This window comes from Anarhichas minor, unplaced genomic scaffold (genome assembly GCF_050575085.1).
Source record: "Anarhichas minor isolate MPS153535 unplaced genomic scaffold, ASM5057508v1 ptg000062l, whole genome shotgun sequence".
Lineage (NCBI taxonomy): Eukaryota > Metazoa > Chordata > Actinopteri > Perciformes > Anarhichadidae > Anarhichas > Anarhichas minor.
The window spans coordinates 3,028,646-3,317,003 of NW_027466508.1; the positions used below are offsets into that span (position 1 = coordinate 3,028,646).

Genomic DNA, 288,358 nt, shown 5'->3' on the forward strand with positions numbered 1-288,358 from the left:
CCATTGAAGAGACAGGGGCCAGAAGAAAAGACAAAGGACTCTCCATTACTGGGGGACAATTGCATTAACAGAATGTGCTTTTTGCCATGAAGTAATATTTGAATTGCCATTTGCACTAAAGTATAGTGCATCATGTAAGAGTGTTAATCATTACAAAGCTATTGGAATAGGCTTGGGCGATTTTGACATTCCCCTAATGACGACATTGCTTTTAGAAAAAACACAATATAAAAATGATTGTCCAAAAAGCCGATGATTGAGGGTTGATTCATCACCGTGATAGGAGTTTTGGTCTGGCTGCTCTTTGTGGACAAAGTCTATGGCAGTCACCATTTACGCAGGCGCTTTCTGTTGGGTGGTGAGTTTTTAAGAGAGCGGAGGTTGGTGCAGTGTTTCCATGTTGTTGTGTTTTATTTTCATATATATACCTTTGTGTACATATTTAAATGTTTATGCTTACCTCTATTCTACTTTGTTGTCCTTGTTTTTTGTTTATTTGTCTATTTCTGTGTATGTACGTTGAGAGCAACGGAAAAAACGAAGTAAAATCCCTTGGATGCGTACGCATACATGGCCAATAAAGCTGATTCTGATCTTTAGTCGCGACTTGTTTATTGCACAGTTTACACTTTGTTCATGTTCAGTTTCTCCTTTTTCATTTGGTTTAAAACCAGAAAATCGCTAAATTGACGATCTGTTATTGTCTCAAAAGTCTAAATTTATTTTAAAAAGATTCTACTTCAATCCATATTTGTTGGTGTTTAGCCTTTCAAAAACTAAATTTCCTGTGTAGTCAAAAACTGTTCGTTCCTGTAACAACAGGGCAACCTAACAGCAATCTAACAGCACTGAACATAGCACAAAATTCATAAAAGCGTTATTGAATTGTTGTCTGTTACTGTGGACACGTGAGGACCATAATTGTGGCCAACCATAATACGTTGCACGGTAATCTCGTCACATTGACCAATAAGCCTAATATGGAAACAGTTTTATGTCATGTGTATATTAGTACACCAACAGAACGTCAAAACAGTTATTTTTTTACAATTAAAAGACCCAAATACCCACATTTTATATTAATTCACAATATGTATGTTTTATCCAACTCTTCTTTGACATAAATGAAGTTACAACAGAAAACAAATGGGTTTTTTTCCACACAGAGCTGAAATTCCTGTTGAGAATGGATCATTGTCTGCCTGTGTGAGAGCCAAAAGGTAAGAGCCTCAATAAGAGAGATAAGGCTGTAGAGCCTCAGCGGCGATAAGTATCTTATCTGCCTGTCGTCTGCCTCCTGAACTCTCTGGATACCTGTTGTATTACAGAATGTAAGACAGCCACTGGTTCCTGCAGACAAAGGGCTCTTCTGTTTTTGTTTCTCTGCACAGCATACATTTAGAAAAAACCCTTTGACAGTGTATCAATTAAGTCATTTCATGTAAACCATTTTTCTGAGGCAGAAAGTGGGTCATGCTAAAAGTGTATGCAGTGCCATTTATTATTGTGCTATTACATAACCGTCTTCATCTTTTTCTAGTGTTCTACAGTCTATGTTATCCTATTTTCAGAGAGCGGTGATGCACAACGCTGAGACAGAGATATACATTATGTTGTGTTTTCTGTTGCCAATTACACGGAGGATCTCCAGGCTGTTTCACTTGAGTGTGACATATGTTGGCATTACATTGCTTTTCCAACAATCCGGTAGAGGCATTTCATTTTCACATACATATAAATTATAGCCCCTAACTAGTCGCCCTTTGGAGGCTTCGGGCTAGATTGGAGATGGGGCTGATTTCACACAGCTAAGCCTCATCAATCTCCCAGTTCATTCGGTTCACAAAGGGGGTCCTCTTTCACGGGTGAGAGCAGTCGATAGACCACTGCTACCCGGATGAGAGCAATTCCATTAAGACGGCCTGCCACCTTGGGCCTCAAAAAAAAATGGGCTTATCAGAAGCCAACAGTGACGGTGGAGTGCTGCAGCCATCCATCGTCAACTGTGAGGGGAAGAAATGAACGCTGCTGACAATCTTTCCACCTTCTCTCCTTTCTTGTCTCGTCCTCAACAAGAGGGACGTCACAGCTGTCCTCATGCTGTTGCAGCTGCATGGGTGTTTTGGATGTGAATGAGACATGTATTTCAGATAGAATTGTTTGAATTATAGATTTATGAGAATATATGGCTGCATAAGCAGATACATGGACTTTCTATGGATTCATAGAAAGATAGCTATCCATGAGAGAAATGTGCACATTTTGTACATGTAAATTGTTTGAGAGTTTTTGGCATTTAAGCTATAGCTGCATGAGACCTCTTCGACTAAGCTAAGCTAAACATCTCAGAGTTGTAGCTTCATATTTAGCAGAAATGCATGCATGAGGGTGGTAATAAATAAATGTTATCATCTAACTCTGCTCATCTAACTCTAGAATATGTGAGTTTTTCAAAAAATGATTTCCTAGAAATGATAGATGACCCCGAACAATGTCGCCACACAATTATGTTCCACATGGAGCATAAATCATGACATGTCCTGTCAAATCTGATATTCATTAACAGCAACATTGTCATGCATTTCCATCAACCTAAGATCAAATTGACATGCCACACATTATAAATAAAAGAGAAATGTACATTCACATACACAGACAGACACTCCCGTACATGAATGTGATAAATAAACAATTACCTGGCAGTGTCATGTTTCAGGGTAAGACTTTATGTAAGGTATAGATATAGATTATCTGATGTGTTAATGTGTTATTTTCACAGCCTGACGTCTCACTGTCACCCTGGCATTCTTGACAGGCAACTTTGAGCAGACCTTTAGAGCGCAGCAGAGCAGCAGTCATGCACATGAGTAATGCACACAAGCTCATTTCATGTCATCAGGTCCCTGACATGACACTTTTCAAATCACTGCGGCTGCACGGCTAACATACCACTCATGATAGGGCAGTGATGTCAGATGAATGAGCTGCTAAACGATGTGTGTGTATGTGTGTGTGTCCAATATCGCAAAAACAGACAAATTCTTTTCTGTTTTATGAATAATCTGATAAGAGCTTAAATGCAAACGAGAAAATATAGGCACAGCATTTTTCTCTTTTGCTAATATCCCACAGAACACCTGCAGGTTTTTTGTTTTTTTATGGGAATCATGGGAAATGCGTTATTTTGCAGCAGCCATCAAAAGTTATGAAAAATGTTTTTATATAATAATAGCGGTATCTCCAGCTGTTTAAATATCACTTGGCACTGCAGGGAGTGTCCTTAAGAAAGTTCCATGCATCGTAATAGGGACGCTTCAGCAGATTTTTCCCGTGTTTTGCATTCCTTAATTTGCACCGTCATCGGAACTTAAGCCAAGCACCATTAGCTATTAGTCATTTCTTTGTTTTTCTTTGTGTGTTTCAGTGAATGTCAAGAGAAAAAGTGAGAACAACTAGGGTCGCTAATGCCAGCGAGCAGCTCTTGACAGCAGGAAACAGCAGATTGAAAAAGGTAATGAGGGAAATAAGTTGCATGCATACTTAAAACTTGCTATCATGCTGCCAACATTGATCACACAAGAGGCAATACTTTCAATCTATGCTACAACTCTGGAACTCAGTCCAACTGTCTAGCATATGCCCCCAACTCCTCCACCTGCTTCAAATAGCGCCCTGCAGTGATTGATGTGCACACGACCCATCCCGTCGAAGGGAGTAAAGACAGGATGTTTGATGGATGGGGTCTAAATCCTTCGGATATTTAACACATCCTGTAGTTAATGACCTGTTCCCAGAGATTTGTATAATTAGTTGAGTGCTGTCGGGGATTTAGCAGCGATAAGCAATTCATCTATTAGGTTAAGATTTGTTCGTCCACAGGTGGTTAGAGACCCAACTACAGGAGCCCATGTGTGGACATGAAACTGTCACAGCTAATCACTCTGTCATACCTTTTGTATGTGTAGGTTCAGGTTTTGGGTGAATGTTTGGCCTAAAATCAAACCGGAGGGGCACTTGAGCCTGGCCAGAGGGACAGTGGCTTAAATGTTCCTTAATGGATTTGTTGGTTGAGGTTTGTAAACGCAACATTCAAAGACCGTTGTTAGGTTCACGGTGATTCAATTCAGGTAGAGTTTGTGAGTATGGGTGAAACAAAACAATACTGAAGAGTTACATGCAATTTATTTCCATTGAATGGGAGATTCATCGTAGATTGGGAAGCTAAAAGCCTGTGACATGTCCTCCTTCTGTGACCATGGTCTCTCCATTAGTCACAGAAAGGGGAGGAAAGAAGGAGTCGCTCTAATTATCCACCACTCCCTGCAAGTTATGTTAATGGTCGCTTCCGGCTTAAGTAGGCTATCTATATGCAAAGTCTTCTCTGATGAATTTCTTCATTATTAGTTGTTAATGTATTACTGTATAGGCATGATGAAGAGAGAAGGCTGTTGGTTCTACACCGTATTGGCTTGTGAAAGCGTGAGGCACTGAGAGTTGGCTTGACAGTTTACACAGAAGAAGAGTGAACTGGAAGGCTGCTTTGGACTCTGATGCACATGTGATGCAGTATTTTGGGGTGTATAATTATGATGTGTAATTAAACTCTATCTACCAGTAATTACAGGAATTTACCACATTATTATGTTGTCATTACTGGATAATTCTATCATGTTGTGATTCAAACTGCATTATTGTAATTTTAACTTTACATTACCTGTAGCATAAGCACATCTTATCAGTAATACAGATAAATTAATACAATATTGTAACACAGCTACAGACCTGAAAGGGTAATATTTTGTGATATATTCTGTTGAAAATGTAACGAATATTCACAATATTTACGGTAAAATAAATCAATACAAATCGGGATGATATGAAGAAACTGTCAAAGAGTGATGTGAAAATAAGGAAATAAGGGATTTCTGTGCAATTGTATTTTATCAGGATAATTTAACTCCTCGTGGCTCACTGTTTTGCAGATTGATTTGCCAGTTTCCATCCAAGCTGAGAGATTACATATTGGCTGTATTATTCTCACAAACAAATGGAATTAAAAATGTCAGATCAAAAGAAAAAAAGACTTACTGATATTTCTTTAACAAGTGAGTGATCACTTAAATTATTATTTTTAGATGTCTAGAAAATTGTGAATGGCTATTTACCGCTAATTAGTTTAAGAGACTTTTGTTAAAGAATGTCCTTTTGCAAAAATGATATCAAATTTGTACAGAAGGCCTATATCATTCAGGGTTTTCATTCCCGTGTTTAAACTGATGATAGCCTTATATTCCCTCTTTCTTGAACCCGGCAGCTGCATGTCTCATTTGGAAAACAGCTCTCAGATACAAATCCTGTAAACTTCTTTAATACAAGACAATTACTAACTTAATTTTCAAAGTCTGTCAGCATCTCTCAGAAACCTCAGTCCTTTGACTCAACAGAAGCAATTCACATCTTTAATGTAGACACAGCATCGGTCCTCCACTACTCCCCAACACTTATCATGTCTTTCACCTGGAGGTTGCCCTCTGAGGTCTGCCCATTTCCACTGAAACAGGAGCTGGATTGTGGTGAGCCGAGCACCACTAAGCCTCTGCTCTCAGGAACACTGACCTCAATCAAAGGGAGAACTTGATCCACTGGCCATGCACTCATGTAGCCCACTGGAGCTGGGTAGACCATCAGTAGATGGACGTGTGGCTCACTGTGTATATGTGTGTGTTTCTGAGTGACTGTGAAAGCAACACAAACGCGTGAAAAACAAGAATACAAAACCTGTATTAAGTGATGACGGTGTTAATAGCCACTGTAGTATTGAAACCTTTTATTTTCAAAAGGTAATTTTGCCTGCTGTGCATTGGTGAAATTCACTTTTGAAACGGTTTCATGTGCCTGAAGGTCGCTGAATACATTCAGCGCATGAAGCGCCGTGTCATCCAAGCATTCAAGTGAAATCATGAAGACCGCTGACACTGGAGTTATCGTAAAAAGGTTTTTCCACTACAGCAACGAGATGCAGGAAGGTGCCGATTGGTGACACACTTATCTTGTTCGAGGTTTCGATTACAGTCGTAATGTTCCCCCTCTCCATTAAGTGTATTTGATTTCCCGCTGAGGGGGTAGCTGGCAGGGCAGAGATATGACAGCAGCGCCAAGGCCAAAGGGGCAGCTCTTGCAAGCATCACTTCCACTGATGTGCTTGGAAGCGAACAGAAACTGGCAATGCTTATACAATTAGAGCTGAGACTTTGTCAGACCTCATTTTTGAGAGAGGTTTGAGCCGCAGCCCTCAGAGTATTATTAATTCACTGCCCTGGCCCACTCTGTGGAGATATAGAAGGATTATGCAGCAGTGAATGACATGCTTAGGGGACCTTGGAAGTGCCTTTGCTATGATTACAAGAATGAATTTTCCCATCATGAGGGAATTATCTTAAAAGTTGAGGTGTGGTTATTAGTGTAACCATGACGAGGAAGGTCACCTAGCATTAGTTAAGTAGTCATTTTAACCTCCTGTATACGTTTACACATTACAGTATATAAAATAAAAGATTAATAAGTACATGCATTGTTGTTAATGTTCAGCTGGCTAACAGATTGCTGATTGAAATTGGATGAAGGCTCTTTGATGGTTACTTTTGACTTACTGTATAATCATAAAGAAGTTACGAGTGTCAGTCATTTTAAGAACATTACTGTGCTCCATCACAATATATGTCAAATTTAAAATATCTGCACTCCTTCACTTAAAGGTTCCCTTTGAGTTTAAGTGCTATGGAGCAGTGCATTTATGAGTGGCTCTCTGTTTTGTCTACCTTACCCACAGAGAATGGACCATCGTTTTCTGGGAGGGTTGTCTCAAATTTGAAGAGTTCATCGAGTTTGCAACACAACAAAATGTGGAAAAATGAATAGGGTGTCAATGCTTTACTTAAAAAAAAGGTCTATTTTTTCTCCCACATCAATAAGAACCTATACTCTTGGCTGTCAGTTAGAAATGTCAAGACCAATGTGGTCTGAGTCTCAAAAACACTGTAGGAAATATCCTGTCATTCTCCTTTTGTAAAGGAAGCTTGCGACTCATTTATGATTGATCCTTACTACCTCATGCAACAAGTTTGTTTCTGAGTTGATGAACATTGCATGGAAAGGGGGAAGGGGGAAATGGATTTTTTTGTCAGATGGGATTAAATAGCGCCAGACCCTCCAATTAGCTATATTTCACATGTCAGTTTACATCAGTGAGGCCGAAGGACTGTGTGGTAACACTGATGGAGGAAAAGGGAAAGAGACAGAAAGAGGGAAAGAGCAAAAGGAGGTTGAGAAAGAGAAAATGAGAGGATGAGAAGGGTGGAGAAAGAGAAAGGTGGAGAGACAGATGAGTGAGCTGAAAGAGACACAAGATAAATATAGAGAGGGCAAGGCAGGAAGAGAGAGGACAAGTGATAGATAGGGATATAAGAATAGGAGCAGAAATTGACAAAGAGAAGACAGTGAGAAATTGATAGGTATAAATGAAGAATTGATTGATGACAAATGTCTTTTTCAAGTAGCCTGTATTGCTGTGTTTGGTTTGTCATTTAGGAACTGTAGCTGCGAGCTGGGAACTGTAGAAAAACAGTTGCTGCTTGTCAGCTTGGTAAGATGATGCCTTGAGGGGGAATAATGATTCATACCTACTCAATAAGATGCACTTCCTTTGTTAAGGGTGCACAAAAGTATGAAGTATCTGTATATTTACTATATAGTTGTTGATTCAGAATTCAGGGACAACTTATTAGTAGGATAGGTTTACATTTTATCAAGTTTGTTTGCCTATATGACATACAGTACGCTATGTAAAATAAGCTATTTTGCAAAATAAATGTTCCTCTTCTTACTGTCCGTAAAGAAATTCCATTCTAATGCGACAAATTATAATAACAATTAAGGGACGAAATCCACAGTCCTCATTCTGTGTAAATTAGCGTTTTAAAAGTTCAGAAGCATCCAGAGTCACTGAAGTCAAGTGAATATCCTCATCCTCGTAATCGAGAGTAGGTTTAATATCGATCTCGTGTCTCAGTATGAACCTAACTGCAACTGTGGCTCAGCAACAAAACACAAATGGGGAATTTCATACTAAACAGGCAATCATTTTGGAAGATAGCATCTAACTGTAACGCACCTTTTTTAATCTAACTTTAGAATGCATTTTTATTTTAGCTAACTTTAAAATGCATTTCTTACAGTATAGGAGGGGGTCTCTTCACGACCAGCGTGTAGAGAGGAAATTACTACAACCGCCAATATCTCTTTCTACTTACATATGACATGTGAGTATTGTATTATAATGCAAGAGACTTTGTGGAGCTGCATGAAACATAGCGACTGAACACTGTTCCATCAGCACAGAGCAAACAGATGGTAGATGATGACTGGAGTGGCTCATTAATAATTGTGTATATATCGAGGAAGGGACAATCAAAGTCTCTCAGTACATCACTCTCACACACACACACACACACATAGCTGTCATCATTTTCAGGTTGTGGAACACATCCAGATAATATCCAGTTAAACTGAAAGCCAACAGTTTGAACATTAGCCATGCATCCATTTGATATGAATCACAGATTAGATGATAGGAAGAGGAGACCAGCACTTTGAACAGGTGTGCGTGGGCCTGAGTGGTGCGCAGAGCGTGGAGGCTGCAGAGTGAACGAAGTGTCCGACTTTTTCTCTGGGAGCTTTGAAGAGGCGGATTTGGGCCAGACCAGTGGACTTCAACAGGTGTGCTTTGGCTTACTGGCATGGATTTGAATGTTTTACAACAGTAGCAGTAGTCTAGGAAATGAGAGACAGGCTGCTGCGGGGAATCTTTTAACCCGAGCAGTATATGTGGGTCCCTGTTTTCTTTTTTGTGTCATGCACACGCATGAGGACGCACATGCCATTTCACCCGTTATTCTGTTCAGCAGTTGGTGTGGTGCTACAACGTGCTGAGAAGGCAATGAAGAAGAATGCAAGCAAGCAAACACAAATGCAAACAGTGCTTCATATTTTTCCACGGTCATGTACTGCCCAGCAAACATGGCATTTGTGTCCTATTCGTGCCAAATTGCCCCCATGTGTGTCCATTTTTGATCGCAGTGGTGAGCTTAAAGTAGGGCCCATATGAGGAATCATCCTCAGGCCCAACATTGGTCCCTTACTGTGAAAATACAGGTAATAAATGGACCAAGGAGGTACACGAGTTGGGCATGTCACCTGTAGGCCCCAAAATAGGTATTCTCCCTGTGTCCAACTTCTTGAGTCCATGACTGAACCCACTTTGGCCAGTTTGCCATAAGACCACTGGGCTGATGAACCCCATTTGGTCTTCCATTGGGACTCGTAGCCCAGGTGCAGCCCACAGAAGGTTTTGTGAGGTCCTTGAAACCCGAAAACCTCTGCTGCAATAACTTCACCAATACACAGTAGACAATCTGAAAATAACCGTCTTCAGTCACAAGATTTTAGAGAGACAAAGATTTCACCCCACAAAGGCGATAGTTGTCCTCATCTCTGTAGATGGGATATAGCTCGTCAACGATTCCCAGAAAATTGTGTTTCTCATTAACCTATATAAAACATGAGAGAAGTAATTACACAGTTCTTAAAGAGGGAAAGGTGACAGCGTCCTCCACAGTTTCTTATCTTGCCAACTGATTCATGGCTTTTAATGGGCTTTTAAGACAGATTAAAAACCCGGTGGCCCCACTGTTAAAGCAGCCTACAATTTCAGAGAATCACATTTATAAGATTGCCTATAAAACCAGAGAACCTCTAAGGAATACAAATGGCTTTGATGAATTGACATCAAATTGGCATATCCTGCAACATTCCTTTATTGGAAAAGGGTGATCTCTATCTGAAATGCATCACTGCCTAGGAAATAAATCATGTCTTCTTGTTTATTTTATTTAGCGCTTATAGGTGTATTTGTAATTTCCTAACTTTGCCAGTCTCATCTCTTAAAACAACATCAATTATTTGCTTGTCACTTTGTTTAAAATTAAATTGTTGAACAGGCATAATATACTCATTCATTTCAAAAACGTTTTTTTTTTTCAAGACAACAGTGGCCTCTTATTTTGGAAGATGGCTTAAGATAGTGGAAGGGAGCTGCTATTCAAATTTCGTACCTCCAATGGAAATTCATTTTCTCAACAGGGGAGTATTTCACCGGCGTAAATGCAATTGCAGGCTATGATATGATTTGAAAGCTATCTCAACAATATCCTCATTGGAGCGGAAAAACAGATTGAAGTCAAAATGGAGATCTGTATGGGGGCAGGGAGAACTAAGTGTACCCCACTCTGAGGGAACAGGAGGAAAGTGTTCTCTGCCTGAACTCTGCCTCAGCTCGTATCTTTCACAGCACCCAGCTTTCCAGTGGTCAGACGGGTGCAATTGATTGCCCTGCTTGCACTATATGAGCAACAGTCACTTTGGGATTTACTTTGCAGTAAGGAACATCAACCCACTCCACCCCCGAGTCCAAATTGATTATAAAACTGCATTCTGCTGACACTGAACCATCTGTGAGTTTGAATATGTGAGTGTGTGAGAGGGAGAGGGAGCAAGATGGAGTGCGAGGGAGTTGGAAGCTGATGGAAGCATGAAACAGAAATTGCATTAACACCATACTAGCATGAAGCCATTCTTTACTGGGATTCAGTTATATTTTCTTGATGTAAATGTTATTAGGTGTCCAATAATATAGTGGGAAGTATTGTTTGATACGGAACAACTACTTTTTCAGAAATACAACAGAAGAACTGGTGTATGTATTTACAGTGTGACTACTGTGAGTAAACCTGGACTTGTGTATATATATATATAGTGTATATCGACCTCCCTTTGCCAATAATCATATGGTCAAAATGACAAAATGACATCATCTTATCCACATCACAGAGGGAAAACTGGGAAATGCAGAGGGGCTCATGTGATGCCCGCTGACCTCCAGTTAAAGCAAGTAAATTACATCAAAATTCAGAAAACAGTAGCACGATGTTTTTTGTGAAGAAATGTAGTGTCACATAAATACATTTTTCCTCAAGGTGAGATGACTCCGAAGAAAACACTGTTGAAAATTGGAGGCGCACAAGAAGCATCTAAAGGAAAAACACAGTGCCTTTTTTGTTAACTCACATGAATACCCAATTTCTTTCTTGAAACGTTTACAATGTTGGCATGACCTTTGCAAGACATTACATCAGCTGAAAGCTTGGGGAGAGTTCCTTGTTAACATGCATCAGTAAATCTATTGCATCTCAGCAACACGGCTAACATGCACCATCGATTTCTTCCTCATCTTGAGGTTCGTCTTTGCTAATCCAACAGACACTTTCTGCGGGAGGATAACGTGTTTCTCATTCAGTTCCTAGACTTTCCGAGCTGTGGCTCAGAGCTAGAGCGGGTCGTCTCCCAATCGGAAGATCAGTACTTCAATCCCCGGCTCCTCTAGTCTGCATGTCAAAGTGTCCTTGGGCAAGACACTAAACCCAAATTGCTCCCGAAGGGTGTGTGAATGTGCATGAATTTGAATTAGTTTAGAGTCCTGATGGGCAGGGGGCACCTCTGCCATCAGTGTATGAATGTGTGTGTGAATGGGTGAATGTTGACATGTAGTGTACAGCAGTTTGAGTGGTCGGAAGACTAGAAAGGCGCTACACAAATGCAAGTCCATTGCTTTCCCAGCTATCAAGTTTGTAAGTATAGTAACAGAAATGAAGAATATAGATTTTAGCCCATAGTTCAGATTCAGAATCAAAATTGAAAGTTTGCAATCATGCAAAATACTTACTCCTGGATAAATATTACATACCTATACAGTACAATACACTGTCATCAACAGGCCGGAATAATGGAATAAACATTTTAACAGACACACATGCACACACAAAAGGTAAGCACATTGGTTTTGTAGTGTATTGTTCCTCTAAAGCATGTCGATGTTTTTTCCCCAGTGCACATTTCAGAGTCAATTATTCTGTTTCCTATTTTACCCGGCCTTGTTGTATCCACCACCTGCCAGCTCCATCACCTTGCCCGAGGGTGAATCTTGGACTGTGACTCTCCTCAGAATGATTTTGTTTGAGCTTACTGGACCATAATTCAAATTTTCAAATAACAAAAAAAGAAAGAAAGTAACATTCACAATTTGTATCCTGGGGTTAATACTCACCAAAACAAATAGACAGTGATGACTGAGGAAATCTGTATTTGTTTTCTTTCACCAAACTTAAAATTGTTTTTCCTGAAAATGTGGCTTTTCATATATGAGATCTATTATCTGTTTGTGTTGTCTGGTTTTTGTTTCTGTGTTATTCAATGGTCTTCTTCAGTTAGTAAATGCAGGGGCGCTGAAATAAATCTCCTATAAACAAACCCCCTGTAGAGCCAGGTGAGGAAATGTTTCAAACAAGGACAGAGTGGGAATGCAGAAGGAGGGAGAGAGACAGGAGGAGGAGAGAGGAGGGGTGTCTGTTGAGAAGGTCACACTGTAATAGATGTCTCCTTGCATTTAGGCCTCGTTCCGCACAAATGCCGCAGACCTGAATATCATAGTTTAACAATTTAACAATCTGACAGGGAGCCATCCTTCCACACAACCTTGGGTGAGCTTGGGAAAGCGCTGGTCTTCACCTCTTAGAGATGATGTCTAAAGCAAATACGCCTAAAACTAACAGAGATCAATGTTGTCAGAGAGTCCAGTGTTTGAGCAGCCAACCAAATACGTTAGTTTGAAGCATTATGCTGCAGAGAGACAAAGGAAGGGGCAGGACATCAGTCATTTTCAATAAATGCTTTAATATAGCCTACGCAGTTGGTTCAAAGTGGAGAAAAAGGACATGGCAGCAAAAAATATTATTTAATTTTAAATTCAATTTCAGTCAAAACAGAAGTTGCAATGGTGGTTACTTTTTTCTAATGTTTTTTCAGAACAATGGAAGAAATGTAAGAGTTTAAGAAGTGTTATTTCTGTATGATGTTGACATTCTTAATCCCGCCTACAATCCATGATTGGTCCACTTTTTCTCAAACCGGCAGAGACAGCTCTGGAACCAAGCTAGCTGTTAGCAGTTACATACAAGCTGCAGAAGTATCAATAAAAAGCACCAGCCCCTTTAATAGTCTTACGTTGTTGTTAAAGGTGCAATGTGTAAGATCTGGCCACCAGCTCCAAAGTAGTATGGGTCAGCATTTTACTACTACTGCGTCCATACAATCTCATTATAATAATAGCCCATTGTGCTTTCTTTTCTTGCCCGGGATGAGTGATGGTTGAAGATCCTGTAAATGTTGGAGAGTTTGAATACAACGTTGGCCCATTTTTCACTATCACTGGACCTCCCACGGCACAAACATGCCGCACCAGGAAACTTCCACAACTGCCAAAAAATGCACTCTGTAAAGAATGTGAAGGTACAAACTCTAGAGCCAATATTAGGGTTCCAGGACCACATGCGTCCGTCCTTAAGCTGGAACTGCTTCAGTGAAAAGCTCAGCGGCCAAATGTGGAAGAGAGTGGGAGTACTGGGCAGCTTCTCTTGATGAAGAGAAAAGCAATGAAACCGTCATTGCAAAAATTTTTAAAAAAAGAACACAAACTTAATAAAAAGGATACTGGAGATATTGTGAAACTTTAGTATTAATACAGTTAAGGACTTTGCTGATATCAGACTTTGTTGTTTTCCTCAAACGTGTTTTTGTTGCAGGTGAATCAACCTAATAATATTGTAAATACTAGTGGCCATCTAATATATTTACTGCCTCTATACCCAAGCAGTAGGTCAGAATTGCAACATTGCAAATTTGACATGTTTCATAGGACATGCTGGTGATGCTAGAAACTTCCCTAAATCCGACAAGCCAAGGTGGTATACAGTATACTGCACCTTTTATTGCTATAAATGTTGTCCTCCTGGCATTGCATAGAGGAGGAGGAGGGAGGAGGGAGGACGCTGTATCTAGGGGGACTCAGGGAGGCTCTGCCTAGTCCACTTAAGTCTCGTTTTCTGTCTGGGTAATTACACCTGAAATTGGTGGAGCCAAGAACACCTCCATTCACACACTCTCCAATTTCACTACAGGCCCCTTCATATGGACACACACTTGCAGTATACACATGTACACGCATAGATACACACTGCCAGACACACGTGCACGCACAAACACACACACACACATAAACTTAAATAGACCTTTTTCTTTGCTTTTTGCCTCCTCTCCCCTTTTGGTGTCCCTTCCCGCTCTCCTTTTCTATTTCCTCTGAGCGGCTCTGTTTCTATTAGGTGTGACATTCCATTCTGCTTTTTAATCACCTTCTTTCTGCTTTGTCCTTCTGGGACCAAATAACTCCATAGATGATGGTCATAAAACCCATACACTACCTGTCAAGAACGGCGTGCTGGCCCAAATACAAATTCATGGTTCTTGGAGTTCACAAGTCACCTGCTGCATCTTTAACCATCTTTCTACCTCTTAGCAGCTTTTTTTTTTATTACACAAAATGCTGATTAATTGATTAGTTTGAAGAAGTAATTCGATTTAACGAGTTGAATGGCGATAAGCTGTGACTTATTGCTACAGTTGTGTCCTTGAATTATTTTGGCAGGATGGCATAACATATTTACTTATACCTTCAACAGCATGTGCATCAAAATATAATGTATTGAATGTCCATGTGGATAAAATGAAAACAGCATCAAGACATTCTGTACACAACAAGAATCTAGTGATCAACCATGTGAAAGACTAAACATTGATATGTTGTGGCTTAAAAAAGCAAAAAAAAAAAGAGAAGACACTCACACACAACATGCATCATACGGTATCTTTTGCTGACAGTTGAAAATAGGTCCCGTTCATTCATCATTCATGCTGCAGGCCTTGGCCTCTCACAACCTGGGTCTCATGCAAGTGTATCTGTAACATGACAAGCCCCTCATGCTTTGAAAGGCGGTGGTCCTCTGACATTGCTGTCATAGATGAAGAAAGACAAATATAGATGGTTTTCCAGCGCAACACATCACTGGTGGTGCAGCAGCAAGCCAAACATATGCATTCAAAGTCTCAATCTCAGTGCAGCTCCACCAGCAACACCCACAGACGGCCGTGCCAGCGCTGCCATGTTGTGTTGGCTGAAATCCCTCTTATCGCACTCAGGAGAATGTCTTTGGCTGTCCTTGGAGGAGAGCAGTCAGGGATAGAGGGGGTCAGACAGAGGGGTGGTGTAGATGTGGGAGAAGGAATACAGCAGAGGGCGGGGGGGGGCTGGGCTTCAGGGACCGTAGGCATTTGTATTCCTCTCTCATCTGTGACGGGGTGGGAAAAGGTGGGGAGACACAGGAGCCAGCATAGCGGGGGCTTTTGCAGGACTGTGGCAGAGGTCCAAGAATCAAAGATGCAATGTTACAAGATCTTACCATCACTCCTCGTCGCCTGGCCTCTGAGAGCAGGAATAGAGATACTGAAATAAACAATGGGATGTCAGAATCAAGCTGAAGGTGTATTGAAAAGGAGGGAGCAGTAAACACACACTGGAGAGCTTGATCCTTCTCCGATTGCTTTGCAAAGTGGATATTTTTAGATTGATGGTGAACCGAATATCTGCCAAACATTGGATTTTTATACCTCTCTTGTTTTGGCACAATGTTAATCACATCCCTCTGCTGTCTTATTTGCAACCCTGCCCGTTGAAGCTGTAAACCAAAAGGAATCAATACAAAGCAGCACATTAGTTTACCATCATACGCTTATATCACCTGCATTCAGCTACAGTAAATAATCCATACTGACCTCAGCAAGATCTAAGAGACCTGTGCTCTAAAAGTGAACATGCACTTATCATTCACTTCAATTGTCAATGAAGTCCCTGCAGATTCAGGTCTATGTTCAGTTCTATGTGTCACCCCACTTAGCTGATGATCTCAACCAGAATGACTCAAAAATCAATACTCTAATAGACACCCACTTTACCTAATCAGGTTCATCAAATTGGCTGTTTGACCCAAACAACTGCTCTATTCAGTTGCCTGCTACAGAAACATACATTTATCTGTGAGTGATGAACAAGACGTTACCCTAAATTGAGATGTGGACGGTGTAAATAATCCCAAAGCTACACTATTGATCTGGTTGCAGAGCTAAGTGGCTCAAAAAGCCTCTGTGACATCATTTTACCATTAGTAAACACAATGGCTTTTCCTGAGTGTGCATTTTTCATTGTCCATGATCTCATGCACTGGCGCTGATGCAAATATACACACACATGTATAGACAGAGTCAACTCTTCTGAACATGTGTCACTGTAGGATTTATTACAGTAGCTGAGGAGGAACTGGTAAAGTGATGAAAGATACTTTTGTAGTTTATGCCTCGGTTTATGTAGGCCACCGGATTAGATAAGACAGAGATCGTTCACTTCAATAAGTGCTCTTATTTTGAAACCTTGTGGTCCTATTTTGAAGCATCCACTCACCGCCTGACTTGTAGATAATTACGATGGCGTCACAGGTGTCTCATTCGTTAGTTACAAGGTTAGTTAGCACAAGAAGACGCCAGCACACCGTTTATTAATCTCTTTATTAGTTTCAAGTTTCTTTTGTTAATTGTAATAATTATTGGATTATCATCACTAATGTCCCTGGACTGAACTGTTGGATACAACCTTCCACAAGCAATTTCAAACAGGTTAAATAACACAGCTCTGTTTTGGAAAGCATGTTGGATCCTCTGCTGGGTGTCTACAGGTGGAAATTCTTGGCAATTTGAAGAGAAGTTATGCAAGCGCCTGTGCAAGACTGTAGCACCGTGGTGCTTTTCAGCTGAACATGCTGATGTTTAGCGGGTACTATGTTTACCTTATTCACCATTTTAGTTTGTAATGTGACCATATTGACACTAACAGAGCTGAGGGTGATGGGATTGTCATCGGTTGTGCAGGTAAATCAAAAGATAGATGAGAAGACAGGGGATCACCAAAGTTATTACGATGCATCCTGACGGAAACATCAATGCACAAAATGGTTAGTTAAAGGATATTTTGCTTACAACCAAAAATCTCATGGTGGCACTTCTAGTTACAAAATGTATCAATGGGGATTGCTATTGTTTGCAGACCTAGTTGTATTTAAATAAACCTGTACGTGAGGATGTCATTGAAATGCAGGAGTAGATCATGTGGAAGACTACTGTACTGTAGCGCTTTTCTAGGCAGGAGGGAAGCTCCAAACGTAGACAGGCTTCACTGTCAGCAAAAGGTCACTGGTGAAAGATTGGAGTCACGTGTCAAAGTGGCCTTTAACACGCCGCTGGCACTTTACCTGCTCACTCTCTGTGTGTCATTCTTGATAGCAGTGCCAAGCTGAATCCCAGGTTATAATGTAATCCCACTGTGAATTTAAATGAGTCAGATAATATTCTTCTAATGAAGCTTTTGTCATTTTTTTTTTTTTTTGCTCTTACTACTGAATCTCTAGCTGCTGTCAGTCTTCATTCATACATTTTAAGGTCCTGGTCAATCTGCTCCCCTCCTTCACAAATTACTATGTTAATCAATACATTTTCTGTGCACGCTCTGTTCTTTGAATGAGTCATTTGGTGAGTGCTTATCTTAAAATATCGGTTATATCGGGAATAAAGGTTATATTCTCTTTCAAACCGAGTAAAGTGCTGCACAGCACCTTCCCTGTCTCCATTGTGATCTTCACATTATCTTAAATTAAATGTAACTGAGGAACTCCAACCATCCACTTTCTACTCTCGACTTTAGGGAGGACCGTGCTCTAGACTAACTACAGTATCGCCATGGGGCTGCATCAAGATGAACATATTCATTCAGCAATGTAGCCCAACATCCCAAATGTTTCTGTATCAACTCCTATTTAATACTCTTATTTATTTCAATATGGTATCTCCTAGTTTTTCTGATGATAAACAGATTGTGTTGAGGGGTTGAAACAAGTTGTATAACAGAAGCAAACACTCAGTCATTTGAAGCCAAGGAAAGCAATTGGGATGTTTTCAACTGCTTTGTTTTGTTGTTGTCCTTGCAGACAAAAAAAAAGAACAAATTGACCTGGTATTATAATGCAATCTCTGTCTGGCTATATTACCTAGAGAGGAACTCTGTAAACCTCTTCCTTGCATTGTGATTGGATCGTTTTGGTTTGAATATGGTCTTAAGTGTTAAGGAAACACTCAAGAGACATGAAGTGATTGAATGTGTGCAGGCGTGCATGCCTTTGTTTGGTGAATGTGGGTTTTTATACGTCAATCAACTTCAGTTTTTCTTGTGGTTGTCTGTGTGTGTGGGAATTGTTCACTTGCATTTGTGTGCATACTGTATGTGCATGCTGATGAAGTCAGTGGATCAGAAAGCCAGCAGCCTGTCTCGAGAAGGCCTGACCTCTGAATGCTTTGTCAGAGGTCTCAACAGACCAGGGCAGAAAGGTGAGTAGAGAGACCGTCAGGAGTGGCTCATTAGCATGAAGAAATACTGTACACAGACGCACAAAAACACACACTCACTCTCACTTGGGTCTGTATCCACACACATTGTTGAAGGGAAAGGAGCCGGAGTAGGATGGGATGAGTGAGTCTGAATCCTCGCCTGGTTTTCAGTGCCTGGAACCATTTTATTTAATGAATGCTCCAAAGAAAATGACTGTGCCTTGTATAATACTTTATGGTTGAACCCTTTGGTCAAGGCAGCTCAGTATAACTCACAATTTATACTTTTTTTATGATTCGCTTCAATTAAATATATTGTGAGTGGACAGCTCCCCCGGGACTTGGTTTTATCACCGGGTGTTAATTATGCTCACTCAGATGGGACATGGCTTGAATCCGTCTGAGGGAATGGTAAAAATGGAGCTCGGCACGGTGAGAATCGGCTGTAACGCCTAATGTGTGGATCGGTCGTCGGATTTCTCCAGTCCTGAACTATAGATTATTGTCTGGTCGCATATCTGTCTGCAGCACTAATTGCAGTATCTCTTTTGGGGGGGAAATGGCAATTGATTTACAACTAAACTATGAAAGAAAAACAGAAGAAATTAGGCTTTGAACATTTCCCTCTACCATTGTAAAATACGTCCATCTTAAGAGGCTATTACTGTATGTTCAGTTTTGGTTTTCTTAATGATGAAATTATCTGCCACATTTTTAATTCAAGCCATGAAAGAAAGTGCAAAGGTCATGGCCTGGTAGCATAGTGGATTACCTTGGTGCATATGGATATCTTTAGAACAGAAAACCTAGTTTTCTCTCTATCGCACCGTCTCTCTCTCTCCCTGTTGTTCCCAGAACTTTGTCACGGTGAAGATACAGACTGTTCTCTCAGGGGAGGAGCTGTCACAGGGATTGGTATCCTGAGCTTGGGGGAAACAGAAAAGGTGTGCACCGCTCCATTTAGAACTCAATACCTGTCATGCTAAAGCTGGTCTGCACACATGCAAAATAAGTTCCCTTTTTTTTGCACACTTACTGTAGCACTGCTGGTAGGGATGCACCAATGACACTTTTTTTCAGACCTAGTACAAGTACTTACATTTTAGTACTTGCCGACACCCAGTACCGATATGATTACTTAATAATATCATTACAGTTCGAACAATGTATGCTGTATTCCAAAGAAATGTGTCTGAAAGAATTCCATGTTATGGGCCTAAAAATGGCATCTGTGGCTTGAATTCTTCACACAATACGTACTGTATTGTCAATGAAGCGTGTGATAATGTTGTAAAGTATGTGAAACAAACAATGTGGGGAGTTTAAGGGCAACAGGCGTCTGGGGTCATCGACATCAGAGGATTAAAAAAACATTTTACTGCAAGGATGGAACGTACAAGAGCATCCTCACTGGTAACTGGTAACGTTTTGCTCATGATCACTACACAATTGTATTCTCTTTCTTCATTGCTCAGAGTATTGTGGTACATGTGAGGTCTTCAGACAGCTGCTATCAGCCTAACAGGCCTAGAATTACAGCTGCTCTGAGGCAATAGTCGGAGAGAAAAGGATGGGTAAGACAACTACCCGGAGCTCTCCCAGCTTTCACAGCACATAAAGATACATCTAATAAACTACTGCTGGTTATTGCCGAGGTGGCTGTTTCCCAGAGAAAACACATCTGGGTCTTTCGATGGGAAATATATATTTGTCTAGTGTGTGCTTTGCCATCAGGTTAACAAACTCACTGATTTAATCAGTAGAGAGGCGATCACTGGGGGAGTGAGTCTACATACTGGATGTCATATACATTTTTCCAAACAGTTAACTGTGACTCAGAGTCTGCATTTTAGAGTAAAACCCCTGTGAGAGAAACAAACCCAGAACCCTGCCAGTAAGACAAGAATGAGCGGTCTGGATGCTCCGCATAACTGCAAGTTGTGCAGGTTTTGGATTTCACTTTTTTTCCAGTGGACTTGTACTTGTTGTACAGACATTTATGCCCCTCTCGGATGAAATGTAACCTTGGTGATCCCCCAACTTTTTTTGTTTTGTCCCCATCAGGTCAACATTTTATTCTGTTCGATATTTGGGTTTATGGTTAATTTTAAAATACCTGCAGAACCAATGACATTCCCAGCAGCATCATCTGCACTATGTGTATTGTGCTAATTAGCAGTATGTCAGCTAAACATCAGCACGTTAGCATTGCCGTGGTAAGCATGCTCGCATTTAGCTTAAAGCACTACTGTGCCTCAGTACAGCCTCACAGAGCCACTAGCATGACTGCAGACTCTTGTTTAAAATGTAAGAATAAACTTGGAAATGCCCATCACAGTTTCCAAAAGCCCTCTGTCATTTCCTCAAGTTGCTCGTTCTATCCATGCCCATACAGATACATATCTAATGTTATTTAAAACAAGGAAAGGCAGGAAATCACAAATTAGAATCTGTAATTGTTGTGGTGGTAATTGAAAAAAGGAATTAGTTTTCTGATTGGTTAATTTATTAAACCGCTATTAAGCATTACTCACACACACACACTTCATCTAATACTGTATTTATATTCCTTTCCACAGTAACATTTTATATATTTGTTTTTGCAGGATTTCTCTGACTCAGCACTCAAACTGTCCTCTTCATCCTCTCACTGAACCGTAGCAGCTGAGGAAATGTGCTCTGGATTGTGTGAGTCAACAGCTTGAAACAGGTCAGTGCATCCGGATAACAGGGGTCGACGCTGCCCGCCTGTGCCGTTCCAAAACCATATGCAAATTAGACCTTTGTAAGCTCACACCAAGGATGAGGTGCAGGAAATAACCCCCAAAGTAAGAGGAGTCTCACTTTTGGACGCGTTGAATATCATCTTTTTTGACATTTGATGTTTGATGTTTGATGTTTAACTTCTTTGCTTGTGCACCTCAGAGTGTGGGGTTACCTGCAGCCTTCGCGATAGATCCTTGGCACTTCTTTTTTATGTTATCCTCATTTGTAGTTTGGAATCTTTAACAGACTCCCACCTAAAAGGACAGGAGTGTGAATCCTCCTGCTTAATTGAGCAAGACTATTGAGATCACCTGTCTACTGTTCATGCTACAGGATAAAGAGTTTAGCTCGTGCTATGTGTGTAATGAGGCTGTGGTTATGGCTGCCAGTGGCAAGTCATCAGCCATTGAGCAGCCTGGACATCCTCCTGTCACCCACATTACCCAGCAAGCATCCATCATCTTCAGGATGTAATCACCCCTCTGAAAACACCACTTCTATGGAGTCTCAGGGATCCAACTGTGCATTGACAAACCCACGAGAAAATTTACTTATCCTTCACAGCTCTCTGATTGTTGAATATTGCCAGTCTCTCTTATTTTATTTTTATTTTTTTAAAGAGAAGTCTCAAAACACTTTTTTTCTCACTTTATCCATTTCCGCCTCAGAACATAAAAGGAAGATGGGAAGCCCATTGTCTTATGATAATTTCCCCGGGGTGAAGCCCATTGAGTGCTACTGAGCTGTGTCTAATTTGTCTGGGAAGGTGTTAGAAAGGTACTCAAGAATGCTGGATGTTCATGTTTAGTGGCATGTGAAATCTCACAGCGGACTCTTTCAGCAGCTGCATATCTCCACAACTCAGGCATTGTTTTGTCCTGTACAGTAAACGGTAAACCGTCCGTGTCTCCCGGTGCTCGACAAATTCCAAAGGCATGCTAATGATTATTATGCACCTGGTTGCCGAATAAATGTTTTCATACACCTCTAAAGGGAAAATAAAGATTGTATCAGGCTGCGGGGATTTGTTCTGTCTTAAAGGGAATTGACCAAAACAAAATGTTACACTTACAGCCACATTGAATTTGTTGAATCAATATGCAATTACAAGACAAAAAACAAGTTATTGATATACTAAAGATTCAGGGGAGCAAGTCAACAACAACATAAACACACAAATATATAATTAATACAATTATATATTTAGGTGTCAAATCTATTTAAACATATTTGGAAACTGATATATGAAAGAGATCTACCTATGGAGAACTATAAGGTCAGCCTGAACCTTGGTTGCGTTGCCAGCTTGTTTGCATTTTAAACATATCCCCTGGTTTAGTTTTTAACCGCACACCCTAACACATCACAGTAATCTGAGTATCACATACCCATTACCAAGCAGGCCCATCAATGTTCTTTGTCTTCGGTAGCTTCCTGGCGGCCTACATACATGTGTGAGGAGTGCAGGGGAGGGGCACATATTGCATATATGACTAAATAGGCAGCCATTAGAGCGAAAAGATGACATTCAAGACAGAATTGAACATGTAAACCCCAATCAGCCAGTTGGTTGGTTATGACACATTCCCAGCCAGTCATTGGTGACACATTAGCATAACAATCGCAGTAATGCAAGAAGCCGCTGGGTAACATTTCTCATCTTTTACAGCCCCCCAAAAATTGCAGCACAGAGTATTTGAGTGGGAAACAGCCCAGAGACTTTCTACGGCTCTTTACAGTTCTCTGCGGCTCCGCCATCAAGCTAATTTTCCCCTCTACAGTGTATAAGCCCAGAGACCGGGAGCCTGTTTCCCCATCAGCCACAAGACTTGCACTAATAGCTTGCTATGAGACCAGCTTTTAAGATTGCCAAATTCACCTTATCGCACACCAGCCACAGTTTACCTGCACAGTTGGAGACTTTCCTCGTCTGAAAAATACATTATAATATTAAAATTAAAATGAAAAAAGAAAATGAGGATTGGTGCGATGGAGGAGGGAGGGGGGATTGAGGGAGGGATGGTGGGGGGTATCCAATCACTGTACCCTCCAGCAAGGCAATCAATATGAGTTTAACTGTTGGCAAGTCTCACTTTGGTGATTGTGCTTTGGAATAATGAAATCGCATTCAAGGTGAAGCATGACCGACATAATAATCATTTTGTTGACGCCATAACCGGAGGGGGAGTGAGGGGGAAAAAACAAGATATGGAGATGATTATCTCTGGCTGAAAATTTTGCATTTTAGAAATATTACAATTTTTAGAAAAGGCATGGACTTTTGAAACCACAGTATGCTTATATTTTCAAATTACTTAATGACTCTATAATGACAATTTACATTTAAAAGATTGGACAGGGTTTCCACCTTATAAAAGCATTATCCAAATCCATTGATAGCACTCTATTAGCAGGCTTGAGGATCCCCCCCCCCCCCCCCCCCCCTCTATATGTTGTCTAAATTTGATGTTGCATACCAGGAGTGCTTTATAAAGAAGAAGTGTCAGTGAGGAGAGACGAGTGCCATCAGTACATTTTCATTCGTCAGAGGCCATTGGCTGTGTCACACTGAGTGCTGACGCAGGCTTGTGAGCCATGCTTCTCTGATCCATCACATTTACACAGAATACACTCGCATCCCTAATAACTATGGTAGACCACTAAACAACTGTCGTCCTTGAAACCCACAAAGACTCGTCTTCCAGAATATAACTTCAGTTAACACAGAAAGCAGAAGTCCTTCACTTCAGCTGCAGGAGTGTTTCTGATATTTTGCAAATTTATATCGTGCAGATTGTTACTGATTTATGTTGGTCATCTTGAGAAATTGCACATCAGCATTTCATTTGTGCCCTTTCCTTTCATGTTCTTCATCAAGCCCATAAATCACTCAATTTTAATGCCAAATACTCTGCTTCAATTTCAGCAAAGGTTTGCAGCATCCTAAGCATTCCAACTACACACTCGGATCCCAGTTAATAGGCAGTAAATCCTTATTTTGCACGGTTTGGCGGTGTGGATTCTATCAAACTGGGTGACATACTTAGCCGGGTTCAAAAGGTAACATGTCGACTGGAGTGCTTCTCTTGCCAACAGATTTTAGTTTTTCACTGGAGAGTGACGGAAGAACCATTGAACTAAGACCAGCAGAAAATATTTAGGAGAATTCAGAGATGCATCCCCTAAATAATTGACATGGTTTTACTGTTACGTGCTGTTAGATCTGCAAAAAAAAACATTCAAGGGGGAGAGTCCTGTGAGACATGATGGGATCAGAGGACAGCCTGGAGCTGGGACTCTAAAAAGGCAGAGAAGTTGCCGCTGAGGAAGGGCCACACTCGGCCAACATCAAACACCTGAGATTCCATCTATTCCCCTCACTGAGCCAGTCTGCAGATGCTCTGTTTACCCTGCAATAACAGCTTTTCATGATTTGTGCAACAGTGTGAGGAATGATCTTTTAGGAGGAGCAGAGAAATGCCTTGAATAATTCCATGAAAAAGTAGGCTGGATCTATGCTATATCTGACATATAAATCAAAAAGTAACTATCCAAGTGATTTCAGTTGCAGCGGCTCCAGTCATACTGAGTATGCAAACCAGCAGCAGAAAAAAATCTCACACGGTTGGTGATTTCATACATAGAGGACATTATCAGGCTCCACACATGAAAGCTCAGACAAGCACTGGAATATTATTAATCACCATACCCTCTGCAAAGTTTGAATATAAACTTCAACAGCTACATACACTAATGTTTGATAGGACCAGAAGGGCAGAGTATGTCTGAACACTGGAACAGAAATGGTGTGATCCTCGGAATACTTCCTCTCTTTAGTGTGAAAGCCATCCAACCTTTAAAAGTACAAAATGTTTCGTACATTTTACAGCTAATACTCGTTTATTTTCTATTACATTATACTATTATAAAGCTATTATACTTCTTCCGCCACTGACCGTCGGCGAGGTACAAGTGGTACAAGCAGTGTTGTTTTAATGAATTCCTTGACAAACAGAATTGACAAATAGAACTACCACTTCAGGGAGAAGACGCACACAAAGCTTCACCAGACAGAGGTCAGGCTTCACTACGCTGCAATATACCGCACCTGTTTCCACTGTCGCCATCAAAGTCCGTAATAAAACAGCGCATGTACGTTCTGCTCATATCAATGCGCACCTTCATCTGGGAAGATGGGGAGACCACACACATAAATCAGATTAGTAATCTGTCCTTGTCCTCCCTTCACAGTAGAGGTGCCCATTAATACTTCATTTCATCTCTGCAGTGGCGAGACTTTCTGGAACAACCAAAGGTGACAGCCTCACAGTTGCTGGAAGAGAAGCTAAAGGAAGGAGCTTGCTTTTTACCATCCGAGCCTGCACTTTGATTGACAGGTATGGGAAAGCAAACAAACCTGTGCAGTCAGACTGACGAAATGGTGAAGATTGATACACACGCAGGCTCAAACGCTAAGGGATGGAGCCCCGTAGGGTAACATGACTTTGTTAGGGAGGGAAAAACTGCTCTAACCTCTACTGTGTATGTGTTGTGTTGATACCGTGTATATCCAATTTTGTTTGCTTGTTTGATGCACATGTACACTTTGTGTCTGATTCACATGCACACACCTTGTCAATGAAATATAGACAGGCTGATCAAAGCAAATGCTTAAAAATCCTTTTTTTTATATTCAGCTGACATTCATCTTTCTTCATTCATTGATTGACAATGTTTTTTAACGTGTGCTGCTTGTTCATCAGCACTGCTTTCACCTTATGTTCATTCCCTGCAGTACATTTCACAGTGGGAGCTTCACAGTGCAATCAGTCTACTGCTGTCAACTTGAGGGTTAGATATTGATTCCCTTGCTTCAGGACCTTGGATGTTGATAGACAGGAGACGGACACCTTCACAGATGTTCCAGTCTGGAGAATCTAGTAAAAAAAAAAAAAAAACACCTGCTTCAAAATACATCTTTTGTATTTTTGCAACTGATTAAATCACTTAAGCATGTTTCCGATGGAGACCACTGGAGTTCGGATATACTGTTTGTTTACCAGAAAAGGTAAATAAATGTTGGATACATAATCTATGTGGAAGAAAAAGCCCATTTTGGATGATTTGCAAGACAAAAAGAAAAATGACACATTAAACCAACCCATGGTAGTGAGGAAATATTATATGTCTGTGTGCCCAGGGGAGTGATGTGGGCATCGGGGGAAGGAGAGAGAGAGGCAGAGCAATTCAGATTAAGTATGGCAGAGAAATAGAGATAACTTACTGCTACCATAAACTGTTAAATATCTTTTTTTTTCCTTCTTTTGCGTTATTTGCTCAATTTATTTTCGGTTAGGGTCAACCGATGTCGGCCTCACATGCTGGAGCAAAAAGACAAAAAAGTCACATAGTTTGAGAGATCCATTTAAAGAGGATGCTCTAGTTTCACTGTGTTTACATGAAAAACATTTTCTTGACAGTAAGTGATTGCGTTATAAGCTAGGGCTTTGTTTGATACCTCTAGGAAATGAACATAAACATAGAAATTCCTACTAAGTGCTTCAGTTGTTTGCTCATCATTTTTTCCACACACCGTAATTTATTTTCAGTGGCTTCCTTTGACACAGTTATAGCCTAAGCAATCAGAAGTGTGAGATTCCATCAGTCTGTTTTCAAGCACAAGAACAAAAGCTTTAATGCTTCAAAGTAGGATGATACATTTCCTTTTGGCACTTCCCCCCTATGCCTGGCACAGTAATGCAGTAATACGGCACACGCACAATGTTTTACTGAAGTATTTTGACATTGAGAAGCATTCTGCACAAAGTGGGCTGCATATATTGTTGAGTTTGCCAATGCAAGAGAACAAGCGTTACAATAATGAAGACTTTGTGAGCTTAGAGCATGCAATGACTGCCATTGGCGTGGCAAAACCAACCAATACAGTCAGAATAGAACATGTAGCACAAAATAAAGGGGTAAATAAAAAGAAATATTTATGGGAGGACCGGAGAGGGGAATGTAGTTCATATTCTGGTTAGGATACATTTATATAATATGTATAAAGTTGTCCTAATATTGGGTTGATGTCTTCTGATAAGTTGTTTCTCTGATGTCTTTGCCCTCACGGGACTACCTGGTTCTGCTGTGAAATCATTTCCAGCAGCGCCCGAGAAACCCTGCGGCCAACAGACTTAAAGAGGAAAGTAAACATGTTACACGTCTCGCACACCACGTCAAACGTTTGAGCTGTGCAGCAACTGTCGAAGATATTAACTTTAGCCGATAGCAAACCCAAGCTGTCATCTTTTCTGAAAATGTCATGCTTTTTCATCCCTATCATTGGCAAACATATGGAAAGAAAGCTTGTGTGGAATCTGCAACCTGCTAGTTATTGATGGTTTATTAAGCCATGCAGCTTGGAGCAGTTTACAGACTAGCCAGTCAAGGTCTTAGTGTCAGAGGTCCGTTGATATTGATAGTGTAAAAAAGGACATCTTCAATTTTGTGTATTCAAACACTGCTTGTGTATACTGACAATCATGTATCACGTATCAATTAATGGCTAAATACTTTTCAGTGTCTTTTAGATATTGACAAGTATGTGCTAATACACTACCAGCACCTCTCACATCATTTTACATATAACTTAAGCCGAATCCCTTACATACATACATTCCTCCTGGCAAGCCATCTGCCTATTTAAGAGACTATTTGAGTCCTGTGAGGTGCTGGATTACAGGATTTGCATTTTAAAGGGTGTCAGCAATGGCAGCTGGAGGAAATTGGTGAATGCAACTGTAATGCAATGAATGATCTGTGATGTGAGTCAAGCTCAGTAACCTAAATGACGCACCTGCTCCTGCTCACTATAGATCCTCTAATACCTACAACATGAGACAGGCTATTACTCTCGAGGACCGGCTATATTTATATCACATACTGTGTGCATGTAAACGCAACACTGAGGTTACACCTACAGTATGTATAATACAGCCCTAAAATGTACTGTGTGAGCTGGAACAAGCCTTTCTGTCTTTGTTCTGAGAAATTGTTTTTCCCAGATCTCGCTGCAACAAACCAATTGTGCTTGTTTTTTTTCCCCGTTTAAAACTTTTATGTATAATGCACTAGTTAAACAGATTAATGTCCTGGCAGTGGAGTGAAATTCTTCCTATAAAGTACAGGGAAATTGCACTGGTCAAATTTCTCTCCGCATGCCCAAAGTGCAGCGATGGCAGGGTTTCAGGATAGAAATAATAGATTTTGTTTTGATCTCCGGAGCATGGAGTTGTCTCTGCGAGGGTTAAACTCTGATCTGTACACTGTCACTTGCTCAAGGATGTGAGTGTGTGTGTGTGTGTGTGTGTGGTGTTATTAAAAAGAAATATTGCTTCGTAAAAACCTGCTGCACTGCAGCCATGACTCCTGTTAATGCAGACTGTTGCTGGGAGGGGAAATTGGGAGTTTTTTTTTTTTAATCTGTCCTTTGATTGCAAAGGCAATTAGCGTTAAGCATGCGAACCTATGGCACTATGCCTCAAAGAGATTGAAATACACCTTGGAGAGAACTGTTTACTTGCATTGTTGCTTTGAACAATCCACCTCCACTACTCATGATTGGGGTAGCTAATGAACTTAGCTAGAACAGCATCCAGAGTTATTATAGGCTCCAGCATCTCTCTCCACCGTCATTTGCAATGCAATTTCCAATTAAAACAGTCTGCAGTGGCCATCTGGACATGAGAGCACTGAGAATGAACATAGGACACTCTACCCTTGAAGCCTTTTGGTGGAAAAAATGTTGACCGGAAAGGCTTTTAAAGCAAACATTTGTATTACTTTGTTAAAGTATAGATTTCTGTTGACGTATTGAAGAGAAACGGGAAATATTTTCACTCATTTTTTAATTTATATTAATCCCAATCTTTTTTTTCAGGACTCATTTTACCTAAATGCAACACCACACATATACGGTTTATGTCCGAGGATTTAAATGACCTCGTGGTAGCCTACTGGTTAGAAAATTGGAGTCAGGGGCCAACGATGGGTCTTAGAAACATGCACACTTACAGGATGTTAGAGCAAAACTTGGAGTCAATTTTATTTTTCCACCACTGGCATCACAAGCCTGCATTTAACACCAATAATCCTCACCCGGGACAAGGCGCTCAGCAGATGTGGGCTCGGTGCTTGTGTGCGTTTTTTTTTTTTAACACGTTAATGCAGCGGTGGCTGGTATTCTCAGTTGTCAACAGTCAGCGGGGTTTCAGAAGTCCGGTAGGTGGCAGTGAATGTTCTCAGGTAGGGGAGGGCAGGTTGTGGAGGGTGGAGGGTGGAGGGGGGGGGGGGGCGTGTGTTCCTCTTGCACAAGCGCTCCCATGCTGCGTAGTCTGGAAACCTGACGTGGTCGGGCGGCCGAGCGGTGAGTGACAGAGTTGCGGCAGGGCATATCAGAAAGTGCCTGTGACCGCGCTCAAGCCCCCCCCCCCCTCTCTCTCTGCTCGCGCACTCCTCTCCGGACCGACGGAGTCGCACGAGACTGGCGACACGCTCCGACACCGGTCGGCTGGCCGCGGGTGACCCGAGGATCCCACTTTGACGAACGCACTCGGGCTCCGCCGGCAGTGAAAGGTGGAACTAAATCTACATTCATTGACTTTGAGAGCGATGCACTGGCAGCATGGCCAAGTGGTTCAAGGAGCACCTAGGATTCAAAACTACCAAAGCACCCCCTCCGGCGCCTCCGAAACCGGACTACAGAAACTGTCACACCGGTGTGCCCGGTGCGCCTGGCTACCAACACACAAGCTCCGGAGCCACCTTCCCGAGCCCCGCTCAACCGGACATCCTCGCTGCGTACAAACTACAGAAGGAGCTGGACTTCGAGGACCCGTACACTCCAGGTGGAAACATTTCGTTTGGCCCGAGCTTGAACAGTGGGGGGTCGCCGGACATCAAGTATGTGTCGCCAAAACACCGACTTATCAAGGTGGAAACAATCGAAAAGAGCAGCCCAGCTCCAGGCGGCGGTGTCACAGTCACCCAAGCTGTTGCTGTAGGGAGCGTTAAGTCTCCAACTTCACCTCCCTCGGACCACGACAGCAAGGAGAAGGTGGGTGAAGTTGAGTCCAAACGGTGTCCTTTCGTGTTGGCTACAGGGCTACGACCCACATGTGAACTTGCCTATAAGCTGTTCTTCTAATTACTACCACTAAGAAACAAAAAAACCTTTATATTCGTTCATGAAACTTGCTAAACGTCTATTTTTTTTTTTAAGCCTAATTTTCTCTAAACGAAGAGTTAACCTACAATTCTTCCTCGTATAACACGTTTTCTTCTTCTTCTTAAGTTAAACATGGCGTGTTTGTGAAGCACTTGACCTACTCCGGTAAGGAATGAATCGTTACAACCGGCAGAACTTGTTATCGCAGCCGCACAACTGCTGTCCACGCGCGTTGCGACATCTAATAACTAACCTGCAATACAGGGAGTGCTGTGGAGGGAACGCTCCATGGCCTGTGTTGACACAGAGCTCAGTGTCGGAGCAGGCAAATGCCTTAATACTGAAAATTGTGATTTCTGACTCTGTGAAAAAAAAGTGCAGGCAAACTCTCCTCCAAACGTGTGTGCTGTGTGCCCATCTCTCTCTCTCTTTCTGCTGCTTATCCCCATGCAACGATGTCATATAGACTTATTCACACAATGCCTCTTAACTTGAATCTAATCTTATTTTACTTGACAGATCAATTTTGCGAGTGTTCTTCTTGCAGTGATGCCCGTTGCCTTTGGGGGGGGGGGATTACTGGTGATGGGTTCATGGATAGATTGCTCTAATTTGAGCACAGCTCTCTGAATGTAAAGCCTCAGCCTTCGTGTGTTCTACCTTTTCAGGTTGCGGCTAACGCGGGGAGGTGGTGGCACACTCATCAGCACAAAAATGAATGTGGAGACAGGCAGGTAGAATGCATGGGGAGGTGGTGGTGGGGGGGGGGGGGGGGGGGGGGGCACAGTCATGTCAGGCCTCTCAGGAATTCGTACACACAGGGTTCATTTGGAGAAACCTGAGATGTTCAGTGTCAGCGAGGTTAAGGACATACCGTATGATGAGTGTATGAGGAATGTTTCGTTGTCTGCATAGCTCATGTACAGAGAGGGGGGGGGGAGCACGGCCCTGTGAATAACATCCACACTGTGCTCCACTGTTTGTTTCCTCCTCGGATCACGTCTCGGTTACTCAACATTTTTTTTTGTTTTTGTTTTTTTGTGGTTGTCTTGATTTCACCTTCACGTTACTTCCTCCCGCTCTTGTGTTTGCCTTCGCACCTGTCTGGTGACGTGTGGGCGAGTTGACAGTTGCTTTTGGTGCAACACCATCTTCGGCGCCAGTGTTCCCCCCCCCCAAAAAAAACAGCCAGCCACTGTTTTCAGCGGCCCTCGTCAACTTAGTGTGCGTTTTTAACAATGGTGCAGCTATGTGTTATCAGGAGAACAACGAGGGGAAACCAGAATTTGTCTTTTTTTTTTCACCCAGCCGCATGCAGCTGTTCAAACTGATTCAACAGATTACAGTTGTCTCATGTTAATTGAAGCTTGTGTGGATTTCCCCCAGTCTCCTCTTTCCCTCTCCATGTGCACATATGGCTTTAACAGACATGCAGATGATTGTATAGTATGCTTTAAATACCTCACACCTACCGGTATGAATGATGTTCTGGACGAGCTAAATCAGTACTGACAGCTGGTGGGATCAAGCAATATGTCGAGAGAAGGGGTTCTTGTCAGCCGCTGAAGGTTTAACAAAATGATGTAGGAGTGGAGAGGGAAGTGTGATGGAAAACAGATTATATATATATATATATACTGTGTATATATATATATATATACCTGCCGTCCAGGTTGTCCCTCCTCCTGTATAATTCATTATAATAATAAGTAAAGCTTAATTTGGTTTTGTAACAGTTTTTATTAGGCTACATTGTGCCACTGAGTGACGTACTTTCACTGCATGGCTTCAATCACCTGATGTTCTCAAGAGGAAAGGGAAGTTTAAAGCAGAAATACCTCCCCAAAAAAACATGTCACCTTGCAGTCTTTGTCACATGTTTTATTTCAATGTTAAGAATTTCTCAAATGCTTCAAACTGGTGTGAGGATTACAGTTTGTCTGTGGGCTATGTGTGGCTGGCCACGAAAAACCTCGTTAGAGGGATTCTCCAGGTGACGAGTCCGGTTTTAAAGACGCTGTTTCAGTGGGACGACGCGCTGTTTGCAGATGTTTTCACACACTCTCCCCTCAAGACTGGAGTTGAAAAGTTGAAAGTGTTCTTGTTTTGGGTAATTTTTCCCCACAAACTAACAGCGACATCTGGATGGTGATTAAAAATGAAAAGAGCGTATTTCTGGCTTGTAGACACAAATACTGTACATGCATATCAGCGTGATAGTGAGTGGAGGCAGTGGCTTCACAGAAACCTGTCTCACTGCACAGACTAAACGCTGACTGCTGGAGACCGAGCAGAGAGCACACAAGTGCCTTAACAGCACCGCTTGGTTCCATTGATGTTTTAATTACTTGACTCATGAATGCTAATTATATCACTGCTTACTTAATTCCTGAAATGCCAATAGTAGCGACAAGAGTCCATTTCTATTCCCCAGGCTTCCATGTGGGGAAAAAAAAACAAGATAAATAAGTTTTAATATGCAATGAAACTCAGTATTCAAATTCTGTGTTGTTTTTGTTGTGCCAGTCATCGTCTGAGGAGTGTCAATTTATTCGGTGGATTTCTGTCTACGTTTGGAGTCGCACCTCATGTGGAGCGATATTTTGATGCCCGATTGTTACTTGTGGTTTTGAGTTTTCGAGGCGTCGTGACGTGCGTTTTGTTTTTAATGGTGGCAAGCCCTTCATGGTAGAATGAGTTGAGGGAGATGATCAATTATCACCCCAGCTAATTAAAGGCCTCATCTCCCAGCTCATCGCTCTACTCAGCACTAACCCAACTTCTCTCAAGGACACGCCAAAGTGACGACGGGCTCCCCGCTCGGGAAATGTGTAAACAGAAGCAGCAGCGCGGAGCTGACGGGCCGCAGCATCCTTGTGATGTGCAGCCCGTCATCAGTATCTGTCTGTGCACCTGGGAAACTGCTGTTCCAATCTAGCGGCGGCTCCCTTCACGGCCCCGGGGTCCCTTTAACTCGATGATCCTACGAGCCAGCTTGCATATCTATCTATAGAATTTTGGATCAGAATCCCAGGCAGTTGTTGCGCCGCCAACAGAGGCATCCGGCTCGACACATTTCCTCCGTGCTTATTTTGCAGCTTTTTGTTTTTGTTTTTACAAGACCTGGCTCAGCATTTCAAAAGAGTATGCTGGAGGTGGGAAACCATCGGTACCACCTCCAAGGTTGTGTTTCTGATCGATGGATGTGCGTTTGTGTGCTAGCGAGGTTTTTTTAAAAACGAGTCCACAGGCCTTACAGTAGGTCTGATGGGGCCTCTTTTAAAAGCACTTCTTATTTTTGTCCTATAAGCAAAATTTTTAACTAAAGTCTTGAATGCTTCAGCCGTTTGACCCTTTTTGCACAAATCCCATTTTTGATTTAAAGGAATAGTTTGATAGTTTATCAGATATGTTTATTTTCTTTCTTGCTAAGGCTTACATGAGAAGATCGACACCCATAACATCTGTAGCATAACTAAGCTTTATCTTAACGCACATTTAACACTATATATTGTGTGTTTAATCCGTATGCAGCCCTCTACACGTGGAGCCAAAATACTAATCAGATTGTGATTTTAAAAACGTGACTGATTTCAGCTTCAACAGCACAAAGTAGTAACCAGAAGAAGTCATGTATTTCATAGTAGATAATACGTCACATACCACGAATAGCCGTCCCTACAAACGCAATGACACTCCGCCACAGGCTACGTCCGCCTTCATTTGTTGTGGAAAAGTTGCTGGCCTCCTTTCATTTCTCTTTTGCATGTGTAATGATGAGATTGAACCTGAGATGGACTGCTGCAGCGGGCCAAACAGCTGAATTACGTCCTCACCAGACATTCCTTCCAAACTACAGTCTTCAAGCGTGGTTAGATGATGGCTTTTTTCTTTTTTTTTTCGACTGGCCTGCAGATTACAGCGCCTGAAGAGCATTGCTGAACTCTGCCCGGCTTCATTTCCCCACAACCCGAATCTCTTCGCTCGGCCTTTCACCCAGGCACTCCAGACATCCGAGGGTTTTTTAGAAATGCATCCCACCGGCCTTTTAACGCTCTCATCTCTGCCAGTGATGGGAGAAATGTCAAGCGCAGACGTCAATATCACCTGGGTCTGTGAGAGTGTTTTTTTTTTTTTTCTTCAGGGAGCCCAAAATAAATGGATGAAAACATCAGAGCCCATCATGTTTTGTTATAGCGCCGCTTTAAGCGCAGTTCTCTACCTTTCTGTATCAGACGGAGGCGGGTTCGGTTGATAGCAGGCGGTGCAGGAAGTGCCCTTGTTGCTCTACAATTACACAAACCTGTGTTTGTGCTCTTTGGCTGAGTAGAAGTCAAAGTGTTGGACATGATGGGATATTTTTCTTCCTGTGCAGCTCCAAGCAGAATGCATAATGATTTTAGCTCATTTCCACTGCTGTGACAATGTGATAGCCAGGTTGAAATAATCAACAGATCGGTGTGTAAGCTGTGTGATACACGCCTTGGATTTTTACAGCTGTTGTTTTCTTAAATTGTGCTCAGCAGTGACGAATGTGTTACCGTCAGCGATGACCATTATTTTGACAATTATGAGAAACTGCGTAAATGTAACTAAGACAATGTGTTGCTATAGCTACTCTGACTCATGCTGTAACAGTTGGGCCCAGACTTTGATATTGTTGGCATGAAGAGGCAGGTGTGATTTTTTTTTTTTTTTTTTTGTTTCCAGTTTGACCCACTGTTCGCTGAGCTGTCAAAGAATGCCGTGCATTTCCCTCAACTATTTTAAGCATCTAAGATATTTTTTTCCACCCCTGCTAGTCCAAGACCACACGATAGTCAGCTTTAATTACCCACTGCTCAGAATACAACAAATCCTTTATTTCATGCCAAACATATTTGATACTCTCATGTTTTTTTTAAATTTTTTTTATGCTTTACTGTCCATGTCCAAAGAGCGCCACAATGGCTTCCTACGACCTGAACAAGAATCCTGGAAGGGCGCTTAGAAAGGAAGGAAGGAGCACAGAGCCAAACAGTGTACATGTTTAAGCCCCGCCTCTGTGGGGCAGAATGAAGTCATCCTGTAGTTGAGGATATGCTGGAAGCCTTAATGTAATGCTTATTCAATTGAGCACCGAAAGGTTTGGCTTTTCATCAAGATATCATTTTGACGGCACTGTAATTCAGAGTGTAATAACTATTCATGGTTAGGGTTTTATGTACAACCATCTCGCCACATGCGCTTTAAAGTTATAGGACTTGGAAACGATGGCCTTTAGCCATTGTTTGCTTATTTGTCTTCTTCCCCTTCTTTCCACTTTAAAGAGTCCCGATGCAGTCTGTTGCGTTTGTTGCTCGATTTGCTTCTGCTAGCGTCGCACCGGAACATCAGTCACATGATTCCACCAGGTCACAATTAGCCTGCAGACTAGCGCTGCAGCGCTGGTGCCTGGGGAGCTGCAGACACATGGCTCTGTTTTGTTTAATGACTGTGTGTGTGTGTGTGTGTGTGTGTGTGTGTGTGTGTGTGTGTGTGTGTGTGTGTGTGTGTGTGTGTGTGTGTGTGTGTGTGTGTGTGTGTGTGTGTGTGTGTGTGTGTGTGTGTGTGTGTGTGTGTGTGTGTGTGTGTGTGTGTGCTGAGTCAAGGAGGAGGGAGTACACACCGATTTTAAAAAAAGAAAATAAACAAATTGAGACCGGAGCTTGAATGCCATCTGAGGCACAAAGGGAGAATTGCATGAAGCATTGACTTTTTTTCAGTAGCTCTGCCCTCTAAACTATGCAAATTTCAGCTGTAACCAAATAGTTATTTTTACATCAAAATACAGTATACTGTAGAGGTCATGGAGACGTGATTTGCCTTTTGTTTTTTTTGTTTTTTTTAATCTCTCTGCGTGTGAGTGCAGACTTTTGTTTTTGTGTCACACTGCAGGAGGCAGCCAGACTTCCGTCTTGCAAACAGAGCAGCTCTGTGATCTGAGTGCCCACCAGGAAGCTGAACACTTCCAGTTGTTCTTCGTTGGATTCCACACTTTCAATTCATTTCATTCTGTGAATGAGAAACCAGTCCACCAAACAGTTTTATTGTAATGAGGCTCCGGTCACATTTTATTGTTTTGTTTTTTTATTGGTCACAGTTAAAATTAGCTGTTATGGAGACGGGAACAGCGGATAGAGCAAGAAACACTATCTGCAGTTATTTGGTGGAAAATAAGGAATGGCTTGCTTGCTCCAGGATTAAGGAAGTGCTCCCATCCTGTCAGGAAGTGTTTACAACTTTGTGACATTCCCTTTTTAACTTGACAAGTCTGTGCTCGCCCCTGTGTGCGTAGGCCGGGCATTCTGTCTGCTGCTTGCTCGCTCAAATCTAACCGGGGTTAATGTTCTCGGCTGTTTCGACATGAGCAATGGAGATGTCGGAAATAGTGACAAATGGTGGCTTGGCTGTTGCATGCTCCACGGAGGGCTCTTTGTGGCAACAGACTGATGATTGTCCCCCACACCCCTTGATATTGCCTCTCCAGCATTTTGCTACCCTGCTCTGAGAGGTGGGAAGCCACGTAGCTCGCTCTATTGTCAGCGTAGGTGACGTGCAGGGACCTCGGTGCCCCCCCCCCACACACAGGGAGGCTGTCTGAGGCCGCAGAGCTTCCAGCCTCAATCGAGACGGCTTTGTTTACAGCCTGACTGTGGCTTGTTTTTCTCCCTGCTTCATAAATCACTCTCCCAGAATCAAAGCCTCCATCCCAGCGGATCTCCTCATGTTGTTTCATGAAGCCCTACTTTCCTAATTGTGTCAATTTCTTTTGCTGCGATAAACAATTGTGTTTTTGCTTCTGCGTTGTGGTCGCGGAACCACAGTGGAGTGTTATCGCGTGTCCACGGTGTGTATCAGCGTGTTTGTGTATTTGATGGGCGAACAACTTCACTATTCCTTTTTTCTTTTCGCCTACTACCTCGTTCTCAAACTAAAAAAAAACAAATTGATGTTTGCGCAATAATTGTAATTGTAGTGATGAGGGGAATTAGCGTAACCCATGCTGAGGACGAATCGCTCATTCTCAGGAGCGAGGGATTATCATATTTGATAAAATACCAACATTCCATTGTAGCGCTTGGATTATTATAGACTCTTGTGCCGCACACTAACTGTATGTAGCAGAAACTCTGCCAATACATCTATCACAGAGAGAAGGGGGCAGAGGAAGGAAATTGGATTTTGTCAAGCGTGTCGTCAAGTACTTAATCTTGAATATCTGTTGCGTATTAAGAGTACCTTCATAGTGTGCGGCCCATGGCCTCCTCCCCTCTCTCCACTGGGGGTCTTAAGTGGCCGTGTGGAGTGTGTTTCAATGAAGGAGGTCCTCGGGGACAAGTCGGGCTGCTTTGTGTGCTTCGCTGCCTTTGGGTGCTAAAGGAAGATGCAGTCATTCATCAGGAGAGGAGGGCAGCAAGAGTGGCAATTCATTGAAAAGCTGCTTCAAATTGTGGAAGTATAGAAAGGAATGGATGGGGGATGCGGGACACACGAGTTTTCTCCTAGTGCAGTTTAGTTTAGCGTTGTTTAGATCCTGAAGACACTCGTTTTATACATGTACTTACTTTATAGCCTAATGACACATTGATGGTGCAGGGGGGGGCATGTACAGCAGACCAATTAGCAGCTCATGTGGATGCTTTGTAAGTAGTAATTCAAAACAATAGTTGTGCCCCTTGACCTTTTTAAAATACACACAACTTTAGTTTTTCAACGTCTTTTCAGGTCAAATGACAGAAAAAGAGTTGAGCTATCTAATGTTAATTATGTGGCCACCGAACAGTAAAGAACAGACACCTAAACGCCTATCAACACTTTTAAGACGGATTAATACGATTATACGATTGTATTAGAATGTTTGCAGTCTGTGTTTTGAGGGCTGAAAATAGCTATAGGGGTGTTCTGGGATGCTACAATATACTGTTATTGGATTTTAAAGATGCTTTTAAACAGATAATAACGGCCACATAAGACCTCTGCACTACAAATGCAGATCACTCCAGAAATCATAGGGGGGGGGGGGGGGGGAGAGATTCTGTTAAATCTCATATTGAAGGATACCAAAGGGATGAGAGAGGCAAAAGACCCGCAGTTGGTGAATCCAGAATGCTGCTCAGCGATGTTGAGGATAAAGTGGTGGACACAGGAAGAAAGCTTCAGGAGCAAAAAATTAAAATATGATGATATGATATGATGATTTAATCAACCGTAGTTGTTAATGTGCACTCATATGAAGACGCCACCTAGTTTTTGTGAGACAAGATATTTGATGTTATATGTTACGAGAAGTTTTCCAGTGTGAAAGATGGCTATCATGCCATCAAGTTAAAATGACACGTATTTCTAACTTCTTGCAGGTCTCAGGAGTGTGAGAGTCTCACGTGTGAAGTTTCTAGGAGTTGAGTGTGATTGCCAGCGACCTCTTTAGTAATCATTTGTACAGACTGAATGTCTCTGGATGGTCTGATTTGAATGAGCATTGACAAATGAAGACGAGATATCCTACTACCTTACTGATTGAGACCCAGTCCACTCATTTTTCCACGTGTGTGTGTATTTGTGCAACCCATGCACACACATATGTGAGTGCATATGTGCAGTGTTATGAGACCTTAAGCCTCATAATGCACAGCAACCCATACACACAGTGGTGGTGCGTGGACTATCCATGTGTACATAAGGTACATTTTCCATTCAATACCGTTGTGGCTCCACTAGTTCATGTATTGCTGATGTTTTACCCACAAGTGCGGTGCAGGTTATCACTGTCGCTGCTGCATCTGGAAGCATTCCCATGCAAGCCACGATCAACAACAGGCTAAATCAGTTTGTGCCAAAAAGGAACCGGCTTCACCCCGAAAACCGCCCCACATGGGTAAGAGTGCCAGAGATCTGAAGGACCAACATTTACTGCGGTCTGAATCTTAAAGGGGACGATGGTGGTGTGTGTGATACATAAGTGTGTGCAGCCAGAAGTGAGCTGTTCTTTTGAACAGCGCAGATGTCGCTGAGGGAGCCACATGTGAAACGGATGGCTGAGCACATTGTTGTGCTACAGGGGATTGCTAAATGTAACACACACACGGTGTACGACAGTATGTCGCAGATAGACTCTCTGAATCCGGAGCTTGCTGTTGTGGTGTAAGAAGATGCACTTTTGAGTCTTGAGTGGTAGGAAAGGGAAGATGATCATCAGGTCACACACGTTGTGGAGAGGTTCGGCCATGCTTTAGTCTTGTTGTCAGTGAACTCAGTATTTGTTTGTATTGATTCTCAAGGACGAGCCGGCTCGCTAACGCTGAGTCGCTGCTCTTGAATGATTCTCCAATTAGCTTAAAAGCAAAGCTAATGAATATACCTGGAACATAAACAGAATGGTTCTTCATCTGAAGTGAAAGTGCTCTCCGTTGGTGCGGGGACCGCGGTAGCTTGTGACTGATTGTGAAAAAGGCGTCTTTATAGCAAATATAGTAATTTGATTAGCGGCCTCTGCAGACTCCTAAGCAGGCCTTTAGAGGAGGCACATCACTCTTCCAGGAGCTCAAGCAGCAGCCGTGTTTCTCTGGAAACATTTCAATAAAGTTTCATTAATGTCAGGTCTGTATGGTGGGAAATGTCTCTCCTTTTAGAGGCGAAGCCAATTTTCCGTCTGCCTAATCTGTTTGGTAGAGCCCAGCAGGGCTCCGTCTTCACAAGGGGGCTCCGATGAATTGTAACCAGATTTGCGCTCTCTCTTCTTCGAAAACATGAAAGTATCTCATTGATAGTAACTGCATTATGTCAACAGAGAAGCTGTGATCGTGCTTGCTTTAATAAATTGCCTTGAGGGAGTGTTTCTTGCCAGTATGTTCTTTCTAGAAATGCTGTTGCCAAGTTCTGTTAGGACGACTGCACACTGCACACACGACATTCATCCTATGTTTACAGGCGCAGATAAAGAGGAAGAGCTATCAGCAGAGGCACTGCCATGATGCTCGGCTTGCTGAGTTTTGGGGGTTTTAGATGAACATTTGAACAGTTTGCCATCCAAGAGGAGGAAACATACTTTATGCATGGCAGCTCAAAGATGGAACAAAAACAGTGTCTCCTTATCTTTGTGTCTCCTCTCACCCCTCTTCTTTAAAGTGGCTTTCTGTCCTCCCAATAGTGGCATGCTTTCTTTTTTGCTACACTGAAGAACAAAAGAGCAATAGCAGCAAAGAAAACAAAAGCCTTTTGAAATGCCTTAATGCAATTGAGCTGCTAAGCACTGAGTTGTATTAGGTTATCAGTGGCTGAAATCCCTCGTGGCGTGAGACATGAATCACACACGTCAGCCCTCTTTCTTTCCGTTCCCCCCCCCCCCCCCCCCTCCTCTCTCGTTCTGCAGCCTGCTGACGTTTCTGGCGGGTCTCAGGGGGCCTTCAACCTTGACTAGCTCGAGACGCGTTCAATCCTTCCTGGACAAGCCATGACATTAATATCATATTCCTGCCTGCACTCATTTAGCCGGAGTGAGATCCGTCTTTATTTTCATATGTCTAAAGGTGTTTATCTGATAATCGCCTGGTTGTTGCATTGCATTTGCTTCTGGTTGTTTATGGCGCCAACACCGGACATGTGGCTCGCTCACAAGGCAGACAAAGTGAAATGTTGCAGCCTATTTTCGTATTATTATTGTTATTACTCCCAAATTTCCACAAAATTTCAACTATGAAAGATTCTGAATTTGTTATTATTTCTGATTATCTGATTTACTCTCCATTAAGAGTGCAGGAGGAGAAGTGTGGCCGGTATTTTCTCACTTCTAATGGAAGTCTGAGGCCCGATCGAATTGCAATCCTTCAAGGCTCCGGCATCGTCGAGCTCCGGCGTTGAGCCGAAGAGGCAGGTGTCTGTTATAGTCTGCCAGCCTCCGCTAACGCGTCCCCTCTGTTCCCACTGATTTCAAGTCGGCCTCATTGCCCGAGAGCTGCGGTGCATTTCAAGAAGTTGCTCTCTTCGCCTGCGAGCTGCCAGAGCTCTGTCAGGTGTAAGACACGGCCAGCCTGGGATCTGAGCTGGAATGGAAGTAATTGAGTGTTTCTCTCTCTCTCTCTCTCTCTCTCTCTCTGTCTCTGTCTCTGTCTCTCTCCCTCTCCCTCTCTCTATGCTGCACAGCAGTAAAGGACCTAGCTTCCACGGGGACATGGCCTAAGCCTCTGAGGTGGCTTTGAGAGATTCATATAGGCTTACAGCGCGGCTTAGCAAAGACCTGATGTATTGAGGCAGTCTTGTGCTGAGGGGGGATTTTGGCTGGCTTGACTGCAGTCCTGACACACCCTGGTTTGCCACAAGGCAGATGGCGTGTCCCCAGGCGACGCTGCCGCTCTCTAGCACCCCTCCTGCTGTCTGGTAGTCATTAGTACAGTGGGACAGGAAGGACACATTGGGGCAAATTGGAAATATTAACCACCTCCTCCACCCCAAACATGAACTAGGCTGCAGGGGCTGGGTGATGGTGTCTGTTTATCTAGGTGATGAAATTAATTACACCTCTGCCTGCTAATGGGTAACAGTAGAATGTTGTAAGTGTAAACATTACAGCTTTGCAAAGTTATGAATGTGACACACAGGGTGGAGCCGATGATGACCGTGCAGCGGAGAAATTCCCCCTTCATGAAAAGACACCTCGCAAACAAACAGCTCCTGTTAGTCACCTGTATTACTACAATGCTGAGCTATTTCGCAACACAATTTCCCAATAATTCTAAATGAAAGTGAAAAAGCAAGAAGAAGAACTTCTTTTTGTTTAATTTTTATTCAAAAATGGAATAAGAACATGAGCCAGGTGCTGTAAAGAGCTTTTACTGCCCAACTCTGAGCCAAATCCACACATGCCTGTACAATGTAAATCCTGTTTTAGTGTAGCTGTTGGATGACAAGCCTTTGCAACCTTGTTCTGCATACAGCGACCATAATTAAGATATTTGCATTGCTAGCAGCTGCATACGTTTTCCTTAAATCAGACCATTGTAGATACTTTATAATTGCATTTTGTCTTGACATGTCTCAAAACAGAAGGTTTTAAGATTAGAAAATGACAAAAGCTCATTTCGCATACTGACTCAGCCTCTGCAAAGGTCATTTTAAAAGAGCAGCCGAGATCCACTTGTGACTGATTGCAGATTCCTGTTTTGCTTCAAGAGCTCCAGCAGGCCTGTTAGACTCTTGATTCAGCCTGATTTTGATTGTTTGTGACGGCACAAATGCACATACATTAGAGTTCAAGTGAGGTGTTTCACCTCATCTGCCCTCTAGTACCATGCTACTTCAGACATTACCAAACTAATATTCCCCAAGCCATGAATACAAACCACTTGTGGATAGCAGAGCTGTTGCACATCAAAACTAAAAGTGGAGCGTTTGAGTCTTTGTCCGTGATTGCATCACTCTGTCTGATGCGATCAGAAAGTTTCACCACACACCCTGCCCTGTTATTTGTCCTACATTATGTCAACAGGAAAGGAAAACTATGACGTAATGTGTTTTGAGTGGCTCCACACACAACTCCGTAAGGGGCATTATTTCCCTCCTTTGGCTCATGAAGGTGCATGTAGAGATCTAAGGTGTGAGCTCTGCTAAAAGCTAACCGGCTAAATCTCACTGCGGGAAAATATGTAAGCTGCTGCTGTCATCTTAAGCTGCTGGAGGGAATGTAAGATGCAGCATTCGGAGTGTTTCATCACATTTGTGGGCTACGGTCTCAAACCTCGAGCCACTCCGCTCCAGTATGTGGACTGCAGTCAAATGGGCACTGGCCTTCATCCCTCCCCGTTTAGGTGATTCATATGTTTCTTTAGTCAGGGTTACTTATTCTTAGGTTCGGGCTGTGTTTGCACTGACTGTATCTGAAGTGGGTTTGGCACACGTTGTGATGACTGACGGCTGAGTTTCTATGCAACAGGGTGTGAGACGGTAATAGTGACACTGTGGCTGTAGTGCATGATAATGTGGTGGGTCTCTGGGGCAGCAAAGATGTTGCTGATCTGAGTTGTGAGTGAATTATGTATCTTTCTGCGGCACAAAAACAAACCAGGAAAATGTTTGCGTTGGATTTTCTTTCCCCCCCCCCCCCCCTGCTTGAATTCACAGAAGCAAAACATTTGAGGAACCCATAATTATGCTGTGGCAGAAACAAAAGTCCTAGTTATTTTCCCCAAAACAGATGGAGAGAGCACATTGAAGAAGGTGGATTCAGCACACAGTAGCTGCTATGAAAAACATCCGTGGTACTCGCTTCCCTTGCTATTATCACTAATCCATGTATAGTGGAGATGATTTGTGCCAGCATTGCTATGTCGCTAAGCGGCTTACAAATTATCCCTGCTGAACTTTCTAGCATATAACACCTTTTTTTTTTGAGTGCGTTAAATGATACTTGACCTCCATCAGTACTGGAAAAATGCCGGTGCTTTCCCAGCCGAAGAGAAATCCCAGAGTTGGAAAGGTATATCTGTACATTTTACTTGCTTCCCTGAGGGTTGGCAGGTGTGTGTGTGTGTGTGTGTGTGTGTGTGTGTGTGTGTGTGTGTGTGTGTGTGTGTGTGTGTGTGTGTGTGTGTGTGTGTGTGTGTGTGTGTGTGTGTGTGTGTGTGTGTGTGTGTGTGTGTGTGTGTGTGTGTGTGTGTGTGTGTGTGTGTGTGTGTGTGTGTGTGTGTGTGTGTGTGTGGCACTCTCACGGGTGGCCTGCATATGGGGGTTTGCTTCTGGGAAGCAAATCCTTTTGGGAAGCTCCCTCTGTGGCAAAGACGGACAGCGGTTGGGTCTCAGGGAAGCGGGCTAGGTTGGAGGCACGGCGTGGCGGGCACGAGGCTCGGTCCACCGCCTGTCTGCCCCACCCGACCCCGTCCACCAGATGAGTGATGAGCTTGTTCATAATGAGACCAAATCCCTTCCTCTCACACATGACTCACAGGGTGTAGTGCCAGTCATGTGCGCGATTACATGCTCGCTTAGGTGCATGCATGAGCGTTTCCTTATTTGTTGTGAAACCCTTGACTCAAATCTTTCCAAGTAACGGAACAAGCGGCCGGTGCCCTTCTCCTCTGACCACTGATTGGCAGGACTAGACTGTCTGGAGCCACAACAGAGAAATAGTCCCCCCCCAGTCACACCCTCTCCCCCATTATCCAATGTCCAAGAGGACGGACGGCTCAGACGGTCGCCTCTTTCCTTTCAAAGGGTGGATCTCTGCTTCTGAAGCGGTCTCCTTATAGATGAAGCAAACATTTTTAAGGAAACAAATATCCTCCCCCAGGGCACTATAGATCTATAGATGCGGACTATAGCTGCTCCGCTCCCTAAGGGTTTGAGCTGTGTTTCTGGGTCCCGGGACGTTCACCTAATTGCCATCTACTGCACAAAATGCTCAGCGAAAAGAGCAAAGACTGCAATTAGCCGTGGCTCACTGCCAGCTCGGCATAAATCTACCAAATTGTTTCTCCTCAGAAAGTTGAGCAGTTGTGGTCCTCTTTCCTCTTCTTCTTTCCTCTTCTTTTGAAAAATGTAGGCCTGTCGTATAATTAGGCCGACCAGCAGTAGCAGAGAGCGTGCTGTAAGGCTAAAAGCTGAAGCATTGTGGGGTGGGGAGGGGGGGGTTGTTATTTATGTATGCGTTTTTCCCTTAATGTTCCGGCCCTACTTCGATCACTTGGTCCTGTCCTGGGCCTCAGCAGTATCTGTCTTGCTGTCTCTCCTGACTCCTACCCATGTTGTATTGTTTTAGCAGAGTAGCAAAATGAGTTCCCTTCTTGATGTGTAACTTTTTTACTTTTCTTGTGCAGCCCATCATCCTTGAAGACTACGCCGACCCTTTCGATGCCGAGCAGGCCGGCGGAACTCAGACCAGTACGGAAAAGGTGACGACGGAGAACGATGGCTACATGGAGCCTTATGAGGCCCAGAAGATGATGGCAGGTAGATCGGTTCTCATTTTTCTAATAGCTCGATTTCCGTGTCACCCAGCTGCCTCCGTCCAACCTTCACACCTTCAGTGATTGCAGGTTAAGGGACAAGAAATGGATTTGTGTCTTGGCTCTATGATTTCATATTGTTTGTCCCAGTGGAGCATTAATTAGTATGCGGCGTCATATGGCCATATGTTTATTAATGAACAGGCTTAGATGGCCTTATGCCGATTTACATGACAGGTGCAGCAGAGCAAAAATGACCCGTGTGACATGAAAGATGTCACAAAAAAACAACACACCTCAGGGGTCCAATGAAGAGAGAGTAGTTTTTCTTTATATGTTTTCCTCCTGCTGAACTGTGTCCATGTGGAGACGGCCACTTGCTGGGATTTCCAGGAAGGGACAACAATAGCTATGTGCTAACAGAAGAATTCAGCTGAACCACATTCTCCACAGCTTTGTCACAGCGCACACTCACTCTGCCCAGCAGCGACAAAGAATGTGCAGAAAGAGAGGAGAAATGATGAACAATGTGTAGAAAACAAAACATGTGGCCGCCGCTGTTCTTTCCTAAACAGACTTTAGGACCAAAGAAAGGAATGTTTCAAAACAACGTTTTAATGACGGTCAGACCTCAAATGGATGTTTACCTTGATGAAGTGACAGTCATACCATCTATATGCAGGTACCTCTAACCCCCCCCCCCCCCCGCATGTGATACTGTACTCTTATAGACACGCACACACACACTCACTTCCATTGCTCCCACGAAGGCAGGACATGTCTTTGTCCCTCATTGACAATTTTCTTTTAATGGGCCTCCAGACAATCTCTTGTTTTCATCTGTCGTACTGTTTTGACCTCTGACCTGGTGAACGCCTCAGCTGAGTACAAAAACTCAAGATTTATTGCCTCGCTCAGGTGGAGGAAGCTTTTAAGAAAAAAGAGAAATCTGAGCAAGGCTTTTGTGGTACTCCTTGAATCTTGAACTGATTCCAGGTCGTTTTTTTCCGCTGCTTTTTAACTTCAACTTGACACAGTTTTTCATTTTGACTCTTATTGACGAGCTAAACTCTGCTGGCACCAATTGTCTGTCTGGAGTTTTGTTTTTAGCTTCTGGATGCTCCTGTCTTTGAATCCTGAAGTGGTGTTGTTTTCAAGCTCCCTGCTTCTATCCATCATACCTATTGATCGCAACTTTTTGTCTGCTGTTTTGACTGAGCCGGCGGGATGTCGCTTTAAATAGAGACGTGAGTGGATTCCTTTAGCTCCACTGTCATCCTTTTAATATCCATACTCGTCCATGGACTTGTTCCGCCGATGATTTCACAAACACTAAATAATGCATTTAATTCAAACGGGCTGACACATAGGGAGGAAGAGGGTACATTCAACATTATTTGATATGTTCACCTGCAGACACGTCTACAGAATAATACTATCAATTGTGTGGAAGTAGCTCAAACAGGCCATATTGATGTCTGTGAGTTAGAATGTAATATTAATCATGCTCATAGCACCCATAATACATAATAAGGATCAGGGGAAAATCTAAAAGTACAATTATGGGTAACTGCATTAAAAACCCAAATATTATGTTTCACTGGTTCATTATTTGGTTATGTATCCAGGCCAGACATACAGAGCATGAATGCTCTTTTCCAGCAACACCTTCCTCCAAATACACACACTCACACTTGGATGCTGCCCAGTTCAGCCCCACCGGTGCAGTTGGGGGTTAAGTGCCTTGCCCAAGGGTACCTCAATGATGTAATGAGGGTCAAGGCGCTGCTCTTTCACATTCTCTCGCTGTGCAAGGCCAGATGCGTGCACCAATACGGTCAGTATACTGATGTGGATGTAGAGTAATTGCTGCATCCCTCATTCTGGCAGCATGTTGGTCAGGCAGAACTGCACACTCAGAGTTTAGTTGGCCAAAAAGGAGAGAGAGGAACCGTCTCTCTCTCTCCTCTCTCCTCTCTCCTCTCTCCTCTCTTTCACTCACCAAGCAAGACAGTGTGTTTGTTCTCAATGACAACCTGCACTGTTTCCTTCAGACTGCTGTAGATAGCCGTAGCTTCAAACAGCCTCCCTTCTTCGTCTCTTCCCGGCGCTTTGCTTTCACAGACGAGTGCAGATGGACATAAAACTAACCAAACAAGCCAAAACAACAGACACTTTTTCTATTTATGGTTGTCAGAGCAAGGTTTTAATTTACCACCAGCCAAATTCACATCGTCTATGAAACGGTGAGTCTACCTCCCCATAAAATGGGCTGTAGCTGTCTCAACTTGTACAATTCAAAGGTGTGTAACAGATAGTTTCTCATGAGAAGTGTTTCCAATTATTTCTAAGAAGTAGAGTGAAAATGAATCAGACGGCCTGACGTTTTTAGTTTCTCTTCACCGACGACCTTTACCTTTCAGGTTTCAGCACAAGATTTACTTTGAGCTGCTGTCGGCTTGGATCTCACTTAACAGACACACTTGCACACACCGCTGTGCCAATTACGTTTTTTTTAGTTTACGTTTTTTTGTTAGTTTGTAAAGTTTGATTTAGGAATCGCAGTGATGGAGTGTATAAATGGTATTTCACCTCTATATCATTCATGGCATTACTGCTGTAGGTTACTAGAAGTCTTTTCAATGCAAAGATTGTTCTTCCGGACCTAAAGGTTGATTAGCTCAACACAGGTGCTTCCTGTATAAGCTTCTGAGTAGCAAGTATGAGGTCAGTCTGCACTCGTATACTGATTTATTAAAGGCTTTTCACATTCCTCCGCTCTCTCCCTTGCATTTTGCATTTTATGAGTCTCACGAGTTAAACAACCTGATTGATTATTACGTTCGAGCATCAATTCACTGCGAGCTACAGGAAGGCTATTCATTTTCTATAGAGAACAAAAGGCTTGTTGCACAAGAATCACATGTCTGCGTGTCCTATTTCCGCTGCTGATGTCATTCCATTCACTGAAGCGTGAAATATGTACAGAAGCTCTTTACAGTCTTTCAAGGCTACTTATCCTCCGTTTAGTTTATTGTCTACAACAGAGGAAATGAATGTCAAGGCACGCTGCGTTGTTGAAAGCCTCCAGACCAGAATGAGATGACAGTTGTTCTCGCAGGATTTATATGAGACTGATCGGTGGACCTCAGACCCTCTAAGGGGGTCTGGGGGGCATGCTACCCCCCGAAGAAAAGTTTGTACATTTAAAAGTTTAATGCGTCAATATGGTGCACTTTGAGAGCAAAATGAAGAGGCTAGATTTTTGAACAAATTTGAGCTCCTGAAAACAATTGTTCTAGCGGTGGTGGAATGTTGCCAAGTACATTTAGGCTACTCAAGTATTGTTTTTAAGTCAAATGTTGAGGTACTTGCACTTGAGTATTTCCATTTTATGTACTTTTATACTTCTAGTCCACTACATCTCACAGGGAAATATTGTACTTTTAACTTCACGACATTTATTCATCAATATTAGTCACTCGATAATATTATTAATACAAAATATAGATCAACTAATAAAGTTGATGTATCATTGAGTAGCATATAGCCTAATTATTAAGGATATTAGCTCCACCTTTACCAGCTGCATCATCACAGTGATGAACACATTAATGATATATAGGCCGACCATAAATGTGTTATTTATTGTCCACATAATAAGTAGGCTATACTTTTGGTACCCCAAGTAATATTTGGAATTGTACTATTACCTTTTTCATGTAACAGAGTATATTACACTGTGCATCAGTAAATAATGTAATCATTAACACATTGGTTTTATAGATATGAATGGTGATGACACAGCAAAAAAGTCACACTCACAAAGCATGGATAAACGAGACGTGTTTCAAGACAGGTTGGGGGGGGGGGGGGGGGGTTGACAACATCACCACAGGCTGAGGACTGCACTGAGGACAGTCCACCCGTTTTAACAGTCGCACCGGGAAATAGGGGCCCCATCAGTCCCCTCTGGAAGAGAGGGTGCAACGAGCACTGAGGTCACGTGTTTTTCAAGAAGTGTACAGTTAAATCATGTTGAAACCAGATGTGCTATTCTGAAGATACAATTAAAATTCCTTGATCGCACAATATTCACACCTTAGACACACCAACACATGCACCCGACCACATAGCATGTCGGACCTGAGGCGGAAAGTGCCACAGCCGTGTGTGTGTGCGTGTGTGTGTGTGTGTGTGTGTGTGTGTGTGTGTGTGTGTGTGTGTGTGTGTGTGTGTGTGTGTGTGTGTGTGTGTGTGTGTGTGTGTGTGTGTGTGTGTGCGTGTGCGTGTGTGTGTGTGTCATTTCTCTCTCCCAAGAGCCATCCTTAGTGAGGTTGAGTCGACTGATTTATGGGCCTGCTGGAGGGGCATGTCACGACTTCCTTAACCTGAAAAGCCAGCCCCACCCCCGCGTAAGCTGCTCCACACACTGGCCGTCTGTCGAGGCTCCACCTGCAGTTATGAGAAGACATGTGCACAGCCGCTCTATCTTTACAGCGTTTCCGGCATGTGTTTCCACAGTGCCTCGAATATCTGTCATGTCTACACGCGTCAGCGACTGCATGTGCTATATTCGTATCCATGTAAGTCTGTTGGAACGTATGTGTGGGCCTGAGAGGGGACGTCCCCGTCCCCCCCCATTGTCAGCTGGTCTTTTGGCATGTTGAGTAAATATATTGAAAGTGTGTATAGTTTGTATTTGGGGGTACGTCTTTCGAATGTGTGCAATGACGCAGCAGATTTCACACTCGCACATGATCTTTTTTTCTGTACTTTTTGTCTCTTTCACACATAGAAAAGAGCACAGACATATTCACACGACCCCTACACACACACGCACACACCTCAGCTGTCAGCGTGGCCATTCCCTGCATACCTCAACACAAGCAGCAGCACCTACTCACAAGAGGAGATGTCAAAAGAAAAGCTTGAATCAACTTCTGTGATGTTACTCTATCTGCTCAACTCGACTCCCAGACACATTGTTGTAGCTGTTCAGACTTGTTACACTGACGAGTATAATGGGCTGGGCTAGCACTGCGGGACAGTCTGCATCAAGGCATTTCTCAATGGACACGCGCTCTCGTCGTCATACTCCCCAGGCAGGCAGGCAGGCAGACGACCGTGTGCGAGTGTTCCCACAGTGCACGAGGAGGCACGTTGTCCAAACAGCTTGCATGACTGAGCTCTCCCAAACAAACACACGGCAGCCCAGTCCACTTGCCAGTCCTCAAGCCATAGCCACGCCACTCACTGCACCTAAAGTGTGTGTCGAGGAGTGCGAACGTGCGCGTGGGGTTATCGGACAGAAATAAACCCTCCGGTGTGAAATACTTTACGGCAGTGGTGCATTTATTACACACAGTCTCAACATTGTAACCACAATTTGTCTTCATCCCATCTTTCAGGTCACGCTCAGTCATTTAGCAGCAACGGAGTTGTGCAACAGGGCCTGAATGCCTGAGGGGGAAAATAACCGTGATGTTTTCCATAACAGTTGACTCATGGTAGATGGGTGTTCGCTATTTCTCTCTGAGAAATGTGCTGGGAAATGTCTCGGGGGCGCTGGCACCTCCAGCGCCGCACTCCCAATGATGTGGAGACTAGCGTTCAGTGCCAAGAGATGAGTCATTAGCAATGGAGTTGATTATTTCAATTACTCATGATAGTGTGGTGCTAAGCCTCCTGTTGGCTCCAACGTATGAATGCCAGGAAGATTGCCAGTTTGGCAAGGCCCTGAGCGGGTGAGACAACATGTGGGGACGCCGAAAGAGGGATGACGAAGGGAAAAAGAAAGGGAAAGTAGTGACATAAGACCAAAAGAGAACCTGAAGAGAGACGGGCCGAAACAAAAACACAAAAGTGAAGAGAGTGACTGGAGAGCGACCCAGAGGCAGAGGGAAAACAAATTCATGTTACGGCATCCGTGGGTTAGTTTATGGGGACATGTCGAGAGTAAAAAATGGAGGCATGGTGTGCTGAAAGGTTTCCATCTCCTGCTCACTCACCTACTCACTCACTCACTCACAAGAGTGACAGCTCACAAGAGTGACAGCTCACCCCAGGCGACAGCAGGTACATGTGGTGCTACATTTCTTGGCCTGTAACCCTGCTTTTATTGCCCAGAGCCGTGACTCGAGGCATATCCGGAGCATGCACCGACAGCGGTGCTTTTTGTTTTTCTTGCTTTTTTTTACTATTCTTGAAATCTGTGCCATTAGTATGGGACATTTGGTTCAATGTGTTGTTAGTATAGCAAACAATAACTGCAGTTCTCCTCTCATGTCTGGTTTTGTTTTCCTTTCCATCACATCTGCCTTGGTGCATTTGAAGGGTTGCTTAATTAACCTCAGCAACACATTTATACATTACTCCAGCCTATTATAGGCAGCTTTAAATAAGCATGGACTTCTTTCCTCTTGCGCCTCACACCAGCTACTTTTTAAGGGTATTTGTTATCAATGATGATGTTCCTGAGATTTGTTGTCTGATATCTACCTTTAGCCTCCTTTTATGTAGAAGAAAACATGGCCCCAAGTTTACACCTCGTTAATAGCTACACTAATGCTATTTTTAAGGTGTTCTATTCATTACGGGGTGTTCACTTATTTAACAGTCCACTGTTCCAACTCCCTCCCTGACGAGTCATGTCTACGCCCCATTCGGCGGTTGCCAGATTTTGTCAGTGGCATGCTATCCACTTGTCACATCTACATGATCCCATGAGAAATGACTGACAGTTATTACACACTGATCTGACAGCGTGAGTACTGAGCACTGCAAAACCAACGCTCCACAGCGCCAGAGCTGGTGTCAGCTGGTCTTTTTTTTTTTTTTGGCTCGGTGCTATTGTTGGATTCCTATTATTTCAATGTTTCAAAATAATTTTGTCAACAAACATTACAGTGTAATGAAGCAGAGCTGGAGAACAGAAATCTAACGAGATCCCTCTGGAGTGATCCACAACTTTTACAGCGAGGCTGCAGTTTAGTTTAGCTCGTTTGTAAGAGAACTCCGTAATGTTGGCGCATGATTCAAAAAAGTGCGGCCGCTTTCGACAGTCGATTGGCTATTTAAAAATAGCGGGTTTGTGCAGGATATCCCATGTGACGATTCTGTTTTAACTTCACCTTTCTTGTATCAACTCAGCTCGTCTGGAACTTCGTCTGAGGTGGTACCAAAAAAGCAACAGGTACTATCCACAACTTTTGCTCATGGAAAACCAAAAAAAAAGAGCGAGTCGAGTAGAACCGTGCCATACCATGCAGAGGAAACGCGGCCTAACACTTACCGTAAATGAGCCCAGTTTTCCTGTTTTCCTTGGTTTAAACTAGCGACTCAGCAGCACATCTCACCTCATTAACTGTTTTCACCGTATGTAGCACCACTGTCCACTTCAGAGGAAAGAGGTGTCATTTTTATGAGGTGCTCAGTGGCCAGAACAAGAAGAACGAGGTTGTACTGAGCCGTGTAACTGTGTCGTGCAGCAAACCATTTCCTGGCAAAAACTGATGGTTTAAAAATAGTTTCTCGTGTTTTCAGGACGTTGACACAGATCTACAGCGTAAAGGGTTTTGGCTGCGTGTGTTTGCGTGTCCGGCCTACTGGATATAGCGGCGTGAAGGGTCATTTGGCAAAGCTGAAGCGCGGATGGTATAGGAGGTGGGAGGAGGGAGGAGAGGGAAAGAGCAGAAAGACTGACGACTTATTGATGAAATGAGAAAGCTCCAGCCTGATGACCTCCCTCCCCCTCACTTAGTGATGAATGCTTCCTAGCACTGTAGCTACGACTCCTCACACATGACTGTGGTGCTCGCCAGCTGTCGATACGTCTGACATTTCCACCAGATATTGCCACATGCAGTTCCGATTGGAGTACATCATTACGTGTGCTGTTGTGTTTCTTTTGTAAAATGTTACACATCTTAAAATAACCCAGAACGTTTTAAGGTTTGCAAAGGGCGACAGCTCAGCAGTCTCTGCCCCGTTCTCTCTATGATCAATACATTTGCTGAGTGCACAAAGACACACATGGACACAGAGGCACACAACCAGAAGCAGATGAAGAAAGTGCTGTGTATTGGCAGGAGCATTCCTTCTGGCCTCTGACATCCCACTGTGCCAGCCAAGCTGTGCCAAGCCAAGGATGGATAGGATGGCAGACCCGCTATCCATCCGTTACAGCTGAATAGGTAGGGAGGGGTCTGAGCGCGCGGGGGGGGGCGGGACTGGGCAGCCACTCTGGCGCAGGTTGAAGGTGCTGAAGTCATTCATTTTTACGGTAAGATTAATGACACCATTAATCCATGTCCGGCCCACTGCAGAAGGTGGACGGGACAGAATTCATACCCACTGCTGGCTACTCGGAGCCCGCAGCACAGACGCATGGTGTCTGGTAATACGCACACACATTCACAGATTGAGCCATACACAGCTGTCGTGCACACGGACACACTTTGGGGTCATTTGATACGTCGAGTATCCATTTGGCGTAAAGTGGTGATGGAACTTAAAGCTGTAGCTTGTATCTTTGTTGCAGGCAGTTACTTGATGGGAGTTATTGGTCCGGTTTTTACTGGCTGGAGAGAGAGAGAGAGAGAGAGAGAGGCTGAGCGAAGGAGATAGAATGACAGACTTGGTGAATTAGTAATAGACAGGGACATGGCTGGCACCAATCTGATTGCAGGCCTGTGTGTGTTTTTTTTTTGTTTTTTTTGCGGTGGCTACAGTCAAGCTGGAGAGGAAATCTGGCCTGTTGACACTCTGCTGCGACGGAGAGCTTTTAGGTGCGAGTGTGTGCGAGTGGGCGGCTAGCACTCTGCAGCTGTTGAAGGACACGACAGGAACAGATGGGCACCAAAAATACAACAACTCACAAACGCAAAATCCACCCAGTACAAAACATACGAGTGCACTGGTATCTCTAGTAGTGCGTGAGTGTAAGTCACAAACATGCTTCATTAAATTAGTTTTAAGTTGTGTATCATGCAGTACATGCAGATCCAATGGCAGGGTTTTGCGGCTGTACACCATTAACCTGTACTTTTCTCAGAAATAAAGCAAAAACAATCTTGTCCACTGCACCCTTGTGAGTAAATGCTGTACAAACTATCTAAGAGGGTTGAAGTGCAGTCATGTGTTGGAGTAGACCTCTTCTGTAACCGTACGTTTGAGGAGCAGCATCTCTCCATTCACCTGGTTAATCATAACCTGACATCCTCTCTCATGCTTCTTTTGTTTGTGTGTGTGTCTGTGTGTGTGTGTGTTAAGTTAGTTTCAGTTTCAGTTTCCGTCTAACTTTGGATGGAATTATTTTGAATAAGAGGATGTCACAATCTCTGCGTTGCCGCTCTGCTACTTTTACATGTAAAAAGCTAATTAGAAACCCGGTTGTACATGAGCAAGAAATCAGAAAGAAGCCGACTGTAAAACGATTTCTGTGTGAACACGCCGACTGTGAAACAGAAAGAGGGACAGACTTTGAGAATGACAGGTCGACTGTGTTTGCATGAAGTATATAGCGTCTGTGTTTGAGGTTGGTTTATCAAATTAAGAATTGCGAAGTCATGCAGCGAATTTCAACAAATGTGGTCCTCAATAGAGCAGACCTGTGTTATTAAAGACACTGAAGATGTCAGGATAAAAAATGAAATTGTGAAGTTAGCAGGAAAAAGATATCTGTCTCAATATCTGTTTATCAGGATTCACAGATTTGTAGCTGAAACTTCCGCCTGTTGTAGAATGAAAACGGGTAACGTGTATGTCTGAGTGATCCGAGGAGAGCCGCCTGTAACTGCTGCTGCAGTGTGAGTAATATGAGAGGTGGAAGCCTGTTGACAACAGCGTTGGATGAGGAGGGTTTGAAGAGCCAGCACACAGCGGTGAAGCCGTCATCTTCCTCTCTCCATCTCTTGTGTGTACCCTCTTAACATTTCCTCTTTCTCACTCTCTGTCTGTCTCTGTATGGTTTGTTCTATTTCTCCTATTCCTCTTTTTCTCTTTATCATATCTTTATTTGCCATTTTTTTCACTCCTATCTGCCCACTTCCTCTTGTCTTCATCTATTTCCTATATATTGAATCTCCGTTTCCGCCTGCATCTGTCTTTCTCCACTGGGTGTCTGGTCCCCTCTATCAGTCTAGCCAGGAGGCAATAGTCTGGGACATTCCTGTTTTCTCTGTGATAGACTATGGACTAAGCTCTTTTATAGGAGCCTTGTTGTCTTGCAAAATAACCCTGGGGTCTTTTTTTTCTCTCCGGGAACCAATTTATTGGTGACATTTATTCAGGATTGACCTTCTCTGGGTTTGTCTTCCAGAAACTCGCAGCGTTATCTCTCCTTGCAGGGTAATCCGACCATTATTGTAGCTTGATTTAAACATTTACCCTTTTCCTTTTTCATGTCTGTATACATCTCTGAGCTACAATGAACACCCATGTACGATATCAATTAATGCCTTTACACCCAACTGTAACTTTCACACTCGTGCGTCTGCTTCCCTCCTTCACAGTTAGAAAGGAATGCCGTGCGTAAACTTGAGGGGACTAATTAATTAAAATAGTGAGCTAGCGCCATAAAGGCACAAGGGAGATTGTAACCTTATCAGAGCATGTCGAGTGTGCTTTCCAAGATTCGAGATCCAATTAGCCAGATGGACGGTTACAGCATAACACACTCTCCTGTGCGTTCCCTTCCAAGTGGCGTACTTTAAGCCTGGTGGTGAACCAATCATGACGTTTCTGGATGTTGCCGCTGCCAAAATACTCGTACGTTAAATCATTCCAATGAATAAGTTTGCAGGAAGCGGTGTAAGAGAATAACCAAAAGTTTGCAAATCATCTTTGTGCATTATTATTATTATAAGAGAGGCCTTGAGAATCTTTGGCAGTAATTATTGTTGCTTCAACGAATATAAAATGGATATTCTTCACTCAGGCAATCTGTGACCTTTTCCCCTCATTACTTATTCCATCAAGAGGATAATTACTCATCGGACATGCTGATGTTTTCCCTGGCAGGAAAAATACAGATGTGCGTATCTTAAATTTGGCCACCTCTGTCTCTATCTCTCCTTTAGCCCTTCTGTCTTTGTTCGCACCACATCTTATCAATCACAAAAGTGTGATCGCCGGTGCGGTGAGGTGAGGCGCTGGGCCTGCCGGGGGCCCGGCTGGTGGGTTCGGGCTGTAATGGGTTGGTGCAGCCTGTTAATTTGATCCGGTGTGTGGCTGAGGAGCCTCATTAGGGACAGCAGCCCACAAAGGGATACGAGGCTTTCCATCACCGCCGGGATACCGCTGGCAGGAGCAAAATGGGATGGAGGCAAGGGGAGAAGAAGGAAATGGAGGAGAAAGGCAGATCGTTTGGAGACGGAGAGGAAAATGAAAAAGAAAGGACTCCGGCTTTGTCAGCACCAGAGCAGCACGGGTCAGTGGAGAAGGGAATGAGGACAGAGAGGAAGAGAGCACCGGGAAACTACTAACAGTAGACCAGGAATAGGCATGTAACCTTTTTTTATAGTGTAGTTTGTAGATTTTTTTTTTTTTTTCCAGAATAGTTTTCCTACCATCTTCGATTGGCATAAATCTTGTGATGTGAAAGTCAGAAAGTGTAGTCGAGGCCGTCATTAATCTACTATTTCTGTGTTCGAATGCACCGGCGGTACAGAGAGAGAGCAGGGAGATTGAGAATTTGTGACAGGGGAAGAAACAGCCCAGGAATGCTATGACCAGTCGACCAGAATGAAAAAGAAGATTGGGGGGACAAATAAGAGGACAGCGGGAGCAGAGAATGAGATAGTTCAGAGAGAGAGAGGTTCATTTCCATTCAAGCTTTGCATTTTCTTGCCCGCTGCGTGCACCGGTGTGGTCTCACTCTCGGTAGCACGGAGATGAGATGCAGCTGTGGACAGAGTGAATTATTAATGTGAAGATCTCCTTCTCCACTGAATCCAATGAGTTGCCTATGATTTGGCTGTCAGGAAGATTGGTGGTGTGGATAAGGGAAACATGGTATAATCCAGATCACGTGGCGCCATGAGTTCTCCTCCCTCCCCTGACTTGTGCACAGTATTGACTTTCTGGTCATGGTGATTAAAGGGAGCCCGGGCCAGACTGGAGCCCAGAGTCCGGTCACTGGACCTCACAGCGAGCCTATCCTGGGTGACCTTTGTCCAGAGCACAGAGCGGTGGTTAACCCCCGGCTCGGTCATCTGGAAATACTGATCGCCGTAGTGATGTGGAACAGTGGACGCTGAGAGCTGCTAGAGTGCTGGCTGGGCTCCTCTGTTAGTTCCTTCGCCTCGTTTGCAGTCTTGCTGTCTGTAAGCAGCTTTTACAAGGAATCAAGGCTTCAAAAATAATTGGCTGATTTTGGAAAAAGAAGACGCATCTCTTAAGTTTTGGGTCGTTTGATATATTGCTGCCCACAAACTTTTTTTGCCGCTTGATTGATTTCCTTCTGACAATCTTAAGAGTCATTATTTTATCCTCATCCATTGTGTGTATTCATCCAGCTGTGCAGGGGTGGTTTTATTCTTAAAACGAATTTGTTTCACAGTGGATGAACAGCAAGCAGTTATTTTTTATGTTAAGCTTCACTTTCCGTCTAAGTACATGTTCTGCCTTCATGCACAGTTTGAGGGAAGATAGAAACAGTTATTCACACATAGCACTTGTTGATGGAAGTTCCCCAATTCATGTGTTGTTTTGTCGACCTTTAGGAGATTTGCATAAAAATCTTTGCACATTTTGATGAAGACCCTTTCTTTTTGTTGTCGACATCTGTCTCTGCCTCTTTCTCTCTCTCTCAATCCATCTCCCAGACTCTTTCTCTCTCTCTCTCTCAATCCATCTCCCAGACTCTGTGTGTCAGCGATGAGTCATGACTGGAATGACATGGTGGAGGGTCTGAACCTAAAGCACAGAGGGAGATGGTCAGAGATAAACAGAATATGGGCTAAAAGAAAGTCAGTGAGTGAACGAGAGACTTGTGGTTTTCAGTGGAGTGACGGTACCTGAGAGGAACCCAGCAGTCAGGTGACCTCTGCTGATGTGGGACTTCAGGGGGTTACCACAGAGGAGGAAGCAGCAGCGGCTGCCTGTCCTGGCCCCGGAGCCTCTGTGATGGACAGTTAGGCTTTTTCATTGCACTGGTTCATGCCGTCTGAATACAGAACCGGTATTGATTTTAACTGGGAATAGACAACCAAGAAGCACAGTGGCCCAGCGGTTTCACTAATACAGCTTTTTATTTAGTCACCTGATATGTCACAATAGGAGTTGGCTGGTCACTTATACTATTTTGTAAAAAATAAAATAACAAATAGAGTTAGTGTTTAGTAATATTGCCGACATATGGGAATCACATTTTCAAGTTAACATTAGTTGTGATAATACCAAAGCACTGTAACGCTTAAGAAACGGCTAAAATAATGTTTTGTCAGTGCCAAGTGTGTCTATAGTGAAGCACCAAAGTTCACTTCTGACCATAGAAATAGCAGTTTAACAAAACAACTAGTACTTGAGATCGGCCTGGGTCTTGACACTGGTCTTGTCATTTCTAATTCAATTTTTAACCCAGATTATTAATGTGTCTCACACCAACATACGTTTAAAAAGCCAAGCTGCATTCCGCTGTGAGTTTGTGTAATTTGTAGTTTGGATGTAAATGACATCAGTCTGACATTTGACAAGCACGTGTCCTTGTTTAACCAGCCAGACATCTGTGGTCTGACTCATCCTCCGTAGAAACATCACTGTCACTTTACTGGAGGCTAGCCGCTGAGCAAGCAGGGCTCAACACACGCGCACACACGCACACTCAAAAACAATTTCCAACATTTCTTTTAATCTCTTGGCGTCGCTTGCTGTGAATTACTGACACTCGTTGCTGAGTAAGCAGAAGATCTGAGTCACATAAATAATTGCATTTGTTTATGTGACTCAGAAACACTAATACCGTCTGTGATCTGTCACCGTGGACTACTTTTAGAAGACAGTCAGCGAGCAAAACCTGACTCATGCAAATCAATGAGAGGGTTGGAGATATGTTAGGTCAACCTGACAGAGCATGAATTCAGTGTGTAAGCGTTATCTGACCATGTAGCATGTTATTGTCTGAAAGTAGGTTGATGAGGTTATAAGGTGATGATTTGAACATTGACCTGCTGTCCACCTATGCAGATGTTATTGTTGGCTTATTGCTTTTAAATTCAATTAAACCAAGATAATAACTGGAAAGTTTAGAAACTCAATTTAGCATCTGACTACCCTCCAATCTGCTGTTACCTAAAATGGGCTTACATAGACAACTGGAGCAAATCCAATATTAGATGGATGTAGCAAACACACAGACACACATGGTAATGTAGATGTAGTTATGCACCACATGTCTAAAATATTTGAATTCAAAAAGAAGGATGATATAGTTTGCCAAAAGAAAGATATTTTTTATATAAAACAATACTTTGAGAGGGACATAGTGTGCCTCTCTGCAACACCACCCACAGACATGCAGACGATATCAAATATGGAATTCTACATCATGTCCTGCGTTAACGACGAAGCCGATTTGTATTGAGCACTGTCGGCCTGTGTTACATTAGGACGTGTGCTTGACTCGGTCACAGGTCGCCCTGACAAGCATCTAAAGCTTTGGGGGTGGAGGAGTACAAGCGAGGAGATTGGCAATAAATATCGCAAAATCTCAACTGGTGACATTTCCGCTTTTCGGGCCTCCTCACTGACAGCCACAGGAAATCTCCCATCCTGCTAGGAGCGGCTTAACGCTGGGCCAGTCACATGCTAGAACCAAAGAGACGCTTCAAAGTGCAGCATGTGTGGTAAAAAAAATGTACACACATCAGTGTATTTTGGGTAATGGCTGCAGACAAGATGGCCGACGACATGTCCATACATATTATTCTTTTTTCACATATGTTGCGCTCTCGGTAATGACTACTGACAGCATATGGCCGTCTGCTTTTGGTTCGTCCCCACAGAGGAAAGAAGCCTCTCCTCTGCAGGCAGTAATGTCATTATCAGGCCTCAGAGCTCATTAAGCCCAAGCAGATGCGGCAGATAGAGAGATCTGTTGCTTACGCAAGGCAGCAGGTGAACTACAGAGGCGAGTGCTTTGTGTTGACAATACTGGTCTGTATGCAGCAGCTTTGTCTGTGTGCATAACTGTTCCTTCAGAGAGTCGTTAAACCCGTTTCAGATATTGAAGTCTGAAAAAGAGAAAACTTTTGCAAACAATAGGCTGACAGGTGTGTCGGAGAATACCTCGGGTAGACGATGTGGAACAAAAAGTCTTCTTCACTCGCATTCAGAGATGTTTTGTGGCAACGTCTCGGTACATAGACCTTCATCAGGTCGCTTTTGATGATGAACTTTTTAGAGTCAGTCTTATGCAGACTCGGCTCTTTTAAGGACAAATGGGAACATTAACAAAATATACAAAATGTACAAAATAACGGTGCTTGATGCTTGAAGCCATCATTGCCAAAATGAAAAGACTATGTTATGAACACTGCAGTCATATGCAGTCTGGACAACGCTGGAATATGTCTGCGCATATGGAATGATGGGTAAAGCCGCTCAGCGACGTCTGTTTAAATGGCACGAGCAGCGTGTAATTTCCTCCTGATGAAAAATGGATTCTGCAATGAGTTCATTGGAAGTTAGATTAAAGAGTAATTGCATCATGACATCCAATGATTATTGCCTTGTGAATACAATCAATCACTTTGTTTACTCAGCACCATTCCAGAGCTTATTTTGCTTCTTGCTCTGATTTTGTGGGGGAGGGGGGGTTGGGACCATGTTATTATTAATGATGATAGCAGAGTATCTCAGTCATCAGAGCATATGTGCATTTCATCACGCTCATCATTTCAATGAGATAAGCAACCCAGGTTAATTAGAAAACCATTACGCTTTCCTTCAGAGCCTCGAAAGGTGATGCTTCAAATTGAACCTCCTGGCTTTTTGTATTCTTCCAGAGTGGATTCATTCCCAGCAGAGTGAAAACATTCAATGTTTGCCCCTCTCAGAAATTGAGAGAGTCGCTTGCAGAAGTGAATGATGAACTGACAGCACTGCTTTGCTCTATTATGTCCTTATGTTGTGTCCGTATGCACCTATCTTTGCACCCGTTGACGAACAAAGTAGAGGCATCCATTACTCTGCACCTCTCTGCCGTGGGGTTGACCCTCTGCTGCTCCACACAAGTCCACATATGTCTGGCTACATATCTTCACGGTGCTGCTCTCAGCTCGCCCTCGGTGCTCCGTCAGCAGGCCCACATGTCACTGTCAGCAGGCCGCTCACGTAGGCTTTCCAGGCTGGGACACCAAGCCGAATCAACACCTCCCTGGGGGCCCCTAGGTCACCCGCGGGCTAACCGTGCTGGGTCAAGCCGGACTAGTTGTGGGGTTGAATGGAGGTGGACTATGTCCCGAGGAGAAGGACCAGAAGCTCTGCCCTGATTAGAGCATATGCTCTCCGCAGTTATCCTGCAGCCTGTTGGTCACCTCTCAATGGAACCCCTCGTAAAAGCAGGCATTGTGACTGCGTGCAGTGTAGCGAGGCTCTGTCTCTCCTTCTTTTTGGCGGAGCCTGGCTGCTCAGCGGGCACTGGGACACCAGAATGAGCAAAGAACAGCTGCTCCATTCAGAGCAGACTGCTGCCCCGCAGGACACCCTCTCCATATCCTCTCAGCCTCGCTCATCAGCACCCACCAACACACAGAGGACACTTGGCTTGGTGTCGCCCTCTTCTCTCTCCCCTCTTTTTCGCCGTCTTTGTGTCCCCTGGCTGCCTTCTCGGTTTAGTAAACAAAATAAACAGGATGGATAAAGCGGACTGGAGTAAACAACTTAAGTCAAAAACTATTTTCAGTCGTTATCAACACCAAAAAAAACTATGCCATGCATAGTAATCGTCATTCAAGCGCAAGTATCAACTACCATGTTATGTGTGAGATTATTGCCTATGGGCGTGATCTTAGCACTATTCAGGCAGCTTCTGAAAATGGCTGAATTGAGAGGTTTGCAGTGCTGGACAATGCTTCGTGTGTGTGTTGTTGTTAATTAGTCAGGCAGTGTGTTAGCTCAGATTCTCTTCTCAAAGTGTGAAGGAGGGAAGCGGGCTAATGTGATTACACAGATCAAACGAGAAGAGAGACTGACAGCGGACTCCTCATGTGGTTCTTGGAAACACAATTAAAACATTTGGCCGAGGCGGTCGGACTTCCAGCCAATATCGCTTTCCCTCGGGTTGCGTGTGCCCATGCCAGTGTTAAGGATAAAAACGCATATAATGCGTTTACTCATTTTCTTTTTACCTTTCGGACAGGTTTTAACCGTACCAGAGTACCCTCATAGGCTCTCACAGCTGCACCAGTGCATTGATGTATAATGCTGCGATGAGTTTTTTCAGAAAGGAAACATACCAAGGCCCCTCGGAGGTTATCTGAAGAGACCCTTACCCTCTCCAGCCTCTGCTTAGTAGCCAATGCTCCCTCTGTGTTAAGAGGCCGAATTCAGCACAACAAAACACTTGAGCAGTAAAGCTTCTCCACTTGGATTGCACCAGGTGGGTCATTTCCTGACCCGAGAAAGTCTACAAGGCCATCAGAATAACAATGGGCTCTTCTCATGCTTTATTAGTCTTTCACCCGGGGCACACTGCGAGTGATTACAATACCAAAGCCATCTCGAAGGGCATCAAATAAACATGATAGTGCTGCTCAGCGGTGTTGAGGGGAGTAAATACCGAGAGAGATTTGATTTCAGAGATTCAGACTGCTTTTACGGAAATGGTGAGAAGGCAATGTGGAGGCTAAGAGGAGAGGTTCTGAATCAAACATGGATGGTAGTAGCCTCAAACTCAATTGAGTGAGCTGCTTGCAAAGCTATTCTAAACACAAAGATGAGAATTCTTTAATTTCAGCATTTCAAAAAATGGCTCCATCGACCTGTGGCCTCTGGCACCCTGTGGGGCAGTTTTTGCAGCCGGCATTTCTGGATCTCGTTCACAGGTGAGAGTAGTTTGGACCGTCAGATTCCAAGTGAATCGGTTCAGCAATCGTACAAGCATCGTGCCAGACGGTCGTGGTGAAGAAGGAGCTGAGTCTGAAGATGAAGCTCTTCTTTTGCCATTGGATCTATACCTTCCCTGGAGTCATGAGCTTTGTTTAGTGATTGAAAAACGATGTAGCCGATGCAAGCCACCCTAGAGACCCTATGGCAGAGCCAGAATGCAGTGAAGAGATTAAGTATCCCCCTTTGCCAATTGATTACCATCCCCCACGTGGAGTTGGAGAAAGTTGCTCGGGAGAGGAGCGTCTTTTGGTTTCTTTGCTACAATCTAAACCTGACCAAATGGAAATGTGTACCGTACATTTTCAATCTGCTATTTTCTCTCTTTTATTTAAGTTTCTCTTAAGTGTCTCAGTTGTGTCGCTAGAAAGTGGAAAGCATATGTTATGCCTTTGGTTTCTCATTTGCAGCTCAGTCCCATTCGCATGCATCCCTTGGCAACATACAACAGGCTTTTTCCTCAATACGTGAAAGATGCATTGAATTTTTCGAGGCTTTCTCCTTTTAGAGGCCTCCTCCGAGCTTCTCCTCATCTAGAACTGGAAGTCCGTGGGGATTGTTTGCTGAGGGTATTACATTTATGCATGCAGGTAGCGATTATGCAGGCAAACGGTAAAGCAAATCTGTGTATGCTCTTCTGTTGGTGTCTGAACAGCGTGAATGGAATGCCACAGTGCCTCATGAAATTGGCACATTTACGTCTGTTAAAGACTGATTCAAAAAAGTTTGCTCATGTCTTCTCATGTTCTCTGATGTTTGCCTGTCCATAGATAATCACAGGAATGCTTTTTACACAGAAATCTAAAAGTCACTTTAAGCACAGACATCTCAACCTATAATGCTGATCAGCATACTTCTGTGTGATTGCAGTTTCATCTTGAGTAATTGGACGGGCTTTCTTGGAGCAGTGAATTGCTAAGCAGAAAATCCCAGCATGAGCGGTCCGCAGCCTGACCTATGCAGCATTTTCACTTTTTGTAAACGTTGCGGCTTGCCTTTGTTTTCCCATTTCTCATTCTGGCCTCTCTCCTGCTCCGTGGGGAGTTTTGTTATCACCCCCTAAATTTGTCAAAGTTTCTCTGCCGTCTAAGTCAGGCCCCCTTTTAGTTCCAGCTCCGCCAGCTCCCTTGGTGGAAACTGCTACTGTGACGTCAAGTGGACTGACCGTGTGTTTACCTGCTGCCCCGCACAATTACGGGAGCCGCGTGGAGGCGTGTGGCGACAGAGTGGCCATGTCTGTGAAGAAAGCGTGTGAATGGAGACGGAAGCACCCTGCTTCCATCCCACCCACACTCTCCATATCCGGACAAAGGAAAGCCACTCACTGGGTCAGACAGTCCCAGACACTTGTGAGGATCGCCCCTCCTGCACCGCACTGCTTTTTTTTATTCCTTCTTTTCACTCGGTGTCTCTCTATTCCCACTGCCACTTAGCCTCAGTGTTTGGAAGGGGATTGCATAAGAGCTGGACTGCTTTTCCTCCTGGCAAGCGAGGCCTTTTAATTGAAAAGGAGATCCGGAATGAAAACTCCCATTCCTTTTCAGGCCTCTGTTCTGTGAAAGCGCGGAAATGTACCAGGGGAAAGAAGACGAAATGTACAGAGGAGTCGGGGGGGGAAAAAACAGGTCATGTTCTTAAAACAAAACGAAAGAGGAGTCTGACATCCCGCCTGTCTCTGCACTACCTATAATGACTCTTTCTTTCCTCCCAGTTGAGTCGAACAAACGTCGCGTGCAGCACACTTTTCTGTCCAGAGAAAAGGTAGGCGCTTCCTGCAATAGAGTGTAACAAAACAGTTGGTCTCTTGTGTACAGAATAATATAAAAGAGGTACTGAACCATTATTTTTCTGTAATAAAATGATATTGCAGGAAACCTTAGGGGATGTAGTCTGTGAATGATGTGTTTTTGTATCGAGTTTATGTACACTTTAAGCAAGTCTTACAGTGATGTACCGGTATCTGCTGGTTTTATATGTTTAAAACACGCGTTTGTGTGTCACTGCACAAAGTAGAATTAGAGAAGAAGGGTGTAGCTGTTGTGTAGTGTTTTAAACTTCACTAAAGCTTGTTCCCTTATTAACTTTCGAGAAACTCCCTTTTTAATTGTTTTGGTTGATTTGAATCCCTTAACAAGATTGTGACTGGCCCACAGCTGCTCTTTATCCAGCAGTCGTGTATGTGAAACAAGGTCCCACTGACAAAGGGCATGTGTGCTTTCTTGCACAAATAAACAAAACATCTGTTTCTCCAGCTTCCTTTCCTTTGAGAGTACTAACCGGTTGGTCTGGGCTGCTGGTGGCTGAACCACGCTCCCTATTGTTGCGCCCCGATGCCCTGATCCTGATACCTTTTTTAGCGTACTGATGATGTTTACTAAAGGGATTGGTCGTCCACTGGTGGAGGTGAGACTGGATCAGCTGATAAATATCAGCGCTTTCGACGAAGTGAGGCATTGCCAATGCTGTAGATGCACTAAATCTCGCAGATGTACCCCAAGAGGGCTGAGTAAGTCCAAACCAATAAGTGTGTGCCGCTATCCACACAGCAGACCTCTTAATCTACAAACAACGCTGTGCAAACACAATACAACACAATCCCTTTGGCTGATCATTTATTCAACAGAACTGACGGCCTTACAAGGTTAAGAGCCACAGAGTCAAAAGGCTTATCTGCCTATTAATTGCCTCTGATCAGTAGTTGATGCATAATTGAAATGGCCAGAGCGAGCTAAGGTGGGCTCTGGAAAGTGTTTAGTCAGAGAGATGGGGCTGTAAAGAGCACGATCTCAATGCTTGCCTTGCTGAAATGCAGCGTAGCAATTTAGTTCAGATGTGGAAGAGGCAAGTATCTGGTAGCTTTTATTCCTTATTTATAATAATCTTTGTCTTTAATAATATTGCCAGCCTAGATATCCTGCTGTCTCTAAGTCACACTCTCACATACACTTACTGAGACTCTTGTGCTGCTTGTTGTTACAATGTGTATTCACCTCTCTGAACATACGGGCCTTCAGATTGATGAAACCTTGCTTCAGAACAAGCTTCAGGTGCGTGCTGAAGTTCACACTGGCCCTTCGGATGTCGGGCAGAGACTCCATTTGGCAAAGTCACTCTATGAACAACTGTGCAAATATGTCTCCCACCTCTGCTGCAACTGGCCAGGCAAGATGTATTAATAGAGAAGCCAGACTTGAAGAGCTGTTCCCTCGGACTACAAATGGACTACGATAGAGCATTCACAGAAGGTTTCTATATGTTTTAACTGTAGATTAAAGATCACGATCAAGATTATGGATGGATATTTGTAATAATATGATATAAATCATGTCTCAGCGATTTAGCAATTTACATGGTTTTCTTGCATATAGTATATATTTTCTTACTGTAGAAACAGTCTTAATGTCGATTGTTCGTATGTAGAAGCCAGTTAACTCGAGCGGATTCACCTGCGCTAGAGTCAGCGTCGTACACATTCACATTGAAGATAACTGGATGGCTGAAAGGACCGATCAGATGTGTTCATATAAAAAGCTGTTATCCTGTTGATAAATCATATCTCTAGCCAGTGGAGAGCTATTATTACTGCTCTTATTGTAAGTCTACTACCAGAATTGCAAACTGTAACTCTAAACGAATTGCAATTTAAAATAACGACACACCTGACATGAGACAGAAAAGACAACAGCTGGAGGTTTTCTAAAGAAAGCCAACATTTGCTGTGTGATGTAGGTACACAAGATCTGTATTATTTTAAATAGTCAACAGTTAAATGTTTGCTCTTTCCGCAGAGACACCCACAGCGATGTTGCACTTCATCATTGGATGCCTTTTTTTTGTGTCATTGTTTGAGTTTTCATCATGACTCGGTGTCCTCTTGAAGCATCGTACTCATTATGTCACGTCATGGCAAACATCAGAGAGAATGGCTTGCAGCTTAATTTGCACTTGAGGTAATGGATGCACTGATACTGAGGGCATGTAGCATTCACCCAAAAGCTAACAAATAATATAGAATTCCTGTAATTTACTGTCATACATAAATGCTTAAAATGCTATTGCCACCCTCGTGTTCTGCTCCCGTTATCCAATTTGGTAAATGTAACCCGAGTATAGATGACGGGGACAATTTTAATGAACAATTTTAATGAGCAATATTGTCAACAACAGGGACATGGACAGGCAAATGATGAACACATATTGTTGATGACATTGGCCCTAATACAATGCTGTAGAAGATACGGTCCCACGGCCATGTCTTATTTAGAACAATTGGGAAAGATTTGAATTATTGAGAAAATGCTTATTCTGTGGGTGCTATTATTAGATGCTTTTTGACACATTGAGTGAGTGTATCCCTCTCCCATCTGGCTTATTGTGTAGCAGCCTCTGGATTGGCAGCTCTCCTTCATAGCTGATTTATATTCATAGGGTTTGCCCGGCACGGCCCTGACCTGACCTTACATGCTCACGTTTGAAACATCGGCTGCGGAAGCAACCTGCTGATCTCTGTGTTGCTTGATGAACGTTGGAATGGTGATCCCACATGGACATCGATATACAATGGAAATCATATTAATAAAGAACAAGCACTGCAGATGTTCTAAATAAGGCACAGTGGGGGTGAGTGTGTGTGTTTTCACGTTCTAATTATTCCCCTAACTCTGCACTGCATTGTGTTTGTATGTATCTTAACAGGGGCATAACTAAATTATTCCTATTACTCAAGTAAAATCATTTCATAGAAACACAACAGCAGCCAGAAAACAATAGGCTCCAATGCAATCTGAGCTTCCGCTCAATTGAAAGTCTATTGTAGGATGAAGAGAGTGAGGCCGGCATGGCCGATTTCATATCACTAATGATGAAACTACAGGAGAAATCTTTATCAGTCTTTATTGGAAATGCAGGAACTAGAACAACTCCCATAGAATGTCGCCTTATCTTGCAATGTTTGTCTCTACCAGTTCTGAATTCCTCAAGTACTTGTAAAATAAACGTATAGACCACAGGACACTATCGGTTCCAGATCAGCCTGCAGATGTCTTGACTTTTGTGAACATGTAGATAACTTTATTGCCAATCTACAAAACAGAACTTAAATGCACTGTCCTGTGCTCTTTTGTGTCAACTTCCCCAAATCCAATACGGAGCAGTACATAGCAGCTACCATAATATACACAATCCCACGCAGTCGGCGAACACCACATAGTGACTGTTCAAGTCTGTAATGGAGCATTTTCAAACATAACCGTCTCAAAATAATGTTAACCAACGACGTGCTTCTTGCCGTTGGGAAATAATAACACTACATTAGAATCACTTCAGTAGGTAGTAGGCTAGCTCATGCACACAACTTCAACGTATGGAGGAGCACACATACAGTACAGTATCTCTCCTTTTTTTTTACACTTATTACTTTTCCCACATTCTTCAGACCCACGGTGCAGTATTAGGTTTAGTGGTCACTTAGCAGCTCACAGCAGGACCCCGCCCTCCTGTTGCTCCTAAGAATCCAGCCAGCTACCTTTCAATTACTCTCCTTTCTCTCCACTTCCTGCCGGCACCATCTCCAGTACAGTTAGACTGCAATTATGCTAACTGATGGACCCTGAAGCCCTGAATGTCACTCTAGATTTTTACAGCACACACCTATTCAGTCAAGACAAATTTAATTAAAGTGTCCTCAATTTTACAGATGTGCAAAAGATATTTGAATGTGGTGGTGGTGCTGCTACTGATAGAATGCTAAACAAATGTAAGACGCCGTAATAAGATTGTTCTGCCTTCGTGAACGTGAATTCATGCGCGATGGGATGATTGGCTGTGACATCGAATGGCATTATAAAGAGTTAAGGGCATTACCATTGTGTGGGTGGGAGCAGGTGTAATTGAGACATGGCACACGGTCAGCAATCTGAGGGTGAGATGTGTTTAAACAGCAGGGAAATGAGCGATCGGGCAAACTCTGTGACTGCTTATTGTGTTAATCTGATGGTGTTTTAGACCCGAGATGGATGTGTTGTGGATTAAACCCATCTGGTTCCCTCCATTAGGAGGGCTATTAAGAGGAATAGTGAATGTTTGCTTTATTCCGCTTGTCATGGCATGAGAAACGGTGCATCACAGGTGCAGCGCAGAATAACAAACTCCCGTACGAACAGCATACCCTGCAGGTGTTCTGCTTTCCTCTGAGCTCCTAGGATATTTGGAACCATTAGCTCTAATGCATTCTGCGCATTTTTTTGGAAAAACATAATGTGACAGCGTTTATGTCATTTACACATCGAGGGGTATGAAATTAGATGCATGTGTAAGTAATTGCTGGAGTTTTATACGCAGCTTCATCTAAGGTTTTAAAGATTTTAATCTTTCCTACCCCCGGGGGAAAGTCTGGATTGTTGGTGAACCCCCATGGAGTGCTGCTCATTCAGCGCTAATGTTCATTAGCAGTGCAACGGGAGGAAAAGATGCAGCATGAGTGGCGAGCAACACGCCGCTGTTTGGCCCCCGTCACTGTGACAAGGACGGCGGCAAAACTGAGACTATAGCTGCAGTGCTAACGGTGCTGGGAATGTGCCGGGGTGTGTTCACACACATACGCACACACACTTCTCCTTCTCTATTTAGCGGTCTGGCCTTTCTTCTAATGGAAGAAGCGGCATGGCTTTTTAAAGCGGTCAATTAAGCTCCATTGAGCGAAGGAGGGAAATCAGCATGTTGCTTAATGAATGTCAGGAGACGTGTAATTATGACATGACTGGAGAATGTGACTGGCATGAAAATGAGCTGATATATGTGATGGGGATATATATATATATATATATATATATATATTCGTCTTTATGCCTTGTAATGAAGGTCTTTGTTACAGCAGAGTAAGGTGGTAATTAGACAGGCCGCCTCTTAAGCAGAAGGTCACAGGTGAACTCTTTTTGCTGGATGCTTAAACAGGGCAGTAGACCAGTAAGAGTGTCTTCTTATAAATGTGACATGTTTTTATAGACATGGATGAAATGTTGTCTAAGTCTGAAAATCAATGTTCACATGCTGCATGCGGTGTCCTCAGTATGAGGTGGATCTGTGAATCTTTCCCCTTCATGTGCCTCACCATCTTTAATGTCAAAGAGCACATTACATCTCTCGAATTCAAAGAACTATCTTTCACATTGTTAAAACAAACTTCTGACATCAGTGGGAGCATAACTGCATTCACAGCCAATGGTTTATACTAATATTTTCTGCTTCCTGTATACTCCCTGAAGTCCGCAGAAGCGGGCTTTTTTTCCGCTGTGTTCCTTCGCTTCACCTCGTATCTTTTCATCGCACTTTCCTCCATAAGGGGAGTGAAGAAAATATATATTTTTTAAATCTTGTATTATCAAAGGACATCCTCTGTTCTTCACCTGTCTTATTCATATCTATAAACTGTCTTGTCGTTTCTCTCTCTGTTTTGTAATAATTCATAATTCCATAACTTGAGATAAAGAGTTGGTGGATGAGGTTTGCTTTCCTTGTGTTGTAATGATGTTGATGCTTTCCAAACTCAGTGATGATGAACTTAAAGACGACACCAACTACACTTAAGTTGAATCTGAATGGCTTATTGTATGGAGTCCCTGCTTCAGGCTGTCATCGGACTCCCCTGCTGTTCATTAGTTTTGTTTGTAGATCCCTGGAAGTTGGAGACGACTGTTGTTGCGCTGAGCTGAAAGTCATCTCCGTCCTCCTGCCAGCCATCAGTGTTGTAAACACAGCACTGCTCCTTGCCAAAGTGCTTCCACAGATGGCTCAATGAAGCAGTCTGCCTTGTTGTTCCTGTTTATTCAGCATTGCTCATCCCCATAATGAAACGGCTTCATTACAGCAATTTGCACTCATTCAGCATTCTGGGAGAGCGTGCAGATGCTCAAGTTGCACCGGTAAGTGTTGAGAAAATGAACCAGTCCCGCTTCTCACAGAACAACATTGAGATGACACTGAAACTTCTACGTAATGTGTTTGTCAAGTTACATATTTAGACAGCCAGTGAGGGTCATCCTCTCTGACACACACTCAAGATACACACGTGTCCTTTCGGTTCTATTCTTAAAGCCCAGCTGAGACAAAATTCCCGAAGCCAGCACCGGAGGTGTATGTCAGAGAGGGGGGGCAAAGAAAGCTGATGTCCAAAACGCCACAGGGAAAAATTGCTGCAGATTGCTTTTTCCCTGAGCCTTGTCGATTATCGGTTGCAGTGTGACACGCCATTTGCACCATGTGTCCTCAAATGTTTAACTGTTTTCAGCATTTGCCTCAGTGCTCCGTGTACTATCCACTGATGATGTTCCTCTGTGAAAGACATTCTACCTGATGGTGATTTTGTGAGCGCACTCTGCATTGTTTGTTTCATCGTCTCCCTGGTAGCCCACAGAGCCGTCGTAAATTTACCAAATGATTAAACGGATGCGCAGGGATCTGTCGTCCAGGGCGTAATGTTAGTGTAAGACCAGCAGGTGTTGATGGCTCGAGGGGAAACCCCGTCTTTGATTAACATTCTAATTTGTTTCAAGTGAACGTAAATCAGTCTGTTGGATTATAATAGCGACTCAGCCTTAGTAGCACCTCAGCTTTGCTGTCAGGCTGAGGAGCAAACAGCCGAACCCCTTTTCACCTCACAGCCTCCGTAATCATGTCCAGGCCCAGTCACACCGCTGGCCGGTGACTCAATACATCCTCTTATGAAAGTACAGTGTGTGTGTGTGTGTGTGTGTGTGTCATTTCACAACACTTCAAAGCGCAGTGTGCCCGCGCCGCAATACACTGTTGTCAAAGGGAATACAATAGAAGGATAGTTTGAAGTGCAATCTTAGGCGTTCAACAAAGTGAGTCATTCACTGAATTTCTCTCTGCCAGGTCTCACTCCATGATCCGTTCCTCTCCTTTCATTTCACCTGCACATCCTTTGCTGTATAACTGAGTTTAGCTTTGACATTAGCTTGAAAGTGGATAAAGCATGAATTTCTAACTCATTTTCAACAGGTTAGGTTCAGGTTCTTTCTTTTTTCATGAGATTTTGAAGGAGCTCTCTCAGTATTGATAGCACCTACAGAGTCAACCACAATAGGGAGATTGGCCTATTTATTTCTGGGTTGTTTTTCCCATCAATTGCTCGGAATATCCCCATCTCAGCCATGCCCTGATCCTGCTCTCACCCTGAACAGATCTATTTCTTAAAGGTTGTTTGAGAATCCAGTCATGTAGAAAGATCATACTTCACGTATCTCCCTTTCCTGTCCCTATAAACAACCAGGAAATTGGTTTTTACGGGATGGCAAACCTGTCTGAGATGGGTTTTCCATGACATTTGAGTATCCTTTGCTAGCCCTCTACGCCCCTGTTACTTCTGCAAATATCGTTTCTGTTATGGATGGTGCAGACTGGTTCTACAATCTGTATTTGAATATCATCCATTCATTCTCGAGTGCGCTCTGTTTCTCATCAGAGAAAGCAAAGCATGGGGCTGTTTAACGAGATCAGAGGATCAGGATAGTCTTTGATCCAAGGGAGCACAGTGAAGAGGCAGCCTGTCCACTGTTGGGAGGAACTGCCATTTGTGCTTTCTCTTTCTCATAGGATACATAGTATTGATATGTTTTGCAGACAACAGTTTTTTTTCTTCACATTCACAGATATTGGTCGGTTTCCGCCAGAGGAGTTTACCAATTACACTTTAATTGTGCTGTTTGGTGCAGATGGAGACGTCTAATAAACTCTGCTTAGTGCTTGGCTTATTGCATTCCAATAAACATTTGTCGAAGGCACAATAATTCCAAACACCACTTTTCGACAGCTGGCGGATCTTTGGAAGCATCCTTGTAAAACGCTGACTATCGCACTGTTGCCTCAAGTGAAACCGTTTTTTTCTTTTTGTAAATATAAAACAAATTTGATCTGCTCCTTTCAGTCATTACAAATAATTCTGATACTGCTGAATTGACAGCAATAGTTAGCACCCTTAATTCAAATTCTAATCTCACCATCTATAACACCTAAAATGTTACATGAATAACCAAAAGTGCACACGCTAAGGCATCGTCTGTTTGTAGAGTTAACACATTTGTGGAGATTCATATTCCCTCTAAACATAGCTTCTCGATTGAGTCTTGTTTTGCAATTTCTGTGCCCTCAGAGGAACTTGGACTTCACTTTTGCTTGCCCCCATATGTTTTGCATTTGGGTCCAATATGATGGCTCGTGGACGGGCACGAGGCCTTTCACAGAGTGGCAGATGGTGGATTATCCAAACAAGTGGACAAATTACCTCGGATTCCCCTCTGCGCCTGGACACTGTTGAGAGCAGCCGTGGGCCCAGCGAGCAGACCTGCCAACAGTGGGTCAGCTGGCACCGGGGGCCGCTCACTTCCTGGCATCTTCATCTTCCATCCGTTTCCTTTCTTCCCCATTTTTTCACTTTCAACTCTTACTCATTCCTCTCCCACTTGGCTCAGTCTCAGTGAGCACAAACGCATCTTTGAGGGGTTTTGTTTCAACACAATTCTCCATTTTTTTTGTTGAGGTGAAGATTGTGATTTGATTTGAGGACAATTTAAAGCTTAGTCTGCTCAATTTGATTGATTTCATCTCCCTCTGTTGCTCCCTGCTGGAAGCGGCGCAATTACGACGAGAGGGCCAACAAATGGCCCATGTTCAACCAGAATCTATTGTAGGACAGACAATAAAAACAAGCTAGTCTCTGCCATTAATTCTGCTCGCCTCCATTTTTAGGAGAGACACATACAAGGCTAATCTCATTTACCCGTAACACTTCTGGGAAGCCATGTGTCACCTTCCAGAAAAGGTTCAGGACACCCTAATCTACTTTTGCCATACAATAAACCTTGATGGTGATAAATTATGCTTTTAGGGTGTGAGTCTAAAGTCGTAATAGCTATCAAATGCCTCTTTCCTAATTGAATTACCCTCCAAGCGTCACACGGTCCATGTAAGTGCATCAGGACTGCAGCCAGGGGATGCTGAGGATTCTCGCCGCTCTGTTCAAATAGACCCTGAATGGCTAATGAATGTTATTAACGAAGCCTGCTAATGCAAGCGGACAGCCATTCAAATGTAACCGCTTTGAGGGAACAAAACCGTCGGGATGGAATAATGCCCCATCATCCACAACAACCGCATCATCTTTTTCATCCATCCAGGTTTTTATTCATGAGTTCCCGGGAGTCGTCAATATTCTTCGAACGCATCTGCCACTCCGCTCCTCGTGTCGCTCGTCAGCTGGCCCTGTTTCGCAGACCGCCAGTGGAAAGGTCAGCCATCACTTACCAACGGAGAATGAGTTTACTGGTGCCACGTCCTCCACAGCGTGTCCGCGAGAATTTACTCAACAGCAGAAGAGAATGTCAGTACAGTACATAGAGAGCATGGTGATAAGACACTTACATTATTTTTGTCTACAACACTGTGATTTAGAGGAATTAGCAGCAAACAAGCATAGCAAGTGATGAATCATGTTCTCTTCTGGAATGATCACACTGTGTGCGCACAGAAACCGGCAATAATGTCACCCCACAAACCTTTTGTGTGCGTGTGTGTGTGTGTGTGTGAAGGAAAGACTCACAAGTTCTGGAGAATCTGAGGCAAAAGAAATTGGCCCCTCCTGTTCCTGACAGGATTCTGGTAGCTTCCTATGTCTCAGCAGGAAGTGCAAGGAGTCAGACTTCTCCGTCTTTCATCTCCACGCCCACAGCACGGACTCTGCCTCGTCCACATGCTGCTGGAATAATCTGCCTTCATGTTTGTTTGTCTTTATGCCTGTGTCTGTCTCACTTTTTCACATACAGCCAAACAGACACACAGTACAGACTCCGAACTTCTATTCAGCATAAATCAAAAGTCTCTCTCACTCCACCGGAGTAGAGACCCCACCCCAACCCCGCTAACATTTCTTCTTCGTCGGCCTAATATCCCGTCGGTTCCTCAGAGACTCCTTCTCAGCACAAACATGTTTTATTCATTGGAGAAAACCGAGTAAGCCAAGTTCGAATTACACTTGTCAGAGGTTAACAGCACGACTGCGCGCAGCAGAGAGATTATGACTGTTCGACATTCAACCACCTCACCAGTGTGGAATCCAGTGTGTGTGTGTGTGTGTGTGTGTGTGTGTGTGTGTGCTCACCGAAGAGAGTGGATGAGCAGCAGTCAGGAGGGAGGCAGCAGGTGCAAGAATGTGTTAGCAGCTCTGAGCGGGACGGGTCTTGTCAGCCCACCCTTGGTAAACTGCAGGGTGGAGGTGTGTGTGTGTGTAGTATCATTGCAGTGGTGTGACGTACGTCTATGGGTGTGTGCACGTTTGTCTGTCCCTGGTATGCGGCTTGATCTTTCTTCAACATAGTTTTGTGTGAGTGTAGTCGGCCCACGCGGCTGGAGGAGGAATCCAGAAACCTTCCATTTGCTGCTTCTCTCACCCGGCTGAATACCAGGCTAACAGCAGATATGCAGCCTTGTGAGGCCCTGACGTGGTATTTTAGACCTCAGTAATGGATGGTTTTACTCTACAAAGTGGACTTTTTAAGTACGTGTGTGTGTCTCTTTGTGTGTCCGGGAGTGTGTGAGTAATTATAGTAGAAAATGGGCGGTGCGGTATTCCTTTGCGTAAAGCATGACGTATAGAGGGAGATGGCTTAGATCAACATCGGCATTCCTTTACAAAACATGCTCGGCAGCTGTTCATAACCGTGTGATAACGTGCTCCCGGCCTTAGTGACAGAATGGGCTTCGTCCTGCTCAACGCTCAGGCTCTTTGTGTTTTGCTTGCGTCCACATTTTTGGTGAAAGGGATTTTGGCAATGAAGGAGGCATTCCTGCTGGGGTTGAAGGAGGCAGCAAGACCGCACGGAGGATGATTACACTCTTGAGGGAAACAGCGGATGCAGTAGGAGAATGAAACTTAGTTGGGCACATCAGCACTGCATGTTCACTGCCTGTTCACTGCCTGCGCTCGCTCCCTCACCTACGTTTTAACCATAATAAAACAGTTTTACTGTGTGTCGGATAGAATTGCCTGCGTTTCCTTTCCATCACATTACATCCTTACACATGCATACCTTTGCTTCACTTTGCCACTGCATGGCCATGAGTTTATGACACAGTTGAGAAAGCAATTCTCTTGACTTGTGTTGTCAACTTCTGCTGCTACGTCAGTGGCGTGCTTCATAGTTTGGCACTCTTATCAACCCTCTGCTGTGATTTTTCCACAATGGCGGTAGCACGTTATTGGATCCGGGAAGGGGATGAAGCAAAGATTACTCACTCAGCATCCTCCATCTTTTATGGGCGTGAGTGTTTTTACGGGATTGCCATTGACTTTTAAACGCAGGGTACAAAGACACTCGTTGGGACATTGCCACGCAACTCCCAAGCCCGAATCCACTCAGTTGTTATAAATGACTATTCTGCAACGGTGACACTGCCTTTCCTAAAACAGTGTGCTGGCAGAGATCCCCCTCAAAGCCGTAGTTTCATTAGTGGTGTTTTTTTTTTTTTGAGGCTATAAAAGTCGGTGGCATGCTGACCGATGTTTGGCAGCAGTGCTGCTGGCGAGGTTGGTGGAGATGCCCACGTGGCACGCTGCAGCCACATGTCTGGGGCCCGGCCAACAGAGAGGCGTCATAAAAGTCAGGTATGCGGCCTTGCTCAGCAGACACCGTCACAGTATTATTACCGTGTAATCCTTGTTCAGCTAATGAAGGCAGATGTGTTTGTCTTTCCTTCATTTCATCTCATAAACGTTTTTCACTTTCATTTTTACAAACTTTTTCGTCCTGTGTTTTCTACCTTTTTTAGGTTATGATTTAGCAAATTGTTATTGTGGTATAATGAGGTTCTGATTATGATTCCAGTTGCATATTATTAATTAGTGCAAGGCCACTTTGCCCCAAAAAATCATATGAATATTGTGATATTGATGAGTACAGCAGGTGTTAACATTTGTTACATATGTGACAAACATAAGTACATTACAATGTCATGCTATCCAAACGGAACAGTGGTGTAAATAAGCAGTATAGACAGAAATCCGACTTCTGCTGCAGATAGATCGTATTTCCAGGAGCAATCCCAGAGATCCGGCCTTCAAAATTAAATATGCTAATGCCAATGACTTTTCCATTACAAGCTTACATTGGCATAGCAGTACTTTAACCTGAGGTCACTGTTAGAATAAGCCAAAAATCTTTAACACTAATTCCCACGCACCATCAATCAGCAGCCTCTAAACCAGTCCCACTCTTGCAGTGTATAAACTACCGTATGTAATATCCCTCGCACCAACGGCAGCAGGAGGTGTGGAAGGGTTTGCTCATTAGCCAGTAATAGAACTAGCTTAGTCAAGGTTTACAATATATTGCAGCTTGTTTTTTCCCGGGTAATCAGTTTTGTTTACAAGAGCTCATTTTCTGCAGTGCACCCTTGGGCTCGATTTGCATTCATTGTTCAGTCTTCTGGAGTTTTTGTTGTGCGGTTGACTCATTAAGGAAAATGAGTCAGCCTTTATGGGACGGCTCTTTGTAGAGTGTGAATAAAACAAATGTGTAGAGGTTGTGAGCAATGAAGTTTATGTGGAGTCAGACTGAACTAATGTTTTCATTTTGGTTCAAGCTGTCATGATACACGCACATTGCGAGCAGGATTTGTGTTTTGTTTTATGGCACCGTAAGTACTGAAGTACTTTAATAGTAAATCGGCCTCAGTTGTCCAAACAACATCAATTCACAACAGTGTATAAACATATTCCTTTATTTTCAATCGAAATGACGTCCATTCTTTTGTCCTGCTGGTGTCTTACTCCTCAGGGACAGGTGCTCAGCAGTATTGATATGTAAGCTCTCTCCGTGAATGCTTCACAGTGATCTGTGTGAATAGCTAATGAAACTTCAGAAACGCATCCCTTGGAAAAAAGTATGCATGATCTTATGCAGTGTTGTCAAATATTGACTTAAATGCCAACAAGGGATCTCAAATTTAGATTTTGATACTGTACAACAAATCAATCAAATGAAATGTAATAAAATACAAAGAGTGACACCAGGACGGGTTTAATAAAAAACAAATTCAATACATGGCTGTCACACGCCTGCTGAAATATTTATGACAGGTCCATAGCCGATGAACAAATGGGAGATAATAATCAGCCTGTGCAGGATATGTTGAAACCGCTTCTTGCTATTTTTCATTGTTTGTTGATTTCTTTTGACAGAAAGCAATTCAAAACAAGCTTCTAAATGTTGCTAAAATCCTGCTCATCTATACCATAAAGGTTTTCAACAGCTGCGATGTCTGAACACTCCAGCAACACTAGCAGTACAAAGTGTGTCCTTGGAAGTTGAGCCAAAACGTAATGCTGCATATGTCCTCAGAGCTACAATGGTGCAGAAGAAAATAATGCAAATGACCATCTGCTCCTCTGGGTTCGTTCCTCCAGACTGTATAAGGACAGCTCTGCACTCCAGTGCACCTGCGTGGAGCTTGGTTGGCATATTTCTGCCAACTGGTTGGCATGTGGGCGAGACACATGACAGAGTGTGTGTGTGTGTGTGTGTGTGTGTGTGTGTGTGTGGGGCGGGCGGGGGGAGGCTGTGTGAGGACTTTTTGTGTTCTCTATTTCGCTGACGGTTATGTAACATCTCTGTCTGACACCCTGCTTTTGGCTTCGATGAATGTGGTTTGGTTGCAAAGATGAACAGCTGCTGCATATATGCATGTTTTCTGGCACCAATGACAGTACCTAATGGCCTTCATGCGTATATGTCTGCTTACCTTAGATTCGTTTGTAAATCTAAGGTGCATCGCTCCGTCTGCCCTGTCAGAGGGAATCAGGTTGGACAGAGCTGAGAGGTCTGACTGGACTCCAGAAGCTTCTCTCTGGGCTGTCGGATGTCTGATCTAATGGAGGCTGAACAGGACAGACAGCAGACACACACACACACACACACACACCAGCACTTTAGACTTATAGTCTTGTGCAGCTCAACGGGTACAGTACGGATACACGGAGACAAGGACCAGAGTGGGCAGACATTGTTTAGAAGTGTATCATATTCATCATTAGTAACATCGTAAGGCTTTCATGTTGTGAAGTAAACAACAACACTGCCCCGAGCTGTAGACAGACACTTGTACAGTGGGTTTTAATTAGACGGTGGTTAATTGCAGTGTCTCATATCTGATACTTGCACTGGAGGCGGATGTCAGACCATGGAACTGTACCACTGTCCATGCATGCGTGTGTGCATCGTATGAGGAACATGAAACATGACAAACATACGAACATCATCCATTCTCACAATGTGGAGTTGGAGCCACCTGTCTAGCTGCATATGCTCACGACAACCATTCATCCCCAGAGAAATGCCTGGATTTCAAAACGCTAAATGTCCTTCATTCATCATATTTATATTTCCATAACGAGGGTCAGGTCTTTAGAAGTTTGTAAGCCAAGGACACACGTTGCCTTCTACCCTTTTTAAAAGTTGAACACCATATTTTACAAAAGTAGTTGTAACTTTAATCAAATGATGGTCGACTGATGTTTCATTTTGACTCAGATGTGCGGCAGCTGCTCATAGGAATCTGTCGGTGTTCAATGACTCAACAACACCTTTTTGTAAAGCATCCAGTTGAGGCTCAACCGCTCCTGTGTTCAGTGTTCCCCATTGTTTAATCTGTCTGCGGTCGTGTTGTGTTTTAGTCGCTCTGACGCCGGGTGACGAGGATCAGGTCACACACACACAGTCGTGTAAACACGGTCAGCAGCTTACAGCGGTAATCCACCGTTACTGTATTCGCCCCCTTCCTCTGGTCGTGTGTGGGCAGCGCCTACCGAGAGGCTGCACTCATCTGAAGGTCAAAACAGCACACGAGTGATGTCACTGCTCTGCAACTATTTGCATTGCCAGAGCCCTACTAATGCACGTCTCCCAGAGGACATGCACGTCCCGTGGACTGGAGGGATTGGTATACAGGTCACAATGCTACTCCAGCATAAGTAGGATAAAGGGAACAAATCAATACCAAGCGGCCCAACGTCTCCATATCTGCTTTCCTTTCAGCCCCAAGATGCAACTGCTTTTTCTTTTCTTTTCTATTCTTTTTTTTGACATAATGAATATTTATGCTTCTCTGTTGAACTAGTTACACAATTTCTTTTTACTAATTTTCTGCAGCTTCATCCTCATTTTGTGCTCGATAATGAACCTTGACTTTGAAGTTCAGGAATTGTACGAGTGGCAATATGCTGTTGGGGTGTATTTGTAAGAGCATCTAGAGTTTAGACTTGCTGGCGTGTTGCAAATAGTAAAACTGAGGTCATGCACAGTTCAGGCTGTGTAATGTTGCCACAAGAAAAAGAGATTTGCTGCTGTCCTCTGTTTGTAACCCAGTTTGTGAGTAAAATATGTCAGCGTTTCAGCACGCATCCATCTCTCGCTAATGAGAGACAGCCCAAGGAGAGCGCAGTGACTGTCGGCTCCGCTCAGCGTGGAGGTGATAGAACTTAATTTCCCGCCGATTTCTCGGCTGTGGCTTCTGTCTGCATTGTTGTGCTGCGGGGAGAGATTATCGGATTATCACACAATAAGGAAAAAAACGTCGAAAAAAAAAAAAGTACGAGATTCTTCCTACTCGCTGCAAGGCCCCAGTTTAAGTGCACAGCTGTGTGTTGGCTTTGTTTGAATCTGAGCTTTGCAGATGGCTGTTCAGGAAAATCGTTGGCTATGCAGCAAGCACCAGGATGAAGATGATGTGCTCGTATGGAAAGATCACTAATTTGATTCCCAGCATGAGCTACTGAGAGTGTTGAATTGTTAATATTAACGAAGACACCGAGACACTCTAGCTCAGGCGTTCTGAAAGCTGTAAAAGATCTGTAGTTGGTTGCTATGAGCTCCTACAAACATGGCCTCTGCCTGACCCAGGTCTGTGTGATACCACAGCGGTCGCTACAGTGCTCCCCTTGTGCCACATATTGACACAATATCACCGAGCTCTTTCTCAATTCTCTCCTTCCCACAGAAGAGAGTAGATGAGCAGTCTCGACGTCCCCTGAGGGAATGCGAGCCAGTTGAAGGTTAAAGCAGCGAAGTGGTGGGGGTGCAAGTGGGTCTTTGCCGAAGGCCTATCGCCTTTAATGGGCTATTGCCCCCCTGCGGCGTGGGGGCCATGAAGTGACTATTCATCACAGCCACGTCCTCGTGTCATCAGACTTCCCTGTCCCCCTCCTCTGCGACCACACCGGCAGATTAGGCATGACAAGAGGCACTCACTGGCACGGCGTACATGTCTCTCCTTCCCTTTCTCCTCTGTTTATCTCCTCTCCTCTTCCCAGTTCCCTTCCCAGAACCAATCCCTTTCCCATGCTGTTTTCTCCTTCCAGCAGCCCATACACAACCTGAACTCTGGGTGCACTCTCCTCTAATCCACCGCCAGTCTTATCTCCGCTCAGGAACAATAGCCACAGAGCAAGCGCAGCTCAGAACTGCAGCCTGCAGAAAAATAGCTCCACTTCCACAAGGCTCGGGGACCCTCTCCGTCCAACAGCGTCAGCCAAGCAGCCTGTCGCTGCTTCGCATTAAGTCCTCCTCACTGCGCGTCGAGAACAAACATCCTAGCTTCTGTGCGCTTCTGTCGTCCAAATGGAATTTCTATTACTGCAGTACAATCGACGGCAATCTGTACTCGTGTCGCCTCGTCGTTATGCTGATCTGCCGCTTGTCTTTGTGTGTGTTCACTGCAGTGTTTTTCGTGAGCTAGCGGTGAGGGCCATTCTGTGATTCATGTAGGTAGATGGGCTTCTTTCCAAGCCGCTGTCCTCATTCATCTCCTATTAATGAGCTTTCAGCTCAGTCCTAACGAGCTGTAATTGTGATTGTGCCCCGCATAGGATCAATGCCACCGTCCATGCAGCGGCACTGCGGTGGAAAGGCTCTCACATAGGTGAGGCACTGCCAGTGTTACACAGCGAGGCGGCATCAAAGTCCCTCCACGGTGTTACATCATCCCGTGTCAAACAGCAGATCCAGTTAACTACTCATCACTGATGCCTGACTTTGTTAATTAGCAATCCCTTCAATGACAACAGGAAACTCAATTCCATCTCAAGCACGTCCGTCCGTCTTTGGGACTTGACCTCATGCTGATTTCAACTGGCTCTAGGGATGGCAGTGTCGTTCTGTCTGTGTGGGTGATCCCGTGGCAGATGCGTGTGAAATATCTTGACGACTACGAATTTTGTATTGACATTGATGGTTCCCAGAGGATGTCATCAGCAGGTTGATATTTTTGTTTCTATTAAAATATCTCGACAACTGTTTGGTGGATTGTCGGGACATTCAGGACAGACATTGAAGGTCCCCACTCACCGTTCATCTAGTAGTGCCATCATCATCCGATCAAATTTGTGTTTTACCAAATACTTTGGTTAATACCCAAATACAGCTAACATTCCCATTCGCTATTGACACCTGGCTAATCTAAGGTTAGAAGATAGAATTGTCATTGTGAGCATGTTAGCGTGCTGATTTGAGCATTAACCAGCACCGTTGTACTTGCTGACAGTCTTAAGGGCGACTGATGTGTACATAAGTTTAGTTTGACTTTCCTCTTACTGAAAGCCAAAGACACAATCAACTGATATTACACCGAGAAGGAAGAAAGCGTTGCCACATGAAAATGATTTGGAGAGCTCCGTCTGGTGTGATAAAGGCTGTTGCACACAGAAGCAGTGGTCTGTAAGTACTGCACCTCATAAGTCACCTAACAGTTATTTTCATCTGCAGTGAGCTTTCAAGTGATGCATGTTCGTTAGCTGCTAGATATGGAGCGTCCCTTCACTGCTGTGCATATTTTATTATTCTTGCCAGCCTCTCCTGGTGTCTGTGTCTCCCACTCTCTCTTCCCATCACTCCACGACTTCCTGTCGCAGTCTCTTTGTTTATTTCTCCCTCATGTGACAAACTTGCATCACATGCCTGTCTCTAATTTTCCCATTTTCTATTCACTGGCTGTCGCTCTTTGTCTCTGTCTTTTCTCATACATCCCCAATAGTCTCCCTACGACTCTCACTCTCTGTTACTTTGTCTGGCTGACTTCCGTCATCACCCGCCTCCCTCTTGTTTTCTGCTTTGTTTTATGGCATCTCTTTAGACATACTCTCTTGCTCCAGTAAGGGAACGAATACATATACATGTCAGCGTGTTGTGGAAGACACTCTTCAGATTCTATTCCCTCAGGCCATCTTGGGGAACAGCAAATGAACACATACGCGGGTGCACACACCCACACACTCGGATATTACATGTGACTGGCTGCACCATCTTTAAATGGATACACTTACGTGGCCTGTTTGATATAACGTTTAGAGAGATTTCCTTACATTAATTCATAAAGGTGACACATCCTGCCTACAGGAGCCTTTCACTATGTTTCATCTGAATGACAAAAAGTATGACTTCCAGCTGAAACAGTAGGCATTTATAAGAAAGCAAAACCCAAAATACTCTCCTCTCTGGGCCCAGCGTGAATAGACTGTCTGAGCTTTGGCTTCCAGGCTTCCGGAAAGTATACGTGTGACAGGCAGGCAGAGGCCTTGGAGTGTACCCACCGCAAGCCTGGCACAGTGTGAGCCAGGAGGAAGAAGGAGACGGTGAGAACAAAGGCATGGCTGCTTTTGTTCTGTCTGCAGGAGGCTGATGGAGACACAGCAGCACACAGACACACACACACACCCCTTGCAGATTGACAAACCTGTCATGTTCGCCGAGAGACGGGCACGACTGTAAAAAAATCAAAGCTTTACAAATTGTCTCCAAATATCAAATCAAAGTACTGAATGTTGAAATTGTGCAGGCTGTGAAAAGAGACGTATGACAAAAGCGCGCGTGTTAATTAACTTGTTTTGTCTTTGCTGCTTTTGTTCCATTTTAAAACACTATGAGACGTGAACATTAAATCAAAATCGGGGGTAAGCCGTGCGCACAAAGCTGACAGGGTTGTTTTGTCTTTGCTTATCGTAACGATTCTCCCAGAGGTCTTTGGGTAACGGTCTCAGGGAGGAGCCTCCTCTTGGCTCCACTCAATAAGCGGAATGACACTCAACAGCCGGCCGCCACGGGTCAAGGAGCAAAACACCTTCTCTTGTCAGCCCGCTCTCATACTGACGCACGATATATGTGGGTGGCCCCCGATATAGCTTAAATCTCTGACTGCCGAGGCAAGATAAGCCCTGTTGTCTCTTCACAGACCTGGACCATCATAACCAAAGCTACAGAAAAGCCTCACATGCCACATATGAGCCACGCTGCAGCGGCTTTTGTTGATCAACCCTGTAGCCTTCATAAACGTGTGTCTTTGTCATGGAACAAGCTTGGCTGGGCCAGTGTCACCGATCTCTAAAATACCTATTAGCATTCATGAGCATGAGTTTAGTAATTCATGTGTTTGAATCAGAGAGCATCTGCTCTGTCATTTATCTGTTTTAAAACATTGAACCATGCAGGGAGTGTTCTACTATAATATATACTTAGTTACCCATTTGGCTCACGCATATTTCGTCATGCTCTTCAGATGGAGGCTCTCGGCAGAGATCCACCTCGTTGATAACCGAGCTCTATGAAGTGACAATAGCTCCTCAGGTTCAGGCTTTCTTTAAGAGTGACTTGGCTCAGGGAGCAGGCAGAGCGAATCCTTGAAGCCTGGGTATTTTCTGGCCATTGTTTTCCTGGGGTGTAAAGTCAATCGCATTTAATCCTTCACTAGTGCACAAGAGATCCCCCTCAATCAAATCCAGATATTCACTGTGTGCCTCTGCAAGCGCATCGCACAGCAAACTCTCTCTCTGGCTCAGTAGGAGTGGGCGGGCGGCAGTCAACCAGAGAGGCAGATAAATGTGTTTTCCCCCTTTTACATATTTGAAGCTTTAGCCTTGCAATAAAAGCACAGTTATGCAATTGTTTGCTACTTTCTTGCAAATGCATTCACTTTCACCGGTTGGCAATAATGGAGAAGGACGACGACGTAATGCAGGAGCGGTCCGGACGATGAGGGCTAGATGGCTCGGTCAGTCCTTTATGTGCAGCAGGATGCGGTTGCCAGGTTGGTCGCTGTTAATGTTTTTTTAAATTGAATCCAGAGCTCTCTGCCTGCCCATGCACTGCCGTGATAATATGCCCAGAGGGCTTCTATTGTAGTGCGTGTAACAGGAGCCCCCCTGGATGTATTGCAAGGAGCATGTTCCTCTCTTTCCATTGGATTAATCTCTCTAGTTCATGAACCAGAGATGAAAATGATAACGAAGACAGGATTTGAGCCTTGTTTTAAAGCGTAGCTCTTCTTCTCACTGCCTCTATTTTTATTTTTATTTTTATTTTTTTGCTTGCATGTGGAAACTTGCATTGAACTGACTGGTGCTTTTTAAAGTTTTTATGATGTATCTGTGTCTTTTCTCATTAGGAAACAGCTTGAATGCAGCTTTTTTAGTGGCCCTAAACAGATGGTTATGGTCAGTGCTGCTGCTGCTGCTACATGACTTTCGAAACCCCGTGGAGTGTGGCACACTTTCTCGGTGTTTAATTGTCTCTTAAAATACTTTTAAACACACCTTTTGGAGCAAAAACTTATTTTCGGCTGCATAAAATATCTCCTCTCCTTCCCTTTATACAATACTAGGGAAAATCAAATATTGCAAGCATTTTAGGGGTATGAATGTAGGAGTTGTCAAGACCAAGTAGGCAAGGGGCAAAAAGCATGAGGGAGAGGAAGTGCAGCATCTGGACAGGAACTCGGTCATCTGGGGAGGGGGAGGTATGAGGCACATCAAGGGAGGGTGTGGCGTCTGACCTCTGACCCTTAACACAGGGTAGAGGTCTAAGACAAAAAGATAGACTGCAGCTGTGTTGAAACATGCAACCCTACTGCCATGCCAATCACTGTAATTTGCCGAGACTGATGTGTCCCCACCCAGCTTACCAAGCGTGCCTTAACAGGAGCTGACAGCGAAAAAAGAAAAGAGTGGAGGATGGAAGGAAGGAAACGAGGAAAGGAGGTTGGAAGGAAGAAGGCCAACGGGGCTGCTATCTGCACACACACAAGGCCTCATTCGGAGCTAGCAGGGAGTCTCAATCCACTGCAGCAGTTTATCGAAGGCAACGTGCCTCCAATTAAAGGGGTCTTCCCACAAGATTTACTCACCACCAGTAATACCTTCCTCCCATCCCACTCTCATTTTGCCTCCTCTGGCAGGCAGCCCCGCTTTTGCTTCTTCCACCCCCTTCTAGAGCTATTTGTTCTCCTGCAGGGGAGGGAGGACCTAATCATGCCGGGATCTCGTAGTACCAAGTCTTTTAACTGCTAGATCAAAGAGTGTGAGTTTGCCTAATGCGGGATTACGCTGAGATACGGGCCCAGGCAGCCTCACCTCACTCCACCCCTCCGCTTCCACCACCACCACCACCACCGCCGGCGGGTAGCTCCATTAGGCTCAACGCATTGCTCATTTTTCCGCAAGAGCTCCCTTGGGCGAAGAGGCAATTATGCAGTAGTGTGGCATAATATTTCATTCTCTTCACATTGCATTACTCTATGGTAGTGCTGGCCACTAACAGCTTCATGTGGCCCAGGAGGAAGGGTGCAGGCTGCTAACAACTTCATATGAGTGGAGGGAGATTGGTGAGGGGAGGCGGAGGCGGAGGCGGAGGAAAAAAAGGAGATGAGGAGAGTTCTCAAGGGCACGAGGCTTCATTAGGAGTCAGGTCTGTTCCACCTGCTTACATGGAGAAAGAAAGGTTTCGCTTGCATCCTAGTTTAGGTCAGGTGATGTTAACTCGATTTATAACATGAGCTCGATTAGATTCATGATTCTTAACATACCTAAAATGTATATAGAGTAAGCCATATTCAGGAAACGGTTTGAAACGTTGACATGTTTGGGGTTTGCTGAAATATTTGGCGCTGCTTTGCTTTATATTTCTCAGTAATGTGATTTTCACAGCCTCTTTGAAATGCTTGAGATAAACCTGACTGCTCTATGAGATTAAATATCTCAAACGGCGGCCAGGCATCCTTCAAGGCAGTGTCCGTCTTAGTCATGATTTTATATTCATGCAGAAAGCAAGGACACATGAAATATCCAACTACAGACAAACCACAGATGTTGAAATTTTCCAAGAAGTGTTTACTGTTGCATGTACTAAGGAGCCTCTGTGCATTGTGCAGAGATTGCACAAGGTGAAATGACATTATACCAGAGTATATCTCGACTTTAAGAAAATGATAATACTACTGAAATGACGGGTGTAAATCAACTATTGATTAAAGAGACCTTATATGTTGAATATGGGACATAGAGGGAACAAAGTGAGAAAGGAAATCGGTGCCGTCTCTGTTCTGACAGAGCAGGTATGTGCAGCCCGGGGGCAAGGCTGTTCAGAACCGTGGTGTGATTTCTGCTGTGCTCAGGGAGGTTACACTGTGTCCTTGTTGCAGGTGCTCAGCCCCCCCAGGCCCCCCTGGCCTCCCCTGATTTCAACACTCTCTTCTGCTTCCCACTACTGTTATCATTCCAGCAACAGCAAACTGTCGCCCTCATTCTCTACATGTACTATACCGCTCGCACATCCCACCCAGCACATCCCTTCAACATGCAGATTGTTGTCTTCCTGATGGTGGCTGGTGGGGGATTTACACTTGAGATGTGAACTCGGTACATGTAGCACCTGTAGCCGTCTCATACCGGCGCCTTGCTAACTGTTGTTAGTGTGCATTGAGGCTACGGTTTGACTGCTATGCTGCCAGCTACCTTATAAAAAACAAACCCAGGTTGTTGAGGCAGTGCAACACTGGGCAACAGTTGAGCAACTTTTCTTTTACCCTTTTTACCCTTGTGTACCGTTTCTTCTACAATGATCAGAAATTGTTTATTACCAGCCATAATAAATGACAGGGTTTACTTGGTTTACAGCTTCTTTCTCATTTAAAGATGGAGGAAAATAGATAAACCTTTTAGTCTGATAGGCAATGTTTTTAGTGCCCTTTAACCTGCTGGCTGTGAATTCAGCCTTATAACAAGAATGCAAGTTGCTGAAACTGTGACCATCTGTCAAATCAGTTAAAATATCACGACACATTCATCACATGCTGTACACGAAATGTGCAAGTCAGGCCTTCCAAACTGTCCTGCTTTAGTGTTTTCTAATTGCATCTACTGTCATAAATCCTCATTTCTCGCATGCGGACGGTGTTCTGCCCCACAGAGCCGTTTTCATCTATAAAGTTTTATCACAGAACCCCAGCATTAACGACCGGTCTTTCTCCTTGTTTGTAGAAATACGATCCGGTGGGCGAGGACCCAAGGAAGGGTCGATGAGGCAGCCGCCCCTGTACGACACGCCGTATGAGCCAGCCGAGAACGGCGGAGACTCTGACCCGGAGCACTCGCGCTGCCCCAGAGAAAGCCGGCTGCCCCAGGATGACGAGCGGCCCCCCGAGGAGTACGACCAGCCCTGGGAGTGGAAGAAAGAGAGGATTTCCAAAGCATTTGCAGGTACGACACCGACATAATATGACGCAAGGAGAAGTAGCTAAAAATCAGGAACATACTGCATAGCATGAAAAGACTTGTGTGGACAAAATACACAACCTCCACGCTTTGCTCTTTCTTGTACAATCAATATTAAAACGTGCTTTCTGTATCCTGATCCAACAACACTTTCAAGTGGCAATCTCAAAGATATTCATTTGAAATATTGCCATAGGAGGGTAACACAATAGTGATTTCGCCTATGGCCCCCTGATGAAAGTATTGCAATATTTGTATATTTGAGTATTACGAACTGGGTGTTTACACACAAAAATACTAAATGCCGACAGTTTTGAATACGTGAAGCTAATGTATCAACAGAAAGACTCCAAACTGCTAAACTCTAAGCACAATTACATTGTTTTGACTTAAATAGAAAATATTAAAACAACCAGGACTGAAATCTTAGGCATTGCCACTTTAACTTAAAAAAAGATATTCTGTTACTTACAGTCAGACAGTGAAAACTAAACCAGTTTAGAAATAACTGCTGTTAAATTGCAAGCTTTTAACTCTGCAACTGTTTCTCTTCTGCTTTACTAACCCTGTGTCTGTCTCTTCCAGCTCTAACACATTTGAATTTGGCTTCTGTCAGGTTGTGAGGGTTGCTGCTGCTTTAAACTCTCTGTTAACGCTTCTGTTTTCCCCTCCTCTGTTAAAGCACCCGCTAAGTTCACTTGCAGGTGTCCAGTCTACTATGTGCTTGTTTTGATCCAAGTGCAGCCTGTTTAAGCTAAAAAAATGATAGATATGCTGCTCAGGGGGGCATGATTGGTTTTCCAGGTGCATGTAGGTGCAGGTAGTCGCTGTGGTTTGAGAGCTTCAGCATGGCTAACTCAGCCATAACATCAATCAGGGCTGTTCCTGGAAAGAATATGGCTTTGGAATATGAATAATGCACCCCGAATTGGAAAGAAATGCCAAGCCCTGTTATCTGATATAATAATAGAAAATCAGCAACCCATGACTCTATTTTTCATCGCCCCTTCTCTCTTTATATTTTGTCTTTTTTATCCTTGAACAGCTCTGCTTTGTTATGACTGCATTAGCTACGAGGGTTCTGTAAGTGGCACTGGATCAGGTCCCCCCGGAGGAAAGGACTGCGCCTCTAAATCCCTCACAGGTACCATTGGAGACGGGGCTGGGGATTGTCTCTTGTCTGTCTGTATATATTCAGCTTACACTTCGGCTTTGATGCCTGAAACATACGGGTTGCCCTGAATCTTGCTATTTGATTGATTACTTGCTTAAATCCTCAGCACACAGGTTAATTGTCCTTTAGAATGAATGTTATAAGCATGTTTTGCAGATCATTAAAGTGTGTAAGATTTGATTAACTCTGCAAATAATGGTCATGTGAGCCCTAAAAATGTATTTTACTAGTTTGTTGAGAAAATGTCATCCACTTCAAATACAAATCACGTTGATTAGAATGACATTATCAGGAAGCCACTAGTGTGATTGCCTAATGCTTGAAGTGGACTTTAAATCAGCCTTTCGGTGTACACATGAATGTATAAGTGCAGTAACACTTCCTGTTGCTGTGGGAATCGATGTTATCTCCTCCACCTCCAAGGGAGGATTAACACTCTGGCTGAACGATTTTGAAAAAATATGTAATTGCAAATTTTTACGACTTGAAATTGCAATTGCGATGTTAGAGGGAATAATTTTTACATAATTATTCTCATTTTCATTGAAAAACATGTAAAAATGATTATGGTAGGATTTCTGCGGGGATCTGTATCAATCAAAGCGTTTATCTGTAGATGTTGATCTGTCGGCCAGGACATCTCTGCAGCGAGACAATATTTAATATAAAATGCTATATTGACGCCTTTAACAAATATTCGGCCTCCTAAAATTTGAAAACTGCAATAGGCTATATTGCGATTTTGACAACATTTTGATTAATTGTGCAGCCTTAATTAAAACTGCAGTTAGAACAATACTGAAAGGCTGTTTTTACTTCCATGGGGGGGGGGGGGGTTCTGCACAAAAACATTAATCTTGCCGAAGTCAACTCCTCAGGATGACTAATTCACCAGTGGATGAACCCTTTCTTTTTTAATTACAGCTGAATGAAAGAAGCCATTATAAATATGCATGGCCCGAAGTCTTCTTGTGGAATACAGTTGGGAAAATAAGTTGCTACGTTTGTGATTAGTTTTTTACACTTGGAAGTGTAAATGTAATCTCGCAGAGCAATATAAAAATGATGGACATTTTCTTCATATTGATCATATTCTAGTTTATCTTCCATACTTTTATTTTCATTTCCATGCATTCCTCTGTTGTATTCCTCTCGTATTTGCTTTGGGAACACTGCATTGCATTTATAGCATTTCAATAAAGCAAAATTGATTAGAAGTAGATGATGCGAGAGAGATTAATCCTTGATGGTGTTTTTCTGTTGAAAGATGAACTTTGTGAGACAGCTGGAGGCAGATCATAAGATTCCGCATGTTAAAATGAAATCACCCTTTAAAGCACAAGTCACATAGTTGCGGTCAATATATGTACCCCTGTAAGGGACAGTCAAGTCAAGGCAGTTTGGGGATATTAATGATTTCTACAACTGCTCTTTTTCTGTGACAGAATGGTGGGAAATGTTTGCGCTTCAATGTCTAAAATCCAAAATCAAACAAATCCAAGGACACTAGAGCACCCACAGTGAACATATTTGTATTCCTGATTCTCAACTCTTAGACTTTTTGTTTGAGTCATTACATCAAAATGACATTCATTTCAATATTCTTTTTTTGTCTCTTATGATAGCGTAATTCAAATTGTGATACTTTTTGACTAATTTCCAGCTGGCCTATGTTTGTAGATGTTAACGTTACATTGATTACTTAGTTGCTTGCGGTCCAGGTGAGCCATAGTGACAGCAGCAGCATGGAGGAGTGTGGAGAAACAGATCAGGTGTTGAGCTGGACTTCGCTGTATGTAATATGTTTGAGTGTGTGTGTGAACTCTCTCATGTGGCATTACGTGGAAGCTCATCAATCTCATTTGTGGAGGAAGAAAAAGACTTGAGGGAGTATTTAGTGCATACCTGCAGGTGATGAGCGTTACCAACCTGCTGTACCTCATTAAAGCTACTACAGGGAACCTTTATTTTGTGTTGATTTTGCCGATCCCTGTTCACGAAAGCAGTAGCGCTCTGAGAACCCCGAGTCCCTTTAGACAACCTCTCATTTTACTGCAGCAGGGTCTGACGGCCTGACAGATGGTTTCATCTGATTTCACACGGAATCCGACCCGAGGGCATCGATGACAAGCATTCAAAATAACTATACAGAAATACACAATCTCCTCGCTGATTGTCTTGTTTACTTATGTTGGTCATATAGAGGCATCAGAATTAAACTGGCAGTTAAAAGTTCCTCACAGCAGCTGGAAAGATAGTTTGATGACTCAGTAATATGATAAATATTTAGATCGACGCAGTTCTGACAGGCAGAGCAGGCTGTATGTATGCATGTGCATAAATATCATATGTCTGTCTATTCTTTTATCATCATTATTTTTCCTTATTTTTTTTGTCACTTCGTTTCTGTTTCCTGTTTACTTCTGTGTATTCTCGGCACTGAGGTCTTGATAGGAGTCACGCTGCTCTGCCTCTGCCAGTGATTAGTTAAATAAGGGATGCTGCATTCTTAATCACTTTCTTCCTCTCCCTCATTATCTTTCTGTCAAGCAGCACTCAGAAGTTTGTGACGGGCGTTATTCACTAACACATCCCTCTTTCAACTCCCCCTTATACAGACAGCGTCCCTCTTTTGATGATGATTAATTTAATTTCCATTGGATGTCAAAGTGTTGAGAGATAAGTCTTTAAGTTGTCTTTCAAAGACGAAAGCTGCAGTCCAAAAAGTCCTTTGATTTATTGTCTTCATTCTGCGTTATGTTTTATTCAGGCAGAAGTAATTCCCCACTATTTGGAAGACATGGAACAAAGAGGAATGACGTGAAATATGTCTTTGGGACGAGGCTTTCGGTGTAGACCGGCCTCGGATCCAGACATGAAGGGGCTTAGAGAGGGTTTCCCACCTTTCAAGGCTTGAGCATGTGTGCCTGCACCCGAGGCTCTGATCTTTGCAATCAGCTTCCCTCCAATATCAAGAAATGATACACTGCTTCAATATTGAAGTTGTCTCCAGACAGCTTAGAGCCTGCTGTCAGATTTCGCCAGGTTACCCTGCTGTTGTCCTGGAGTTCTTAAACAGCTTTATGAACCGTTGGGTGGAAACTGCCAATCTTAACAGCTGTTTCACAATATGTCTGGTCTCTCAAACCAGGGCCATGTGGCTTTGGTGCTATCAGCATTATCTGAACCTTTGTGTAGTTGTTAGTGTTTTTAGTGCAGTTTTGACGCTACCCACCAAGGGTTGAAAACAATGTATGCATATGTACATTTATTGATGATATGTCATTTCATATAAATTATCAAGGAAAATGTAAACGCATTACATAAACCACCTATTTGTGAAGCTACTTCGTGATCTACTGCAGATGTTTTATACAGAGGAAGATAGCACAATATTGTGTTGTTTTACAACAATTTGTGGAGCTTTTATCTCAGTCCAATGCTTGTTAAGTGTTGTAGATAACACGGGTGAAATGGAGAATTGTTAACAAGCTCCATGCAGGTGATGTTGCCGTGTCCCCAGACGTCAGCAATTACGGTAGTATGTAAAAATGTTTTGAGGGCAGTTTCAGGTCAGCCTAACTATAACTCCGTGTGCCGTTAAGTTTCAAGAGAGCAATTTTCCTCAGTGATGTTGCTATAGTTGCTGGAACACTTCGTGGCCGTGGAATATCAATGACTAATGATACATGTTTGCTGTTTGGATTTTTATTTCCCTGCAGCTGCGCGGGAAATGAAAGTGTCTGCGAACAAAGAATTAACAGATCATGGAAAAAGATACACAGCCTTACTAAACCGTGGAGTGGGTGTAAAAAAGAAATAGGAGGGTGGATTAAATAAGTACCAAACAATGCCCACGCCCTCCCACCACGGTGTAACATGGTTCGCTATCTGCATAAAAGACTATTTGTCTTCATTAATGATGGGGGAAGGAGAGCAGACTAATGCTCCATGCTGCAGCCCTTTTTCCTCCGCTGTCCGTACCGCTGCCTGCGTGCTTGCTCGCCTCGTCACAACACTTGCTTTGGTGTTATTATTCACTGTTGGGCTATCTCCTGACAGGTATGCAATGGAATGTAAATTCCCTGCCTTGTTAGAGTGTTAGGGGGGGGTGTACTTGTGGTTTGGTTAATCACTCATCCTCGCTGTCCCCCCTACATGCATACATACACACACACAAACGCACACACACACTCTAGACTGAACCCACACTCGCCACAGCCTCTTTCCTCCCTCCCTCATGGCTGCTGACTTGGTGATGGATGAGACGGGAGGTGAAGAGTGAGAAATACACATTAGAATTTGACCGCATGAAGAAGCCTGCGTGTGAGGCCGAGAGAAAAGTGTGCTCGCATGTCCGCCAGTGTAAGCCCGTATGTTTTGACTCACTCGCACACCCAGACGCGGACATGCCGCCATTGGAAATCTGAGCCTCGTCACAGCAGGACTGGGATTGAGAGCCATTGTCACTTAATCTCCTTGCCCTCTGTTACCTGCTACTAACTCCTTTCACTTGGCCCCCGGCCAGCGGGGTACCATGCATTTAACACGGAAGATAAGAGAAGGCGCTGTCGCTTGCTCCCTCAGGTCTTGGGGAGCTTTATGGTTTTTTAATGAATCTTCGTGGGCTTAACGACCCAGAAACCTGAGGCTCAAGTCTAATGTCCTAAAATAAATAATTGATTCAGTTACAGTCCTGCGCGGGTTATTTGCACCTGGGTTAAAGCCAGCTGTTTTGTGGGTGCCATGGCTCTGTTTCTGTCTGCTTGGCTGGTCTGGTTTCCCCCCCCCCCCCCCCCCCCCACGCTGTCTGTCATTCCTCAGCTCTGTCTCGTCCTCCCGGCCTCGGCAGCAACACCCTGCTGATAACCTTCCTGACAGCGCTCTTTCATGGGCCTCAAATGTGTCCTGCCCTCTTTTCCCTGAGCGCTGCCACAGGTCTTATCTTCACTCACACACATTGGCCACACACAACAGCACTGTAAACCTCTCTCACAAAGTATAGGAGCTTCTACGGGAAGCCCCCGTAGAAGCTCCTGCTGGCCGGGCATCTCTTAACGCATCTCTTCCTTCTCTCTCCTGATAGAAGAACAGGGAAAAGGCCTTGCCGCTTTCATTTTTAATGCCAAAGCAGATCTGCGCTTTGAAAGAGAGCCGGACCGTATAATGTGGCGGATACAGTATGCGGAGAATCACGAGGTGGCATTTCAGTTCCCACGGAGCATTACACAGTTGTTATCTATAATGATTTGGGTGCCGATGGAACAAACGCGTCTTCAGAAGAGGCTGGTTTTGTTTCCAAGCTCTTCTGCTTACAATGTGCGGCATAAACACTGCAATCTTCCAGCTTGTTTTGAATATTCATGCAATTAGTCGACCAAATTAAGCAGAACTAAATTAAATGCCGTTGGTGGAAACAAGCATTGCTGCTGATTTATGGTGCTGCAATGTTTACAGTGATGAAGTGCTATGGGCTAATGAAAAGCCTGGGTAAACAAATACCTGACTTTAAAGATAGATCTGCTCCTGGGAGAACAAAGGGGAGGTAAACACGATAAATAGGGACCCTTGTCCATTGTTCAAGTATTCTCTGGTTCTTTTGATGAACTGTAATCAACATGCAGGCAACAATTAACCAGCCGCAGCGTTTACACCACAGGAGCTTACAGAATGCCCACCTCCAGACCGGTGCTCAACCAGGCGGTGTCCAGTCTGAGTGACATCCTGCCAACATCACGTGTTTCCAAAGCAAGCAGGGCAATGCAACGTACACACACAACGCTGTTTTGAAATGTTCCTATTTAAAGTCTTAACATGGCCACTTTTGTGTGCCTAACTTGTATGCCCTCTGTCGGATTTAGAATTGTTAATAGCCTCAATCCCTATGTCAACACTAGGCCTTGTGTACTAATATGGATTATGCAGATCAGAGGTGGCGTATTGATCCAAATGCAACGATGTAGTTCTCTTTGGCTGTGTTTACATATTCCCTCGGAAATAGTCCTCATGTGTAGGGCTTTCTGTCTTTTGATGACAGAAAAAGAAAACGCAGACACTGCGACAAATAATTACAAAAGCCCGAGCCTAATTGTATTCAATAATCGTAAATTCAGACAGCGACTTTCTGTGTTATGCTACAAAGTCTTTGCGTAAAGTGATTTACAGTGGGCAGGCTTACCACTTTAGATAATGACTAATTAACAAAAAAAAAAAGATTCACATGACTTAGACATCATATTGTTATTTTATTTTCCTCCCTGATATTCACCGTTGGTCTGTAAAACACTTAACCTGGGCCATCCACAGAGCTGATACAAGACGAAATCTGCATCAGCTGTAAGCAGGTTTGTGTGGAGAGCCTTCAGGGTTGATGTGTGAATCAGCTCTAGTGTGCTGCTGTTGCCACCTCAGTCCAGAATTTGAATTTGTCACTGAAGAATGCTACAAGGTGTAAAGATGCACTCATCCATGCAGCAATGGGTGGCACCTAGAGTCAATGATGATTCAAAGCCTTGGGGCCAGCAGGATTTTTAAATACGTTACAAGGTGAAGGAGATTCCAGTCACTCGGAGTTAAAAAAAACAACTAAAAACACTCAGCTATTGAAGCAGCCTGTCTTAATTTTCACACTGCCAAAATGCTATCATTCAGCTGTGCAACCAAGCGCATCTGAGCCACACTCACCAAAGTGGTCTCACAGTGAGGCTGCAGAGTGGAGGCAGCCTTCTGCTCCCCAAACAATTACACGCTAATCTGCAATGTGAAATGAGTATTAGGCTTTTAATCTCATAGGAAGAGAGTCCCCTACATCACCCCAAAGTAGTGGAAGTTACATTATCTCCCAGAGTTTCTGACCTTCCTGTCTCCATTCCCCACCCTCCAGTCCCACTGGTCCACCACCCAACATCACTCCCATCAGGGTAAACCGCAAGCAGCTCCTCCTTCCAGCCACCTCTCTCTCGATTACCCCTCTGGCACCAGGGGGGGGGGGGGGGGGGGGGGCAGCTATTTAATTGCTTGTCGGATTGAATGTTTTCCAGATTCTCCCATACATCCAGCCCGCAGATATTCTTTCTCATTAGCATGTCCTGTACCACCGCCGCTGCAATTCCTTGCAGGATGGAAGACAGACAAGTTCATAACATTATGCTCTTCCTCCCACTGAAAACCAGCCTGTATGCCAGCCAACACAGCACAGTGCCATACTAATGGTTATGTATGCAGCTGCATTGTTTTCCTCTGAGATAAAGTAGCACTTAGTCAACTCTCTTTAGAGGAGTGTTACTCTGAATCAGAATGTGCCTCTAACTCTGACAAAATGATTGCTGTTATTACTACTGTCTTAATAGGAATCTAGTCTTTAATTAGAAGTTATTAACATGTTGTACTGTGGGTAATTCTGTGAGCAGTAAAGGTTCCTATAACCAATGTTGACTAAAACTACAAAAATACAATTTTTGTAGTTAGTTCGTTAGTTTTGTTATATTTTCCCTTTTTCTTAAATCGTATGTACTTTGGTTCCTGTTGGTTTGTGCTTCTCAGGTGTCTCTTTTCGGGCCACACCTGCAGTGTTTGTTCTTTCAGCACCTTTAGCAAGCTGGTTTCACTGTTTCTGATGCTTCTCAACATTGTCTGACATCAGTAGGAACTGAATTAATGAAATCACACTCATTTTAGTCCCTTGTACTTGTACGTCCATCTACTGCGGTAACATCTCCAGCACCATGGAGAGGGATATTAAAATGTTCTTAGTAGCACCGTGAGTTGCCCCACTTGAAGATCTGTGTTTGATCATTCATGTAAAAAAAGAGTTATGGAATTATACATAACATTTTTAACTTCTGGAGGAACGCGACACTACAGGAAGCTACACTTGCCTTGGTTTCTAACACTATCGTTTTCTTGGGTGACGTGAAAAAAACCATATCTTAAGCTATTTGACAAGTGGCCCTTGCTCAGTGACAGATATGCTTTTGCAAGGGTGCTCCATTTACCCTGGTACTACCCAGGCAGGACATAAGGAATACATTATTTAAGGGGCGAAGCCCGGGGAGCATCCACTGCCAGGATGGATGCTCTGCGGTGCATTCCAGTGAAGGATATTGTGTGCAGTGTTGTTTATCTTAATATAGAACCTTATATCTTTTTCTCAAACTCAGCACAAAGACTAACAGCGGAGTGTATGCTGATGTACTGTATCAATGACTATCTGTTGCTGAGCTCAAGGCAGTTTTATACATTATAGCCTTCACATTTGTGGTGCAGCAGTGTATTATTTGGGCCAGCCTCTGAACTAAAGTCTGTCATGCAGCACGTCAGGCATCCATTCTTGTAAAAGTAGGGATTGAGAACTTTGCATTGCCATGTTTCTACTGTATCTCTGGTGAGATTTAGGTTAGTCATTGTGGGTTCCAGTCTGGATTGTTGCGTGAGAGCCAAAGGAGAGGGGAAGAGAGGCCAGAGAGCCCAACTTTCCAGGTAGGGTTGGGGTTTAATAGCGCTTTATAGAATCAGAATCTGTCCTTCCAAATCCCTTATTGAACATTTGTAAGTAACCTTTGACCATTAGTCCGTAGTTCTTTAGAAATCCAGGAATTTTAGATAACCTGGAATCAAATCCAATATGGCACCCGCTATCAGAACCCAACCCTATTTACTGGTAAACTAACTCCACTTCTTTTTCAGTCCTGTTGTTGTATTCCTTTCAGCTACTGCTGATTCTTGGCTCACAGTATAAAACGTATCTCTTCCACAATGCTGGCATCTTCTGCCTTAATCTATCTTTCACTTACCGCTTCTTCCTTTTCTCCTTTTTCCTCCCCGTTTCCTGTCATTACTTACCTTTCCTCACTCCCTTTGTCGTTGTCCATTGATGCCTCTCTTCGCTGTCCTCTCCTTCCCTCCCATCTCTCCTCCGGTGACTTGGTCGACACTTGCAGTAGAGATTAAAGTGATCAAGGACCTACCGTGGCCCCCTCCCGTGGGGCAGCTCAACACCAGCCCTCCCCTGGTGGAGGAGCTGGAGTCTCCCTCCCAGACAGCTCAGCCCTCGCCAGGACAGACGAGCTGTGACCAGCACCACCATGGTGGGTGTTGTCCGGCGTCTTTCCCATCAATTACCCCCCATTTCCACCCGTCAGTCCATTGATCCATCATCCATCCGTCTAATCCCTTCAATGTGGTTATATAAGTATTTGTTTCTCTGTCTGTTTATCTGATTTTATTAAGGAACAGTTTGAGTGGTGAAGAGTGTGCATGTGTTCACTAAACCAGTAGCATTTAAGTCTGATTTGTTGCATATCTGCACTTTTACACACCCGTTTTTGTGGATGCGCTGAAATTTAAGGAGGGAATTTAGAAAAATAACTAACCAAGCACATGGCTGGCTACCAAAGACATACATATCGCTTGCAAAGAATCTCACCAATAATGCTCCTGCTTAAAATGGTTTCATATATGAACTGGAAACAGAACAGGTTTTAAGGATCATTCTTACAAAACATACCAGCAGTTCAGACAGGCTAGGATAATGTGAACATGTCTGCTTACACTTTACTGGTCAGTGATGACTTACTGACATCTGTGTGATATGACTTTAGGTAGCAGCTCAGTAATTACTGCACTTCTCCATCTGGATTACATGTGGCAGCAAATCACTAATTCTTGTGCAGGTTTTAGGGCTGAAGGCTCATTAGTTTTGATTGTGCTAAACTGCCTTCTGCATGCGTAATTGCCATTCGCTGTGACCCCCATTTCCTCTTGTCAACATACTCATAACAGTCCCAGATGTCCCTCTGGCCCGCTGTTCTCTACAACTCATTTGAGTCAATTTCACCTCTTGATCAGAGTCTCTTCACCTCAGGGTTTAGCCTTATTTACCATCTTATCAATCACAATGGACAAGTAATCATCTGTTTTCAACCGATAAAGCCATTAGTTGATTCGTGAAGCCCTTCCACAGACTCGCAATCTTGATTGTTGTAATTACCAGGGGAAAAGAGGGACGTGTAGCAGAACTAATGCCAAGAATGGGATTTCCCCTGGCAAAGTGGGAAGACTTAGAGTGTGAGACCATGTAAGAGGACACCGCTGTGTGCTATAGGCGAGGACAGGGCAAGGAGTTGATTTATATCCATAAATCCATGGGAAAGGTTCTGGTTCCCTCTGTGATGTCAGTGGGTTTAAGATTGGCGTCCAGCTGTAAAGTGATCCTCTCTCTGTCTGAGCCAGTATGACCCCACTCTACATCGTTGGGGTCAGAGGCCATTGTGGCAGACAGAGGGGGGGGGGGGGGGGGGGGGTGATGGCCCCTGTGAATACAGTTACAATGCACTCTCTTGACCTCGGCGTACAGGCGGACCCTCAGTCACACACCAAGACATTAGTCATCCGTTACACACAGGAGTGTTTACGTGCTCTAGATTGGCTCAGCCAGGATAAAGAGCTGAGAGTCTGTATGTGTCTGTAAAGGCGTCTGTGGCTTGCTCTAATATAGACCAAGAATAAACAATATCCATTACAGTTCAGGGGAGTCTGACTTACCCGTCCAACCTCATTATCAAAATTGTAATGCGGCTTGACAGGACAGATATTACATCTACATATAAATGGAAGTCACTTTCCTCTGAGTATAATGAAGAAATTGACCCTTTTTTTGTTCCATGAATTAATTATCCCACACTTTGAAGCATTGGTATCACCTGCTCCTGCCTCTACTCTAAGAAGACTTAAAAAAAAAAACAAATTTAATTTCAAATAGATCCACTAGCTGACACTTTGGAGGGTCATTCCTCTGTCTTGGAAAAGCCTAATGAGAGTTTCATTTTTGGATCTATGTAAAAGAAGAAAGCATATTCCTAGATGGTGGAATCATTAGAGATTAACTTCTGGATTCAGCAACGAGCAGCTCTAAAAAATATATTATTAAAAAGCGTCCAACAAATCATTATTGGAGTTCCTGATGCACATAATTAATATCAACATAAAAGTAAGTTATTTCAAAAGCTGCCAGTTTCTGGGGTATCACCACACCGAGCACTATTTTCAGTGTGCGGTGCATTGTGATGAGATGCAGACCTGTTAATCATTTCACACGTCCTGGCTGGAAAAGTTCATTTTCACATCACAATACGGCAGTCGATGGCACACTTTACCCCTCAGACTAGTCATCCTTTTTGAGAGTACCACCATTAGGAAATGATGATTAATTAAACAGCCTAATTAGAGAGATTTGCTCAGGAATGTGTGCAAGGGAACGGGCATATTCGGGTCATTCATAGGCCTCATGTACATTATTCTAACTACGTTTTTTGGTGTTTTTCTTACTTTATGTTTTGAACACCCTTGAAAAGTTTACCATTCCATTTTATAGTGTTTCCTTATTTAAGAGGCTTTTTTGTGATGTTTGATAGTCACTATAAATATCTCTCTACGTTCTTAAGGCATTATTTTGTCTCGTATTGTGCTGTGCTGTGCTGAATTACATTGCAGCGCTTTGTGTTATGGATTGGTCGGGAGTGTAATCACGGAAATGTCTTTTTGACCTCTGTGTTTATCTGTGTGTCCTCTCCCTCCTCAGCCCCTCTGTGTTTTATTGAGCTCTCTAAAGGAAGCCATGTGTTTGAAGGGGGCAGGTCTTTAAGCCATCAGTCACCATCTGACTGACAGTTCAATCTGATACACAGATTCCATTTGCGGTGCTTTACAAGCAACAATACTGATAACACACACAGATGCCCCTGCACATTTACGTACGTGTCTTTTTGCGTGCATGTGAAGGTGTGCACGTGTGTTTTCACCTTCTCGTCAGGGGTTTTAGTTCCCCTCCTGGGCCAATCCTCTCGTCAATCTCCTGTCCGCCATGTCTCAGACCGTGTGCTCCGGAGAATGAGTTTAGCTAACTCCCATTGACATTCAGCCTTAAAACAGAATTCTACAACTTGAAGCCGTAGTGTTTGTGAGACGCCTGGCAAATCAAAGAAAACATGGATTCATTCACTGTCGAGCAAATCAAATGAAAGCTTTTGTTTTCGTTTGGAGGCTCTCCCTTCAGGGTAATACTAGACGAAATAAATAAATAAAAGACTCGGCTCTGACAGGGAAGGTTGATGGGGTGAGCTCCTCTGACAATAGCCACTCAGCCCTCTATAGGAAGTGGAGGAAAGAAAATGTTGAATCAAGGTCACATAAGGCAGTGATTGTCTTAAATCTGGGAAAGTGTAGGATAGGAATTAGTGGGGGTGCTGGGAGGATTTAAAATGTGAAGAGCTGAGGTCAGGCGGAGAGCTGAGAGGGCTGTAGATCCACTGAAAGATGGACTGTGCGGGGAAACCAAGATAGCAACATTCATCCTTATTTCACTCCACCGTTTCCAGCTTCAAATGTTAAGATCCCTGGAAAAAAACACATTATGTCCAAGTGCATATTTTACCCAATTTGGTTGTGTTTAACAATGTAGTTGCAGGATCAGACATATCTAGAGACTGATCGTGCTGCTTTAGGGTCATCAGAAACAGTGGAGATAACGGATCAAAGCTGCTACTGCTTTTTCTCTATGAGACGAGCAGACATTTCTCCACAGCCAATTTCCCATTATCTTTTTCTTTCCCTGACAAACAAAAACACAGAGACCGAGAGAGACAGGACTGGAGTGTGTGGGATGAAAGGATAAAAAGAAAAGGTGAGGGGAGGGGGGGAGGGAGAAAGAGAGGAAGGGCCGGACATATGCAAACAGGAAGAGAGAAATTGAAAGCGAAGAAGGGAGTGGGAGAGCAATTGACTGCGTCTTCATGTTGTGGTCTGTCAGCGTTGACGGGGATGAGCGGAGCAAACATGCATCTCCCTTGTCCCCTTGGTCAGTTTCCATGGAAACGCTATCTCTCACCCTTACACGTATATACTGTATGTTCATCCTACCTGCACCGTATTCCCCCGGCAGTCAGCATGTGGTTCAAATGGACTGTATGGGAAAAGTAGAGAACTAATGATGTCTTCCATGTGGGACTTATGGGCAACACAGAAACATCATTTGACGGCCTGTAGTTCAAGCATCAGACCCCGAGGAAGAGACGCTACAGCTCACAGTCGTCCACGGGTCTGAGGTTAGAGCCACAATTTGCCCAGCACGTCATCCAACAGTACAATTTGGCTGTCGTTTTAAGACTCGGCCCAAAGCCCTATAATGAACAAAAGTGCAGAGGCCAAGATAACAACGGTAGGCGGAGTCATTTGCAATAATCCTTTACATGAGTTTATGTTTAGGGGACTGCTTCAGTGAGCTGAAGGCCAGCGAGATAAACCTGGAGTTGAGTAGGAGATGAAGGGGAGCACCTGGTGGTCGGAGCTGAAACTGCAGCACCCTGTCTCAATATTCTTACCTGCTGTTGGCTCATATTCCATCACAGGCAGTGGTCGAAGGAGTACGCAGATCCTTTACTGAAGAAGAAGTACTACTACAATAATTTAAAAGTGCTCAGTTTATTGCTTATTCCTTTTATTGCAGTAAAAGGACAATATTATCAGCAAGATGTACTGAAAGTATCAAAAGTAAAAGTACTTGTGTCACAAGATAAATCTGAGGGGTGGTGAGATGACTAATATGTTTTTGTGTGAAATCTGAATCTGAAAAGTAACTGGTAGCCATAGCTGTTATGTTTTGTGGAGTAGAAAGTACAGTATTTCTGTAACGGAAATGTAATGAAGTTCAGGTGTGAAGTACTTCGAGTTGGTGATTTTATTGGTCCAGTCAAAAACAACTCTTTTAATTCTTTTCATCTCTCTCAATGAATGGTGCCGATAGAGAGTTACTGTTACTCCAACACACTGTAAATGGTTGGCTCTGTAGACAGCATGTCAACAATAAAAATCAAAAGAATAATAATGTATTGTTGCATTTACAGTCTCTACAGACTATGTTCTCCTGTTCAGCCCACGAGCTCAATGGAACTTGTTGTCTCGTGTAGCCTAAATTGATTGATGGATACTTTCAGCCCTCCCGCTCAGTCTGGTACAGGAACACTTGGCAAACTTACAAACTGTTAAGTGTAATGGAATCCTCTGACTGGAATACGGAGTCTAGACGGACCCATCTCCATCGACATGTTGTGGAGAACACAGTGCCTGGCTGTCTGTACAGTACCTGCCATGTTCAGTCCAGGTAATTAAACACGGGACGAGACGCAAGACTGGCCATTAGCGAGGCAATGGCTGTGAGTTTCATACTACATTAACTCCTTCCATCAAAGGCTCAGCTATGTGTTGATCTTAAACATTTTAGCTGCCAACAATCTCCAGCTAAAGCTCGTCATATAGTTGTTGATGTTGTTGCTCGAGAAGCGTGTCAGTGGCTCTAAATGGGCCTTTCCAAAGCCAAGGGGGCTACGGTATCAATCATAGTGATGGATGACGGAGGGAAAATGGCTAAAAAAAAACCACATGTAGGTAGAGGCACACCGACGACCACACTGCTGCTCCAACCTCCATAACCCCCCCCCCCCCCCCCCCCCCCCTGACAGATGTGAGAATTCACTTTCATTCGGCCTTGTGGACATTATCCTCTTTTGTTCTCATGTTAGCTTTAGTAAATAGCAGTAAAAGTTCTTTCGTGTCCTGATTGGCTGTGGAGTTGCTCAGTGACCTCCAGCAGTCATGTCGTGAGCACAGGTCACCTCCAGCCCCCACATGCCATCAAACACTTCCCTGTGAAGTTGCCAAGACAGCTTATCATGCCCACCGTTGACCGTGAGAGTTTAGAAAAGCCAGTTTAATGTTTAACCTGCAGTACCTGTGCGTGGGATTGTTTTTGCATGACTTTTCCAAGTGGCCTTGTTTGCATGGCTGTGCACATTTGTTTGTGTGTAGTTAGAGAGTGTACGTGGACACACATACTGTAGTATATGCGGGTGTATTTACAGATGCATGTGGTTGTTTGAGTGGTTGGGAGGAAGTTTGCCTGTGTGTGTGTGTGTGTGTGTGTGTGTTTTGTCTCAATGGGATGTGTGCACAGTGGCAGGATTGATTTATGCCTCCACCACTGTGTGTACATGTCCTTCAGTTGGATGAGTGACACGGAGTGACATTGTGTGTGTGTGTGTGTGTGTGTGTGTGTGTGTGTGTGTGTAAATGCACAACCTGGATTTCTGTTCACACGCACACACTCCATTGCTATGTTCTAGTTAAGTAGATATATTTAACAGCAATTTACATCATAACTTTTTCCAATGTTTTTAAGCACACCAGCTTTCCAAGTGACCTTAACCTAAAAGCTAGCTGAGGTATACATACATATACAGTACATGCATATTCTTCCAGATTAAAATGTTTCAACTGTTGCATTTTTCCTGATTACAGTCCAGTTTGATGGTGTGGAGAAGTCTCGAATGTCGCCTACCATGGAGGGGAAAACACGCCCGCTGCAGCGACACTCCAGTGGCTGTCTGGTCAACACCAAAATGTCTTCACTGGACCACTGCAGCTCCTCTCTCGGGGAGCGTGTTGACCCCACCATGCCCCTGGAAGGCCAGTTGTGAGTCAGATCACGATGTCACTTTGTTATGACTGCATTTTATTGCAAATACACCACTTTGGCCCTTTTCGTGAGCAGATTTGACCCTTGTTGTTTCATTTCTTTTGTTCCATTTTCTGCCATTGCTTTCTTCTCTCTTCTCTCTCATCCCTACTTCCTACTGCTCCCTGTAGCTGGTACCATGGAGCGATCAGCCGAACAGATGCAGAGTCTCTGCTCAGGCTGTGTAAGGAGGCCAGCTACCTGGTGAGAAACAGCGAGACCAGCAAGAACGACTACTCCCTCTCCCTTAAGTAAGGACACCACTCTTTCTTTAAATAACATTCTCCAAACAGTGCTGAGATAAGATTAGATTGTAATAAAGGTTAAGTTTTTTTCAGAGACACGTAGAGCCAGAGAAGTGTAGCAGCTACCCATGCTTACCGCTACCCATTGTGGACGAATCCAACGTCTTGCTCACAAAGGTTCCTTTTACACCTGCGCTCCAATAGTCTGCTGACTCGGCCTTTTTAATATGGTAATCAATTTCACCTTTCAGACCTCTATCTCCCACCTACATCCTCCCGGTCCCTTGTCCTCCACCTCCCCCCGGGAACCCCTCTGACCTCTCCCCGTGGGCTCCTTGATTTGCTGATGTCATGCCCACAACACAGTTAACGTTGCCCTTCATCAGCGCCCCCTGATCCCTGCCGCATACCCAGCAGAGGGTTTGAAGGAGCCGCTATGATTGGTTTAGTCTGGTCTGACATTTGGTAGAGGTTGCTTTAGTTTTGAAGGCCCGTGGTGAAGTCACATCCCATTCTTTTTACGGGAATGTGCGCCTTTGGCGGGTTTGGTTTAACGATTTTCTTTGTGTGGTGCGAGTACCAGGTGTCATGAATCATAACCGCAAATTTGTAGCCATCTGAAAACTTGCCAAAGTCAACTTTGATACATTTGCTTTAGCCGTCAGCTTTAATATTTTAGTATGTGACAGATAGTCTTTTCACTTTACTTTATATAAAGTCAATCTTACATTTCCAGGCAGGCTCAACCGTCTGACATTTAGAGAAATCTCCACGGCTCCATGACGACCTTCAGATGAGATGAAACTATAATGTGCTAAGAGACGTTGATTAGCCTTCGTTATTACGGCAGGCCTCATCTTGCTGGAGGCTTATATTTCTTGGCAGGGAAACATAATGCTTTCCACTGCTCCATTATTGTCATGCTACTGTAAGCTGACTGTCTAACTTCCTGTCTCGGAGGCTGATCATCTGTTTACTTACTCATTGAAAAAAAAACTAACAGCGAAGCCTCCTAAATGCTGAACTAGAGACATGCAACAATACAGTGTTTCAGACAAGACGCACGCAAACATTCAAAAGACATTAAACAAGCGTACAGTGCACTGAACACACAAAACAAAACACACACAGTATCCAGAATCATATGCCGAGGAAGACAAACAGGAGGAAACAGACCTTGTTAAGGAAGCAATTACAAACTCCAATTGAATTAGCCTCCAAACCCTCCACTACATTTTTGAATATTCTAATTGGGATCTGCCGATCTAGTTGCAAATCTGTCTGCATGCGGTTTCTGGCTACAGGGGCCGAGAACATAAAAGCCTGTTTGCCCATTTCAGTGCGAGCCTCAGGGACAGACGGTAAGAGGGTGTCATTTGAGCACAAACAATAATTACTAGTTTTACGGCAGTTATACCCACAAAGATGAGAGGGGAGCAGACTAAGGATGAACAGACGTATAGGTGGACTAGACCCGTATGTACCTCCATGTAGATAGAACAAAACGTTTTTTCTATAGGGGGGGCGTTGACTTTGAGAGTGATATTGCTAATGCACTTCTAATTGCACTTTTGGAGCATAAACCGAGAGTGAGATATTTTTTTGTTAAACTAGAAAGTATGAATCCCCCCCATCTCTCTAATATGGTGTAAAAGATGACCTAATGCTGGAGGCTTTACCTCACCAAATACAATTTCTGATTGCTATATTCTTTGAAAGTATTGAGTGGAAGTTTTAAAGGGAGGAAGACCAGAAAGCGCTGGAAATAATGTGTGTATCTGCCTTGTGATGCGGATCTGCTCCAAGATCTCATGGGTTTGCCCATGTTCCACCCGTCCACCAAATGTCATGAAAATGCAGAATTTTTTTTATATTAACCTTCTTTTTCAGTAATGGTCTCACTTAACACTCATGTAGTAACAACAATACCCATCCCACAGCTGTGCAGCTGACCCTCAATAATGAGCTGCACTATTAGAGCAGATGATAGAGGAGTACAGCTGGCAAAGTGTTTCACTAATGGGCTCAGTTGGTGAGGTAGGAGGAAGCTTTACTTGTTGGTTTATTTGCCATATACTTGCCACTTCCATGCTTCTCTGACCTAAAGGCTAATAATGGTTGTTTGTCCCCCTGAGAAGCAGAAGAACAGAAATCATGCAGTGTAGTTTGGTCTGGACTATACTCTTCACCACTTCTCCACATGTGGATGACCTCAGGGCCACCCTGAAAGCTTTTTGGAGCCCTAATCAGAATGGGATTCAGCGGTGCCCTGGTGGCCCTAAGCAGACACTTTTGGTTTGCTTATGCCTTAGGCAACCCGCACAGTTGATAGGGCTGGCACTGATTAGGGCAAAAGTCAAAGTGATAGAGAAAGGAGCGGCTAAGCTGGGGTGGTGTAAACTTTCACGCCAGGGGCCACAAGGGGAAACTGTATATAGTTTGGGACATGATGCTTTTGCTCGCTGAATAGCTGGCAGGAAAGTCGTCAAAAACATTAACATAGACTGTTTCTTGAAGCTTCGTGCTTCTGTGTGTGTAGACGTCCATGTGTATATTTGTGTGAGTCAGCTCCTGGCTGTCACACAATGTCAAATCTTCTGGCTTTGGCATCAATCAGATCAAGCCTAGAAAACAGCGGGCTGATTGGGTAGGAATGACAGGTGCCACCACACAGGCAGAGGTTACTCTGAGTTCAGCCTGCTCACACAAGCCCATCTCCCCCGCTGCCGCTGAAAACGAGTCGAAACCCAAGGTGACGATCCTCCATGTCTGAGGTTGCTGAAAAATGTATAAGGCCATGAGGTGGCACATATGTGTATTGCATTATTGATAAGGACAGACGTCACTGAGACCTCCAGCCTCAAGAGTCCCCCGGTCTGACGGAAAGCATTTTCTGTCTGTTTTGCCCTCCTGACCCCCTTTTTTCTGTTCACCTGCCCCTCTCCCTTTACCGCTCCTTTTCTCTCTTTTTCTCTCTCTCTCTCTCTCTCTCTCTGGAGAGAAACCCTTTAGGTGTTTGAAACACATTAAACCCTTCACAAGTCTGTCAGAGCACAGTGTCGTCCTGTTTCTCACCTCGCGAGAGAGCTCTGCCCAGCATGTTTCCGCTGGCAGAGAAGAGAAAGTTAGTGAAAGAAGAAAATCCATCTTACAGAGTCTGTTTGATGCCACAACTGAAATTGCCAATTGAAAGAACAACCAAAAGGTCTTTGCATCGGCCATTTAAATACTTTCCCAAAGGCCCGTCTTGCTTTTGTTTTCACAGATTTTCCTCTATGTGGCACAGACAAGACAAATGACTAGAAATATTCAATCTGACGTTTTGCAGCTTATACAGCCAATTGAAGCTTTTCATCAACCAGATTGTGATTTTGTTTCTTAAACTTCTTCGCCTGCTTCACACCACTAACCATTTCCTCTTTTTCAATCAATTGTGTATGACAGAATGCTTGGGCTCCTCCCAGGTAGACTCATTCAATTTGGGCTCATAGGAAATAATAGGCGAACAGGATATCTAATGCCCAGTAATGCTTAAAAAGGGTCATCGCTTCTGCCGCATGATCATTATCTTTTGGCGGATGACTTTGCCTTTTCTGGTGCCACAGATTCATAACACTGCGAGCATCATCCAGGGAAGCAATCCAATATGTTGAAGGTGGAGATAAGCTGTGATTGTTGCCAGGCTGTGTTCCTGCTCTGAGGACTACAGGGTTCAAATCAAAGTCATAAACCTCAACAAACAGGACGGCCGACCTCCCCACTGAGATGAATCCCGATTAGACAACAGAAGCCTGCAAACACAGGGACATGATAACACCACAAAAGGGCCTGTCTTCTCAAAAATAGCCCCCGTATTCATTTTATCAACAGCTCGGCCATATTGCTACGTTGTCCTGTTTAGGACTGTAACGTGATGAGCAGCCCTGAGCACCGACTGTAGCATCAGTTGGGAATCTAAAAACGATGCTATTGATGTGTTTTCCCTTTTAAGTGTGGCTCCATGTAACCTAACGCCCGTCTCCCAGCGCTCCACATGAAGACTCATCTAATGCACTTTTCAAGATTATTTTCTTTCTCTCACTCTCCTGGCACCACTTACAGAATGGTCGAACCGTAGAGACCTGTGGCTGCTCTCCTCAAATCATGATGAACTTGTTAATGACATGAATAAATATGGAGGCCAGAAGCAACGGAGGTTTACAGAGAAGTCTGATAGCTGTGTTTACTTCAGTTTTAAAGCCCAGCAAGCCTGCAGCTTTCTGCCTCAGCTCACCTGTAAAACATGATATGAGCAGTTCTGTGAAATATTCTGCATCATTTGCCATATAGGATTCCAAAACCTCATAGATCTCTTTTTCTGTAATAGTAAATAGTAATCACACTAATGCTAGAAAAAGGATTGGTCTCATCTGTTGACATAACCTCACAGGAAGGAATCTCCGTTTATCGGTTTACATGTGTTCTCTCTCTTGAAGGGTGTTTCTGTATTGAACCCTGGACGTCCTTGGCTGTTTTCCACTTCAGTGTTATCTCTCTCCCGGTTTCTCTCTCTGCATCACGGAGAGATCACATCCGCAGGCTTTACATATGCAATTACAAGATAAGTAGAGAATAGACTCGCCTCTTACGTAGGAGGTGCTTAAAGCCTAATTCTTGCTCACGTAAATCACACTTAATAAGTATGTATTTACACTGGGAATATATTCAACGACCTCAAGAAAATATGGCTTTTTTTTAAAATATATATCAGTCGTTTGGTTTGTCTGACCGACTATCCATGAACCCATCAGTAATAAGAGCAGAAACAAAATAAATGTGGAAAAGAGAAGCCTGGCTTGTGATAAAGGTTGTAAACTTCCTCAACACTCTTGACCGCCCTGTCTTATCAAAACAGAGATGCGTGCTTGTCAGAAGGATATTCCCACTTCCTAGTTGTGTTGATAGTAGAATAAATAATATCTCTACTTAACACCTTGTATGTGCACAGTCCTCGCGAGACTCTGTTGTTATCCTCCTGGCTGCCATTGTTCTGCATTTCAGCAGCGGGGGGGTTACATTTCAGATTAGGGAAGGAGCAGATATGAAGTAGAATAGGTGGGAGTTTAGTGAGCTGGAAAGAACGGGTACACATTATGTTGATAATAGGCCATAATGCCCACTTGCAGCAAGTGAGTGCATAGTATTTGAGCCTAAAGCAATCATAACTTGCTGGAAGCTGTTGATTGAAGAAGCTATTATGCTAATGTGTTTTTGTGACGACAGATGATCACACCGGTATATTTACAGCAGGATATATGGGGACCATTAGTTTTGTATCGGTTCCTTGCTGAAGCTTACTGTTGCATAGCTTAACTCCAAAAAAAGTCATTTTCTATTTTAAAGCAGAAGATTACTGGCAAGCCGTAAAACGTATTGATTGAAGGGGCCTAGAAACGCACAGGGAGCTTTTAATTTGCCGTGCCTTTATTGCTGTAGCTTGAGTGATTTATCCCGAGGGTCCGATGGCCTCATCCTTATGCTCTGCATGTGAAACTCAGCACTTTAAGCAACCTGCCTTTTAGTCTCCTCCCCAGACAGCCCCAGAGTTATCAGAGGTAATCCAGCTTTCAGGACATCGTCACGTACTGTAGGGAGCAACTATACTGTGGGAGTAAATGAGAAAGTCGCTGCCAAGGAGGGGCGATCTGTCGAGTTCCACATAGCAGGCTTCTGACACACTTTTCTCTTTAAATAGTTTTTTCAGCCTTGCTTTTAGCCGTCATGGCTCTCGTCTCAGTGATAGTGGGTTGGTCCACTACTTTGGTCTGGAGACTAAATTATCTCAACAATTATGAGATGGCATAGTTTTCACTTCACTACAAGTACAAAGAGTAATAATTGAGCATCTTTGCTGTTTAAGGTGTCCTGTCAACAGTTTTAAAGAAGTCCATTTTGTAACGGTTTTTGGGGAAAATACTTTTTTGGTGAAAGGGGGATTTTTCAGTTGCAGTAGCACGAGTAGAAACATACATCCATGACGCTGACATTAGCATTTAGCTCGGACCCGTTAGTGTTGCCATAGTCTCTTAGAAAATGTACTGTATGATGCAGACTCTTGGTCTTGTTTTTTATCGGACTAATAACGTTTTGTCCGTCCCTCTCTTTTGTGTTCTTCTGTCTCCAGGAGCAGCCAGGGCTTCATGCACATGAAGCTGTCGCGGACAAAAGAGAACAAGTACATCCTGGGCCAGAACAGCTGCCCCTTTGACAGCGTGCCTGAGATCATCCATTTCTACTCCAGCAGGAAATTGCCCATCAAGGGTGCCGAACACATGTCCCTGCTCTACCCTGTGGCCATCAGGACACTATAGTGCTCCGGGTCACCTGCAGGCGTCGTTCCCTGCAGCACCCACTGGGCCCACCCTGTGGCTCAACGCTTCCTGTCCCTCTGGACAGAACCCAGTAGGCTCATGGGAAAGATGAACAGCGGCGTCCCAGAACTGCTGCTCCCGACTCACCTCACCGGCCGACGGATTCCCGACCTGTCTTGAAGGCCCACTGCATACTATCTTACACATACAGACTCAATGTTGCAGAAGTCTTTATTGTTTTAATCTTATTTTATTTATGACAGACACCCACTTCATTGCATCACAGACTATCTGATGAACATCATTTCATTGATTCTTGAGCTGATTTCCCTTAGCACTTAACACTCAAAGAAACAGAAAGGTACAGCGTTGTAACATGTGTCACTGGGGTGTACCTTTTATCAAAACAATGTTTTTCTAAGAGTGCACTTCATGAGAATTGTATGAACAAGTTAGTTTGACTTTGCCCATTTGGTTAGGCTCTGTTGATACTGTAATTGTTGGTAAGGGGACTTGATGATTGTAAGCGGCGTGTAAGGGAAGCGACATTTATGAGGCATGTTGAGGGATATTGTCCACATGGGCCCCATACAGTGGTCAGGATATTGAATAAACGGGCCTTCTATGAATGGGGAGTCCCCAGCTGCCGCGGAAATAGCAGGTCTGTGAGCACTGCAGACTGATCTCTCTATCTTGTCATAGTGCATGCTGTCTGCTATCCATCACTGAGTTGGTGTACCACACCAATGACAGTGTAAGTACCATAGTGGTGAGACAGGCAGGAGATCATGATGGATGGGTCAACCCATCTGACACAGTACAATTGGCCGAGGCTGGAGACCAGAGCCTGTCCAAATGGACCAAATTAGCCCCGCCCCCCCGCTCTCCCTCCTTAGAACGGCTTTGCATCGGGAGAATGAAATATGCCTGCATTGTCTACCTCAGAAAATCAATTTCATTCGCCCATCTGCAGATCAATAGGTACAATGGGATTGCAGACTTCTATCTGCCCTCCCTTCAACATTCCCGATTCACTTAAAATGACATCAGTTTTAGGAATATGGTTGTTTTTTTTGAGTACAGATTAACCAAGATTTTTTTAAATGAAAAAAACAAGCGGATTTTCCAGATCAGCAATTGTATGTTTAGTCACTAATATGATACTGTGTGATGTCGGTAACAAGCGTTTGGTTAATGCCTTATAATGCATGGGTCAAATCAGTTGGCTAGATCAACTGATTTCCAGTTCTGCTTTTAACGATTGTTCTGTGACTGTAATTTATTTGGGGGTAATTATCACTGATGTGTTACTCCTTTGTGATGGCCCGTCGGCCCGCTCTCCCTCATTGTTCCGTGCCGATGTGATCGTGTTTTCTGGGACTACTCCAGCCTCTTTTTCTGTGGTGCTTTGCATTTTTTTTGCTGTTTCAAGTTGTGCGGAAAAAATGCACGTTTTCCTAGGTGGCCCGACTCGGGGACACGAGTCACGGCGAGTGCATATTCTCCCCCTGGACCAATCACAGAGCAGCCTGTTTGAACCGGAAATACACCTCCCTGTAATGCTTCCACGTCCCTCTATCATCTACCCTTTACTACCCGATGTGCATACATGTGTGACTGCGAGTGAGTATGCATGTGTCCAACATGCCCAACATGTGTGTGGGATCTGTACGCATATGAGAATGTGTGCACAGATTGTGTATTTTTACCCTGCTGGTACAAACTGGTGACGGCCCTGGCTTGAACCTCTTTGGTTGTCGGCACCTTTTTTTTTTTTTTCTTCTTCTCCCCTGACCTCAAGAAACTAGAATTCAGCCCCATGATTCATCGATAATTCATTTCTTCTTGTATTTTCTCATTAACCACATTTTGTTTCAGCAACTCCTACGAATGACACGGTTGTCTTTGTGGCCGGCTCTCTGCAGTTTATTGTTACAGAACCAATAATATGTCAGCATATAATACCGCTGACCAATTACAGCAAGAAGAAGCTGAGTCTAATGAGAGTGCCTAAATGTTTGCAACAAACTCTTCACATGAAACCTTTGTCAGTCGTATGAGTTGCAAATGCTGTGGTTTAATGAGCAAATCCGAGTAAAAATTGATTTTTGGGAGCTTTGGTCCAAGTGGAAAATGACTGACCCTTAGAATTAGAGACTGATTAAGCGAGCATGACCGCTGTATATACAAAATCAAAGACATTTTGGCTTTGACTATATCTCCGCTGTGTGCTATGCAACTATGAACTGCAGTCATTGAAGGGGAAATGATTGGAGTGTGTGCCTCCACCAAATGCTTATGACAAATGTGATGGTACAAAATGTCCACCAGGAAGAGATGTTATCAGCAGAATGACCTGATTAGTTCATGAGAATAATTTGCAGAAAGTTGGATGTATACAGACGTTTATTTTGTTGGGTGCGTTAGATAAGTAAGTCAAATGAGGGTGTCTGTTCATGTGATGATGCAACCTCTGCAGCTTTATTAAGGAACAGTATGCTATTGAAGTGGACCTATGTATTTCCTTGAGAGAAGATATCCTAAGAAGAAGTGCAAATTAAATAAACTATAAGTGTGATGTATCCTTTATGTTCCCTGTTTAAGAGATCAAATGTTGACAGTATGGCTCTTTATTTAGTTACTGCTGCTGATGAGTATTACTCTCTTATAGGGAAGAGTTTGTGTTTGACAGCTGCACTGCCTAGAGAGAGGCCTTAGCTTTGGAGAAAGGGAAAATGAAAAAAAAAGGGGGGAGACAGAGGGGAGGGTGTCCTGGCAGGGGGAGGGATTTGCTACAATCAGCAGACACACTCTTTACATTAGTGTATTTCTATCAAGAGAGCCTGAAAGAGCCCTTCTCCTCCCTCCGAAGTGTCTTAAAGTGTGTGTGTGTGTGTGTGTGTGTGTGTGTGTGTACAATTGTGCATGCATGAAGCAGTGTTTGTGTGTGTGTGTGTGTACTGGTGGAAGCAACCAACATCAGCCATTGACTTGCCCCGTGTGTATCTTGTGAATCACTTTACCGTGGTAAAGTGGCACGTATGACTTTCCTTTTGTGTACATCTCCGTGCCGTGTGTGTATGCACTACTATAACATATCTGTGTACAGTCCCTCATATGGCCAAATGTATATACTGAATGTATTGTATGGGGACATAGAGGCATCAAGGTTCAAAATAAATAAAATTGGGTTTATGAGTTAATGTGTGATATCATGTTTCAGTGATCTTTTTTTTTTTCCGACCACATAATTATTTTATCAAGAGAAAAGCCCCTCCCTGTATCTTCACCATCACCAGTTTCCATGGTGAAGCCTTTTGTGAAGCAGTAGGAGAGCGACCATTGTTTGAGTCAAGGACAGAAAGCTGCAGCGATTATCAAGCCAGTGCTCCAGCACTTGTTGTCCTCTATTGATCCATTCTGCAGCACAGACCTGTAATGTTGTTTCTTTTCCGTTCGGTTGTTCATCCCAGAAGCGTTTGCTTGACGTGCGTCTGTCCCGAAGCTTGCTCGTCCTGCTGAGCACTGAAAAAAAGACCATCTCAGTTATGCTAGCGGTTATTTTGAATTAATTAACTGGAAGTGTACCAACTAAACAATCTCTATTATAGCTGAATTACAAAGCTCCATAGACACAGGGGAATACCAGATCACATACCAAATCCATGTTTTATAGACATTTTGCTAAGACAACAACACTCTAGTTGATTGTCCTAATTGTTTGCCTCTATCGAATTTCTCCTGCACAAGCTGTACTTTTTGCACTGCATTCTTTCCTGTGATTGTGGATACTTTTCAGCCAGACACATCACTATGATACTTACAAGGTATCACACCACCTCTGGGGTGGTACTGCTACATGTAAATGAAACTGCTCAGAGTTCAGCGTTTAGTTCGGTTTAAAGCCAATTTTAACGGAGAGATCCCTAATCCCATACCCTAAAAAAATCCCTTTCAGAACTGTTGCATTGTGGAAAGCAAAAGCAGCTTTTACACATGCAGCACATTCTGGCCCCACAACATCTGGTAGGCATTCAGAAAGAGCACGATCAGCGAGCTGATGAAAAGAAACATTGAACATTCACAGCCGCTCGAGTTTCTTGGTCGTAGGCAGAATCTGTAACGCACACGCACCTCAAGTTTAACTTCTGAGAGACAGACAGTGTGGACTCTGCCTGTGTGGCTCTGACAGTGAAACTGTTTTCTGCATTTGTCTGCGTGCAATAATGAACATTTTTACGATGAGTGAAGCGATAGATGTTATTGCACCGTTCTGCTTGTTTTTGGCCGCTTTCCTTTGGAAATGGCCTTGTAAATGTTCACATTAAAAGTTATGCTAAAAGAGAATAAACTCGTTCAATCTCAGCACTGTCTACCAACATGCTTATGCACTGAGTTAGAGTATTTCAAAATGACATTTTAGATTCAGTAGTTGATTTTCCTCATATCTCCCATCTTAATCAAATCCACGTCTTCAGACGAAACAAGGAGTGACGTTGCTATTTTCAGTTTCTCCCGGTGGTTTGTTCATGATCTCTGCCTCTCCCTCTCCTGCAGCTCTGTTCTCCTCCAGGGAAGCTCCAATCAAGGGTTAAAGCACCTGGGATGAAATGCATCAAAGATGCTTTTGTGGACAAAAAGAAGAGGAAGAATAAAAGCATGGCTTGAAAGCAATGAATGGCCGCCGAGGGGATAAAATGGCCTCGTGTCCACCAGAAGCTCATTTCATATTCCGCTCAGTCATGCCAGGTAGAAAGCAATCTCAGGTAACAGACCTTATGTTAATAACACATGAGTTGCCTCCTTTTGAAAAAGACAAAAGCAGATGGAGGCCATTGTACCAACTCCATCCTCTCCTCCTCCTCTGGCACATCGGAGGATTTCATCTGGAGAGAATAGTGTTGGTATTGTTCTGCCCGTCTGTGAGGGCTTGATTAGAGCTTTTACACCATTTCAAAAGGTCTGCCATTGATGATTTCTATTGGCTTAACATATTGCCTATAATGACATGGTGCAAAACCTTGCTCATTACGTGAACCCCAGGTCACCGTGAGAGTAGTTGGGCAGCTTCAAAGCTCCGGGCTTTATTCATTAAGAAGGCATCTCTCCACCGGTTGTTTAAGGCATTTCCTGTTCCTGCTCAGAAGTGGGTGTCCACCACATTGCCATTGTGATAACATTTCAAAATGGATATAACACAAAGGGAACGTCTCACAAACTTTGAGGAATAATGTGACTCTTCACAGCTTTGACGGTGGGAATATACCTTTGGAATAAACAGAAATAGCATGTTTTTCATTATTTCCGCTCCGTCAAAGATCTTAAAAGTAGGTCGTTACTCCTGTGATTTTAGTGGAATGAATATACTCTCGATGTTTTTGGAATAGCCAGGTCTTACATTGATGAAGAGGTTTTAAAAGAGTCGGCAGGTGCAAACAATACTTCATATAGTGTGTAAAGCAATATCAGTTCTCTCGTGACAAAAGGGTGGATTTAATATCAGGCAAGGCCCGAAGAGATTACCTATAGTCAATACTACTCTCTCAGTTTGACAACACAATGGACCTGAATATGGTTTGCAATACCAGCTTTTCTATCCCATATGTGTGACGGCATCTCAGAGTGTTTCCATGACAACTTCACATGAATGTTCACAGTTTAAAATATCTTGAAAGCTGCCGTTGTGAGGCTGGTGATGGCAGTCTCTGCATAACAGTAAACGGACACAAAACACAAAACACTCCTGTAAATGCTGCAACACGCACAACATCTGACTTCACCGCTTAGTAGCAACAGAAGTACAAAACAGCAAGTCTTAATGGAAATCAATGGGAAGACGACTCGACATCACTCCTGCATGGTTGGATTCTATCTGGGCGAGCTGTCTCCTTTTTTTAATTATCTAGAAAGGCAATGACATTTTTTTATTTTTATTCACCGTTTTTGTTGAAACCTTCAGCACAGTGGAAATGCTTTATTTTTAAAATACCCTTGGAGGCAGTTGGAGGTGGAAATTGCCCGCAGGTGTGCGTGCATATAAAACGGTAATGGGGACAGACGGACACAAAGCGCTGTTTGGGTGCTGTGCTCATGAAAGGGCAATCCGCTGATTGAGCTGTCGCATTCACAGATGCAGTCATAAAACTAAACAGGGCAATTACTGTAGATGGAGAACAGTAGATAGCGGGGGAGGGGAGGGGGGCGACAACGAGACAAAGCAAATGTAGCCTTCTGTAATAAGGCTGGAGGGGGAGGGGGAGCTCTGCTAATGTTACCAATGCTCTGACAAGCACAGAAACATCTCAGTGGATGTTAATGAAGCTTTCACCTTAACTGCACAACTTCCTCTTGTATAAGACAGCTACAAATAAAAATGTATCACAAACTGTTCAACAGAGATCACGAGTTGAAATTTAGGAAATTGAGGAAAGAGCAAATAAACGAGCACAATGTCTGCTAGGATGACTTGATGATAATCATCATGTCTGGATAGAACTGAACTACTGCATTGCCATCTAGTGTACAAATAGATGAATTACACCTATGGTTGTTTTTTTAGAGGCACACATTTTTAATACTGCAACCCGGTACTTCTGAATATATGTTTGTGAGATTCAAAAGTAAACAAACAAGTAAAGAGCACATCTGGATTTCTACACAGTTGAATAGAGCACTCAGACCGACTGGACCAATGCAATACGTTTCCAATCAATCCCTATTAAACAGGAAGACAGGCTCAGGAGGTGATGCGGTAAGCATAATTACATTTATTATACTTCCTTTCAACAAGAAAAAGTTGTCATGAACATTGAGCTCAGATATGATACTGTATGTAAATTGGATAAACAGGGTAATAATTAAAAAAAATATGTATACTGTATGTCTAAAGCCATCATTTCTAATGTCTGGGCAATAGGATGCTGAACTTGTTCCTGCTCTCTCTGCTTTATAAAGGCCGTAGTCTGTGTTGGGGTATGAACTCAGAGTCCTGGGCCTCCAGCAAATATGAGCTCCAGTGCAGCCTGGATGTCCCCATCTGTGGCCTGCAGCGCCCTCAGCATCAGATCCTCATTCTGGATCCCCATGTCCCTGAGCTGCTGCATTTGGGACTGCCAGCGGCCCTAGCAAACCAAAAAACACATTCACTGAATAAGTATATTATCCAAAGACCAATCAGTCTAAAGCGCCAATCATTTTCCACCCCGCCTCATTTTAGCTCTGCATAAATCATCTACCGCTGCAGTGTATACCCAAGGACAAACAGGCCAGTTACCATTTGAAATATGATTTGATATTTCAAAGTGTATTTCCTCAATGAATTGAATATGTGGGGTTTAGTCTGGGAGTTGGCAGCCTCACCTGTAGAACAGACATGTTGGAGGCTTGCAGAGCTTGCTGTAGAGCCTGGCTGAAGAGATCGTTACTGACTGGGGTCCCTGCTGGCATAGGGGCCACGCCGCTGGAGGGGTCCGCCTGTATCAAACAAAAGAAAAACAAAAGATAAATATGTGTGTCAGAGATCCTGTTTTCAATACATATAGATGTCTTTAATGTGCTAAATTTGTATAAATTCGACACAGTAGTGAAAAATATACATACTTTTTCCGAGTGTAAATACACCTCACCTGGCTTGAAGTTGTAGGAGTGACCGCACTGCTGTCGGGAGTGCTGGCGAGGGCCAAAGCCGTCGCCAGCTCGCTTTGCGTGATTGGTCGAGGGCCTGTCGCTCCGCTGTGGCTCAGAGACACCGGTCGGATTCCCGCTGAGCCTCCTGCTCTGTTGGAGGGACCTGCTGGGCTCCCCTGTTACACACATTTAGACACACAGAATTAGCCCCTAGAGCACCGTCAGTTCTCATGTACACGATATCTGATGTTGAGTATCGAGCAGAGTGACTCACGGACTGGAAATCGTCCTCATCATCAGACATGCCCTCAAACATGAAGCCTCCTGCCGGATAAAAAGAACATTTAGAGTGAAAACAAGACACTGGAGTGCAAGTAGCTGTCCAGATTCCTCTCTTGCTCGTCATAGATTTAGCTGTTTTTTTACTGTGCGATCGTGCTCCCTCACCTGGCATATCACTGTAGGAACTGGCAGAGACATTGCGAGAGGAGCTGGCGCTGGACTGGGCGGGTATGCTGCCTGCCACAGAGTGCAGGACCAGGATGATGGCGTTGACGAGGGCTGGGTGGGAACTGATCAATCTGCAAAACAGACAGAAGAGCTTGGATGTGAATTTTGAATTACCTTCCACTCGCGTGTCTGCGCCGTACCCCCTGATTATGCGTCGCATCAGAGCCAATGACAAAGACGAGCCACACTCACATATCCAGCATGTTGGGGTCTGTGAACTGCACGAAGAGATCTTTGTCTTGGAGCACCCCTGAACACAGAAAAAGGGCGTTAGGGGAAATGTTACCATTTGCATATTTGCATGGCACAATGAGATGGCATAAGAGAAAACTTAGCAGGTCTTACCTAGAGCGACTGGGTCTGACCTGAGCCCTGGTGTAGCCACGATGATCTGATCCAGAGACTCTTTATTTGTCAGCATTTTATATACCTACGTGTGGGGAAAGACAGTTAGTCCCGAGAGATTGTTTTTAGAACCACTTCTCTATCGTTCAGCAAGTAGAAACATTGATGGAGTCCTGTTTTGTGATTTAAAAGGTTTCACAACTGATCCCATGTGGTGCTGACAATCAATATCAATACAAGCGAGTAGCTCATACTGTATACGCTTATGCACATTCTCATCTGAACGATCCCTCGGTCACACGTTTTTGGTATTCTAAATCTGTCTGTGTCCGAGTAGGTTCGCGCCATGGAAAGCTGCCAGTCTATAACAGCTAAACCTGTTCCTGTTGAGGAGAACCAGGGTCCTGTTCTCACGCACGCTGAAATGCATCGAGGGTGATCCAATCAGAGGTAAACGGCTGTGAGCACAGGCGTCTGCACCCAGCGGACTGTGGAGGAAAATCCAATCACCCAAGACAAATAGTCTCCAGGTGTGTGTCCAAAAATGTGTTTAGTGCAAACACACCAAAGCATTCCTGCGTTTGGCAGTGAAGGACAACCTATTTACCGATTACTTAACTTTTTACTGAGTGAAAGGCATGACAAAGCTACCAGACCCTACTGGAGACAGTTTATTGCCAACGTCATATAACTCAGACTTTAGATTGAAGAAAGAATGACCTCAATATAAACGACTACCCTCTTCTCTAGCTTTATGGCTACTTGCAAATGTGCAAATATGTATAAACAGTCCCCGTTCTCCTACGTATATAATTCAATTAGAAGAGAGGTTAAATCTGATCACAAGAGGTCAATTAGGGTGCATTTGAGATAATATTGTAAAGTCAGGTCTGAACCAAAGGCTGCCGAAAAAATAAAGATAGATATGAATACACATATTTACTACCTTAAAATAATATTCTAAAATTAAGCACCTAAGCAGAGCAAATGGGACATAATTTAAACTTTTTGGACCACATTTTGTAAGGGGGGGGGGGGGTCGTGGGCAGCATGCATGCCCCTGTGTGTGTGTTTTCTACTCACTGAGTCTCTGTAGGCAGAGTTTAGAGAGTGAAGAGCAGCATGAAACACCCTGAACTCCCTGGCTGCAGTTGCTCTGTTTACAGGCTCTAGAAAGGAAACGCGCACACACACACACACACACACACACACACACACACACACACACACACACACACACACATACATTCAGATTCAAGCTTTTTAGTTGCATTAACAGTACAGCTTAAACTAAATGTATTCCAATACTTAAATGACAAACGTACCTGAATTGTTCACTGGCTCTGGCCAAATCTTTTTGAGGATGTGTAAGGTGGATCCCGATTGAATCCCACAGGAATCCAGAGTTAAGTCGTCCTTCAGCTTCCTCCCACAGTGGACCAGCTCTGATACGAGACATGAACAGAGATAGAACATTTTTAAAACGCTGAAACATTTAGTTAACAGCTGATTTATTGTGTTCAAACATCTGCAGCTGTAACACACCCATTAGTTCAGGATCTGGGATGGAGTCTGGGATCTGTGCTGCAACGAGTTGTTTTAAAGTAGCGATCCTGTATCCTCCAGGGGGAACATCCCCTGGCATCATGTCCGGGAAGTGGAAGGTGGATTTGGGATGATTCGCCAGCTTCAAGGACAGGTGCCACTCTGAAGAAGTCATCTCCACCTTTTTCCACAAACAGAACAAAACCTTAACATGGTGTACAGATTTGATCAGTAATTACTGGAGTAAGACTGAGTCAGCTAAAAGCTAAATTGTATTATAGAATTTCACTGTCCTTTCATTTGAAGATATGTCAGATAAAATAATGACGCTTCTATCTTTATTCAGTACCTCGCTCATACTTAAGAAAAAAAAACGTGACACGAATAACACAACGATTATTCTAGAGGAGGGACTCGGGACAAAACGCATTATCCCCTCATTTATTTTTTTGGGGGGTTTTGACATGAAAAGTGACGTTAGCAGAGCTAACCCCGGTTAGCCGGTTAGCTTAGCTAATAAAACAAACATGCCGATTCGCTAAATTACACGTTAGCTATTCGTAAAGTGTGCTTGCTTAAAGAACAATCACTTCATACAATCAAAAGACATGTCAAACATCAACACCACGACAACCGCTGTCTTTGAAAAAGAACAGCACACTCACTCACCATTGTAATGTTGACACTCGAATCACTTCCTGGTTTTAGTCACGTGGTATACGTTACGTTTACGTCCACTGGTCCAAACCGTTTTCTTTAAATATCCATGATCCAAACCAAGGAGTTTTTTACTTATCCCTGTCCTTCGTTGTATTTTCAACCATTGGCAATCCTAAATTCTCCCATTTCTCCCTCTCTCTCGCGCACACACACTCCTCTAGACAAGAATAGCATTGTTAAGCCAATTTAAATCACTGCCCCGGCTTTTATAAACACTCACTGTGCCCGTAGTCTAACGTTACCTCTTTTGTTTAATAAAACAAATAGTGAGTAAAATATCACCAAGTTCCCAATTTATTTTCCTGCTGCATATTCAAGATTTTCTTAAGTTGTCGCGTCTTGGTTAAACGTAATTTCATGGTCAGCATGTCACATTTTAGGTAAATCTAACTAAAAGTAGGCAGGTAAAACTGTGTGCTTCATAAACTGCGTTGGCTGCGGTTGCAGTGATACGTTCAAGGACCATATGATAAGTCAAGATCCAACTTATCAGGTATACAGATACAAAGGAAAATAGTTTCAGCTGTACAAAGAAAAGCTTAGTGTGATTAAAAAACTCGCATTTGTAATACAGTATAGTCTACTGTATGTGGTAATAAAACAAAGTAGATATCGGTGTGTTCACAAATGGTTAACCCGGGGGTCGGGACTCTCGAGTCGGTTTTCTCCCCTCGGTATGACATCACTGCTGGACAAAGCAGCAAGGAGGGGTTTCTGACTGAGAACCGTCCCAAAATCAATGCAACATATACCCACACACTCTGAAAAAACATACGTTCAAGAGCTTTAACCAGCGTCGAGACAAAGTACGAGCCCATCGGCAGCAGTTCTACAGCGCTTTGTTGTGAGAGGAATGAACTACTCTGGAAAATAACAGAAGAAGAAAAGAGTCTCCGCCGCTGGATGCGTGGTGGTTTCTAAGTTTCGCCCTCCTAATATGGTAAGCCGTAAACAATGTGTTAGAGAGCAGAGCACGAGCTAACAGAAAGGTTATCATATCTAATTAAATGGATAACTTTGAACTTCCGTTATTGTCAAAGACGTTCAACAGCTGGCAGAGGAACCTCCGTGAACTCAGTGTAGGGTGACTGTTCCGCATAGTTGGCTCCATTCATTGGCTCTGTGTCATGTCTGCTATTTAGTTTGTAGTTGTGCTAAGCTACACAGTAGGTATACAGTTTCACAGATGACGCTATAATAACATCTGCGAGTGAAGTCGACTGCGCCCCCGTTTGACAGAAAGTAAACACTGCAGCAATTTAATCTGTGTAACGTGGACTTCCATAACTCAAGATGGTCACAAGTAACAGTTCTACGTTTACATTTGGGCCAGCACATTATTTGCATAAATATGCAGGAGACGCATCTGTACAAAACACTATATTATCAAGTGAAGTGTCCTGCTCCTTCTGCTGATTGCTGATCATGTAAAACCTCAAAAACAACCTATAACACTGCAAAAGTAGCATTTCAGCCCCAATGTGTGTGTGACTCTATATTTGCAATTTAGACATAAAATACATGATCTCATCAGACATTTATAATAATAATATGTTAAAATACAGATTTTAGTCATGATCTCAGGTTTACTAATTGTCCTCAGGGGGGTTTAAAATGTGGGACACCACACAAGTCACATGATCAACAGGAAGTAGCATCATTTGGGTCTCCTGAAGGGAAGACCAGTAGCAAGTTCTCTCACTCCATTTTATTTTTATTTTTTTATCACATTGTAAATATGGCTGAGTAGGTCAGTCTCAAAGTGCAGTCCTGTTACCTAAATTATTTCTTAATGTTTTTGTGTCTTTTTTCAAAAATAGTCTTAGTAAATAATTTAGAGGTGCCAAGTGTGCTCATGCTTATTACCATTGATGTCATGTGGCTACTTTTCCTGTATTTGCTCATGTATTTGTACAAAAAACTCAATCCTGTTACTTTCAGTCATGTTAGCCCACTCATGTGAACCAGGTTCAGTATACTTAGTGGCCTGAGATCTAACATTACATTTGATAGTCAAACATGTGTGTTATTAGATACAGGTCTGAAAAAAAGATAAAAAATTAAGTTATTTCTCTCTCTCTCTCCCCTTCCTCTCTCTCTCTTTCTCTCTCTCTCCCCGCTCTCTCTCTATCTCTTTCTCTCTTTCTCCCCTCCTCTCTCTCTCTCCCCCCCCTCTCTCTCTCCCTCTCCCTCTCTCTCTTTATCTCCCTCTCTTTCTTTCTCCCCTCCTCTCTCTCTCTCCCCCCTCTCTCTCTATCTCTCTCTCTTTCTCCCCCTCCCCCCTCTCTCTCTCTCCTTCTCCCCCCCTCTCTCTCTCCCTCTCTCTCTCTCCCCCCTCTCTCTCTCTCTCTCTCTCTCTCTCTGTGGATTAAATAAACTGTATCAGAATAAACTAGGGGACAGTGGTTCCCAACTTGAGGTTCAAGACCCAACAAGGGGTCACAAGACAAATCGTAAGGGTCAATAAATAATTAACACAATAGAGAAGTTTAGCTGACGTATAAAATAGATATTCCTGCTACACTGAACTATGCTTATTTATTCCTGACCTATCACAAACAGAAACAGTTGGGAACCATTATAATAGGAGATGCAGTGAGGCCGGTGCCTGGCCTCATGCTGCCCTTATCACATGATAGTGCAGCTGTGGTCTGCTGGCAGGTAACGCTTCCTGTGGAATGTGTGAGGATGTTGTATTTACCGTTCGGACTTGTGTAGGAAATGATTCCTGACATAGTGGAGAGATAATGATGTTATTTGACACTGTACACAATGCCAGGGATGTGATTGCAGTTTGACAGTTCATCGTATTATTTAATCTCCATATTATTACACATATATGTCCAGTTGCCATAAGGTAAAGGTTACTCTAAATTGACTCCTGTGGCTTTACAAAAGTAGGATGTTGGGAGTATCCGTCCCACTGCATACTGATCCTACACACTTCTCTGGTGTTCAGAAGACACGTAGGCCCTGTTGTTATCAGTGAGATAAAAGTAGACAGTCTAATATACTGCGTTCTCGTTTATTATTGGATTGCCGTATGATATGATGCATGGCCTAGTGTGAATGGTACATTTGAGTGTCAGTCGTTAAAAAGAAAGTTGTCAAGTAAAACTTTCAGACAACATCTGACCCATAAAGCTTTCTTGGAAGTTTATGGAGCTCTTCTTTCTTTAGTTTGACAAGCTAAATGTATAATTTGACTAATTGACTTGACTGCTATGGGGGAACATTTCCCACCATGCAGTGAATTCAGTCACCCGAGGGCTTGCTAAATTCTCCCCACCGCTGCCATATGGATTTTGAAAGGCTCACTCTCATCCCGTGATGCGGCCCTTTTTATGGAACCGGTGTCTTCCAGGCTGGGAATGTCCCTATAGCCGAGGGTTGAATGGTTCCCAATGGTTTGAGAAGCTCGGCAATGGTGCCAGCCATATGCCAATGAGACATTTGAGCAGAAGGTCAGTCAGATTCATTATATTAATGGTGTTTAAGAACGGCCTTTTCGTCGAAGAGAAGAAGTGGACTCAAGAACAGTATAGCGTCAGTAAAAAGACACACTAAATTGTCAGATTTCTCCAAAGTATACTGCAATGGTGCAGCGACTGTGGCGAAATAGTAAATCTTAATGTTCTGTGATACTTCACAGTCATTTCTCTTTCCTTTGACCTCAGTAAGAAGCTTAATAATCCTTAGCGCAGCGTCAAAATGAAATACACTGCTGATTATGGCCCAAAAGCTGCCGACCGATCACTAAAGGATCTTCAAGACGTTCAGACTGTTTTAAACAGTCTCTCGGTGACCATTTCTATTTCCATTTTAATGGTCTTCAACTTAAGGAGCACCGTTATTAGTTCATTTACTGAACAGGTATTGAAATCTGAATAAAGAACCAGCAGTGGTTTTGATATGTTGGTGTGATATAGTGATGGATAACATAGCTTTTTAAAAGTACAACTTTCAGTGATCATAAACTTACATTTTAATTGTGTCATTATATTTTTGAGTTTGCGGTTTAAGTGCGGTCAGCTTCTTCTGATCTCTGACATTGAAGTTATTGAAGTTAAAGTTGAATCGTTAAAATGAAAGGAAGAATACAGCGTTTACTTGCTGGCGCGGGGTCGGTAAAGCACTTGAGTCATTCAGTAAAATACTCTTTGATGGCTTCCTGGTGTCTGGACAACACAGGCACAGTCAGACTGTGGTTTGGTGAGTTGGCACGTTTCAGTTCATAGGACACTGAACAGATGTATTTACAGTAATCTTGCCCCTTCTGGCCTTTTCTTCACTGAATATTTATGCGCATCTTTGAATGCCTGTGCAGTGAGCGACCCATATTCTTCTGCCTCTGAGGGTAAATATCTTGGGAGATTCAGATAGTGTTACAAGCGTCTCTGTTGAGTTGGTCTCCGGCAAGCGAATGCCTTCCGAGAGTCCAGAGAGAGAATGGTGAGTGTTCTTTTATGGAAACTTAGTGATGAAGCTGCACTGCTGCCCACATCCTCTCTGCTGAAGCCATGAATGGAAAAGGTTTTAGTTCAGCCGGAGGTGGAGCTACAGCTGACATCGAATATGATCATTTATATAGTAATAAAACACCCCAACTGATCTGAAAGCAGCCTTCCACAATTTTTAACGTATTTCTATTTGTCCAAAATGTATAAAAACAAAGTTACCTGAACTTTTAGTTGTAGATTTGTGAGACATTTAGCTGCTCAATAATACAGTATATATATATATATATATATACCAACCCGCAATATGAGTAGCTGTTGCATTTTCGGATGTGTGCTGTTCATCCATCTTGAATGCCAGCCTTAAAGATACTGTATGTTGAGCTTTACATAACTTTCCCTATTTGTATAGGGTTTGTAATTTAGTGACTCCAAGTGGTAGTTTCAAAAAAGACACTGCTGCTGAGAGTAAAGCACCCGGTATCTACGTACGCACCCGATCTGACCCTGTGACGCTGGACGCTGAGGTCAATGGGCTGAAAGCAACACGTAGTCCACGTAAACTTTCCCCAAGATTGACTAGTTTCTCTATAAACCAACACATTTGCCATCGGGATACATGACGTGAATAACTGACCACAAGGAAATGAGTGTAAAGAAACAGGAAGGAAGCAGAACCATGTGCTCTTGTGCTAAGAAATGTCGTCACACTAGATGGTAGATTATTGCTCACAATCTTTTCTGCTTTGATATATGTCTCGCACATTATAACATAATAAAGTTACCTGGGGAAGATATCCAGTGACCCAAATGGCAGTAGAATCTTTCTAGATTAAAAACGTACCTCCAGTTTTATTTAAAATACAAATACAAGTAGTTTTTGTCTCAGACAAATACAGAAACAAATAGTGACCTCTACCAATCTCTCTGAAAATGATACCTCATCAGTATTTCATGTGAGGTAGAGTGGACGTAGACGGGGAGAGGATAGTCTTGTCTGCCTCTGCTCACTCTTGAAGTAGTGTTTTTCCCTTTAGAAAGCAGAGAGGATGACTTGGCTCAGCTGTTTCCTGTCGACTTTGGAAGTCCCCATTTGTCATCACAGCTCCACTCCTGCTGGAAGAGAAACGCTTTGAGCGGGCCAGAGAAAAGACCGAAATGATCTAATTCAGATACATTTGTTAATCTAAAGAAAAATAAATAATAATAAATCTATACTGTCAAATAGACTCGACTTCATAAAAAATGTTTATCTCAAACTCCACCCTCTTGAGAGACAAAGCAAGCTGAGACAAAGACATACAACTCTTTTATGTCTCACTCCTTAATCAGCCTTCTGTTCACTTCTAGTCTTATATTGTAGTGCTGTTGTGTTCCATGTTATTACAATCTTCCACCTCCTCAGACGTCTGTGTTTTTCCCCCTGCAGCGCTGTGTCTGAAGAAGTTGACCTGCGGTTCCAATCCACCCTGGAAGAGCATGCTGTCCCTCCTGCTTCCCGCAATGCTGGCCATCCAAGCTATGGGTGGGTGTCGCCCCTGCCTCTGCCCTGCCATTAGATCAGGGTCACCGCGCTGGGAAATGCCAGTGCCTGTTAAACAACATGCCCTGCAGGGCATATTAGTCTCCCCCCCCCTTCAAAGGCTTCACTGAGCAAAGCAACAGCTCAAATGAGGCTACTCCCAAAAATAATGTGCCAATACTTACATAAAAGTTATAAACCTTTCCTTGTTTAAACTCTAAAACCATCCAGACAAGTTGACAATGAACATCGTCTTATTTATGTATATACGCACTGCCTCAGGGAGTAAAAAAGACATATTTTTCATTTTTAAGTTGAGTTTTTACAGGGTTACAACTGTGTGTGTGTTTTATATATTTTTGTGATAATTCAGCTTGTAAAACAGAATAGCTTTGCCCTTTTCCAGACGGGTGAGGAATAGATCTTGGGGCTAGGGTGAGGCCCTCGATGAAAAGTGCTAAAAGTGCAGTTTTTCCTGCTGTGACTCAGGGAGTGCGGTGGGGAAGTCATCCTCTTATATTTATAACACCGGGAAGCAGGGTGGTGGTTGATGTAGCAGCTGAGGATCCATAACTCACGCACTCAAAAGTTTTACTTCAGTAGAAAATAGTGCTCGAAGAAAAACTTGAGTCATCGTAAAAAAGAGACAAATAGCCTGTGCGGGCCTGATAACGTCTCAAGACGCCGTGAATAAAAGAAGGGGAATTGGGAATGTCAAAAGAGGGATCGACTGCATATATTTTAACACCAACCTTTTCCCAGTCGGTGTGTGGCTGACACATCATGTAAACTAAAATATTATAGCAAATGCTATTCCTTTATATTAATGAGTAGCCTAAAGAAGGAGGAAGTTAGCTCTAAACGTTTTTTTTTTTCTACATGCCCAAACTGGACTCTGTATACTAGAAACTACATACCACCCACAAAGTTCACAAAGAACTTTTATTGTCCAAAACACCATCATTTAAAAAGAGCTATATTTTTCGCCTTTTCTGCTCTCTGGTTGAGCTGACACAACCTCCTATCAGCCATCAGTGGCGCATTTCAATCTTGACTCAGTGGACATAAGTGTCTCCGGTGGTTCATTAGGGACCTATTCTCTCCCAGCACAAATGGGCCGGCGGCCTGCTCATTACTGGCTGTGTGGCGTCCGCAAACTCGCTCCCCTCACCGGGAGGGAAGAAGAGGAGGAGGAGGAGGAGGAGGAGGAGGAGGAGGAGGTGTCGGGGACTGATGGAGCTCTTTAACTCGCGGGTAATGGGCTATTGTAGCTCACACGATGATTCAGTTTCTCTCTGCTAACTGGAGCACTGAGTGAATTAGCTGGAGTCTATAGTTTCATGCTATGGTCTGCACATGTGTGACATTGTATGATGACACAAAAAACACCACTTGCTTATTGGAGCTTATAGGACTTAGTGTAATATTTGTAACTTCAACTGTGCCGCCAGCTTCGAAGAGTTTCAGTCGCATTTCGGAGCGATACAGACAAAAACAATCCCTCTTCATTTTTCATTCTGAGTTAATTAATATTTGGAGTGCAGTGGCACGAACTTGATAAACTTGTGGGCAGACAAATGAATGCAGTCTTATTTTTTTATCTGTTTATGACAACAGTAATTATCTGGGTAACTAATTAAAGGTCAATTTGGTTGCCTTTGATTTATTGCTGCTGTTGGCCACCCAAACAGAAACCCTACAGACTTGTGTCATTATATGAGCAGCTGTGTGTGTGTGTGTGTGTCTGTGTCGATATGATTCAGGGTCTCCCAGGTCTCCAGGTCCCTCCCTGGGATTACTGGCTGTAATCTTCCCTGTGTTCAGCCGTGTCATTGCTCGATAACTCCTGCAAGTGCCCATATCAGTAGACCCGATTACACTTTGTGGTCTCTGGCAACGCACTTCCTATCATGACAACAGTATTTGTGGAAGACAAACACAAGGACAGCGCACGACAACACTGTCATCCCCGACGCAGCAACGTTGCCTCTGTAGCTCCCAGCTGTATCCTGACTCAGTAGTCAGATGATGGATCATTCTCTGGGAAACCTCTCCCTGATGTTGCTCATACAGCGCTGCACAGCTGTTGTGTCACAGCGGCAGGCAGGAGGCTCGTCTGTAAGGGGTTGTTGCGTTTGTGCTGAAATGCACCATTGAAGATGCCGAAAGCAAGAAAAAGTGTGCGTCTCCGGCCCAGTCTGGCTTTGACCCTTGACACCGCTGGTTGCTTACAATGGCTTAGGTTTATTTTTACCGCGCTCATTATAACCCAAAGTGGTTACAAAATGTCAGCAAAATGTGTGAAATGTCATTGCATATGTACAGTAATGACTGAACAGTAGCCGAGTACAGTAGCATCCTTGGCTCACTCCAGCACAGCACACAGCAGTGTCAGCCAGCTAACAGGAGGCTGTCGAGCTAATTGCTTGTTGTTGTCGGTCTCTGTTCAGTTAGCGCAGCTGCGAGGCTGCCAGAGCTCGCCGTGTGCGGCTCTTAGCACCCAAACAATGGAGGAGAATTATATTCATGCAACTGCAGAAATGGAAAGCTGACCCAATTTCCCTCCCAGTGATGGGAGCTGTAAGGTAATTCAAATTAATTAGCATAATTGGATAGATTGCATCTAGCATAGTAGTCAGCAGGCACACATTATGGCAGGGCTCCGGAGCGTGAAAATAGCCCGCTCATGCCTGCATCTCTGGTGTACTTTTTAAAGGTCTGCTAACTATGAATGCCCTCTTCCTGTCCTCCTTTTCTCTTCACAGCAATTGATTCTGCAGAGAGGGGACACTTTAGCGTGTGCAGAAATTCAATTTAGGGTTATTACCCCATATCTGTGATGTTCTGGCTAATTTGATTGCGTCCAGTGAAGTATCCTTTTAAAAACAATCGAGGACAGGCTCAACAAAGATTGGTTTCGCCGCAATGAATACATAATGACCAGTCTCCGTTGGCTCGCCTCTGTCTCACCGGTTCCCAGCTCTGCCTTTCTCACAGTGTGCTCATTGAAACTGAGTGCATTTACCCAACAAGCGCCTCATGATTATTTCAACAAGTCCTAAAAATTCCGCCTCGTGGGATCGTTAAAACATTGATACGGTTAATATGCCGAGATTGCAGTTCCGGAGGGGAAGAGGGGGGCCTGGAGCCATATGTGGGTCTGTTGTGTGCCTAGTGGGCTGTGATGAACGGGTTGAACGGATGCTGATCTGTGCTTGGAAGGCATCACGGCCGCTGACTCGCTGAGGAAGCAACACAACGGCAGCTGACACAGGGAGACACCCACCTCCAGGGTGTTGCCTCGGTGGCGTGGCAGCGGTGATGTCAGGAGGCACAGGGGGGCGGGGGGGGGGGGCTCTGTCATTGAGACAACGCGCAGCTTGCGACGAGCTGACCCGTGCCTAACCTCGTATCGCTCCTGGTGCATGAAACCATGAATCAGCACAGTATATGAACCTGTGAACGCGCTAGAAAAATACTTTCATCAGACAGCAGATGGTAACACCTGCCTCATCAAGAGGGATCAGAAGGAAACAAAAAAGATTCCTCTTTGTCTTCCTCATCAACTCTTTCTGGCTCCTCTGTAATGATGACCATGGTGGATGTATGCCATTAAGAGAAACTAGCTGCACTCAAGTCAGATCTGACATTATGACCCTTCGTTTTACACCACACCGCTCACCCCCTTTCCATCACCGGCCTCCCGCTCATCAAAGGCTCTCTGTCTGTCTCTCAGGTTCGTAAAGGCAGAAACCTGTCCTTATCTTTCCACTGTTCTTCAGCCGGCCATATTATCTGACTGCCGGAGCCCATTACCAGGTTATTGACGGGAAATGAGATGGCGTACATCTATGAAGGAGGCACGACAGAGGGAGCAGAGATAGGGAGCGGAAAAAAGAGGAGAGAATAGCACAAAAGTGAGACCCTTCTTGATTTATGACATCGCTATCTGCCATCACCTGTATTTCTCTCTGAGTGAGGGCACTCACACTCCATGATGAGTTCCTCGAGCAAAAATGGGGGAGGAAGAGATTATGTTCAGAGCTTAATGTTGAAAGTGACCCCTTTACACCGCAGAAGGCTTCAAGTCTCACTTAATCTCATCCATAGTGTGCCTCTTCCACTGAGGTGCCATTTTACAAAAACAACCCTGCTCAAGACACAGGCTCTTTTTCAGATCGCTAATTTTCGGTCCAAATCATGCGTACTGTGCACGCACTCCCATGCGTGCACAGTTTTTAATGTTTTTTCCAGATGCAAATTCTTTTTTCCGAATGGGAGTATTATGGACATGTACATCTGCTCCTGACAGCATGGAATCAAAAGCTAGACTTTCCCCTAAGACTTTTACAGGGATTGGTTATATCATAAGAATAATCGGTATGAAAGGGCTCACGGATCCTTTGAGCAAAACCCTTTGATGTTCAGGTGGTGCAAAATGTCCAGAGTGAAAATGTGTTGGGCTGCAGTTATATTCATCACCAGAGGGGGGCAGTGTTGTAAAAGCATATCCCCTGCTGCTTGTCTGCTTGTCCGACTGAGCCCGACTGTCATTGCGGTCTGTTAGTATTGCACCTGTTTACTTTGCTGTGTCAATATCGCCCCCTCCAGTGCTCGGGCTCAATTCTCTCTGTGTGTGACATCCTAGTTGTTCTTCCTTCCATGTCGTTGGTTTCCACGGGGTTTGAGCGAGACCCTTTAAACATGTGTACTTATTGTATTTAACAAACCCAAATGATTTGGTGAATATAACTGTTCACCGTCTGTTATTGAGTCGCCATTTCTACCTCCTATGTGGAGAGGCTTTGTGCGGCTGTAGTTGGTATCGGACTAAGTCAAGTTGGGAGTGAAGTTAAATTGCTTATTGAGCTGGAAGGCCATGAATTTGGTCTTCATGTGTGCTGGGCATCAATGTAATCAACATAATCCTTGCAGATAGCTCTAGAAATCACTAACTTGAATAAATCTGCTTGGCTATTGTTGGCGCGCGTGTGTGTGTGTGTGTCGACTTGTGTACCTGTGTACTAGTGCCGCATACACGTGTGTATTTGTTTATTTGGCTGTTGCTGGTCATGCTGATGGGAACCTCTCTGCTCCAGAGCAGCTTTGTAACAGCATCTCCATTGTAGTGTCAGAGAACCTCGTGTCCAATTCCTCCGACAGTGTGTTGCTGTGCAGCTGTCAGGAGTCATACAGGTGTGGAATATCAATGCATTCTCTGGCCTGTGGGAGTCTGTTTCTGCATGAAATTACGTGTGGCAAGGTGTGTGCGTACTGGATATTGTTCAGAGTTTATGGATACTGATACCGCAGATTAAAGCCAATGCTAACTAATACTTGTACTTGTACCTTGTTTCCTTTTTCCAGGAAGACTAAGGCAATCCATTGCAATACTTTATGTTTACTTCTTGTTACTGCTTCTGCACAAAGTGCAAAGGCGTTCCTCTCAAGTCGAAGAATCAATAAACAAAAGCACAACTGAAATAACCATAACTTAAAAATCTGACTCGCACTCATACTGTACTGATCATTTCTGGCACGATTGGTATTTTGAAATGTGGAGTATTTTGTTTTTTCCCCCAGAAGGGATAAGCTGATAGAGTGTTGCAATGATCAACAGTTTGATACAACTCCCTACTACTGGAGCATGTTGTGGCTCTAGCTGAGCTGGGATATAAATTAAGGATGATCAAAGGAATCATTTCAGCCTCTGAGAAAGACTTTTCTCAAGTCCTTTCTATTGAATTGCTTTAATTTGAGTATTGTAGGCTTGAAATGTGGCCGTAGAAAGTTTATTTTCATGTCAGTTAACGGATTCTAAACGTAACCAGTTTCCACAATGGGACAAAATGACCATTAAATAGTTCACAACATTCATTTTTTCATACTTACATTGTTGTCAATCTCTGTGTCCGTTGGACTTATTAGTGTGTTTATGCTACGCGGTGAGGACATGTGAGAGAAAATATGTGATCATTTGGCACCACTTCTCGAGTATCATCCCTAGGTGTGTGTACTTGTGTGTAAAACAGGGTGTGCTATAGCACACACTCCTACGTCTGCCATTTGTTGACACACGTTTTGCGGCTGCAGGATAAGAAGTTAGAAAGGGTCGGTGTAAAAATGAGTAAATGGAATAAGGATGCAGCTCTCTGCACATTCTGCTGTGCCACACATTTGCCTGCTTACGGTGCACATTTGTGAGTGAGTGACAAGACGAAAGTGAGTTACTTCCCAGTAATCAGTGCACACTTGCCGTTTAGAAAGTCTTATTTACAATATCGCGCATTGTGGCTGCAGTCTGGTTCGTTACTGTGTGGTCTGTAGATCCATGTCTTGCCTGGATCCTTGCGTCTGTATTGCATTTGTTGAGTCTACGTTCATTTGGTTGATTGTAGCACATTTCTATGCATCAAATCAGTGAAATAACTGCCTAGATTGACTGGTGAGGGCTAATAATCTCAGTCCAGTTATCTGATTTTGTGAACATGCATACAAAATCACATCATCCTATTAGATACCTATGTATCTGCTAGGATGATGTGATTTTATTTACCAACAGCCTCATCGTGAGTCACCCTGCACGCACCCTCCCCTATGAAAGCTGTGATCCTCCTATTTGCTGTCTGCTTGCATCCTACGCTGTCTCTGTCTCACACTCAGCCTCCCCGCTCACCCCACTTGACCCAGCTAGCATCAGTTTCACTATACCAATAACATCGTGGAGGCAAATCCAGCAGCACCCATGCCTTGCAGACCCGGGGGAAAGCAAGATGGAAGGAGGTTTGATGGTGACAAGGTGGTGTGTACTCTTGAAAGTAGAATGGAGAGCAGTGTGAAGATCACTTGCAGCCTTTTTCTACCCAGCCCTCCGCCTCGCTGCTAAGCGGGGCCCGTTGCCAGCGCTCGCGAAGGCTGTAATGAGTTTATTTCATGTCGGCTGTGAAAGTGCCCGTCTCTGTCTCGCAGGCACTCAAACAGAGCTGAGGCCCATAAACACAAAGTGCAGCGTGTAAATCCCCACAGCCTGACGTCTCCCAGCCTGCCCTCTATGGCTTCTGAGCATCTCTTTATCGAAAAAAAAAGGGAGAAGGGAGAGGTGAGATCCCCACTTACCCCTGAGAAGACGCCGCGGGCCTGGCTACAAGGTGCTGGCCCGGCCCCCTTCACCAAAGACCGCTTGTGTTGTAATCTTTAACCTCTGCTACTTACACTTGTCTCTTTGGAGAATGCATTTCTTTTCATGTTCGAGAGCAGACCCGAGGAGAGACGATCAAACATGCGGCTAGTATACCGAGCATGCCGTTTGGTGTAAACGGCAGCAGATCAAAAAAACAGCCAAGTGTGCGCATTGATTCACTTTCACTTTGGCTTGTGGTATTTCACCTCTGACGAATAGGACATCAGATGCGCGCTTTCCATGACGTCAGCCGGCCTAGCTTGCCCTCCTCTCCTGTCCAATCCCCTCGATGCATTGCAAAATGCTCCCCTTGAATTCTCTCTCCAAGTGCAGGTCGGCGTCTCTACACAAGGTCCCCGTGTAGAGCTGCGTCCTCCCAGGGCCTTGGAGCAAGCGGTAGGTCACTGGTTTTTAAAGCAGCAGTGAGTGAAGAGATGTGGAATTAGAAAGGGGGAGTTTCTATCTCTTTCTCCTCTCTGACATGGCTTTGGTCTGTGTTGAGGGATTAGTGTGCGAGGCTCTACCACAGCCTCTCCCTTGGCTTGTTTCCAGATATTATCTTTAAGTGTGAGGTCGACGCTCGCCTCTCTTTCTCTCAGTTTCCCTCCTTCCCCCCCCTTCCTGTATGAACTCAGTGGTGTGAGTCATCCCAGGCTGCTCGGGGAGTGATTTAATTGCTCTCTCTCCTCCTCCTTCAACATGCACGTCAAATAGAGGGCTGTCACTGACCCTCCACTCCTACAAAAAAAACACCAGCAACCTATTCATTACCGGGAAGGTCGGGCCACCTCCAAAGACAGCATAAATACACACTCCAGAAAATGTGCTCCGTTATCCCTTTTGATGGCGGCACAATACCGCCCGCTCCTCTCATGCTTTGCCCTGATAACTCTTCTGGATTGTCTGCCGTGCTGTAGCCCAGCGGAGTGAATGTGGGCACAACCCCCGCAGCGCCAAGAGAGCTTTTGTAATCGCAGTAAAGGAAGAAAAAACAACTCTACTAAAATTGTGGAGCATCATTTTCAATGAAAAAGTAATACCCCATGATTGTTTCCCCGATGTATCCTGCTTCTGTTTTTAGGTGAAGCAATTCTTGAGAAGGACACAAAAAGTGGCCATCACTTACATGTTTGTATACCTCGATTATTAAGTGATCTAAAATACTCTTTTCACTCTGAAAAGGCGGAGCAGTTTGGGCCCGGCACCCTGTTTTAGATATGGCATTCCTGTGGTATTTGTACAGCAATCTGTGCATTTTGTCTGTACCACTTTCTACACTTGAAGTTGGCCAATAGGTGGCACTGTTCCTACAGGACGAGCAGGCTTGTTTGTGGTGTGATGTGGAGGGGCTACCTAGCTGGGAATGGCTTGAATGTGATTGAAAATAGGTCTGCCTTGACTTAGCAATACCCGGCCATATATGAACGCTCTCGGATGAAAGACTTGTTTGTAGTCACTCAAATCTCCTCTACAGCAATTCGACATTGATGCTGGCTGTGTGACTGACGGAGCTTAAAAATGGGTGAGGAGGCTAAAATGCCACTGTGATTATAACAATTAGAGAGGCTGAGCATAAAGTAGAGTGTATTGCTCCAGGGGCCGGCTGGCTTTTTTTCCTCCCCTGTGATACTGATGAGTGTTTCAGAGTTGTATAAGAGCAGGCAGGGATCAATGGAGAATGCTGACTCTTGAGAATACTATGGATGTACTCTGGACCGCCTGAGATGGCTACTAATTCAGAATGATTATGCAGTGTACTCTTTGCTCTCTTGGCCTAGTCTAGACAAACAATACACACAAGTGCACACACACACACACACACGCACAGATGCACGGAACAAAATCTGCAGCCTTTGTGTCGAAGAAGCGTTTAGAGAGAAGCAGAGTCACTTTTCATTCCCACAAAGGCACACACACACTCAAGAGTTTTAGTGAAGTTATACCCCACCCCCCAACATATGTTTTTTTAACCTTTAACGAACAATTTCACTGAAGCTACACAGATGTTGGTGCTTTCATCGCTGAGTTTCGGCACGCTGAGCCATCGCTAGGAGGCAAAGCCTATAGGAGCGCAAACAAAGTCCTAACGCTTACCGCCAGATCCCTCCTCTTCTTCCCCCTCGCCTTCATCCTGCCTCACCTGCTCCACGCTAACATGCTGCACAAACAGAGTGGATGTTTCTGAAGCAGGCACAGCATATATTTCAAAATACTGCATTTGATTTTTTTTTTTTAAGGTATTCAAATTTGAGTAGGTTTCAGTCTGTCACATTTGAACACAGCACACTGAATTGCTGCTGTGATTCAGTGAATACTGTATGTTTATACTAGACCTGGGCAAAGTGGTATTTACTAACACTGTTTATTGTCTATTTTTAGACTACCTTGAGTATTCAATATATTTTGCTGTAACAGTTTACCTGACATTTTTTTTTAACATGCAGCAAAACACGGCCCTCTCTAAGTAAATAAAAACACAATTATTTTGTCATTCAATTCAAGAATGTTAATCTTTTAATGAACATTACTCATATGTCCCACCTCCTCTCTTATAGCTGTGATGGAAGTGCTAGTCCCGGAGCAGCCAGTGGTGGCGCTGCACGGCAGGGATGCCACACTCAACTGTTCCTTCAGCCACGCCAACTCCTTCAACTTGTCTGATCTGAGCGTCTTCTGGCAGCTGACGGACACCAAACGCAGTGTGCACGCGTACTGGGGGGAACGCGACCAGCTGACGGACCAGGCCGAGAGATTCGCCAACCGTACCGGCCTATTCCCCGCTCAGCTGGGCCTCGGCAACGCTTCGCTCCTGCTCAGCAGGGTGGTGGTGGCTGATGAAGGCAGCTATACCTGCTTCGTCAGGGTGCAGGACTACGACAGCGCTGCATTGCTGCTGCAGGTGGCCGGTGAGTCCAGCCGTGACGTCCATGACACGTGTAGAACAAGATCAACACGCACATGGTCACATGTGACCAGTGGCATACAGAAAGTGGATACACACATTCACAAAAAAACAACCAGGGACGGACTGCAAATTACCTTTCGCTAGACAGCTTATATAAAGGTCATTACGTCCTTTTCCTTTTGGAACATTGTTTACTTGTATTGTTCCTGTTAAATATACGAACATACACCAAGACTGACTTTAATCAACATTTATGATTCATTAAATTCTCTTTCACAAGCAAAAAAAGTCACAAAACAGGCAACCTTACGCTCATTATTTACACTTCGCAAAAATTCCTGATGTTTTACAGATGAATGACGAATTTAAATATATAGAAAAATAATTGAGGGATGAATTGATGATAAAATAATTAGTTACAGCCCAGGTTTTTATTTGTATTAATTCCCTTTTATTTAAAGGGACATTCAAGCTATTTAAAGTTGGGGTATTCACAAGAGACAGATTACAACATTCAAGCCCTTGAATCTTGACCTTTTAGTCAGGGGGGCCGTGGTACGGGTGTACGGGTTACAGTCCGAAAAACGTCTACATCTCCCATGATGCAACCTATTAGCATATTTTGTTAGGCTTTTTCTGCCTGTTAGCGGCCCATATCTTTTAATCTCCACACCCCCAGATTGTACTGCAGGCTGTCTATACTTTATCTTACAAGCCCAAGCATTGGTTGACTCCAGATTCATATAAAAACACAACACACACACACACACACACACACACACACAGGTTTATTGTTTTAAAGTCCAGGATAATTATAATGCTCCCATGAACATATATATGCTCTTTAATTGCCTAATGTTTGTGTTATAGTTTCACTTTACACATGAATTGATCGTATTGCAAGTGATTTAACCTCAGCACTTATACAGACATATACACTAATAGTATGTAGTAAAGTGTAATATGCAATTACCTATGGAGATGGTGATTCATGATAATTTCCTCTCTTCTCCGTGAGTAGGTGATAAATAGTTTCCTCGGGGCTGTTGAGCAGTGTTTTTGGTCAATAAGCACTGTTTGTGGTCTGTCATGGTCAATATCTGCTGACTTTGATTATTAGCTGTTGTTAGGGTCAGTCAGCCATCACTAACATCTTCTCCGCCGTGTGACTACATCTCTCGCCTTCACAGCTGAGAGCCTTTTATTTATTTATAATGATACTGTGTGCCTTTCCTTCCCTCTCCCATGTCTATATCTCTTGTGAGATTGTTCCTGTATCCTCCAAGGATGGCTGTGCATTAGGCAGTGTTAATGAATAACATTTTTTTTTTTCCCTCCTGGCTTGGGAGAGAGAAAACAATATCTCCAACAGTGACAAATTGGTTCCATTTTATGCAATTGAATTTATAGATGTTCTATTTTTAGCCAACATTTACGGTGAACATTGTAGACTTCCTTCATGCTGTGCTGGAAGAAAATGAAAGGATCCCTCGCTGGATATCTGCCTGCCAGTCAAATGGACAGCTGGGGAAGTTAGTGTGTACCACGCTAAATCTGTCTTTGTGTTGAGAGTCCACTTTTCAAAAAGCAGCTCAGGCAAACTTCTTTAATCTCGCCCTCAGCTCCACCCCATTGTTTGCTGTGCAATGATTGGCTCTGGGAATACAGCAGCCTATTTCTCCACCACCTCTATACTCGTGTTTTAGCTCAAGGGATTGGAGGAGCGTGATTTCAGCCGAGGCGGACAATTCACCCCCTCACCTCCACCCCTCTACGCTCTTTTCCATGTTATCCGCTGAGTCGCCCCAAATTTCTGAGCCTGCCAGTTTCATCCGAGGCCTGTCCACCCCCACCTCCTGCCTTGCACCGTATTCCCTTTCTGGGAGGGGCTCGGCGGTTTGGGTCTCGAGAGAGAGAGCAGCATTAAGAGTGTAAGGATGCAGCATCACGATGTGCCACAGATGCTGTCTGTGTCTGTGGGATCTTAAGCACTGTGTTATGCTAAGCTCCCTAAATATAATTAAGAATTTAATGGGAATCATGTCAAACAGTTCCCAGGGTGACTCTCACTGCAGAGACTTTAACTAAATTCAGTATGTGTCTGCTGTTCCCTTATCCCCTCTCCATCCTCACCCACCCCACACCTCTTTTTCTCCCCCCTCCAACCCCTCCCCTCCCCCTCCTCCTCCTGTGTACTCTTGCTTTGTTTCAGCCCCATACTCCAAGCCCGTGGTGACTTTGCAGACTGAAGCCAACCTGCGACCAGGTGATGAGGTGGCCCTGACCTGTGTGGCCTACGGTGGTTATCCTGAAGCTAGCGTGATATGGAAAGATGGGGGCGGGCGCAACCTGACAGACAATATCACCACTTCATTGGTGGCCAATGAGGAAGGGCTGTTCACGATGACCAGCGTGCTGACAGTGGTGCTCGAGCCCAATAGCACCTACAGCTGCGGACTGATCAATCCACTGCTGGGCGACGAGGGCTACGCCTTTGTCACAATCACAGGTGGGTGTCGGTCTTCGTCGCTCTCTCTCTCTCTTTAAATAGCTCCCAGGTCTTCCAATCAACGTTGTCACCTTCATTCGGGTGCAAAGTAAACAAGCTCATATTTACTGGCTTCCTGTAGTTTTAGAATGTTACCAGCTCAGGCTAATCTTGTTCTCAGTCATGCATGAGCAGAGTTTCTTATTATGGTCTGCTATGCGTTTTTGAATCAATCCATCAATCAAGTTTTATGCTGTTGAGACTTTTTTCTTTGTCTTTCTGTTTCCTGCTGAGAGTAACAGTTCAGCTCCAACCGAATTAATGAGAAATAATGAAATGTCCAATTATTGTTCAATAAGCGAAACCCATCGGTTCTTTTGCGTCAGTAAATTAGATCAGTGGGTGATCACTTCCCTGAATAGGGTCATTACATATTTCAGAAGGCAATACAGTAATAAAAAGTAGACAAAAGATTGCGCTCGATGGAGTGCTTGGTGTCGTAGCAGCTGTCCGCAGGAAATGTCTGCCAACTAGGAAGTAGATTGATGCGTTTGTCATTCTCTGATTGTTTGATGTAATCTTTAGCTGGGTGTGTGACAGTACCTATGTGATAGGTCTAATGGTCTCCTCGGCCCGCCCGCCCGCCCATGTCCCCCTGGTCCTGCTGGTGTACTGTATGTGTTAAGTGCAAGGAGAGTGCCGTGTAAGGTGGCCCAAGGCTGGGTCTCTAATGGGAGCAGCACTGTGTGAAATGGCTCATAAATAAGTCGAGGTGGCCTGTGCCTGCTCTCTGGGCTGGAGCTGGTGCTGGAACTCGGGCTGTTGAGGCGGAGGTCGAGGCAGAGGTCAGGGAGTGCTGCTCCACTGGGCTGGGAAATGACTGTGCTGTCTGGAAACAGGATGGCCGATTGGCAAGTCAGGCTTGCCGGACGGCTGAGGGAGGTTGGCCTTTCTAACAGTTTGGTCGGTCCCTCTTTGAAAACAGCACAGATAACCAGTCAGAGGGGCCATTGGGGTAGTGGAAAGGCATTAAACACACAGTGAGAATGAAATATGACTGCAAGGTACCAGTGGTAAAGTAGTCTGTGGCTGCTATTACCCTTTGACCTTTGCCAGATTGATGCACTACTTCAGGTTTGGTTGAAATTGATATGATCTTTTTATTACCTCCAATCTCCGTTTTTGTCTCCTCTATTTCCCCTCTACAAATGAAACTCTCATTTTGAAGAAATGTTGATTGAGTCATCTGGATTGGTCATTTAAATAGTCATGAATTTTTGTCTTTTTTCGGGGACGGCGAGTCACTGTGAATCAGTGACAATGACGTCTCCAATTTGGTCTTTCCTTTTCTTCAATCCCATAGGGTTTAAAATCATGCATTTCGAGCCAAACCTTTTAACTCTGCAGGTTGGTTCCCCAATGGTGGACATTTTGACAACTCAGCAGAAACAGTTAGTTATATACAGTACCAAAGTTGAATCATCTTGTATATTCTTATTAGATGGCTTCACAGTGCAAAACATAGTGGCTTGGTCCTCAGGGATGCAATAATGTCATCATAGCCCAATGTCTCTGTCATCTCTCTATGGAATACAAAGTAGCAACAAACAGTTAAGACTATTTGTCAGCATGGGTGCCCTGTTGTGCTGTGCTGTGTGGAGAACAGGCGTTCTACCGTTCACATTGTCATAGCCAGTGTGACAAGAGTCTAAACTCCCTGTAAGTGATGGATTGGCAGCATTCTTCTCCTTCCTTTTTTTTTTTTATGTGCAACCCAAAAACTGTCAGTCTTCTACAATAACCAAATAGTGTGTGCTGTGCTTCTAAAGCTTTGCACTGTTTAATGTGGATGAGAAACACCTTGCATTGCCTTTATGCGTCCCTGATTGTGTAGTACAGAATGGTCCTCGATTAGGGGCTGACAGGTTAGTGCAGCAGGAGTCAGCTGATAGGGCTTTCACCCGGACCAGATCCCCCAGGCCCCCCGGCCCTTTGAGAAGACCCTTTTCTTCTTCATGGTGCAGAGAACCTCTCTCTGCGGGAGCACAAGTGAGCTCATCATTTCAGTCAATTTCTCAGCAAATTGTCTGTTTCTATCCTCTTAAATGGGAGCATTTGATGCTTGTCTTTGTCCTACATGATGTAAACTGAATATGGACATACAGTCAGACAGAACAAGACATTTGACATTGACATGCTGCCTTGGTCTGTGGGAAAATGTAACGTCCATTCTCACTATTTTTTTGTAATTTTATAGAAAATTTAAAAAAAAAACTAAACGGCAGATTCATTGGCAATGAAAGTAATTGCTGATCGCAGCCCTAATAATGGAAGGATCATAGCCGTTTATATAGGCTTTGATTGTCATCTCCCTTACTCAGAGTGTCATGGTCCTGCTGTTCCCCTAACTTAAAAAAATTAAAAGGAATTGGTCAGAACAGATCCTGTCAAAGAAAGAGTCCAAGAGCAAAACCAGCCAAAAAGCGTGGAGTCATTGAAGTGTGATGAAGCAAAGATTGAAAGAGGGACTGTGATAGGAACAAATCCACAAATGAAGTGGGGAAAAACCTGCTTGATGATGGCCCAAGTTGTTGGTAAACACGCAGACGATTTACAGTATTTTGTGTGCCGTGATAAAAAGGGGGGCTTGTTTGGAATGAAAATGTATTTGCATTTGTTTACAACAGCTGGCGTGTGCTTAACAGCTTCTCTAATTAATTTTGACCCAGCAGAACTCTTCCGCTGTGGAGTAGCAGAGTGTGGAGTGTGCCGAGCTTGAGTTGATATAGGGAACACGCTGGCTCGCTGTATACACTTCCAAACACACAACACCGCACGCCACACTCGGGAAGTGGAGAATCCTGTTATATGAATGGGTCAAATCTGCTTAAAATTCTAAATGGACTACGGGAGGGAAGAAAAAGAATGCACAATGATGGTAAGAAGGTGAACAAGCATGTTAAAATGTCACACTCCCCCCACAATCTCTGATTGAAAAATTTGCATTAGTAATGCAAATCTCCCCCCCAGGCAGAACCGGAGTTTGACAAGGTTCATTTTGAGAAACTGAACCCTTTACACACACTGAGCCGAGCACTATGTGGGCTGGCATGAGCCACCTTTTTGAGAGTCTGTGTTAAGTGACCCGTGTCATTCTCACCTCTTTTGTAGTCGCCACCCATTTAACTACCTCACCAGAAGCATCCAGCCTGTCAATAACGTACGCCTATTATCAGGCATCTCGGAGAGACGGCCATTTCTGTAAACACGCCCTGTGGTGGAGCGCTGGACAGTTTTTTTTTTTAAGCCGCGCTCTGCAATAGGCAGTGTTTTTGTGTAGCTGGGATATTAATATGTTTTTGCAGAGTGCAGCAAGGCTTAGTTGCGGGGAGACCCATAGGAACAGCTGGTATTAATGAACAGTCGAATGATGGAAAGGAGCAGCTTCAGTCCTCAAATGAACCGTGGCCTGTCTGCTTGCCTGGCCAGCTTGCTTATGAACCAACCCCTGTCCTCCCCCTCGTCTTCCCCCTCGTCGTCCTCCTCCTCCTCCTCCTCCTGTCTTGACGGCTTGCACTGTCTCACACTCCCACCCGATTTCGACCACTTTGTTCCACTCACAAAAAGAATAATGTTGTTGGAGTTTTGGGGGATCAAGAGTCTATATCCTATCATTTTTGGTACTGATCCTTCTCTGAATGTGGAGCTTTAGCCGTGTATCCCATCTACTGGAGCTGTGTGATTGCTGCAGTGTGTTTTCTCATGGCTGGGTTTCAGGGCCTGTCACTGAACAAGCCCCTCCAGCGCCACCCCCACTCCGTCTGCTTGCTCTCTCTCAATGAGGATGGCGCCATTTCCCCGGCATCACTCTGCTGGCACAGCATTTACAGTGAACAGTGTGCGGGATGGAGATATATAGAGTGGGGAAAGGAAGGAGACAGAGAGATGAGGGAGGGAGATAGAGAGAGAGGGAGCTAGGGAGACAGGGTTAGGAGGGGTGAGAAGTGGATGACAGAAAGCAAGATGGAGACGAAAACGTTTGCTGAGCTCAGAGTTGTGGCACTACGGCCTGACAGGCGGGAGATGGACTCGCTGAAGGGGAGGGAGCTCACCCCACATGGTGTGGAAGGCTTTTTGCTGAATTTTACTATCTAGCTGGCATTCTCTGGCTTTCAACACAGTGGCTCAGCGGTTAGCACTGTTGCTTCACAGTGAGAGGATCCCAGATGTCCTTCCCAGTCCCAGTCCTGTCTGTGTGGCATTGGCTTGCTTTCTTGTGTTACTGTGGGTTTCCTCCCATCCCTTGGTTTCCTCGCATGTTCACATTTTCTATAGTTCATGTTCCTAATAGTCATTTTTTCTGTATTTTGTCTCCCAGACCTCAAAATGTTACCCTTTTAGAATATTGCTAATTATTTTATAATGGACCCATGAAATAAAAGACAGCTAATGCAAGACCATCTCCTTTTTATTATGTGGTGAAAATACTACTCTAAGTAAGTAGGAGCTTGATAATGGCACTTAGTTGGTGTTGAAAAAGCACAGAAGTACATCAACAGAACTTAATGTCCAACAGTAGTTAGTGTTATGTAAACGTAACCTGCTGTTGGTGTGTCTCGCATAGGTGGCACAACTCGGTTAAATTGTCCGGGCCACGTTTTAGAGGCTGTGCATCAACAACGCTGTGTGCCCTTGTTTGTCAAATGTTTCTTTAACCGGCTGTCATGGACCCAGCCCGGCTTTGCTGCTCGTATTAATCTCCCCTGAATCTACAGGAGTCCCCCCCTCTCTAAAGGATTGCCCAGCTCAATCAACTTCATCAAAGGCCCGTGTGTAGGAATAAACACGGTCGCTTATTCCAATGTTTATTCCCTTGCGGGAATGAACATGGAATACACACGGTCGCTGAGAATTAATGTCAGATCCTTCCGGTTTCCTTCAGAGAGTCTTTTTTTTTTTTAAGGTGATTTATTCAACTCCAGGTACCGCACTGTTTTTGTGGGGCACATTCCCCCAAGGAGACCGTTTGTTACTGAATGATTATGAAGCACGTGCATCATAAACCAACCTTCACTGGGTAAATCAAGGTTAAAAAACATCTTTAATTGCTATATAAACATTGACCTTTGCTGTGAAGATGGAATCTTACACTTTTTGCTGGTGGTAGGTGGTCTGCGTGAGAGCATTCAGCTATTTATTACACTTTTTTTCTTCGTCATTTGTGGGCCAGCTTTCTTTTCCGTCTTGCCCCTTTTCCCTGACTGTTATTATATGACTTCAAAGCTTGATCCTGCCATCACATTGCCATTTAAATAGCTCCCTGCCATTGCTTACTCCAGCCATTAAGCGCTCATTCTTCTTTTGTTCCTAAGAAGTCCCTTACATTAAACATGTCTGTGTCTTAAGTTGAAGTAAAGGCATTGCTGTGCTAGCATTGCCAAAGGGCCCAAGCAGAAAGATAATATACTACAAGCAGGTTTGGGCCATTTCTCTGGTAGGACCTTCGATCAAAAGCTCTGTCAATCGACTTCGAGGTAATATATTGGCCACGATCATGTTTTTGCTTCCAGCTTCTGTAACAAACCACTGTGCTGGTCCTCGTTCTCTCCCGAACACGGCCTAATTTAAATGCAATTAACACAGCCTTCGTGGAAGCAGAAAACAGCAGTATAAATGAATCTGTTGTCAGTAGAGCAGCAAGCAGGCAACTTTCCCGACGGAGCACTATATTAATTAGTGTCCAGTGCACAGACAGGCCTTCTTTCTCTTGCTGAATGCTTGCTCTGTCTTATCAGGAGCCCAGCCAGGGAAAACAACCGAATAGACAGATGAAGTAATGTAGGCAATCTAAAATACATTCAGGTAGGCAGCAATGGCACCATTGTAAGCACATTAATTCCTATCAGGATTATTAACCCGGGCCACTTGCAGCTGTCAGCACTCTTAAGACGTTTGAGCGTTCTCTGCTGGGCCATCAGTATAGGGAATTTTATCCCTGTATTATGGCCCGGGCAATGTTATTTGTCATGCTCCCAGTCTCACTGTTAGCGACTCTGAGGGATTGTTGGGTTGGATTCAGACGTGGGCACTTTCCGGTCTGTGCGCTGCTCTTTTAGAACGGCACAATCAGAAAGATAAAATGAGCTCCTCTCTTTTGTGCTGGGATTTATTTTTTGCTTTATTCTCGTTCCCTCTCTGCCATCTTGACTTTTTGGCATTAAAGGTTCTTTTTGCTCTTGTTCGGTGTCAAAATGCTTTTCTTTGTCACAGTTGAAAGCCACGGTGTGATAGTATTTCTTCCTGGAAGATGCTTTTTTCCCCGCTTTTTTCCAATGTTATTTTTAATTTAGCAGGATAACCGCATTGAGATATTGAATCTTATTTGCAAGGGGGTTCTGGCCAAGAAGGCAGCGTAAAAGTTTCACAAGCACCACATAAAAAACACAATTAACAGACTAAAAATCACATAAAAGAGACAACATACTTTAAACAAACCAGAAAATGCCATCAACCAAATAATTGCCATTCAGTGTAAGGACGGGTTTGACATTTGTTCTGTAAGAAAAGGGCATCAGTGTCTGTTTGTGGATACATTCTGTACAGTAGGTGGTGTTGTGTCACGTGCATACACCTTGAGTTTATTCCTGTCCTCTGCATGTCAACATGCATGTGATCAAAACAGGCTCCATCTTTGCTCCAAGTCCATCATATCACGGCAGTGTTATCTTCCCCACTGCCACCTTCTCTCACACAGCAGTCTGACATCTTTATGCCCGTCCCCGGCCTGGTGGAAACCTGTCTTTCTCTGTCCTCCCTCGCTTTCCTTTTCAGGACACTGTATTTATGATGGCAGTAAACACACAAAAGCCCTCTTTTGTCATTGATCGGGTTCATTTTGATTTGGAATCACAGAAATGACTATCATTGGGACCAGTGGGGCCCTGCAGTGTACATTTCACACAGCTCCTGCTAAATCCTGTAAGAGGGATTGGTTTCGGGAGGTCTGGCATCGGTCTTTGGCTTCGCGATATGAAATCATATTAGTTTCAGCTTTTCAGAGTCACTGGGAGAATAGCCACCAACAAACAAGCTGGGCACACCTTCAAAGTTTGCTTATTTAGTTATTCAGCCCGTTTATTTGATGTTTAAACTCTGCGCCTGATAACACCGTGAATTATTGTCCTGCAAAGGATGTTTGCAACCTCAGTAAATTGCTTTGTTCTGTGCATGCAAACAGGCCAAATTAGTGGCTGGCTACACACAAAGAGCATTGTCTAGCAATATAATGTATTTTCAATTAGGAGGCCTTGAGAGATTTAGCTTATTCTCAGGATAGGTGGCTCTTTTCTTCGATAGCTCCAGAGACCGGTAATTGATTGCCATGTGTGAAATGGAAGTTAAGGACGGAGTGTGGCTGCGTCCCAGAGGACAGGAGTTTTCAAGCAGGCGTAGTGTTGGTACTGGCTCACCTCCCCCTGTACTGACAGCTTGACTTGGAAATACGTATAAGCACCCACTGACTCACTGCGTGATAAGGAACACCTATTACAGAGCCCTTTATTTCAACCCCAGTGTCAAATATCACAGTAATGACTGTGATTAAGCCACGCTGCGGTCCTGCTCCTTATGATACCAGTTTGAACGGACAGCAGGCTCGCGATGACTCACACCCTCTTCAGGTTGCGTTAATATCTTCCCACTGGCTCAGACTCGGTAGCCACGCCTGTCTCCCCAGAGCCTGACAACTCGCAGCTCATTACAGACAAACTGTCCACGAGGAAACAAACTCGCTCCTCTTACCTTGTTAATATTGTCAACTGTGTTTAATTTCATCGCTTACCCTCCGCATGTGTGTTGCCGCAGTAAGTGCAACTCTCTGTCAACGGCAGAGACAGCTCGGTGACCCACACCGCAAGAGTCTGTCATATCTATAATGTATCTGTCTCGATGCTTTCACCCACTTACTCCACCAGATGAAGAGTGATGCCATTTGTAATGTCGGGTCCGTTTCCTGATGTGGTTGTTAGAGGGGTTAAGCCATCCAAACAGGGTTACACTGCTAAGACTGTCTCGGAGTACTGTGGCTGTGTTGTGGAACCAAGACATTTAGTTCAACCAAGCTGAGGGCTAATGTTTGGAAAGGGAGTTGGAATTGATGCATTACGTATGATTTGAGGAAATATTTCAACATTTTGGCACTTATTCGCCTTCTGCTGGAGAGTTAAATGAGAAGATCGATACAACTCTCATATCTGTGCATTTGCTATGGCGCTAGAGCCAGCAGGTAGTTAGCTTAGCATGACTGGAAACAGGGGAACCAGCTAGCCTGGCTTTGCCCAAAGGGCACTTCTTTAGAGGTGCTGTAAGGCAGACTGTGTTACCTTTAGACAGAGCCAGGCTAGCTGTTTCTCCTGTGTTTCCAGTGTGTGTGCTGAGCTAAGCTAACTGGCTGATGGCTGTTCTCAGCCAAAAAGCATATAAGCCTATTTCCGACAAATTCAATAAATGGGGCACACACGTGTATTAGACATTCTTTTTGCACTATGTACTGTATACTCAAAGAAAAATAATTTCAAATTTTCAATGAAATCTCTCATTTGACATCCCACAGATTGAATGAGTTGTTGCAGGCTGCTAAATGACATGTGCAGGCAGACCGATGTCCTTGAAATTCAATATTTCACCTCATCTCCATAAAGCCACGTGACATAGAGTGATGACATTGTGGGCGTGATGATGTAACTGGTTATAGTTTTGAAATATGTGCTGCTTCAGCAGAGTGATGACTTACATCCGGAGATGAAAGTAAGTGTGTCCTGTTTTGTATTGTGTACCACGAGAAGAATTAGTGCTGGTACAAAGCAGGGAAAGAAGCTGTCAAGGTTACAGAGTAAAATAGGATTCAAGTTGTAATCCTGTACATTGTAAATCTGCCATTGATTTACAAGAATGTCCTAAATAATGTTTCTCACAGTATTTTCTTGTTATTCATCATACATTTTTAAAGCATGGGGCAGACAGCTTCAAAGACGGGCAGAATTGAGCATCATAATGGTGTCAAAGTGTGATTAAAAAGGAGGGAAAAGAGGGCAGACTCCTTTTTACAGTTGTTTCAAGGTGTCTCTGTCATTTCCTCACCACGGGGGCTATCGAGGCCTATCGTGTATCCAACAAAATAACAATACAGAGTGTCGGGCTCTAGTTGCTGGTAGAAGTAATGATCTCCCATTCTGTATGTGTGCTGTTAAGGTGGGTGTGTTCGACACATTAGCCGTCACATATAGTCAATTTGACTTATGAGCTTCTCATTGTTTTTGAAGTAGTGGAATTTTGAATATTTTGTGAAGTGTACGGCTCACTATTCCACTCTGTTGGTTTACATTATAATCCAGCCCTGCACCAACGTTATAGTGGGCTGTTTGTAAACTACCCATGCATCCATTGTTCTGTTGGAAGAAAATTGTCTCAAAGTCATGGCCCGAGTGAAAGAGTCATTTTCTGTTTTTGTTTCCCCCAGAAAACGCTTGCTTAGCATGCATGCTGTTTATAGCGGTGGCCTGGATCACACATTCCCTCACACCCGGGAGCAACCACAAACCTGTTCTGTCAGTCACTGAGCAGCTCCACAGGAGAGTTTTAGGGGTTAATGCCCAACTCGAGGACAGCTAAACAGTAGCCTGCAGCCTTGTGAATTGTTTTCTGTCACGTCAACTTTCAAAAACCAGAAAAGGATCTTATTTTCCCATCAGTTTCACTCTTCCTTGCCTCTCTCTCTCTTCCTCTTTCTTTTTCCCTATTTTGTTCTGCATTTATTTATTCAAGGCTAGCAGCAATTATTATTCATTTGTTGACACTTTGATCATCATAAGATGCTTAAAAGTTGGGCAACATAGGCTTTAATCTTTTGTTTTGTCTCTCCCTTTAGTCTTTTTCAGAACCTACTAAACTCGCTCTAAGCCCTGAGTGTAGATATCTTATGTGGAATGAGAGAATAAACGTCCTCATTTGTGCATTAGCTAGCCTTGTTTTAGCAATAATGTATTAGTTTTGCGGGAAGTGCTACCCTTGTGGGACATTGGTATGAACATATTGTCCCCGACTCCTTTCTCAGCCAGCAGCTGAGCATTTTCTCAGGCTAAATGACTTGGCTACGCACAAGTTGTGAGACTGTGATTAGCTATATTCCACTGAGAGAGAGATTTACAAAGTCATTTTTTCAGTCTGTCCAAGATATCATATTTTGAAAGTGCTGGAAGGAGACAAAGTATATTTAAGCAATAAGCCATGAGAAGCTGTACTTGACAGTGATTTTGGAACAGCTTAAAGGCATTGTTAATGACTCTTCTAAAAGACCTGTCAAAGCACAGCTCCGAGTAGCTTTTTGCTTTTTGTAAAATGACTGCGATAAAAAATGAATGTAAGTGTGCCATGAATGTTATATTTTAATGTAATTTCTGCAATAAATAATCATACTTTTATAGGTTTAAGTGGTGGTTTTAGGTTACAAGGTATTTTACAAGAACGTCAAACACACTCAATCAAAATTGAGTGAAGAAACTTTTTATGACTTAAACTCAATAAAAGACCATATATTCTAAAAGGAGCTGTATGCGTTGATGCGGCTGAGCCCATGATGGAAAATGGACAAATGTTTCAGCATTTAAAAGTGTTCAAATCTCTAAAATGTCTCCTTCTGTATCATTTTATATCACAAAAGATCCAAGTGCTAGCTTCTGGATTGCAGTCATTTTTTAAAAGATATTTAAGATGTAGATGAACAAGGCTACGTTATTACCCTCCAGCAAGATGGGCACTAATTAGACTGCCCTGTCCTCAGAGAAGACACTGTATCCCTGCTAGCACCAAGAGTGTTCAGGGATATTATGAATCCCACTGCATTTCTTGGCAAGTTCCGCCCTATGTAGCTGGGTCAGGCAGAGCCGATTGGTTCGGGTTAAGCATCGAAGTTACGGTCAGGGTAGCCATTGGTCAGGGCTTAGGACCTGAACAAATTGGCTTACCGCTGCCTCTGTGAACCTGGACTCCTGACCAATCCAAGCACTTGAATTCTTCGCAGGGCGAGTCTCACCAAGAACAGCAGTGGGGTTAATAATAACGCTGTTAGGGGTGTTAGTCGATAGCTAAATCAGACCTCTGACCTCCCTGAAGACAACAGCTGTGTGGTTTCAACAGTCTTTATTTTTTATTTGCATTTAAACTAATCAAATGATAGTGCAATCATGTGGAGAGGTTTGTTCTTGAGATGAATGGCTAACAGGGATGAGCTGACCTTCTCCAAAGTCTGAGCTTGGTCCAGCTTGAGTGCTTTGAGAATATTCATCTGTCTCTCCAGTAACCACCAAAGAGTGCAGCGGAGGAAAATGAGAAATGCTGTTTTATAATGAGAGCCCTAGGCAAAGACATACAGAGATATGTCTTTTAAAAAAATCTGTCATTATATATTCTCCTAGTAATACTGCAGAGGGAGAAGCATACTAAGAACTTGCGCTCTTTGAAGGCGTCCAGGCAGTTCTTTAATGTTTTGATAGAACCCGCACGGCCTTGTGATATCGGGTTAATCTTATATCGGGTCATTTTGTATTCAGATGTTATCATGTAAGCAGCAACTGTTCCTGTGGATTTGAGCTATGGCTTTGTTTACTCATAAAGAAACATTGATCATTTGAATCAGACATAATCAACAACGGATGTAAAAAAAAACAAATTGCAAGATGATAATTTGATGGCAATTTTATAACTAGACTGAGCACGTTTGATACAAGGAGTAAGTGTTGATGCTGTTTAGCTGTCCCATTACAGATTCACAGCAATCTAAAGAGACAAAAAGCAAACAGGAAAGTGCAACTACTCGGTGTGTTCCTGCCTTAAATTAACACTTAAATGGATGGTTCAAGTGTCATGTTTTAGTTTATATGGTGGGTGGTATTTTTTACCCACTTTGCACTCTACTGATGTAACACAGGAGTTGTTTCAGCAATAGGTGTGCACTTCACAGACTGTCTGCAGAGAGTTTCAAGCTGCAGTTTGTACTTGGTGCAATGAGCCATTGGAATGAGTGCAATGTTGTGGCTCATCTGCCGTGTTAGTGTGGCTCTCTTGTATAGGGACTAAATATTATTTACCCGTCTTTATGTCATTGAAGTATTCTATGTGTAATGAGCCCTGTTTATGCTTTTAGCTGTGCACTTTATTTCTTAAAGTCATTTCCCACAAGCAGCATGTGAATACCCACTGATAAAATAACAAAGTAGGAACAGGATCCCAGTTTAGAGCTGCACAATTCATATTTTTGTTTATGAAAATAGATTGAATTAATGAATGTTATGTGAAAGGAGCTGCTCGTTGTAACAAACCCACAGAGAATTATTACCTCACTATGTAGCCCCCAGCTCTACGTGGAATTTTAGCGACTTTCAGCTCGTTGTTTTGGTTTTATGGCCCACAATTTTATTGTTTGGTTGAGTCTCCCCGCTCTCATCTGTGTTGTTTCCAGCAGCAAGCAGTTGTTTTAAGCAAAAAGGCAGAGCACAATGTACACGACTTGCCGAGCACTAAATGGCAGACTGGCAATATTAGCCAAGTAGCTGGTGAGCAATGAGCAGCTGAGGAACAAGACGTTTCTCTTAGGAGTTGGTGGAAACCAAAACAGATCTACAAGGAGATTGAATATTGGACTTACATTTGTGCGCTTTGCCAAAAACACAACTGCAAGTGAGCGCTCATATTATGTGTTAATAGGTAGCCGTTTGTCATAACAGCTTGTTTAGATGATAATAAGTCAATGTTGTGTTTACAGCTTATTGCAATGCCCCACGGGGCTAGAAAAATAATTAATCCTGCCTTAAGAGGGCCTAGATGTAGCTCAGTTGAAGAATTCAGTTTTTGTTTTTTTTAAGCAGGATCAATGCATACTCTTTGTTTTAAATGGCTCTTTAATCCTGCCATAGCTATTTGTCCTTGTCACTCTGCTCTCTCGGCTCCTCTACTTGGCATTATCAACTAGCCAGCCTGTTGTGGTACTGATAGCTGTCACTAGTGATTCTCTCCTACACATCCTCAGCATCTCACAGGCAGCTCTTGCTTTAAAGCTGATTAACAATTTAGACACAACACAATGTTGTAAACCGAGTATTCTACCCAAGTTCCGCCTGCATTGCAAAGATGGCCAAGTGAAGAAATGGAGCAACCAGAAGAAGAAAAAAACAACCCCAAAGAAAATCAATAGTCCACTCTGCCTCCAACATCTTAATGCCACTCTCAGTGGAGAGGGGTGTGTGGAAGTGATGGAGTCTCTGTCAGTTACTAGACATCAGAGGAGTTTTTAATTGAGGCCCCAGTGGGGCTGGGAGGGACATGGGAGATGTTGAGAGAGAGCTAGCCCGGGCCAGTGTAAGATGAGGTGGGAAGACCGGTTGTGAGACGATATTGTCGCCCACTTTCACCCTTCTCCCAGAGCAGCACTTGGCAGCATGACATGAAATTTACGTCAGAGTATATTGTCAACATTGATGGTATATATTTTTCTCTTATAATTTCAATCGAATGAGATTCAAAGTCAGGACAGACTGGCATAGTGACAATGTATTACGATCAATAGTAATACATTGTAGTTATGATCAATTAACTGTCAATGTAGTTTACAGCAGTTGTGGAGGAGAGTTTCATACCTGGTGGAAGAGCTTATTACACTCCACAGCTGTGTGTGTGTGTGTGTGTGTGTGTGTGTGTGTGTGTGTGTGTGTGTGTGTGTGTGTGTGTGTGTGTGTGTGTGTGTGTGTGTGTGTGTGTGTGTGTGTGTGTGTGTGTGTGTGTGTGTGTGTGTGTGTGTGTGTGTGTGTGTGTGTGTGTGTGCCTGTGTGTGTGTGCCTGTGTGTGTGTTATGTTTGCTTCACTTTCTCAGAACAGCTGCAGCACAATTCCAGGATTTTGTTTTGGGTGAAATGTTTCCGATTCTGCTTTACATACCATGGATCCTGTGTTTTCCACCATGTCCTTCCACGTCTGACTTGTCTCATCCTTAGGACAGGGACTCTGTCAACAATGCGTTGCCAGTGCTACTTGTGCAAGAGCTGGAGCACATTTTCAAACATTGCTCATACTTGCTGACATGTTTCCACATGGTTTGCTCCTGTCTCTATTGAGCTGTCTGACTCCATTTCTTCACCCTCCCTTTTCTTAGCATGCAAGTGTGCGCTTGTTTTAGAGTAAAAGGGAAGCTTATGCCCACTGGTTAACATGCAGTAAGCTGAAGCTCGAGGTGCAATTTGATGTGACATTTCATTTCCATTCTGCACCAGAAGAAAAGATGTAGCCAGATCCACATCAGGCCTCGTATATCCACCGTGAAGTTTTATTCTGGTTATACTGCCCACCGCTACCTCAGGCCATTGTTTATATATCCCAGCACAGAGCTATTACACATTCTCACACCTCTCTGCCTGTAACGTAGCCTCTGCCTTGCTAACACGACAACCATGCTCTGAGCTGTATATTCAGTTAATTAGCCAGTCTACTGGGTATGGGATTACCTTCAACTGTAAAGATGAGAAAACTCCCTCTAACCTTGCCCCCGGCATATCTGAGTAAGACTTGAAATCATTCCTTTAAATATACCTGCGAGTTAGCTTCGCCCTCCCAGACAAATCACTGGCTGTCATGCGTTGGTCTCGTTGTTTACTGTAGGAATAGACAAAAAGCTTCCTGGCAGTTATTGAGATTACTTCAATAATTCAGTTTCACTCATTTGTATTTAAGGCACTATGACATTTTGTGGGGGGAAAAACCTGTCTTATCACATGAATTGTTAATGTCAGTCACATATCTCTGTGTGAGCATGTACGTTTTAAATAACGTGATGTATGTGTGTATAAAAATGTACACATGATTTGCTACTATAAATAAAGGGCAGCCCAATGTGTACAAGTAGTACTTAAAGTCACCAGTGGTCCATCTTAAAGAGATACTCCAGCCTGGCTTTCCAGGAACAGTGTTGTTCCATAACTGCATTGTCTTTTGTCTCGATTACCAGGTGATGTGGTGGTTCACTTTTACACTGTGATCTTTTGAACCTGTTTTCGCTGCTTTATCAATTTCACAAACGCATATTGTAGACCCTTCTGGCTGCTTCTTTACTAAATAGCTTTTTAATTGTTCTAGATATTAGATCATATTTATTCAGGGAGTGCATTAAGTGCACGGTCGCTCTGCCACCTTGACGGGAGTAGCGGCTTAGCGAGGGGTCAATTTTAACTCGAGCTCAGTCCGTCTCTAACCCTCTTCGTAACTTCTCAGTAGTGTGTGACCGTTGGATGGCAGGGAATATTCACCTGGATCGATCAGATTTAAGCTTAAAGATTAAATCCATAGCACTGCTCTGTAGGCAGAGTAGCTCTGGACTGTGAGCCAACTTTCCACCCAGGAAAGGTCAGTAGCAGTCGGACATGTCTGAGAGACAGCTTAGGAGTTGAGAGTGGCCTAATACCACAAAACATCATTGTGAGTCCAGCCTGGTCCAGCATTCACGTAGTTACCAGCTCAATGCCTGCTTGCTTGCAAACCCACAACCCAAAAACTCATTCAACTGCTTGTTTTTCCCCCTTTCTTGGGTCGCTTGGTCACTCACCCGCTTACCCCATCTCTCCAACCTTCACCGACTCACTAACTCATCCTCCTTACTCTCCCGCTCGCCCCCCCCCCCCCCCCCCACCACTTCCCCCACCACCACCAGATGGCTTTTATAGTTCTCCCGCTGAGAAAAAAAGAGGGCTGTTAGAAACTTTATTCCTATAAATGCAGAGCCATTACTCTGTTTTAATGTGCACGTCTGCACATCATACACTCGTGTTTGCCACGAGCCCATGGCGTCAAGGGAAGGGCAATAATGTCAGACAAATTGTGTAAGTAAATGGGCGCTATGTCGTCCTAGAGACGAGCGCATTTCCTTCCCTGCATGCCAATAAGACAGTGAGGTAGCATCTCGCTGAAAAGCAATTTATTGAAATGCAAAAAGAGGAGAGAAGGCTCAGAGCAAAGATGCTGACGGGACAAAAACCTGTCGCCATCCATCTCAGTTTGCCAAGTTTTGCCTCAATAAGTGAGCTTCTTGTCCTCTCTCAGAGAGGAGAGGTCTTTCTTAGAAATATTGCAATAACAGTTGGCGTGCCTGGGTGCTCACACGCTTTTCATACCGACGTTTTGATGGACACCTTTAAGGTGGATAATAAAGGCTTCTAATTGAAACTGAAGCTGAAACAAATTCAAAGTCATTCGTTCAATGTAAGCCTAATATTCATGCTCATGTTTTCCATTCTGACTAATCCGTGTCCTCTGACACAGAGGCCATCTTCTTTCCATTAGCACCGTTGTTATTGTTTCTGCCAATCTCTTTCCTGCGAGATCGACGGCGCTACACAGACACTGAATAAAGAAGTTCAGATCGCCAACGTCGGCGAGCCTGCTTGCACTCGCTGAGGCAGTATGCATCAATCACCTCGCCAGAGTTGGGTGAATGTGATTTAAGTGTGAGCTCCTGTTTTGTCTCACTGAGTTTTATATCTCACTCACTTTACTGTTTCTTCCCAGTCTTACTGTATTGTCTGAATGAATGTCTTTATCTCTGCCATGTGACTCATTGTTAGAGAGATATATAAGCCTATTTTGAGTGCTGAGCCTGGCTGTGCCTCTCTGGTCTCCAGGGCTGTATAGACCCTCCAGCAGGGCTGGGCCCTGCTGCTGCTAAACCCCTGGGCTAGCCCAGGGGTTTAGCCTCTAGTCCACCTCGGGCTAGCCTCTAGTCCACCTCGTTCTTCTCTGATCAACACTCCTCCTCTACTGGTCCCCCCCCCTCTCTCTCTTTTCCTCGATTTTCACAACCAGGCAGAATAAGGTCAGGCTGACAATGAAAGAAAAACCTAATTGACTCTTCCTCTCCTCTTCCTCGTCCTTCCAGCTTGTCTACAATGAGCCTTGAGGCTCTTTTTAGCCCGAAGCCATCCTTCTGTCAAGGGACATTATTCTCCTTTGGTCACAGCTTACGAGGCTAGGTTTCTTCTCGGCAGGTAAAACCGGCCTGACAGTTGGAGGGAAAGCAGCTTTGATCTCCACCGTCTTCACGTTGCAGAACCAAGATGACAGGCAAGGGAGTCTTAGGAGCACTTTATTCCACCAAAGGTGCTGGAGAGAAAACACTCAGGCTTGTAAAAATGCCTGCAAATCTTGGCTTTCACATTCACTGAAGCCCAAACAATACCTAAGCTGGCCCCTTGCGAGTCCCCCTATAGTGTCTTCCAGAGACTAAGGGAGCCTCATTTCTCACTGGTGATGTGCCCTGTGTTCGAGGCTCCATATGGAGCTGGTGTTTTATCATACTCTTGCCTGCCCCCATTAAATATCTATTTTTACCTTAGCAGTCTACCGTGGCCTCCTATGATACACAAAACACCTACGGCGAAGCACCACCTATAAGGAGTAACAGTAGAGGATGCGCCCCAGGTGTGGTCGATATATAACCTGTAAAAAATGTTGCAAACATTAATTGAAGGTGCATTTGTATCTACCAGTTGTACCTTTTCATAATATATCATTTTTATATATACGTCTGATAGACCCCAACAACAAGATAACTGCGAGGGATGGCCACAAAAACAAATCACATTATATGTACAATATAATCGAACATAATACAACAGAACCATTTTATAGCCTCTGGAACTGCCATCGTGTTGACTCGATGCCTCGCAGACCCAGTTTCAATAAAATCTGAACTTGTGAAAATTTGATTTTAAGTAGACTACTATATTGCATTTGCAATATATTGTGAAGGTGATCCTGTAATTGTGTCCACCTCCTGGATCAGTAATGTATGGGGCAGATGTGACCTTCACAATGTTATTTGTGGCATTTTGTATGACCAAAATTGATTAATATACCTCTGAAAATAATCACTGTTGAATTGTGATGTGACAATATGTCTCTGGGGAAGGATTCATGGAAAGTAGTGGCAGCAAACTCTAACCACTGCATGCGGCTGCAGACAGTGCTGACGTGTTACCAAGTGCAGTTTTACTGACACACACATCAAACATATAGAATATCATATCAACGAAATTCATAAATGAGGCACATGGTTTAAATGTGCAGAATGTGGTACTAAATTATACGACAAAAACTGAAAAATGTCGTGTCATTTTATCATCACTGACATGGTTCATACATACTTGAGCCCTTATCCATTTTATGTTTACTAGTCAACTGACATTGAGTGTTGACATCAGCAAAAGTGGAAGTTAATACAGACGGGAACCCTGGTGAGCGTGTGTCATTCTCTATCATATCATGTTGGCTCGTTATAGACACACTTTCCACTTCCGTGATGCGTATTCTGATGTGTGCTGCACATTCATCGTGTCGAAGGAAACGTGTGCGTAGTGAAGTTTGGCCCGTTTGGTGCAGCTCTGAAATCTGCAGGCTCTTGGTAATGTGACAGTGCAGCCCAAAGCACTCCATCCTTACCCTTGCACAGAGGGAATAGGGAAAAGGGGGAGAGAAAGGATAGGTAAACAGAGCCATTAGAGACAAATCTATTTCTGAAGAAAACAAAATCACATCATCAAACAAGAGAAAAAGAAAAATATGATCCTGCAGCCCTTTGGGCCCCGGCGTAGCAATGATAGCCGACTATGGCATTTGTCTTTATCAGTCTGCCTTGAGGGAGGGAGAGTGTGGCGGGAAGGTGTGAGAATAAAAAGAGAGTGAGAAAGAGGATGGAAACAAAGAGCTCTTCTTTACTCGTCACAAAGAGCTTGACACATTTGTGATTTTCCTGAGGTGAGCAGCTTTGTGTGTGATTATTCCTCTTTCATACATGTTTTGTGGTTTTGCTGTTAGCACAAAGTGGCTCTCAGATGGTCATTCTTTAAATATAACAGAGTGAAGCGCTGGGTGGACAGCGAGCCACATCATCATCAGTCATGACTAGCCTGGGGAGGCATACGCAGCTTCATCAAAATGACAAGATTGACTTTCCAGATTTTATCCTTTCTCTGTGACATTTGGTTGTTTATTCTGCTTTGCAGCAGTACCAGAGAGTCTTTGTAGTGCCTTTTGTATTGAGAGTGTCTCTCAAAATAGATATGCTGTTTATGGTTAATAAAATCATTCAAGATTACAATCATTATGTGAAATGTATAACATGTAATATATATTAGTATCTGTCTCCGCATCAATTGCTTCTGTATTATAATGGAGGCATTCTTTTGAATCTGTTGCGGCCATTTAACCAAGTAGTATTAACAAGACTGCGAATCAGCCATGCTGGCAGCTCTGTGGGGCTGTACTTAAGCACAGCGGTGCTTTCGGCTAAATACTAATGGCATCAGGCTAACGTGCTAATGTTTGGCAGGTATAATATTAACTATGTTAACCATCTTAGTGGAGCTTTTTCATCCAATTTTGGAATAATAGGGAAAACTTTAAAACGTCTTATTAATCATTTAGGTTTCAGAGATCACCCTTCAGCATCGAAGTGCGGAGTCGAAAAGAACGAGGTTTCTTCTGACTTTTTCTGAGAAAGACGTGTATGGCGGGAACAGCAAACCACTTCCATCCTAACCACTGTCTTGAATATTTCATTGAACCTTATTTTACAGAATGAATACTACATAGTAGAATACATAGTCTATTTAATTCTTTCATATTTAAACGCTGAACTATCTCAGCTGCAGAACGTTACTAAACAGTTTGATATAAATCACTGAATTAAACCTGATCAATTAAACACAGAATTTAATTAAACAATTACAAAACACAGATATACATTGTTCTCATAACACAACTTTAAACTTGCATAATTACTGTATAAAGACACACTATAGTGAGTCAGTAATGTAAGATGGGTTTTGTTTGACTACAGAACAAGATTAGAATAAATGCAAACAGAACAGTCAACAGTCTGTTACTCTGAGGTAGATTCAAATATATAAAACGGAAGGACTTACTAAGACTAGGACTAGCATATCAATTAAGGTACATGTTATTTTGCATCAAGTTTTTGGGTATATCTCTGTGTCCCTCAGGAATGTGGATGCTCGTAAAACCGAAAAGGTGGGGTCATTAAACCCTGTGAGCTCAGCCTTTAAAAAGGTCTTAGAGTTCATAAATTCACTACAGATCAAAAGGGAAAATCGTCCAATAACAATCGGTGGTCGAGCAATCGGAGCACCCTTTAAAGTTGTTGAGACATTTCACTCAAAACGACAAAAATGAACCTCATGTTGGAGCTGGAAGAAAAGTCAGTGGATCATCAAAATCATTAGACTTCAAATGTTGTGGACCATGTAAATATCTGTACAAAGTTTCATGGCAATCCATCTAATGGTAGTTGAGATATATCAGTCTGGACCTAAGTGGTGGACAGACCAGAACCGACAGATTGGCATTGTCATCCAAAACAACAGCAGCATAAAGGCTGAACTGACATTTTCTCTCATTTTCTCTTCCTCCCTTCTATGGCCTTTCATTAATTCTGTTTCGTGGAACAATCGGGTACATTTGCTTCTCAGCATCAGATGGACTGGATTTCCATTTGAGAATTGATCACCTCCAAAAGGACGCCTCTGTAAATCTCAGCTGGCCTGTATTGTAGTCTGTCTGTATAGCTGATGCCAAGTCCTTACAGATGCTTCATCATTTCCTCTTTCCTGTGCCAGTCATTTCTCAGCCTTTTAAAAAAAATATATATATATTATCTGCCCAGAGCGGGCACTCTCTGAGGGAGGCCTGTTTGTGCTACAGCCAGGCTCACAGCTATTTAGTGGCTCTGCTGTTTTCCTTTCTTCTCCCTCTGTTCAGTCTGAATACCCGAGGGAAATCTGGCTGTGTCTCTGATATCTTTCTTTGTCCCGCTGACCAGTTTTCCTCCTCATCAGTTCGCAGTTTGCCAACATTCTGTCACTCATTTTCATGTATAATTGACTCCAAAGTAATTTTAGTCTTGTGCTGAAAGATATACAATATTGTGCAGTAAAAAAAATATATATATATATATATATATAATATATTAAAATATCTACCATTTGCTTCTTTATTTACTTTGTTGCTATTCCAAATATATTACTGAATATTGACATTTCCTTCCTGTCGTATACTGTTACTGATATTATAGACATTAAGAAGTTAGAGAATATTAAAGCAAACGCATCAGAACTTCAGTCACTTGAGCGATGCGTAACAGAAGGCAGGGGGTGGGATAGTTGGCGCCAACGTGCTCTTAATGCCGGTGCCAATGCTGTTTGAGTGAAACGACAACACAGTCTTGTGCGGCTGCTTAGCCATCTGCCATCTGGACTCAATTGAATGACTCAAGTGTCTTAATTGGACGCTAGTAAAGAAGCTCTTACTTCGTTCACATTAAGCAAAGGTTGTCACTCATTTGTGTTTCCTCTGACAGTCTGACTGTCTTTGAGAGCCAAACGTTATACGGAGATGATTTGACGACGCGGACGATGATGACAGAGATGTGTCATCATCTTGGGCTTCATGTTCTGCCGTCTGGATAATTCAGGATTTTTTACGACAACGAATGCAAACAGCAAAATTGTCAAATGGTGAAATAATGGTGATGGAGACAGCCGTGACAGTTGTGCTCCTATTTTAGGTCTGCAAGAGTGAATAATGAGGCTCTCCCTTCTCTGCGCCCCCCCCCCCCCCCCCCCCCCCCCTCTCCCTCTGCCCTTTGCTTCAGGTCAGAACATCGCGTTCCCCCCGGTGGCTCTGTGGGTAACTGTTGGCCTGGCCGTGTGTCTGCTGGTGCTGCTAGTTGCCCTGGCTGCTGTCTGCCGCAGGAAGATCAAGGAGAGCTGCGAGGAGGCCAGGAGAGAAGGTAAAGCGAATGGAAGAGGAGAGGGGAGGGAGAGGGAGAGGTGGCTCTGCACATTCAGCACCAGTGGATAGTCTCACTACGAGTACAATTCATTCGTGATGACTCTCTTGAAAATGTTCAATCCTCACGGTTAGATAAAAGCCTGTTTTTGGGTTGACTTGCCTTCATTAGGGGCAATATGAAATATGAATGTCACAGCTGTGGCAACTTTGGAGCTATATGCACAAAAAATAAAGTAATGAAATGATTATGTGTTAGCCTACTGTATACACATTTTAAGGGCTTGATGAATAATGGATGCTGACCTATCATGTTCTCAGGCCCTTTCAACCCTTCTCAGGGCCTTCATTAAAATGCAGAATGACTCCTTAAACTCTTCACATCTACGTCCAGTAGATGATATGCATAATTGCGACATGTTGCCTAGATCATGTGGGAGGCACAACGAGAGCGGGAGAGATCGAGCAGAAAGCAGTGATGAGATGGTAGCTGCTCAAGGAACATTGAGATTCCAGAGGGAGTTCTGCCTAATGCGATGGGCAGGATCTCGAATGGTGGAACACATATCTTCGGCAAAGAGGAACATCATTACTCGGGTCCAGTAATTAGCATTGCGAAATAGCCGAGGATCGCCGCAAGTGCAAAGAGAAAAAAGTTTTTGAAATGAGATAGATAGTGCAGAGCCACCAGCTCTGCTGTAATGAGATCCGCTCAGAGTGGAGAAGACATTTAAATAAAGGTCAGCCAGTGTCTGCACCACGGCCCAGAGGTTTAAAAATAAATATGGAAGTGACACAGAGGAAAGGGGAAAGAGTAAATAGCTCCATGGAACATATGAAATCAAATGGAATGGAAAGAGAGAAATATAATGCAGTTCCTCCCACAGGCAAAGAGGCACCACCACCAAAGACCAGGATTGATTATGTGGTCGTCCACTGTCCGCCTTATTGAAATGCTAAGTCTCATTCTGTCCCCTGCCAGCAATGCTTCAGCAGTCTTTGGTGTTTTTCAAGCACAAAGCTAAAGAGTGTGAACGCTGACTTATTCACGTATCATGCAGACTCTTGTACTCCTGATAGAATGGTACTGCATGAATACAGATGTGTAGGGGCTTAAAATAGGATTGGTATGCACATATCCGGAGCTGTGGGGAGAACAGGAAGCAGGGAGGTGCAACCTAATTGTGGTTGTCTTATCTTTTAATGGCGTTCCGGCGTACGGCCAGATTGAAGTTGACTCTCTCTTCACCGTGTCTGGGTAGCGAGGGTGGAAGGGTCAGTGAGAGTGGAGAAGTGAGTAAGTCATTTTTCTTACCTGTCATAATGTATGTGGAGCACCCGAATGTGTATCGTAAGAGAGAGCAGAGCAGCTTGTGGACTCTCAATTCCTGGGGCAGTGTTGTATCTCAACACCAGCGTGGTTCTGTGCTCCCTGAGATTTTATTTCTTTCATCCTTCACTTCTGTCCTTCCTTACATAATTACTAATGTATCTAATCTTTAAGCGTCCTAGCCGGGGCTGCTGCTCCATTTCTCTAAGGCATATTATACATTTAGATAAGCATATGATTTAATCAGACTTGTGCATGGATATCATGTGTAGGTGACATGGGACAGATCTCCCCTGTGTGACAGATGGAAGTCATGAGGGATGTTCCCCTCTAGGGTCTTTTGACCACAGTGGTGCACATATTTCACAGGGGTTAACCCTCAGGTGTACCGTGGACCAAATGCTGTTGATTCATCGCCTTTGTGTGCATGCGACTCACATTAAATAGCAGACACGTCGATTTATTTCACTCCCAGTCTATTGAGCAAATGCTCATAGAAGCAGACATTTATAAAAATCCCTGATCAAATTATTGGCAAAAGGAAGCGGTTTGTTCCTCGTGCCTCCTCTTTTTTCAAATGAGCCAAATTCAATCAACAAGAGTTGATATTCAAAAGGGAGAGAAAATGAATTAAAGCCGCCACAGCACAAATGCTCCTGTCATTAAGCCGTATGTCTTAATACGCACAAAGGTTTTAAAAAGAAGGTTTTGCTGTTTCTAGGGTGCAAGAATAAATTAATTAGACCGACTTATCGGTGTATTTATAGTACGAGAGGTTTACCAACAGGCTGTTTGCTTTTGCTTTTACATTTGAAACACAGATGATGTCACAGCAGTGTTTTTTTTTGGAGATTCAGAGTAGGGCTGCGCCACTTCTGTGTCGAGGAGACATGGAGGCAGAAGAAAGGATGATGAGGAACAGTAACAGTCTTCTGGCTTCAGTGAGTAGCTTTCTTTCCCCTGACTCTCTCATCTTTTATGTGGTTTGTCCAGCTTTTGTGCTGAAGCCATAACCACCCTTCTCCCTATTCCCACACATCTGAGATGCAGCCAACAGGGGCATACAATTGTAACACTCTCAATGTACAAGGGAAGCAGTTCTCACTCCCTGCCCTGTGGATGCCCCCGTCTTCAGCCTGACTTTAAATGAGCCTCTCTCCTATCGAAGCCCACGTCCCCCAAGGTATTTCCACTGCTGCCACAGCGGTGGGACTGTTTGGTCGATTTGGAGTAGTTGAATGAAGCGGTGAAGGTAAACGGGCTCACACATCTATATGAATGTTAAACCCCAGTTCTGATGTGAAGTAGTGGTTTGTATTGCTTTTTCTCCAAGGTGCTTTTGTGGATTTTACTCTCAAAATGTGCACATTGTCAACAAGTTAACTGTAAACGGTATTCCAGACTTTCAGTTCAAAGTTGGCAACAAAATGTGAAATTGTCTGCAGAGGAAAAAAGCTCTTCTCTGATATTGTCTTGTAATAAGATGTGGATATATCCTGTGGACTACAGTAATATGTAATTATATGAAATCAGATTTTCAAAATACAACATGGCTAACACAGAAAGAAAAGATGTAGAATGTGGTTTGGGTAGACTTATGCATACTGTGTACAGCCTGTTTGAATGTGGACACTCAGCATATTCTGCTGCTGTAATTATAAGGATTATAGTCTCTGCTGTCAAAGAAGATCAGGCAAACATATAGGAATATAAACATGGATTGTGTAGCCTTGACATTTAATTTGGTTCAATTATCAGTTTAATCTCATGTATCAGACACTAAATATTGGATCTCGAGCCCAATTGCTGTGAGAATTGTGTCAAAGAATTAATATCAGTCGCTTGGATACCCTGTGTCAGACCTATTTTTAGCTCGTATGTATGTGCGCACATGCACCCCACGTGTGTAAGTGTGACAGCCATCACTGGGTCACCTCCCTAACTCTGTTGACAGTGGGTTTTCAGAGAGCCAGCAGCTAAAGCCTAATATGATTACTGTCTTTGCGAAAACGCTGGATAGGAGGTTAAGGTGTGTGTGTGTGTGTGTGTGTGCGTTTGTGCGTGAGTGTGTGTGTGATATGTGGCATTTTGTGGAGCTTCGTCGCCATATAGGTCTCTCACCACAGCGTGTCCTTTTAGCTGTGAAGGATCAGCTCACCATAGGCTCGGGATGAAGTGCCTGCATTGCGTGCCTGCCTTTGTACTGTGGCTCCCACTGATAATTGCTCATCTGTCTCCCCACAGCTGAAGAGGCCAAGGAACTGGAAGAAGAGGAGTCAAAGACAGGTCAGTCAATCCACACCTGGTCAAGCTCAGCCTCCGCGTGTATCAGGGGCCTGCTGTATGTTTTCGCTAGCGCTGCTGTGCGGGGTGCTTGTGGCAAATTCTGGTCAGGAAGCAGTTGAAACTCCACCCGTTACAGTTCCACCTCCTAGCTAAAACCGATATTGAAATACTAGAATATCTTTTGCATTCAGCACTCTGAGCAGTGTAATGATGCAAGGCTGTAAACAATGTCAGGAACAGGCAACGGTGCGTTTTATCCACTGGAGCGTGGATCAAGTGGGCAGGAACGCCAGGCTGAGCCTGTAAGCAGGCCAATTAACTGTACACATGCACAATCTCACGCTTGATCCAGAATTCTATTTCTTTTTTTATAAAAATGTATTTCGATGTACTGTGCAAAGTATATAACCCTCCCCCCCCCCCCCCCCCCCCCCCCCCCCCCCCACCCACCCACACACACACACACACATACACAGTTTAGCCTGTCTTTTTAAAAAAAAAGAAGTCCAGGTGGCAGGATGGTAGGGACCCAACAGAACAAGTATCTGAAGGAACTCTGATGAAGAATGTGTGCACGTGAAAACCAGCTCCAGGCTCTGGATCCATTCAACACAGCAAGCCAGTGGCATAACTCTTCCAGTGTGTGTGTGTGTGTGTGTGTTTACGGCAGAGACAGGGAGACGGGCGCACTAATTTAGTGATGCCAACAAGCTGTTTTACATTATAGGTTCCCCCAAAGCTACAGCTATAACAGTGAAATCTATCTTGTCTATAAATTTAATGGTAACAAGTTCCACGTTCCACAAAATGCCAGCAATAGTGCTGCCGTGTCCTGCACTCAAATGATCCTGTTTACCAAGCCCGATTGATTTTGCAATTGTCCTGACTGAAATGTGTCATGCATATTATTGTCACAAGTTTCTTTTGGATTGTTATGATGAATCATCCAGCCGAATGGACAGACAACCACTCTGACAGTTCTTGCACCACTTAATGCTACACGGAGTTTGGCAAGTGCCTATTCTTTCTAAACAAACTAGTTGGAATCACTCAGCAAAGGCAACGCCCAGAAGGAGCTGTATAGAATAGACTGTTCAAAGTCGCGCATTTAGGAAAAAGGATGAAAAAGACTAAGAGTATACAGCCATACTGTTAGGCTTTACTAAACCAGAGTGGTGCGTTCATGTCATGCTGCATGCCGACATCCTCACAATGACAGGTCAGAGAGATTTCAGGAGATTCCTTTAACTTTAAAAGAAGTTATAGTTTTTCTTTCATTATTCATCTTTTGCTTTCCATGATGCTGGTGTGCTTCCTTTTCTGTGTTGAGAGTGACGTGATACTTTGCTTACTGTGACCCTATGAGCCCAGAATTAATTTAGCTATTAGCAAGCAGGGCAAGCTTCTTCTGCCTGCCCAGCCTCAGTGACTGCCCCTCACAGTCCTGAGCAGTTCTCCCTCAAGCGTTAATGTCATTAGAGTTATTCATTTGACTCCTTCTATAGTCTGATTGAATTATTTAGCCTTTCTGTGAACGGTAAAGTTAATACCATGCGATTTTAATAAGCTGAGAGGTGAAGGAGAGTCTCTGAGTGAAGGGGGACAATGACTTTCACTCTCTAATGCCTCTCTCATGAATGTTTCAGAGAGATCTTTGCAGCCACGAGTGGGGTCAGCCATCCCACACACACACTGGTGAGACTTGTGCTGCATTTCCACTGCATACTACGGCACAGCTCTATTCAACTGGACTCGCATGGAACCGCTTTTTATTTTCGGTTTTCCATTAGCAAAAGTTAGTAGATAGTACCTGGTGTTTTTTTGTGTTATCACCTAGGTCGGGGTTCTCCGTTTTCGGTTGTGTTTGAGCTGAGCCGATACGATATGCAAGCCGCTGATTGGGTAGAGAGACTCATCTCTAGCGCGCAGCATGGGACATCCTGTACAAACCCGGCATTTTTAAATAGCCAAGCAACCGTCAATAGTGACTGTAATTTTCTTATATTCACTCAAACAAGTTTTTCGAGAATGCAAAACGCAAAAAGCATTGAGGAAGTTCGGACGGTCCTCTGTTTGGTCGGCGACGAAGGGAAACAGTGAATGTTGCGTTGACGATGACGTCACCACTGAATCCCGCCTACATTGGGGGGGTGCTACCCGCAGTGGAAAACGAAATAGACAAAAAGGACGTGGTACCAGTTGAGTCCAGCCAAACCATGCAATGGAAACAAGGCATAAATACTTCAGCTTTCGTTAACGGGGCAAAGGAGAACAATGCTGGGAGACTGTAGTATACCTGTGCTCCAGCGAGAAGGCAGCCACCTTCGCTGCCTCCGCCTCTCGTCTTCGTCCATGCACCTGGTTGAGCCAGGTGGACGTTGTGGGCGGTGAGCTGGTGAAATCAAGCTAATGATTCTGCCTTCTGAGATCACGCTGTAAGCACTACAGTCGGGAAGCTTTGTTTTGCCATCTGGCTTCAATTCACTGACAAAGGCAGAGGTTCCTGCACGAGACAAAGGAGCTGAAATGAGTCCCACTTTAATAAACCCAGGATGATGGGGGAGCCACGTTTGTGTGTTATCTTAATGAGCTGTCCAAAGGAGAGCATGCCTCCCCTTTCAAAGCCAGCCTGATTTGAACAATAACTAGTGATAACTAGGGACCTGGGCTCATTCATTTGCAATTGGGTAGGAACCTTTTGTTGCCTTTACAGCAGAGGCAAATAATGTTTAACAAACAGTGGAGCTCAAACTCTGGATTTATTTGCAGGCGCTAAAGCCAAGAGCAACCCTTTTCACACCCACCGACAGGTCTACACATGCAAAGGGGGACACACAACGCACACCACACACAGAAAGAAGCACTGTTATACCAGGCAGCTACTTCCAGGTCTGAAAAATGAAGACTATACGGAATTGTCTTTAACTTGCATTCTATCCAATATTGAGCTGTGGCCAACTCGTCTGGTTGCGAAAAGAAGTATGATTGTAAACATGAGTTTATGGTGTCAATCGCTAGTTTCAAGCCTGTAATACATCTTCATTTTGTAAGTAATTGTCCAATTTAGAGTATAATTGAAGCGGGTATGCTTTAGGGCGTGGCTAACTTTTGACATTGACATGTTGTTCATCACTTTATCCCTTTCTCTGTGTGTTTGCAGTTCATGAAAGTTAATTGTACTCGGTTGCCTTAAAAATGTCTTATTTAGCATTGGGTTGTACTTAAAAACCCTCTCGTGTCACTTCTAGTTGCAAAAAGCCAATATAATCTACATCCACATGCAGGGATGTGCAGTTCTTGCTGGCTTCATCCCTCACCTACCCACCTTCTGTCTGGAATGTGTTCAATAATCTGAGCATGAGGGGGCTGCAGTCACTAGTGCAGCTCCTCCTGTTAGAAGCTGGCTTTAGTTTGTGTGCACTAGCCCCTGTCTCCCTAAATCCTAGACTCTAAGGAGTCAGGCCTTAGCAACGAGGCCCTGGAAGAGAGGGTTAGTCAGTGACCCAGTTCTTTCACAGACAAAGAATTGTCTGAAAGGAGAATTTGACACGCCCTCTGAAAAGGGAGCTTCACGCGAAAAAACTGTTTTCCTAACCCTTCTTAACTGGAGCCAAGTCCCATGAAGGTGGAAGGTTAGGGAATATCAGGCCGTATAAAGCTCGATAGCACGAGGAAGCCACACTCTTTACCATATTCCGGTTCCTTCATGCAAAGGCCACCACTGAAAGATGGATGACGGTTGCTAAATCATATTAAAGCTTCAAGCCCAGTAGCTCATTGCCCTAAATGATTTTAAGAAGCTAGCTTGCTAAGGCTGTGGAAAGGTGACTTTTGAGCAGACAGCCAGAAACAATGACCGCTGTACCAGCGTCAAAGTCACCTCTGTGCTTATTATATCCCACTCTCTGTCCTGTCTATTGAGTTATTCACATTGTAATGGAAATACAGCACCTTAATGTGTGAGGAACATAATATTCCCTCTCTCATGGGAATCAAAGTGTCGCATCTCGTGTGAATGAAGTGCTTTATTAAATATTTCAGAACAGAGTATGGCGGTTATGTTTGGGCGACTGTGGCTCAGTGGTCGCGTCGTCCTTCAATCAGAGGGTCGTCGGTTCAATACTTTTTCGATGTGTCCTTGGGCAAGACACTTAACCCCAAATTTCTCCCGTAGGCGGCGAATGAATGGGTTTCAACGGTTAGACAGTTCTGATGGGCAGGTGGCACCTTCCATCAGTGTATGAATGGGTAAATTAATTTTAGTGGTTACAGTTTAATTATAGTATGTCCATTTATCCATGTAAACAGCATGGTAGGGAATTGGATAATTGTAGGCAACCAGTAACAACAAAATAAATTAATGTAATGGATTTGTTTTTGCCAAACATGGTTGTTTTTGACCACTAGTAGCGCAATGATTTTACACGCGGGTCCCGTTTTTTCATTTGCGGGCGACTCAATTCGCATCCTGCAGGTTTTATACTAGTCCACTGGCAGTTGGTGGTAATGTGCCGTAATAATTTCTCGCAAAACATGGTATGCCAAAAATACCAGGATGTCCTGTACTGCATCTGGTCACATTTTGCAGCATGCTTTCGTGGCTGTTCTGACCCACAATCCTCTGTGTAGTGGATATATGAGCTAGAGAGTCAAAGTATGAGGTGCAATGTTATGATGTAGTTTGTCCCAATTGAATGCAATGGATGCAGTACAGATTAGTTAATGCAGTATGTACTAAAAGTAGAAAGAAAGCATATGCAATTATGAACACACTGATGGATGTAAACAGTGCATGCACTATTTAAGATATTTTGTTAACATTGGCTTTGTAAATGTGGAAGGAAATGCACTCAACATGTTTGCTGAACCTCAAGGATACACGCAATGGGTTTTGGTGAGAAACACTGAATTTAATATTGTGTGTTTGCAAAAAAACTCCACAGGGCACCTTTTAAGTTAGTTTGGTTTTCTCATTTAGTGTATTGACGTACATTTACAGCCCAATCCAAGCCACAAAGTATAGATTGCAGGTGGTTGAGTTATAAATGCGTACTTAAAAAACGTTCTAGACACATGGCTTTACAAGCCCAAGGCTTATTAAAAAGTTGCATAAAGTATTCTTACAACATAACCCAGTTTGACCGACCTGCAGGTCACTAACACACCATTCCACATTACTTCAGTTTGAATTGAGAGGGCCTTGGAAAGCAGCCCCCAGGCAGCTCTGCTTGACATGCCCTCCCTTTTCACTGGCAGCACATATTCAGCCACTGGGCTCTCCCAGCGGTCACACATTACCGACTAAAGATATGTAAATAGAACATTCATGTTGCCTTCATTATTAGATGTGGGTCACTGGATAACTTCAAGAGCACTAATTAAAAAGGCTCCCAGCACACCATTGCTTAGTAGTTGCACACACACACTACTCAAGCACTGCACTCATGTTCCTTGCTGGTTCAGCACCATAGCATAAGCTACATGTTTGTGTTTTCTCCAAGGGTGAACCCTGAGAGATGGTGTTGAAGACCAAGTTATGTACAAAGTCGTATTTCCTGTGGTTGCTTCTTTCTCTTATTTCCCACCTTGAACATGACAAAGGCTTAGATTCCAAAAGGAGATTGTCAGTTGCTGAGAAACTTTCTTCTCTCCTTTTTCGCCGTCCTTTGCCTTGAGTTTGGGAAGGAGCTCATCGAAGATGTGCTGCACACTGAGCTACTTTTGCAACCTCTCAGAGGTTATCTGCCGGTCCGTGAGGAAAAGGCCAACCGATCATTGTCAGACGAGATAGAAGAAAAATAGCAGCTCCTAAATCATTTGGAATAATGAATGTTGTCACAGTTAATAAAAGCAGTCAAACCACTCAGTGCTGTTCATCACAACAACAGGCCAAACCCACTGCTGGCTGGTTTGCATATCAGACAAAAGTAACTGCTTTTGTGAGAACACTGGGGTACTTTAGGAGTGAAGGCAATCCTTTTCCTGGGATGATCCCCCTGTACAGATGCCATTTACATCCTCCTGCCATCCACCTCCTCCCCCCCCCCCCCCCCCCCCCGCACCCCCCATTCCCCCTTCTGTCATGTAACCTACGCTCCTCTGACAGCACAGCCAAGGCCCGGTGGGAGAGTGCCTATCCATCTCACTACCCCAATCTGCCTCCCCTGTTTGGTTCCACATGAGCACTCAGCTGCTGTGACTAATTAAATAAAGCGCTGTGCCCTCTGCTTCCTGTTAGCCATGGCAAGGTTGGTGCACAGAGATGGAGCAGAGGAGGAGGAGGAGGAGGAGGAGGAGGGTTGCTGAAGGAGGAGGGGACACAATAACAACTACCAAGCCTGTAATGATGCTTAGGTCCATGAGTCAATAGACAAAGTTACGTTGATGCTGGCACGACCACTTTACCGTCATTGTATTTCTCACAGATCCTTCAATGACACAATATTTTGAGCTCAAGTATTCATTCTTGTTTGTTTTCCTCTGTTTCAGCCATGACACTACTGAACAGCTAAGGCAGAGAGAATAGAGGTGAGTACGGTTCAAATATGTCTAAATGTGTCTTTAAGTACACCTCTGTGTCGCTCAGTAGTCACGCTTTTTTTCTGCTTATCCCAATTGCCTGGTTTTCTCAGCAGTAATGCTCTGGAGAACACAGTGCCTCTGTAGGTTATGGGTAAGTGCTGCTGTAATGAGGCTCGGCTGCATTAATTCAGCAGACAGTGGGGGATATGTGAAGTCTTGACATTTTGATTTCAGGAATCACAGGGTCACTGGCTGATATGACAAATCAATTTCATTTCTATCAGGCATGCAAACACAAATGCCCTGCCCTACTCAAAGCCACTGTAAGAGTCTGATTAATGGTAAACATTCAAGGTGTGAGTCGTGTCTTTCTATTTTGTTCTGTCTGAAACTGTGCATATTCTGTGTCATCCTCATGATGTTTTCAATCTGCCAACTTTAGCTTGTGAAGAGCTGTGGCAGTTAATTTTGGTGTACACAGTAAAAGCCTAACATAATAATTTTAATAGCATGTTTTTTATGGATGTTTGGCCACTCTGGCACATTACATTTACAAGCAAATCTCAGTCAAATGTACCCAGCATTGGAGGAGAGAAAGATTTACTGTGGAACTTGCGCGATAATATAAGAGACAAGCATTCAATGTCATTCTTTGCACTTCTTTCAATAAAGAAATACTCTCCAGTTGTGATATAAGTGATGCTATTGCAGCATTGTTGTTTGAATGAGCAGTCGCCTCTCTATGTCGTCTCACACACACCTAAGCCACGCCTGTAGCTTACCAATACATGTGTTGGTTAAAGCACTGTTGGTTGAGTGACACTTGAATACAAACAGATATCTAAAGAAATATAGCGAAGTATAACAATGTCCCCCATAGTAGCAACATAAAGGAGAGTTTACAGACGAATATATATTCCTCAGAGCTCTTCACTGTGACCAGGCATTCAGTACCATGGACAGCTCCTCTTCTCACACAGTAGAAGACGGTGCTTGAAGGAAGGTGAGCAAGCTAATCTCAAATGTCCTGTTGATATTGCTTGTTGACATGGATAGATTTCCTATTTTTTTTTAATGATCACATTTTTGCTGTTATTGGACTGTCCATGCTGAAGAGGCAGACAGGAGTGCGCTCCGACTTGTGTATATTTCTGGGTACTGGTACTGTAACTGGCCTGCTTGATTTGAGCTGTGACTTGTTCTGTATTAGTAGGTGACCCAGATAAACGACCTGAAAGAAGGACGAGTGTTGATAACTGGGAACACAGACAAACGGATTAGTAACTGGATTTTCCCTGTAGGACCTGTGGAGAATCGTTATGTAATCTAAGAAATGGTGTGACAAGACTGAGAGTAAACCTCCTCGGTACAGCCACATTACATGGAGTCATCAAATGATATAATACCACATGCTGTACGGCATCTCTGGAGTACTTGATGAGAGATGCGTCCATGCCTTTTCCTGACTTCACTGCATCTCCCTCTCTGTGTTACCTCCTGCTGGGCGCATGAAAAGGTGGAGGTGGACCATTTTGCTGCAGTGAGGGCTGACTCACTCATGAGTGGCCCCTGGCTAGTGTAGACTGGTCAGTCCTCCCTGTTTTAGCTGCTATTACATCCAGATGTTGCTTGGCGACCAGGATATTTATACTTGGACTTGATGCATTTATACTCTGTTTCTATCTTTGTAGGAGTCTTCGGGCCCTCACTTATGTTCTGCTATTTGCGTATCGTCACCTGGTGTTGGGCATCATTCTTGAATTGATTTTCGTTCAATACTTCTTCAGTCTCCGGTTGTGTAAACAGCTTCCTCTTGACCATGTTTGAATGTTGGGTAGCTAATGGATTCTCAGAAAGCAACGATGATGGTGTATATTTTTCCCCACTTATATTGTCAGACTAAAGGTTGACTGCATTAGTTGTATTCCCTATTTTTTTAATGACTTTGCTGTAGCAGAAGGCTGACCTGGACCGAATTGCAGCAGCAGAAATACAGCGGTAGGCAGATAGTGATGGGAGCCAGGGTACTGGCAGTGTTGGACCCTGTGGCCCTTGGGGAAAGGAATGCGACACACCCACTGGCCTCATGTTCACTCAACCATGGCCAGCCTGTGTCAGACACTATATCCCTCCCTGGACCCACCACATGGACCTCTATAGGCCAGGAAAGTCCAAAACCTTGGAGCTATTTTTGGGGAAGCTACATTGCTGTAACCAACAAAGGGCTTGAGTCAGGAGGGAAGGGGATATTTTTGTGTTCAAAGCTTTTTTTTCTGAAAAGCAAAATATTGCTGTCCTTTTTGTTGTTGTGACATGGTTGCTGATATTTCTAGAGATATTTTAGAGGCGCTCCATCAATTTTGATTTAAAAAGATAATATTGAAGTTTTTGTCACAACGGCGCTGGAGTGATAACAGGATGGTGTGTAGCTGCTCTGTCTTTTGTCAGAAAATGAGACACAATTTGATAAGTTTAGTTATTAGTAAATAATTCCTGCTATTTGGGACAATTTTCAAATGTATTCTGCCAATAAGGGAAACCTGTACTAGAAGTCCCCACCACTGTTTAAGAGTCACAGTGACTTCACTACTATCTCACATTAACATACAGTATGGACCTACACTGTATCTGTTCACTGTTCCTCTAAGACTTACTTTTAATAACCAGCAGTTTGGTGAATACTTTTTATTACAAGGTTGGACAGTTACAGCTTGTTTTTATTATACCCTGACTGGTCATTGCCGTAAAGCCACAGCATGCAGAATGTGAAGAAGATGATGGAAGGTGCAGAAAGTAATTTCCTGTAACTAGCCAAAATAAAGTCTGGCCAGCAGGAGTCGAAGAGAGGACATTTGTCTTTACTGTAGTATCCACTGACCTTCACGGAGACTGTTATTGCTAGGTAATATCCTGCAAGCCCCTCGACCTCTCTGCTGCTGAATCATCCTGGATCAATTATTCTGCTATTTGTGTGGCGGTTTTTCTATCGATTAATGCATTTATGCAGAGTGCAGCATATCTTATTTAATAGAGCCAGGCTCTGCGTTTAATTAAGTCGTTTGAGAGTGAGGCGGCACTTTGTTTTCATAAACATTTGCCACATCGATACATTTGTTCATTCGTGACTTATGTTCGTCCACTCAAACTTTTATTGTTTCATTACTGGCAGCCCAGCACAGATAACATAGTAAATGGCTAACTGCAGCACACTCAATATTTTGTAGATTGTAGCCATCGTTAGTGGCTCATACTTGCTGTGTGCGATCATAAATACTACATACTGATCATTATGGCAACTTTGTGGCCCAGGCAACTTAGAGATTAGTAGAAGTCGTCGTGTTGAGTGAATAAAACTTTCCCCTGTTCGCAGATGGTTGGTTGCACAAATGTATCTTCCTCTTCATACTCACCACTGAGTGAGTCAGCTGGTTATTTTCCAAAGTTCTCCTTTTAGTTTTAGTTTGCATTCCCCAGTGGAAGGACACTCAATGATTGTTGCGTAACCACAGTGTTGAATAGTGCTGTTGTTCTTTGGGCACTGGAGTTAGTGCGTCACATCACACAGCTGACTCAACTGACTAAACAGAGTAATGTCTTTGAAGTAACATCGTATAGAGAAACCTTACAACGTCTGCATTGGGCTGCTAAACCTTTTGTTCATAATTTCCAATGTTCTTGTTAGTTTGTTTTATGTGTAAAGGGTCAATAGAGAATAATATTGTGCAGAACCTTAGCCTAGACATAGATGGCTGCAAATGAGTAAATATGCAAAGGGAGAGACATGAAGGGAATAAAGAAATGAGGAGCAGCATGTACGATCCCCGTTATCTGCCTGGTGACTTTTGATGAATTCCAATGAGAGATTCCTTTTTTTCCTTTTTAAAGAGAGGCCCTATAGGTGCAGTTAGTGATAGATAATAGCTCTTTCCCAGCTCTTTAAGCAGCGTTGTGAAATATTGATTTAATTTGCCCCTATATATTCCCTTCAACTTTGGAGAATATGTCCCGTTGTGCTAGTCGTTTGCAGTAATAGCTCAGGGTTTACTTTGTTATAGTTTTGAGTGCAAGATGCATACAGGCAGTCTATTCTCAAAGGATGGGGACACGTCAAAAAGGGGTTAAATGGAGTGAAATTTGAAAGACGAACACGAGTCTGAATTAAAAGCTTGTTGCAGCTAGGTATGAAAGATGGGATGTGAGTGTTTTAGACTAGGAGAGGTAGGCTCCTCCAGTTCCTCTCTGCTGTATGTGTCAGGTGAGGCCCTGCAGACACTGATGATGTCAGACAGGACACTTATGTTGGCCTCTCTCCAGGGAGGTGTCTTGAAGTGGAGTTTGACTCACTATTCCAGTATCTGTGATCTCTGCATTATTTATGCTTTTGTCTGAGACATTTATCAGCATTTTTATACCTTGCTGCCTCATTCTACAGTACATCTCGTGTGATGGAAGAGGCTGCAGCGATGATGGCCTCTGAGGGAAGCCAATAACTGAATATAGTAGCTCATATTGATATCAGAAAACTGTAGAATGGACAAGTGTGCTGCACAGCAGTCTCTGCATACTGTTGATGAGAACCTTGGCAAACATCCATTCACATCAAAATAGTACATTGAAAAATAAAATATAACGAGGAGAATGCTGCGCTGGCTCCTCGTTCTTACCTTCATATTCATTTTTTAAGACATGAAACGGGTAATATGTGAGCTGTGGTAGGAGTTGCACAGCCACTGAATCGCTGACCAATGACAGCTAATGAACACGGCAGGAGTTCTGCTCTGTTTGCCTCTCGACAGAGCGCTGCCTTCTCTAGAGAACTCTTTTTCTCCTGTTTTTGCCAGAGAAGCAGAGGAGCCTTCATTGAAACCAACTGCCTCTGGGCTCAATTAACTACCATAGATTACTCATAATGCAGATGAGAGACTGTGTACAGGATCAGCGGTCTGGCGATGTTGAAAAACACACAGAAAATGCTGCATGCATGGGATACAGACAACTGGGACACTGTGTACTGAGACATGTATAGTCGATAAAAGCTGCTCCACAAAAATGGGCCGTAACAAGCAAAATAATGTCCTGTATCTACTTTAATGAAAGACATTATCCCAATAATAAAAACAGCCATTTTCTGCGCGCACAAACATATATTCTTTGCAGTACTTTTATGGACATCAGATGGAGCAATGAAAACTGATGTATTAAAAGAAAAAGGCTGTACCGAATCTATAGTCTCCACGATAACCTGTAATTCTTTTTAATGTTGTGTATATATATATATATATATATATAGACGCAAGCAGCAATAATGTATGTTTTGCAATGTTGTTGTAGGCATTAGAGAGCTCCGTGGTGATGGTTTGCTTTTGGTGTGGCCATGGCCCTTGTCATAACATATTAGCATCACTTAACATCCCTCACTCAGGCCGATTGCTGCAAGTTTTCCTCCCTACCAAAGCGTCTGCTGTTTGGGCATTGTGATGATGTCTGGATGTTTCTCTTCAATCTCAGAATTTTTGCACATTGGAAATGTGAGAGTCTGTTCAGCACCGGAGAATTTACAGTTGGCACAAACCTAAATACTGAACAGTCCTCCCCCCCCCCCCCGACTGTGATGGGAATATGCATACATCATGTTGCCTATTGAATGGTGAGATGACTTTAATGTGCAGCTTTTTGAAGTGTGTTCACATTATCCTGAAACTGCAGGAGAAGTTGCACATGCTCATATAGTGGGAGCTTAAACTTGCATGTCTCTGTATGCCGACTCACTGCCTCAGTGTTGTTGTTTTTTTTTTACTGTAGACGTAGAGTCACTACTGAGATGAGGAGGCCCATGATCAAACATGCAGAGCTTTTGAAATGAAATGCACTTGATGATACCGACTTGTGGAAAGTCTTGTCTTTCAACTAAACCATCAGAAGTGATTAATTAGTGCTAATTGGTGGTGCATTAGTGAATATCCAACCTGCCAATCATTTAAAAATTATAATTTTACTCTACTCTCATGTGCTCTGGTTGGACATTATTTCAAATAGCATGCGCATTCAGACCACTGTCTATAACTTTTGGCTTTTTTTTGGCTCACTACTGTCTCATATTTAAGCAATTACCTGAGTGTCTGTGTCATTTCCCTTTCTACGTTTTAGAGTTGGCAACAAAAAGGTGTAGAGACGCAGTAGGGAATCAGCAATTGTGCATCAGACATCAATGGCCTAATGCAGGGGTCTTCAATGTTTTTCAGGCCAGGGACCCCCAAACTGATAGAGAGATGGAGCAGGGACCCCCGACTATATATATTGTATAAAATTGTGTTTTATATTAAATGGGCCTAGTGCCGTGTATACCTCTTTATTGTACATTCAATACTAAGCTATTCAAATAATACATAGGTTCATATATTCATGTTTTTATTTTAAACATGTGCAAGGTACAGTGAGTAGGGAGGCCGTGCCACTGCCATTTATAAACATACCTTGTCAACTGATACCAATGCCAACATCAACATTGTCTGTCAATTGCATGATAATCATGCATGCAAGCTATTCAAATTGATGTTTTAATTTTAAACAAATGTGGAAACGAAAATGAGTGATGGCCTATTAGTGCCACTGCCATGCATAAAGATACCTGTTATCTTTCATACAATACTGAACTATTAAAATAATGGACAGATTCATGTTTAGAGATTTATTTTTATTTTATTTTTTAATTGTCTAATCAACCAAAAATTTCGCGGACCCCCCGGCAGTACCTCCGCGGACCCCCTAGGGGCCGCGGACCCCCTGTTGAAGACCTCTGGCCTAATGGTATAAAATGAGTCCCAAACTATTTTACACATCATGAAACATTCTTGCATGCAACATCATTAAAACATCATTTAGAAAAAAACAAAAAGATGTATTTGCAGAATGCGACTAAAAATGGTAAATGTCCCTCTGCTATGGTTTGTGGTTGTGGTGTCACTGCAAAGGGGGCCGCATTGACTTCGCTGCATACCGATGATGGGCTGAAGTGTGCAATGAAACGGGGCTGAATGTCAACTCATTGGCATGTCGCAGTCCTTTAGCCGCTGTCAGGTCTTCTCCGTTCATCCTATAGGGTGACAGTCACCTTCATGCTGCATCAGGGAACGACACAGGTGGAGGACGGACGTTTATGTCAACCTGTGCGACTCTTAACATTCATCAAGATTAACATCCTGGGAATATTAGTGGGTTTTGGGTAAATGACTGACTTTCCTCTTGAGGAGGCTGGCATCCCAGTGTGAGCGCAGAATAAAGTGCGACTTATTTTCCACTCCTTTTACCTTCCTCCTTTCTTCTGAATCACCTCGCCTTTGGGGCTTACCACAGGAGTCTCTTCAAATGATCCTTAAGTCTGAAGTGGAGAATCAAGATTAATGCACTTTCACGTCCCACCCAGGCTCCAGGGGAAAAAAGTCTTATAATTAACACCAGGGGGCTGCAGGCTGCTTTTGGAGAGAGGTCGAGGGTGGGGTTCCTCGACCGCAGAAAAAGAGCTGATAAAGGTGTGAGGTTTTTAGAGGGTGATGTGTCCTGTTGCTTTGGAATAATAGTGGAATGGTAACAGAATGGCCTGTCAGAAAACTCACTCTGGCTTATTATTATTGGAAAAAAAGTGGAGGGGCCTGTAGGTCCACTGTGACACGCCCATAACATGACAAGCGATATTAAAAAGGGCGCACCGCTCTGGCCTTTCCATTGCAACGTCAGTTGTAACTTTACAACTTATAATACAGTCTCCCACATTGCAGGATGTTTTTTGTGTTGTTTACTGAACACTTTTGGATCCTTTTAAAGATGTGGGTCTGTCACCTGATGCCATTGTGCCCAATAAATGAGAAATAACCTGACATGACAAAAGAAAAGGAGAGAAAAAATAGACTGGCCTGTAAATACCTGTTATGCCACTGTCAGATGTAATGATCTAAATAACCTACACCTACCACTGCCTGCCATTATTGAATGTATTTATTAAATTCCTTACCGCATGCTTTGAAGCTTTTACTGGCATAGGGTTGTCTCCCTCTCCATTTTGTATCAAAAGAATTATTCATTTTGTGTCACTGCATGCGGGGGAATGTTAGTTAGCTGACAGTGGCAAAACACATTTGTCTCTACCTGATGTGTCCCGATTGGTGTAGTGATATTCAATGTTTTGTTTCAATTGCTATGTTTTACTATGAATTATTGAGCACGTTTAGATGTAAATATGAATAATTACCCCAAAAACGTTTTTAATTTCTTATCCAACCGTTTGGCAGTACCTACGCAGCCCACTAGATGGCGCTCTGAGGCCCACCAGTTGTCGAGAATACCTAAAATACGGGATTTGTTGTAATGTAAATGCATCCATAAAAGCAGGTCTTTGAAGTATCATTTTCTATTCTTGCACAGAGAAATTGTCACGGTGTGTTTGATGATCTGGTAATGATCTTTAAGTGTCACCGACTTTAGCTTCTTTCTCGTTATCCTGAATACTTCTCCAAGGTTATTCCCAAACATTTACTTTCATAGTCCCATGCCTGCTGTTTGTCTTCGATAGTTACTCAGATTGTTGTTTCTGTCTGTGTCAAAAAGCAGCAGGCCTGCTGTTTTCAGGTGTTATGTTACACAAGTATATAAATATCAAAACGGGGCAAAGTTACCGACGGGGAGAATGAAATATGAACACGTACATTTCAATGTAAATGAGGAAAGAAATGGGCACAGTGTGGATTTACAACGGTCCGTTAGATTGAATCCACTGTGCCGCTGTATCTTTCACGTGAACAATCTCCTATAGCCCGAGCAAATTAGTGTGCAATCTCGTGTACCGGCTGTAAATGAATCCGTCCATCAGCTTGTGTCTCAGGTGATGGAGAGCAGCAATGGTCCTGCGCTGCCTCGGCTGCTTTGGATTCTCAGACGGAGAGAAGCTGTTTGTTAAACACTTAAGTTGGAGTTTACTTTCTGATTGCCTGTGTTAACAATCCCAGACAAAATCTTTTTTTCTTTCCTCTCAGGGTGGTTGTTTTGTAAGATTCTAAATTACTGTGCTGCAGATGTTCATCCAGTTTCTCCGTAGAAGTCTTTCATTTCACCTCTGACCTCTGGACTCCACGGCTAGCGAGACTCCTCTTCGAAATACAGATCTTTAGATCTCTCTTGGGGGAAACTAGGGGTATTCGAATCTGATGAAAAAAAATGCATGTGTGAAAAGTGTGTTGTGTTTGTTTGGGTTGATGGATAAGTTGGCAAGTCGGATTACCCTCTGACAGGGAGCAAATGGAAGCCAGAGAGCAATGTTTAAATGTAGCGCTGCTCCGTAAAACAGATATTCTTCTGCAAGTGTTGCAATATGCAAAGACTTGAATCATTTAGAATGACAGACTTTAATAACTGTTTCAGTTTTTTGCTTTGACATTTTGAAGCTGTTAGCAATTCCCCTTTGGGTTTTATGTAGGATTTAACCACATCACACCAGCCTGTCATGTGTAAAATGTAATAAAGGGATGATAATGATTAGGAGGCAGGAGAAGCTCACTAGCAGAACTATTTTTGTATTCTCTGAGATGAAGAATTAGGATAGACACAGCGAGCGCTTCAAGCACGAGGATACATGTGCGAAGAGACAAAGCTATTCAACTTTACAGTACATCTAAATCAAGAGTGTATTCATGACAGGTTTAGACAAGTGCAGCTAAGGTCTTAATGGGATACAGAGAATGAGCAGGGTGTTTATGCTGGATATCTCTCCAGGAAGCGCAAATTAAACGATCCCAAAGTTTACTGTTTTCATTTGGAAGTCCAGTCGCATGCAGTCACAGCTGACCGACTTGAATGATGTATCTAAAAGCCGAACCTCCAAGCATACAGCCAACTATATTGCTTTTAAAAGCTTCAAGTAGGAGAGCTTCATGTGTGACATAATTAAATTCCACCCAAGTTAATTCAAACTGTTTAATGATGCAGGGAGAACAATTTCTTTCGATGTGCCAGCGGTGGGTCGGTCCACGGGGGCTACGAGTGAGGAGAAGCATTAGAAGTTCAGAAAGACACTTGTGATACGGAGGGGAGGATGTGCAGACGGAGACAGACTTGAAGGTTGCAGCATCCTTGGAAAACGCAGCTTCCTGTTGGTGTGATTGTTCATTTTAATAATGCCAAATTTGCTTTGTTTGTTGTTTTCTTCATTATTTTACCCTTATTTAGAAAGATGATAGTAGACAATTATTAGTAATATGCACATGAGACCAGATTTTAGTGGTGGGAGTGCCTTTGATTTTGCTGTTGGTTACTGTAACCATCCTGCAGTGTTTCATTATTTTTCAAAGCTAATAACCTCTCTCCGACGGTGAACAGCCTGACATTATACGTATTGTGTTTTTGTGTCCTTTTTTTCCAGGAGTCGGGGCTAGACGGCGGGGAGGAGATGAGTCTGGCAGGTAATCCCGCTCCATCTATCCATCAACCTGGAGACTATTTCCAGCGTCCCCTACAGAATGTCAAAGCCTCGCTGAGCAGCAGATGAGTCCATCATCCTCTTTCTCAGACTTTCCCTCAAGCTTCCATCAAAACACATAAACACATCATGTGCCATTATTTTCTATTGCCCTCCCTCCCCCTTTTTCTGTCAATGGACGGTCAACACAGTTGAGTGGGGTGCCCATATGCAGCATGCAGAAGAGAAGCTCTGTTTGAAACCCACAGGATGTGACAGGATCCTTCCTCCGTCGATGACATCACACTGTATGGGCTGTGATGGGGGCATGTGCCAGAGATCTCCTGCCTAATAGGAAGTGAGACAATTAAAGAGATGACCCCGCCTCGGCTGCCATCACTGTCTCTCTGCCAGAGAGGGAGCTTGGCTCTCCCATTACTCCTGCACTTGCTAATTAGCGTCTGTCGCTGGAGTAACTTGTACCTGTCAGTGTGTGCCGTTCTCCTATATTCAGTAACTTGAGGGAATTGAAATTGAATGCCAGCTAAGCTCCAACAAACTGCAAATGGTGCATGGGATACACCCTGATTCTCTCACTGACCCGACAGCCTTATATGTAAGAAATTTTTTATAATGAACACAGAGTATCTCCGCGAGTTTTTTTACTGCTGGTGTGGAACGTTTCATCTGTTCCAGACAAGCGGATGTACTGGTTGTTTTATTGCATTTCTTTAGGTACTTAAACAAGTCCCTGTGCCATATGTCCATGTATGAATGCCAAAGCCATTTCTGTTCCAGATAACCCAGTGCCTATTTACATTAAAGAGACATGGTGAAACTGCCTGGTCATTGGTAATTATTGGTCCCATTCTCGGGGCCACTTTGTGCTTGTTCGGGCAGAACAAGGTCGAGTTTATTACAGACATTTCTTCACCCACAGGATTAGCCATGCTGCTCAAATTCACCCTTCCACTTTTCCATTAGTTGATTTATCTGCCGACTAGACTATTCTACATAATGAGTAAAACATGAATTATGGTCAAAGCAGCACAAATAATTCATTTCCGTGCAGATCAACACTGACATGTTGAATTGTTCCCAGTTAGACGCAGTCCTATTTTAGGGCTAATCCCTCTCTGTTTGCAGATGCTCAGTCATCCCAAACATTTTACTTGTTTTGAATAATGGATTTTCTCTGTGATTGTTTGTTGCTGTCATATGTGAAATAGCTACCTTGCATCAAGTCTGACTTGTATAAGTAGTGCAGAAATACCTCCCCAACACACACACACACACACACACACATGCACAGGAGCACACGCACACACTGTGTCCTCTTGCTGAGCTGGATGAGACTGTTGATCAAACCCCAGGCTGTGCCCAAATGTGCAGATCTCTCTGTACAGTAGCCCTTGACCTTGCTGTGTGTCCTCGTGGCCCAGACACCCGCCTGAAATTAAATTACAGATTAGTGGCTCCAGGCCCAGAGAGGGGGTTTATTTGGTTGGCCCCTCTCTGAGAAGCGCTCATTTCTGGGACTGAAAAAAAATGTCGTGGGATTTAAGGAAGAAAATGCCTGAAAAATGTCTGGAAGACATTTTCTTCTGACTGTGAGCACTGGAGCCAATGGTCCCCTAAAATGGAAAATGTCTGCAAAGACTTCTAAACCTTACATCGCAGTTAAGAAGGGACATGGGGCTAGTGTAAATTTGGGATTTGGGAAATGTGAAAAAAATGGTTTCTTGGAAGCAAAAGAAAAGTAAATTAGAAAGAAAACCAAAGTCCAACTGAGGGAACTCTGATGAAACAGAAGCTCACTGCTGAATGAACACCTTGGGAATTAAAAAAAAATCATTCTTGTGAGACAAAAGAAGCAAATGCCAAGCCCTCATTAATTTGGAAGTCTGTCAAGCCTTTCACAATCCTTAATTCCAAATTACATTTACTTCAAACAACATTCAGTTACGAGTGACCATCAATTGGTTACTGTTGGAAAGGTGAAGTTAAGACAACGGTCTTAATAAAGTTGCTAAATACAACTTCCAACTTAAAGAATAGGTTCAGATTTCTTACTAAAAAACGGTTGCTCGCTAGACTGTGATCCCTTCATTACCAGAATGGACAGGACTGGTACCTATATAAATGCACATATGGGCATGTGACTATTGTTTTAAGGCTTGATTCTTCCACGCTCCCCTGTAGAAGGCAGCACAGCGGCTCTGCGTAGTCAAATGTACATCAGCGTAACAGGCAATGTTACTCTATACTTACAAATTCAGTTTGAATGTGTGCAAATACAAAGCAGCATGCATCACAAGCCTGCTGCAGTTGCCTTCACCTGCCAACTACAGTTCTTCACTTAACTTACTTCACATGCGTAATTGGTCGCACTTAATGTCACCTCATTTAAGAAACATTTAAGATGCTAATGTCACATTTTTATTTAACTATCAAAATAAAACATGTACAGGCAAACAACAGAGATTTGTCCTATAGGCAGCACAGATTCGGGCAAATATGTGTGTGCTCACATTGGCAAAAAAAAAAATGAATATGTGCATGTATACCAAGAGACAGGAGTCAACGTAAAACTACTAGCTTAAACTGCCACGCTCATACATACAGGCACACTTCACGCACTACGTTGGAGCATATTATTGGGAACACATCGGGCGGCTATTAGTGGCCAAAAAACACAGACTGAACAAACACTCCAGCTGTCAAATTCACTCAAATAGAATTAGGCAAAAATGTGCTATTAATGCAGACCGGATCAAGCTGTATCTTGGAGCGTGAGAGAACACCAATGCAGCTATTTTTCAGAAATCTCTTCACACTCCGCAGAGCTCACATACCCTGGCTCAGACTGTGGTCCAATCATGCAGTAGATTTATATTAGCACTTCTGCTACTCTGCATTTGTCTTGATTTGAACATGAGGTCCCAATAAAGTAGTCACTGAAATGGGGCCAGATGTGCTGCTAAATGTTAGTACACAGTAAATGCTTAGTGTGCTCTTTAGTAAATATCCTCCTTTATCCCCTCCATTTGTTTAGCAGATACTTCAAGGTACGCATGTATACGTACATCCTTTCAATACTACATTAATCATTTCTTTCCCCTCTATCAAAAGTGACCTCAGTCAAATGGAGAGGAAGCAGCTGTCAGCGAGTGGCCCATGTTCTGTTTGGTACAGAACACCTGAGGTCAGTGGCTCTCAGTCCAAGTACTCCACGCCCAGAGCTCTGTCGGTTCTATTCTAGCAGTCTAATCAGGGACTGTTTCACACCAGGGACAGCAAGTGAATGCAATTAAGCACGCGGCAGTAAAGAAGGAACCAGGACCAGGATTGAAGACCACCGTGTAATTGGTTTATTCATGGGATCCTGGGATACTCTATCACAAGTTATCAAGGTGCATGTAAATAGCTTGGGCTGTGGCCAGTAATCAGTTAACTCTGGATGTAAGCGTGGTGTGTAAACACTTACTGCGAATTCTGCTCACTGTGAGCATCCTTGCATCATTTTTACGATCTGCTGGGTTTGTTCACCGCTTAAGGAGAAAACACTGCCAGCATTTTACGCTGTTTTATTTCTCCTGAGGAGGCTCGATAATGTATTTAGTATGCAGAGGCGGGAGCGAACATAAAACAGGCAAATCAACTGAGATAGTGATCCACCATTATGAGGTTTTGAAAGCTGATGCTGTGACCAATATTAATGCATGAATATTCATGTTACATTTATAATACATGTATTAGTTTACATTAATTAATCCAAGTTTAACTTCATTTCAATCCCAATTTCATTCTAAACATTTCAGCCATTGACATAACTTCCAGAATAACTGAACTTATTATTATATACTTTTTCTATGGAATAATTGAAGGATTGTTTCAACAATGAGATGATTTGATAGTAGATGACGGGGGATGCCATCCTCCTTGTTAGTAAAATGTTCAAAATGCATCCCCCTTGTTAACCATCCCCTTCTCCATTGGCCATAACCTTAAAAATGAAGCTACAGCCAGGGCATGGTTAACTTAGCTTAGCTTAGCATGAAGACTGAAAACAGTTGGAAGCAGCTACCCTCGGTCTGCCCAATGCTTAAAGCCTAGCGGTGCCCCTAAAACTCACTAACTATGGCGATGAAAAACCTCCGGATTGTTTTACCACTGGACAAAGCCATGCTTGCAGTTTCCTTCTGCTTTTATTAGTTTTAAGCCAACAAGAAAGCGAATAAGCGTATTTCCAAAAAATGTCAGACTATTCTTCCAGCTCTTTATAAGGTTACCAAAAAAGAAAACTAAAAAGTAATGTGTGACAGAAACATTGTATAAATGGGTAAGACACAAATAACATAATCATTATAGTCTAACTTTGGGTTTTGGGAGTTAAAGTAGTACTAGTGCAAACAACAGAACAAATTCAGACAAATACACCTCCACGTTTCATTAATCACTTTTTTGGTGAGATTACACAAATGAATACATTTAAATTACTGACCTTTAATTATACCTCCTTATTAGGTCAGTAAGTATCATTTGTGGGGATCGTTGAGAAGAAAAGCTGTACGTCGCTACTCGTATATCTTCAAGGACAAAGGAGTTGCTTTCGAGGTTAGATGAAAATTCCTTGAGTGAATCACATTGTGAAAGTAAGAAAAGAAACAAAAAAAAACTTGCACATTCATAACACTCTGATCCTCCACCTTGAATGGCAAGCAGCCTTACTGGGCATGAGATGTTGACACAAGGATTTAAGGGAGTAAGAAAATGAAAGTTTCTGCTGGGGGGGCGGCAGACATGCCAAGATACAATGAAAGAAAAAGAGACAAGGTGAGGTGCTGAGAATTAAAGCCTCAATCCAACATTTTCAAGAATACCAGCTGTGAATATATACACAGGGATTTTTGTATTGCTTTCAGGTTGCGCTGTCACGTCTACTGCGTAAAGACAACTAATATTTGCATTGGCGAGATAGAGAATAAGATCATGGATCGGTACGGCACTAATAATGTGGTGGGCGTTTTACTGTCACGGTGAAGAGGAGGCTGAGCCTGAAAGAAAAGCTCTTGGTTTAGCAACAGATATCTTTCGAAAGCTCTGAGTAATTCTCTGTAGTGACAGAAAAGATAAGTTTGCATGTTGAATCACAGCTCAGAGTTGCTCCCCTGCTACTTTGCATCAAAAGATGAGGCGGTATGGGCATCTAATCAGGAAGCCGCTGGGAATCTTCCCCATGGAGATGTTCGGGGCACGTCCAACTGAGAGGAGACCCCTGGGCAGATGAAGAACACAAAGGCCTGGGCAAGTCTTAGGATCCCCCCCCCCGAGGTGGCTCGGGAGAGATGCGGCTGGGCCAACAAATCCAGATAAGCAGTGGAAAATGGTTGAGTGGAAAACTAAAGGTTTTGGCTATTCTGTAATGTCAGTTACTGAGAATAAGTGCATTACGTACTGGGTCAGTACGTATGTGCCACGGTTCTTCATCTAGCGCTCCTTTCTCTCAAAAGGGTTTTGAATCTCATTCAACATTATTACTATATTAATATGACTAAATAGAGCTTTAAAAGTACCGAGGATGTGGTCAGTGTGAATAAGCAAGCCTGCTATGCTGTATTCAGGGTCGATAGAAAAGTCACTGTTAAGTGTCATTTAATTTTGAATTGAAAAGCAACTTCCGTGAAAAATGTTAATGGTTATAATTAAAATTGCACTCATGCTCCTTTTTGCTCCCATGCTTTTTTGTCTGACTGAACAGCTCAATTGAAGTGCATCCATGTCTTCGGGGTCAAAAGGAGCTAAGGCCAAACTCAGTATGACAGTTGCGGGGAGATAAACTGTATATTGTGAGTGTTAAATTATTTATGTAATTATTGGTAATCAGTCACGATGGCCATAGAATTAACCTGAATTTTGAATTGCAGCCCGGACATGAAAGATGAAGGAGATTTTCCCCCCCTCCAAGCAATTACTGTTCCTTGATATACTACACTCAAAAATCAAGCACACATGCACTCATATCAGTATGCAATCTGCACAGACTGCCTACCTACACATCTAACAGGTGCTAACTGCACCTGACCTTTTTACACTTCTTCTGTTGAAACCTTTCCCACTGAAATTGGCATCAATACTTTTGGCTCCCTGCAAAATGAAATAAAACGTCTGAATCCCCCCCTGCTAACTGAACTTGGCAGGACAGCTCATCAGAATACCATCATTTGCCAAACGAACGAGTCACAGCACATGCCCTCTACACCAACATGGACGCGTGTTTTTTCAGCGCGCTGCAATTTCAACGAGCATTCTCTGATCGGTGCTCTGTAAAAAAAAAAAAAAAGTTAAATTGTTCCATGCTACACATGTTAGTCTCTAAAGAAGCCAGTAGAGACAGGAAGAAAAGGTCAGCTGGTCGTGGTGTTCTTTAGAAGACATGTAGGTGCAACGGGTACAAACGATAGTGGAGCTGTGCCCATTGAGGGGCGGACCCCTGGACTGGTACAGTATAATATGGAGTTGACTGTTGACTGGAAATCCCTTGATACTGCAGTGAACATGAAAGGAAATACCTTAATAATCAATGTCCATGAAGTCAAAGGTCCAACAAAGGGGGAAAGCCCATGTGCATAGAACAAATTCAAAGCAGTCATAATGTATTTTTAACTTGCATGTTTTTCTCTTAACTTTGCAGACAATAACACCACCATCACATACAGGTCGCAAACACAAAATGCACACAAGTAGTTCTTACAGAAGGACAATATGTGAATGAACAGCAGCTTAAACAACATATACAGTAAAACCCAAATACTTCACAATACTGGATGCATACATGACCTCAGGCTCAAAAGGTATGGCAGGGATCCAATCCAAAGGTTTTGTAGCTGAGATATTCATCCACCATATCCTAATCAATAAATACCAAATTCATGACTCAATATTTTCAGACACTTAAAACCTCTCATTTATATTTAAGATGTACACAACTGTGTTTGTTTCCAATGACACCCTTTATCCATTTCTATATGCTTGCATTTTAATAAAGTAAAAGCATTTCCTTGTAATGGCATTAAAGTTGAATCACTGCTTGTCTGTGTCACATTATGTTGGGACATAGGATACCAATATTTACAGTTGATACTTTCCATTTCAGGTTCATTTTTAACTTTATTGATGCACACCACAGGGGAATAAATCTGAGGTTGGTATGCAGAGCCTTTTTGCAGCCTTAGACATTTTGCATTAGGATCCCAAGGCTGAAGGTTTTTTGAAGTGAAATAAAAATAAGCTGCTGATTCTTGTAAAGCAGTGTTAAGAATGGGGCGGAAGGTTGAACGCAGGAAACTGTGGTTTGAGTTCCACCTCCTTTAACAGTAAAATATTGATTGATTCCAACCATGAGGGTAACCTCTCCGTGGCTTTAACTAGTGTTAGTTACCTCAACATTACCAGACCTTAGAGGAAGTGTATTTAGCTTTTAGAGCATTGATATAACAGCAAACACCTATTTGCTATGTAAAGATGTAGAGTAGTGTCACTCTCTTAGTAAAATGCCAACGCTACCTGTCTATTTGTTCTCACTAGGCTCCACTAATAATGTATGTTTAGCTTAATTCATTTATTAAATAATATATTGAGATATTCATTCACTGTAAATTTCTGGTGTTTTTAAGTGTATAACTAAGTTGTGTAACACAGAAGCTTTTATTTTTTTGTGAAGCCACCCCAGTTGCTTTATCTGAGAAAACCTGGTCAATATAATATAATAAATGCACTTAGAGCAGACTTTTCCCTCCTGCTTGTCCATATACAAAATATTGAATGCACACAAGATCTGGATTTTATTTGTCTCCCAACTGTACTGTATCTGCTCAGAGTTTTAATATTTCATAAACAATGATCAATCACCTACTGCATCGAAGAGCAAATAAGTAATGACACTCCTGCTCGGCTAATGAAAACTGCAGCTTTTATTGGACTCTGTGGTTGCATGTTTGATTTTTCTTCTAAATTCTATTTAAAATCTCATTACCTTTAATCAGGATGAAGTGATATCATGCTAGATTCTATTCCCTTTTCAAAACAGCTTCCTCAGAGGCCCTGAAGTAAGTAAATCACTGGTCCAAACTTGGGGAAACAAAATACAGTGCATAAGCAGAGGCTTATTTTAGCAACTGAAATGTGTGCTTTGTCAGACTCATTCAGTTGTGCTGGGCTAGGCCATCCCTAATTAAAGTGTTCTGCTCTACAGAGTCCCTGACTGGTCCTGAGCATGCAGAAGCTGTCTTATTCTTTCCATCCATCACATCTACTGTAATTACTTTTGTTTACAGTGGAGGAAACGGCAGCTGTCTGATTAGAAGTTATTGAGGAGATAACTCATAGGTAATTTAGAAATGGCGCTCAACTTCTCTCCTGGATGCAGATGAATCATTTCCTGTATGAAGTGTGGGGACGATGTAGAGACGCTCATGGAGAACGACCCTGACAAATTGCCACAGGGCTGTCAAATCTCCAAACCATTTTCCTCTTGAGCCGAACATTGTTGTTTTCTTCCAATGGTGACGATGGTCTCTCTTTTCCTTAGGCAGAAATAAAAAAGTTTGCAAAACAGTGTAATTAGTTGCACACGCTGTTCAGTGTTTTCTCACAAAGTGAAGGAATATTCTTATTATTATATTATGTTGAAGGGCAATCTCAGTTCCTAAGTATTTTATGCTTTTAGTGAGATGGAGATAGAGGATAATAATAATCTATTTAAATTGTGGATTGAACGCAACTGAGAATGAACTAGGAGTCCCACAGTGTTTGACAGAATGCACCATATGACGATGCAATATCACAAGATTGTAATAAAAAAAACATGTCGTTTTGTGAAATGGATACTGAGATGTACATTACTGATATAAAAAATGGATGTGCAATATCAAAATGGCAAATCGATACGCAATACCCACTTCCAATATGGGAAATGGATCCTGCAGCAGAGATAAGATATATATATAAAAAAAAAATGTTTAAATCGACTGCAGAGTTTGAAAATACTGTAGATATTGCCCCAGTAGTTTGGTTATAAAATGTAGCATATTTCACATAATGAACATAATTGATATACATTCAGAAAGATGCAGCAAGTGGTATTGTACAATAACTTATTGATGTTGTATACAGTGATATATCAGTCAGTTATAACATATACCAGAAAGATACTGATTGAGCTTACAGCCTGTCAGTCATGATGTTGTACACAGACTTTCACCCCACGACCCTGCTCTACCACTGAGCCACAGTTGTTATTCTTCAGAATATATATTGTTATGCTATTTTACTAACTCTTGCAAATTTGCTAGTCACAACATCAGTGAAATCCATGATCGTTCAATATTTGCACGTTAACCGTCATATATTTTGATATCCCTTTTCAAACACAATTTTGGTCTCCTTTCTGGCTTTCATCTTCTTGAAAGCCAACATTTGACATATCATTTTTCTGTCTGAGATATTGCAATAGGTTTTGGACCAAGAAAAGCAAATTGATCGACTTATTTTATTTTCAATAAACCACACCAAAGATGGAACTGGTGGTTACAGATAGTGTGGTCGTCAAGGCTTTCCTGTTGTCCTTGAGAGCCGAGTGGGTTCACTCAATTAATGGCTGTAATTGGACTGTTTGGAATATCAGCACTGCTAATGTTACTTTGACACTGATTTAATTTGACATGTTAATCAATCATCAACATAGCTGGAGCACCCACTAATATGTTAACAAGGGATAAAAATAGCATTTATATTGTACGCAGACAACGGTGTAGCGCACAAGGCATTGCGTATGATCATAATATATTAGCACTTTGATTTATTTTTGTTCTTTCATCTTCAGCCATTGTGCCAGGGGTGCTTGTCTCAGCAATGGAGCCGAAAATAAAAGGAAATGTCATAAAATAAATAGTACCTGATAAACTATTGTGTGGTGTACTAAGAGTACTTTGAGTTCTTTGTACTGCCTCACTTTAGTCTTTGCTTGCCCCAGTCATTTCTTATTCAGTGCATCTTCATGTGTAATATTATAGCTCAAAACCAGGTTCAATGAACTTTCTGTTTGTACTACAGATCCCCTCCTTTGCAAAAGTGTTAGAATAATTGCTTTGCTTTAATGGGCCCAACTACTGGGTACTAGTAATTAAAAGATAATGATTGGTCCCTTTGAATGTTACAAATAAAGATGCACAAACTAATTTGTGTTATTCAGGTTGTTCAATAAAAGATTAGGCCCTGTGTGGGGGTGGGGTTAGGGGTGGGGGTGCTTGCTTTTTCCGCCAAATTATCCATGCCTTCCTGTGGAGTGTCTTTGCTCTCAGCAATCCATATCAGATAAACTTTGGATTATCACTCTGCATGAGAATAATGAATAAACATGTGCATTGGCATTCATCTCCATGACCCCTTTCTCTATGAATAGCTGGGGAAAAGTCATTTAAGTTTTATATTGAGGACTGTATCTCTTTTTGCCTATTTTTTGGGATGCTGGCAGCTGTGTTTGGTGATGAAACTAGTCCAGTCCTTCCCTGTGGGGACTCCTCATGAATCCCCTTTGCGTGTCTACTGTTGCAAATTACAATAAAGCTGTGACAAAAAAAACTGTGAGGAGTCATGTACATATTTGATTCATTCAAGAAAAAAAACAAGAATTCTATACCTTATTTGCCTCCAGAACCTTCCAGAAAACTATTTTCTATTGACATCAAACTAACACTTACAAAATGCAGCACACCAACACTGCAAGTACAGTAACAATGTGTTTGTATTTGGGGAACTCTCTGGAGTTCAGCATCCGCAGATCCCTCAACATGGCTGCATTTCTCATGGGATGTTTTATTATGAAAGCTGAACCCCAATGGCTGTCTTGATGAACTTGTTGTGGCACCGCTGGAGAAGTAATCTTCATCTAGTCGCTGTTCTGCTTCATGAAAAACCCCAAAACCCTGCTTAAGAATGCAACTTGTGCAACACACAAAATATAACATGTTGAAGTCATACAGTATGGTTTAGTGTGGAAGGTTAGCCATAGAGTGCTGCAGGGAATGAGTCCTAGCACCAAGAAATGAGCAAGCACTTTAGCATTTGCGTCTCAAAGTCAGTGTTTTTTTTAATGGGTTTTAGATTAGATGGATGTGTAAAATAAGGTCTGTGGTTAACACCAGTTTAAGAGATCTTAACGTTTTGTTCTATGACATAAAATATATCAATAAAGACCCCATGAATTCTTTGTCTTAAAAATGCCGGTTGCAAGACACTAAATGAGGCTACATAACGTCATCACGCCGACTAGTCCACCTTTATAGCCTTTTTGTGTAAACTGGCCTTCATGTGACCGTGGTGAAGTACGTTTGTAGCCGAACATTAGCTTTTTACTCCCGCCGATTCCATTCACGCTTCAAAAATCATAAAAGTGTTCATTTGTGAAGAATATTTTGCTGAACAAAACGTGTAAGTGTAATGAACTTGTATTTGCCACAGAGCCTGTTTATAAAATAATCCAAAATCCAATGGAAAAATCCCATTGGCATTATGTTGAGGGAACCAGTGTAATAAATTCTGGGGTTGGCCTATTTACGTCATCCCTGGATTTACCTTAAATTTTACCACGCAGGTACGAGAGTCCTATTGATCTTCTCATCTAACGCTCAGCAATAAAGCAAATAAAGGTATTTCCCAAAATGTGAAACTACTCTGTTACATTTCTATAGCATGTCAGCATTATTCGACAGTACACAATGGAAATGAGCCAAAAGAAAAGAAAGCAACAAAACTGGCATGACAAAAGGCTATTATGTCAGATTCAAGACAATGCATGGATCATTTTTCCCTGAGCCACTGAGGCACAATCAATAGCCAGAGACTTTTACTTCGATGGTGCCTACATCAAGCCTGGATAAACCCTCAGAACTATTTTGAGGATTTAACGCCACAAAGCTTCCCTTGGAGTTCACAGTTATCACGGTGAAGTTATAGATCAGTCAGCGGAGCAGTGGTTATGTAGTTTCGGTTTGTCCTCCTGTCATAAAAGGAAACATATTTACTCCTTAGAGACATGCTTGTTTACTGTATTAGATTTGGCATGTCAGGCAAAGCATCCAGTAAAGAAAATCACATTTGATTTTCATAATTTCTAATACAACCCATGCCATTCTCAACACGTAAAATGACATAAACGGGATATGTGTTCATGTATTACTCCCACTAGCTGACTGCAAAACTACTGATAGATGGCCAAATATGCAATTTGTGATCAGGGCAGGTCATTTGACCCGCGGCGTCTCGGTTATTGACTGGGGAATTATTAAGAACGAAGTGAGGATTGCTGCTCAGGCCTGATCCACTGTCAGGAGTATCAGAAAGTGAGAAGCTATGCAGGAACTCATGAACAAAACATGTAATTAGCGCCTGGTAGTTAAAGCACATGACAGGCAACATGTTTCATAAAGACTCAGCACTTGTACTCTTGCATTTGCATCTCAGCAGGAGGCAAAGGAAAGCACTGCTGCGTTCAATCCTTCTTCCTACTGTTTGTAATCACTGGACACACTGAGGCCTGAAAGAAAGGTTCCTCAGCCACATGGCAGCTTGTAGCTCTGTGATGTAGAAATATGTTCATGAATCCTAATTTATATAATATAATAAAAGATCATTTAAAAAGCCTTCTGACAAGAAACTTCGATCCTTGGATGCTTTTACACAAGTATAGCATCCGTTTGCCAAACTGATTCTAGGGGCTCAGAGCTGAATGTGGGCTCTGGAACATGCCATGATTGTACTTCAGATATTTTACAGTTTTGGGGCCAAGAGTGAGCTGTTCTCATTTTTGCCAATTTCTAGTCGTGCCCCAGCCTGTTATACAATTGTTTGGTCTTGTAAAATATTCTGGATTCTGAATTTAGTTCAGCAAGGTCCCTGGAGTTAACATATTGTATATTGTTCATGTATCTTCAAATATTTAAAAATTGTAGTTAAGTTTAACCTGTTGTTGCGAGGGGCGTGACAGGCCGGCCACCACAACACGTGCACGGGATAAGTTAGCAAACTACCAAACATGACACTTGTAGTTAGCCATGATTAATGACGGATGAGCCGATGCTGATGTCCTTCCCTCTTGTTTGCTCTGGCGGTGAAAGACATTCGATCAAAGCTGTGGACTTCGACAAGGACACGATCTCCTTTTTATTTGGGAAAATATTCAGTGGACCCTGGTGAGTGTAACTTCTGACTGAGAGTGGACGCTCCCTGGCATTTCCAATGCCCTGCAATGCATGGGGGATGCATGTACATTAGTGGTTAAAAAGAAACTTTTTCAGACATAGAAATACTTTGAGTTGTGCAGTGTTAAACAATGATCGATACACCATTTCTAGAAAAAAAAAAAAACCTTAATGTTACATTGACTGGACATATTGAATACTCCAATTGTTACCTACTGTTGACGGATAAGTTACTGCTGTCATGCTTCTAGAGAGTAACTTAATATTCCTTTATGACACGTCAAGCATGTTTAATATATCTATGAAATGTCTGTTTAATCATATGTGCTCTCTGCTCATTATGTTGTACCCAGGAAAGGACTGGTTGGAAGTGGGATCCTTCTCTGTGAGACTTGCCCAAGGTCTGCTCCAGTCTTGTCCGGTAGGTTTTATTCATCAGCTCTTTCTTTGGATGTTGTGTCCGTGTGATTTCCTGACACTATTGTGTATTTACAAGTATACAAGCAACTTCCCATAATGTGAGAATTATGCAGTATCATGATGGATGGTAAAAAAACAAACACATTTTTGAAACCTACATGACAGACCGTATATATCAATCACTACACAAAGATGGGACATTATCATTGTACTTCTATCTGACAAGCTGATGACAATGCATCAGGACAGCAGTTTTGAAAACACAGATATTTGGGAGCTGCTGGGACAGGGAATTGTTTATAGGACTCCCAACGTGTCTCCGTAAATGCCTTTTGATTTCACTACCAGGCCAACGAACATGAGCTTTCCATTAACAGCATTTACCAAATCAACCTCTTGGCGTGATTGTGAACATGTTTTCCAGGAGCAAATGCCGTGATGGTGGCTAGACAGAGTGGTGTTGATAATTACACGGTGGATAATGGACGGAGGGCAGTAGCACATTGCAGGAGGTGCTGGACCCAATGGGCCGTGATAATTAACCAAAATCTTAATGACACTGGGCAAAATTATTCCCCCCTGACTCGTATATGATAAATATTTAATGTTTCATTACAATAATGATGGGAATGCAAAATGCCAAACCACTAACTGTCAAACTTTTGCTGCTGTTGTCTTGTAATTAGAGGAAGCTCTAGCTGTCTCTGTCTAATTTCCCAGTGCAGCCTCTGCCAGCGTTTAGCACTCTCATGAAAGAGCGGTGACAGGGAAGGGAATTGTGTGTAGAACACTGTTGGACTGCACATTGAAGAGTTTAACATTAATTCACTACTTGGCTGGTGTGGGATTGTTTATCCTATTGACAATTGAAGGGTTACAAATCATAGACCTACTTACAAAGAACGCAATCCTTCGTGTACTTATGTTTCCAGGACAGTTGTCTTGTGCAAGTGAGCCAAAGTTAGTCCCCCCCCCCCCCCCCCAATAGAAAAGCACTCACGGGAATTTACTTTAGTCCTGTCACAGTTGTGGCCAGATGGACAAATGAGTGGGCATCTTGTAGAAATGACAAAGTGAACCAGAGTGGTCTTAAACAAACACATTAGTCAAGTTATTTTGACCACCCGGCGAAAGCTTGCTCCACACAGTTGAGAAATCCCAGTTCAATTTCCGTCCTGGCTGCTTTAACCCACATATACACCAGAGGGAGCGGTGATCAATACACTGTACTTGGCTACCATTATCAAGACTTATACCCCCTTCAGCTCAGGGCCCATTAAATCAGAGGACCACATTCTTCCTCTGTCTCAAACCACGACTCCCGAGTCACATTAAGCTTTGATTTACGCGTCTTTAATGATAGGCCACCCTTAATTAGCTGATGGCGCAAAAACACAGCTAGTGCAGAAAAAGGATGACCGTCTAATCGTCGAGCTGATGTTTGCTTCGGGCCGCTCGCGATCCGTCATCCGTATCAAGCCGCGCTCGCATTGCAAAAAAACAAGCTTCCTCTCGAGGCTGCGGCCATACCTCATATGTTGAGCCGTGCCAGTGGCAATAATGAATCCTGGCTGAGACGCCTGATCCCTCGCATCAATTCTGGGTATCGGCTATGTGAGACTTTTGGTCTGCAGCAAAGTCTGTAACTTCTTCTCTTTCCTGAAGTATTTCGCTATCAAAACCGTGGACTCTGATGACTTCTTCCTCCCTTGTTTTGGTCACAATTCATTGGTTCCAGCCTGAGAGGCTCTCTATATCATTAGCAGAAAAATAATTTGGTTAGTTTAATGGAGTGACTTAGACTAACAAGTTGTTGCAACAAGAATACCCTGAAGTGACTTGAGACGTATTACCACAGTAGTAGCGGCTGCTCATTAGCTCCGTGCAGTGTTATTGCAGTTAGGGTCATAAGAAACCTGCATAATATCCATGCATGGCTGTAAAAGAGAGACTGCTGATAAATTGCATAATAACCAGATTAGCAATATGTCACACTAAGCCTCTGGCAAACGGCAAGGGAATTGGGAAGATTCTTCCCTCCCCGTGAGATGAGAAAGATATAAATAGAAACCTTGAAGCACAATTTGTCAAGTTACATGAGCAGAAATGCATTCCCGTTTTCCACCCCACCCTAAATATGTAAGTGTCCTTTGAAGCAGATTTCATCAAGTCATTATGAAAATGGGGATGCGTCTGTGAAAGCATTGACAAATACTTTCATTCATTTAAAAACCTCCAGTTTGTGAACTGTACTTTTATAGTGTGTGACTGCAAATATGACCCAGGACATTACAATCAACAGACATGACAAAAAGACGAACTGGCTATCGCAATGTGCTAATGTGTTCTATTAGGCAGAATTACGTCTGGTTGTTTAAAATGATCATTTTGGGTGTTTTTCGAAGCTAGGAGGGAAATTGGATTGTGCACTTTTGTCAAGGTCAATGGCCTGGCTGAACACTTTGGTCACCAATAAAGTTGCAATAGTCATAAAATGTGATGAAAGGCACCAAAACACTTTCTTCTACATTACAATGAGACTTATTTCGTTTTGATTTATTGCTACATAAACAGTACATGAATGGAGGGATTTTTCAAAAGGCACATTTCGCTATTCATAAGTCATTCCTCGAAACACAATATATGTGGCGGGGGACAGAGAGAGTTTTCAGTCAGTTTGCTGAATGAAAAATCTATCGAATTATTCCTATCTTTTTTTTTCACACGACAATGCTGACACGAGACCATGTGTTATGGCGTCCACATGTTGAACACACGGACGCATTTTTTTCCAAGTTACCTCTCCCTACAAAGTGCCATTGTAATGAAAAAAAAACATAATTGAGCATGCTTTTAAAGCCTCTCTTTGAGCTTAATTTACAAAGCATTTTGGTCCTCATATTCTGCTTCCGGAGACGTGTGTTATTAATCAAACATGCTCACCGGCCTGGAACTTCAGTTTATTCATCATCACTTCTCCACCCTTTTTATAAAACAGTTGCATAATTGGACAGGTATATTAAGTAAGGGGGTTTTGTGTGGCGGAGAAGAGAAAATGTAATCAACCTGTATTCTATAGAAATATCAATGACAACAAACAAAGAATGGGGAAGACACAAAACAGTGTTCAGGGGGGCCTCAAAGCAAGAATAAGACAATACCGTACCTGACTATTTTATAACTCCACAGAAAGGATATAGCAATATAATTACTTTAATTAAGATTTCGCACTCACTGAGCTGCTAACGCACTAGCAGTAATGTAGTTTAATCTAAGATGTGCAATAACTTTTCTTCTGTTTACTTTTATCCCATTCAGTCTACTCGCTGCCTTCCAGCTCAATTCAGTGATTGACATTGGATTGGATTTTAAGGCTTCCTCTATTTTAAGTTGTATAAATATTTTGTGGAGATTCGTGTCACTTTCATATGAATATGGACATTTTATTTTAATAACAAATCATGAAAATATTTTAGCCCTGGTGACTCTCCTTATGGAATATGTATGACTATCGAGAAAATAATGAGCGTTATCCGTTGGCTCTGTTTGGAGAAAGAAGAGTCGATGGCAGGCTTGCTGCTGTTTTGTCCTCTTATCGCTCAGTATTTTGGTAATGAAGCTCACTGCAGGTCGGTTGGTTCGCTCCTACTCCTCAGAGGAGCTACCTCCTTAACTCTACCTTACATTGCTTCCTGACAAAGTAAAAAATTGGCCATCTCAACCTTTTTTGATTATTTATAAAGCACTGTTTTTCTAGTGTGCTTTCAGTATTCTATACTTCACTGGAGTGGAGAATATAGTTGGTTTCGCTTCCTAGTGTCAACGGAGCTGCAGTGTCTCTGTTCTCTACAGGGCAGCAAATGAAAAATGTGTGTGTTCCAGTGACGTTGCAAACAAGCCAAGCCATGAATTTAGAACAGGATATTGGCTAGAGGGGAGCTGTTTGGAAAGTAATTACATCAAAGGCTGTTGTGGGAATATTTGCCACACAAAAATTGCTGCTGATGATAAGCAAGGCCCCACAAGGCAGTAATTAGGGACTCCTGCCTTATGGCCAGTGCATTGTGGCTCTTTCCTAATAATTCGTCTTACATTTATGAACCTGCCAATGTATTAGAGTTACGGTGAGGGCTGAAATCGCTCTGTGTTATTGCCTATCATGCCTCCGAATGACTACATTTTTTTTTATTACTTACTGATCCTCTGGAACAAGAGTTTATGTATGTTGTTAGTTTGGATCGCAACATAATTCTGTGTTGTAAGCAGATTTTTATCTTGCCCCTATCGCTGAGCAAAATTGTGGTGTTGCATGGGCTCTGTCTTTTAAGCTTCCTGGATACTCTCATTATCTTACTATAGTCGAGTGAAATGAAGTGAGCTGTGTGCTGATGCTGCATCCTCATCTTCTACACTGCTGTAGAGCCAAATTGGCTGCTTCAGAGTGCTGGGATGACCTTTTTGTGTACCTGTCCTCACTGCGTTTAGCATTTTTAATGGTTGAGAAGTAAGTGTGTGTGTGTGTGTGTGTGCGCATGTATCTGTATTTCTGTGCATGAGCTCCATCTACAATGTTCTGCTACACCCCCCTGAGCATATAGAGCCTGTCAGAGGGTGCTGACCTACATAGTCACCGTCGAGTCATGGATACAGAAATGGGTTTTGACAGCCTTACATAGTTTTGGTTGGCCAGAAATGGTAGCTTATCCTGGTTGGGCGTCCATGTGCTACTCTGTGTGGGAGGGTGGTCAAGTCTGTTTTTACAAAAATAGGATTACAATAATTTTTCCATCATCACAATTTCCACCATCCTCTGTTTGCCCATTCGCACATCATTCCTGTCTTTTTGTGCTGAGACAGCACACAGTTGGCAGTGACTGATGGCAATCAAGCCATTTAGCTAAGACAAGTACCCTTTCTATGGTGTAGTATGCAAGCTTTATTTTATTCCACAACAGAACAAATATGAATGTATGCTGTTGAATTTGCATAAACATTGCAATGGTTTGCAATCCTACTGCACCACTGCGGGTTTCAATAATGGTCAATCTCCTGTTCTCCTATAGGAGGAAACTGTTGTTGTGTTGGAGGCAGAAAGTCCCAAAGTAGAAATATTGTATGCAGCACCTGAAATATATTTCACAGGAAGAGGATGTCCCATTTTATGTCTAATTTATGTTTCAGACATTGAAATTCTTGTCTCCATGCTTTTGAGTAATGGTGCACACAAGACAATGCTATCTGTGCACTCTGTAGTAATATATATATATAATATTGTTTACTTAAGTGACAAAGAAATATGTTATTGTTCATAATTGGGTACATTACATATGCACAACAATACCAGTGTTGCATATAAGACAAGAAATCCAGTCTTTATTATACATTATTTCATAAATTGACAGGCCTCCATAATAATCCGATGTGCACTGTATAAAATATGATTTTGATTATCGAAAGAAAAGTGTGTCTAGATTTTTTTTCTTCAGGAATAAAAGTGCTGTGAGCTATTTTAGGGGGCTCAGTGTGCATTGATCCTTATGTAATCTGAGTGAAAGTAATTTGAGTGTATATCTGCCTGGATTATCCAAACAGTTTGATGTGCAGAAAAGCACAGGACGTCATGGACTTGTTCTACCAGAACTTGTTGCCGAGTTGGAAGATTTAATTGAGGCTCCTATGCGGTGTGAGTCGTGATGGGGGAACGTGCAACACAGCCCTAAAATGAATGCAGATGGCGCGCGCGTATGATTGCTGCTTTAACCAATTGAAAGGTGTGACCCCCGATACATCCTTCAGGAAGTTGTAAAGGACTGATTAACAGTATCCCAAAGGGGACACCTGAGGCTCTGTGTGAATTTAAATGACCCACCGTATCTGTGAAAAATATCTAGAGTGAGAAAACCGAAGGCAAGGTTCATTTTTGTGACCACACAATATTAATCAGACCCGTTATTCTCAGAGAATGACGTGCCAATTTGACTGAATGTATGCAGCAACAATGCGATGACGCATTTACACAAATTTGAATTTAAAACATTTGTCCATTTGTATCAAAACTGTTGGATAGAATCAGGGAATAGAACAAAGGAGTGCAGACTCTTGATATGTGTGAAACTTTATAACAAAGTGAAGTGGTTTGTGTGACGTTAGAGAGCTGTGTTTGTGCTTAACTTAAGCCTTACAACTTGTTTTATGTGTGCAGTGCTTTTAGTTAAAGAAACTATCTGCATGGGCAGTAACAGGAGCACAAATTGAAGTCAAAACTGGTATCCAAAACTCCACTGTGTCACCGTATCTGCAAAAACCTCAGCTGTAAACTCCACCCAATGTCAGCAGTGTGTCCACACGCGCTGAGCTTATGATTAAAGTTTCTTGATATGATATTCAGAGCGTTAATATCGCATCAAACAACTATTTGTAATAGAGGAGTCACACAGCTGGGCCGGGCCATGCGTGCCTATTAGTGCATGTGAGTGTGCCACACTGGCTAGCTCAAGGCTGCCGCTCTGCACTGTGCTCACACGGCGGCTACAGCCGATGATGACATCCTGACCGCCGTCGAGGAAGCGTAGCGCCCACCTCCTGGCTTCCCCTCAAGTAGAAAGCTGTTAGCTCTATTTATATACACTGTTGTATATATTAAGTTCTAGACCTTGGCATAGCCATCTTGATTTTGTCGTCATTTTTTCCCCAATAATCGATCTGCATGCAAATTGGGTTGTTTGTCTTCTTTGCAGCAGTGCTTAATTAAGTTATAATGAGACAATATTTTATTGAGTGGGCAAATATGTAAAGATCTATCCAATCAGAGAATGTTGTTATTGTTGATTTAAATTAAACATTGTTTTACATTTATTGTTTTTTATTGATTGACTTGAATATGTTATCATTGACTACAAAGCTTAATATAGCATAATTCTGTCCGTGACTCTTGCTTCATTGAACTGAACCCAAAGAGCAACTAAAACATGATTCAAAAGGTAGATCGAGACTTAAATGTCCTATGAAACACATGCATGTTGGACATACAGTACTACTGTGTCTGTGAATAACACAGACTTGCAAAGTTACATTTGTATTGAATTTTCATCAAATGGTTTGTTCATTTGTATGAAAATAGAACTTATGAAAGATTGTATTAGACTCATTGTTTTGGTGCTTTTTGAAGTAAATTTTAATTTCACAGTTGGTGAACATAGGGATAATAGCAACAGACAAGTGCATTACAGTTCTATCTGTTCTATTGTGAAAGAAGGAAATTAAAATGCGAGTGATCATTTAATAAAAATACGTTATTATTTTGTGCGTTATTATTTTGTGCGTTATTATTTGTGTTAACTAGGTTTGTGTCATGTGTTCTTGTGTACCAGAATAAAACTTGTGTGTATGTGGGAGTAGAATTGGGATCTGTGTACAGAAGCAGATGTTTTCTCAGGGGGTGTGTGGCGTGCTCAGCAGTGTTTGGAAAAAGGTGCACGCTGTGCTCGCTGTAATCGGTGCATGTGTTAAAGCCAATCCTTGCCGAGGTCCCTTGCGCAGTCTGTTATCCTGCGTCCCCACCTTCATCCCAGTGGATTGGGATCCAGGTCGTTGCACGTCAGAGTCAGACATAGTAGCTTGCCTATAGTAACTGAAGGGGATACAGTGAGACCGAATGCACTCAAAGGCACTCAAAGATTTTAAAGCAGTTACTCCTTCTGAGCTCACCATCTATCTCTACTGTGCATGTTGATCACATTGGCGTTTGATTCCGGATCCCATGAGTGAAGTCATAGAAATGATCTCGTGAAGGTTTCTGTTTTTCTTCAACAAACGTCACATTCATCTCATTACCTCTGACTTTGATCTTCACTGTTGACTTTTGAGTTGAGTTTGGTGACTCTTGCACCACGAGCGTCTGAGAAATAATTGCCACAAAAATGCATTTTTGCACATTTACTATAATGCATCAGACTTCAGACTTCACATTGACGGGTTGAGAAATGCTGTTTGCAAGTTGAATTCCTCTTGTAAAACCATAAAATAACTGCAGTTTGCAACATCTGCTGTGTCACAACAGATGATGCTGGATTGACGATGTCAATCTTTTACACACTTGGGGAGTTTCAAGGTGAGACTATGATCATTTAAGTGGCAGAGCAGAAGGCTAACTTGAAGCATTTTTTTGCCAAGCATTTATAGAATGTCAAGGGGCACTGGGGCTTTTGCAGTGGACATCATGTGGTTCATTTCGTGTGGAGTTAGGTGGATGTTTTTTTCTCTGGGTGCTTTGATTTCTTCCTGTAATTCAAAGACCTGCATGTTTAGGTTAACTGAAGATTATAAACGGTCCCTAGACACCATGGAAATGAGTGTGGTCGTGTTTCCTATATGTGTTAGTCCGGCAAAAAACTGGTGATCAAGTCCGGATGGATGGATTATTCTGGCAGATGTTTTCTGAATGTTTCTACTGTTGGTAATGCGAGTAAGCTGCAAACCTCAACACAAACTCTGCAAAACCATCCAGTAAGACAATAGACATATATATATATATATATATATATATATATTAGTACATAAACGGGCAGATTTACAGTAGAAACTATCTGCATGGGCCTTGCAGTTGCTTTACAAAGCACATTATAATGTTGCTGCAGAGCTTCAAATGAAAATGGATATGAACAATATAATGACAAACAAAGAGAGATTTGGGAAAATAATGTGTCCATCGTGTGAATATAAATGAACAAAGCATAATATAATATGCTGTCGAGCATAACAGCCATTCTCACTGTAAATGCACAGCAATGGGATCTCATAAAATTCTCTCTTTTCATGTTCACGTCCCCAAAACTCTAATTCACATATCAATAGCTGGACTCTTACTGTGGGAATACCCCACACCAAATGGCAAATTAATGTGAATGATACATTCTTCTTGTAAAGAATAAAATGAAACCATCATCAACAGAACTGCAGTCATTTACTGTACGCCATAAACTAAACAATGGCTGTCTCCTCATATTGATTTGCCAGCGCTAATGATCAGCGAGAAATCTTTCATAACAGCTACTGATATTCCACAAGAGATTTATAATATAATGCCAACATTCCTTATGTTCTTTTTTCATAGAGGCTCTGGCAGCTGGCTGGTTATGATGCTCCCTCTGTGCTTGTCAGATTACAGGCAGCCGAGACCCTGAAACCAGGAGACTATTTTTAGATGGCTAATAAGAATTAATTTAAGGCGGCGCCTTGAGTTGAAACAATATGTTCAGTGAACAACACTGTCAAGGCAGAAAAATGGGGAGAAAAGTGAGCAAAATGATGAATTACCCCCACGTCTTTGTTGACTATATAAATAATATGAGAATAAAAAAAAAAATGGGTCTGGTTCATCTATTACTCATAACCACACGTGAAACATTAATAGCTTGCCGTGGTTTTCGATCATGTCACACTTGAGCTACAGCAACCGTAAGTGTCTATTGTATCGAATAAATATTTCAAGCTTTGACATGATAAGGCCCTCTTCCTGTGTGTCGCCTCTCCAAGGCAGCTCTTTGATACCAGATTTCTCTCTGCTCAGAGACGTCATGATCTGTCTCTGACCCAAAAGCACCATCTAGATGCACTGCAGCGTCACGCGCTGCGGCCAGCTGTCATATGTAGTCATATAAAACACATCTGAAGCATGCAATATTTATAATATCCACAAAGACGCTCCCACAGACACAACTGTTGCAAACGGCTCTGCCGCTTTCACGATAAACCAACGGCATTTAGAACAGACCTCACTATACGTGGATGGAGAATTTCTTCTTGGGCCAATTGGAACATGTCCTCAATTATATCTAACCATATTCAAAATTGCATGAGATTAGAAAGCAACATTTGTATTATAGACATGAAATTTGGTCCAATAAAAGCACTTATGAAGAGGGAATAGCACAACACACTTTACTTTTGCATGTTCATTTTGCTTTACAATGAGACTTTATTTTATGCCAAGCTTAAATATAAATATCTAATCATAACTGTAATTGTTTAATCTGTAGTGGTAAATACAGCCTTTACATACAGTTTAGTATGTGACTACACAAAGAAACCCGAATAATGAAAGGATGACTCAAATGGAATTTTAAGTGGCATCACTGCCTCAATATTGCATCGAGGTGATCATTTTTTTCCATGAAAATCCTTTTTTGAAAATTCAAGCTTTTTCTCTTGGATGGTACCAGATGGTGCCATCATTCGGTTGCAAATGAAAGCTTTGAGAACAGCAGTGTGTTTTTAAACTGACCACTGATACAAGCTCATGATAGCCGACTGTAACACAGCCGGTTGGAAGTAATGTTTAAAGCGAGAAACATTTGTTCTTTTCATATGCCTCATCTACTGCGGCGTTCGAATGGCACAGTGAGCCCTGCACAATGAACATGTATTTGGAGGCTGGACCGCAATACTCGGGCAGCCAGTGCACCTCAAAGTGTCTGTTAGCACGTACTTGTAGTACTATAATATGCTGAATTATGTCTTCTTCATTTTGACTTTATTACATTGTTGTTTAAAAATAAGAAACTGAGTGATGGGAGGCAACATGGAGGCTGATGATGATAAGACAATATGCCATGTACATGTATGTAGCATTTAAGTCCAAGACAAATTTCTCTATGGGGACAATAAAGTATATCGTATCGTGAGAACACCATATTTTTTGCAAAAGTTTGAGTTTTCGTCGTTTTACATAACATATTTCTGTCTTTTTGCTCCTCTCACTGATTAGAATGGGGCTCTGTTGGGAACTTCGATTGTGGCTTTAAGTGGTAATAGTTATTTTTCGAAACCAACTTTTTTAGATTTTAGAGGGCAAACAAAACAGAGTACTTGTTTAAGATTGGGAGATCAGCTTCATGGTTTACAGAAACCAATGTTGACTGTCCACAGCACTGTTTGAATAAATGACCAATGCTGTTTTTATAGTGTTGAAGTTAACAGATTTGTCACAGTTTGTCATTTTAATAGCAACGGCGATGAGGCCTGAGGTGTCAGCAGCTGTTAGTTTCAAACGTAAAGCTTGTCATCATGTCAGTCTAAATGTCATGTGCAGCTTGAACAGCGAGTGTCGTAGACAAGAACAGGACACGGACACTGAAACGAAGAAAATTCATGAATCGAGTGAGGGAGTAAACATCTACAGAGCCAGGTCACTGCCACAATTAATGGCTGCTCAATTATTTTAGAAGTAGAAGACATCTCAGTAACTAGATATTGACCTTTTAAAGATTTTCTGATGATGGCCGTTTAACTTGCATAATTGACTCAACATGCAATAGCACAAAAGCAAAATAGGAGCAATCACTAATGCGATGTCACTATGGTATGCCTCGATTATTGCAATGAAATGCCACCTGCACACTGGACATAACAAAGGCTTTATTTGAGACATCTTAGCATTTGTTCCTGTTGAAAAACGTTAGAATATAACTTGTTTCACGAACATTGCATTGGTATTTGTCGGCAACAACTGATCTGCTGCATTTTGAAGATGAACTCAGCTATTATGCCCATATTATCCTGTCATGATCCACTTTCAATAGCGATATGATCTGTGTTGCTGCTAGATTGTACTAGACCACAGCAGAGATAAAGTAAAAAAAAGTATAAGATTCTCATCAGCAAAAATGAAATTTTAAATGTCATGGATGATTGTAAAACACATTGTTGACTTTAGTTATGCTACATCATCTAATGACAATATTTGATGCTGTATGTTTAAGATGATTTTATATTGATAGCATGTGAAATATCATTTTATTGGTTGGATGGTGGCGGTGGGATAATAAGCCATGCAAATTGACATAACTATAATATATGCATGATTGGGGAAAAACAAGAATATAATCTGATTAGTTTCACTTAAAGCCTTATTTCCTTTTGTAATGACAATCTGGTACGCTGAGGTTGAGCGCTGAAGCAGTTGGCATACATCATAAATAAGCAGCAGCTACAGAAAACCAAGTGGCTAAGATACAACAAGATGGTTACCACATATCAGAAGAATAGCTTCAGTGCATTACGGTAATGCACTAATGAGATCAGTTCTCCAATGATTATAACACAGCTGTGAATTATTTTCATCTGCCTCGCTGCTTTCTTTTTTTTGGGAGGTGGGGGGGATCATGACCTGGTGCCACAACTTCACCTTGAAGAGCTTTAACACCAGTTAGATGCCGAGCTGTCATGCTTGGAACTAGCCTTCAGAAAATGTAGCTGTGGTTGGGAAATAAATATATGTATATATATTTGAGGGGTCGTGAGCGAGAAAGCGGTTGCCATGGTGATGCAGCGGCGTACGGGCCGGGAGGTGCGTGATGTTGTTTCTCTGGGCCACAGGACATCAGACGGGGGGTGCGGAGTAGCCGGGGCTGTAATGAGCGCTGTGACGGGCCTCGGCGCTACTCCCCATGGTTTGGGATTTCATGGAGGCTCCATCCCTTAAATCCCTTTTTACATAGGCCGGGTTTCTAAACGCGGGCCAGGATTGCATTCACTGAGCGCAGATTATAGGCTGCGCTTCATATGCAGATGAGTGCGTTTTAATTGTCGCAGCGCCTAATTCCTAATGTATGAAAAGGAAATGCATTCGAAGATGTGTATTCAAATTAAATATTCAAGGTTTCTAATGAAATATTCTGTCAGTTTGGAGTTTCTATGGGCAACTCTGCCGGTGGAGCTGCTTTTAATAAGAGAGGCACGCTGCTTTAATGAGCCTCTGGGCAGCCTAAGCCAGCCTTTTAAACTCTGCCTGTTTGTTTAGTGGCCTTTTATTCTTGCCTGCCGTGGACTTTTCACTGCAGGATGATGGAGCAGACATTGTATTAATAGCTTGATGAAATCCTTTGCGCCCCATTTCTGTCGTGACAATATACGCAGGATGAACATCCGACATTTTTGAAGTCGGCTTCCACGTCTTGATCTGTATTTCTGATATGCTCAACTGGGATAATCCTTTCCTGCGGGCATAGAATATTTTGTATTTTATCTCTGAAACATATTTTCAATTAACAGGGAGATGGAAATTGATACCCCATCAAATTGTATTAAAAAAAAATGGGCGATGATATTATTACAGTGTTCTCCTTTCTTTTTTATTTTTACATGTTACTAATGGGCATATCTAGATTGCTTCATTAGAGACACACTGGATATGTTAATTGTGCCAAGAGGAAAGGAGCTGGAGTGTTAAATTACTTCCCAATGCAATGGCTTATCCACTAAAAACAAGAGGAGTTATAAAGGTTTGAAATGTAAACACAAGGGTAAAAAGAACATTTGAATAACGGGCCTCGATTGTGTCCGGAGGTTAAACTGCAGAGAGGAAGAGCAACTTTTACTCCAGGGAGGTGGTTGTCAATGTTGCCTATAAAACATTTCCTGTTGGCGCTTTAAAATGATTTCTAGTGGGTGTACTAATGAAGCAACGGAACTTTTGATTATGCAATGCAATCAAAACTCTTTGTTTAAAAAAAAATGAACTGATACTACATTTCCCCTCTGAACAGTTACACCCAGTAAATCAGCACCTAATCACCAATTTACTTGCTGTCACTCTGAGGAAAGCGGTTTCATGTTGTAAGTTTACCGTTAAGTTATGAAGACCTTTTTCAGGAAAACTGCATGTGGCAAGTTCCTCTAGCTTCGTCCCTGTGAGTTGATCAGAAACAAAGACTTGTTGCATTCACACCAAATACTCAATTTAAGTTTTAAAAGTATTAGTGCAGATTCTGCGTTGGAGCTGAGAATAATGCGTGCAATTGTAATTTAATAATTGAAATAATTAAATAATTAAATTTCACATTTCCACAATTTTACATCTGATTTGTTCAAACTAGCAGGACTTGCTTGCAGGCTGGTCTTGTTACTGAAAATATAGCTTCTTAAAATCTAAATTAAATAAATAGAATAGTTTTTTTATATTTTAGTCACTGTCAAATTGAGTTAGTAGACACAGGAATCACACAGTGACAAATGAACAGTCCCATGTTCATACACAGATGTGTGCTGGTAGAAAGAAATGAAGACAGGTGAGACAGCACCTTCTACAGTCCTTTGTGTTTGTTTCTGTCTGGAGCTCCACGCCAGTGGCTGCTGACAGTCTGTATTAAAGATTTGTGCGTGACCAATTCAAGTGTTGGAATTTCAAACGGTTTTGAAAAGCTGTTGGTGATCCCAGATATTTGCCAATTTATTCAACTGCATATTGTTAATATACATATGTGCTACTCTATCGATTTAAGCAAGATGGAAGCAGAATATCCATTATAGTTTATAAATGTCTGATTGAGCAACTAATCTGAAAAGCTAAATTCATAATAGCCTGTATTTAATATAATATATAGGATCATTATCATTGTTAATAATATTCTTATTAATAATAATATTATTAACACTTGAATCAGAAATGAGGTTACATCAGCCAGATGATCTACAGTTATGTATATCTACAGCTCGGATGTAATGTGAAACATCTGATCACTGTCTGGGTTAACTTCTGGAATTAATTCCCATGATCCCTGGTTTTTGAAGAGATCGTTGATGAGGTTTGGGGGGGGGGGGGGGGGAAATACACTTTGAGTCCTTTCATGTTTACCTGTTACTATACTCTATATTTGAGAATGCTTTGCTCAAAGATCCATGGCCTAATTATTCAAAGCTTGGAAAAACAAACAAACAAACAACTCACTATATGATTCAACAGTAATCTGATATGTTTCTTTCATGTTCATTTGTTTTGAGTCTAAACATGTTTGCATCTGTAATATCGTTTCTATGGTGCAACATAGAACCTAATTAATCACTGCAGATAAGAGCGTAATTCTATTTATGATGCACTGTAATTAGTCCGCATGCATATAATGAAATTAGGGATACTTGGATTGGGTGATTAAAGATGATTTATTGGGACTTTTTAAGGAATACAAATTAAAACAATAACCAATGTGATGCACACTCCTACTTGTAATCCTAACAGAATATTGAAATCCTAACAATATTAAAAGATATCCCAAAGACAGTTGAATTTAACAACTAAGGAAATCATTGTGGCATTCAGTCCCATTTCCTTCACAGTACACAAACATTGGCTGTTCAACTCGACTTCAACTGGACTGATTATTGTTTTGTCCATCAGAGCCACCAGCCCAAAGTTCAAAAATCCCTCATCAAAGTCACTCTGCCATGTGTCTTGTTTTGCAGTACTGTTGTGCACTTCTTGCCAACAACATCCCTGGGACTCAGATGTTGCAATAGTTGTTTGAGAGTGACTGCGCAGTGTTGCCTTTATTTATTTGTGGATATAGAATCTCTCCCTCGTGTTCCCCTTCGTCTTTGAGGTTTAACTGTTCCCCTCCAATATTCGAGCCCTCCTTCCTCGCCTTAATAGGACCAGTGTCGTAGCAGATGGAGCTTTACAACGAGGCGTGTGTGGAAAATTAATAGTCCTGAGGTGCAGAGTGTTGCATGATGCTTTTATAAGTTAACAAATATTTAATGTGTCCTTCTGAGGAGAGGAAACGCATGAATAATGCATGCATCCAAACCAGTGTGTTATGCTAGCTGGGTAGTTAAAGTGTAACTACAGTCAGTGGTTACATTGTCTTTTCCCCTCAGACTTGTGATGAGTATATTTCTTTGGATTGTGTGAAAATAAATGAGTGTGTTGACCAGGTTATACCACATCTTTGTTTGTGTGTCTATGCACAGTATATGTGTGTGTGCAGAATCCACTATGTGAAGACCAGAACTCTTAGAAAATGCCAAGAGTTAAGTGGAGTAACACTTCTGTCATTATGTTCTATTTACTTAGCTGACTTAAAGTCCATATTACTATACCGGTAGATATCCATCTGACTTGAAATGTGCATAGAAAATACAATGCAATGATGTTTCATGATTTTAGATTTTATGGCATACGGTGCTTATACTGAACAATTTATGATGACCATTTCACATGACTAACAATATTGACTTAGGTCTTTCTTTAATTTATTTTTTATGGATTGTAGCAGTTATTCAATAATGTTATCTGAGTGTGATAATTATCATGCATTGTTGCAGAGAGTGATTTCAGTTCTTGCCTATATCCCCTTCTGAACCTCCCCATTCTTCCGCTATGATGGACATCGATTTGAACTGGATTTTGCCCGAATCCTGAGCTCAATCTATTAGACAGTGCCCAGGCCACAGTCATAGAAACTCGAGCATCCAGAAAAGAAACATGGATATGTGAAAGCAGCCTTCATCTCTCTGATGATTCAACATGATTACTATATCTCAAAGTATAACACACACTTTCAGGAGTGGAAGCAGAAGAAGTGTGTTATTCCTTACCTGACCCCCTGTTCTTTCATTTTACTCAGTGCTTTGTGTAGATCAGCTGCGCCTACCTCAGCATCCCAGCAGAGGAGACATACATGCTGCATTGGGATGAAGACTTCTATTTGACATTGATGCACCTTTGTGGTTTTATATGCAAATTGACAGGGATGAAGGCGGAGGCTGTTTGATGTGCAAATGATGATTTTGGGGCACTGCAAATGTGCACACCACTGCTTTTCTGTTAATTGCCTTCCCTGTGGAGTCAAGCAACTTTATTAGAGAAGGAATGAATGTGAGCCTAAAGAGAACGAGTTTCACCTTTCACGGCTTGAACCCGGTGGAGGACTGAGTGTATTCAACAACACAACACTGATATAAAAGCATAGGGTGTAATTGTAGAGAGTGCTCTACATTTCTATTGGAGGCAGAGCTTATACGCCTTGCAGTGAGGAATTGCCTTTTAAATAGAAACAGAACTGGAAATTGCAACACTACAGTCCTTTTTGAATGACGTAAACAGTCATGGTGAATATAGCCAGAGTTAAAAGAAATGCAAACATGTCTAAAGCAGGAATCTGCAACGTAGCGTCCTATCGATGACCTGGTGAACTGAGCTGAAATGAATTATTTTGTCAGATTTATATGCATTGAATTTGTGGATGACCCTTAGATCAGCTTGTAGTCAAAGACATAGTTTATTTCACTTGCATTATGCATTACCATTTGTAGTCAGGCAGCTATCAAACACATTGCATAGCAAAGTGGCCGACACATCCCATGTGTGCGCCAACCACAGCTTTACAAGCTACTCACATTCTGGGGCTGCATCTGAGGCGAGTGAGAGCACGACTACCAGAAGACCCTTTGGCACGTGGATGAACAGAAAGTGATGGACACCGCTATCCACTGAGAAATGTGCATCTTTTAGTTAATTTTTTTTATATTATAAGGTCAGGCTCATCGATGTTGGAGCTCAGTGGAGCATTAAGCAATCTATGTCGGAGGCATATCTAGAGTGTTTGTTTTAGTCTAACATGAAATGCACAGGGGACATTTTGACTTGTCTAACACAAGTGTAACTAATAACATTAATGGCTGCAAATAGGGGTGGGAATCTTTTTAATAGAACGATTACATTTTGATTCATGGGGTCATGATTTGATTCAGAATCTGATCTCCATTCACAACGATTCCTGATTCAAAATCAATTCTTGATTCAGAAGGCGTCATAGGGCTGCTAGTTTCAGGATCTTCTCCAGTCCACTGTGCTATAAATGCTGTGTGGCAGATTATGGCATGAAAGCAGAGTTACGTGTGTATAAGGTTTTGGAGTTATTATTTAAAAAAAACATTTTGCCTTTTAGTTATACCAAAGGCAAAATGTACAAAGTCAAAATGTAACATGTATTCATGCTAAACTTTCACAGATTGAATAAAAGATTGGGCGTTTACGTGAAATAACATTCCAGCTACATTCCATTTAGGCGTCCCAGGGCCCGGGATGGAGTTGGACCATCGTGTCATTTGTTACACAGGAGTGAAAAGTGCTTATTGAATTTTTCGCAGGTGGATTTCAATCAGGTTTTAGAGTCATGGATGATGAAGAAAGATGATTATAGGGCTCCTTACTAACTTTTTACATTGGTTGCACTGCTATGCCTAACTTTTATTTAGGTGCACCCGAAACATTTTCACTGTTCCTTTTCGGCGCTGCAATAATGCATTTTAAGCTTCTCAATCGGATTAGGGAACAGGAGAGACAGGTGGTGGAGCAGCTACCTCTGCCGATGATGTCGGGTCCGGGCCTTTCAGTTACAGGGATAGGTGCAACGGGTACCGCAGCAGTTTTCTTGATGGGGAAAAAACAATCAATACTTGTCTTTAATTTTTATTAACTGTACTTTTTGACAAACATAGACAGACCTGGTAAATATCAGTCGCACCGGTGCTACCAGGGAAAATGTTTAGTCGTGCTTGACAGATTTCTGTGTGCCATGCTTCTACACATGCGGACAAACCCAACACTGGCTTTAGATTGTCCCTCTTGCCTCGGCCACCGTAGTCCTCCTACAAGCTTGGCACTAAGGCATTAAGCAATTGCATGTTAAGCATTTCCTTTTAAGACACGTGCATACATATCAGCAGTGTCATATTGTATCCGTTGGACATCCATTGTTGCCTAGAACAGACCAGGGTTTGTTTTGACTGTGCCAGCAGCAGATTGTCGAATAGGAACTCGGCCAACTTGTGAATTCTCAGCGGCCTGTTGGTGTGTTGGTGTTGGTGCAATGTGCTGTTGGTCAGTCGCTCCACCACCACAGACACCCACTTTCTCGCTGCCGGGAGATTGTTCTTCAACAACATTAGCAAGTCAACAGCTCTGCTTTTGCAATATTGTTGCATAATAGTCCGAATTCGGGAGGGGAGATTTGGGTTTTGCCTCACAACCTCACAGGAAAAATAATCTTTTTGATCTGTAACAACACGGTTAATTGTAATTCAGCTTCAGTTAGTCAGTTTGTTAATATTCCAGATAGTATGTGCATGATCAAGAAATTATATAAATATGTCTATTCTTAAAATGAGAGCGTAGCGTCGCTTGAATGCTGAGAAATCCAATGCATCACAGGCCAAGTTGTGTTGTACTGAGGAACTGAATCATTTGCTCTCTTAGCACGCTCACAGCTTCCTGTAGATAAGGCTTTGTCTTGTGTTTTAAGCAGATATTTGACGCAAAGATGGGTGTTTTCTGTGCCTTGGAGGAGCGAGTAGTAAAGGAAGTGCAGTAAAAATTGCCAAGGTTGACGTAGGACAGATAAGAGCCACAAATGTATTATAATTAAGCAAGCTGCCCCTGCCTCTCAAGCTGTTGTACTATCCACTTCCATTAGAAAAACAGACCAGACGAGCAAAGGAAGGCAAGAAATGATAAATAATTTATAAATAATGAGCTAATTTAAGGTTTAGAAGAGTTTAGGAACATATCAAGGATAATTGTGATCACATGAAAGGCTTCAGAAATTACCTTTTTAAATATCGTAGAAAGACATTGGGACACTTGGATGGCAGGTGTACTAGGAGCTGCATGACACATTATTAGGCTGAGGTGGAAAGTTGTTTCAGCTATACAGTTCTTTGCCCCACAATCCTTGTTAAATGTGCTTTGTTGTTCATTAATTTGAAAGATTTTTAGGTAATTTATTATATCTGTTTTACAACACCTAAGAAGTTAATCCATGTCTTTTTAAACCCAAACTCAAGTCATACTTCTTGTGTTTGGTATTTCCCCATTGGCAGGGAGAGAAACGGTTTGAGGTCGAAGAGTCTTCTTCAATTAACCGTTGGCTAAGCCATGCCCTGCGTAGTTACCGTTGCTGTTACCGTTGTTATCCCTCAAAATATTTCGTTGCCTTTCGATTCCATACAGTTGGGAAAATACAGCAGGAATCGATACACATCCACTGACAAAACAACCACTCTCAGAGAGAATGGTGTCTGAGGCCTGGCCCTGCAGTGTGGTGGGCTTGGTGATTAATATGGGGGCAGTGCAGGAGGGCTGCAGAATGATTAATTGAGCTCAGGACCTCATCTGCAATGTTTTGATGAAAATGAAGAGAGGATGAAGGGTTGCGGTGGTGTGTGTGTGTTGTGGGGGAAGGAGGAGAGTGAGGTACCTTAATGAAGCTTCTATGTGTTGGTTTACAGTAGGTGTGTCTGTGTGGATGGCCGTGTGTGACGACTCTCTCTGTTTGCCCAACTCTCTCACCGTATAACATTAAAGCGCAACATTGAACAAACACAGAAGGATCCAAATGTCTTCTCTTTAACCGACGCACAAATCATCTAACCTTGCCAAGCACAAAACTACAAGTTTACAGTTGGGCTTTTGATAAAGTTTGATTTCACCTTGCCTGAGGGGAATGACATTGTGCACCAGTAACTGCATCTCATTGTGTTCAACTACTTCCTCAAGTCATGCACAGTTAGCAAACCGTGCACACGTAGGAGATGCAACTTGAGAGCGAGCGCGAAAACAGTCATTTCAGATGAGCTGCAATTATCACTCTTTGTGCAATTATCCCTCTTTGTGCTCAAGAGAAAAGTCACTCTACTGTGTTTTCCTGATTTAAATTAGTTCTCATAAACGCCGCAATCACCTTTATAGTCTCCCCCAGTCGGTGTGATCCCCAGGGGCTGAAATAAGCACCCAGGGGAACACAAGGTGACATGCAGTTGGGGTTTTGCGATACGACAGAAGCGATAGCCTACTTTGTCGTGAATGCATTTCTTTCACTTGACATTAAAGACTGAAGGATCTAATCGGTACGAAAGCTGCAGTGTGTAGGTTGGTCTACAGTTTATCAAAACACATTTTTCAAGCAGGCAGAATTTTCTGCTCCTCCGACCACTAAATTGGTCATTTCAACACTGATGAGTGTACAATATGTTACATACTTTTCTGTAGATGAAATTAACTGTATTTTCTTTCAAGCTTTTCATATGTTAATTCTCGCTCCTGACTCCTCTTAATCATTTTCTCCACCCCTGCTACGAGCCGAAGCTCAGCCTGAGATCTTCAGGCAGTGCTGTGCTCAGTTGAGCTTGTTCCATTTCAGCCCCTACAGGCTCTGAAGGACCTTTTCTCATAAAGCCAGCAAGCCATTTTCATTGTCTTTTAGCAATTACTGACTTTTTATTCTGCTTTGAAAGGCCCATCTTCTACTTTCAGTCTTACAATAGTTAAAGGCACAATCTGTGACTCAGTGCATGTGTGCAGGAACATACTTTAAGTGACTCGTCCTGAAGAATATGATTTTCTGTTGTAAATTTTGCTCAACTGTTGTTCTAAACTACTGCAAACCAACCAACTACGAAACATAAATGTACAGCTTACCGTAAAGGCTGTCCAGTAGATTATTATGTAAAACAGCAGGGCCCTGGTACTGGACCACCTGACTGAAATGTAGCCATTATTAATGTTTTAATGTTTAGGTTTTAATTTATTTCATAAAGAACTACAATTAGGTTGTAGATACTCTTAATACAGAGTCAATAGCACTCAGGTTGTGAAAGATGTTTTGATTGACATTTCCTATTCCCTGTGGCTGTTTCATATTAAATTCCACAACATAATTCCCCAGTTGAACTCTATTGTTGTAAAGCAGCAGCATTCTGAAATCATGGGTTTGCACCAGTAACAAATACAACTCTGGTACTGCTTTGGTAAAAACGGTAACATTGAGTTTGTGAATACATTATTTCCGCCGGTGAATCTGCTTAATAGAGTAATCTCAGAATGCACTAATGAAAATCTAAAGGATTCTAACATTAGGATGTTTCAGTATGATTCTTTCATCAGTTGAGGCTTATTTCTTGTCGACAATTAAAAGCAGTTGTGTGCACTTCTCTTTATTATTTTACGAAGAGTGATATTCAGTATTAGGCTTGACTGAAATCTGAACTCAGCATTGTAATTTGACCTCCATGTATCCAAGCTTTCTTTGTGAAACACTCGAAAAAGCTCTCTGGAGAAGCAATTGATGCTCAAAATAGAACTGCTATATGCAGTTCATTGCATTATATTGTCATATCAGTCAGCATTCCCCAGGTCTGTGGGACATGACAGAGGTGTCTTTTCTTTTTGGTAAAAAAAAATAAACAAAAATAAAAATAGAAGCTGATATAATTATTCCTATTTAAAGTGACATGTTGCATCTGTTCAGAAGAACTGAATGTGACGGGACTAACTTTTTGTTTTTTTTCTCGGGCCAATCTAAATCCAAAAGAAATTGAGAGTGAGAGAGGAGGATGAATTCTGTTCCTAGGGTTGCGCTGACTGTATATCTCAAAGAAGCGGGCTTTAAACCCACTAAAACGGATCCAATTACGAAGAGGGATTTTTGGTGACACTTGTGGAACTGTGTGTAATTGTGTAACCCTAATTTTCCTGGCACGGAGGCTCTGACAGAGGCCTGTCATCTCCCCTAAGCCTCTTCTCTCAGGCACGATGCTGAAATGAGATCTCGACTTAGCTGCAAAAATGGTGAAAGTAATACAACGGACACCAAGAGAACAAAGTCACCTTCTTACAGAGAAATCTATCTTAGAAAATAGGGCTTTAGCTTCCATATCTGGCCTCTCAGCTGACATGATGCAGTGAAGAGGGCCGTGTGATATCCGCTCACTGCATGTTCTCGCAGAGGACACACGGAAAATGTTTCATCTCTGTCAGGACGTGGAGTAATTTATTGTCAGCATGTGCTTTACAGGTTACTTGATAAATCGCATGAATGCTTGCATGTGCAAATACTTCTTCAAGATTTTTATTTTTTTGAAAAAATAAATGAATAGAGCAGTGGACCTTGTGTAACTAAATTCACCTGGTAGGCACCCCTCCCTCCCTACCAATGCCTCCCAAACCTTGCGAGTAGCAGCAGCATCTTCTGGCATGTCAGTCTAATGGCTCATGAGTGTTTTATAGCAGTGCATGATAGTGCAGTAACATCTGGCTATTCCCTGTCTACCTCAACTATTGCCAGTTCTTTCAGAAGAGCTCACGCTGTGACCCCCTTTTACACCTTGCATTGAAATATGTCTTGCATCAAGATTGTATCTAGTTATGATTTAACCTGATTGCATTTACACCGGGCGTGGTGCATACGTGCTACGGAGAGCTGAGTGGGAGCCTCCGGAGGCTCCATCATGCACGGGCTTGAAGCCAGGCCGCTGCCGGAGAGGTGGTGCTCAATGCGCGGTGACATCAGTCTGCATCGCGCACACAGAGGAGTGAGGAGAAGAGGCGCTAAACGCAGACAGAGCGCTGGTGGAAGGTGAAATAGGGATATGTGATGAAAAGATGTATGTTGTCCCTTTTACTTCAATACATTTTACATTATAAGGCAAAAGAGTTTTCATATTAATTCTAATGTTTATCTTGTCAAAAGAACAAAGAAAAAAAAGTCATTGGTTGTTCTATACTGTTTTTTTTTTTTATGAACATATTTTTATTGAATGTTTTGTTTAAGAAAACTAGATTGAGGGTGAGTGTGTATATAGAAGTGTATGTGGGGGGGGTCTCTGAAATTACTGCAGATGGTAGCAAATCTCCTGCCTTTGATCTTTGCAACATCAAAGAGATCCGTCCTCCCAAAGTCAGACACCCAGCTACAAGCGGTGCTGCATTTCATATGCTCTGAGAGGATGTCAAACAGCATCTCTCCGTTTCTCTTCGGCTGGTCAGTAATCTCTACACAGAAATGCTGTGAGATTGTTGCTTCCTACATCACAGACTGCCAGCCAGCAGCCCACAGTCAGCACAGTAACACATGTAAAAGCACAGCACTGCCCGTAGCTATCAGTATATGAATAACAAAAGACGAGAAAAAGAGGCTTTGTCTGGCTTTTTACTATACGACTGACAATGAATCAAACGGGAAATCCATTTTCCAAAATGAACTACTCACTCCAGGCGTAATGCTTTAAGGCAATGTGCATATGCCTCCTCGCACTATCCTTTTCCACAAATGTTGTCCGTGTAAAATGATCTTTATAACAGATGACCAATGGCTGCTTTAAGAGCTCAATTTCCCAATGGGTCAGTGCTCTGTTTGCATCTATTCAACAATCAGTTGGCAGTCATGTGCAAATAGAAGGTATAAATGTGCCAAAGAAGAAGAAGACTACAAGCTAGTAAACATAGATTTGAACAAGAGAGGATTCAATATATTCAATAAGTGTTATGTTTTATGCGGAATGGAATGTGTTCACTGCGTTTTCGGTGAGTTGTTTACAAGAAACTCAACAGGGTACCTTTTTTTAATGCTTTCTATCCTTTGTAATGTCAACTGTCTGAGTTTGTGCATACTGTGCATATGCGTTGATCAAAGATATTGAAATTGTACTATATCTCAGTACCCATAGCACCAATAACACATTTTTGAATTTCATTATCCTCTAGTATGAATGACTTTGGACAGAAAATGTACCTTTCCATATATAGAAATCACCAAGCCTTGTAGAATGGTACTACTGCCTCTGCCAATTCTAATTTGCGCTGTCTGTGTAAATGTTAGAACTTTAACATCACCTTTTCCTTCCCCATGACTAAATTGCTGAACTGTAGCTCAAAGGTCCCTTCAGCTATAATGTGTTATTTTTTTATCGTGTCCCAGTGAAAAAGTTATTTAAACCCTTTTTCTCACACGACCATTTTGGAGTCAGAATAATATTTACAGGTTTCTCATCAGGGTTGCAGTTAATCTGTAGCTTGCACTACTGCTGAAATGACTCCCTCTTCTTTGCGATTGCTCCCGAAAATTAAGCTTATTCGACTGTTTGCCATCCTGGGATTCACTCAGAAGAAGAGTGTTAGCTGTGCAAAAAAAATGGAAATGGGAATGACATTACACCTGAAATAGTTGGGGTGTGATTTATGTGACTTCTTAATTTTTCTCTACGGTATGCAGTTTACTTGATGTGACTTAAACATATTCGATAAGTGGTGGTTTCATGGGGACCTTGAAGAGGCAGCGTGAAAAATGAGCCGTCTTCTGCCACATTCGATCCCTCACGTCACTCTTCATTTAGGTGACTTGCAGCCATTTCTGCCAATAAATGGAATTTTAATGACGCAAAAGGCAACTCATCAGCCCAACCAGTATACAGTAATGTGTCCCTTACCACTGAAGTTCAGCGTCAACAATATAGTCCCACTCCACCCACAGCAACCAATCGACCAATCTTCTGTTTATGAGATTTATTCAAAAGTTGTTTTAGTGCTTTTCCAAGATATTGCCTATAGCCTGCTAGTGCAGGTACACAGTACTAGATGCACACAGCGTTTTTTCCATAATGCAGTGAACGACTAAGTGAAGAGCCAATTAAAATTGATCTGTTTGCTGAGCAATGGAAATCCAATCCACTACAGGATTCAATTGGTAGACTTTGTTAATGTAATGATAGCTGAACCTAAACATTTCAGTGTAGTTTCTTTTTGTTTTGTGGTCACACAAAAGTTATTTGTGCCTTAATGTTGCTACATAGTGCTGCTGGTGGTCAAAAACGCCAAGTTTTTGCTCGTCTTGTATAGCGGCTTCTTTTCACCTCTTTTGGTTCCACTGAAGCTTTCAGATTTGACTTACGGATCCATACCACATGCTCATATCACATGTTGATTAAGCTTTCATATTTAGATTAAAGACTAAAATATAGAGTAGAGATTACGCAGATCACATATGACTCCTTGTATTGATGGTCAAAATGTTTTAGCATGACAAATCCCTGTGCGAAACAACATGAAGAGCAAGTTTTCACGTTTTGATGCTCCTCTCTCTCTGTGTCATTAAGAAATAACCGGACTCTAATGATGTCGAAGGCCTTCAACTCGTCTTGCCCTGCTGAAGGTAAACTTAGTCCGTCTTGCACAGTTGTAATGGCATTTGTTTCTCTGTGAGGAATAGTAACGGATATCTGCCAGTAACGGCTAAACCACTTGATGAAGGAGAATATATATATGTAAATTCAATTACCCCCTGTGCTTTCATCGGCATTCACGCGACATTGGGAGTGTGCATGTGGGAATTTGTCGTTCAGGAGACATTGATTAATTATGCCACACACAATTAGCCCATCAAATCGAGTGTGTCCTCCTCTCCTGTGGAAAGGTGATGTCAGAATTGTATGGGGCATTAGGCAGTAGTGCTCCTTGCATTTTGTAGAGATCACCGGAGAGTATAGGAGCACCAGGGCAGAGGCACATTTGCAGGCTGTTTTGGATGAATAGGAAATCGTGAGGCCTGCAGGGTAAAGAGAAGACTAACTGATCCTTTTAGACCAATGTCAATACTGATACCCATCACTGTTTGCACTCCCAGCAGAGTCCATGGCCTGCCTGTAATGTCTGTGGCGTCTCAGTGATTGAGAGAAGAAATGACAGTGAGACAAATTAAGAGAGCAGACAGAGATGGCTGCCCCTATAGCTCCTCATTCCCCAATGCAAATTGTCTCCTAATACTTTGCTTCTAGGTTTAGCCCAGACATTGAATGGAGAGAATAGCCCTGCAAATGCTAAATTATTATTGCTCTCTCTGCTAATGCTTTGTCATGGTGGTATACTCGCCGTGAGAGTCCAGCACAATATATAATCTACCACTACTATGACACACGTACTCATGATGTATGGACTGTCAAACGTCAAGTTGCCTCATCGGTTAAGGAAAGTATTGTGGAAGTATCTGCAATACTTTTTAAAATGCATTTGGTGATGAGTGATGACAAGTGATTGTTTCACCCTGTGGAGATCAGTTGTCAGTCAATCGGTACAGTGTGTACATCTGGATGTTTTTTTTTTTTTCCTCTGTGGCTTTGGTGGCTTTCCTCTGACGGCCACCGCCTTATGCTGAATTACCAGTTCTTTCATTTATTAAAAAAGACATGTTTCCACTGCATGAAGTGTAAAACTCATTAGTTATTATGCTCAAAAGGATGTTTGCCCAGTTCCCCCACCGGATGTGTAGCAAATGTAAGAGACTGAATGTACTGGGTAGAGATTTAGTTATGGTCGGGATGTACAATAAGAGGATGACCATTTTCCTGTATGAAAGTGTTAAAAGGGATTCACTTGTGGGATTTATTCTGCATTCCTAATTTATGTATTTTATTTTAGATGACCACTGTAAGCAAGTGTGCCATATTAATACCCTTTTTCTGCCATTGAGCAATCGGGGGGGCCATAAAAAGAGCATCAAATACTTTTCTCAGGGAGCTCATAACAAAACTCCCTCCGGCAGCTTTTGTTTTTGATTTTGCAACGTCAGACATTATGGCTCTCTATCCAAAAAATGTGCTGCAACTTCACTGTTGTGTAAAAAAGCCTCAGTTAACCCTGTCATCCTTTTTTTTTTCTTTCATACTTCGCTGCTATTTTCAAGATGACTAACTCGAATTCAAGGGTCTTACAGATAGCCATCAGTTTCTAAGGCTTTTCTAGGAACCTTACTGAAATCACCGCTAGACTTTCTTTTTTTGGAGGGGATTGCTGTTGTTGTTCTTTCACCAGTTCCCCTTTCAGATAATTGTATTTTCTATTTTGAAGGTCAATGTACAGTTAATCGCTACAGGTCATGGTCTGGAAAAGCATTTCCATGACAACCATTCGCAAAGGGACCCGACTATGAATACAGAAGATAACTCGGCAATCTGCACACATTGGTTCTGCATAAAAGAGAGTTTCTGTAAGGTAAAGGAAAATCGCAGCACATTCAGCAAGTGAAAAAAACAGTTACGCTGCCTCTAAATGAGCCGTAGCTTTTCAACCCACCTTGAGCAATTTGGAAAAAATGCACAGCGAGTGTATGTGCGATGTGATGGTGTGTAACGCAAGGAATGCCTTTGCATTGAGAGTGTGCAGGTGGCACACTCAAAGTAAATACGTGCTGCTCAGTATGAATTTCAAAATGGCTTCTGTAAATGTATCTTTAAATGCAGACCACACTATGCAGGCTTTTTAGTACTGTACACTGTAATAAGAACGCTGAGATGTAAACTGGACCTACAGCACCATTATAACCTGGAGCCTTATTGCGGCAACCTATTGATTTCCCCTTTTAATATGAAACATGGATCCACACATTTTATGTGTGGATCCATGTGTCCACACACAGGTATAATGGCTTGATGAAGTGTATATAATATTTGCGAAGATTCCTTGTGGAGAGCAGTGGTAGATGTCCATGCGCATGTGAGGCTTGCGCATGAGCTGGCCAGCATATGACATATTTCCAATGGTATTATATGACATGCTCAGATGAACGTTGGATTTTATAGTCACTCAGTGCATGGCGCTCCCTCTTGTGCAGATGGCTTGGAGGGATACGGTCTGCTTTAGCGTCGGGGAGGAATAATTATTTCATGTGATGAATACTACTCCCATTATTATACTGCCTCTTTTCAGGGTGGAACCATAACTCCCTGAAACTAATGCAAGTGTGCACACGTGCCTGTCCATAGTCCCATACAACATACTATCAGTACAACACCAAACCTGCATCCTGGTGAGACTAAAGCAATGGAGTCTGATCATAATTTTCACTTTTTTGGGGTTAAGAAGAGCCAATGACATGATCATAATGACGTTTAAAAAAAAAAAAGCAGATGATTAATTTTGTTTTTCTTCTTTGTTTTTTTTATTAATAGGATTCTGCTTTTACGTGGGCTTTGCTACGGGAGTTTGGTGATTGATAACGGTCTAATAAACTGATTTATGTGTCCAGTCTCCTAGGAGGAGGTAAAAAAAAAGCCATGCCTAAGGTTACAAATGTGTGGATGGGAGAAGCAAAGCCCTGTCTAATCCCCATTCTGTGCCTGCAGTCAACTTCTTCTCCAATCACACAAAACTCCCAGCTCTCCTCAATTAATCCCCAACACCTAAAACACATCATTATTTAATTCCAGCTGCATTTCACTTTGAGCTTAACTTAAAGTGTGGCGACGCTGAAGTGATTATCTGTAACCTTTCTTGAACACTGCATATTAGCAAAAATAGGAATCATGATCATTATCATCATGGTTATTAGGCCATATTTTGGCTATTCAATTTGGCTATATATGATGTAGGATGTGACTTCATTGGTGTGCGTGTGTGTGTGTGTGTGTGTGTGTGCGAGCAGTGGATGCACAGTATTTCTTCCCCGGCCTCTTGTCTGAGATAGCAGGCAATAAATGTGTCACTCTGAGACCAAGGTAAGGCTCTAAGGGAAATCTCAGATCCCTCTCAAATCATCCATCAGAGAGCGAGAGAGCGAGAGACTCAGAGAGGTCACTGAATTCACAGCTTTTTTTTTGTCTTTTCTGTCGGTCCCCCACTTACCTACAACCACCTGCCCCACGGCCCAGCTCACTTAACCAAACTAAAAGCCTGTAGGAGAAGAAATGGGCCTCCAGTTGTAAGGGTCAAGCTGAGGCCTGCAGTCCTGTATTATCAAGAGTCCTTTAGTTTCAAGCTCAAATGCTAACGCTCAGCTGAGGGATGTACTCGGATTCTCAACTATGACATTACCTTCTTGTTAAAGAGTACTTATTTAGCACTACGCTCAGACTCCCAATAGACAGTTTAAACAAAAAAATGATGGTGCCAAACCAGATGTATCATCTTTTTTATTCCACACATTGTTCCTCGTTGTCGAAACCTGGAGCCTACATTACCTACAATGCAACTCGCCGCCAACAGGATGGTAAAAGATTCAAGTGGAGCCACAAAAAGCTTAATACAAGTTATTTTCACCAACATTATGCAGTAGTAGTACTCCTCAAGACCTGCAAACAGACTTTGATGTGTAAAATATAATATAATACAAATCTAATATACTGTATGTAGCGGACATTCGTGGAAAGTGGACAAACAAGGAAACAATCTTAACTGATAAACTTCTTTCAGGAACTACTCTCACGACCCATAGGGCACTAAGTGGTTAGACTCAATTTACCATGTGCCTGGACAAACTCGAGATAGGACTTGGGGTCACTTAATGTTTTATGACCCCAACTTTCTGGTTACGGATATCCACATTCCTGAGGATATAGAGACACATCCAATTGTTAATAAATAACTTAAAGAAACTTTTACTCGATATGCTAGTCCTAGTCTTAGTAAGATACCTATATATCTATATCTATATACTGTATGTATGTATGTATATATATATATATATATATATATATATATATATATATATATATATATATATATATATATATATTGATCCATTGGTTTGTGGAGAATGGTTTTGAAGCCTCGAGTGAGGCATTTTGTCCGTCCCCATCTTATTTTAGTTTTGCAACCAGTGAATGAACAGACCATATTTAGACTGCGGAGGAGTGATGTAGAGATGCTGTATAATTATGTAATTGTCTGTCAATTACAAGGTAGCTAAGTCTATTTTACTCTAAATAGGATTATAATTTACTAAAAGAACATCATGCTGTATTGAAGAATACTTGAAACTAGCGATTGAGACAATAAACTCATGTTCACAATGTTTACTGAGGTAATAAATCCAGTGAGTAGTAGGGTCTTTTTCTAATAGGCTTCCATACTATCAGATTTTATTTTTTTGCAACCAGAGGAGTCGCCCCCTGATGGCCAGTAAGGAGAATGCAAGTTTAAAGCACTTCAGCATTTGCTTCACTTTTCAGAACTGATTTAGAATTTGATTTAAATGTCAGAGAAAAGCACACAAAACCAAACGCATACACTACATGAGAAGCTCAAATGTTTGCCATTTCTTCTTAAAAAAAATGACTGAAGTGATTTATCATTTTATCAAATGTAAAGAAGTTCTTTGAAGATCAACTAAACGATGAATGAACCAGTCGTTGCAGCTCCAATACTGGAGGTGTGTAATCAGTTAGCTTACTCATTTAGCCTTTCTATGAAATGTCATTGTTGTCCTTTTATAAAATAAGTTTAAGTATTGTCTTTGGATACTTGGCGTCATAAAATCAATACTCGTACAAACACAACTGAGAGCATACACCTGACATTTCACGCATTTTCATCAAATATGAGGCAGTTCAGTAAACACCATGTCTCGTCTTTGATTACAATCACCTACGGTTTGATTACAGACACCTTTTGCATAGCGATGTAATGAAATGCAAGAAGTGTAGAAAAGTCACAGATAGGTTTTTGTCAGGAAAGCAGGGGAATTGCCAGCCAGTTGGTGGCACTTGGGTCGCATTCCTGTCTCCATTCAAATGGCACCAGGTCTTTGATATCCCAGTCTGTTTGCAGGATATTGGGCCATGTGGGTCAGGACATATGCTCCCTCCTGGAACACACTGAAATAGCAGCACATATGTCGAACATGGCTCGCACCACATTGTAGCTTGTCTGGCTCAGTCCCAGTCCTGTCGGCCCAAAAGACTCAAATGTTTTTCCTTCATTTCCCACCGTTTTGATGTGGTTCCATCTGGTCACACTCAGCAAGGGGCTGGAGATATTACTGGACAGCCAAGGTTAGAGAAGCACACAGGCTGGTGACCTTTGTGAAATGCTGGATGCGTCTCTTCCAAATATCAATAGCTAAATAAATAAGAAAATCAACATTACAAGCCTATTACAGACTGAGCTCTTTATAGAAGCAGAAAGCTAAACTATCCTACAGACTAATGATATACATTTCTAAAGCCAATGTACCAGATAATGTTGCTGTCAGCTTCTTCTCCTGTACATCACTGTAACTACTGGCATGCAGGCCTACTGTATCAAAAATTGAGGATGATCAAATGTCTCTTTCAAGATAACAACCTGTAATGCTTCACAAACAAGATAATTACAAGTGTTTCATTGAAACACATCAAAGTGAGCGGCAATCCCTTGATGAGTTTGAGTTCAGAATGCCAATAAAGGACATAGTACTTTGTAGATTTATCACTGATAGTGTGCAGGCACAATACCTGCAATCTGTTCATCTCTTCTCACCAGGTTGGTGGGAAGGTAATTACGGCTGATGATACAAGTAAAATGTGCCACTTATTGGGCTTCTGTGTCAGAGTAGTGTCCAATCAGACATGATAATGAGCAGCACGATTCCACAGGGATCCTCCCCATGCTCTGCTGATGTCTGTTCAAAGGAAACATCTGGCCTTTATCGACGCTCTAGGCCCCCGTGAAACTGTCACTATGCAAACTCTCATGTCACTAAACAGGGGGAATATTACTGCAGGAATCAAGTCCACTGGAAATCCAATTTACACATGTAAACACGCACCAAGAAAACCTGGAGTAGCAATATTCAAACCTGTTTACAAAACTGAGTAGGCGGATGGTTCCTTAATATCAAAGCCCTCAAAAGCTCAGTACAAAAGTGAGAAGTGTTGTAAATCCGGCGAACTGAGGAGAAATCATAAAATAAACTAAGCTGGGAGTGGGATGACTGTTACTTCTGCATTTAGGGTCTAAGGGTTTAAGTCCTGGAAGAATTAAGAGATAAAAGTTTTCATTTGACAGCAGAAGAATGCTCTTGGCCTCACATGCCACTCTGCACATTAGCTCTGCTATGAAACGGTGTCTTTACTGTGAAAGCACGACTTGGGATTCTGTAATCAGGTTTCTTTTTCTCTACAGCTCACAGTTTTCTGCAAAATGTGTGTTGACAAACAGAAATGGGGCCCCAACTCTGGGACACCGGGAGGAAGTATGATGCACAATGAAGACCTTGAAGGGGAGTAAATCTCTACTTAAGTGTTTCCTCCTTGCGTGCCATACTCTCAGTGGTGGTGTAGCACAGGTGCCGTGAGCAGTTAGCGATGCTCACAAAGGGTGAAGTGTGCGCGGGAGAACCTCCATGAAAGGCAGATGGATTAATTATTTTCAGTTTATCCTGGATCCCGTCCAGAAATAGTCCTGTCTGTAATTTCATTACCAGTCTTTAGTTCATCTATTTATTTAGTGACTTCAGCGCTGGCGTTTACTCACTGTGCGAGCGAGAGACGCCGGCACTAACTGTGATTTTTAATAAGATGTGTACTTAGTTCCTGTTCTAATTAGCATCATGCAGAAGCCGACTAATGCACATTTGAGTTGACATTGCTTATATAATTTAACATTACGGGTTTTAATAAAACACCCTCTTCATGCTTCATTTCCACTGATCACCAGCTGCTGGGTCAATTGAATAATTAAGAATTTAATTAAGCTTAAGTTTGGATCACTATCTTCCAACACTGTCGAGCTTTGTACTCTAAGCATCAGCAGCAGAGATCAAATAGGGAAGGGATGATTTGACAAGCAGGAATTTAGAGACGTGAGCTCTATCATGCGCTGAAATGGAAAGGTCTGAAGTGGCTTATCTATTTGATCTCTGAATCCTCCGGTTCCACTCCACAGAGTGGGGCTGTTATTTTTCTGCTTGCCCATATTATACTGCAGATTCCACTGTAACCCTCGAAGGTATGCAGCATTTCAGTCTGTATTATCCCTTTGGACTGCTCCCCTCATCATTGCCAGCATGTACTACAATACGTTCTATTGACTTCTAGGGAAGCAGCTCTCACACTGAATTGACTGTGTTGCTATGGCCTAAAGTAGGCTAATTTCACTCAATGGTGCATGAGTAAATGTTAACTGAAGCGACTGAACCCTGCAATATGTGAATATTGTTTCCCTCACTGTGTCTCCATACCGTACGTTAACACACCTGTATTAATATTTGTTGTGTGTGCAGAACTGACGTTCTATTGGGATGCTGAGGATTGTATTCGGCTGTACTATTATACTGAGCATCCCAACACAGAATTTTCAATTGAAAAAGCCACAAACTTGTATAGAATATACAATGTGATGTTGACGATGACCTTTGAGAAGTGTGTTATCAACAGAAATCGTGTTGATACGATTTTGCAAATGTTCAGCAAGTTGCAAGTGCTTTTGATGATTAACATGACTCATTCACTATAATAGGGCATTAAACAATCTATTTACAAGGTAATAAAACATTTTTTGCAAGTATGGTTCTCTGAAGAGATATGTGCACATGAAGGGTTTATTGATATTAAAAGTCACAAATAGACATCATTTAGATGAGCTTAACAAAATGAAACTTATCCAATAGATGTTATGTTCCAAACTACACAAAACGAACACGTCAGCCACTTCATGTGGCCCTTACCAGCTGATTTGGCACTTAGGAGTTGTTTATGAAGTGCAGCTTCTTTCTAACTAAATACCATTAACACCCACCAGAGAGGGAAACAACAAAGCAGCGTTTAATCAATTGTAATCGCATTGTCTCTTTCAACTTAATGTCAGTGGTGGCTCCTGTCTGCGCATAGTACCAATATACTCTTCAGGCACACACAAACACACACACACACACACACACACACACACACACACACACACACACACACACACACATAAAGCCTATCTGATTTACTATTTTGTACACATTGTGCTGACACTGAAAATCACACTAGGCATCAAAGCACCTGATGAATAGACCCAGTGTGAAGTTATAGTTGGGTTGTAACCCTATGATATATGCAGGTCACAAAGCCGTATGAAGACTTCTTACACATAAAGTAGTTTTTCTGGAGCATTGAAAAAACTTTACTTTCCAGGAGTAGTGTATTGTAGTGTATAAACTAGTACACCGTTGGCAGCTCCAGGGGCAAGACTTCAGATTAAAGGTGACTATGATCTGTGGAAATAACATCCTTCTTGTATAGAAGATGTGAATGGGTTAGGGTTGGGGTGACATGAGAGGGCGGAGCTAAGTACAACAGAACGCTGAGTAAGACAACACCACAATCACAGGGTAGGGACGTCCTAAAGCATACCCTGCTTTATCATCTATTTTGCTCCAAATGAGACCATCATTTACTAAATGAACATCATGCTGTTTTGAAGACTTGAAACTAGCAATTTAGATCATAAACTGTTACTGAGGTAATAAATCAAGTGAGAAGTAGGATCATTTTCTCATAGAATTCTTTATAATCTGATTTATTTTTGTCACCAGAGGAGTCGACCACTGATTAGAAAGAATGCAACTTTAAGGCACTTCAACATTGGCTTCACTTTTCAGACCCAGACGTTGCGCCTGGTACTGTATAGACATCATAATATATCAATGTTATTATAGTTGGTATATGCTGGTACTGTATCTGTATGAAAAGAAAAACAAATGAAAGGGTATTGAAATTGTAACAGTTTTGATGACGGCAAAATTATAAATATTTATATTCGTTATTCATTTTAGAAATTGACACACAATGCATAAAGGGATCAATTAGTTTAGCATTTGAAATATCTCACCAAAGCTGTTGCAGGTGGTAAGTGCAGACAGAGTAATCACAACAACAACTGGACACTGCAACATTGAAGAATTAACATAGAGTTGGTATTTACCATGTATATAAATTGGACATTTAAATTGATCATTCAAAATGTTAAAATGGCAAGAAAATTGTATTCTATTCTTACAAATACAACTGTTTTGTTGTACTAATGTCAACATAAGTAACACGATGTTTCACCTCGGTTGTTTCACTTATAGGTAAGAATATAGATGTACATATTTACCCCTATGAGACCAGGAGCTACAGTATATTCATGAATTAATTTACCTTTAACATAATCCCCTAAATGGTATTAAACGTTTCAAGCTAAGAGTTTTCTCTGAAGACATATTCACAAACCTGATAAAGACTTTTAAAGCTTTGCTCAGATTACAGGAGTTTACAAAATCCAACCTGATTTTGGGTTTCACAGTGCGCATAAAGAGGAATTTGACTGATTTATCTGCTCGCGAATCATGAACACTCTCAAACTACAAGATTAGAAAATAGCAGAGCATCACAGAATACAGGATATTATAAAGATTCTTTCCAGCGGGAAGTACGCATCACTTAACTTTCTCCCACAAACATACTCGTCTTTCTATCTGCACCTCTGTCACACATGCACACACATACGCGCTCTTTTTATTTCGCTCTGTCCTGCACACACATTATTTCTCACCTGCAGGTCTCCATCTCTTTATCTGTACACTGAAAACACGCTGGAGCTACATTTCTATCAGCCTCTCCCTGCCGCACGGCTGTCCTTCAAATCCACAGGATACTCGAGCCTTGTTGTTTCCATTTCTAACATCCTTTCTTGTCCTTAATTTATCTCTGCTGCTGGTTCACTTCAATCCGCTCAGGGACATTAAGTTCAGAATACAAATATGAAACAGTTGTGCCATTATCTGAGTGGCTGCGATTTGTGTGTTGAAGCAGTTCAGGAACATTATTCAGCATAAAAGCAAGGACGGCGGTGTTCTCGTCGGTATGGATGATTGTTTTGCGTAGTTGTACTTACTTAGTACGTTGCATTTATGTGTAAATAGGGGACCAATTTGTGTTGGTAAATTCATACTAAGATTTGAGGGAGGGCATAGTTTTGTTGCCTGCCAGAATAAATAGGAGGTGAGGCCACATATGTCTGTAGCTCCAAAACGTTGGTTTAATTCTAATAAATGATGTATCGGAGCTAAAACAGCGTGTGGCTTCACTTCCGATGTGATTCAACAAATTTTCTTGCAAGATAGCACCTCACCAACCTGATTTCACTACACTTTTTCAGCCTAGTCAGTGCAGAAGCGCTGGAATATCCCCGCTTACAGGTAGCATTCAAAATCCTTGATTAAACCAGACTTTTATTCTTCAGTTCAGTTGTTGATTTAAAAATGATTTAATTCTCTACTGAAACACAATGTAAGTCATGATGAGGAGCAGACAACGAATGACAGGAGGTGTCTTCTGCTCTTCACTAAAGGATGGCTGGAATGCCAAAATATATTGTTTTCCATCTGAAAGAGAAAGAAGGAGAATTTGTGCCTTTTTGTTATTGTTGATAGTGACTGACATTGTAGTGTGTCAACACTATGCAATTATTGATGGCTTGTATTTTTTCTTCCAGTGTGCAATCAAAAAGCTGATCTGAATTCAATTTGATGCAGGAAAGATGGTGGCATCTTTTATGAGAAGTTAGTTGCACACAAGAAAAATTATAACATAATAACATTTCATCTTTAAATAGGTGAAATCAATTTTTGCTGGTATGGTACAGCCATGCATTGCAATAGATACATTTTTTAGGAACATATATAACTTGTCACAATTAATACTGGAGCAATTATTCTGGGCAGAATTAGTCACCACAATCTTCTTCAATGTGTTTTTAAAAAAGCTTGTCATTTCAGTCAAATGTTCATATTTCCAGATCATCCAGCCTGTGCATGCATGCTTTCCTGATCAATGGTTACCTGATGGGAACGTTGGGGATAGCTCTGCAGCGGTCTTAAATCCTGAAGATGTGTAATTTAAAAGACAATTTGATGAACAATTACACTCGTCTGAAAGAACAAATATACGTCACTGTGAGCATTTTGGGCCAGTTAGGACTAATTAGCTCCACTAAGATGCTGGATGAATATGAGCCCCGGTTCAGTTTATTTAACTGCAAGTTGGAAAACAAGCTGAAATATCACAACCCATTTCCTCGTGATTAGGCATGCTTCTCGGCTGCTAAAGGGATTTAAAAGACGATAATGAAGATAAAAAGGAGACATTAATAATTTTGTTGTGTTAATTAAAGGCAAGAGGATTAACAACAACACAGGAGCCTTGTAAAGCAATAAACAGACAGGGGCTCTGACATTTTTCCAAAACCATTAATAATAAATGCATTTGGTCCCTGCTGCGATCAAACAAATCATATGGGATGAAAAAAAACCCCAAAAAAACCACTTTGCGTTCTCACTTCACTTAAGAGACACTTTGAATTTGAATTCCAGGGTCTTCAAGATCTAGTAGCAGTAAATACACTTTCTTTTGCCAAATAGTCCTAATACTTGAGCCTTCACTGCGTCTGCATCAGTCAACTTGGGGTATTCAGCCATAATGCAGCATGTGTCTTTGAAGGCCCTGCTCAAACTAATTTCAAGTAAAGATGAAAACAAACAAATATATTCAGCAGTAAGTAATCAGCGTAACCACAGCTGGAACTTATGGATCTGTGCCATAGAATTCCATCTTAACAGAGCCATATTCCTTTATTTAAAAAAAAAGAAGAACCTGTGTAGATTCTTTCCTCTCGGCAGTGTAAACGGGGAACTGCAACCCTTGAGTATGTGCAGTGATATCTGCTTGATATGGAACTATTGTCAAGGATTTAAAAATGCTTCAGTTGAGCTGTTTTAGAGTAAAATGCTTTGTCCGTGTTTATCGTAAGACAATCATTACAGCCTATTAATGAGGCTGTTAATCAGTCTTATAACCTGCAGATGTGCTTGCCTGTCTATCTGAGCAGCTCCACCTATCTGCACCTCCAGGATTCGTCCGCGTCAACATTTCTAGACTGTTAATATTGGACAGGAATGAACTCCACATGTGAAGATTGAGCGCTTTAGTTCACGGAGGAGGTGCAGGTTCAGCCTTTCCTTCAGGTCCTCTTAGGGTCCCACCTTCATGGGCTCTGTCCTTTTTTAAAAGATCCCCAAGTGCAGTCTCATCATACCTTTCATGGTACTTGAAAGTAAAAGACTTTCACTGCAGTCTTTATTTTTCTTTACAATCTGTCCATGTCAATTATAATGTATACATATTCTATACAAGAGGGTTACAAGGAGACGTCTGTCTTGATGTGACATCACTGTCCAGCTGTGTGAAGATCAGTGTCCAACCAGAGTATTGATTTCTTCTTCTTCTTACATCTCTGCCTTTTGGAGATAAGCACCTTTTGCATAATAAATACAACTACCTCACATTACTCTTACCCTGCTCCTCTTTTTAGCATTCATAATACAACAGTTGCAATTGTCCTTTTTGCCACCGATTTTTCGGATCATGTTTTGAATGTAATTACATGGTCCGTCATTTAATGTTACTTTTTTTTTTTGCTCAAATAGATAATAATCTAGAAACAGCCTCGCTTTGACCCCAATGTTTTAATGACACCTGTGTTGTAAATACACAACATGCTCATTTTTGACACTTTCTGTCCAACGGTACACACTTTAATGTTACGTTAATGTGATTAGTTACAGCTGTGCTATTCCTGCAGGTCAGAAGGCCTGCTGTGAGAAAAGGTCTATTGGTTGTTTAAAGGTTAATGGTGAGTGGGGAGCGATGGATGCTTTGTAGTAACGCCACTTGTTGCTGTTTTTTCTGCTACATACTGCTCCTCATGGTCACTGTTTTGTAGACAAATGTCATAGAGAGCTGCAGAAAAAGCTGTCGGAAAAATTACAGATATAGTGTGAAATAGAGCTGTGAAGAATGAACAATATTAGTGTAACTGCTGCAGTCACTCCAGTTGGCACATAGCAATGTGACATTAGCACCAGTGACATGCGCTTGGGGGGGGGGGGTGTTAGCCTACTTGATGCATGAGACTGTGTTGTATGATCCGCTCAGATATGACCTCAGCGTTTTAGGGGTTAATAGCACAGGCTTTAGGTTGAGGCTGATTTGATTTTTGCTGTTGTTAGCATAATAAAATGGCCTGGTTGAAATGATCTTGGGTGGTTTGGCTATTGACAATAAAAGGCTGATGAAAATGTAACAAAAGTAGCAATATGTGCTGACCACGACTAGCCAGAGGTGGATTACACATGATACACCCAAGCTGTCCAGTAGAGGCTCTCCGGCTGAGGTCGAGGCCCTGGAGTCTTGCAGCTGGTGTTGTCGGGCAGCCGGGCGGCTCAACACCCGATGAAGCTTTGGGATAATAGAACCTTGAAGCTCTTTGCAAGCAATACAGTTAGTCACGTAATTAAATATTCCTGAGGCACATGCATGTATTCATGAGGTGGTCTAGCAGCAATCTAACAGCACCATCAGTTACATTTATAGAACCACAATATGACAATCTCTTTGTAGGTCCAGTTTGGCAATGTAGCAAAAAGATGTAGATGTTCTGCATGAATATAGAGGACTCAGCTGATCTTAATTCTCAAACAGATGTTGGAGTTGGCTGTGAAGATGGGCACTTTTGTTGAACTGATTTTGTCTTTAGCCTCTGCTTCTGTGGGCGGTTAAAGCTTTTCACCAAGCCAAGATAAAAGCTATCACTGGTGTGTTCAGCTATTTTAATCTTTATTCTCTCAGAAAATAAATGACATGTCCTGCACCATGTTTTGAATTCAGAATCCTGGCTGTGCGTCTGAGCAGCTGTGCTAATTTAGAGAACAGAAAGCATTATTGAAATTGTATTTACACCTGGGCAGTGGGCGACTCTCACCATTTAAGTGATTCTAATTTCCGAAGCATTTGAATAAATTTCACAAACGCTGTATTCAGCTTTAGGATTGGCTGCCTGCAACAGCTGGCACAAGCTGCAAGTCCGTGTGCCATAGTTGATTGTGCCCAGGCTCGCACTGCCATTCTGTTTTTTTGTTTTTTTTCCTCTTTATATTGGAGAAAATGGTTTCTACCTCACACACACCGCCTCTAGCTGCCCCACATTGAGGAAGGTTTGTGTCCAATGCTATCAGAAGCAGGTGGTTGGATCCGGAGGTAAGGACTACTGAGGTGTGGGTATCTGATCACAGAGCATAACACTTTTTAATCACAAACTTGCTGAGAAGAAAGGGAATGGCTTAATCCTGTGTGGAGGTAGGGAGCTGTGAAAAGGGCGTGGAATAAGTGAGGTGGCTAACGGGATGACCCTCCAGGGAGCACACCCCGCCCTGGACATACCCATAAAATGTATGAAAAATGATTAGGCTGTGACTAATTACCCGTTTAGTGTCGCCGAAAGTTGTTAAACAGACCATTGCCTTTTAATACCTAAAGTAAGGAATGGGATTAATTAAGCAGAAATGTATTCTTCTACCCTGCCAAGTCTCTTTCTCACAGTCTCTAAAAACACTGTGTGATGGGGTTTGTACCTCGGGGAAATAGTTGGTAATGGCCTGAGAAAGGGATCTCCTTTTCTCAACGCACTACTTCTTTTTTGGGTGGATGAATGAATGAATAAGTACGTGAGCAGCTGCCTCTATAAAAAAGGAAGGCAGAGGGAAAAATGGAAGCTTAGGGGGAAAAGGATTTATGACTGCATAACTTTTTCTTTGAAAAGCATGACCTTTAAAGGTGAAATCCACAACAGTTTTGAATAAATATTTCTTTATTCTTCATTAATATCCATCTGTATGGTAAATAGTAGGGAAACACTAAAAATGGCACATATACTGTGCTCGGGGAAAGTCAATTCTGTATTCTGCTTCCGAGAAGTGTTGATTTTGTTTGTCGGGGTACACTGGTCGACAATACCAATGCTGTCTAACTTCATCACTTCAGTAAACACTTCCATCAGTCAATGACATTTACACTGCATACCAAATACTAAAAGGTAGAACAAGTTCACAAACGCAAAGCTAGATGCTCCATCATCCTTGTTGTAGTGTGAATTATAAAAACCCTACAGATCGTAGCTATAATAACCTCAGCATATCGGGTACTGCCTCTTTAAATACACAAACTTACATGGGTTCGGGCAAGGGTGAGAGAAGTAGGAAATGAGGAAGGGGCCCCGCAACGTTACTCACCTGGTCCGATTTGAGGTCGCGCCTGATGTGATCCCCTCACAAGATGGTCTCTAGTTATTCACAGTTGGCAATTAATATTTAATCATACACTTCATGTGTGACTTTGCTCATTGCTGAGTGAAATTCAGATTCTTACTATAGCGTGCCTGTATGATAACCATCTCTCATGGTTGATTGGATCATTATAGCTAATTGAAATTGGCAAGAAAATGCATATTATACGGATTATATACTGTATCTCTGGCCTCGGATTTGAAAGTAGTGCTGCACATTTTATTTCGTATTGCACATTACACACTCGCTTGCTTAATTCTTGCGCAACAAGCATCAGGTTCTTGGAAGATGAATACAAAAGCCGCCACATTTTGTCTCCAATCAATATCTGCAACACACCAGTCCTTGCCTCCTTATTCTGTTCCCACATGACCGAAATGGTCTGACCATCAGCCAGCTGTCACCCGTAGCTTGATCACATGCTCGACAATGTAACATATGCAGCCGTAGCGCTAATCAAAACTTGTAGATGCGTGTGCTGCCCCCCCCCAACCAGATTTCATGGATATCTAGTTATCGGTGCTGTGCATTAGGCAACCATGGCAACACTGACGCGTGTCAGGACGTTTGTGAAAGAGGATCAAAACAAAGTATATTGTGCATGTATCACACTGTGAGTAATGTGTCTACCCCTCATTAAAAGTGAGTGAAACCTAAGCAGCGACTACACTCGGTATTTGACAGTTTCCCCAGCAGTGCCTGGAGCGTTGTACTTTTAATTGCAAGGCAAATAGGCCTATGGCTGTGGCAAACATGACATCATGCAACAATATCACCACAATAAATCACTTGTCGTGTAAATTCATGTAATGTCATGTAAAATCAGTAATTAAAAATCGTCGCATATTGTAAAAAACTGATTTAATCCATGTTCCAGTGTACAAACAATATGCACTTAACTGCATAGCCTAATTCAACCGTGATATGACTGTTTGGGGATTGGAATGCTGTATGTGGGTTCGGGTTGTTCACTTAGGATTTACCTGCTTTTTGTGTGCATGGAAATGTATTTTAGCCAAATGTGACTGATGGACCTTTTTCATGGCAGACATTTTGACTTGTCAATGCAGGAAAAGCATTGGTGTGACTAATAACCGGTGTGACTCTGGCTACTGGCACATATTATTAAGAGTAATGCAGACATTATTATTAATGGTATTAGTTCCACCTACATTTGACAAGTATCAATGTCCTCCCTTTTCCTTTATGCACATTGAGGAGCCAGACAGGAATACCAGCTCCCTCTTGGAGGATCTTCTACCCCTGTCAGCGTGTCATATCACTCACTGCTTTTGGGATGGAAGGAGCTTAATGCCTGCATTCAACACATTCAATGATAAGGTTGGCTTACCTGTTTCTAACTGTTATCATCTGCACTGCTGATACGCACCTCTCTCTATTAAAGGCACGGAAAGGGCCACAATGTCCAATTTGCCTTGTACCTTTTACCAAACTCTGCTGTGATTAAGAGCATTCTTTTACAATACAGCATCAGTGGGTGTGTTAGGGGCTGGTATCAATGATGGGCAATCACATCAGCTCTTCTTGGCTCTCTAAAAGCAGGGCCCTCCTCTCTGTGACGTATTCAATAGGTAAAGACGTAGAGAGTCCAGACTGGCTTTTCCTAAGAGGAATTTAATATTATTGTTCTGCCAAGAATATCATTATTGGAAAATGATCCATTTAACTCTGCAAACATTTTTAAAATTCCCTCGTTTTACTTTTCTATGGCATGCTTAAGGTCAGTGAAATATTGCAATTATGGTCTCCCTGGTAAAAGCAAGACTCACTACACGCCCACCCAAGCCCCCTACCCTCTTTCTTTCTGCCTTGCTAAACATAGGGCAACCCTTTTCCTGCATTGGCACTGTACATTTGCATTGGACGTACAGTTGTGAGATTTGGATTTGTCCATTATGTAACCTAACAGGAGGGAACTTGGAGTTAAGGCACAATACTCCTTTGCCTCGAAAGGAGTCAGCTGAGGTGGTTCGGGCATCTAATCATGATGCCTCCTGGGCGCCTCCCACTGGAGGTTTTACAGGCACGCCCAACTGGTAAGAGACCCCGAGGAAGACCTAGAACACGCTGGAGGGATTACATCTCCCAGCTGGCCTGGGAACGCCTCGGGATCCCCCAGAATGAACTACAAAATGTTGCGGGGGAGAGGGAAGTCTGGGCCAGCCTGCTTGGCCTGCTGCCACCGCCACCCGATCCCGGATAAGCGGAGGAAAATGGATGGATGGATGGAACGTAATTCCTGGGGGCACTGGAAAGCTTTTTGGAGGTAAAAATATATGACAGCCCAAATTTGAATATATTGCAGCAGAATATGCTGCCAACAGCAGATAGTGTCTCTTTAAAATCCACCCAAGTTCCTAGAAGCATTGCACAAGAACACAGAAATGTGGGTCTAAAGATGGTTATAAATGATTTAGTCGAGAATTTGACCTGTTTGGACGAATTGCACGACATTCTGATGATGGACAGCAAGTCCTTCAAATTTGACAGGGACGATGGAAGGGTTTTACTAAAATAGCAAGGCATTATGCAATCTACAAACAGATATTAATAGCAGCATTTCACATGTACATAAAAGGTGGTTGTGTACTTTTGGGGCCTCTGCCTATAGTTTGCACGAAACACAAAGGTGCACCTTACACAGTTTGACCGGACTCATGCATGTGAGCAGACATTGGAAAATTCAGTCATCCTTTGTTTGCAGCGGATTGCCAGTTAAACACACCTCTTTCTGCACATCTCCGCCTACTTTTCTGCATCATAAGTCCCCAAAATACCAATTTGGGTGGTGACAAATCTCTCCACACAACAGCAAAATGTCACTTCAGAGTCTGATAGCTCACTGCTAAGGTAATTGCCCGACTTTAAATTGCACACTAAATTGAGACTAAATCTTTTGTCTTCATGGAATATTTTACTCATGCAAATTTTATAGACCGAAGTATTGTGAGTTGTCACTGTTGTCAGTAACGGTAAAAGGATTTCCATAATGTCGAATATTTCTTCCTTGTAATATGCGTGTTTCTACAGCAGGCTTCTTATAGCTCTGTGCAAGGTGGTAAATCCGGTCTGGAGCCAGCAGAGATCTGTCTGTCAGCTGGGAGATTTACACTTTACATGCTCTTAAAGTCCTGGTCAGACACCGAGGGTGCCAGAAACCTCTGCCAGATTGCCGGACACCAGGCTAGCAAAGGGCCCACACAGCCATTTAACGGCTGTGCTTTCTAGGCTTTACAGCCCATGCTGATGCACTGAGGACACAAGCAAAAGAGAACATTGATTGACCACTTGGACAAGGCCAAGATGCCATAACTTAAAACTGCAGCCTGATTGCTTTTTATCCAAGCTACATTGCAGGCCGTTTGAAGCCTTAGGATCAATTTGAAAGGAAAAGCTGTGATGTTTGTTTGTCACGTAACTTGGCATCCGACCAACCCACACTCTACCCTACACTGACTCCTGCTTAATACTTCTGTTTGAGGAATAATCATATATGTTTACTGTAGCAATGGAAATAAATAAAAGTCCAATTCTAAATAACATATTTTAATGACCAGAAAGTAGAACAATATTTGGACACCTATAATTTTGTGGTAAGTCATCACCACAGTAGAAGATATTTTAGAAAATCCATAGCCTATGTACAAAGTGTATGCTATTACATGACAATAACATTTTTGCATTTGATTTACATATATGACTTGTTTAGAAATGTACTATATCCTTTCACCTAGTTGGCTATAGAATGTTTTATTGATGAATCAGGAGATGAAAATAGACTTTCAATTTTGACAGTTTCGGTAACGTTACTTTTGTTCTCATGGAATTTAATTGATAGCACATCAAGTGCTGCTGGTTTTGGTGTCCTTTCTATATTAGGGTCTGTTCGGGTCGACCACAAATTCGATGCAATTATCCCTGGCTCCATTCAAATTGGATCTTTATGTGCTCAGATCCCCTTCAAATCGGGTCTGTTTTTGTGAAAATTCATTTATGCACACCAGGACCAAAAACATTTTAATTATGTTTGACCCCTGTGTGACTGTGGATTTAGACATAAAACAATTTGCAAACATTCATCATGTTTTCTTCGCTACATTTCTAGTTCTAGTACGCCTAACATTGTATTAAATCCTGTTTCATAAGGAACCTTGGCCTGCAACTTTGCATGACAGGTACTATACAAATAGTTGTGATTTGTTTTCCGTCATTCATCTTCGTGATCTCCTGGGAATTATCTTTTGTTCGATAAATAAATGATTTCAACTTCAACTGACACGATGAGAGTAGCAAAGCGCTGTTGTCAGCTGCGACTATAAAGTGTGACATTTATGTGGACTAGATGAATGCCGGAGCCTCTGTGCCTAATTATGGACTAAACTTAAGGGAAAGCACTGAAGTTTTAATTAATCTGTGTTTATTCCTGCTGTTTCTTTCAAGCACCTGACTTAATGAAATCCCATAGCTATTAATCTTTTGACATACCTCTGAACTACTTCGTCAGCAAGCCACCGTGAGAGGGCAAAGCGAGCCTGACATTTGACTAATTGCAGTCATTTGAGAATAATCACTACTATAATGTATTGGAAATGCACAGCGGCGTAACATAACAGTCATGCACCCCTGTCTGTCTGTGTGACCCACTTTACAGTTAAAATATGGAGGAAGCTGTTGAACCACAAAAAAAACCCAACCCCAAAACCTCCACTAATTGGAGCAAGTTATTTACAAAAGCGATTATTGCGATCAGAGGGTCCAGTCAGATTTTTAACAGAATAGCCCAAGACGGGAACCAATCCATGGTACAATTAATCTTTCAGGGCTGCGCCATAACTGAACTCCACCTTATTCCCCTCCCTGTTGTTTCATAGTGGAGCCTCAGAAGAATGACTCTTACCTGTCCTTGGCCCCTTGCGAATTGCTCTGCGTTTGATGAAGACCTCAGTCATACCTTTCTGGGCTAGAGTGGAGAGCTCATTACAGCCAGAGGACACAAGCGCATGGGAAAGAATGAATAGAGGAGGATGTGCATGTATGAAAGAGAGGCAGAGAGAGAGAGAGAGAGAGAGTATAGGGTGTGGACTGTGAAAGTGAAAGTAGTAAATATGAGCAATGGGGAAAGCCCCTTTTTAAGGTGAAATAAGGGGCACTTGGTGACTCGCCTTGTACATTGTACCGGTCTTATCATTTAACTCTTATTTGTTGGTCTTACTAAACTGTCAGCAATTCCCTGCCTTCGTGGTCTTTACCTGTAAAATGCTATGGAAATGCTGACAGGCAGCCAAACCTGAGCTGTCTGGAAACAGACTGTTGCTGGCTTTTCTTTGACTGCTACCATGTATTGTCAGAATAAGATGTACACGCAAAGCACTGCACTTAACATTTATATACCACAGTTCAACTTTCAATACAAATTCATTTAACAGCGGCATTCTTCGGTTGACTCCCTACTTTCACAACCAACCAGTAACTCAGTGACATATTTTCGCTGAAAAATGCCTCGTGTTTCGTGTAATTGTGTATTTTTCTGGACTGATTGAATTGTCTCTTGATGTATTCCTTGCTCAGCTGAGCATGTCATTACACACATCATTTGTGTGCAATTTAATGTGGTATGCACCAAGGTTACATTTCTATGGTGGTTCAATTTGACGACTTGCAGCATTTTCGCTGCAATTATTTCTGTCTCTTTTTTTTTTCACTCACTGAGAAATGTCTTCGGCTGTGCTTGCTCATGCCAAAATTTCAAGTTCACGTAGGGAGATATTCCAATTATCAGTCAGGTAAGGTAACTTTCTCTCTTTGGCCTCGGTCTGTTGATCAATTTATTCCTCAAGTGAACTGCATCATGAAATGATATCTATCCGTTGCTTTATTTCCTTTTCACTGGATGTAGCAGTTGTAAGATTAACATGCGTCTCAGTGACTCTTGAATGGTGATTGTTCTCTAGTGTGCATTTAAGCTTACCAGAAACAAAGGACTGCAGTTGCCCCTGCATCGGTTAGCATTAGCCAATACATTTTAACAGTTAGTATTACCTTTTAATAGGTGGCAAAAAAGGACAGTTTGCCACATTAAAGTCAGTGCAACAAAATTTGGCCAGGCATAGGAAAGTAGTCAAATGTCAAGTTTGGGTAATTTTTTCTGGCAGTTATCTGACCTGCACTAATACAGGTTTCCCCAACCAAGGTCCAGTTCAAACACTAAAAATGATTTGGTAGCTATATTTGATCAAGGCCGTATGGTCGCCGTCTCTTTAACCTATCATAGAATAATTATTGCCTCCTATTACCTTTCTTTGTTTTGCTTGACACACTGTTCAATCACAATGCCACGCTGTATGTGAAAGTGACAGGATTCTCATTAACTTTAATCACTGTGTGCCAAGTCATCTGAAGGCGGTGTTTTGTCCCAGGAACCGCCTAGCCCCCCACTCGCAGCCACAGGCCCTGTCCTTCATCACCTGTGAAGGTCTAATCTTATCTGCGGCTGTTGCATGGCCCTTCATTAATCACACCCCCGGCAAAATCAAATGGTGACTGATGGTTGACGTGGCCTTGTCCGGCCATCCCTCTGGTGCTGGGAGTCGGTCTCGGATTAGCCGGGGCACAAACGTGTTCTTGATTCTGTGACCGGTGTCTGCATGTGCTTAAACACGTTGATGTCCTCTACATGGGGCACACAGCATGCCACGTAACCCTCTGCCAACCATCCAGTCCACCTGAAGTTCAACACATTGTTCCGCTGCGGCTGACCTTGTCTCATCAGGAGCAGTGAGCGCTTCAAGCTGTGATCTGGGTACTGTACATTTTTGCTCAATGACACAACACGTTCTACTTGTCTGAAATTGTCGTCCTATCGCTTTCTGAGCTCAGTAGAAGATGTGCAGTGGCCGACCAGTGATATCATAAATGGAAAGCGATGTGTGGTGAAAGGAGGTTCGAGGAGGAGGGAGATGGAATAGAAATAGTTTGTTGTAGTCGTAGCAGGATATAAATGGCACAAAGATGAAACAAATCAACCTTAGGTAGCCCCGGCCGTTAGCAAATCCATAGTAATCAGTGAGGCTGCATTGAGCTCTCCGCTTCATGGACCCTTACCAATCAGCAGAGAAAACAGAGATCTGTCATCTGTTTTCCTCTGCACACTGACGGGGTCAAGGGGCAGTGAGAGTGAAGTGTGGTAATTATATATGACGTGTGTGTATGGGACGGGTTTGGGGGGGGGGGGGGGGTATAATTATTTGTTATATTGTCATAATCACCTTTTTAAAGTGGTTTTGCTCGACACTATTTGTCAGTCGCTGAACAGGGGGTGTCTCGCTGACAGTGATTAGTGGATTGATCACGGATGTGAACTAATACATGCCCACCGCTGATGTCAAAACACAGATGGCATGACTCATTTTGCAGCCATCCAAAGGAGATTTAGTTTAACGTTGTCTGTCTTATGGACATGTCTGGCCAAATGATTTCCAGGGGGGGATGTGCGGCAGCTATTTGTATTGATCTCCATTAATCGCTGTGACATGGAAATATCAAACACGAGGCGGTGTGTAATTTGGGAAACATCACTTATCTCCTGACAAAATGTGCAGCCACAAAGGCAGCGGACATATAGACGAGAGACGCGCACATGTTCACGCGTACGCAAACACACATCGGTTTTGTATGCAGCGGCATCACAAAATGATCTTCAGGGTAGGCAGATGACTTGGCGTCAGTGTGCTCAGGTTTTCATAACCTTTGGATGCCTCCCATCCTTGTCCTACAGAGAACCGAGGACAAAGCTCTGCCCTATTAGAGATGAATAATGGACCTGTTGGCAAAAGAGACGCCGCTAATGTTTTGTCCAAATATCTCAAATCTGTCCCCAATGATAATGTATTCTGCGGCAGTGCCAAACAGCTCTGTATTTGAAGAGGTGATTCCATCGCTCATATGACTTATACAATCTTTAGATTGAAAAAATGTAAGCCCCCTCACATTGTAATGTCTGGCGGGTGTATAGGCATCACAATAAGGGCTTAGTTTGTTTTCCTGTAATTGATGCTTTGCCTGTGTGGCGGCGTAGCTTTGTTTGTTTATGCTAATGGCTGTGATGACCTGGTGGTCCCCAATCTAGCAGGGAAATGGCAACCAATGCTTCGGGGAGTGAGCCATTGATCTCTCTACAGTGCCTCTTTCTTCACAGGTACTTGGGATTAACTGAGCCAGAGCAAGGCAAAAGGAAAATGCTACAAAAGAATGAAAAAGAAAAGAAATCACCAAAATGACTTCTGGTATATGCGTGTATATCACATCAGCTTCAGGGCCGGTAGATGCTTGTGCGGTTTCTACCAAGCTGCCCGGTGTAAAAGTGCTCACTCTGCTTCGCTGATACCGGGCTCTTGAGGCATGATGCTGCCTAAACAGCATAGCTGTAATTCCCCTAAGTAGTGCACTATGCAATAACTGTTATACATGAACACACACACATAAACAAAGAGGTGGGCTGTTATGGATGTGCTTGTCCAGAGTACCTAATAATATACAGTGTTGCAGTTGCCAGTTGTAGAAGACTGGGTTCATCCCAAGCCATGAGGGACACAGAAATACCAGCACTGGTAGCCAGGGTTGCATTAAATGCGCTGAATATTAACTTAGCTTATTTTACGCCATTCTCCACAATGATTGCCCTTATTACAATTTGCCTACATTTTAAAATCTCTACTACTATTTGCATTGCAACGAAATTGAATGTGGTCTGATGTATGTGCTTTGCATGATATTTTAATTTATACTTTATTCTTCTAGAGTTACGTTTGTTGATTCCAATATATTGCTTTGACCAGTTAGAACATTTCTGCAGACTGAAAGTGTCTTATCCACATGTGAAAAATGTAATGATAAATTGACGGAAAAATGATCAGCTATTAAGTACTTTGATTTGACGGTAAAAACAGGATGGCTTTCTTTTTCTTTTTTTCTTTTTTACTGCATACAAGGAAAAGAACATTTCATAGTGTGTTCAACCACCTGCATCACTGTGAAAACCAATTCACAAATCTCCTTACAACACATGGAAGCATTGAATATATTAGTTAATTAAGTATGTGCGTGAATACGATTCTCTGCCTACTGTGGAAGGTCCACAATAGGCAGGGCTCCAGACAGCGACCAAAATGGTTGCATACTCAACACTTCCTGTGACGCGGTCCCATTCATGCAAGAACATGATGATGTTCATCACTGTAGCGGAGACATTAGCCATTGCCTATTCTATCCTCACCACTTTGGTGGGGAGGAGAGGGAGGAGGTGGGGAGGGAGAGACAACGAGAGGTTCTGACTAAGATGCTGATGACTGATGATTAAAATGAAGGCAGGAAAGGACCAACTGAGCCAGTGTCATCGATCAACACCAGTGGTGGAAGAAATATTAAGACATTTTACTTAAGTAAAAGTGCTAATACCACGATTTAAAAAAACAAGTCATGCATTAAAGAGAAAAGTATGTGAGTATGTAATCAAGAATACTTACTTAAAGTACTCATTTTGCTCTTTAGTTGATGCATTATATATATACACAGTGTGTATATATATATATATATATATATATATATATATATAATGTATTATTAGATTTGTATTATTGATGTAGTAACATTTAAGATGCATTTTAATTTGTAACTGGCTGCAATAGAGCTTTTACGCTTTTTATTTATCCTTTTATACTTTAGGCTGTTTTAATTTACTGTATAAAAATGCATTGTATTTCACATGTAGATAAATATATTGAAGTAAAAAGTTCAATATTTCCCTCATAACATGTAGTGGAGTAGAAAGTAGCATTGTGCTTAAGAACTGTACTTAAGTAAATGTATTTACTTAAGTTCTACCAGATTAATGCTGTAAGACCAAATCATAGGCTACTACTTGAAAAGTTAGTTCGGAGCCCTGTTAGGTGTTCAGAGGCACAAAGGTCAGCTTCACAGGAGCAGCAAGGAGTTACCTCTTTATGACTGACATTTTAACTTTTTTTTTCTTTTCAAACTTGATAACAAAACATTGGGTAAGTGATGCGGAGCAGGCTCACAAAGCCGTTCCCCGGGGTAGATTATTGCTCGGTGAAAAAAAAAAAAGGCCTTTTGAACAGGAACACGCTCACTTTCCACCATAAGCTCTCACTCCTAGACACTTTTTATTTTTTTGAAATGTCAGTTCTATAGGGCCACAGTACTAATTTTTGTTTCACTCAGTGTTCGGAAATAGGTCTGACTGTGAGTTTTTGTTCATAGATCCCAGGAGAGTGGCATGCACGCTCAGCAGAGAGACCTCTCACTGCAACCTCCCTCTAACATATTGATCAGGAATGGCTATTGGCGTCAGCCCTGTGAATAAAATGCTGCTCTGCTGAGTTCAATTCCCCACTGGGCAACTGAATGGAGAGACAAAACCTTTAGCTCTTTTTTTTTTTGTAGACGGCCATTAAGCACGGATCCCAGGTCTAATGACATCACCGCCAGACACCGACGAAAAGAAAAAAGAATGGAAATGTCACTTTCGTGGACCGCACATTCTCAAATGACTTTATATATGTGTTTTTCTGCCTGCCACTCTTATGTTTATGTAGCAGACCAAGAAGAGATCACATTGGGGTGATTTCTAAAATCAAGGGCAGGTAAATTGTGTTGTTTTGTGGCTCTTTGCTCAAACCTGTTTGTTGACACCAAAGAGAGGAAGAGGCTTGACATGTGTGTCTGGATTCATTATCCCTCTGAAAGCAACAAACCCTTTTGACATTTGAAATAACTGGAACATGAAAAAGACAATGTTTATACAGATTCAGAGTACAGCATGTGCAGCGTTCTGTATCCACATTATAGGAACAAGCATTTTTTTTTTTTTTTTTTGCGTGACTTCTACTATTGTATGAGGAGGGGAAAGGACCTCTTCATACTTCACTTCCAATTTCGAACACTTTAAATGTTCTTGTAAAAACGATTGCTTTTTATAATCTCTGTCATTGTTTCAAATGATTACACACAGGGAATCGATTCAGTGTATCTTTCAACATTAGAACAGGCACTAACCTTTTGGTCCGCCAGAAAGTTTCATCTTAATGATCTGCTTTTACGTGTTTTCCCTGAGCCTCAGAATAACTTTAGGTAGTCGAGTGATTTCCCATATATCATTTATTTATTTAGTAATTAATTAATTTGTGTATTAATCTATGAGCTATGTATAATATTAAATAATGCACAGTCCTCTTCATGAGATTTATGATAAACTTAGAGATTTCTCAGTGGTCCTTTGTTTTCTGTTTGGTTGGAATATAGGGCAGTACAGTTTGGGTGCTCTTGTCAGAGACAGTTTGTGTGCTGCTATTTCGTAACAGTTTTTTGCGGCAGCCGGGGTTTAGGAGACCTTTCCTGGGTAGTGTGTGAGCTCCCTTCGTCCCCTTCATTGGCAAGGAGACATAGGAGGGGTCCAGACAGTTATGGAGGAGTGAGTGCTCAGAGGAAGAACGTTTGGGGGTTACTGAGCTTGCCGGGAGACCGACTTCACTATCGCTATCTGGTGTAGCACAGCCACTCTTGTCGTCCTGTAATTCCTCTTGCTCCTCCTCCTCCTCCTCCTCCTCCTCTTCCTCCTCCTCCTCCTCGTCATCATCACAGCACAATGCGTGGTAAAGAATTTTGTCACTGAAGCGGACTCTTTCTCTTGTGCCCGAGGTACGAGAAGTCTTGTGGCTGTGCGTGGAGCTGCTGGCCTCCTCGCTGGATGAATCTGGAGTAATAATGCGGGGCCCATTGGGGATGGGCAGCCCGCCGTTCATCTGGGAGTAGACCGAGGCAGTGGAGGGGGGCGGGGTGGGGCTCTGCGTCTGGGTGGGGATGGTCCCGCGCCCCAGCTCCGCTCGCAGATCTCCCGGTTGCTCACCAGGTATACGGGCGGCGGCGCCAGCAGCCTCCAGGTAGCTGCAGAATTCCCAGCTATCAGAAAGCACATCTGCATTGAGGAAGTCCAGCCTGAAGGCCTCTCCCAAACCTCGCTCACTGCTAGACGTGCTGCTGGCTGTGGCCACCGTCCAGTCATCCGGCTCCAGGTCAAAGTCAAAGTCGGACGTAAGTTTATCGATCTGACCCACCACCTGCAATAGAAAAGGGAACTGATGAGACATCGTAGAGAAACACATTTTAGGCCAGACAGAGATTTCATTTCAGATCCAGAGATTTCTCTTTATGTTTATTTTTAGCGGCGTGGCTCTACAGATGGCATTGTTGGTCTGTTGGTGAGGTGGTGCACCACTTTGGTCTAGACTAAAATATCTTAGAATAGAAATAACTTTTGTCCAGCCATTTATCTTCCAGATGTGTGGCTCTTTGCACCACCACCGCTTTGCCTACGGGTTCCCCGTTTTGACTCGTGCATGTACAGTACAAAAGGGATGTGATATGCAGCCCTCACAATGGTGTCACACTATTTCACTGATTGACAGGTGGCAGTCACACTGCAAGAAATGCAGCAATGCTCCCGCAGAGGTTTGAAAGAAGAAGACTGTGAGCTGGTTAACATGCAGGCTTTAAGATACTTTTTTGAAAAAAATGGCTTTGCCAATGTCTTGTGAGGAAGGAAATGCACTCGACACGTTTGTTACAACTCAAGGCTACACACAACGTGTTTTGGTTTGTTTACAAGAAACCTCCCCAGGGCCCCTTTAATGTTCACACGGGTTTCAATATTATTCATATTTTGGTCCTTTCAGAAGAATCAAATGCAAACCGATCTTACTTTTCATACATGTATGTAAATAGACTCACTCTAATGACACAAGTGTGAAAGAAACCAAAAGTACTAATGTGAAACATCACTTCAATATCAATCTCTGTGACAGTTTACCGGATACTACATTACATGCAATTTCCAGATGCTTGACATCCCACTGATTTCCCCCCCACAGGCAGGTTTAACAAAAGCTAAGATTTATTCACAGCTGCTAATAGATCTGTGCTTGCCTTTGCAGCTTGCCATTACACTACTTTTCATCCATAAATCCTTAATTGTTTGTTCATGGTTTTAAAATAGTTTTTATTTCCGCCAAGGCCTCCCATGGACAGGTGTTGTAAATTAGCTTTAAGCTACATCAAGAAAAAAATGAGATATCCACTGGAAGGAGGTTTTAGCAGTGAAGACGTGTCGCTACTCATCAAAGAGGCTTCTTCAGCTCTGAGAGAGAGAAGAACTGAAGAAGCCTCTCAGATGAGCGGTGAAAGCAATACATCTTCAGTCCAGTGGATGGTTCATTGATGTTGCACTGCAGCTAGCAGGATGAATAAGACGAATACACACTTATACTTATACGGCACAAACACTTAACCCAGTGCTTCTCATGCTTGTACATTGATGTATATTTTGATTCTAGTGCTATTGTAATGTCCATGTCAAACACAATAAACTCAATGTCACCAGCTGCATAGAAATGTATCCCGTAAAAGCCTTTAATTCATTGTTAACTCAAAATTAACCTCAGTGCTTCTGCCATCAGCGGCCACAGCGGTGAGTAGAATAGAAAGCACTTCAGCTGAAAGCGCACTGGTTTGCTGACAACGCCAAAAATCCAGGCCCTCTATACTTGACATTTTCGCACCTTTTAATCAGCATGTTCTGCTTTGCACAACAATCTTTTATAAAACGAAATCACTCACCGTCCATGCAGCTTGTTAATCATACATTTCCCCAAATCATTCAGCAAACAAGCCCAGAGCTTTAAACTCTGCAAGAGTTATTTTAGAAACTTACACATATGAGTTTGCGACATAATTACAGTTGAATAGCAGAGAGAGTGTAGTTTTTGAGATTGGTGGAACATAATCCTTTTTTTTATTTGTGCCTCTGTAATTATTTGCAGTGTTTGCTCCTTCCTGCCTCTTTTGACTACAAATGAGTACAGTTCTATATAGACGACACAAAGTCACACAACTGTTCAAGATGAATGAAGAGTCTCAGAATGTTAATACAAAGACACACTGATAATGTGATCACCAAAATCTCAGAAGATCTCCACTGCAAACACGGCAACTGACATCCACGAGCTTGATGAGCTTCTACAAATATCTCAAGATGATTTAAATTGTGATATTCAATTTGCTCACTGAATCATTGAATTCAAAATAAAAATAAAAACAACAACTTACATTGCAGCTGCACATTTAAGTGATGACTGGACGCTGCTATTCTCCTCACTACTGCATTTTACACAGCTCTTGAATCCTTTTTTTTTTTAGATATTTTATGCCGTTAAGTCACACCACACGCATTCATATCTGGGCTGTATACGTCTACATGAATTGCATTGGCTCATATGTCAATGAGCTTCTCTGCAGATCTGCCAGTTGTGGCATCGTAAACGTCATAAGTGCCTGGACCGTGCTGCTCCATTGGCAGACTGCCCGGAGGGAATTGGGCTGTATGAATCCTCTTATCCTCGAATTACTTCTTACGTCTTTTTACTCATGGAGTTGTTTTTGTAAGATGTCTCTCAGGACCAGAGGAGGCCGAAAGCTTTAAAGGGATGGTTAAAGGAATGGTAAGAATAATGTTTCTTGTTGCCGAGCTTCACCCGGATGTTGCTATTGTTCCTCTGCAATGGATCATGGCCCTCTTTCTTTTTTTTTTTTTTACCATTTTTAAATGTATTCCCAAGCGTTAAAAGTAAGCTGCGTCCGCTTCCCCCACTGGTTAGCCTGACCCCTGCCTGCGGTACGTAGGCTCATTTAGCTTGATAAGTGTCTCTGATTGAAGGGTGCTGCCGAATCTTTCTAGGTCACAATGCAGCACATGCTCTTCGCAGCAACAATGAACACTAGTCCCTGCTTTTTCTTCCAGTCAGAGCATGTGTGATGAAGGAGCTATGGAGTGAATTAGAGGAGCAGATTGCTTTAGCACAAAGGATGAATGAACACATCAGGAAGCAGTGATTAATAATGCACATATGTTTAAAATAGAAAACGCGTTATGAGGCAAGAATAGACTGCAAAAGTAATGTGACTTAACACGGAGTTGTTTTTACAGAGTACACCTTACACCATACCTCTACATCAGCGAAGAAAGTTTTGATATTATACTGAGATTATCCTTTGGTCGGCCTTATAGTGCAACTATGAAGTAACGGGCCGTTTAAGAGTAGAACATTAACCAAACGTTGCACGAGTAAAGATAAATAGCCCGATGCTAATTTCCTATGCAATAACCAGCTCATGTTTACTGTACTAATCCTGTGCACATGAGGCGAATCGCCCAAAGTAATTGAAAACAACCTGTGTGACAACAAACATGTTACGTGTTTGAACTGAGTGCTATCCTCCCGACAGTTGTTACGATAGCTTCTAACAATGCCTGAAATGTAGGTCCATTGGTTAAATACTAGGTAACAGTAGACATAGGAAAGTATTTTGACTTGTTTTCTTTCCTTAAAATTCAGGACATGCAGCTTGAAGCTGTGATAAACCTCTGGAGTTGGGCTGTGTATCCCCCGCGGACTTTATGGCTCTACCACTCTACAAAGTTTATGATGCAGTGATGGCACATCCTTGTGACTGAAAAGACTCCATTTGCAACACAGTTAAGCAGAAGTGTAAAGTATAACAGTGGATATAAGTGCTGGGGATTTGAGTTTATCTTTGGTCTTTAAATTTCTCTCAATGCATCCGCTGACAACTTAACGAACTTTCTTTACTGTAAGTGGTGTTTAGTGGCAGCTACTAAAAACTATGATGATGAATATTGCAATATCTACGATTTTGTCTGTGAGTTATAAGCTTGCAAATTAATGCAATAAACAGGTTTTATTAATTTTTTTTCAATAATGTTTTAGAATCCGGTTTATTCACTATAAAAGCTGGATTGTCCAGCCAACAAGCACTTCTGATCTAGTTTATACAGTCCATATAGAGCAATAAGTGGTATTTGTATTTCTTTTTCACTGCACACTAGCAGCCAGCAGCCACCAGTCAACTGGTCACTGCACCTGATCAACAGCAAGTCATTTCAGAGCTCTCTGAGGTGCTTTAAGAGAGGCAGCCTCGGCAGCATCAGGCGAGGGTTTATTACTGTACATCAACACCTGTCTGAGATGATTGGGCTGGGTATTTGAGGGTCAGAGTGAAAGAGGGCACTTGGAGCCTTGTCTGTTACAGAAAGGTACGATGATGGAACAGACAGGCGAGGGTAATCTTACACAGGGTGATATGGCCAGTAATGTAGAAAATCTCAGAAGATCCTCTTCTCCGGCAGAGGGGTGATTTGGGAAATAGATTCCATACTGTCCACTATCCTTAGAAGAGTCCTTCTCTCTAATATTGTGCTCCACCTGGTATCATGATTTATTTATCACGAGGAGGTACCCGTTTCTCTCCCCCAAGTGAGCGCCTGTCCTCTGTCAATGCTTATTTAAAATGTACTAGAATATAAGTGCTGGAATAACTTATTCCACTACTTCAATGTTTACTGAATGAGGTCAAAATCAGAGAAAATGTGGCCATGAAATTGCCACAGGAGGGGAATATTTACCACATGTTCTCATCACTCTGTTGATCTGTAAACATATGTTTGATGGGGAATAGCTTGTTTTGATGTGCATTGATGGCTTTCTGTTTGAAAAGATTTTTGTTAGCTGTCTAGTAAACAGATGGAGGATTGCCATCCATCAAGTCTTGTATACGTAAATTATGTAAAAGTGCTTCTTTGACATGTTTCTAATGATCATAATATCAAGGTGTCCAAATTTTTCCCATCTTACATATTTTAGTATTTATCAGCAAATAAAAACAACTGTGAAATATGGCAGATGCACAGATTGCAGTTTGAACATATGTAAAAAATACATCAGGTGTGGGTGAACAAAATAAATGAGACATAACACCCTCACTGGGTTCATTTGAAATGCACGCCGTATGAGTGAATTTTCTGTGGATCGCTTCATTACGCTGTGTTCAAGTGGCCTCTCTCCATCTGTTCCTGTGCCACCCGTTCTTCTGGGAGTCATTTTTAGAGTAGACTGAGAGAAGTTTGCAGTGCTTGTTAGTTAATTATGCAGCATCCAATGTCTAGCATGGCTTTGCCTTTTTTTTCCACGGGAAAGTCAAAAAATGTGTTCAGTGGAGCTATTCAAACACATCTCGGTGTAATTCTCTCTCAACATGTCATAATACATTTCCAGCATGCCCCTGTGCAGCACTTCCAGCGCTGGAAGTGGTTTATGCCCGTTAGGAAGTCTCAGCAATTATCAAAATAGCCTTGCATGCTGGCTTCTTAAGTAAACACGTTCGCAAACATTGTTTTAATGCAGTTAGCTCCTGCAGTTATGCAGTTTCTTCTCACTCCTTACCCCATGCTTACTTCCTCTCAATTTAATTCCCCTCAAGACGTGAAGAGGGGACCATGCAAGCCACTCACAATGTGGTGATATGGTTTTTTTCTTATCCCCCAGAAGCTAATTTATCATCCCGTCTTGCTCTGAAAGAAAGTATTTACTGGATTCACTAGAACAATTGTCCAGTGACTCGTAAATGTGTGCAATCTCCTCTCGACATCTTATACACTGTTGGATGAAACAGCACTTTGGGAGCATTTTGAATTTCTCGTTACATACTTAATATTACCCAGCAGTGTGTGAACAACATGCAGAGCGGTGCAATATGTGCACAGCACTGTTGGCTTGAAAAGCTGTGGCCACATTACATGAAAGCTCAGGGCAGCTTTGTGAAGCAGGAGGCAGGCGCTCTGACTGGCTCGCACTGCCCGTTGAACATGCCTGGGCGAATCGCTGGGCGATTGTGGCTAAGTGGATATCAGGGCCGTCTTTCAATCAGAGGGTTCGAACCCCGGCTCCGGCTCCGCTAGTTGCGTGTTGATGTGTCCTTGAGCAAGACACTTAACCCCAAAATTGCTCCCGTAGCTGTGCCTACGGTGTAGAAATGTGATAGACTCTGAATTGTAAGTCACTTTGGATAAAAGCGTCTGCTAAATGACTGTAATGTAATGTAATGTAATGCCTGCTTATAATCTCAACAAGGCCATGTACAAAGATTGAGACGGATGCAGAGTATTAAGACATATTTTGTTATAGAAAAAAGAGAGTTTAGAAACATATGGAGCATATAGATGGACAGCAGAGTAATTCATTATGTTCCAGGAGTCTTTAAGACATTTTTATTGATATTTTGATGCTTTCTTTCTTCATGCAGAACTTCACTGAAATCCATTTCACATCCTGTGATTTCAACAGGACCTTAAGACGGAGCAATCAACACACTTAATCACAAGAAGTGTTTCATAGCCATGTACAAATGAAAATACATTTTGTTTGGTCTATCACTTTAACGTACCTGCACATTTTGCTTCAAAATGGCATTTGTCAATGTTTCTTCAGCAGCGTCAGAAAGACAAATTCCTGTATGCAAATTGTTCTCCTTAATTATATTGAGTGTGGTTGTGATTGTATTGCAGTTGAGTCTGCAAAGGTCCAGTGGGTCTGTGGGCGGGAGATATTACAGACGAGCCACAGGGACCTGATTTAGGTCAGGCCATCTTGATTGGTGAGTTGTGTTGCATGGTGTTGGCACAGGGATGAAGTGTCCTTTGAAGTGTTCGCTTGAAGCATTTGGTGTAATTATCCTGTCATGAGAGGGACTCTAAGCCTGAGACTTCATTAGGCACATGGCCCCTGCTTTTTCATCTTTTCTCAACAAATAAAAAAACCCTCATCTTTATGGAGGCCTTAAAGTGCTAAACAACGCTGTGATGAGCGCAGGGCCAATACCTCCTGACAACTCACTAATCAAAAGCATCATTACAAACTCTACCGCATAATGGGCCTCATTTATCCCTTTGGGGCTTCATGAGAGGTGGGCTTTTGCAGTCCTTGAGGTCTGGAGAATCAACCACTTCCTTAGCCAGATTTAGGTCATCAGACCGGCCAAACTCATCCACCTGCTGTATGGCAAATTTGGAAGATTTATACTATTGTGCTGTAGAGGTTATGGGTTGTATAATCAGTGAGGGAGCAAGATGGGAACTCTGTAGTCCAGCAACAGGGAGGCAGCAGATGCAGCATGCGTTGGTGCTGGCAGAGCACACCGATCATTTATTGAGGTTCTCCTTCATTGCCTCTATCCGTGTTGAGAGGCCTAGCACTGGTAATGACCAGAGAAAGATGGTAGTGCCACGCTACGGGGCTCCTCAGTATGTCTGCTTCCCTGAGATAGCGCTTGGATTAAGCCTGAGTACTGTCAGGTCACGCTGGTCACATGCCAGGAAAAAAGGTGTGTGTGTGAGCGCAGACAGGCCACACTGACCCATTTTAATGACTCGGTAGAGTTTTCATTAACAAACACGGTGTCTTTCTGTTGGAGGCCAGTGAAGGTCTAAAGTGATTACAGTTCGTCAGAATGCGGCAAATGTGTGGCTGTGTTTGTGTGTGTGTGTGGTGGGTTGGATGGTCAACGTAGTTGACCTATTTCAGAAAAAGGGGGGAGAATCTCTCCAGCACGGGAGAATGCAACACCACAGGAACCGGCTCAGCCTAATCCAGCAGTAAATCCCTCACCCTGACACTTTACACTGCCAGTTTGTCTACAGGCCAAATCAGTGAGCAGATAAGCAGCAAGTCAACCCAGAGAAAAAAAAGATACAAGACTACCCTAAGAAATAAAAAGATACAAGTCTACCTTGAGAAAATAAAAGATACATTGATAGTACAGTTACATAGCTACATGGCTATTGTGGGGTGCCTGTGGCTCAGGAGGTAGAGCAAGTCGACCACTTATTGGAAGATCAGTGGTTTGATCTCTGGCTCTTTCAGTCGTTATGCCAAAGTGTCCTCGGGCAACTGTGTGAAGGAGCATTTTAGATTATATCCTGATGAGCAGGCGGCACCTTTGAGCGCTCCGAATGGTCGGAAGGTACTATATTAATACAAAACCATCATCTCAATTTTGCACTGGTGACTAATGATACTCTCTGTGTAGTGTGGGGAATGTATGAAGACCTATAAAAGCAGTGGTAGTAGTTCAAATAGTCAATCGACTTACAATCGGCAGTATCGAAAGAAAATATGAGAAACTGAAGAGAAAGTACAGTGCACTTGGAGGTTTTTGTCTCAGTTGTTAATCACTTTCTAGATTTGGTTAGGAAATGCCAACTTAAAGTCCACCTTTTAGGCTTCATTGAGTTCTTTAAATGCAAAAAAATGGGTCTCTGGCACAGGTAACTGTGAAAAGGCACACTCAAATATTTACGGTATGCACGTTTATTCATGTCCATATATTGGTCTACTTGAAACACACAAGCATCCATCTATGGTTACGACTTCAAACAGTCATTATACATTATTCAAAGAAGGAACATGAAAAAGATGAAAGATGGCTGTAGGGTAAGAGGGAGGCAGCAGGCAAAAGACTGATTGGCAAGAAAAATCATCTTCATCCAAATTTATTTTCACATTTAACTTGCGCAGCTCTTTTAGAATCTCATTGTCAGCTTTGTTCCACTTTTGTATCTGTGAAGAACCTTATTCATATCTTTGAAAAATGTAGCCTACTACAAAAACTTATTTTCAACATCAGAGTTGATTTGCACCTCACTCACATAGTCACATTATTAGTCATATACAGTCACACACAGTCATCAATGTCTTCATCATAGGTGAGGATGGAACTGCAAACCCCCCACTCAGCAAAAATATTTTGCAGTATCCACTCCCTTCAGCCAACATGACGGAGTGTTCTATTTATGGTTGCGTGAGAAATTATCAATGTCTAGTGTTGCCATGCAAAAGCTATCACCTGCCCCGCTTTAGTAATTAAACATCTTTCTTTTCCAAATTCCTGTTATGGCTCCTATCACTGTCTATCCTCTCAGGCTGGGGACGGATGATATTGCCTAATGACAGTTTCCATGCTGCAGCAATGGGTGTTATTTCACAATTCCAAGGGTGTAAATGGATTTACACACCCCCAAAAATCTAGAATAACACACATAGATTAAAAAAAGACAAAAACTACCCTGAAGGCTTGCACTTTTTTATCACAGTACCTTTTTTCCCTACTAGATTATGCAGTTTGATTTATCAGCTCTGTTGGTGGTTAAGACAAAAGGAGAGGGAGATCAGATGTGTGGATGTGTAAAACTGGACAACTGTGTAGTGTAACTTAGTGTTAATAACTCCGGAAACATCCATGACAGCTGCCAGACTCTTTACAGTTATTGTGATTGCTATCATCTATGTCAACAAGTCGCACTTAGACACACCAGTTCTAAGGAAGTAATAGAAGAGGTGTTGTGTTGCTCTATGTGTTCATCACATTACAAATGGGTTTCTTTATTGACATAATTTGTCTGAAGTTCAGTGTCGGCTTCCCACTGTTAACTGTCCAAACTGTCACTGTTTGTCTTAAGCAACCATTGCTACGTTGTACAGGAGTGCTGCCCTGGTTAATTTAGCGACACATGGTTTCCGTGGTAACAGCAAGGGGTGTTAAATACTACAGTAAACACGCTGAGGATAATAAAAGCTTTTAAATGGCTGGCTCTGGAAAATCCTATAATAAATGTTAATAAAAATTGTAAAACTTGAATTTCCCAAACTGTAGGATATGGAGTTTGATATCATGAAGAACCTAAGGAGATGGGATGTAAAATGTGGTGTGAATGTCATGTACTTTGTCAACGATCCTCCCCAAACTCCTTCCAAAAACTTTTAGTGAAGGTAAAACAACTTCACACTACCTCTACCTTCTCTATGGAGACCTCTAAAGGTCACTTGTCCTGAAAACATAGAGAGAGTTTGTTTTAAGCATTTGAACAACCAATGCTGTTGACTTCCTAGTGAGAACAGTCTCTGCAATATGTATCAAAATATGTACACGTGTATAAACTCATACTATGTAGTGTGCAGTGAATGAATACGTAGAATTACCTAATAATTTGGAGGCAGCTAGAAATGAAGCAGAGTTCTGTCATATACACGCCATGACGTGTTACCGGAACTATTGAACATTCAGGCCACGTCTGCAGCTCTGCTCCATATGCAATCATGTTTCAAGCTGTTTGCATGAATTATAGAAGCACGTCGCTCCTTTTATTCAAACGTCAGCCATGAATCTGCTGTGCCTGGCTGTAACTTTTTAACAACTGCACTGGTTTACAGTTTAGCTGTTGTGCTTGTTCACAAACAGAATACCGACACAAAGTAAGACCCATCCATCAACAGAATGCCAACAACAGAAAGTATGTGTAAGTGTAATCCTGCACCAATGAACTGTTCCTGCCTATACCAGAAAGGAAAGCTAATCATCGTGCATTGAGCTCGGGGGCATGTTTTGTTATTGCTCTCGGTATTAGCATTCTTATAGTTGATGATGCTAATTAGCTCGCACCTAGGAATATATATGTAATTATTGATTGATAACCAATGCTAATTTATAATCATCGCACCTGCCACAAGATACTCATTGATGGCTGCTTGTGGATTTTCATGACACCCTACAAAGCCGTGCTGTTACACAGACTCGCATCTACCGTTAAGCCCAGCCCGTTAAAGTGAGTTACTATGAAGCCGTGTCAAAGTACCACACCATCTCCCGTAATATCCACTTACTAACAGTCTGTCCTGTGTATGAGTGTGTCCTGAGAAATGATGGTTGTTTTATTCTGACGTATTTATTATCAATTACAACAAAACATGAAACACACATGATAACCAAGGAACCACCAACCCTTGATGTAAAGCATTTTCTAAAGAATATAACAAATGTTAAAGCACCGATCTACACTGTTAGGCCTTGAATCAACGCTAAAATGTTTAAAGGTCTTGAACAACACAAATATCCACCATCGACTACTCGGTCGACAACTGCCTTTTCAGCTTTACAGCACTTTTTTATATTTTGTTAGAACTTGGGGTTAGTTTTCATTGTTGTCGGGCCACGACTTTGGATGAAATGTCTGCACTGAGAGAGCAGCAGCTAACCCTACTATTATTACAGGGCATGCAATCAATATGCCACTGGCATTTCTAGGTTTCCTTGGCCTGCAGCGCTTATCTTAATGGGAGTGTGCTCCCATTTTCTTTTATTGTGTGAAGCCATATATCATTACCCACCAAATATAGCTGGATCTACTCTGCTAAAAAAGAAAACATTGAGGCACGGAGAAAAAAAAAAAAAAAATGCAATTTATTTTTATTTTAACCTTCTCTTTGCTGCTCATGGGGGCGGCGGTGGTAGGCCTCAAGAATTTATCTTGAGCTATTCAATTTCTGCTTCATCATCTTTGTTTGTGCTTTGAGCTTTCAGACAAAGGTTTCCCCAGTGTTTGCAGTAGCATCATTCCTTGTGAACCAAAACCATGTCGGGAGAGGAATATATGCTGTATGCTAATTAAGCACCTTACAGTATATACAGGTAGAAACAGATTTCTAAGGACAGATATTTTCGCGATCTTGAAATAATACACGCTTAGTCACATCTGCTCAGCAGCATGGTTGCATAATACATTCAGTTCATTTCTCAGCTGTTAAGGCTACTTATTCAGTTTGTACTAAGAAAAACACTTCATGCAAGCACGTCACCTCGACCTTTTACTGATGGTGACACTGACCTGTTATCTCTATGTCACAGCAAACCCTGCGATCCAGTAATCCCCCTATTTAAGGATGTGGTGATCACAAGCCTACAGAGGCCTATTCTTGCAATTAGGTAACAGGACTGGTACCTGGTGTGGTTTACGTCTGTCATAGTCATAAGTCATCTGCTCTCCCCAAGGTTTGATGGTTAATGTTTATTCTTAGATGCCTCTTTTCACACTGCTGTTGCACTAAGCACTCATGGCCACGCTGTTAGCTTGAACAAGTCTCCTCTGACCTCTCATCAACACAGCCTTTTCACCCTCGGGCCTGTGACTATGACTCACTGTCTGGCAGAGTGAGCCGTGTATAATAAGCAGTCCATCTCACCTTATGGTAACTGATATGCTATGATGGGGTCCCATTTACAGTGATGCGTTATCCCAAGGCATTGTTGACTTCTTAAGTTGCACTCAACTTTAAAAACAATTCCAAAAATAAAAACAAAAACTGACTGTGCCTCACTAAGACACACTTCTATCAGTAAATAAAAACTGTTTGTGATCTTTAAAGAAATAAAACAAATCATTAATCCTACGATTTTACACATATGTTTATTTCTCCTAAGCTACAGATGGAGAGCAACAAAAGCCAGAAGTAGTGAAGAATTCGAGAGATAAAAAAAACAACCTGTAGCTGCTCTATTAAAAAATAATTGGGAGATTGAATTTGCGTAGTCGTACAATGTTTGCTTGAGCTTTTACACCCAAATGAGCTTTATCTGGTGAGATGCTTGCAGTTATGAACCAGAAAATGTGCCCACATCTCCGTGAAATCACCCTGGCGTCTGTTACAGTGTTCACAATGTCGTACTCGCACTCGCCCAGTGGAGCAGATCAAGGATTGCTCTCTTGATGACATCAAAATAATCTTGACTTCTATATTTTCTAATAATAGAAGTGTTCATTTGCACATTAGGGCTATCCTCGGAAATCATGATGTTCAGAGTCGGCACCTAAAACCAGCGTAGTACCCCACACTAAACTCCTCTGACAGCACTTGTTTCACCTGTGAGACCCACATTTGAATGCCATTGTTTACATCATCATTTACTTCCACACAGAGAGCGTAAAGGTGTGCGTACTTGTCATAGATTAGTTATAAGTCCTGAACTGCTCTTTATATGCAGAAAATGTGTGTTAACTAGAGGGTTTGCGTGACCGATGACTCGTATCGTGGACTTTTAGGGAGCATACATATGTACTGTAACCATGCTCTAACAGTAATGTAGAAAACATTAAGATAGAATCTTATGAAGGGAAGATTATTTATTGGTTGCAGACATTTGGACAACGACTTTCAGTTTACCATTTATATGACATCAGACAACCTAAACGTGTTGTTTTTGATACATTTTCTGCAACCTCTGCAATTGTTGTACAAAATAGGTATAATAAATGCTCACATCTTCACATTCACATTGGAGGAGCTTTTGAAGAAAATGATATACAATCCTATCTCAAAATCCTATTACTTTAGAATGCATTCTAAAGTTAAGATAAGTTAAATGTTGAATGTTTTGCAGGTTGCTTAATGATCAGTTCTTTATATATATTACAGACAGCTTACCGATCCGCAGTTACTTCTATCTGTGAGGGGTCATGACACCTTCACAAACGGTCTTGAGTGATGGCACACTCTCCTCCTTCCCCACCACCGTGCTGAAGTAGGCCACAAATATTGGCATGACTCGCTCTCCAACTTCTTTATCCTCCGAACAATTTGTCATTGCTTCCAGGGATCTGCCATTTCTATCTGTGACAATCTGTAGGGCGGTCGCCTCAGAGAGTGACAAAACCTGTCACAGTGCGTCACTTTCACTTTCTCCCCAGCAAGCGGCGGGACATCTTTGAGTCGGCAGCACCTTTATCAGATCTGGCAGTTCCTAAAGCTTTGCTTATAACGCCATGCAAGTTGGAGGAGAGGAGCCGGTGACTTTACAGAGACCTATTTGCAAACAAAATCACTGGGAGACATTCCCCACAAGGCACCATCTGGCTGCTACACATACCTGCTTCCATCACTCCCTCACCATCACCAGCCTTTTCTATTTATAGACCGCGCTCCTGTCCACCCACCCACACATTGCATCTTGTAAAACAGGCAACAAAATTATAGCAAACTGAAGAATCTCCTTCAGGCAATCAATCATCAGGGGTGACAGATGTCAACGCATCTCTCCGTAATGTGTGGATAACATCTTCCTAACAGTCTGCCGTCGCTAACAATAGAAATGAACAATCAGCCGGCTCCTTGCCAGACCTTGCAGAGATAGTTAGGCCGCCAATGACCTTCTTTGTCATGATCAGAACTATTTGCTTTTTTTCAGCTTGGCTATGTTAGAGTTTGTAAGATGAGCTCTGAAATAGAATGAAGACCCTAAGTGTGAGGTAAGAACTCGCTGCGGTGACTGATGGGGGCCGGTGGTGAGGGTACTAGGCGTGATCTAATCCGAGTGGGCTATCAGACTTATCAATACAGCAGCTATGTCTCATCTCTGAGGGGAGTGGGCTGAATTCTGATCATTGGCATTATGTTATTGAACAAGCATTTCCCAGTGAGGGAATGATATTGAGAGCCTTACCACAGAACGTGCACTTGCAAGCGAGTCGAGCATTTGCTGCATTTTGATAAGGTCCACAGTGACTGCATTTTGAATGCTATAAGAACCCTCAGAGCAGTGAACTACTGTGATTGCAGTGCTAAAATGTCACATGTGATTACAGCTAAGCAAGCAAGGACCGCGAAATACTGCCTCACTAATAGATGTTCTCCTGCATCGAAACACACATTCTCCCATTTTTATTTGTTCGTTTAACATATCCTCGTTCCATTTATGCTCAATCCAAGGTTTTATCCTCTCACAGCAAGAGTGAACTTTAACAAAATTCCAAAATAAAATACAGCCTTTGAATGTGAAATGAGTCATCAAAATCCAGATGTGCTGGCACGGCTCCCTATTAAGAAGCTGCGACTGCCTCTCTCTTTCCCTCTCTTTTTTTGGATGGATTTCATCAGCCATCTCATAGTGAGAATTAGTCAATGTGCATGGATCAGCTCCTTTAATTACATATTGAAATATTAGTCATAACCTCAAAAACATATTGATTACTTGCCTGAAATGTGCAGAGAATACATATATGTGCCCCTCAGAGCAATACCCCAGCATATTTTCCTCCCAACAATTCTCTTGATTTGTGTTCTAATGTTTGCGTGTGTGTATGTGTGTGTGTGTATGTGTATGCGTGTGTGTGTGTATTGATAATTATAGGTTGCAGAGTTGGCAGGGAAACATGGTGGTGTGTAGAGAAGCGCTACCTCACTCACATAAGTCCTTCCGGCAAGAGAAGCCTGGTAAACAAACCTCACCAAAGTGAGAGAAACAAATTCTGTCAGCTAGGTCTAGCTGTATTTTAGTGCAGCCTTAATATTTTCTGGTACTTTCTGGACTCATTATGTTTGTCAGGAAGCTCATGAGATTTGTAACGTGTGAGTGAGTGTGCACCCCTGGGTCTGTCCACGGCTAATCTCACATTCTGCTGCAGCAAACTACGTAATATGTTGGATACTCGGGTATGGCTGCATACTGCCTGCTGACTCCTCACGCACTAGTCTTAACCAGCCCCTGGCCGGTAGGAGCTGCTAATAACACAGCTGACTGCCCACCCCCCCAATCTGCTACTCTACACCCACAATGAGGGGATAACAGTTTAAGGTGTGTTTGGCTAACAGCTAAAAAAAACTACCAGTGCACACACTGCTGGAGCACAACTCAATCGCTGCTAAGCAGGAAACCAGCTCGGTAAGTAAAAAATTTTTTTGGCAAGATTTTATGTCTTATATTACGACATAGAGCTGATTGCCTGCATTCATCGCTGTTTTTTTTTGTTTGAACAAAGTGTGTTTTGCGACACCTTACAGGCCAGTGGTGTCTATTCGGGGGGTTAACCACTCTACTGAGTGCACCCCATAGTACACTGTATGGGGGTTGTGGTTGTCCAAATGAAGGCATACCAAAAGATACTTCAGTATGCATAATCATTAAAAAAATGTCACGGTTGAGTCAGTTAATATGCATTTAACTAAAGCCAGGTGTCAAATTTCTGCCCAGTGACAGGAAATGTGTGCAACTCTAGAATGGATGACTCTAGATGTAAATGGCAAGTCCATGGTGGCTGACCGAGAATGTAGTCCATTGTAACACAAATCATCCATCCATCAGATTTCCTCCCGTCTGCTACATTCTGCTCTGCTGTCTTGTTAGAAAACGCATAACACAGTGGGGTTCTGTACCTGCATTCTCCAGCAACATTAAAAGAGCCAATTACCACAGACAAATAAGCAATGTACTGTGAAGGTGAAGGACAGGAGAGGCAATTTTTCTCATCTCTTGCTTTCACGCTTTAAATTGCCAGTCCATAAACAGTGGGCCCATTGTACTGTGCTGTTGACACAAATTGGAAGGAGTGAACAATGGAGATGTATAGTTCCATGTAAAGCATATTCATCTTTTCAATAAAGTTGGCATTGGTAGGGAAGAGAAAGTGTGAAGTCAGGCACAGCATGTAATTAGCAGGTAGCGTTATAGTACGGTCGCTTTGTCGAGCCATCTGTGGGGAACATTTGTGAGGATCTGTGCGACTGAGCTTCCCTCGCTTCTTTGTCTTCACCTGCGTTTCTCTGTGACCCTCTCCCCTATATGCTCAGCCTGCCAGCAAATCGCTTCCTCCAAACTTAACGTAGTGTCTGTTTGCAAGTCTCCATGATGCAATTACTGGTGTTTGCCAAGGCACCTTGTGACGCAAGCCCCTCGCTTTTCACACAACGTTCGGTTCCTGGAAACGTTTGAAAAGGGGCCGCATTAATAATCCATGCACTCTGTGTCCGTGCGTGGATGTGGCGGCAACGAACAAGCGAAAGTCCTTAGTTGGCCGCTGTTTTGACACCTTTCAGGGTTTCTCCCTCTCTCTTTGGCAACTGAGCTTTGATTGATGACAACAAAAGGGATGGTGAAATCTAAGAGCTGGATGGAGAGATAACTGACTGGCTGAGAATGACTCAGTCTGTTGCGGAGAGTCAGTCTGCTGCAGCCTGGAGGAAGAGAGCGAGACAGGAGGGCAAGAGTGCAAGGGAGCAGGGAAGGGAGAAGGTATCGCGGGGTAAATGGGGCCTTGCAGTTTGGTTGTGCACAAAGCTTCATCATCCTTGGCTCATGTTTGGGAGGTATACATGACTGGGCTAATGTTGCTTTATTTGTGAAAAGAAACATCATCAACAATCAGAGTGATGTGACCAAACACACAGTGGGGCCTCGCCAACAGCATTCTATCTAATCAATCTACTGCGGGAGGACAGAGAACACACTCGTGACATGCATTCACGCTAGAATACACACCCACAATAGGCACCCACAAAACTACAGTATATATATACACACACACACACTCCTGTACACATAACCAATCTCATCTTCTGGCAGATACCCATGCACCCACACAAACATGCATCAATCACGAGCTCTTTTTTCCCTCTCAAATAAAAACACACTGTCATACACACGCAACAGATACATATACAGCACACGCCAAATCAGATTACCTGCGAGGCTGGCTCATACTATTCTGATCCTGATGGGAAACTGTGATTATTCTGATGGCAGCTTGTATATATAGGTCTAACCTCAGGGTTTGAGAGTTTTATTTATAGGCTACCAATAACACTTAAAAATGTCTACCGCAGCTCTGACTGCACCTCTGCCATCATCAGACATATTCCCTCTCGTGTGACCTTGGCTTCTATGCGGTGAATGTACACGGATGCAGATAACATGCAACGTGATTAGGTCAGTCACTACCCCCCCCCCCCCCTGCCCACTTTGTAGCCATCATTTGTGCTTCATGTTTATTTATTTATTTTTGTCACAAGGTGATGGCTGCCAATGATGTCAGAGAGGCGGCAGATGTAGTGTGGACACTGGCGTCGGGGGCTTTGGCGTGCGCTCCCTCTTTAAATAGCCCCAGATCTAATCTGCAGACAGCAGCAGAGTTCTGACAGATCCTGCCTCGGTGCCTCCTCCCACTAGGTGACACATTCTTTATTTATTTTTTCTCTCCTCCGCTCTGGTATTCACTCCGTGGAGCACTGGCCCCTCAAGCTATTGTCAGTTCCGTTCTCCTTCCATGTCTGAAAAACCAAATGGATTTACAGGGTTTACTGTCAACCCCTCCCTTTTTCAGGCCTTGTGAATGTGACACAGTCTTCTATTTCCACTCTTTCATTTCTGCACTATCCAATCCTTTATGAGGACTTGGTCATTCTTCTTAGTATGGGGCGCTGCTGTTGTGGCACTGGCTCTACTTTGTCTAAGTGTGACTTTCACATGACATCATAATATCTCTTAAACTTTGTTCTTAGCTCTATATAGTGCAAGTGTATGAGATAGTCACAGCAGTCATGACAATTTCAAAGACGAACAGCAAATCCAAAAAGAGTTTGAACATTTAACCCTCATTGCGTGGGCGGAAGACTGTAAAGAAGCTATATAAATGTCCATCTACCATTGCTTATCCAGTAAGCCTGAGATGCAGAACTGCTCTCTTAAGAAAAACTACAGAATGAGGCATTTCAGCAAATACCTCTAAACAATATATGTTTACGTTCAAATGATAAAGGTTGTAGTGATTGAAGTTATTATATAGCGACAAAGTCCTTGGAGGGAGGAGGTGGATGAATGGCTCATAAAAATATTGAACTTTAACATGGGAGAGCGCTGTTCGTTTACCATTTCCTACGGCCAATTAACATGGCTTTCTTTCAACCATGGTTTTTCTGTAACCTTAACTGCATTATTATTATAATCACCAAAAGGATAAGGGTCCCTAACCTTATCAGAGTAACCATTTAAACCTAAACCATGATGTTGTTCTAACCTTAACAGAGTACTTTTTAAACCTTAACTAAAGTTTTGTTAATCATTTTATTGATTTACTAATTTTAACAGTTTGGAAGGTACTGATAAACAAAGTCATTCTGTCGATCAGAGTAAAAAATGTTGTTCTAGTGGGAAGTGTTTTTTGTCGTTCAATTTGGGGGACTTGAATGGAGAGATGCACCAATGCAGGTGGTTTTCAGCTATTCGGCCAGGACCGGTGACTGTCCAGTCAGTTTCATATATGCTGGCTAATTTACACACCTGTGCCCCCACCGCATTTTAGTTTTACGTCGGCACACAGCAGCACAAACAGTTACGTCACACATGGTGAGTGAGAAAGACATAAAGCTCACAATTTGTCATAACTTCAAGTCCAAAGTAAGCCGTGGAGGAATAACTTTAAAAACATTTTGAACAACTAACTCAATCAGACACTTCTAACATTGTAACTCATTGCATGCTGCTCAGAGTAATCGCAGTGACTCCCTAGCACAGTCCTGCTTGTAACGGAGCTAACAGCCAAGATTCACAGAGGTTTCATTGACTTGCATTATGGTGCGTTCAAGCTCTACTCAACAATTGAGCGGTATTGGGCGAAGGTAAAACATAAGGCTAGCACGATGTGTTCAAATGTGATTTTGTAAATTGTAGTTTTTGGTGAGAAATTTAAATAAATGCAGTCGTTATGAGGAGATGTTTTTAAAGCAATATAAAATATATTTAAAAAATATTAAAAAAACATTAGAGAAGGAATTATTACCTACTAAACTAACACTTGAATATTATATATTCAAATATAGTATTAAAACGAATGCCAAGATTGTTTTTATCAAAGCAAGTAGCCTATTCAAATAAAAATGAAGAAGAAGAAGGAGATATTAATAAAGTAAAAGTATAACATTTAGAATTTTTGACAGTTTACACTGACTTCGCGACAGTTGGAATACATTTTTTTCGGGACAGTTCTAGAATGGTGGTAAAAAAAAAAGTCTGTCTGGCAACTTGCTGTCAATTAGAGTTCTTAGAAAGAAACTTGTAAATGGCACAAATCGGAATTTCGTGGTTTCAGACTTTTAAAAAATTGTATACGGCCAAGAAAATTGCAACAGGTGCATCTTTACTTGGACTGTTGACACCAATCTAGAGCCTCGCTATCTAACATGGTTGCTTGATATCACCAGTGCAAACGAATACATTTTTGTAATTTGAGGTGGTAAAATGGACATTTTCAATTGAAGGTTTTCTTCTTCTTATTTTTTTGAATAAAAAAGAGGGAAGCAATGACTATTATTATGACTAGATTATGCCTTATACACCTTTTCCTATCTAATACCTTTGAGAAACCTAATGAATCTGCAGCTCCTCAAATGTAGGTCTACTCTCGGCCAACAATAGAAAACTATACTAATACAGAACAGCGCCAATGTGAAGATCATGAATGCTTATGAAACCTTCTCATCCCTACGATTAAGGTTGTAAAGCTATTACCATGCCAAAGCAATGAGTTATTTGACTCACATATTCAAACTTATGAACTGTGTTAAGAGACATCATGAGCTTTAGTAATAGTGCTCCAGACATGAATTGAATCACCATTGGCTCCATCACACTGAACCCAAGTCTTTTAATTGAGACAAAAACTCTATCTATATGAAGATAAATGAATGCAACTAAAAGTAATCTGTAATTCATGGTATCCAAACAGTATTTGGTCAAGCGTTGAGCACCATACCTGGATGTTGAATTCATAATTGCAGTCCCTTAGGATGCAGTTCTTTTATTCTGTAGATGCTGGCTCCAAAACAAATGAGATGGCATTGAAGAAGAAAAGAAAACCCCAACTTGCTCAACACACCTCAGGAGCACTTCAATTTAGATTTTCTAACCCGGTCAAGAGTGGCGATCTTGATAAACCACACTCGAGGCTTCATTACACCCCTTCTGAATCCTTTGATCACTGATGTTGTGTCGAAATATTTGTTTTAGTCTTTGGCTGTTTTAGTCTTTTGGCTCAATTTCTCAGTTTGTCGAGTTTTTACTGTCCAACCCTTAAAAGGGGAAGACATCCATTATTAATTCCTGTCAAGTTTCACCTTGTGAATTAAGTGTTTCGGCATAACCACTGCACCAAAAGACTTCAAGGCTGTGGGATAATCCTATAGCGGTAGTCTCTTCATGTTGGCTTGCATAACCATTTCAATGTAAATGCCATGCATACCATCCCTTTCCACTCCATGCTGACAAGCCTGGAAATTAGCTATCGTGTAATGCTGCACCGTATCTGCGCTCTGCACTCAGTACTCTAGTGGAGGCAGCAGCCGTGTGGACTTTGCTGGGATGAAAAGGATGAAAATGGAATATAGTTTTACTTTGTTCAATTGTGTGATGACATGGTGAAATCCATTTCCATGAGTCTCTCGACCCTCCTCGCTCCATGCACAATTAATTTGATACAAGCTAGAAGCATAAATCCTAGATGATTATGCTGTGTTCAGGACAACAGCAATGCATGTTTTCATCTTCTCAGGACTCAAGAACAGCAGGAGACAGGGAAATTAGTTTTTGCTGTATTATGTAGATGCCGGTGTATTCTGCAGCATCGACAGGATTCAGCAGGTGATGTATGTGTGTCGAAAGGTTGGGGGCGGTCAAGGTTATTAAAGTTAAACAAAAGACAAACGTAATTTTAGGTTTGTTTTTTACCAAAAACATATTACATTTTAACGATGGCAGGTTAGTTAAAATGTCTGTAGTAGTCAGACTTTGTCTCTTGAGCAGTGATCCTCTGAGGTGAGACTCATCGGTAATGATCAAAATGTAAAGGTGATCGTTGCAAAGCCCCCTCCTCCACAACACAGACAGAATTAAAAGCGCAGTCGTTCAGGCTGGAAAGTGGCCAGCTGTTCTGGGTTAATAGATGGGCTTGGCCAGACGTCTGCGAGGTGACCGCTAGCTGGCAGCCTGCTGGATAAGGTTGCAGATTGTAAGTGGACATGTACTTTGCTTCCCCTTGTGTGCAGTTGTCGCGGGAGATGATGAAGCACCATGAATCTCCCTCCTTTTCTGTCTTTAGCACCCTCGTCTCGCCCTTATTCTAACCTCCCTAACCATTCTTTATCTGTCTTTAAGGCCAAAGCAAATGTAGTGCTGACACGTGGGTACCGTCTTCCTGGCCCCCTGACTTTAGACCCAAGAGTGGAGTGTCTCTATTGACTCAGGGGAGTTCAAGGACTAAGAGAGCATTATTAAAAAAAAAGACAGACAGACAGGGAGAAAGAGACAACAGGATTCAGAGACCATGCCCTGTGATAACCTGTACTTACTTTGCACTGCCACACTGTACACGTGCCCGCAAACCTGAATTTAAATCAGTGCAGCCACAGGCTTTGACCTGAAATGGCATGCTAAAATATGTACATTGCTCTAACTATTCATCCAGTGTGTCCCGGTTACAGCTACTTCTTAATTCAGTGCTGCGCTGCTTAGTGGTTTCATTTGGCATCTGCTCTCATTTCCAGAATCAAAAAAGGAGCAAGGGAGCAAGATGGTGGTTGGTGTGCTCGGTCAGCCACAAATGTTACTGTAACTTTTCCTGTAATCTTTGCAGTAGAGCTGTGTTATGACTGTTGAGCTGAAATGTTGGTCAGAAGCGAGCAGTAAAAACGGACATGCTCCCTCATAAGTAGCCAGCTTCCATGCATGCACTTAAGGCAGCATGAATTAGCCATGCAATAATGTACATTTTTAAAAATCAACATTGGAACACTCTATATTTGATTGACAAGTCTTTTAATATAAGAGCCATTAGATCACGGAGTGGCTCTGGCTCAGAGGTCGAGGCGGTGTCTTCCAATCAGAAGATTGACGGTTCCTCCGGTCCAAGCCCACGTGTCCTTGCGCAAGACACTGAACCCCAAATTGCTCCCATATGCTGTGCCATCAGTGAATGGGTGTGAATGTGGATTAGTTTAGTCCTGATGGACAGGTGGAACCTTGCACGGTAGCCCCTGCCATCAGTGTGTGAATGGGTGAATGATGGCATGGAGTGTAAAGAGCTTTGGGTGGTCGGAAGACTAGAAAGGCGCTACACAAATGCAAGTCCATTTACCAGGCATCACAACTGAAGTCTACTCTGTGTAAACAGTTTGTCTACATCAGCAATGTTTGGAAATATTGCAATAAAGCAGCCTATATTCTGAAATATGATCGATTGAGAAATGCACAAAGTGCTGATTTTCCATCTACAACTCAAACTCGTGAATTATGTATGTGAATATACTGTACCTACTTAATAATTTATATAGTAAAACAAATGACTGATTGGGCCTCAAAAGTATTCACTCTAATGCAAAAAATGGGAGGAAATCCGAGTATGTGAGCAGGGCAACACATATCGGGTAGTGTTTGCAGCATCTGTGATAGAACCCATCGAAATGCATATCAAATATCCATTTAATGGGTCACACATTATTTGGATAGTCCAGTAGTGAAAATTGGCATCCCATTAAGTGACATTAATGTTTCACTACAAAGCCTTGGGTGTTTCAAATGCTGCTCATAATTGTGTGAGATGTAGTCAATATATTACTTGAGTACGGTTTAACTTATGGCTAGGGTTACTTCAGTAGTACAGTAGCCTGAAAGCTTTAATGCAGTAGAAATGGAGGGGGAATACAGGAGTGGAGTCTCTTGCAGCTCTCTCTTTGGCCTCGTACTGGCCTGATTAGTATTCTATCTGGATCGTAGGATAAGTTTAACCAATAAAGAATAAGGAACTGGACTCAACTAACCAGACCTGACCTGTTTCCTATACCTGCTGGAGGACCAATGCTTGTGTTTTTGTTTGCCTCTGGCCACAACTCTGCTGGGGGGTTACTGTACTACTGGGATCCAGCTCAGAGATGGCACATCAATGATACTTGCTCTCTCAAGTTGCATGGCATTAAGGAGGCATTTTAATCAGTGGTTTGTGGTATGGATAAACATGGGAACGAACCTGTATCTCAGAAGCACTTAAATGCAGAGCTGATATTAAGATGCCTCCATCTGGAGCTATACAATTACCAGTTGGCCACTAAGGACTATATGGATACAAGAAATGTGATGTGACGTGGCAGCGGTAGCTTTTAGTTCCTCGTCTCTCTATTGTCACTCTGAGCATGTTACTAAGTGTCCTCCGATGTCGAAGGCTGATGCTCCTGCAATCACTGCAGTCCATCCAATTCATTAGCCTCCAGATACCCAGCACTGATCTCAAAAAACTCACCGTTCCGCTCCGAGTAATGAAAGTGGCAATAAATGGATAGCTTTGTGGGGAGCGGGAGAGAATGAAAAAAGAAAGGGCATGCATCTATCAATTAAATGACAGGGGCAGAGTGTGTGCGGTGAATTAAGAGAATCCGATGGCCTATTTTTCCTCTCCCATTGGAAATCATCAACACTAAATACAGCAATAGCGGATAAAGGAAGGAAATCCAATAAAGTATAAAATGGATGGAAAATACAGCCACTGGCTGTCGCAAAAGTTTACAGCAGGTCTGTCGTCAGACAAATTCTCCACTGCAAAATGGAGTTTCACTGAGGCTTTCTGTGCTGCACCTTTCATCAGAGAAATTATATTTCTAAATTGAACTGCTATGCTAGATTGTGTCTTTCTTTATGGCCCTCGATATTGTGAGCACACAGCACCTCCCTCAAAGTCCAGCATTTTCTCCAGCAGTTCAGAGGCATGAAACATATCTGACGGTTATTTTGACAATGAGGTGCAAAAGGAGGGTAAGAGGTGGGTGTGTGGGCTGAGTGACGATGTTGTTAGCGGTGCCAGCGCTGCTTTTTCCTTCCTTCCTTGAAGCTTGTTTTCACCTTTTTATTGGCTCGATGACCCTCAAAGAGATGATATCCAAGGCAACCTCCAATTGTTTGTTGTCTCTTTCTTTCAGTTATCAATATTGGGTTGTCAGTCCAAGATAAAGGACAAGCATGTTCATGAATAAAAATGTAAATCCAATGCATGAATCCTGTGAATTTCTTGGATCAGAAGCATTTGAAGCCAGTCATTCTAGGATGATATGGTGGTATGCAGATCTACATCTACACACCTCATTAGAGTTCAAAACTGTTGACGTTGCAGTGCTCATACATTATTTGTTTGGATGTAAGGCTTGGTTGCACAACATCTTACAGTACGTGTGCAGAATCCCAGATACGGCTATGTTTTGATACGCTCGAAGTTCAAGCAACAACATTTTTTTTTTTTCCTGGTGTCTAAGGATCAGAAATCAATAATGTATCACTCTAAAACAATATATTTATGATGTGAAAACAGCATATATTCATCTTTGTTAGCACCTTTTCTATTTTTAAGTGCATTATAGCAGGTTTAAATGTACTACTCAGACTGCAACCATGGCGGTAAACAGCATGGCAGGTCACATGGCTTTGGCACCATACGTTTTTTATGCGCCAAAGACCAAGAGATTTAGCTACAGAATTAAAGCAATACAACTTAAACAATCACTACTAATATGACATATACTGGTTAAACAAGAGTCAAAGCATGTCGGTAATGGGAAACACTAGCTCTACATTATAATCCATTAAGGCAACTTTTATTCAAAAATGAAAATAGTCATAGCTTATGATTTTGCTACTCCTCTCTTCCTGAGCTTACACTCATGCATATGTATAGTGCAGAGGCAGGCACGCAGCAGTGCACTGAGAACAGCATGAGGCTTTGTTTTGCACTGTGTATATCTAATTGCCTGACCACCGACAGTTATAACCAGATTCAAATCCAACACTAAAGTGTTTCCCGAGCTGTTTTCCACTTCCCCACCCGAAAGCCAACCTTGCTGGAGCCCCGTGGAGGCGGGCCAAAAGGCACGTCTACCTGCGGCGGGTAGTGGCCATAGTCAACCGTTTTCAATCTGTCAATCAGGCGGGGACTGTTTCAGAGCATCAAGCCCCCGTTATCTCTCCCGCAGATTTTGGCTTCAGAACAGTTTCCCAACTGCCAATTTTATGTCCACCAAATTAGACTGAGGGAGAGGTAATGGTGTCACCCTCCTCAAGGTGTACGGATGGGCCGCATCTGGTCAAGCAGAGGAGAGTGCATTTGAAGCAGCGCAAATTTCCAGAGGAGCACTCATCCAGGAGGGCCACTAAGCCTTCACGTGGACGTGTCAAAGCAGCAGATTTTTTTGTCTTTTTGCTGCAGGCTTCAATTAGTGGAGCTAGAGAGCTTTGTGTGAGATTTACATTCACAGCCATGTTCTGTGCAAAGGTCACGCTTTCTCTTGCTTGTGTCAAAGTAGACTAACAAAAAGTTTTGAAACGAGAATCCCGCGCATGTCTCGCTCTTTTATTTCATTCTTGGAGAGACACACAGCTCCCCTGATGAGCATGCTATCTTTCTGCACTTCAATGACAAAAAAAGTAGCACTTAATGTCAAAAAAGGTTTATCTTTAGTTATTAAGTTTCTAGTTAACGCTTTGTTCTGAAACAATAAGTAACAGCGCTTGCTAAGAAATGAAGCTCTGAGAGGATGAGATCGTTTTTTTGAAGAAGAATCAAAGGGGGCATCATAATGGCAACTTAGCTGTGGGTACAAAGCACTGTGGGACTTGTAACCAAGCAGAAGGAGAGGGTACATTGATCTTAGCAAAGTGGTGAGATAAGTAGGGAAATTAGGTTTTCATTTACATAGAAAATGTGTGGAAATATGGCTCACAGGCTTGCCAAGAGTTTCCTTAATTGATTTGAGGATTTCATTGTGTCTCACAGCACATAACTCACCACAAAGAGTTAACATGTCACCTACCCAGTCTTCTGTGTTCATGTTTTGCTCTGATCTTTAAAGCGGCAGTCCATATTTTTGTCCACTTGTTTTAGTTGAAAGAGTTTGACTTTACTTTTCGATTAGGGGATGACAACAAACATTCACATTGCAATAAATGCCCCCAAAAGTATGTAAAAATGCTCCTGTGGTTTAAAATACAAATACAAATGGAGTACAAATTCTTCTTTGCTACACATTTAGCCCTTCATCCTGTAAAAATATTTTGTGGTCTTCCTAACTGATAGAACATTGGATTATATTTCTGAATGACGATCTGTTATTGATTTTGGATCAAATGCAATTACAATATATCAATTTTAAGGATGCAGGAGGCTCTCCAGTTGGTGTATTGTTACTTGAAAGGCATTTGTAGTTTTTTGTCCGTGGCAGTGAGCTTTTTCTCCTTTCTTTCTTCATAATTTAGATCTAAAGATCTACTGAGAGTGCAGTTCACTTTTGTGTGCCACCACAATTTTAGCTACTCGCAGCCCATTTAATATCGCCTCCATTTAGGTCATAGCAGATGTCTTTGACTAAATGTAGACCAAAGCTATTTTTGGTTGTTACAAATGACTCTGCAAAGCAACAGTGACGCAAGACAGATGGATCCGATGCTTCTTGGGGGCAAAGGACTTGTGAAATCCCAGCATCAGTTAAAAATAATGGAGTTGAAAAGAAGATATAATAATAACAGATAACAGACGTTCTCGTCAGCTTCCAGTGTAGATGCAGACATGACAGGTGTTAAATAGCTAGGTCCATGTTTTTTTTAATGTCGTGCATCTGAGACTGACTTGCAGTCATAGAAATATGGGATGAACTGCTGACCCTGTGGCTCACGCACTCCGTAGAGGAAGACACTTCCCTCTGTACACGGCTCCAGCTCTGAAAAAATACTGTTGTCTGCAGGCATAAGAGATAAGCCTTCTCTCGCTCTCTTTATTCTTTTTGTTTCTCTCTCTCTCTCTCTCTCCTTGGCTCCTCCTTCTTCTCCACATCATCTCTCTGCCTCTAAATATTCCCCCCCCCACACACACAGACACCTGTACAGACGGAGTCGGACACCGGATGCCCTGCTATTGTGCTATACCCTTGTCCTGTTTGTTTTGTGCTGACAAAAGCCTCCCCACAAACCCAACAATGGATGACCTGAGTGTCTTCACCTTCACCTGACTCTGAAAGTCCTGACTGCGAGCAAACCACTGTATCAAGCTGTCCTCTTTGCCAACATGAACACAGCTGATTCTTAAAGTTATAATTCCGGCTATGACATTTATAACCACCGTGGAGGTCATCATTGCAGCTCAACCTCTGTTTCATCTTTCCCTCCCTCTTTTTCCGAACCCATGTCAATGGCTGTAAAAGCCAAACATAGATAGGCGTCAAACATGAGGTAAATTAGTACAAATAAGTTTGTCTTTAGGCAAGTCACAGATGCACACGGAGTTGTTCGTAAAATACAAGCTGCAGACTAAACATGATGAGTTATGTGGTAGTGCCAGGACATTTAGCTCTGGCGGGCTGTCATTGCAATCATGATTACCATTAAAGGGACAATTAACCCAAAATCAAAACAAATATATATATTTTTCAATCTATAGTGCTATTTGTCAATCTAGATTGTTTAGGTGTGAGTTGTCTATAGTTTTGGAGATATTGTGGGGAGATCATGATTTCTAGACAGATAGATTACTGAGGAGTTTTTCTACAAGCTAGGTGCCGTATTGACCCGTTATATGTCAGAGAAGGCAGATATCTCAACAGCTGATATTTCCCAAACTAGACAACTTACACCAAAACAATCTAAATGTATAAATAGCACTAAGATACAAATATGTATTTTTGATTTACAGGGTTGAACTGTCCCTTTAAGCTCTTACTCACACAAAACGTTTTTGTTCACACTGTATTGATCATTACACTGTATCCGTTGACAATTGAAACCGTATGAATTTCAATCAATCTTAAGAGTGTATGACTTCACAGAGTTGCAAGCTGGCATGGGTCCAGGTGACCACTACTAAAATAAATGGGATCTTTCATTAAAATGTCTTTTTTGTGTTGATCTTATCTTAGATTGATGAAATCAATCATGCAGTCAACTTGTGTCGGCTTGTAATAATGTTACAATTAGTGGTTTCATTATTGCTGTTAGGATTACTCTTCTTCTGTTGGCTTTTGGACAACCTACATGTCAGAAACCAAAAATCCTCACATATTCCATAGTTTTTCTAGGAGGTCCTTAAATCAAAGAAACTGCACGTTAAAATGCTGAATTTAGGGCCGCAAGTAAGGATATACATACATATATATATGATATATATATATATATATATATCATGTATATAATGTATGTAAAACAATCTGGATAATTTTAGAAATATCCTGATTTCAGAAATATAGTGTCACAATGTTTGAAGCAATGATGGGAAACAAACCATCTTGAAGGTTATTCTGCTAATGCACGTTCATCAGTAAATTCAGTTTTTCCCAATCTGCTCTTTGCATAATCATAATTAGGATTTTTCCTCTCTAATCAGAACCTGCAGCACACGTTCCTCCGCGGCCCACATCAACCTGAAATCCCATCCCGAGGTAATGTCCTTGAGAATAACAGCGGACCAAAAAGTCTAATTATAATTCTCCCCCTTGTCGACCTTGCTGTATCGTCTACTTTGCATCATCATGGCCATAAACTGTCAACTGCACAGGTGGACTGCCTGGTTGACAAAAAATATTAATCACCCAAACAGTTTGTTGACATGTTCTGTCCTCTCTGCTGTGCCTCTTTCATCAAGCCCTGCCCTGCGTTAGATGCATGCGTTGTCATGCTATCGACAGTGACAGTGGCGGCAGCCATCCATGCCGTGCCACTGGCAGAGTGTGAGCTGCCAGTGCAAGGCAATGTGAGAAAGAGAGGCGAGATTCCAGAAACACGGAGAGCTGTCTTTGCAGACGCTTAACAGGAATTAATTTTGTGGTTGTACATCATAGACTGTGAGATTGTAGAGGTGCTGCCCTTTACAGGGAATCACAGCGACTGTGGTGAAACATGTACAAACATTATGATATAGGTCACTTATAAGCTGAGCAAAAAGCAGAAATACAACCACCGCTGAATTCTTGCTGGAAGTATAACTCATTGACATGAGTCAACTTATTCACCTGCAACCTCAACACCTACCCTACGAAGACTTACTGAGATAAACCTCGCTCCGTACTGGATAGATGGCCAACCCCGACGAAATCCAACACCACCAGTCCAATTTACAAGCCAACAACTAGCCAATAAGGAAAACAATTAAAGCAATGGTGCATAGAAGCTCTGAAATGGAACCTACAATCATTGGTCACAGTCTCCTATTCTTCGTTTATGCAACCAGCTCTCAGCATGCAAAGAGGCTTCCTGAGTTAGCAGGTATTATGCCTTGATGCAGCTGCGTGTCACTCTTTTTTAGCTGGCTCTATTCCATGTGAATGTTCAAATGTCGTGATTCACAGACTTAGTACACCTGTCCATGATGAGTCTTTCAGGGATTCACTGTTTTCTTGATGAATAATACGGCAGCTCTGCAGTGCCCAGATGGCTACGTTACTGCAGGGTAAAGATATCCATAGCAAAAGCCCTACATTTTTGAAGGTTGCCAGATTTATTTTAGACTGTACCAGTGTCATCCGTTGTAGAACTCAAATGTCCACATGCATAATAAGTGAAAACAAAATGATCTGATTAAGTCAATAAGACAGGTCCACGATGCAGATTAACTATGACACCCTGGGCCAAATTCAGACAACCTGCTTTGATATTCAGACAGACAGGCTCCTCACAAAGTGAAGTAATTAATGACATTTAAATGTTAAATGGATCTCCATCTAGTTGGCATTAATTAGCTAGATTAGAAATAAATCCCAGTCAGGGAATCTAATGTTTTGGCATTTCTGAAGTCCTGTTGCAAAGTGCGTTACCTCTGTATTAGCCTATTATTCCCTCCAGTACTCTGTGATCTCGCATACAGAGAAACTAATGCAAACTCTATGCCCTGCATTGTTTGCCAGTACTCTCAGTTGAGTCTAATTTTTGCAGTAAAGCTGTAAACTCTGTCTCCTTGTGTGCAGGCAGGCAATCCTGGCTTTATGGGTTGTAGCTGCTCCTGTAGTGGGTCAATCACAAGTCACATTAAACACTTGCGGTGATTGGCTGCCAGCAAAACCATACAAATTGTTGTTGTTTTTTGTTAGATCTGTGCACAAAAAGGATCAATTGCAGGTATCATTTGACTGGAGAAATTTCGATACCGTAAATGACAGAGCCAAATTTTGGGCAAAAGTATGCCTTAAGAACAGTCAACTTTCTGGCTGTCTTGTGGAAATGCTAACTTTTAGAACGTTTGGCCTTTGCAACTAATGACTTGGAAGAAAACTAATTAATTTGTGTTGTTGAAACAGAAAGCATATGGCTTTTCTTCAGTCACAATTTTTGAAGATCAGATTTAATTTTGTTGCTGATCAGACTCCAGACTTTTTCAGGCAATTTTATTGATAGTAATTATTTCTCACCACCTGTTGCAAATTGGTACTTTGTGGCTGTGTAAAGAACACCACAGCTGCTCTGATTTGAGCCAGTAAAATAAACACAAAAAATGAATGTTATTATTCTAACGTCAATTGTTTTATGTGTATTTAACTTAATAGTTTGTTAAACAACATGCAGGATGCTAGTTCTTCTGCGATTTCTCGTATATTTGCCTCAGCACAATGGCTTTCAGAGGCCAAATAATGTCATGGAAAACAAAGTGAGATATGTCAAAATGCACGTATCACAATTTTAGCGATCAATGCTATGACTTTCAAATCCCAAAAGACATATTGTTGACATGTCTGATAGTAACAGTGCATTAGCAGCAATGCAGCTCACATCATTTGAAAGTAGAAAATATTTTTAATTTGCGTATTTGCACTGCAACACAATCAATAATACAGGTCTAATTGAAGACAGGACAACCTAGCAGATTTTGTGCCAAAATTTATAGACCTTAAAAAATGTGTTTTCCTTGGCGGAGTGTCCTCGTTTTTATCCTCCGATTGTGTGTGTTGTTTTTTTCTGGAAATTATGCTTGTTGAAATGTGCTCAGTAATAAATGACCAGAGTGTACACTAATGTAGAACTCTGGCAACTTCCTTATAGAATCATTGGACGTTCATGTTTTCAGATAATAAGATCGGAACAAATTTATTTTATACCAAGGTAAACAGGAGGCTGAGCTTCATGCTCCATACTCATCCCGTAAAATGTTTTCTAACCTACATCAAAAAACGGCAATGTTTCAATACATTTTCCTCCCTCTGTCCAACTACAAACACCCAAGCTACAAGTAAGGCTGAATGTTACTCCATATGAGTGTATTCATCCCAAGATTCTTTGTGAAGTGGCTTATTTGTTTTAATTATGACAAATTACAGACAAATGTTTCTCTCCTTTTTATTACAATGACTATTTTAACCCCCCCCCCCCCCCCCCACAGCTAACATTAACATCTATTGATGCAACTTTTCTCAAAAAGCAAAACAAACTATCAGATACAATCTCCCTTTTACATTGTTCAAATATCATACATGTTGAATGGTAATAGCACTAAGAACCCACTTGTGAGTTAAATGTCAGGATTATGAACATACTATGTGCATAAACTTTTATAAAAAACACTTTTTAAGGGCAGAGGATACAGAGGCTTGGTTGTGTCCCAGCTCAGTTCAGCTATTTCTGCTGGTTAAAACTGAACAATCTCATTGGAAACTGGGTTGATTTATGATGCATCACAGACTACGGCTAAAAATAAAAGGAAGGGTGGAAGAAAAAGCCTCTCGATGGTCCTTCAGTATAATACAGTTCCAAAGATTGTAGCTGGATTAAGCTGCTACACTGGTTAGTGGGTTGGCCTACGCTGCCCTGAGCAATTTCACAGGCTATGGATATGGAGGAAAATATAGCATCTCTTCACATGAACTCGTATCCCTCATTATACCGTACGTGCATCTGTACTCTTCGTAAAACTTAGTATCCACACTTGGTAAAAGAGCCTAGCTAATGGAGAGCAAGCTGTCCCCCTCTGCGTACAGTATGCTTTGACACGATGAAATGATGTAGCTATTCTCAGAGGCTGCTTGTGCACTTCGATGGATGCCGTTTTTCACACCATTAACTACAGCCTACTGGTTTTATTCACAGCACAGAGATGGGTCAAAACAATCCTAAACACGCCCACGAATGAGCACAATTGCAACAATTGATCTAAGCTGTTCCGCCCAGTCTGTCGCAATTCTGTGCAGCAGGAAAACCCTTATCTCCATCCACCCTTCTCTATATATCTCTCTCTTTCCCCATCTCTTGCACACTTTTCTCTGTCTTTCCTTTTCCCCTGCCCTTTTTATCCCATTCAGCTCAATCCTGGCCTTGGGACAAGCAAAAGGGTTTGTGGCTGAATCACAAAGTACAAACATGCATGGCAAAAAAATGTCACTGCTTTATCTGTAGCTCACCCACAGTAGGCGGGTTAGTTGATACAAATCAATGAGCAAGATGAGCGCAACTTTTTGAGTGTTTACCTCAGCAGAGTTCGAACCTAAAGCCCTCATTACAGTCAATGCTGAGTGCAGAGTTCGCACTGGGAGGCAAAGCTCAAAGGGCCAGCTAATCCAGTGGGTCTTACAGGCACGATGGGCTCGTCAATATGCTGGGCCTGCATCCTAAAGAAGCTAGAGCTCCACAGCAGAGCTAGGTAAAAGAGGCTCAGGGGAACGCTTTGCATGATGCTGCTTTCTTCTCTCCACAGCACTCAAGGTTAGATGCCTCTGAAGTCTTAACCCGTTGTTTACCTCTACCCCCTTCCCTCCTTTGATTTCGCTCAGCTTTCAGTCCTCAATACTGCTTAATTTTAAATATGGGGATCTAGGAATTAAATTCTGATATTGCAGCATAAGATGTTTAATACCTTCTTTCATTAAAGAAGTGATAGGCTATATTTATACGAGATTATCTGTAAATCAGTGGGGGTCTGCACCATGATAGTTTCGTACTAGCAAACATGACCATGACTGTGGCCATGTCCGAATCGATTTGAAATGAGTTCAACCAGGAGATGATCTGACATTTTCACTTCAAATCCCGAAGCAGTATTTCTTCAGTCCTGAGAATAATTGAGCCTCTGATTCATTCTAAGAACGGACAAATTTATGTGGAGCTCAGCTCAAGGCAGCCAGCAACACAGGTGTGGAGATGGCAGGGTGTTTTATGTTCAGCAAAGAATAGATAGGGCTCGAGGTACCTTGTTCTTGTTGTTTTCCTGAGCAAAGACAACTCCGCTGGAGGCACGTGACCAAGTTTAATTTAGGAATTTAATTTCCACACGCAAAACAGGTCAAACAAGGAGAAACAAACTGACAGACACAGCAGGCAGGTACTTGTCATTTCCTCCAAATAGCTTTTAATGAGAAGAAACCCTTTGGCCCAGGGATGTCAGGTGGAAGAGTACTTTCCTCTTTGAGTGGTAAAGTTATCAGCATTGCCCTAAGAGTGTTGTTGGCCTGCTGGTCGACATGCTGCCTCAATCGGAAGTAAATGGACTCTCTGGTGGGGAACAGACTGGGCCATCCTCAGTGGAGCTCACTGTGCTGTGGTCAGCTGGGCAGTAATCACTGGTGGCCAATTCAAAATGGTTGCTTGTGGGAAATGATCCACCACGACACAGCTTTGTGACTGATTGTAATTTCTGATTGAAGGCGTCCATTTGGACAAACACAATAAACCACAACCTCCTGCCAAGATTGTGTGGTATTCAGCCACATCAACTCATCATTAATTGTTGAATTAAACTGGGCTTTTATTTACAATGTAATTAATTTAGCATGCACAGGTACAGCAGAAGCACTTCTTAGTGAAATGTACCCATTTTCCTCATATTTTTCCCAAGTCGGTGGCTATAAAGATAGATGTACTTAAATTGGTGAAAAGGTTTATCTAATGTTCAAAGACATCTGGAATTTGTAAATACTAATTAATTTCTTACTATGATCATTTTGAAATATTCTATTGTAGGAATCATCCCATTTCTTTCCAATATCTTTGCCATGCCCTAAAACATTCCCCAAAGTATTCCCTAGTAGTAGGATCAACTATTTCATGGACATGAGAGTGCGTTTACCAGCATCCTTTATATTGTTCTACTCCCTGAGTGAAAGTGTGATTACTGGAGTCCCCCTCATGGTTAAATGTTGAAGTATTCTTGCTCGGAAGTTTTCTGCTCCCTGCCCTGCTCAGCAGCAGCATCAGCAGGGGGAAACACAGAGTGAGGAGAGGATATGGCACCCGCAGGAAAAACAAAAAATGGTCCTTTTGATTTTGGTTTTGGTCTCCCTTGGGCTGCCGCTGGGTTTGGAACAGATTTGGCTCAGTGCTGAGCGCGGCAGCTTCCGCAGAGAAGGGGCCGTGTCATAACTGGTTTCAGTCTCGATAAGGAGACACCGCTGGCTCGCTGGCTGGCTGGCTGTTCTGGGGCCAGCTGCTTGTATACCACACCAACCTTTAACAATGCAGCATTTAAGCATGCCTCAGACATGAAAGAGTACACTTTCTGGTAAAATCTTTCAATTCTTTTGACGGACTCCATTTTTAGTACAAACAACTTCATTTGACAGCCAGGCCAATGGGATCATGCGGCTGGCATTGGGTGATGAATATAAATTGAATAGACAGCCCCATTTCTTTAATGCAAATTGGAATGAGATGTGCTCCTGCAGATTCAGTGGTGGGCTAAGGTAGTCGAGCACAAAGGTCAGTGTTTGTTCAAGAAACAAGCAAAACCTGAAAGGCTTATAGTCCTGCAGCTGCTGCTACTCATAGGTAATTTCCGTTAGATCAAACACATTTCATCAAACATTTAAAAAAAATCCATTGTACAGTTCTAAAACTGCATGGTGGCCAGTCTCATTAATAAAGGTGTTACTCAGGACTTCATTCCTAAAAAGCTGACATTTGGAGGACACAGTTTTCGCCTGAGAGTAGTGTTTCCCTGCGGCCTCCCCTTCTCCGTCTTAAGGCCTGTAGCTGAGTCAAAACAGTAAGCCAGTCTCCAGCATTGTGATGAGCATGTGCACCCAACTACTGCAAGGCTGACTGATAGAGGCCAGCGTCCTGGACATGCTGTACTCTGCTACTGATAATTGCTCTTTGTCCAGCTTATATTCAGTCCTCTCATTTGGAGCTCCAATTCAACGAGTCCTGATTGCCTTCCTGTGTTCATTTGTCTTGAACCGTTCACAGGCGTGCAGCCTCGTCTGCTCGTGGTATGATTCTCCATAGTAACTACATCCACATAATAAAATAATCATAATCACTCCTATTTGGTTGCATATAAAGACGTGAAGCTCACTGCCAATCCTCTTCCCCCAAGTCAATGCCACGGCATCTTCTCCCTCGTCTTTTAACCCCTTTTTTTGTGCTTCATGAAATGCTGTCAATTTAGCAGTCTGTATCTCTCAAATTTCCAACATGAGTGCACTCCTACATTTCCTATGTTGCCCTTTTTTGTGTGCAAAACTAATAATCTGAAATTTCAGAGGTTACTTTGCATTCTCTTTGGTGCCATTATTTTCCCTTGTTTATCATCAGACCTCAAAGCCCAAGGTTGAAATGATACCTAAATGAATTATTCCTTGCCACTCCTGCCAGTGTTTTTATTACAAATGGAGTAGTTTATCAGTATTTTATCTGCCAATGTCCTTTCTGTAGATCCTTCTCATTTTAACTGTCATGAAGCCTGTAATGGAATTCACAAGTAAAACTTTCATTGGACTTTAACAGGCTTTTGAGGGGAGCAATCTTGGAACACTATGTGTGCTCTGCGTAACATTTCTCTGACATGTAAAGGAGATTTATGAACTGAGGCTGTACTGTAGCATCGGCAAGCAACTGTGACACTTTACACGTTTAAATTAAATGGTCTCTCTAATAAAACTGCGTTCATTTATACACATTTCATATAGATTTGTTCAGTATCATACAGTTAATGCATAGTTGTCAAGACAGCCTATAATTTAATGTTTGTATCTGATAGCTTAGGGGTAGGTAACCACATGACATGGGTTGCTAAACATCTGTGGATTCTAAAAACCCTACAGCCAAAGAGCAAAATTAACTAAATATATTGTTTTGCGTGTTTGTGGTTTTCAAACTGGTCTTTTTGAGAGCCAATCAGGGACAACTTTGTTAGGTTATTGGCTGCTATGTTAATCATGTGGTATGAATATGTTACCTCCCTACCTGGTAAAATATAAAAGCAGCATTAATGTGCTCAGGGACCAGTAGGAGGGATAACACTGCTATACTAAAAAGCAAAGGCCTCAGAAACGGTACTTAAATGGAAATTTCCATGGTATTGCTTTTTAATTTTAACATTCATGATTTGTCATT

At 42.5% G+C, this 288,358-nt stretch overlaps 4 protein-coding genes across 6 annotated transcripts; 2 read left to right on the forward strand and 2 right to left on the reverse strand.

The window, feature by feature from the left end:
- Positions 1 to 29,938: 29,938 nt before the first annotated feature.
- shf (Src homology 2 domain containing F) lies at positions 29,939 to 112,518 on the forward strand. Of its 3 annotated transcripts, XM_076078043.1 has the most exons (10): positions 29,939 to 30,379; positions 41,118 to 41,126; positions 45,307 to 45,439; positions 88,910 to 89,128; positions 90,189 to 90,245; positions 100,398 to 100,410; positions 103,394 to 103,410; positions 105,666 to 105,840; positions 106,014 to 106,133; positions 112,291 to 112,518. In XM_076078043.1, the coding sequence occupies exons 1-10, from the start codon at positions 29,939 to 29,941 to the stop codon at positions 112,475 to 112,477; spliced, it is 1,371 nt and encodes a 456-aa protein (XP_075934158.1). In that variant the 3' UTR covers positions 112,478 to 112,518. The 3 variants fall into 3 exon arrangements, with proteins under 3 accessions (XP_075934158.1, XP_075934157.1, XP_075934159.1); XM_076078042.1 differs by lacking the exons at positions 90,189 to 90,245; positions 100,398 to 100,410; positions 103,394 to 103,410 and adding an exon at positions 99,257 to 99,385; XM_076078044.1 differs by lacking the exons at positions 90,189 to 90,245; positions 100,398 to 100,410; positions 103,394 to 103,410.
- A 6,706-nt stretch (positions 112,519 to 119,224) lies between these two features.
- Positions 119,225 to 123,320, reverse strand: ubl7b (ubiquitin-like 7b (bone marrow stromal cell-derived)). Its single transcript, XM_076077864.1, has 11 exons — positions 123,173 to 123,320; positions 122,504 to 122,684; positions 122,284 to 122,403; positions 122,042 to 122,127; positions 120,959 to 121,043; positions 120,806 to 120,863; positions 120,551 to 120,684; positions 120,378 to 120,427; positions 120,103 to 120,279; positions 119,837 to 119,950; positions 119,225 to 119,598 (listed from the first exon to the last, which is right to left on the reverse strand). Exons 1-11 carry the CDS (start codon positions 123,173 to 123,175, stop codon positions 119,458 to 119,460), a joined length of 1,149 nt encoding a protein of 382 aa, XP_075933979.1. The 5' UTR covers positions 123,176 to 123,320; the 3' UTR covers positions 119,225 to 119,457.
- Positions 123,321 to 123,888: 568 nt separating this feature from the next.
- Positions 123,889 to 185,092, forward strand: cd276 (CD276 molecule). The gene is made up of 8 exons (XM_076077865.1): positions 123,889 to 124,163; positions 129,110 to 129,205; positions 138,938 to 139,288; positions 141,500 to 141,796; positions 163,536 to 163,673; positions 167,247 to 167,288; positions 173,778 to 173,816; positions 184,219 to 185,092. Exons 2-7 carry the CDS (start codon positions 129,160 to 129,162, stop codon positions 173,798 to 173,800), a joined length of 897 nt encoding a protein of 298 aa, XP_075933980.1. The 5' UTR covers positions 123,889 to 124,163; positions 129,110 to 129,159; the 3' UTR covers positions 173,801 to 173,816; positions 184,219 to 185,092.
- A 65,265-nt stretch (positions 185,093 to 250,357) lies between these two features.
- Positions 250,358 to 251,277, reverse strand: insyn1 (inhibitory synaptic factor 1). The gene has a single exon (XM_076077602.1). The coding sequence runs from the start codon at positions 251,275 to 251,277 to the stop codon at positions 250,741 to 250,743; it is 537 nt and encodes a 178-aa protein (XP_075933717.1). The 3' UTR covers positions 250,358 to 250,740.
- Between the last annotated feature and the right edge of the window lie 37,081 nt (positions 251,278 to 288,358).

Coding starts and splice junctions, on each gene's coding strand:
- ubl7b (XM_076077864.1), bottom strand. Junction 122,404..122,503: donor CCCAGATCCTGAACTAATGG/GTGTGTTACAGC, acceptor GTCTCGTATCAG/AGCTGGTCCACTGTGGGAGG. Junction 120,864..120,958: donor GTCAGACCCAGTCGCTCTAG/GTAAGACCTGCT, acceptor TTCTGTGTTCAG/GGGTGCTCCAAGACAAAGAT.
- insyn1 (XM_076077602.1), bottom strand. CDS start 251,277: ATGAACGGCGGGCTGCCCATCCCCAATGGGCCCCGCATTATTACTCCA.
- cd276 (XM_076077865.1), top strand. CDS start 129,160: ATGCTGTCCCTCCTGCTTCCCGCAATGCTGGCCATCCAAGCTATGG. Junction 141,797..163,535: donor CGCCTTTGTCACAATCACAG/GTGGGTGTCGGT, acceptor CCTTTGCTTCAG/GTCAGAACATCGCGTTCCCC. Junction 163,674..167,246: donor CGAGGAGGCCAGGAGAGAAG/GTAAAGCGAATG, acceptor GTCTCCCCACAG/CTGAAGAGGCCAAGGAACTG.
- shf (XM_076078042.1), top strand. CDS start 29,939: ATGGCCAAGTGGTTCAAGGAGCACCTAGGATTCAAAACTACCAAAGCA. Junction 45,440..88,909: donor GGCCCAGAAGATGATGGCAG/GTAGATCGGTTC, acceptor CCTTGTTTGTAG/AAATACGATCCGGTGGGCGA. Junction 106,134..112,290: donor GACTACTCCCTCTCCCTTAA/GTAAGGACACCA, acceptor TTCTGTCTCCAG/GAGCAGCCAGGGCTTCATGC.